The sequence below is a fragment of the Sturnira hondurensis genome, unplaced genomic scaffold (assembly GCF_014824575.4).
Source record: "Sturnira hondurensis isolate 20B ecotype Veracruz unplaced genomic scaffold, ASM1482457v3 Scaffold0007406, whole genome shotgun sequence".
Taxonomy (NCBI): Eukaryota; Metazoa; Chordata; class Mammalia; order Chiroptera; family Phyllostomidae; genus Sturnira; species Sturnira hondurensis.
The window spans coordinates 2,571,865-2,840,561 of NW_028080037.1; the positions used below are offsets into that span (position 1 = coordinate 2,571,865).

The 268,697-nt window shown below is 55.8% G+C and overlaps 9 protein-coding genes across 18 annotated transcripts; 2 read left to right on the forward strand and 7 right to left on the reverse strand.

Moving 5' to 3' along the window:
- Window positions 1-19,173: 19,173 nt before the first annotated feature.
- ZNF664 (zinc finger protein 664) lies at window positions 19,174-47,781 on the reverse strand. Of its 6 annotated transcripts, XM_037051909.1 has the most exons (5): window positions 47,056-47,187; window positions 46,341-46,476; window positions 33,678-33,770; window positions 22,929-22,991; window positions 19,174-22,838 (listed from the first exon to the last, which is right to left on the reverse strand). In XM_037051909.1, exon 5 carries the CDS (start codon window positions 22,244-22,246, stop codon window positions 21,461-21,463), a length of 786 nt encoding a protein of 261 aa, XP_036907804.1. In that variant the 5' UTR covers window positions 22,247-22,838; window positions 22,929-22,991; window positions 33,678-33,770; window positions 46,341-46,476; window positions 47,056-47,187; the 3' UTR covers window positions 19,174-21,460. The 6 variants fall into 6 exon arrangements, with proteins under 6 accessions (XP_036907804.1, XP_036907807.1, XP_036907806.1 ...); XM_037051912.1 differs by lacking the exons at window positions 33,678-33,770; window positions 47,056-47,187 and adding an exon at window positions 47,762-47,781; XM_037051911.1 differs by lacking the exons at window positions 33,678-33,770; window positions 47,056-47,187 and adding an exon at window positions 47,620-47,660.
- Window positions 47,418-66,918, forward strand: CCDC92 (coiled-coil domain containing 92). Of its 3 annotated transcripts, XM_037051907.1 has the most exons (5): window positions 47,653-47,920; window positions 48,432-48,469; window positions 62,556-62,702; window positions 63,211-63,252; window positions 65,370-66,918. In XM_037051907.1, exons 3-5 carry the CDS (start codon window positions 62,573-62,575, stop codon window positions 66,140-66,142), a joined length of 945 nt encoding a protein of 314 aa, XP_036907802.1. In that variant the 5' UTR covers window positions 47,653-47,920; window positions 48,432-48,469; window positions 62,556-62,572; the 3' UTR covers window positions 66,143-66,918. The 3 variants fall into 3 exon arrangements, with proteins under 3 accessions (XP_036907801.1, XP_036907802.1, XP_036907800.1); XM_037051906.1 differs by lacking the exons at window positions 47,653-47,920; window positions 48,432-48,469 and adding an exon at window positions 47,418-47,574; XM_037051905.1 differs by lacking the exon at window positions 48,432-48,469 and having other exon boundaries at window positions 47,835-47,920.
- A 543-nt stretch (window positions 66,919-67,461) lies between these two features.
- Window positions 67,462-162,261, reverse strand: DNAH10 (dynein axonemal heavy chain 10). The gene is made up of 79 exons (XM_037051915.1): window positions 162,025-162,261; window positions 159,958-160,041; window positions 159,163-159,263; window positions 157,957-158,065; window positions 155,889-156,004; window positions 155,449-155,662; window positions 154,787-154,944; window positions 153,916-154,146; window positions 151,902-152,092; window positions 150,904-151,102; window positions 149,854-150,048; window positions 147,622-147,792; window positions 145,590-145,766; window positions 144,689-144,814; window positions 143,788-143,951; window positions 143,212-143,363; window positions 141,251-141,415; window positions 140,508-140,715; window positions 139,439-139,595; window positions 137,726-138,202; window positions 137,455-137,613; window positions 135,843-135,959; window positions 135,657-135,759; window positions 135,003-135,181; window positions 133,077-133,288; window positions 131,948-132,101; window positions 130,854-131,087; window positions 129,804-129,926; window positions 127,556-127,789; window positions 125,714-125,937; window positions 122,651-122,920; window positions 122,329-122,512; window positions 120,790-120,924; window positions 120,062-120,214; window positions 116,987-117,175; window positions 115,428-115,574; window positions 114,763-114,954; window positions 113,177-113,295; window positions 111,691-111,849; window positions 109,202-109,337; window positions 107,974-108,096; window positions 107,056-107,190; window positions 106,548-106,764; window positions 105,631-105,750; window positions 104,734-104,879; window positions 103,458-103,610; window positions 102,375-102,635; window positions 100,916-101,088; window positions 99,830-99,923; window positions 99,415-99,582; window positions 98,999-99,187; window positions 95,844-96,015; window positions 95,224-95,427; window positions 94,562-94,642; window positions 92,907-93,104; window positions 91,834-91,995; window positions 90,651-90,825; window positions 85,314-85,495; window positions 84,109-84,245; window positions 83,271-83,488; window positions 82,223-82,444; window positions 81,838-81,985; window positions 80,714-80,993; window positions 79,841-80,070; window positions 78,597-78,870; window positions 77,747-77,851; window positions 77,218-77,372; window positions 76,504-76,658; window positions 75,485-75,668; window positions 74,721-74,921; window positions 73,844-74,053; window positions 73,592-73,687; window positions 72,963-73,134; window positions 72,424-72,555; window positions 72,046-72,257; window positions 71,792-71,959; window positions 69,013-69,193; window positions 68,233-68,378; window positions 67,462-67,819 (listed from the first exon to the last, which is right to left on the reverse strand). The coding sequence occupies exons 1-79, from the start codon at window positions 162,242-162,244 to the stop codon at window positions 67,673-67,675; spliced, it is 13,764 nt and encodes a 4,587-aa protein (XP_036907810.1). The 5' UTR covers window positions 162,245-162,261; the 3' UTR covers window positions 67,462-67,672.
- A 2,077-nt stretch (window positions 162,262-164,338) lies between these two features.
- Window positions 164,339-193,901, reverse strand: ATP6V0A2 (ATPase H+ transporting V0 subunit a2). Its single transcript, XM_037051916.1, has 20 exons — window positions 193,605-193,901; window positions 188,648-188,726; window positions 185,872-185,969; window positions 184,454-184,591; window positions 183,473-183,561; window positions 182,094-182,220; window positions 179,738-179,820; window positions 178,268-178,361; window positions 177,358-177,570; window positions 176,433-176,583; window positions 176,090-176,226; window positions 175,623-175,810; window positions 175,450-175,540; window positions 174,235-174,353; window positions 173,460-173,670; window positions 171,408-171,527; window positions 169,916-170,035; window positions 168,599-168,716; window positions 166,678-166,849; window positions 164,339-166,077 (listed from the first exon to the last, which is right to left on the reverse strand). Exons 1-20 carry the CDS (start codon window positions 193,719-193,721, stop codon window positions 165,978-165,980), a joined length of 2,565 nt encoding a protein of 854 aa, XP_036907811.1. The 5' UTR covers window positions 193,722-193,901; the 3' UTR covers window positions 164,339-165,977.
- A 2,100-nt stretch (window positions 193,902-196,001) lies between these two features.
- On the reverse strand, window positions 196,002-215,118 carry TCTN2 (tectonic family member 2). 2 transcript variants are annotated; one of them, XM_037051917.1, is made up of 18 exons: window positions 214,858-215,117; window positions 214,576-214,683; window positions 214,044-214,120; window positions 212,805-213,000; window positions 212,108-212,208; window positions 209,674-209,870; window positions 209,178-209,304; window positions 207,649-207,790; window positions 206,725-206,787; window positions 205,589-205,723; window positions 205,264-205,341; window positions 203,888-203,968; window positions 203,212-203,323; window positions 201,124-201,230; window positions 198,206-198,362; window positions 196,632-196,757; window positions 196,402-196,490; window positions 196,002-196,217 (listed from the first exon to the last, which is right to left on the reverse strand). In XM_037051917.1, exons 1-18 carry the CDS (start codon window positions 214,937-214,939, stop codon window positions 196,114-196,116), a joined length of 2,082 nt encoding a protein of 693 aa, XP_036907812.1. In that variant the 5' UTR covers window positions 214,940-215,117; the 3' UTR covers window positions 196,002-196,113. The 2 variants fall into 2 exon arrangements, with proteins under 2 accessions (XP_036907812.1, XP_036907813.1); XM_037051918.1 differs by lacking the exons at window positions 196,002-196,217; window positions 196,402-196,490 and having other exon boundaries at window positions 196,647-196,757; window positions 198,189-198,362; window positions 214,858-215,118.
- Window positions 215,119-218,955: 3,837 nt separating this feature from the next.
- On the reverse strand, window positions 218,956-231,557 carry GTF2H3 (general transcription factor IIH subunit 3). 2 transcript variants are annotated; one of them, XM_037051920.1, is made up of 13 exons: window positions 231,453-231,557; window positions 229,153-229,232; window positions 228,727-228,833; window positions 227,218-227,384; window positions 225,067-225,129; window positions 224,357-224,386; window positions 224,193-224,221; window positions 222,665-222,739; window positions 221,959-222,012; window positions 219,935-220,003; window positions 219,546-219,660; window positions 219,416-219,452; window positions 218,956-219,328 (listed from the first exon to the last, which is right to left on the reverse strand). In XM_037051920.1, exons 1-13 carry the CDS (start codon window positions 231,463-231,465, stop codon window positions 219,259-219,261), a joined length of 909 nt encoding a protein of 302 aa, XP_036907815.1. In that variant the 5' UTR covers window positions 231,466-231,557; the 3' UTR covers window positions 218,956-219,258. The 2 variants fall into 2 exon arrangements, with proteins under 2 accessions (XP_036907815.1, XP_036907814.1); XM_037051919.1 differs by having other exon boundaries at window positions 219,546-219,681.
- A 51-nt stretch (window positions 231,558-231,608) lies between these two features.
- EIF2B1 (eukaryotic translation initiation factor 2B subunit alpha) lies at window positions 231,609-240,511 on the forward strand. Its single transcript, XM_037051922.1, has 9 exons — window positions 231,609-231,744; window positions 232,527-232,628; window positions 233,851-233,987; window positions 234,075-234,191; window positions 235,705-235,817; window positions 236,248-236,316; window positions 237,666-237,741; window positions 238,957-239,082; window positions 239,657-240,511. Exons 1-9 carry the CDS (start codon window positions 231,732-231,734, stop codon window positions 239,819-239,821), a joined length of 918 nt encoding a protein of 305 aa, XP_036907817.1. The 5' UTR covers window positions 231,609-231,731; the 3' UTR covers window positions 239,822-240,511.
- A 294-nt stretch (window positions 240,512-240,805) lies between these two features.
- DDX55 (DEAD-box helicase 55) lies at window positions 240,806-255,359 on the reverse strand. The gene is made up of 14 exons (XM_037051921.1): window positions 255,207-255,359; window positions 252,665-252,715; window positions 252,493-252,579; window positions 251,610-251,701; window positions 251,462-251,524; window positions 249,223-249,372; window positions 248,472-248,661; window positions 246,181-246,263; window positions 244,483-244,614; window positions 243,539-243,631; window positions 242,562-242,676; window positions 241,998-242,166; window positions 241,424-241,713; window positions 240,806-241,224 (listed from the first exon to the last, which is right to left on the reverse strand). The coding sequence occupies exons 1-14, from the start codon at window positions 255,312-255,314 to the stop codon at window positions 241,045-241,047; spliced, it is 1,803 nt and encodes a 600-aa protein (XP_036907816.1). The 5' UTR covers window positions 255,315-255,359; the 3' UTR covers window positions 240,806-241,044.
- Window positions 255,360-258,542: 3,183 nt separating this feature from the next.
- TMED2 (transmembrane p24 trafficking protein 2) lies at window positions 258,543-266,508 on the reverse strand. The gene is made up of 4 exons (XM_037051923.1): window positions 266,218-266,508; window positions 264,571-264,763; window positions 261,878-261,985; window positions 258,543-258,729 (listed from the first exon to the last, which is right to left on the reverse strand). The coding sequence occupies exons 1-4, from the start codon at window positions 266,395-266,397 to the stop codon at window positions 258,605-258,607; spliced, it is 606 nt and encodes a 201-aa protein (XP_036907818.1). The 5' UTR covers window positions 266,398-266,508; the 3' UTR covers window positions 258,543-258,604.
- Window positions 266,509-268,697: the final 2,189 nt, after the last annotated feature.

Genomic DNA, 268,697 nt, shown 5'->3' on the forward strand with positions numbered 1-268,697 from the left:
GCCCTATTTTTGGCTTGGGCAGAAGCTGCCTCCCTTCCCTCCGCGCCCCAAACAGAGCGCTTCCCAGAACCAGGCACTTAGGCCACGGTTGGCTTCTCACTACTCGGAAAACCAGACTTGCGGCCTCTGCCGTCTCAGCCAACTTCACAGGCACGGGGAGGAAGTGCTCTTTCCAGGGCTTTGCTAATAGCCCCGAGGAACACATGGGTCTCTCCTGTGCCCTGTTCTGTTCTCAGGATCTGATTCAGGAGCCAGCGAGCGAGCGAGCACCATGGACCTCTCACCACCAGGACGTTTCGAAGGCTGGGAAGGAACCCCGTGCCCTTGGGCCAGGACTTGAGGGCTTCGGGAGGAGGGGAAGGGTGTGGGGGGGGGAGCCTGCCACCCACTGCCCCTGCCTCAGTGCTGCTGCTGGTGGAGCCTCGGGTTTGCACCCTTCGGTCTTCCCTGGAGCGGAAGCTCAGGCCGCGTCCCCCAACATTACTGATCTGCACAGCAGCCAGGTCAGGGCGTGAGGCGTTTGTAACACGTCTGGGAGCGGACCCCACGTCTCGGGGCCACGGGTCTGGGTCCTGGCATTGCTGTGGCGTCTGAAGGGACAGGCCTGTGTTCCTCCAGGGTCAAGGCTGAGAGCCCGAACTGCCTTGGGCTTTTTCTAATGGGCTCTCCTGGAAAAGGCTCCCATTGAGTTACAGAAGCCATTTTTCTAAGCTCAATACCAAAGTCACTTTCACGGGACTTAAAATAAGATTGCCCTGCGACGGTGGAGGAGGAGGTGATGACCACGGGGGGTGGCGCTGGCGCTGGGGCTGGGGCAGCCCTGACGAGCAGGCAGACGGAGACAGAAGAGAAATAAACACCCGCCTGACACGGCCCGGCCCCGCTTTCATGATTTTTAAAGCGGCCGACAATTACTTCTCCCGGAATCTGGGGGGCACTGAGACTTTCGGTTTTCCCGCAACGCAGGAAGGAAATTGAGACTCTGACTTCTGGCACATTCGTTTCGGTTCAGAGTCACTCTCTGGCTGGAAAACTCCAGCGGCCGCTCCTGACTGCATACGCACACCCTCGCTCCTGCCAGCTCCCTGCGCACTCAGCGCCAGCCCCGGCCTTTCCCCTCGGGCCCCAGTGTGCCTGTCATTGTCACGGAACTAGCTTTCCGTTTGGAACCGACGATGCCCCTGCCTTGCAAACGTCTTCCGGCCAGTTCTTCAGCTGCAAAACCGGGCTGCTGGTTCTAGACCTGCATTAAAATTTCTTTGTCATAGTTTACAGACTTAAGGGGTATTCATTCTTTTTCAGAATTTTTATCTATTGATTTTAGAGAAGGAGAGGAAGAGAGACAGCAGGGGGAGAGGAGAGAGAGATTTGTTGTTCCACTTATTCATGCATTCACTGGCTGCTTCTTGTATGTGTCCTGACCGGGGATCGAGCCCACAACCCTTGGCGTGCCGGGTCGATGCTCTAACCAACCGAGCTTCCCTGCCAGGCTGGGGTGCTCATTCTGACCGAGACGTCCAAGGCAGCAGGGACTGGACTCACATTTGTCCCTTGGGGGGGACTCTGCCTGTCCACGCCCTGAGACCTGGGACCAGAGACCTCCGCAAACTTCCAGACACAGACCCTCCCGGAAACCCAGTCTAGACCCGACAGACCACCAGCCACAGCTCCATAATCCCATCACCACCCCCAACCCTGAGCATTTCGACAAGGCCGTGCCCGTGCATTGAGCCCTGCCCCCGGGAGGAGGGAGGCCCCTGTTTTTGGAGGGAGCCGGGGAGGGGGCGGCGGTGGGGAAGGTTGGGGTGCAGCAGGAAGCTGTGCTGACAGCAGTTGCCCCCCCCAGACCAGCAGCTGGGACGCTGGGTATCGCTCATGTGTTTGCCGAGCTCACCCTCCCACGCACCGAGCGCTCCGTGGCCGCCACCACGGGGAACGCCTCGCTGTCCAGCCTCTGGAAGCTTCCACTCAGTGTTCTGGAAAGTCAGAGGGGCCCTGGCCTGGAAAAAGAGAGTGGTTTTCAAAGATCCCAATCCCCCCCCCCCCCCAGCTCTAAACAAGGTGCCTCTGACGCTCCCAGAGCGATGACGGAACCGTGCGCAGCACAGGTCCTCGCAGGTATGTGGCAGTGATTCCGCCCACGTGACCTTCCTGGTGGGACCTTCCTCGTCTGGAGAAACAGGCAGAAAGGTGCCTGCCTGCGGGAGCCCGGGGCGCATCTCGGCGACTCCCACATACCACCCCCCCCCCACACCGAACACAGAGCCTTTGTCATCCGCTTGGTCACCGTGTGTTTGCAGCTGCTGAGTCACAAGCATGTCCAAAACGCCGCAACTTAAAAAAAGAGCGTTTTCATTCACTCACAGTTCCGTGTCTAGGATTCAGGCAGGGCACGGCTTCGTCATTCTCCTGTCCTGCGTGGGGTCCACAGAGGCCTGCAACTGAGCCGTGGTCTCCCTGGGAGACGAGAGAGGGTTTGTCGAGACCACCACGGCCTGGGCTGCACTTTTCCAGGTGGAAAGAGGGCACGGTGGACAATGTGGGACAGGTGGGCTGGTGCCTGGGAGCAGGCAGTTGCGCAGAAATTGTCCCTGCTCGGTCCACAGCCCAAGTGTCAGCGCTGAATCCCGTCTCTGGCCTTGGCCTACCCTGCTGACAGCTCGTACGGAGCAGGTGAAGGGACAGGGGAGGCAGCGGCAACGTATCTTGTGAGAACTTTCGAAAGGCCGGTTCGGATCGAGGGAAGAAGCACCAAGGGGTGTTACCAGAAATGAGACCGGACAGGGGGTTGCTGCGGCCACGTCATGCCAGGCCTTGGAAACCGTGTGAAAAACCTTTTTTTCTCCTTAGGTGTGAGGTCATTTTTCGGCCAATGTGTGTCTAATTGTTCCAGTACAGTTTTTTTTTTATCCTCCCTCAAGGACCTGCCTATTGGTTTTAGGGAGAAGGGAAGGGAGGGAGAGAGACATCAGTCGGTTGCCTCTTGTGCGCTCCCTGACCCCGGGGACCGAACCCACAACCCAGGCCTGTGCTCTGACCGGGGTTCGAACTGGTGGCCTCCGGAGGAGGTGACAGCAACAACAGAGGACTGAAGGGTCGCCCTGTGGTGGCCCTTCTGCCCTGGAGCAAGGTCACTGCAACCCTGTCACACATTCCTGAGGATCCGAGGGGACACCGTACGGGGAGGCGCCTTTTCAAGGTACTACAACGCCATTCAAACACGCAGTCTGATTACTACTCAAGGCTGGGACTCTGGGATCCCTGGCGCAATTAACTCATGGCTCTCACATGTCTCACCGTGGAGTCCGATTGTTTTTTAAAGGAATGTATTTGGCCCCAAAGGTTTTTAAACGATTCTGCTTCGTGGTGTTAATTTTTTCATTGTCTAGACAGCTGCAGAGGCAGACAGGATTATCGGGAGGAAAGAGGCGCTTTTATGACCAAGAGTCAACCTTCCTTGCCAGTGGAATTTACGCACCGACACCCACCGTGGCAGCCGCCATGGGGAACCCCTAAAATCCAGGCCTTCCCACACTCGCACGTTGCTGGAGTTTGGCCCGGGGCCGGTCTTCTGCATGTTTAATGCACACAAATGTCTTTGGACAAAACCGCAGGAGAAAGATTGATGAGTGTGGACCTCGGGGCGGGGGGCGCTGAGCTCGGCGTTCAGGACCCGTCCGCCAGCTGAGTCCTCGGGAGCAAAGGAGCAGAGTGAGTTCGAACATTCCTGTGAAAATGAAGAACGGCACAATCCGAAACCAGAGAGACGTGCCTCTTGCAGCTGGGGGGGTCCAACCCCATTCAGGGGATGGGGATGCCAGAGGCGGCCCTGTTTCCTGCTCCTGCCCTGGCCCACGGTCCCCCCAACGGCGGGGGGGGGGGGTCGGCTGCTGTTGGAGCATCTCTGTGACAGGGAACTCACTGACTTCCTCTTGGAATGCCGTCTCCCCTCTCTGGGCTCAGCAGCACCTTCGGCGTTTCTGCGCGTCGGCCCCAGATCGGCCTCTGCGGCCGGGAGAATGTGCCCGAGCCCCTGGACGGACTCGCTGCTGCTTCTCCACCACACGGAGGGCCTGCCCGTTCAGGCCACAGATGGCCACTCTGCCTCCTGCCTCATGTCCCCGGAGAAGCACAAGAGGGAGGTGACCGAGTGGGGAGAAATGTGACCTCCTCACAAGCCTTTATAGTTCCAGGGGTGTCAAACTCATTTTCACTGGGGGCCTCTCGGTCGCCTTCAAAGGGCCGAACGTGATTTAGGACTTCGAATGTGACTACTCCTTAACAGTGAAGCAAGAGCTCGGCTGCCGCCAGGTGGAAGCAAGGTGCCGGCCGGATGAAACGAGGAGGAGGGTGGCCTGCAGGCCTCGTGCTTGATGCTCTGTTTAAACAGACCCTAACTTCGGTCTGGCCACTGGCCTCCCCGTCTCCATCCTGGACAAAGCTTGGTGTGCAGGGCCGTGCGTGGACGCAGAAGAACACAGGCGCCTGTGAATACTAAAGGTGCTCCGTAAGCAGTCGGAACCAACCGGTGATGCGAGGCAGACGCTGGGGACTGCTGAGAGGTCACCACCAAGGCGGAGCAGGGCTGTGACAGAACCCGGGAAACGGCTGCCCAGAGGAGAAATGACGAACCGTTTCTTCGCTCGCTCACGCCACTCCGTACCCGCACTGCGTGCTCATGGGTCCCTACGACAGAAGCGCACGTGCTCAGCCACAGGGAGGAACACGCTTGCCAACCTCCGGAGCAGCCAAGACGAATCTCCGACGGAAGGCGCTGAGCAGACAGACTCCCCAGGGGGGCTCCATGACTGAGGCAGGACAGGGCACGCACCCCACGTGTGTGCCCACGTGCTGACCGTGCCAGGGGCTTCAGCGGGGTCCAGCCTAGAGCTGGGCCGTGCCCACCGTGACGTCCAGCAGCGCTGATCCTGGGAGATTCGCCCCCCATCCTGCTCACAGGGGAAGCGTTGGACTGTTCTCGGCAGAAACTAGTTTTTGTCAGACTGAACCCAGAGCGCGGGGGCTGGGGCTCCTCGGCGTCAGGGGTGGAGAATTCCTTCCAAAGCTCCACTGCTCATGTAAAAACATTGTTATGCCAGAGATGCATCTATTTTCCCGACCCCATGGAGCAGAAAAAGGCAGCAGCCACCGGCACTAACTCTCAGATCCTATCTGCAAGGGAAATACGGCACAAATTAGCCAATCACAGAGAAAACACCGCCCGAATGCCTTTGACATCGCCGAATTTCCCGGGGAAACGCTTCCAGCTGTGACCCCGGACTGGCGACGTGCAGGCTGCACGAGGCCGAGGGAAGGATGTGGAGGATGGCGCTGCGCCTCCGTCTTCACACCCCAGAGGGCCCCTGCCTGTCCCTGCAACCAGGCAGAAGTGAGTCGCTTTCAAAGTCGCTGGCAGCCCGGGCCTTCCCTACTGCACACAAACCCACTTTCTATACGTTGGAAATAGATTCCTAAGCACTAACCGACAGAAGAGCAGCTAGCGGCCCTGCTCCCACCCCCCTGTGGTCTGTCGGGCAGGGGCCAAGAGGCAGAACGGGGCCCTGAGGGTGGGTGAGCCCACCGACTGTTTTATAAATAAAGTTTTATTGGCACGGGGCCACACTCTTGCTGGCATACTGTCTACCTCTGCTTTCTTGCTCTGAGGGGACATTCCGCCGAGACACAGACGACACAGCCCACAAAGCCGAGAGTGTCTGCAGCTGACAGTCAGGGCGTCTCCGCGATACCACCTGGAGTGGCCAAAATGAGAAAATGACACGGAGGTCGAGGTCGTGGGGTGAGCCTGCAGGTGGCCAGCAGAGGGTCTCAGGTGGTAACAGCCAGAATTGCCTCCTTCTACTGATGCCTGGGACACTGGGTAGAAATCTGACCACAAGGTTCAAGGTTTTCTTCAAAACCAGTGAAGCTAATCTGGTGCCTTTGGGAGCTCCAAGTCAAGGATGTCAGTTGCCCGCTGCTGCCGAGACCCTCAGATCCCCAGGGGTCCCCCCCTGAAACCACCCCCAGGTCCCCAGAACAGTTCCGATCAATACAAGGACCCACGGCCCTGACTACCAAAGGGGGAAGCCCACGACCAAAGGTAGTGGGGCGACAGCAAAGAGATGGGAACTGGATTCGAAGGTCGGCGCCTCTCCTGCCCCCGGCAACTTGTCTTCCCCTCAGACCCATGCTCATTTATCTGCACAGCCTCCCCAGTGAGCAGGGAGGAGGAGACCCACTGGGAACGCGGGTGGGCAAGAAGACGGTGGGTGCGGGAGGGCCCCGAGCAGAGGCAGCGTGTGCCCCTGGGGGACACAGGGTTTGCACAACACCGAAATTGGCAACCGGGGCAGGCAGGGACACCCCAGTGATGGCACCACCTGTCCCGCACCCTGCACCCCACAGCCCACCGGTGCTGCGCATTTCTCCATCACCAGGGCGTCCTCAGAACAGAGACCGAACGGAGGCCCTCTCCTCACCCCCAGGAGCAACGGGGAGTCAGACCCCGGGTCTGTGGCTGACAGCACAGAACCTGCACGTTTTAGGGTCACCGCCGAGAGGTGCTGTAAAGTTCGCTGACTCCCGAGTTAAATGTGAGAGGGCACCTTGTCCCTGTTTGCTCTGGGCGCTCCTGGGCGCCGCAGCCAGGAAGCCGCCGGTCTGTTCTGGGCCCAGACACGGGCCTGTGTGAAGACTTCAGGGCACACGAGACAACGCAGTGGCGGCCTGGCACTGTCTCCCGCACAGGTCGGTGTCGCGGGGAGGACCCAGGCGGGCACTGGTCGGAAAGGAGCCTCGTCCCGTGGAAGGCGAGAATGTCCTTGGCTCCCGGCCAGAAAGAGCGGGGAGGACACACTGTGCGCACAGACACACTGTGCGAACGCCTGGAGGGCGGCTCGCGTGGGGAGGCCCTCAGACGTGGCTGCCGCCTGGGCTCACTGTGGCGAGCGGGGTTTGCGGTTCTGAGGGTGGAAGTGATTTATCGGGGCCGCACCTGAAGAAGGGTCGGGGCGGAGGGCCACGGTGCCTGCGACTTGCTTTCCAGTGGCCGGAGAACAATGTACGTACGGGGCTCCGCGGACCCACAGACTGATGGAGACCGATGACGAGCAGACGACAAAATAGTGACGGGAAAATGCCGGCAATCGCCAAATCCTGCCGGCAGATAGACAGAACTCAGCTTTCAGTTCTTCATGATGAAAAGTGTTACCTGATTTACAAATTGGCATGTGTGTTTACATGTAAACATGCGTGTACACACATTTGATACTCATGCCCATGTTCATGGACCTGTTTGGTAGATGAAACACGTCTCATGCTGCTCATTGGCATTTTTCCTGTTGCCGCTGGGGTTGGCGGTGGGTGCGGCGGCGTCTCCCCGGCGGTTGTTTGCCGCCCGGTTACATTTTGCCGCCCAGTTACATTTTCCCGCCCGCCAAGGGTCTGTCCACAGCCACTGCCCCTTTGCCTCCTGGGACCCTCGCCCCCCTCTCCACGGTCAGTAGGAGGGCCCTGCGCATCTAAGGACATGACGTTAATATATTTGGACAAGCCTTCATTTTCACAGCTCATCTTTGGCTTTTCGTTTTCTACAGGAAAAGAAAAAGACGTATATGGAACTTAAAATTTTTATGCGACCCATCTATTCATTTCTTCGCTGAGCGGCTTGTCCCAGGGTCCCCACACTCGGAAAGAGCGGCCCTCCCTGACCAGGGAACACCCACACCCCCTCACCCACGTGTTCTTCTCGTTTGTCCAGATTTTGTCAATATACAGGCGTCCCTGACGCCACTGACATTTCTTTGGTGTATGGACCGACGAGTGGGCCTCTCAACTGACTTTTCTCCCAAAGACTCGATTTCCCCTCAAGCTGTTCACTAACCAAACTGTCCCTCCGTTGTTTGGGGGGGTTGATTCCTTTAACGCCATCCGGCATCTCCGGGGACCGGTGGCTGAGCCCCCTGTTCCGCCCCTCGGTCGGCGGCTCTGTCTGGAATCGACACCACCCTCCTTGCTCAGCACGGCTTTGTAACGCGCTCACTCTCGGCAGGGCGCGCCCCGCATCGTTCTTCCTGTCAAGCATCCCCAGCGCCCCTGCCTGTGCGTTCTTCCCAATCAGCTGCAGGATCATTTTGTCAGGTTCCCAGTCCCACCTCAGGTCATCAGTTCACCTGAATCTTTTCTGGCCTTTCTTTCCCCCTGTGCCCTCCCTTCCCCTCCTCCGGGTCTGCCTGGGCGGTGGCTCCCCGGGGACCCCGAGGCCCCCGCTAAGGGAGTCAGCCCGTCCTACGACAGCAGGTAAAACAGGTCCGGGGGCACCATCCATGCTGCCTGGGGGCCCGCTGTGGGGAGACGCACCTGGATGTCCGCGATCCCTCCGCTGTCCCTTCTGGGGTGGGGGGACACTTTCTCATCACACCGGTGATGGGCTTGGCCCCGCGACTGGCTTTGGCCAATGAACTCTATGGACACGATATGTGTTGTTTCTGGACCAAATCTGGACCCCCTCCCAGAACCCCATCTGCCCCTCTTAGCACTCGGGGTGCTTCCCCGGTGGCCGTGACGGGCCACACTGTCCGTCAGAGCCACCTGCAAACCTACCACTGTCCTTCCAACCAGAGGCAGACCTCTGGAGGACACAGACGGTGTCTAAGGCGCCCTGTGGCCCCGTGCGCACGCAGGCAGGCGACGGACACGCAGGGTCCAGCAGATGTAAGGCCTGCTCGGGCGTGGTCGGTGGGGCACGTGACTGCCTGGCCCGAGGGGGACAGCAGTTTGGACAATTCAGCTAAAATGTCACACAGTGCGCTTGAGAGTGGTGGTGTTACGTGACAGAACGACATGCTTACGATTCTGCAATAAAAGATTTTGTAATAAAACGGGGGCTCTGTTTGTGCCAGGCCCTGGGTGTATGGGCTGAACGGAGAATGGCAAGCCTACTGCTGGGGCGGACTGCAAAGTACAAGTGGGGTCGCTTTTTTCCACTCCTTCCCTCCGGCCTGGAGAACAATTCTGGCTCTAAAAATAATCACAATGGTTTGAGAGAGGAGAGATTTCCGTGGGCCATAAAACCCCGCCAGGGACATTTATTCCTGGGCTCCACTTCTTTCCACAATTCATTCTATATATTTTTTCCACTCTTTACTCCCAGCTCATGGAAAGCGGATTTAAAAATAGGACGCGTGTTACAGGAAACTTGTGGATTCTAGAGAAAGCAGAGAGGGACACTTCAAAGCGAGTGGATGGGGCTGCTGTCCTGTGTGGGAAGGTGGGGCTGGGGCTCGGATGAGCTGTGCTTGGTCGCCCCCTTGTGGCCACTCTCTGCAGTGACCAGGGGGGCAGTCTGGCCCGTCTAGGAAGGAGGGGGAGGGAAGGGGAGGGGCAGCCTTGCAGAAATAGCCTCCCAGGCTGAGGGCAGTGTTTCGGAGAGAAGCCGCAGGAGAAGCTGCACCAAGGCAGAAGGAGCAAGAAGGACGCAGGCAGACCTGGTCCCTCCCCACCTGGCCGGACCCCCGGGGGGCTGTCTGCAGTTTTCCTTCCTCAGTCAGCGTGGGAGGTGGGGTTCCCCCGCTTTCCTCTGTGACCACCCTTTATTTCCCCAATAGGCTCTTTCCCCACTTCTTCCCTCCCCCCATTGCATACCCCCGCCTCTCCTCTGAAGCCAGGGCTCGCCTCCCGCTGCCCCCTGGAGCCAAAAGGCAGCTGGCCCCATGCACAGGACTCTGTCCCGAGCAGTCTCTCACCCTGGGAGGCAGGCCACTGAAAAGCAGAAACGCAGAGTCCAGCCCGACCTGAGCTGGGGAGGGGCTGCCAGGCTGAAGGGTCCTTTCTGACCTGAGGCACCGCAGACGCAGTGAGGTGGCACTCGGGGGACTCTCATGTGTCTCCATGAGGCCTTTCTCTCCAGATGGCCGTCATGTCCCGACCCCTCCCACACCACCAATTAGACAGGGCGAGCGTGTGTCTCTCTGGAGCAGGTGAAGCAACTTCCCCAGACGGGGCTCCAGCCCCTGCCCACGCTTCCCCAGGGCTGGGCCCACATCCACCCTGTCCATCACAAAAAGCCCCCAGTCCCCCTGGGGACAGGAGCCTCGAAGAGACTGCAATGCCTCTTGGTGGGAAAAGAATCACCACCCCAAAGAGTTCATCGGATTTCTTCATCACTGGGAACTAAATCCCTGGTGACTGGGCCCAGATGCCCCACCCCGTCTGCGCCTGAGCCCACAGAGCCAGCGGAGGCCACTCCCGTGTCCCCCCAGACCAGTCACTGCGGGGGGGAGGGGGAGTGGGCAGACAGACCCAGCAGAGTTCCACCCCCTACCCTCCATCCTTGCTGACTCTTGTTAAGTAACTTCACCAGGACGCACAGCACAAACGTGTTGATGGAACCAACCAGCAGGGTCGGAGGAGACTGGGGCCACCCTCCCCCGTCCCCAGGTGCTGTGGGACAGACGGATTTGGGCCTCTGCCCACTGGGACCGCATTTCCACAAGGCCTGCGCATGCCTGGGAGGAAGGACTTTTACAAGAAAGCGAGTATTCGCTTCTTTCCGGGCAGAATATCCTTCCGTGCGTGAACGCATGGCAGCCCGTAGAAGGGGGGATTTTGTCTGCGAGAATAAAGGCAGTTCAAACTGCCTCTCGCAGCTGTTTGAACTCCCAAGGCCTGGCTGCTGCGTTTTCCTGCACGGTGGCCACGCCCACGCCCTTCCACATCCTACCTTCCCGCACAGAGACTGGGTGGCAAGTGAGAGGGGCTGGGGCTGGGGCTGGAACTGGGGGAAGGTAGAAGAGAATCCCAGGGGGATAAATAGTGGTGGAAGGAGACTTGACTTGGGATGGGGAACAATCTGTATAATACACAGATGTATTTAGAATTGTACACCTGAAACATCTAGTTTTAGTAACCAATGTCTCCCCAATACATTCAATAAAAACACAGGGAAGAAATAAAGTGGAAATAGAATTCACTTTGAAACCAAAATCATCATTGTCATCGTTCAAGGAAGAGAGCAATGCACAGAAACAGCACCTATAGACAGCAATTCACAGTTAAAAATAAAAAAGACAGTTATTCATGTTGAAACATTTCAGTGCAAAGTAACTCTAGATTAAATTCTCTGGGCCTGGCCGATGTTTAGATTTAACGATGAAAGTGAAAAATTCCTTTTACTAACAAAAATACAGGACCAGTCAAAATTCTAATCTGCAAATTTTGCAGGTTTAATCTGCAAATCTGCGGATTTTAACGTTTCCTTTACTCTGCAAGGAAACTTTAAAAATTTGAAACAATGAGGCGTGCTCCGCACCCCCCCCCCCCTTGGTGACTGAAGGGCTCAGACCTGGGCAGCAGAGGCGCAGGGACAGCCCAGCTAGAAAGGCAAAATACTGTCACCTCCAGTTCCGGGCCACCTGATGACCCGTCCCTGCCTCCCTGAACACATCCGTGTTCCAGAACCTTTGGGCCCCTCGCCTGTGCTCCCGACCTCGCCGCGTCCTGGCTCACGGCCACCCGAGGGTGACAGGCTCACTCCATCCTCTGCCTTGGAGCTAGGAGCCCGGTCCCTCCCTGCTGGTTGGTACCGGAAGCAGGAGCCAGGAAAATGCCTGTTCCTTCAGCCCCCACAGTGCCCAGCACAGGGATGAGGCGTGGGTGCTATTCGGTAAACATTTCAGAAACAATTAGACAAACGTCACCAGTGAGTTCAGCAGAACGGAAAACACTGAAGGCCAACCTGCAAAGGGCATTTTCTTCCTTCCCCGGGCGGGCCGGCCGGCTTCCATCTTGCCGGGTGCCGAGCGCCCTCTGGTGGCTGCAGCCCGACAGCACGTCCTCCCTGACTCCACGGAGGGAAAGAGCAAGGGCCCCGGTTCTGAGGCTCTTGCCTGGGAGCGGGGCGGGGCGGGGCGGGGGTGCCTTATGCCCGCCCCGACTCCAGGCGGGGGCACCAGCAGCCATGCCAACCGTACACCCAAGGGCGATGGCAGTGGCTCGGTAGAAGTCAGAGTGATGTCTGGACGGTAGGCGCCGTAGGCACATCCCCCCACGTCAGAGCCACGCAGAGAGGCACAGAGGAGGCCTCCATGGGATCGGGGTTCAAACCAACCAGCAGCGAGACATGGGGAGAGTGCACGCGCATAGGCACATGCATGCCCGTGCACACACACACACACAGGCACGCACACTTGCCCTGAACGTGGACGTTTACGGCAACTTTGTTCACAGTCACGGCATCTTTGTTCATGGCAACTTTGTTCACGCCCGCCGGGCCTCTGAGTCCTGCTCTGAAGTGCACTGGGCGGCGAGGAGAGAATGAAGGACGGAGGGATGGACAGACGGAGAGGGGCACCACAAAGCACGCAGCACAGTGTTCACGGCGGGAGGAGGGGCCCGGGAAATCCTTCCAACGAGTGAGGAACTCGTGGGGGGGGCGAGGAGAGGAGACGGACAAACCGGAAGACAGGCCGAGAACCGGAAGACGGAATGAACTTCATTTCCTCTCTCCCGAGCACGCCTCGCTGTGGCTGATGGGAAAAGCATCCTGGTTTTCGGAGACCCACATTCCTGCGCCCAGAGGTCAGCTGTCACAAAGTCGGAAGGCCATGCAGAACTGTCTCAGGGGGAAGGGGCGAAAACCACGCAGGGTAAGAAGTGTTCCGTCCTGGGATGGGCGCGTGGGCGTCGAGCGCTCCATTTTTTCTTCTGCGAAATTTTTCTTCCTAAAAAGAGGACATGCTCTCAAGCAGCCTGGACACCAACAGGGAATTGACGTCCTGTCCCCTGTCCCACCACCGCCTTATTATCGTTTTCCTGACAAACCCTAAGTCCACGAGGACAATGAAGACATTGGTAAATACCTTGCTAGGCTGCCAACCAGCAGGGAAACACGTCAGACGGGGAGTGAAATGAGAAAATAAAAGACAGAGGTTACCAGGAAGCGAGTGGTGGGCGGGGAAGGACACAGACTGTGGGGAGAGGGGATTACCTGTCCCCTGATCCGGACAGAACACTCGCAACCTTGCACTCCTCTGTCCCCCACCTCTGGTGTGGTCACTGCATCACCCGGGGATCTACCTCCAAAATCCAAAATTTAGATGTCCATGTCCCTCTCCAGGTCACCTCAGCCACCAAGCCCAGGGGCCCCTGCCTCCTACAACTCTCTGTCCAGCCCATGTGATAGCTACACAATGACCCCATCTGTAAAGTGGGCGCAATACCCATGGGCCATCACATTGTACCGTATCATATATGATGTATCATATCACATCACCTGGGCTGAACATGACGAGAGTGTGTCACACATCAGGGTTGAACACTCCATCACATCGTGCACCGTGCATCACACACAGCGCCCGCTGTTAGATGTACACACGTGCGCTTCTTTACTCCCCTAGTCCACGCCTCCCTGTCGCTCGGGTCCCTCGCCGAGTCACTAATGCACCACTTAGACACTTGGTTGCAGTGACTCGAGGTGACATACAGGTCCCCAAACACACCCTGCACCTGCAGGCCTCACATCCTCGTGGGCCTCCACAGTCCCCAGTGTGCTCCTCAGGGCGGCAGCAGCCCCTGGGGACTTAATGGACACAACAGTTCTCAGTTGCCATGGCCACACCCACTGAACCAGAGACCAGGGTGGGGCTTGGGGATCGCAGTTTCACAACCCCTCCAGGGTCTCTGGAGCAGGACAAATGTTGAGAACCATGGGGTGGTTCATCCCCTCTGCTTTCCTGCTGTACCAGGTAGGTGAACTCCTATGCATCCCCAGAAGCCCTGCTGTTGGAAGCCTCCCCAGGCTCCTGTGGTTCTAGGAGGGCTGTCCGTGCTGGCTCCCCGATGCCTCTGCACCTGGGTCGCACTTCCACAGACCTGGTTAGGACTCTGTGGTAACTGTTGGGGAGGCTTTCCCGCCTGCCAGGCTGCACCGGTATAGCAAGGAGCACTTCGGGCCTTGAGCCATTCACAGGGTTGTGGGACTGCCACCACCATCTGCCTCCAGAGCTGCCCCAGCCTCCCAAACTGAAGCCATGTCCCTGTCAGACACTCCCAGCCCCCCAAACACTCCCAGCCCCCTACCCAGCCCTGCTCCCTGCAGTGCACGGGACGATCTGGGTCCTTCACACAAGTGGAATCGTGTAGCGTTGCCTTTCGGCGTCTGGCTCATTGCACGGGGCATGACGTCCTCCAGGTCCGTCCGGGTAGCAGAGCGGGTCAGAGCCCCTCCCCTTACACGGCCCAGTGATACTCGTCGTGCGGATGGATGGCATGTTGTTGATGGACACCGGGCCGGCGTACGTGTCTGCCACTGTGAGGAGCGTAGCTGCAAACATGGGGGTGCAGACGCCCCTTCGATGCCCCTTCTGACCCCCCTTCTGACTGCAGGCCCAGACATGCGCAGTCGGTTCGCACGGCAACTTCAGGACACGCGGGGATCTGGCCAGCTTTATCTCCCCCCGCTTTGCAAGTCTCTGAACGCTCTTTCCAGTGTTCCGTGCAAGAAATGGGACTTTTCCCCCCCTCTGAATGGCTGTGGCTACTACAACGATAAATACGCTAAGACAGAAATGTCCACTCCTACGACATAAAGACAGTTTACACGTTCCACGTGGTTTTGCCCGGGAGGGTAGAGGAGAAGGATTAACCTTCAGCTTTGGTGATCTCTGGGCTAAAACCCCCCCTCGGGGCTGCTGTGCTGTCGGGGCACCTTTCGAGCCTCCTCCTCTTTCCGGCGGAACTCCCTTTGCTCCCATGATGGTGGCCGGTGGGCCCACGGAGACAGAGAAGGGGAGACCATGCCTGGCTGCAACAGCCCCAAGGAATGGCATTAGCAACAGGCTGTCTGGTGAGGGATGATTCCCGGCACCCTCGCCGTGCAGTTACTCAGATTTTTTTAAAGAACATTACCAGTGGTCTGATTGATGTGCACTGGCGGAGCCCTGAGGAGGAAAACTGTGTTTTGAGTCCACAGCACAAGGGAAATAATGGTTTGTAACCTAGTGAAGTCTATGCTATCAGTTTTCATTTTATGTTATTCCCCAAAACAGCCTGATGAAATTGCATCATGCTTTTATTTTTATAGATGACTACCTCTTTCCAAAAGTCTCCTTAGCATTATTATTCATCCTCGTTATCTTTCAATGAGTGACCGTTAAAGAACTAGCCAGCTGTAGTTAATGGCACTTAGAATTAACTAAGAATTTAAAGGTATGAAACACAGTAAATGGATGTGGGGCATTAAGTTTGTCAACACTTCAGTTAGGTCAGAAAAGCAGAGAGTGGAGAGAAAATGAGCTCAAACTTGGGACTGTGATGCATGATGACCCAGGGCAGTTGCTTCTGCGGCATTTGTGGTGGGCAAAACAAAAACAATAGTAAAAAAAAAAAATTCATGAACAACAAAAAAAAACTTTACAAGGATCTGAGAGAACAAATAGAGGGTGGAGGTTTTGTGGGCCTCCCCCATCGCAAGGCCGGGGGTGTTGGGGGGACTGGAATCAGCCAATTACAAAGGACGCAGGCCAGCTCCCCACCCACCCCCTTTGACCACTAGGGGCAGCACATCCCTTCATTCCAAGCCACATCCCTGCTGCATTTTCCAAAGACGAGTGACTAGGTTCCAATGTGCTGGACCCAAAATAAACAAGGATCTAATTTTCTGCCTCTGTAGCCACACAACAAAGAATCGCCGGGTCTTCCCATGCTCTGTGGTCTGTGTTTCCCTACGGTTCCCTGTGGACAACAATGGGTGTTCAACTCCGCTGCGCTAATAAAACCTCTCTCGAGTTTTGTCTTATTTAGTTTTGTTCTCAAATATATCTGCTCAGATGAAGGCGGTAGCAACTCTATTTCCAGTAGAAAGGGAGTAACAAAGCCAGCGGTCCTCCAGTAGCGGCACTTTTTTATTTGTCGTATAAAAGACAAGCGCGTCCCACGATGTTATGGCTTTAGGACACGCCCCCGACTACACCGAGGACACAGACTGTTCGGGATCTGGTTAATATTCCGCTCCCTGTGAGCGCCCCAGCACCTGCTAGACCACCCTTCCTGGTGGTCCCAGATCGGCCCTTCTCACTCTGTGGCTGGCCCTTTCCCAGCCGCTGACATAGCTCACATCTGCTCACAAATGTGAGCAATGTACCTTCCTCACGGAAGGTGAGCTCAATTAAGTTATTCAAAACTGAACCCTGAAGGCCAGTAAGTGATGACTAATCCTGAAGCATCATACCTGTGGTGGGATTCCAAACTCCTGCAGGTTATGAAGGCCATTGCTTTGTGCCCTCAGTCTGCGTATTAAAAGTGAACATTACAGCCCTGGCTGGTGTAGCTCAGTGGATTGAGCACAGGCCTGTGAAGCAAAAGACCGCCGGTTCAATTCCCAGTCAGGGCACATGCCTGGGTTGCGGGTCCCTCAGGTCCCCAGTAGGGGGAGGCAACCACACATTGATGTTTCTCTCCCACTCTTTCTCCTTCCCTTCCCTTCTCTCTAAAAATAAAAAAAATATTACCCCCCCCCAAAATTGAATATTACAATCAGAGGCCATGACCCAATGGACTGGGGAAGTTGGGGGACCTTCCTGTGCATTTTCTTGAAGAGCGTGAGAAGAGGAGGAGCCCTGGGTCAGTGCTCCAGGCTGCTGAGGAGCATGTGCTGCTTCCCCGGGGTCCCTGACTGGGGCCCCTCCAACGACATCCCAGGAGGCTGAAGACGATCTGTATCTCACAGGCATCCTGCAGCCCAAGGGTCTCTTGGGATCTTGCTCAGCACTTCCGCCCAGATGGAAACACTTCCACTGGAGAGAGAGCTATTCACACATCTTCCTGCCCCGAGACCTGGAGAGGGTCTAACACCGCGGCCGGTGTGAAGCCAGGACGCTGAGGACATTGGGAAAGGGCTGGGAATACTGACATGCTCACGGCCCTGGACAGGCGACTGCAGACTGGAGCGTCAGCGTGTTCACGTGGAGTGGCCATTCCCGTCGGGCAAATGCATGTACCCACACACAAAATCCTGCACACAATTTAAGAAGGTTCTAGACCTTTCTGGAACTCATCTATGGGTTATGGGCTTAAAACTCTCCAAACACAACCCTCCCACCAAAATTTGCCAGGTAGGAAAGTCCGGGCCGGGGCGGGACAGGGGTGGTGCCAGAGGAGAGGGCATCTCTGGGGGACATACTCCTGGCTGCAGTTTTTAGGAGGCATAGGGGCAGGGTGCACACAAAACAGAGCCTATAAAATGCACAGACCCCCGAAAATCAGCAAGAGCAGTTGGTACATGCTGTCCTTGACAATGAAAATGTGTATTAGCAAATGACTAAATCTGAGCAATGAACGTGCTTTGCCATGACAGTCGCCATCCATTCAGGTCTATGCCAAGTCCTGGTGGACGTGTCTCTAACCCAAGGCCTGGGATCTTTCTTTGCCTTTGCTTTTGTGCCTCTAAAAATTTTTAAGTATAACACAGAAATCATTTTTAAAAGTTTTAATTTACTTGTGATCTTGCGATTATTCTGCCCCCTGGACACCAGGAGAGGTGCCGAAGGCCCCGGAGGCCTCCCACCCCTCAGGGGTCTCCCGGAGACTTCGAGCTCACGGCCTCGTGGCCCCTTCTGCGGCACCTGCCTCTGTTACGCATGGTGCTCCTGCCCCCCGTCAGCTCAGCCCCGGTGTGCCGTCTGTCCGTCCACCGCTCTCCAGAGGAGTCGCACTCAGACCACGCATCCCGAGACTTCAGGGGCAGGTCCGTGTTTGGATGGGAATCTTGCGAGTTCACAGCGTTCTACCCTCCGGGCCCCTCCCCTCCACTCCCCTCCCTGCTCCACTGTGTGCTCTTGGCCCAGCCTGTCCTGGGGGCTCCAGATCTTCTCTCTCGGACGCTGGGGTGCGGTTCAGCCAGCTCCAGTCCTACCACCAAACTCAGAAGCCCCAGCCTGTCACCGTGCTTGGCAGGACAGAAAGAACTCCAAAAACCATGACTCATCTTATTGAACGGGCGAGTGGGATTAGTGGTACTTTTTCCTTTGCAGGACTGCTTGCAGGCACTTCGTATGGGCCTCTTCTGCTGTGTTCTCCCGGCCATCTCCTGAATCAGGCATTTCCAAACCCGTTTCATAGACAAGGCTTGGAGACACCCCAACACTGTAGGGGGCCTCACGGTGCGGCATCGCCTCCTACTTCCTTCCTTGGTATCTCGAACCGCACTCTGAGTTCCCTCCCCGACACCTGCCTGAGACTGCCAGCCTCGTCCTCATCTCTTCCCTGGGGTTTTGTTCGAACACTGTTTCTGATACTCGCTCTCCGTTCACCTAGTTTCTAAAATCCCTGAGAATAGCAGTGAGTTATTATGAAGGAAAAAATGCTTAACAGTTTTAAATTTTTTAGGGTAACAGAACCAATAGCTGGGAGAGTGTCTTGGAAGGCCTCCCGCCCACGCTCACACCACACCAGAGACACGGTCCAGGACGCCCACTGGCGCCATCAGGCCTGGGAGGCCAGCCTCAATGTCTCCCTCACCCTCGCTCTCCGCAGGCACAAGGGACAGCTCCGCAGTGACACAAGCCCACGTGCGGGCTCTCTTCCCTCTGCCACACAATCAGATGTGCCCTCAAGGGCTGCCTGGGGCACTGCCCCCGAGCACCAGCCAGAGCCTGCCACACCGCCCCAGTGGCAGAGGTGGGGGTCAGGCAGCAGGGACCAGACTAGGGCTTGGAGGGTGGGACCAAAGCCTAGGGCGCTGGCCAGACAGGACAAACCGCCAAAGTGGGTCCCTTGGTGAACAGGAACTCACCGCCAGCACCAGAAAGTGATTCGATCATCACTTTTTCTTCAAGGGCAGACCGTATGGGGGCCTTGGACCAACACCCCCACCACTCCCGCCACCACTCCCTCGGCCGCTCAGCAGGGGCTGTCCCCAGGAGGGTGTGCTCCCCTCCTGGGGCTCAGGCCACCGACTCCTCTCCGGATTATTCCTGAGGCGACGTAGCCACTGGTTTCTGGCGTGGGCTGGGACCCGCTGGCTGGCACAGCCCCCAGTTTGGCCTGTCGTCCTCACTCAGGTGTTCACGGCACCGCCACCCCTTTACTCTCAGGTGTCCGGCCCCAGGGCATGTCACACCAGGTCACCCCTGACACAAGGCACAGGCCACCCCCCCACCACACACATCAAGCACAGAACCCTGTTATAAAGTGATTTTATTAAATTGATTTGGACATACTGTAGGTCAAATAATATTTTCTGAAGATAACAATCATGGAATTAAAGCTCGACATAAAATTAGTAGCTTCCAAAGTGTTAGCCATATTCCCCAGCAACAGCATGATAAAATAATTCAACTATGTAGAAATATAGACCTCTAGGACTAGCCGGACACTTGGACACCACTCAGCCCGACATCCTCGCTTGCTGAGAAAACTAGGCTCAGAGGCCAAGTGATGTGCCCAAGATCACATACCTAATAGTAGTAAAGCTAGAATTCAAACCAACTTCTCCTAAAACTAAAACTCTACCATGATACTCGGACTGGCTCACTACTAAGTCTAGGCCCCCCCATGCCCCGCGGCGCGCACGAGACACTGCAGCACGGGCGCAGCACGGGCGGTTGCAACCCGGGAGGAGCTCTGCCGGGCGAGGGCGTGAGCCGGAAGGGCCTCCCGCGGGGCGTGCTTGCGTGTCCGGAGTCTGAGCCAGACAGGGACCCCCGGCCCCCAGGCCCCGCCTCCCTTCACAGCCAGCCCACGACACCATGTGCTCCTCCTGAATCTCCTTTATGCTCCGAGGTCTTTGTTACCCAAAACCCCTTCCAGTCACAGAGGAGAGAATGCAAATGTGAGCACCTCGGCTTCGCTTCAGTATTTCCGTGACTACTCTGGGTGGCTCGCTGTCCAACCTCTGTAACAGCTGACAGACACCACGGACATGGTCACCCGTTTCAGAGCCTCAAAGATCCGCCATGTCCCCAAGACTTCCTGAGCAAAAGGACTACATGTGGGAAATCAACGAAAACAGGAATGAGAAGAGAAACGAGGTTACGAATTAGTTGCTTTTTGTTCTTGTCATTGGGGACTTTTGGTCTTCTAAACATTCCTTGAGTTCTTCCACATGTTTTTAATATTCATCTAGCAAAAAAAAAAAAGGCCTAGAACTGTCAGGCCCTGGGCAGCTGAGTGCCCGCGCCACAACCCCCAGGAGGCCCGCGGCCCCCAGCAAGGCCTGGCCTGACCGCTACCTACCGATGCCCCGCCCCGCCCCGCCCCGCCCCGCTAAATCACCACCCTAGTTTATTTTCTTCATAGCACTTAACCACTATCTCAAACTACATTATTTATCTGTGTACTTGCGTCTCGTCCGTCTCCACCACCAGAAGTTAAACTCCGCAGCAGGGGCCCTTGACTGTCCTATTCAGTGGCATTCCCAGCACCCAGCACAGTGCCTGGCACATAGGAGGTGTTCAATAAATACTTGTTGAATGAATGAAGAAAGAAAAGGATAATCAGCACAGACATCCGTGCCTAAAAAAAGAACCGATGCGTAATCCTCAACAACGGGGTTACCTAGGATTCCTACTCGTTAGCACCCCAAATCCAGGAACCAGAGACTAAAGGTCGCAGGGCCTCCTCCCCCCTGCCCGCTTCTCCTGGCTCTGCGGAAGCTCCGCGTTCCAAAAGGGCCCCAGAGGGCAGTTCTGGACAGAGAAAAGCTCTAACCTCGCTTGCTTCTTCCTCCCTATTTACACTGAGCTATTAAAAAAAATTTCAAGTGAAAAATGTGACATAGCCACTAGAAAAGTAAGTCTAACTGAGATGCAGTGATTAGCAGAATCCACAAAATTTAAAAAAACGTTCAAGGGCACGTATGTCTGCCAACAATTCCTCCAACAGGCCAATGGAAATTGTGACCTAAAATCTAAGATGGAATTCAATGCCATCTAGGAAGGGGTGGGTCTTATAGGTATGTGAGGACATATGGGCAAAGGGTTCAGAAATAATGGGACCTACATAAGGGTCAAATCGAGTGGGGCCTCAGAAACGCCAGAGCACTGTCTCGGTGGGGGCTGTGCGTGTCGAATGCATGGATGGGCATGCCTGAATTGAGAGGGGGAGTCCCCAGGGTGCCCGCTGGGTGAGGGTGACGCAGGAGGCTGGGCCATGACCATGGTTCCCTGTGCGGTGTGCAGCAACTGAGGTGTCAGCTGGAATCCCAGGAGACGCAAACCCGCGCTGCTGTGGAGATTGCACTGGGACCTCACAGCCCGTCCTGGGCAGACAGCCGGAGGCACTCGATTCAAAGCCAAGTGGTGGGATACACTGGGCGAGAATCAAGTCAGCCTCGTGCATACCTCTTTGAAAAGAATGTTCTGCTGGGGCTTGCTGTAAAATTTCTTGAGTCAATGCAGGTATTTACAGGGTTTCCTTCCTAGTGGCACTTATGGGTTTTAAGATTTTTAACTCTTAGCAAAAAGCTTTATATAACTGATATTTTGAGATGGTTTCTCTCCTTTGTGTGCACTCTCTGGTGGATGCAGAGGCTGGTGCTCTGGCTGAAGGCCTTCCCACACTCATCGCATTTAAAAGGCTTCTCCCCAGTGTGCACTCTCTGGTGGATGCAGAGGCTGGAGCTCTGGCTGAAGGCCTTCCCACACCCACAACATCTATAGGGCTTCTCCCCGGTGTGCACTCTCTGGTGGATGCAGAGGCTGGAGCTCTGGCTGAAGGCCTTCCCACACTCGTAACATTTATAGGGCTTCTCCCCAGTGTGGACTCTTTGATGCATGCAGAGGCTGGAAGTATGCCTGAAGGCCTTCCCGCACTCTTCACATTTGAAGGGTTTCTCTCCGGTGTGGACTCTCTGATGCATGCAGAGGTTTGAACTATTACTAAAGCCCCTCCCACACTCGCTACAGACATAGGGCTTCTCACCTGTGTGAACTCTCATGTGAATTTGAAGGTGGGAGCTCCAATTGAAGGCTTTGCCACACTCATAGCATTTATAGGGCTTTTCTACTGTGTGGATTTTCTTATGTCTGTTAAGTTTGGTTGTGGTGCTAAAATCCTTACCGCAATCGTCACATTTATAGACCTTCTCCCCTGTGTGGTCTCTCCAATGGATGTGAAGCTCTGATATGTGAAAGAAACCCTTGTCACACTTGTCACACTTATGGGGCTTCTCGGCCGAGTGGACTTTCTGGTGCATGAACAGGTCCGCCCTCTCAGAGAAGAACTCCCTACACATGGGGCACTTGTAGATCATTTTTCCTACTTGGTACCGTGGCTTAGAGGAGAAGCTGCTCTTGACCACGGCAGGTACAGGGTGGCGGGGGCGCCGAGTCTCTCAGGCGGCCATGCTGGCGGCCTGTCTCAGGCTTGCCCTCTCCGGGAGCTTGGCGGCTGGCCTGAGCGTCTCCCTGCCTGCCTTTCTACAGAAGGTGTCGTCCTGCATAGTATTCCTCACTCAGCGCTGCTATCGGTTACAAAGCGGCCTTCACTCCCACATGAATCCTGGGACCCATCAATACAGAACTTTCTTTTAGGTCCTGAGTTGTCAACATTCCAAGGGGCTCTCAAGGTGCAAACCTTTACGTTTTAAGCCCAGGGAATCTTTCTCTAGTGGAGCAGCCTCGTCCTTCTAACTTGCAGAGAGAGGATTGTGCAGTGTCCCGTGCCGCAGAGGGCAAGATGCCACCTGCTGGTCTCGGTCCCCTGCAGGCTCCCCTCGAAGAGTCAGGATGACATCCCGCCTCCGACGCGTCAGACAGGAGCGGCCCCGGAAGCGAGCTCCGCGGCCCCAGGTGTGTGGCCCCACCCTGGGCAGGGTGCCCTGCGGGGGGCAGCGCTCCAGGCTCCTGGAATAGGAACAGAAACAAACACTGAAAAGGCCTTTTTGTCCAGAAAGTGGCTGTTGACTTCATGTAACTGTGACAGCAGACACACACCTTTTCTGCTCTTGAGAAGAACGCCCGTGTCTTCCAGAGAGCGCTGTCCGTGGGTTTGCCGGTCTGAAGAAGAGAACGTGCAGAGATCATGCTCCTGCTCAGAGCCCAGGTGCAAACCCAACACAACCGCTTCCTGCATCACCTGAACGCTACTGCGGGGCTGCCAGGGCAGACAGGCTCCCGGAAGACCTGCGGGGAGCACGGGAGGCAGCTGTCCCCCACAAAGGCCCAGGCAGGAAAACCACCCCCAGCTGTGGATGCGGGAGGAGCAGTGCCGCTGCTTCTGGAGCCGCAGCCTTCCTGTCTGCAGGAAGGATGGACGCGTGGCCCCTGGGGTCGAAGGGCACGCCCTTGCCTGCTGTCCTCAGTGGTTTCCTGATGCACTTAAAATGAAACGAAACCCTTCACCTAAACCTCAAAGTCCTGCTGTGACCTTGCCCCACCCCCACCCCCAACGTGCTTGGCCTCCTGGCTCAGCTCCCCAGCACCCCGAGCTGGCACCTGTGCCGGGCCTCCGCACAGGCTCTTCCCCACCCGCCTGCAACCGGGGGGCCAGCTGCCTGCCCTGCCTAGAGAAGGAAGGCTTCTGGCCAAGACTCCAGTTTCTCTCTTATTAGATTCCTTCAAAGCACACAGAACTGGTCATTATCTCCCTGCCCTTGGGTGTTGACCAGTCTCCTGTGCCAGGATAGAAATTCCACGCAGGAGGAACTCTGTGTGCCGCTCCCTGTCACACTCGGTGATGACAATCCTCTCTGACGCCCGTCCTGCCGCCAGACAGAACCTGCCGTGGCCTGGGCCAGCAGACGCAATGCCCCCACGCGCCTCGCTGCCCGTCTTCTGACAGCGAACACAGGATAGAGTGTCCGACAAATGCAGTGAGGAGCAAAGGGGAAAAAACGTACCCCAAATACTCAACCTGGACCCTTCTGAGGTTTAGGACCGTGTCTCTGCAATCTTCCCACCTCCTGTATTCTATCTCAGCAAGCGGTCCCTTCAACTAACTAATAAAAGTGAACAGATCTTAAAACAACTCTCAACAATATGCCCCATGTAAAAATGGGGTACCCTGGTCATTGAGATTTCTCCAACATTAAAACGGCAAAATCAATCAAACCCCTTCTAGGAGGAAGCATCAGGATATTACAGTCCAACTGCACAACCCAGCGTCAGCGAAAATGCAGCCGGTGTCGGGGAAAGCACACATGCTTCTCCTCTGACTGGGTCACTGTACGTGTGCAGAGTGACCCCAAGACGCAGCAGCAAACCAAGGGAGCAGCCGAGGTCCCAGCTCACCCAGGGAGGCAGCGCCTGTCACAGCCAAGCTGCAGGCAGGCCAGGCCCCCTGGGGGCGGGGGGGCGGGTGGGGGGAGGCTGGCCGGCCAACCATGGCACTTCCTGCCATGGGACGCGCCCAGCCACTTCACAGGGGGAGTGGGGGCGTGGCGCACTGAGGTGGGGTGAGCCCAGGCCCTTCATGCTACTCAGGAAAACAGCAAGAAAACACGAGTGTGCTTACGTATGTACGCAGTGTTCACGTGGTGCATAAAAAGTGAGCATGGAGAAGGCCGATACAAATCTAATTTAAATGGTTCTTTACGGCAGAGGAAGGGAAGAGAAAGGATGGAGTGAAAAAAACTGCTCTGAGTGCACCTTGTTAGGCAGCTTTGACTCTGGAAACATGTAAATGTTAAGTATTCAAAAAGTAAAATTTAACTAAAAGGAAAAACAACCCCTAAATTTTTAGCAGAAAGTGTACCTCCTCCAAAGGACAGGCTCTGTTGATAAATGAGCTTTGACGAACTCAAACTCCCTCCGACAGCTGCCCTGCCGGCTGCCACGGCAGTGGTCCCTCCGTGCAGTGAGGGAGTGCTGACAGGCACTCAGGCTGAGCCGTGTCGCGTGAGAGAAGGAGACAGCACTGTAACACTGGACGTGGAAGCACCCGTCTGAATTTGTGTCTTTGTTCTAGGTCTGTCCACCGACAAGGCAAGGACTCAGTGACGACAGCCAGCAATCCCCCACCACGTGCAGGGGACCCCTGGGGACAGATGGCTTCCAAGTGGAGCAGCACTGCATGAGGCGAGTGGGGACCCCTGGGCATGCCGGCGTGCCAGAGCCCTGCCGGAGGAACACTGGTACCCACTTACAAAGAGGCTCCCACTGGCCCGAAACAGGACATCAGAGCACCGAAAGGCACGGTGACGGCAATCTACTGAAACACAGCTGCAAACCCCCATGAGCTCGCCACCCCCAGGGCTGGGGGTGGGTGGAAGCAGGGGGAGGGACAGGCAGAGGGACGGAGTAAAGGGCGTCCCCTTGAGACAGACACCTCCGCTGGAACCGAACCGAGCTTCCAGAGCTCGCTCCCCTTCGAAGAAACCAGGAGGATGAGGTTACCAGGAAGCAGGCAGAATCACAGCAAGACGCCAGCCAGCCGGGAGGAGGCCTGCTTTCACAACGCGTAAACGGCGTGGGGTGGGGGTCTGGATGAAGGAGGTGGAGACCTAGCGAGCACAGGCAGCGCTCAGGTGAGCCGGCCGCTCAGACAGACAACTCAGGAGCCCCGACAGGGCCCGGCACCAGAGGGTGCAAGAAGCCTGTCCCCGTGTGGGGCGTGGCGATGCCCCTGCAGGGTGTGCACCCACGTCTGTGTTTTTAGGAACCTGCACTGGAACTTGTAGGAACGTGACGATGTGTGCCAGGTGTGTCTGAAGATGCTTCAGAAAGAACAGAAATGGACAAACCGATGTGGCGACACTGCAGCCTGGGGGCGGGGAAACGACGCGGGGGACCTCCTTTACCTGTGCAGCGGTGAAACAGCCCCTGCTGAGAAGATGGTTTTCTTGCCTCCCCCTTCCCGCACAGGGACACCGGCCCCCAGGACCAGCCCCCAGAACCACAGACACACAAGCCCCAGTGCCCACGACCTCCCCGGTCCATGGGGAGCAGGGAAGGAGGCAAGCACCACACGTCACCAGGCACTGCTGGCTTTGGGGCAGGGACAAGCAGAGGACAGAGAAAGCAGGTGGCACCTGGCTCCTCCTTCCCTCACCAGTCAGCTGGACACCACTGCCGGACACCACTGCGGCGCTCCCAGCACCCTCTCGGGGAAACAAAGCAAAATGAAGACGTGAGGGCCAGGCCTTCCTCCAGACTGCCCTCCCTCCCTGCCTGCACCCCCCTGGTGCTCTTCTGCACACTCGCCCAGGGCGCGCACGGTGGAGTGGGTGCTGGCCCCAGGGCCCATGCCACTTCCCCTCCGAATGCTCTTGTCCCCTGCCCCCCACGCCAGCCCTCTCATCTCCAAACTGGCCCAGCGTGTTTCTCCGCAGCTCCTTGGACTCCCAGGCCCACACCCCACCCTCCAGTGCTGGCATCCTCTGCACACCAGCACTGCCTTCCCTGAGGGCAGCCTCCAGGCCCCAGCCAACCCTCCCGCCCCCGCTCTGCCTCCCTGGGCCTGCCTGATCATCCTTCTGCACGTTGGTCTCCCTGTCCCTGCTGCCACCAACAGGAAGCGCAGAGCGCAGGTGCCTGGCTGCCTCAGCCTCGGGGCCCTCCCTCACGGAATTCGGTCTCGCCAGGGCAGGCGTCTGTCTCAGACACCCACGCGGGAACACCACTGGGTACCTCCAGGAAATGGGAATGGGGCCTGCCCCGGTCGGCTGGGGCAGGAGCCTGCTGGTGACAAGGAAACTGTCTCAGAGGGCAGGGCGGACACAAAGGGCCTGTGCTCAGAGAGGGAGGGTGGTGTGCGGGGGAAGGGCCGGGGTGGCAGAGGGTGCACTGCACTACGAGAAGGGGCGCCGAGGCAGAGGACATTAAGGATTGTGGCCTTGACCCCCAGAGTGAGGGACAGCCACGGTGGTGGTTAGTTCTCATGTGTGTTCAAGTGGGAACATCTGCACTTGCAAGTGAAAGCTGGCTGGCATGCAGCCGGAGGGTGTGAGGAATGCAGCTGAGTTTGCGCCTCGCGGAGCGGTCAGAAGGCAAAGGGGCCACCCACCGAAGAAACTGCAGCCCCTCCAGTCCCGGTCTGGCCTTCCTAACCCCCGGGGCCCGCAGTCCCCACGCTGCCACCACCCTGCCCCTCCGTCCCCCCCCGCCCCCCCGACCGGGGAGAGCAGCACTCTGAGGGGCCCTCAGCCCCCAGCTGTGTCCCCAGCCTGCCCTCCCCGCATGGTGGGGACATGCCCTCGGTCCTGCTTCCCATCAGCCCATCCCACTCCTCTGAGTTTATCTCCGATGCGTTTTTCTTATTTAAATTTAACGTATCATCTGAAATTTGGACCGTTGGCTCAGAAAATCTAAAGTCACTGGAAACAACACCATCACTTTGTCACAAAAAAACAGTGAGAAGGACTGCCGTCCTTGTTTCTGAGAAGGTGCGGCCCCTCCAACTGGGAGAAACCTCCGCGGTCAAGGTGTTGCGGGACTGACAACAGGGCGAAGCTCCAGGACCCCGATACGTACAACGCCCGCCCGCCTGTCAGACACACACTGATGTGGGAGCGGAATCTCCCCAGCACGTTGGGTTTCTTGACAGAACCTACTTTTACTGGAAAGCGTGGCCGACAGTGCAGTTACACGGCCTCGGGTGTGGACAGGTGTCTCGGTCCACACGGAACCTGCTGCTGGCTGCCGACGGCTGTGCTGGAGCTTTCCGGGGGCACCGGAGACAGGGAGACTGTTGGCCAACAGCAGCTCTGCGTGTCCCGTGCTCGGAGAACTTCCTGATAAGACCGGCTGCAGTGCCCACAGGCGTGGCCTGGTGTGTCACGTGTGAACTGTGCGAACTCCTGCAAGGCCCCCTGGACGAGGCGCTCAGGTTGCCAAGGGTGCAGCGTGCAGAGAGCTCGCAGACCCGGCCTCCGACCCCCACCGCCCCTCCGCACGCAAGTGTCCTGAAAGGCTGCCGAACGCGTCCACGTGCGCGGTCTGGGCGAGGCCTCCCCTGGGAGGCTGCGCGCGGGGGCAGGTGTCTTGGGCCTCACCCCGTGAAAGGCATTTGCTAAAGTGCAGGTATTGCCGCTCCTCACACTCAGTCTTTGTTTCAGAAACGGCGGTTTTCTGTGAAAACGTCGGCCCACGGCCACACGCACAGAGCTCCTCGGGGTCCTCGACTACGCTTTCACAGTGTGCAGGAGTCCAGAGCCTAGAAAGGGCTTGAGGCTCCATTTTAGGCCCACTTTTTCTTTTACATCCTCACACTAGAATATGCTTATTTATTTTAGAGAGAGGGCAAGGGAGAGGAAGAGAGAGAAACACTGTGGCTTCCCTTATCTGCTGGACTGGGGACGAAACCTGAAACCTAGGGTGTGCCCTGACCAGGAATCGAACCAGTAACCTTTTGATGCATGGGACGACGCTCCAGCCAACTGAGCCATCTGACAAGGGTTAAACCCAACTTTTCTTTTAAAGCTTGAAAGGATGTGAACAAGCTGTCAGATGAACTTACTTAAAATGAGTTACTTCGATCATCAGCCATTATGTAAGAAAACGTCCCTAAATTTCTCCAAAACAATTCCAAAGTCGACCTTTGCACTCAAGCAGACTACAGGACGGACACTTGAAGGAAAAACGCTCTGCCCAGAGCAAGGGCTCGTTTGGGGCTCAGAAACCCCCGTTGGCAGCAGGCCACCATGGGCTCTCACAGGACCTGGATTCCCAGCTGGGACGCCACGCGACTGTCCCGCATCATTCCTCGGACACAGGGCTGTTCACGGAGGAGAACATGGGGTGCGCTCCCAGCCTGGCCAGGAACTGCCCCTCACACCTCACCAGAAGTCCCAGAAGCCAGTGCAATCAGACACTAACTGGGCGGGCGTCAGCTCCAAGGGAGGTATGGCCTCCGCTTGCCCTTGTTCTAAGGCCTCGGCACACAGTCACGGGAAGGCCATTTAGGTCCCTGGTGCCTACATGCTGCCAAGGACCGGGCTTGTCCTGTTCCAGGCCACCACCCATGGCCCACTGGGGGGGTCTGGGTACACAGAGGCAGCATCCACCTCCTTGCTCACCGCCATGGCCCTGTCGGAAGACTCCAGGGCAGAGTGCACACATGAGGGTCGGAAGACTCGGCCGCTCAGGCTGTGTGGACCGGGCACTTCTGCCGGCTCAGCTGAGGGTCCCACATAACCTGGAGCAGTGACTGATGACATGCTGCTGAGGACTGTGGGACCCTGTCAGCCCTAGGACTGAAGATGCCGGCGGCCTGGAAGACACTCTCCTGGGGGCAGGCTCCTGTCCCAAACAGGCCCCTCACGGTCCCCAGACTTGTTCTAGAGCCCCACCCTTCCGGACACAGAGCTGGTTTCCTCATTACGGCTCCCCTCAATCATCACAGGTCACAGCGAGGCGCTGTCCCACACCCCTGGACGGCCCAACCTCGCACACTGGTGGCCGGCTCTCAGAGCGCCTCTAAAGGAGGCCCACCCAGCCTTTCCTAGCACTGGCAGGCAGCCTCAGCCTCTGTTGTCAGCCCTGGCTGGCAGCGCACGGAGGCCCCAGTGCCGGGGACAGGTGGGAGGTGTGCTTCTGAAGTGGCATCTGGGCACTGGCTCCCTGGTCATTCCAGGTCACTCAAGTCCTGGGGCGGCGGTGCTAGCCAAGGCTGGGAGGGGTCTCGTGTACCATGGTCCTAGCATGCGCCCTAAGCCCTGGGTCTACATTCCCCCTCAGCACACCCAGCTGCAGAACGGACTTCAGGTTCCTCCCCACCCAAGCCTGTAGAGGTATTCACACCACACACCCGTCCCGGGGAGCCATCAGCCTGGCCTCGCTGCTGCCTGAGCAGCGTCTCGGTAACAGGCCCCGATTCCGAGGCTCCCTGACCCTCCTCTACACACGCGCACACACACAGAGGTCCCGGCGGGGGCTCGGGTCACTCTCGAACCACAGGGACGGGAGTTGCTCTCGTTTCGTCCCTGGGACCTCCATTCTTCGTGTGGCCTGGCCTAGTGAGCCCAGACGGAGAAAAGAGCAAAGACAAAAGAGGCCGTGTCTGGTTTCTCTCCAACCCCAAATCACCCGAGAGAGGATGAAATCGGGTCCAGAGCAGGGCGAGAGTCTGGAGGGAGTGAGGCCAAGTTCCCTCCCGTGTCCGAGGAGGGCGACCGCGGTGTTATTAAAGCAGGAAAGCCTGACGTGGGCGAGCAGCCCTCCGCTTTCCTCCCGCCAAGTCCGCCCACAAGATGACCTACGGGGTGACACACGGGGTACACCCTGGTTCTGCCACTGGCTGTGTGATGATGACTAATCTCAGGCTGATCTGGAAAAACACAGATAACCATGTCTATGAGGCTCCGCTGCCATAATTAAAGAAGATAATGGATGTGAACCTGCCTATCAGAGGGCCCACAGCATAGCTGAGGCTAAATAAATAGGAGTTTCCTTAGTTCCCTTGTTGTAATCAGTGTGTGACACACCCACTCAGTTGCCAACGACGTCGTTTCCCAGGCAGAGGCTCCCCCAGACCGGATGACCCGTCTCCTGGAAGGAGGGCCCCTCCTCCGGGCAGAGGGAAGCTCTGGGTTCACGCCCACGGGCCTGGCTCCGGTGCACCCTTGCTTCTGCCCCGAAGGTTCCTCCCTCTGCGCACAGGACTGTTTGAAAGCACATGTGACTTCACAGACACATCCTCGGCCTGGACTCCACGCCTCTCACCCCTGCTCTCGGACATGGCGCACAGAGACACCCGAGTCAGGGGCAGAGTGTGACTTGCGTCCATGACGGGCCCAGTGCACGCCACATCCAGGCACGAGGCTACCTTATCTCGCTAGTGCGCAGGCAACCGGCTGTGCGTTAGGGATCAGAATAACGTGGTGGCCAGAACACCGCACAGCAGTCAAAGTCCTAAGTCCCAGCGCCTGATCTGACACTCTCCAGCTGAGTGACCATGGACCTCAGCTCACTCCTCTATGAAATGTGACAGGGGGGCCTACTGTCAGTCATGCTCACTCTCACCCTCGAAATGCGGGGCGTGAGGGGACAGGCAAAGGCTTCAGCATCCATTCTGTCCTCAGCGAAGAGGAACACAGACAGGGGACTGACAAAAACAGAGGACCCCTGGGGGACACAGTAAGGACGCCCAGAGCGCGCTGACACGCTGCTGGCATGGCAGAGGCCACCTCCTGCTGTCCTGGCCTACGGCCCGAACACGCCTGGACCTGTCTCCCTCAAGGGACCAGCCTTCAGCAGCTGGCTGGGGCCCCCCGCTCTGGGCTGAGCAGCCACTGGGGGGCAGCACACAGGCGCCCACACAGCAGGTTCAGGGAAACGAGCTCCAGTGCCCCTCCCCTCAGACAAGGGCGCTGAATTTATTAATGTGCTTCCTCCTGCCGCTGCTGCTGGGGGCAGTCGGCCCGGAGGGCAAAGTCCACCTTCGGGCCTAGAGGAAGAGGCGGCAGACACTGGGAAGCGGAGGCCACGCCCAGGGCCTGAGTGGGCCTGGGAGGGCCTGGGAGGCTGTGACAGACACAGACAGCAGTGCCGGCAAGACCGCCTCTGCGACGCAGGGGAGGCCGTGCCTCGGCAGTGGGCAGGCCAAAAACTTAGGGACCTGAGATTCCGGTTATTTTTAAAAATACACTTTTAAAATTTTGAGAAAACACATAAGACCAAATTCAGCATCTTCACCATTGTCAGCCACAAAGTTCAGTAGTGTTGAGAGTAGACTCAGATCACAGTGGAAAGACCCTGAAGGTTTTCGCCTCAGGAAACTGAAACCCCGCCCACTGACCGGTGCCCCGCCCCTCCCGCAGCCCAGAGTGCCACCACTCCACCTCNGCCTGAGTGGGCCTGGGAGGGCCTGGGAGGCTGTGACAGAGACAGACAGCAGTGCCGGCAAGACCGCCTCTGCGACGCAGGGGAGGCGTGCCTCGGCAGTGGGCAGGCCAAAAACTTAGGGACCTGAGATTCCGGTTATTTTTTAAAATGCACTTTTAAAATTTTGAGAAAACACGTAAGACCAAATTCAGCATCTTCACCATTGTCAGCCACAAAGTTCAGTAGTGTTGAGAGTAGACTCAGATCACAGTGGAAAGACCCTGAAGGTTTTCGCCTCACGAAACTGAAACCCCGCCCACTGACCGGTGCCCCGCCCCTCCCGCAGCCCAGAGTGCCACCACTCCACCTCCCACCTGCATGGCTCTGACTACTTTTAAACGCGTCGGGTCCTGGAGATTCTTCCACCTGGGTGCAACTCACGCCTCGCAGGCTCGTAGGCACACAGGCACAGGGAGCGAGACCTGCGGAGCCCACTCCCCAGGCAGCCGAGTGCAAGAGCAAGCGGCTTCTCAGAGCTGAAGAATCACGTGGAGATAAAGACAGTCCCGAAAGCAGACAAGACCTGGTGACCAGAATTCAGGATTGGCACAGGCAGAAGCTCATCAACACCCTGTCACCAAGGGAGCTGGGGGGTGGTTACCCCAACCGCGCAGAACTCGGGGTGGGGCTTCAGACTTGGCAGGGCTGGCCCTGGTGGGTGGTCTGCAAAGTCTGGAAACGTGTGCTTGCAAAGGCACACCAGGGCTGCGAGGCAGTCTCCGCACATGGCCTCACTGCCGGCGCTCCGGCGGAAGGGGGCTCGGGGCTGGGCCAGAAGTCTAGCACAGGCGCGGCGCCTGCTCCGGGCCTGTGAGCCCGACTCCTGCTGCAGCCGCCGGTCCGCCTGGCTAGACCCTGTGGAGAACTCCTTTCCCTGATAGTGATGACCCTGAGCTTGAGACAGAAGCACTGGCACAAAGGGGAATTCACAAATTGCCTGACCTGTGTATCTCAGGTCTTTTCTCCCACACTAAAGGAGGCTGGCTGGGGCCACCCGAGTCAGGCCCGGAGAGAGCAGAGCCAGAGAGAGGCAGAGAGGAAGGAAAGGACAGTCGCTGCCTGTCAGGGCACCGTGCCTCCCAACACTGCCCTTCCTCCAGGGCCAGCAGTGCCAGGGACGGGCTCTCCCTTCTCTGGTGGCCTGGCTGTGCACATGGCAACGACAGGAAGTTTCATGAGGTGTGTGGGCCACAGACGGAGAGCCGGGCTGCACGTGAGCCTCCACTGCTCTGGGTCCGGTGATGACCAAACAAGGTGAACAGACACCTGTCCCACGGAGAGACACATGCTGTCTTTCAGCGACGCTAGAGAGGGGAACAATCACTAGAAACGATCACAGGCACGAAGGCTCGAAGGAAAAAGCGCCTGCACTGGAAACCAACGGCTGTCGCCATCGAGTCTGCACAGAGGCTGCAGAGTCCTCCCAGAATGCCCGGCGGGACACTTTCTGGAACCCACACTTCAGCACTTCAGGGGTAGCTGTTGCTAAAGTTTGGGGGAAAGACACCAAAAACTTAGGGAGAACAAACTCAGCTGGCAAGAAGTTTGCTGCCCCAGTGGAGAGAGGAACGGCGGGGAAGAACCAGACAGCACGAGCGCAGGAACCGGCTCCCGGTGCAGGGCCCCGAGGTGGCAGACCACGGCAGGGCTGGTGCGGACAGGCTGCACTGACCAGCGGCTCCTAGGGAACTCAGACACCGAGCCGCAGAGGAAACCTGAAGACACAGGTTTCTGCTGTCTCCAACCTCAGGGAAGGCTGTCCAGGGTCTTGGAAACTCTCTAGAGAAAGGCAAGTGTTTAAGGGCACCGCTGAGCACTGAAGGGCCCGGGCTTTGAGGAAACTCCGGAGAGGGCTTCGGTTTGGACAGACCTGAGGGGCACTGGCTTCGTGCAGGAAAAATGGTAAACGAGGGGAAAACTTACCACAGCGCCAGGAGTTAAAACCCCCAAGACATGCCAGCAGCAGAGGCAGGGTGCACAATGGCTGGAGGGCTAGAGGCCGTCGGGTCCTGCCCGCTGAGAAATGCAGAGAGAGGTGCAAGGTTGGTAGCGTGGAAAACTCGCGATCACATTTTTTGTGGAACTAGCTGCTACAGATGCGGGGTCCTAGCTCAGCAGACAGGCAGACTCACTCACATGTGGGACTTAAGTAAACGGACAAGGTTCAGGCATGTAGGCCAAAGAGGGTGAGAACGCCCAAGAAGCCCTGCAGGGGAAAATCCAGGCAGGCGCACACCCGCACTCCAAGGGACCGCACAGCCTCCCGACCCGAAGATGGAGATGCTGAAGGCACCTGACTGCAGAAGACAGCCACGACGGCAGTTCGAGACTAAGTAAGTTAGAGCACGGGAAGACTGAAGATCATGCCTGGACGATTCTAAGGGCCCAACAAAGATAAGTTACCATTATCATCATTTTAGCTGTTCCATCTACTACCCCCCAACACACACAACTTTTAGTCACCACTAAGAGTAGTTTGGGAATAGACTTCAAGATCTACCTTTCAGTTTGGGAAACACGACTTTTTCTTGGGATGTTTGGTGACACAGTAAGGGATCTGGATGTCAGAATGCTGCTGCCCTGGCTCTCAGACGGGACACTGAGCTTTTCTCCTGGATTCTGTCACTCTGGGGACAACATGGAACTGCTGTGTGTCCACACGTCTCCCCAGACCTTGAGGGAAAGGAAGTGTGTGAGTGACACTCGGTCAGAGTCACCTGGGGAGCCAACGTGGCCCAAAGCGGTGGTTCGCGCCCAGAAGGAAGACCTGACACGGGAAACAACCCTGCTGCTTACCGAGTGGCCCTGCGGTGTCAGGGACCGGATAGAAGAACACAGAGAAGTGAAAATTTATTTCTCTGTGGGAACAAAAGGTTGACAAACGGCACACACTTAAAAGGGCAGGAATACATGTGGAAGAATTTCAAGTGGTTTTGATACTGGGCCAGGGTGTTTCTTCCTCACTGACTCACACGGGCCAACTGCAAAGCCTGCTGCTAGGAGCGACACCCGCTTCGAGGCAGGCCTGGCTGCTGGGGACCCTGGACCACTCGGCTCCCCTGTGCAGCTCACGGACCAGGTGCGGGTCCTGCCCCGAGAGCCCATCGGTGACTGTGCCAGAAGCCTGTAACCCCAGCAACAGCGACAACAGAGTATGATCCCCTCGATGAGAGGGAGGTGACGAGCTGTGCGGGATGCAGCTGAAAGGCCAGGACATGCATGGAACTGGGGAGGCCGCAGGGGCCCCAGCAATCCCACGTCACCGAGAGACGCCCTGAGACCCTCCGTCCACGGGAAAGACTGCAGCACATCTCTGAGCCGCCTCCATCACTGGCAGTGCTCTGGTCCATGAGCGTCCTTACACCCCACCTCCCGCTTTTCCTACAAGGGCCCGAAGGAGTCTCCACTCCTCTCAAGGAGAGTGGGGCAGTGCCACCCGACTGTCACTGCAGCTCTGCTGGGGTGGCGTGCCCCACGAGCAGAACCGAGGGGTGCATGAGCCCACTGACGCGGGTGTGTCGGTAAGGTTTAACACGCGGCATGGTGAAGACCACCAGAGACGAGAACACAGTGGCTTCCCAGTCCGCAGAAGTGGACACGGTCGCATTGAAGCCAGAACCTGCCCACCCGGCCCCTGGTGTGAGCCTGCACCTTAAACAGTGTACCCCACCCCACAGAACCGGGCAGTGCGCAGTCAGAGCTCAGTGCCCACCCCCAGACATAAACATTCCATTTCAGTACTTCTCACATTAAGGTCTGTTTTCTTAATGGAGTATTTTAAACTAACGAAGCCAAACAACTATCAGCCACCCTGTTCATTTTACCAAAAAGAAAAAAAGTGTTATTCATGATTGCAAACTGTCCTGTGTACACTGAAAGGACTTAACTTGGACCCCTGTCAGAGCAATGGGTTGACACTGGCCACATCTGCTCCCTCTCCGTGTGCCAGGGCCCCTGGGCGCCCTGACAGACTGAACCCACCTTCCACTCGCTCTGCTTCTCCATTTAAGCAAAGCAGGAGGCAGCACCGGAACTACACAAAGTTTAAACCTCATACCCGAGAGGATGACGTTTAAAAAGGGGAAAGGGGACACGGTCCCCTCCCTGCTCTGCTCTGCCTTGCACAGACCAGCTCACTGTCCATCCCCGGGTGCGTCTGCTGACCTGCCTGGCCAGGGCCAGGCCTTCCCCACGAACACCGGCATCCATTCCTACCCCCTCCACGCCCCCCCCGCCCCCCGCCACACACCAGACGCTTCCCGGCTTCCCTTCTGCAACACCCAGCCCAAAGGTGCAGTCTGTCCTGGTCAACTCTTCGACCCCCAGCTACGCAGGCCTCCTCGGTCCCCGCTCTGCCCTTCCCCGCTGCCCCTCAGACCCCTGACCAACGAGGGCCCTTTCTTCCACCCACCCCTACTTCCTGAGCTTAGTCTATGTCCTGACTCCGTGTGCTGGCACAGCCACCTGTGGGGCTTGGGCGAGGGCCATTCCCACAAGGATCACGCCATAGTCCCTCACAACCAGGCCTGTCCTCGCACCTGTACTTCCCGCTGCCTGTAGAGACACTTCCCCACCATCCCACCATGGACTCAAAAGCACCCCTTCACCACATTCCGATCCAAGTTCACGTACAAGGCACCGCACCCCCTCAATCGCCATCGGGAGCTGGAACTTCATTTAAAGCTGTCTCCTCCTCCCCTGCCCCGCACATCTCTTGGCTGCCTGTTTTCTCCTCTCAGCTACGGCTAGTCCTACAGCCCCTCAGCTGTCACTCGCCTGTCTTCCCCATGTAGGCCTCTCTACTTTCTGGATTTCTACCAGTTCACTTCCCATTCGGTCCTCAGCCCACCACCACCCCAATGAACCTCCTCCTGGCCAAGCGCAGGGGCCTGCGTCTTTACCCCTCACCTTAGTGCGGGGTGGGCAGAGACCTTGCTCCTGGCCGGCCGGCACCCAGCCTGCCTGCAGAGCTCCTGCCACCCCAGCGAGACCGGTCCGTGTCCCGAGTGCCACCTTGGCTCTCCTCAGCTCCCAAATGACACCCACAGCAGTTCCAGCGGCAAGTCCACTGGTTCTTGCCTCTGGGTGTTAAAGAAAACCCCCGCGGGGTCTGTTCCCACTGTTCTCAAGGCCTCCAGAGGGCACGCACACACCTGCTCAGAAGCCCTCACAGGTACCTGCACCTGAATTTCACAGGGGATTCCTACCTCCCACTCGTGGGTTTAAATCATGAATGAAGATCTGTATGAAGCTGCTCTTCGCGGGTTCCCTGATTCGAACTGTGAGTCTGGGGCCCTCATGAGACCCTAACCCTGCTGGAATGTGGAGGTGCAGTAATAAGATGCATTTTGGTTAACTGAGACACCTGCCTTAGTGTGTGCCAGCTGACGCCGAGTACTCTAAATTAGGGAAATACTGTTCAACCCTGTGAGGCTTAATCCTACGCACGTCTGAACTGCGCGACCAAAACTAACTTGGAAAGCAGAGGGCGTAACAGGGTTACTGCACAGAGCAAGGAGTTCGGACTATTTCCGAGAACCGCTCCACCACGCACCTAAGACGCAGACCTCACGATCTTCGGGTCCCAGGTCTGCTCTGACTACAAGGGCTTCTTCACAAGACCTGTCACAAGACTGTGGAAATGAGCTATGATTATTTTATGAACTTGAACTTGCAGGGGTATGAAAAATAAATGAGCCCTAGAACAGCTTTACTGAATTTCTTGTATCAGGTAACACAGAGACAGTGCATATTCCAGTCAGAATAAGATGCACAAATGCTTTTGGTGGGAAGCAGTACAAATTACTGCTTTTTACACTTCGTTTTGAATGCCAAAGTCAAACCTCATTTTTAAAGACTTCTCTCCCCCCAGGTCCAGAAGCACGTCTTGCACAGCCACAGGCTGTCCACTCTGTGACCCGCCGCAGGCCCAGCCGCTACGCCACTTGAAAACCAGGCTGGGTGACTTCGATCTGCCGAACCCTGTGCACCCCCTGCATCACGGCCCCGCCCACTGTTGGAGCTTCCTGCTCAGGTGCCAGGCCCCCCGCCACAAGCACCCCCGTCCACATGCACTCGGGCCAGCCCCCACCCCCACCCGGGCTCAGACACGCTGCTGGCGGCCCGCCCCAAGGCCCTCCACAGCGCACGGGAAGGCAGTGGGTGTGGGGTCCAGGCGGAGCTGAGTCTCTTCCCCCAGAGCTTAACCTGGGAGGGGAGACACTGGGTCCAAGGTGAGCTGCCGGCGCAGACCAGCTGCCTGACTTCTGCCACATCACGGACACTTCGGGCCCCGGCCGAGAAACCAGTCTGGATGCCATGGCAGCCTCCTCAGCAGCCCGATCACGAAGCCACTTCCAGTGCGTTTCATCAGCCAGACACCACCTGCGCTGAAGGCACCTTCCTCCCTCTCCGGGGAGTCCTCCTGTGGGCATGCCGCCCTCCCTCTCCCCCACCCCCCGGGCGTGCCCAGGCCCCAGCTCTGCTCCGGCCTTCTCCTCACTCTGCCCTCCACGTGCCGCCCGTCCACGACTTCCCCACTGGCCGTGCGGCGAGGGCACCATGAAGGGCTGACTCCGAGTGTGCAGAGGTCTGCGGCAAACTGGACGTCTCTGTCCCTGACGTTCACACAGTGAAACCTCCTCCCCAACGCGACACATTACAGGAGGTCGGGCCTCGGGGAGGCACTCGGGCCGTGAGGGCAGACCCCGCATGATGGCATCGGTGCCCTTAGAAAAGGGACCCCAGGGAGCTGGCTCCCTCACCCCTTCCACCACGTGAGGATGCAGCAGGACAACGGCCATCTTCGAAGCGGGAAGTGGGCCCTCCACAAACAAGGAACCTGCCGGCACCCTGACTTTGGCCTTCCCAGCCTCCAGAACTGTGAGAAACACGTGTCGATTGTCCAGGCCACCCAGGCTACGGCAGTTCGTCACGGCAGCCTGAGCGGACAGAGGCAACTAACTGCTAATGGCCAGGCGGGCACTTCCCTCTGCCTCTGCATGGGCGGGGCCGGTCAGCCAGGGGTATCTGACAGCAGGGTGACCAGTGACGGCCCCACCAGCTTGTCCAGACAACTCCACCACCTGCCTGGAGAGGCAGAGTGTGGCTTGATGAATGCCAAGGACAATCACAAAGTCACCCAAAGCCAAGGTTACAGTCTTAAACAACGCCATGTGAAAGGCACTGAGCTAGACAAAGATTCTCCAATCTGAAACAACTTACAGATGTATGGTTATACTCTGAGAAAAACACAGAAAATACCTACGTTAGTGAGGGGTTCGTGCACAGCACCGTCACTCACACAGCACGGTCAGTGGAGACATGCAGCAGAAGCCCGGCTCTGCAAACCCTCTCCACACCCACCCGCTCCTTAAGCTCGGTGCGTCTGGCACCAGACCTGCCAGCTCACCACCGCCTCCTGCGCTCCCCACCACAGTATGGGGCTGCCTGCCCATTGGGCCCACCCATTCCACCTCCTCCGTCTCGGCTACAATTCAGGCTCTCATCAACTTCCCCCGAAGTACAGGGGGTCGGGCCTCGGGGAGGCACTCGGGCAGTGAGGGCAGACCCCGCATGATGGCATCGGTGCCCTTAGAAAAGGGAATTCAGGCTCTCATCAACTTCCCCCGAAGTACGGCAAAAGCCTCCAGTCTTGCCCACCTCTCAATCCATTACTACTCCCATGTCATCTTCTAAAATGTAAAACAGGCTGCTATTACCCCGCTCAAAGTTGCTCGGTGGCCCAGTAACATCCGCGTAGTTCCCAGACTCTCACATGGCCTTTAACTCTGAACCACGTCTATACCCACCCCTCTCCTGGTCCATGTCCTGCCACTGCCCACTCCAAACTTCCCCAGCTCCCTGGTCCTGTCTGCTCCTCGGCCCCAACAACAACCCTCTCCTCCTCTTCCCACACTCCTTGGACCTCCAGGCCTTCCCACTCTGTCCCTTCTGCCTGCAGGTCTCACCTTACACACCACACGCTGTGGGACAGCTTCCCTGACTTCCACCCTTACCCTCAAATTCGGATCACATCCGATGTCGTTTTATATGACACGCCCTCTGACATCTCCCCTCCATGGCACACGCTCGGCCTTGCCGTCCACTCAACCATGTGCGGCATCCCCAGTGCTACCTACTGCGGACCCATGGGAACACCAGGGGAGTGAGTGGACCCGAACGCCTTCGTAGCCCCCTTGGCCTCACCTGCACTGCACGCCCAGGGGCCCTGAGCTCCCCTCTGCGGAGCCCCGCGCAGGCCCTGCATCATCACGTGTGCTCCACGCTTCTGCCCTCGGCCTAGCGGGCTGCCCCCTCCTCACCCTGAAAGGCTCAGTTGAATCTGACCTGCTCTCTGTGTGTCAGAAATACAGTGAGTTAACAAGAACCACACTAGGAAATCCCACGGCCCATGTTTAAGTTCCTGCATTTATTCTACAGGTATAAAATTAGAAATGAGAACAATTCTTATTCTGTATATTGCGAAGAAGCAATCTTCCTCCAAATATTGTGAGCAATAAAAGCTCATTCAAATGTATTCCAACTGCTCCACTCAAAAATGTTTAGGTATTAGTTTTTAGAGTACATCTCAGAGTATGCGTCAATGACAGGGCAGATCTGTTTTTAAATCTGCAGCTTACGTATGTCCTAGATATAATGTACTTTTTAAAACTAAATGTTCCATTATAAATGTAATACGTAGAATCTTGGAAAACGTGAAAAAAGCAAATTTTTAAAAATCACCCAACATCATACCTACCAATGTACACAATTTTTATGATTTTCATTTAATTTCTTCTAGACAATTTCCCATCATAAGTTTCTTGTGGACAGTTGTTAAAATTTTTAAGAGTTTTAAACATACCATGTATGCAATTTCACATCCTGGTTTTACTCCACTTAACACTGTCATAAACATTTTAATGGCCATATATTACCCAGTGGGCGGATCATAACACACTCATTCTGCAAACGCACCCTTAAAAGAGTCCTACCATTCACAGCTTTCGTGCATAAAGCTTCTCTAGTGAAAAACACTCCTTTGATGATCCTAGATTATTTCTGCATCAAAGAATATGAATCTTTTCAGGCTTTTGATATATACATCCAATGTAATATAAGTGCGTGATATTTTTACCACATCCTCATAAGTACTAGGAACTGTAATGTTTTAGTCTAAATTTAGGCCTTTATTAAGTTGATAAGTGAGAAATTGAGGAATCATTGTTACAAAAGTAAATGTTCATTGTAAAAATAAAAAAACAATGAAGAAGTATGCAAAATAAAAAAAATCAGCTTCCTCTGTTTTCCCATGTGTCCTTCTAGAACTTTTTGTTTTCATCCAGAACACACACATACTCCATTTCGTTTTTACAAAAAAATTAAACCTGCTTTCTGGGCTCAGGGGCACACTCTGGGCCGCCCCCCAGGCTGGGTCCAGTGCACGCAGACCCGCCTCTCTCTGTAAGCCCCACAGCGGTCCGGGCGCGCGGCGCCGAGCCTCAGCTGTGCCCACCTGCAGCTCCTCCTCGCTGTGAGCGACGCTGCAGCCGCCTTCCCTTACACTGACTCGTGCTCTCCTACGAGGGTATCAGACCCCTTGGCGTGTGCCAGCCAGATGGCAGCTTCTGTGTGTTTGATAGGTTCTACCAAACTGTCACCTGAAACAGTGGAACTACTTTATGTTCCCAATAACATATCACATGCCTTTTTCTCCAAACCCGAGTATCTTTTTAAATGTTTGCCCCAAGCCCCCACCCACCAAAAAATACCTCGTTCCCAAGACTGAACCCCTCCTCGTTGCCCTAACGCTTCCACTTCGTTCTGAGGTCTTGTCACACCCCCTACTCATCCCCTCACTGTGTCCAATCTGCTGATCTTTGTCTGTCTCTGCATGTTACAAAACACCCTTTCTCCCCCGGTCACTTTGTACTATCTTTTGTCACACAGAAATTCCAACTTTGACAATAGTTGGTCAAATTTACCGATCTTTACAGTTCTGGGTCTTGGTCTTACCTAAATGGCCTACACTAACAATGTATTTTCCAATATGATATATACTCCAACATAAAAAATTCTTACATTTTCTTCTAATACTTTACAGGTATTTTGCTTGTGAATTAGTTCTTTAATCCAAATAAAATTCAGTTTGAATAGGGGGGAGTGGAGTCTTTCTTTCCAAGTATTTATTTACCCCCGTTCAATATACTGAACAATCATTCCCCAACTGTTTCAAAACACTAGCTTTATTACAGGTCAGATTCCGATACAGAAATGGATCTGGTGCTGGATTCTACTTTGTTCCATGTATCAACTTGTCCACTCTTTTGAAAAATTTTTTATTTACTGATTTAGGACAGAGAGGAAAGGGGAGAGAGAGAGAAAAACATCAATTTGATGTTGCACTTACTGGTGCATTCACTGGCTGATTCTTGTATGGGCCCTGACCTGGGATCAAACCCGCCACTTCGGAGCCCTGGGACAACACCCTCACCAACAGAGCAGCCCAGCCAGGGCCCAGGTTGCCTGTTCTTGCGCTCCCCATTCACAATACTGCAGCACTGCAGTATGGTTCGATATCTGGTATAGCAAATACCCCATCACTATTTTTCCATTTGAAACATTTTGTGGCCATTCTGGCCCAGTTAGTCCTCCTACAACTTTTAGAAGCAGCTACTCAAGTGTCCAAAGCCAATGGGCTGCGGACTCCAACAGGCATCAGTCTCATTGGCAGGGAACTGTCACCTTCAATGACATCTCGCCACCACACGCACGCAATGCCTGCACCTTTATTCAGGTCAGCTTTACATAAATTCTTCAAGTCTACCTAAGTTCTTTAGCTTTAAATTCTTTATGTGATGGTTCTTTACTTTTCTTCGTAAAGCTTCTGTACATTTATGTTTTGCTCCTAAATGTCTTCCAGTTTTACTGCTATTGAGAACAGACTTGCCTTTCTGTAGGAGTGATTACAAATTATTTGAACATTAGTGATATTACACGTCTTACCAAATGTTTAATGAATTGTATTTTTATCCAGTAAATTGTCCACATCCTGTCATCACATGTGTGCATTTTCATCACTGATTTGTACATGTTCTTCACATGTTGAAGATACTGACTCTTCACTTATTTTTGTCACAAATATTGTCCTACTTTGTCATTAGGCTTTTAACCTGGGGGCACTGCTTCCCTTTCTCCTTGAAGAAGTTTTACACTTTCGTGCAGTCCAGTACAACGGTTTCACCGGTAACGGCTGAGCGCCTGCCCGTAGGTGCCCGGACTTACAACATCGCTTCCCTTTCCATATTAAAGGCGGGACTACATTCCAGAAGTGAAAGACTCCAGCTCAGGTGAGCCTGACTGCAAAGTCTGCGCTTCTTCACTGTGGGAGAAAGCACTCCCTTCGCCAGGTGTTCACAACTCACTTATTTTCCCCTGTTTACGGTGTGGAGAACTTTGTGCTGATTTGCCGTTTACTGCACTCCCACACGCAGTTCAGCTTCCAGGCCGATCGGGCCCAGGGACCCGCGGACGCACTGAGCAGGCGCACAGACCCTCCAGAGCCAGCGTTGTTGCGCTATAATCTGAGCTGTTTTTATTTCCCATCTTAGTTTCTGCCAGGCTATTCTTGGTATTCAGAAAGCTACTGTTATACATGCATGGTATACCCACTCACTTCCTCAATTTTTTGGTCTGATTTTCAGTTACTCATTTTTTTAGCCAATAGTGTCCACCCTTTCTCTTCTCTTCATTTCAGGTCCTCATCCCACTCTTGTTTCATACAGTACTGTTTGATGAAACTTATAAACACCATGTTAAATAACAGCTCCATTTTCAATTTGACTCTTCCTTCTTTGTTAAGTATAGTGTAGACAACTAGTTTAACACTTATGTGTATTTTTTGCATTAAAAAGTGCCTTTTCATTCCTCTTTTTAGTAATAAAAATAAGAACCTTAAAAAAATAATAAGCTATCTCCTTTGGGCTTCATTCAGTCGGTAGTGTGACCTCAATGGGAACTCCAAGGGGAAGCCCACCCCTTGTCCACACAGACCCAGAGACTCCCCAACCCTCTCTCCACCCCACACCCCCATGTTCTGCACGCAGCAGCTGGAGTGGCCGTTTAAAAAATGCAAATCTCATTAGGTCACTCCTCTGCTTAAAAGCCTAGCCTTGTGATGGCTTCCCATTTCATGCAGAGTGAAACGGCCTCGACCTTCCCTACAAGACCCTGCATGATCTAGCCCGGCGTGGCCTCCTTTCCGCCTCATCCACCACAGCCTGTCTGCAGTCACCCTTCCAGGTCCTGGAAGGGGCAGAGTTCCCCTCCAGGGCCTTCCCACACGCCATCCCCCTGCCTGGAAAATGATCCCCCACTTCACTCCACACTAGCGCCTACTCACCCTTCAGATCTCAGCTGAAATCTTACTCTTAAAAAAAAAAACAAACAAACCTCTCTCCACAGTCTCAAATGGGGTCCTCTCTGTTACTCTTACAGCCTATGCCACTTAACCTTCAGAGCCAATACCCCCGATTGGGGGCTGTATTTCATTTCTGATCCCCTCCACCCGGGAGATTATAAACTCCAGAAAACAGGGACAAGTTGGTTTTGCTGGCTGCACTACAAGCACTCAGGGATATTTGAATGAAAGAAAAATATCTACAAAGCCCCTAGTTGCATATCTTATGTCTTAAAATTATATCCATCACACCATTCAATATTTAAATCACTACACTCTCTCCGGTACTGTCTACAAATTCAGTGAGAATCCATTTCACCGAAGACAAGAAAGCTGACCTGACCCTGCTGCCGCCACAGGAAACTCACAGACTGGTATCATTAGTAATAAGTGGTTTAAATATTAGAGTGAGAGTTTTGTTTTATGTTGTATTCAATCTGCTGATACTTTATTCATAGTCAACTGATTTATACGCCTTATTTTTAAGACTTTATTTATTTTTAGAGAGAGGGGAAGGGAGGGAAAACGAGAGAGAAACATCAATGTGTGGTTGTCTCTCACATGCCTCCTACTGGGGACCTGGCCTGCAACCCGGGCATGTGCCCTGACTGGGAATTGAACTGGCGACCCTTTGGTTCACAGCCCAGCACTCAATCCACTGAGCTACACCAGCCAGGGGCTACATGCCTTATTTTTTATGTCATGTGAAGGACCAGAGAAAATGTGCTGAGTAGCATATCCTTTAAGAAGCCTATAATATATAAACAGTACTCGATAAAAATTAATCATAACAAAATCACAAATCAAAAAGCCAAACCAAAGTTGGCCACCTCTATTGTTCTGTAATACACACATCTGGTCAAAAAAGAAAATATAAATTATACGGCCAACAGAAAATCCCTTTGGATCATCACAAAGGCTAGCGAAACCCGCGTTCTACCGCGTCACACTCTCCCACGCGCTTTCACAGACTCACATCACGGAATCCTGAGGAGCAGCGCGGGTGTCGTCACCATTTACAGACACGAGAAGTGAGGTTCAGACTTTACAGTCATTAGGTGTCCTGCCCAAGGTCACAGGACGTGAAAGCGGTAGAGTCACAATGCCAAAGGCAGAGGGTGGCAGGAGGCTCCGGCCTGGGAGCCCCTGACCAAAAAGAGCTTACACAGCCAGACGTCTGGCCTCTGTAATTAGGGCAGTTCTGTGCTCCCTTCACTAAACTGCGTTTCACTGGAGAACCACCAACAAGAAAGCTGTTTCAAATATAAAGTTAAAACTTAAGTTGCCACCAGTCTGGGAACCGGCTAAATAAACACGGTCTACCCAAACTACAGAACGTGAGGCAGCAGGTTCTCCCAATGAGCTAGCCCATTCGTTACGTGCTAAACTTGAAGCAGTACTCAAGCAGTTGCCAGAACGAAGGTGAGCACGTGAGTACACACCTGCACAAGCATTTTAAAAAGTCTAGAAGGACACACGCCAAATACATAACAGTGTTATCTCTGGAGATGGGGGCTGGTAGTCAACAACTCTGGCCATCTTGCTGATGGTTCAACGCTTACAAAGAGAATGTGCTATTTTACTCATTCAAAATTAATTTAAAATTTTTAAATTAACCCACAGGTGGAACAAGGTCATTTACTGTTCTAAAAAGCTACGCATCTGCAAAGAAAGTGGAGGCCCCATCTAAAGGAGAAAAAATATAGAAACAAAAACAGCTGGATCCTCTTAAAACAATAAACTCTAAAAATCACAAGACGTTTCTTTAAAAAAAATAGCTTACGTTTTCCCCCTTCATAGTAGCTAGCTAGTTCTTCTCCTTTGTTGCGACAAGACAACCAATAAACTAACTAGCAACTGGAAGTGTTCCGAACAAGCAGGCTTCTGCAAGGGATCCGGCTGCTCGAGTTCGCACGGGAGGTTTCACAAAAGAGCTGAGTTTTAGGGACACGCGAGGTGACTTAGCAGAGACTGACCCGGGTGGGGGAAATGTCTGAGAGGGGGACACGGTGCGTTAAGGAAAAGCAGGGGCAGGGCGAGAACCGAAGTCGGGTCCCGAGAGAGGGGAGGGTGCCTTCGGGAGTGGGAGTTGAAAGGAGGCTCGCCCGCGCTGCCCTCCGGGTTACCTGGCTGAGACTCGGCCCGGGCGGTGGTCAAACAATGGAGGCGTCCAGCGGCGGCTGTGTTCCGCGCCGGGGGCGCCAGGGGCCCCTCATCACCTGCGCAGGATGCTCCTCGGGCTCCGACGGGACGCCGGGCGCCCTGAAAAACACACCAGCCCACCATACAGCGAGGCTTCGCCGCCGCACCGCCCGGCTGCCTGCTCCCACGGCGCGGCCATTACCGCCTCTCCGGGGACCCGCCTGGAAAGGCTCCAAGGCGCGGCTGCTCGGGCTTCTGAAGCTGTTTTGCTCCCCCTTCCCTGGCTGCAACAACAATGGAGCCCGGCTCGGGAGTCCGGCTCCCGCGGGGCCTCGCCGGGCCTCGCCCCTGCCGCTGCCCTGCCAGCGCCGCGCACCCGGCCGCCATCTGTGAACACCGCTCCCCGCAGCCGGCACTGCGGGCCCACGCCGGCTCGCGGAGGCCCGAGACCTGGCTGCCCTCCGTGGGGCCTGCCCAGGGGCCGCCAGGCCCCGCGGAGCGGCTCTGACCTTCCCCACCGACACCCAGGGACCAGCCCCGGCCCGAGGCCCGTCCTAAGTGATGGGTTGTTTTTCTTTTCTTTAATCCACTCATTCTCCTTTTCACCCCGAGCCCGCTCCCCCTGCCCCCCTCCCGGCGCCCCCGCCTGGGTCCAGGAAAGAAATAAAGAGACTGCAGCCCGGCCGCCCGAGAACTCACTAGAAGTGAGGGGTTGAAGCGCCCCAGGCCGCGAGCTCCGCGCACCCACCCTCCCTCTCCTCTAGGGACACCTCACAGGTGCGCCTCCGAGCCGCGCGCGCGCGCGCTCCGCACACCCAGACGCCTCCGGGGGACAGCGCGCGTGCGCACGCACGAGGCCGGCCGCCCCCGGGGAGCTGGGGCCGCACGCATGCGCACGGCCCGGCCCGCGCCCCGGCCCCCGCGCCCTGCCTCTGCCCCGCCCCTCGACCGCCCGCGCGCGCCCTCCCCCCAATCCCAGGCTGGTCCCGAGCACCCACCCGTCACACCCCCACCCCGCGACCAGCGCGCGCGCTCCCGCTCGCGGGCCTGGCTCCTCCTCCCCCCGCCCAGCCGGAGCCCGCGTTACCTAGGGCAACCGCAGTGCGGCCGCACCTGAGCTGTGCGCCTGCGTCCCACCCGCCAGACCCTCCCTCCCCTCTGTGCGGTCCCCTGCCCCGCCGCAGCAGCGGGAGGGGGGCGTCGCCCCCTCCGCGTCCAGTGAGTATCGATCGGCCTCCCCCGCTCCACCCCTCAGACACAGACCCGCCGCCGCGCCGGCGCCTCCGCCGCCCGCCCCGTCAGCGCAGCCAGGCCTCGCCGCCCCGGCCCCCGCTCCCAGCGTGCACAGCGGCGAGCGCTCGGGTGGGAGCCGGCGAGATGCGCTCGGCGGGCGGCACCCACTGACCTCGCTTGGCGGCCCGGCTGGGGCAGGGCCGGAGCCGGGAGCCAGCCCCGCCCGCTGCCCGCCGCCCCGCCCATGGGCCGCCGGCCTTCGCTGCCGTCCGCCCGGAGGACAGCGCCGAGGGGGGAGCCGCCTGAAGGACCGCGACGGCCGCGCCCGGAGGTGAGGCGGGGCCCGAGGTGTGACCCGGTCCAGCCCCGCTCACCTGGCAGTACCTGCGGGGAGGCTCTGAGGGCGGCGAGGGCACCTGTCAGGACAAGCATTCACGGAGATTGTTAAACCATCGCAGCAGGGGGTGGGGGTCACCCACATCCTAGCCCCGGGGCTCCAGGGTGGGGAAGGGTGTCCCCTAGCAGAAGTGCTGGGAAGGAGGACGATGGAAAAGTGAGGCGCCACGACCCCTGCGCTGGCTGCCTACAGGGTCTTGCAGCCGGTAACGCGGCGGGGGATGCCCTTGCCAGGGCTCCGGTCCAGGCTGCGGACCGTGCGCACCGCGCGCCCGAGCCAATCGGACGGGGCGGGGGAGGCCAGCAGAGCTGTCCTGCCAGGCCGGGGTGGGATGGTAGGGCGAGGGATCCGCATTGCAGGGGCCCGGGGAGCGCCGAGGGCCCGGCCCCGCTTTGTCTGGCGCGCTGTGGGGAGGAGGCCGTCTGAATCCACACCGCCCTTTCAGGTGCGGTTTCACCCCGGGGACCTTAGAGACCTTCCCTGGTAAGTTGCATTGTCTCCGGACCCGGTAGCCCTGTACGTAAGTACTCTACCTTACGGCCCTTCCCTGCCGCTTTGGTGGGGGCCTTAATGTACCCTAAAAAATGCCTCGTTTGTGATTCGTGAAGCTGAGCACCATGCGAACAGGCGGCGGAGCTCCCGGCCGAGGGCTGCAGTGAGCCGCCGCCCTCATTTACCGGAGTTACGTTTCCGTGCCGACCCTGCGGTTCCCTTTCACGCGTTGGCCCTTAGCAGTTATGATCTGTTGCGATGATGAAGATGAGATGCTCCGGAATTTAGGCTTCAGTCATTGGTCTCGTAATAACACACGAGCTGCTGAGCTGTAATGCTTTAATTACGCTACATATTTCCAGAAACCTACCTGTAAGAGTGTTAAAGCTAGAATTGCCGGGTTTTAAGACTTTTAAGTTCAAATTTTATTTAAAGAACATTGCTATTGTTTTATCAAGTGATTTTTCTTTGCATACTCAGGAATTGGCCTGCGTTTTCTTGCCAGGAAATGTAAGGGAAAAGATGCTAACATTCACCTCCCAAGATATTTTTTAATTAATATGTTTATTTTGGCTAACGTTCATTTTATGTGAAACATTTTTGATAGGTTTGAAGGCTTGTGATGGGTATATACATATGTTTATGTGCGTTTATATATATACACTACTGGAAAACCTTAAAAGTTTCTATGATTTCTCTGCATCATAATTACTCGGTAAATTTAGTTCAGTTATGCCTAAAACCTAAAGTACAGAACAGTTATCTGAATCAGGTTTTTACTGCAGCACACATAAGTACATCAACCCAATAAACAAGTTTCCTGGAAGTTAGAGATTTTTATCGTTAATTCTTTTTAAAAAACAAATGAATTATTTTGCTTACAATAGAAAATCATTTGTATTTTTAACTCCATTTGTTATTTGTTGGTTAAAATTATTTTATCTTCATCTGGTGGAGTGCATTGGCAACAAGATGTTTTTAAGAAATGTTTACTTCACAAAGCATTTTCTCTTCTCTGGAACAATGTCAGCCATTGACCGTTCCTAATACATAGTGGACACATGTTCATTAGCTAAGACATGACTAATGTCCACTGAACTGAATAGCTTTAAGGCGCCCTATGCGCGCTTCCCATACTGGGGGCGCAGGAAATGTCTGGCTCAGGTTGACGTGCAGCCTGGTTAGGCGGGTGCCGGTAATGACACAAGTTTTCACATCTGCTCCTTCGGTGTGAAGATGTTTGAGCAGGGAAGTGAACGTGTCCTGTTGTCTTCAAGTAGTCATGGTCCGACCCTCAGCAAAGGGATTTTAGGTAATTTGCAGGACCTTCCGAGCAGAGAAGAGGATTAGTACGCGCAGGGAGACAGACTTCACTTTCTCAGACAAGCAGAAGTTGCTTCCGATGAGAACCTCCCGCCGCGGGAGGAACGGGCTGTGCTCTCCCTGCAGGGCTGCTGGGAGAGTTGGCCTCCCCGCCGGAGTGGCTGCCTGGGGCAGCGCCCTGCCGTGGGAGGGGGCAGCGCCCTGCCGTGGGAGGGGCCTCCCGAGCGGGCGCCCGGGCAGCTTGCTGGAACCGGCTTGGGGCGCACTGGGGGTCTCTTATGTCTTATACTGGCTCCCAGGGTTGGGGGCGTAATGACATCCTCACACACCTACAGGAGCCCTGATAAGGTTTTCCCTGGCAGAGGCCAGCCTGGGATCAGAGAGGGTCCTGACCCCACTTTGCATTTGAATGGGGTTCTCAGGTGTTCAAGTGCTCTCACATTCAATGTTTTGCTTGAAAAGACTTTTTAATTACAGGCGGTTTGTATTTCTTCCTGTGGTTTTTGTTTTCTATAATAAACACTGAGTCGAGAGGAAAGTGACCCTTTGCTGTGAAGACAGAGTTTTCCGTGAGGCTATTTAAAAATGGAGCGTCAGCCTTGCCTTTGAGAGCTGGAAGGTTGTGAGGGTAAATGCAATGTTTTCTTAGCTGAAATTACCCTTCAAAAGGTACTGATTATGGGCTGACTCTTGTGCTCACCCCGCATTTCAGTTTCTGTTTATTTTATCACTCAAACGTGACTCAAATTTCCCAGTGAAGAGCCCGGCACTTCCGCCTACATAGGGTGCATTGGACTTGTTCAGTGTGTCTGCGTGATGTTTCAAATGTATGAAAACAGAGCTGGGGAGATGGTGGGGTGGGGCTCTGCATCTGAGGAAGAGAAAGGCATGCCCGACTTGCGCTGAGCCAGTCCAGGGACTGGTAATGTGTCATCAATAGGAGTGATGATGGGACCTTCCTGATCCCTGTGTGGAGTGGGGGCGGGGCAGTTAGGGCGCCACGTGCCCCCGGAGCTGGCCACTCCCTGGGAAGACCAGACCTCCCTAGCTCTGCACAGGATTTAAGTGGGGCAGCATGTGACTTGTCTGATTTGGGAAGAAGTTAGGAAAAAATCTGAATTAACGTACTTACCTTTTAAAAAACCCTTTGAAGAAGAATTCTTTAAGCCAGGGGTGTCAGACTCATTTTCACTGGGGGTCACATCAGCCTCGTGGTTGCCTTCAAAGGGCCGAATGTAATTTTCGGACTGTGTAAATGTAATCACTCCTTAACAGTGAAGCGAGAGCTCTGCTGCCGCCAGGTGGAAACCAGGTGCGGGGCTGATGAAACAAGGTGGAGGGCAGGTGCACCCTCCGGCCTGGTGTTTGCCGCCTGTGCTCCAGCAGACAGCTGTCACATGCTTTTGTGCCCTCTGGCCGCCTGGTGAGTCTGGGTGCACCGATTTCAGTGAGACAAGGACTTTCATACTCGGTTTGAACAAGAAACACATTATTAGTTGTACTTCACGCATGAAGGGAAAAGATAAGAATGCCAAGTTCTTCTGGCCAACCAAAAAAGAAAAGAGAACCGTACCAGTACTTACTTATCCCTTCAGGAAGCCAGAGATGCCACTCTGACTGCTGTGGCCAGCGTGGCTGATTCTCAAGTAAGGGGGCCAGTCAGTCAGCAGAAGTGTCCTCCTTTCCACAGCTTGTTCCACGTGCTCATGGCTGGGCACCAGGTTCCATGGCTGGTGACCATGAGCCAGGTGCTCATGGCTGCGCGGTGCATTTCCACTGGTCAGCACCAGAACGCGAGCCCGAGGTGCTTAAGGCTCACGCTAAGGGAGACTGAAAAGGCAGAACACTTTTAGTAAATGGCATTTGAGGCAGGTAAATAATACTCCGCAGCGGCAATTGTTTCTTTAGTGCCTCCTTGGTAACACTGGAGATGTTAAGTTCAGACCTGCAGAAGGCACATTACCTTTAACTCTTCGGATTTCCTTCCCAACCCATTTCTAAGTGCACCCGTGGCCTTCTGACCTCCTGTGCAGGGAGAGGCTTCTGAATCACCCTTCAGGCCCCTTCCTTAGGTGACGCTGCCTGCGCACGGCTGGTGCACACAGACTGTAACTCCCAGTGCCGTGACACTGCTGCCCTCTCAGAGTGCACATTTCACCTACCAATGGCGCTGTGGAGGCCTGAAGAGCCGCCTTCGGGGGCGTGTGGATGAGCAAATGAGGAAGGGTCTGTTGTTTTTCCCGCTGATGTTCCCGTGGACAGGAACGTGGCAGGGGTTTAAGGACCGGCCCATCCGTTTGGAGGAGCAGCTGGCCTTTGTCCTCCATCCTGGCCATCTTTTCCTCTTGGTTCGGTCGTGGTGACCAGACCAGAAAGTGCCTGCAGGCACGCGTCTGGGGAGGGGGAGCCGGGCTGTGTGACGGGGGCAGATCTGCCGGCCCAGTCCTGGGCCCAGTGGTTGGGGAGTGTGGGCGGGGCCATGTCTGGTGGCAGAGATCGGCAGTCTGTGAGGCACAGACCGGTCAGAGAGGGGCGGAGCCAGACTTCGCTGCTCGAAGACAGCCGCAGGTGTGTTTGGGTTTGTGTTTTTAGGGGAGACGAGGGAAAAGTCTATGTCTGCATGAAGAAAGCCGGGGGCGAGGCCTTCTCAGAGGCAGCTGCGTGGAGTGCTGTTCAGAGCTGCTTTGCGTCTTGTCCACGGTCGTGGGGCAGCACCGTGAGCAGTGCTGGACCATCACTAATTCCAGAACCTGGTGGATCCTGTCCCCGCCACCCCCAAGGGCTGCAGTGAAGGAGAGTGCTGTTGTGAGGCAGCTCTGGGCCGCCAGGACCACCCTCTGCGGGCGGTCAGCACGAGCCCAGCACACGGGTGGAATCCGAGTACCCACCCCTCGGCCACAGAAGGAAGTGGAGGGAAGATACTGACTCTTGATCTTGACTCCTGATACAACACAGGCAGTTGTTCTCAGGCAAGGCTGGCATCTCGCCGAGGGGAGTGCTGGGCACACTGGCATCAGCAGCCCATGGAACTGTCAAGTCCCCACAGGAGGGGGTAGGGCTGTGTGCACTGGAGACCCTGAACATGAGCCTAGCGGCCCAGGCGTTCAGCACCCAAGGGTGCAGTGCACTGACACCCTGTCATTGCCCCCAGTGACAGGACACAGCTTCAGCCAGCACAGTCAGGTTCTGCCACAGGGGGGTGGGGGGCAGTAACCGGGAGTCTCATGCCTCCTCTATGCCAAAAGGATCGAGACCCGGTCCCTGCCTGCCAGGGATTCCCACGCCTCCAAGGGAGACCGGCAGGTGAGGAAGGAGCAGCCTCGGGTGAAGCAGTGGGCGTGGGCCCTCTACCCTGGCCGAGCTGCACAGACATCCCGAGGGCGTCCTTACACACCCATCTCTGTGCTCTTAGGGCCGCGTCCGCGTTCATCGCCTGAATACAGTCAGCTCGGAGAGGCCCGAGCGAGTGCTCGGCGTGCACTTGGAACATTCGCCCTCTTGATCTTGACCCCTGGTGCGTGTTTAGGAGGAGCTGGCTGCCCAGCCTACCGTAATGGGCCTTGTAAACGTCAACAAATTTTTAAAAATCGATGATGATATTAAGCTCACGGCCATCACTGTAGTCTCTTGGCAATGCAAGAGGTTCTGAGGGTTGTACAATGTGTGGAACACCGCGTTCTTTAACTGGGAAGTTCTAAAATGAAAATCAAGGATTCTCCTTTAGGTGGAATAAAAGCCAGCTGTGCAGAAAACTTGCTGCATCACCCTTGTGTTTCCCTTTGCATCGCGGACCAAGAACAGCATCATCCACGCTCGTCAGAGCGTTTCCCGAATCCCTGCATTTCTGCCCTCGCTGCAGAGGTCCTACAGTGAGAACCCAGCCCTTGGTTTCCCCGAGGCACAGCCACAGCTCCACACTGAGAGTTACACGGTCCACTCATCAACAGAGGTGGCTTTTCCAGGTGTCAGCTGCGCCCAGTAAGAGAGATCCTGGGTCACAAACGCCAGAATGTCCCAAGCAAGGCCCCTCTCTTGCCATTGAAATGAAGCCTGATTTCATTCCAGCCGTTCCCCCTCCTCTACCCCTTTCAGGGCCGGTCCCCCACGCTCACAGGCACAACACGCACCCTCCAGGGGGGGTGGGGGGCTGCCAGAGCAGAGAGTGGGGGGGGCGCCGCTGGCTGTCACCCAGAGAGAGCCCTCTCTCGAAGGGCCGGCTCCCATTGCTAGGGCACCAGGGACAGGTTTAGTGGAAGACAATTTTCCATGGATGGGAGCAGGCGGGAGAGGGGAGGCAGTGCGCCAGGAGGGGGAGGTTGGGGACCGCTGTGCTGGAGGGGGTGTTCGTTCACGCAGGGGCAGGGGACAGCAGGAGAGCCCTGTGCCCATGGAGTTGGCACTCTGGGAATGTAAGAAAGATGAACAAGTGACTCAACAGCGGGTAGTGGTGACTGCTATGAAAGCGTGAGATGGGACCGTGAGACGGGGATGGCAGTACAGCGTTGAGTTACCCTTGCAGAGAAGGACCCAGCCACAGCAGCCCCGGGCTGCTGAGGAGCCGGGGAGACATCGGAGTCGCCGTGACGGCGGCGCAGTTCCGGGCTTGGCCCTGACCGCTCTGAAGCCGCCCTGCCCCGGACAGCAGCCGACCGCCTCCCAGGGCCACTTAAATTTTTACTCCAGTTAAAAGAAAATGAAAAATTCAGTTTCTCAGAGGCACCTGCTGCCTTTCCAGTGCTCAGTGCGGCCAGCTCATGGGGCTAGTGGCTACGCTAGCGGACCAGCAGAGCAGCGAGCACACACAACACCCCGCCCTTGCACCTGTTCTGCTGGGCAGCGCCTCTTTGCATAAACTCGCTCCACTCCCCAACAGCCCTAATAACGCCGGCACCGCCCCCTTCGCAGTGAGGGAAGAGAGCACGGGGCGGCAGGTGTAGCCTGCCCCACGCTGCCTATTAGTGAGTGGCAGGGCTGGATCCGGAGCCTGGGGTCCTCCCGACCCTGCTGCGTCACAGCAGCTCACACATGAGTGCCCGTCCTCTCAAAAGTCCACTACCGTCTGGACGGTGACCATGGGGGAGGCAGCACCTTGCTAAAATCTGGGCGTCGGGTGCCTTCAGCTTCAGCGGAAATTCTGAGCCAATGGTTAGATCTGTTTCCTGATTACAAATGTAGGCCTCTGCGAGCACCATCTCTTCCTCCTCAAAAAGAAAAGGGGGCGGGGCTGCAGGGCACCAAGGGCAGGCCGAGTGCGGTCTCAGGGAAGTTCTCGACGGACCCAGAGACTTCACCAGGGCCGGCCCAACCAGAAGAAGCGAGACGCCCAGGCTGAGAACCTGGGACTCTCCGTGGAAAACTTGGACCCTCTGAACCAAAACACCCGCGTGCCCAGCGGGCCCCACAGCCCGAGGGTTACAGCTGGCCCCGTGGTGGCAGATCAAGATCACAAATGAGCGAACGAAACGGAGGCCACAAATAGACGGGAAAGTGACAAAGGTCCCAGTGGGAAACGGTGACCTCTCGCAGGGTGAAGTGAGGGCAAGGCTGGACAGACTGCGTCCCGCACTGCGACGAACCTTGGGTTCGGGCGCCTCTGTCCGCTCGCCCGGGTTCCCCTGCTCCTCCCTTGGCCGACAGATGCTGCAGGAAATACATTTGTCCACCCTTTTCCTTTTCTTTATTTGTTTTCCTCTCTTTTTGTTGGGTGACATACTAGTGGCTCTGGCATACTAGTTGGACCTGGTCCAAGTCTGGTTGCCACGTTGAGCTCTGAAGTAACGCACACACACCCGCACGCCTTGCACGCACCACCTTCATCCGGGTCTCGGCGTGCGGGGTTTGCCGGAAACAACAGGCCTCCTTAAGGGATTTTGTGCAGAGTTTCCCCCTCCCTGGCACTTAGTGTGCGGCATCCGGAAGGAGGAGATTGCGGGGCTCTGGGAGTTCCGGGCTTCCCGACGTCACAAAGAGGCACTGTGGCGGAGAGGGCTCCACGGGGGTCGGGCTGAGACGCCATTGTCAGCGGAGCCTGAAGGCACCGCAGGTTCGCGGGACGGGCAGTGATGCGGGCGGGTCGTCCGCGTTGGGCTGCCGGACCACTAGATGGGAGATCCGGGGGTCGGGCAGCCTTCGGTGCACATGCTGAAGCCGGCAAAACACAGTTCCAGGCAGTGAAGGTCTAGGTGAATGCCGCTTCGAAGAAAGAGTTTCTCACCTTTAAAAGTATTGGTACACAGGCTGCTATTCCACAGAAGTGTCCGATGAGAAGCAGTGTTAGTCCCACCAGCACACACATAAGGACTGAATGAAACGTCCGGCCACAGTGGCCCCGGTCGCCGGGCAGGCTGCTGTCGGGCTGCTTCGGTCGTTCTGAAGATCTCCAGGGTCCTTCGTTTCAGCTCTTCTGACATAACTGGTACAGGCCCGTCTTGTAGACGGCGCGTGACAGGAGGTGGCCTTTTCCCGCTTGCTTGCCTAGGTGAGCTGCAACGCTGTCCAGGGTGATGTGGCCGGAGCTGGGCAGGCTCGTCCGAACCTTTCATGAGGGTAGCGTGTCTCTTCCTGGTGGGAGAGAAGCAGCTCGGACGCCGGAGGAGGGTCTCTTGTCCTGTTAGCGCCGGCGAAACTGGAGAGTGGGGTGCAGTCGGCGAGCATCCCGCCTCAGTGAGCACCGCGTTCCTTTCCTTAAGCCTGTGCTGTAAGTAGGCCCACGAGAATGGGTGACGGGAGCCCTCTGGGTGAAATCAGTAGAAATGGTTCATCCGTCTGGCAAGCCACAGAGCAGGGCTTTTAAAGCAGGGGACTCCTCGAGCTCTCAGCTGGGGAAACACAGTTTGGGCAGCACTCGCCCAGCCCAGAGCCTGGGGAGGGCCACCCATGGGGTCTGGGGACAGAGAGGACTCAGGCTCCAGGCCCCTCTGTCCTCACTTACTGACCGGGAGCCAGTGAAACCCACAGCGATCGCCGTCAGAGGGAGACACTCGCTTCCCCTTCCACGTAGAGGGAAATGTTGGAGGTAGAACCACGTGTAGGATGAGCTGTGAGCTTTGTGTCTCAAAATTGTTGGCTCAGCATCAGCAGGGTGAGTGACAAGCTTGTTAGCAGTTTACAACCTCGTCTCTCTTTAGCTGTAAGTGTTTCCAGCTCTAGCTTATGAAAGGAAGGAAGGAGGCTGCAGGGGTGGTCCCTGGAGGCGGTCCCCCCGGGGCCACCAGAAAGGGCAGGGGGAGGACGGGCAGCGGGAAGGGCCGCCACTGCCCCTCCACCCCTTCCCTGGCAGGAGCTCCCAAGCCTTTCCCCTCGGGACAAAGTGCATAGCCGCCTGGGGTCCGCATTGGGCCTGGGCAGCAGCCCCTCCCTGTCAGGAGACAGGCGCTGGGGCCTGGCCTTCGAGGGCAGGGTCCACCCAGGGTGTGGGCATGGTGGAGGGTAAGTCACCCTGTTTTCCAGGAGGCCCTGGCGCTTCCAGAGGGGCCCGCAATTCCAGACCAGGGAGCTCCGTCATCTGCCCGCCGTGAGGCCCTTTCAGACAACGCACGACACAGATGTGCTTTCTCCCCGGGACCTTTTTACGTGGAGGGGCTGAGCCTCCTCGCCCCCCCCCCCCGCCCCATACAGACACTTCACGTGGTTTTTAAACAGAAGCCAATAGAAACCCGAAGTCTGAGATGATCAGGCTGCAGGGAAACGCGGTTATAAACTCATCACGCAGGCCCCAGTGCTGCCGGCTCCCCAGACTGCCCGATCGCATTTCCACGTCTTGTTGCCAGTCCCTCTGACCGCATCCATTACCGCCCTAAGGCGAGGCTGAGCACCCCTCCAGAGGGAAATGGCTGTCAGCGTCTTGAGATGGCGGGCAAGGTCAGAGAACTGCAGGGATGCGCAGTGCACGCGCGTCGGGAACACTCAGGTGGCATCACCACCATCTTCTGCGTATCTTGGGGACACTGAATTGTGACTTTGTGAAAGCAGCCTTCCTGCTCACTTCTTGGTTCTGCTGAGCCACTCCCAGTTCCAGCCACCCAGGACTGCCCGGAACAGCGCAACTGAAGCCTAGGGTCCCCCTTGGCCAGGGGGTAGTTAGTGATTATCTTTTGGGGGAGAAATTGCCTTATAATTTTTCCTGACCATAAAGCAATATATGTTCAACCCCACAGAAGATCTTGGTTGAACCAAAATAGAATTTTTAAAAAGTAAAACTCTCCCACAATTCACCACCTAGATGTAAATGCTTCCGATGCNCACTTCTTGGTTCTGCTGAGCCACTCCCAGTTCCAGCCACCCAGGACTGCCCGGAACAGCGCAACTGAAGCCTAGGGTCCCCTTATAATTTTTCCTGACCATAAAGCAATATATGTTCAACCCCACAGAAGATCTTGGTTGAACCAAAATAGAATTTTTAAAAAGTAAAACTCTCCCACAATTCACCACCTAGATGTAAATGCTTCCGATGCTTTGCTGTAGGCCCTTCCAGACCCATAACTGGGCGCACACGTACAGGAGTGTGGCGTTCCACTTCGTCACGGCGTGCGCTCTTTTCACCAAAACGTTTCTGCAGTGACTGTTGAATGCTTACGGTTTCTTAAAATGAGTCCTTTTTCTTGGTTCCATAATTACTGGGGATTCTCAAATAACCCAGCAGTTGAAGTTGTTAAATACGGGTGCAGAGAGAAGTTGTGGGTTCCTCCAACTTTAGATAGTGTCTCTGACCAGGATTGCTGTGAGCTCAGAATAATGTTGCGGACGTGACAAGCCTCCCTTCTTCGACAGGCCACAATCTCAGGTTTAGAGTCATTGGCCTAGTTGGCCTGGACCTCTCTTAGCGTCTTGTAAAGTGTTATAGATGGTCTCAGAGTAAGAAGTGGGTTTTGCCGTCCCCTGGGGCACGCCCGACTCTCTCCGCTTCCCCGAGTGGCTGCTCTCCGGGGACAGTGGAAGCCGAGGGCCTGCAGAAAGTGTGTGCGCTTTCGTTCCCTCCTGAAGCAGCAGCTGGAATACAGTTCACTCCACACTTAGAGGACGTTCCGGAAATGCCCTGGTGCGCGACCACGGAAGCCCCGTGGGGCGTGTTTCCAGGACTGCTGGCCGGGGGTCACACGGAACAGCACAGCTGGCGTCTGGTGGGCGCTCACTCTGCACCGGGCGTTGTCACTGATCGCGTTCAGCGCCTGCAACAACCCCGCGAGTTAGAGATCCTGACCTAGGTGAGCAGGTGGCATCTAACCCGGGACACCGTCCGACCCCAGGGCCCTGCCTCTCTGTCGTCTTCGATCCCCTTGTGCTCGGCAAAGCCTCGGCCTCCGTTCCTCGTCTTGACACGGAGAGGCGTTGGCATGGCTGACGTGGACGGTTCTTCCACACTCAGCATTTCCGAATCCACAAGCCTGCCTGGGAAACCGTCTCCCTGCCAGGAGCCGTCTCTCCAGGTCACCACCACGCCCGCTGCCTCTGTCCCCTGGCCAGCCTTCACTTTCTCGACGGCACAGCCTCTGCTGCCAGGCACCAGAGCAGCGCGGGAGGTTCCCACGAAAAAGCCTCCAAGGTCCCTGAAGGGCTGAGATGCTGCCACCTTGAGGGCCAGGCTGCCCCCTCGGCCGTGGTGCTGGCAGAAGGCACAGAGATTGGCCAGCGGGCTCCAGCCATGCTGGTCGTTCCCGGCATGAGAGAGCTGCATGTGAGTGGGTCATAACTTATTCATGACTGCAGTCTAAAATAGCTTCTTCTAACTAATTCACAGCTACCACGTGGGTGCTGTGTGCTACTTTTTCAGGTACTAAAATTATTACCCTACTTCCACGGGCTTTGTGTGCCACGAAAGTAAGTCTGCTTTTGATTGCACGGGAACAGAGACACTTCCCGTTTCGAGCGGTGAGAGCCTTCCCCATTGAAGTCATTCCATTTCTCTCGGCTGAAGAAACGCAGTGGAGCGGTGCATTGGCATGCTGCTTCTGGCGTGCCAGGACAGCGCGATGAGGTCAGGCTGCAGTCAGCGCTGCGGCCGAGCTTTCTGAGCAGCGCATGCAATTCTTGTTGTGACCTCCACGCGGCACCATGGGGGGCAGGTGAAGGTTATCTGAAGTCCGGACGTAACGTGTGAGCCCAGGTGTGCAGGAAGGACGGCAGTCCACTAGGCAGGGGGCAGGGTGGTTTGCCACAGACATTCCAGACGGGGGAGCAAGGTGTGCAAAGCCACATGGGAAGGGCTGTGGCAGAGGCCAGGGTGACAGGACAGCTGCACCAATGGAGCACCCGGGGGTTTGGGGGCCGGATTGGGCCCAGGCCAGGGAGGGCAGGCGTGGCCTCCAGGAATGTGGGGTCCGGTCCCAGGAGCATCCGAGGGCTGTGAGGTGATCAGAGCTGTGTGTGAAAACAGACGCGTAGCCCAGACGTGTGCGCGGTTAGGGGAGACGTCAAAGAACACAGTGTGTGTCTGAAAGGGCAAGTGGGCGTCTGGATGGGTCCCCTCCACTGGAACCCCAGAGCCACTTCTGGTGGCCCGGAATGGCCTCGCTGACTTGAGGCCTGCTGACTTGACCCCGGGACCTGCAACCGCGGCCAGTGTGTCCGAGAGGATAAGAGGCCGGGTTCAGGGAGCGCTGCCTCTGGCTGGGCGCGTACCTGTGAAACTGCTGGCGGCCCCCGGCAGCGCCGAGGGTCACGAGTGCAGGGCCTCGAGGCAGCGCCGAGGCACAAAGAGCCCGCAATCAGCAGGCCAGGAGGTGCCCCAGTGACATGGGCAGTGCACGTGACACAGGCAGTGCGGGCCCTGTGGCTCCGCCTGTGGGAGTGGCGACACACAGCCACTGTGGGGAGGACGCCTTTGCCCAAGCAGGAAGCACTATTCATGTGGAGCCGAAGCCCCCCGTCTCTGCCACCCTCCTTCACGCTGACCCTCCTGGGGAAGGGCCCGCGACACTCCTCGTGGCTCCAACTCTCCCCGAGCCTCAGAGGAAAAGGGACACTTCTGTGGCTTCGTTCGCATCACCTTGTTGGAGGGACTGAATCGTTACAACAGTCGTGTCATCAGCAGCCAAGGGTAAGAACTGGAAACAGCTCCTTGTAAGTGGTAGTTGCCCTCTGCCCTGGGGAGTTCGTGACACTGTTGAGCTTTTGAGCCAATGGGAAAGTGAGGTGGTGATTTAGGTGCCTTTTGGAACCATGACTTGTGTCCTGGCACCTGAGGGGGCCTGTCATGTCCACGTGTGTCCGACAGCTGGAGCACGCCCCGCGCAGTTGGCACTCGGGTCTCGGGCCTTTCAAGTCAGCACTGAGGGCAGCCGGCGGGGCCGGGTAGCCCTTGGGGCAACCCTGTCGGAGTGCCCCACAGAGCTGGTGGTGCACACCCCGCTTTACATGACAAGGAACCGGCCGGTTCCTGTTCCCAGCCTGCTGCCCCCCAGACGGCTGCCCGTGACGAGGGGCGCATCGGGCCTGTTTTCATTTCTGTGGTGACGACAGGGAGCGAGTGAATTACAGGCTGAGTCCAGCTGACCATCGCTGACTCGCCGGGGCAGTCAGAGCGCGAACACACACTCAGCCGCGTTTCCATTGGGACGGATGGAACTGAATGCTGCCCCATGCTGGGGTGGGCTGCCGCCGAGGTGACGGGCGCTCTTCTCCCTCCCTGCCGTGTGGCGGATGAGAAGCAGGGATGGGCGCATTGTACTGTTGGTGCTGGACGAGGCTCATGGAACCTTGGTGCATCACGCCGGCTTTCAGAGAGGCAGGCCGGGGATGTGCGGAGAGAGCCCGTGGGAACGGACGTTCTTCAGTGCCACACGCACACTCGGCAGGTCGGCCCCCTGGCTGCCTGGTCCAGCAGGTGCTGGCCGCGAGCCTCCCATGTGCCCCGCGTCTCGCAGGGCTGGGGTGGGACGCAGTGGGGGACAGGCCGGGAGTGGGTGCGTGGAGGTTGCAGTTATGAACCATTCTTAGCTCCAGAGTTGGAGCTGAAGTATGTGCTCGATTTTCCAGTAGCCAGGAGTGTCATGGGTGTCCCCGGCATGGCGACGGACTGGTGTGTGGGAGTCGGCAGAGCCGTCCCTCACGGGCGCGGGGCCGTGTCTCCTCTGGAGTGGACTCTGCCACAGCAGGTTGGGGAAGTGCACTCCAAGGCCCCGCGTTCACAGGAATCGTTGATGAGAAGACGTGCGTTCCGGCCCGCGCGTTCTTTGGTGCCAGCAAGGCGTCTGGGGTTCCTCCAGTGGCCCTGCCTCGGCAGATGGGCTTCGCGCGTTTCTCGAATTACAGGAGAGGCAGTCTCAGGCTGAGAGAGCAGCTGCTGGTGGGCGACTGAGGCCACACAGAGGCGCGGGGGTCAGGGTCAGGGACATCCCTCCAGCCATGGCCCTGTGAGGTGCTTCTCGGGAAGTTCCCGAGGAGTGGGGGGCTCAGCTCTGGGGAATCTAGGACTTACTCTGGGCCCCACCCACTTCTTCCTCTGACTCCCGCCTTTGGCCAGCTCCAGACACCAACTGAGGGCACGTTCACCTGTGTCCCGGGCACGCAGCTTTGCGTGGGGAGGCAGTCGGCTCTCGCCTGGTCAGGGAAGTCCTTCGGGAGCGGTTCTTCCGCTCCGCCGGATCTAGTGGCCAGCGGAGAGGCCAGGATTTGGAGTCGGGGGGCCCTGGGTCTGCTGTGTCTCTGCACCCGAGCCGTTGCCCAAGACCCTGCAAAGCCAATGAGGGCGGAGGGCATCCTCCTCCCTGTGACCTTGTTGCCGGGGACAGCAACCAGGTTCTGTGTTTTCCTGCAGGTCACCTGGATGCTAGCATGGCCACCGCGAGCCTGGAGAACCAGCTGCAGAGTGCGCAGAAGAACCTCCTGTTCCTGCAGCGCGAGCACGCCGGCACGCTCAAGGGCCTGCACGCCGAGGTCCGGCGGCTGCAGCAGCACTGCACAGGTGCCCGCGCCGCGCCGCCAGCCAGCCTGCACAGGGGGGTCTGGCTCCAGGGCAGCTCCGCGCGTGGCTGGCCCCCCAGGCCAGTGGCGGGGATTGGGGGATGCTCACTGCTCTCTGATGCGGGGGACCTGTTGTCACAGAGACCATGTGCATAACGCCCTCTGCCTGACAGGCGTGATGCCCTTCCCTGGCGTGGCGCAAACTAGTGAGATTGGGACGCGGTGGTCAGAACTGGCAGCGGGTTTTGGAACCGCAGACCGAAGTGGGGTACTGCAGCAGAGCGAGCTGCGTGCTGGGGTGGGTGCTGGGGTGCGCCCTAGGGGAAAGGAGGGTTCCCTCCGAACCCCAGTGAGGATGGGGCTGCTGCTGGTTCCCGCCGCTCGCACGCTCGCCTCTCACCCTGACCCGGGCAGGACTCACCGGCCGATGGTTCGGTGTTTTCGGAGCTGGCGAGGCCTCTGAAACGCACCGTGACCTCACAGAGCTAATGTCTGCGGTTCCTTTTCAGATTTGACTTATGAGCTGACACTCAAAAGTTCCGAACAGACAGGTAAGACCGCCCTCCCTGAACGCTCATGGTACTGCTCCGGCCGAGGCCTGTGTGGGCGGCTGGTTCTCGCTGTGGGGAAGACCCACTCGCTGCGCCGAGCTGTATGTGGGGCCGAGCCCAGCAGACGGAGGGAGGGAGGTTCCAAGGGGCAGCGGGGCGGCGGCCCCAGTCCTCCTGTTTCCTCCTGGTGGACACCCGCACGGGCAGTGCCTCTCATGTGCTGCTGGACGCTTTGCTTGTCTACAGCAAACGTGTTCCTTCTGTCACTCAGAAATAACTGCTACTTAAATCAGAGAGAGGAGGAGGAGTGGGGTCCTAGCACCCGCCCCCAGCCTCTCACGCAGCACAGGCGGTGCCGTGCTTGGTAAATCCCGGTTGAGGGAGTGGTCGAATTGCTGGGTGGCCCCCAAATGTCACTGAGCATCTTTCTTTAGACCCTAGCCCCAGGAACCCTTCCCCCCACCAGAGTCCTCAGGGCCCCCTGAGACACCACCAGGGGGAGAAGGTGAGCCTGGGCCTCTGCGGCCCTTTACGAACAGCTGGCTCCCAGGGGCACATGGGGACTCAGAAAGCACAGCGCCCACACAGGAGTCGGTGGCAGCTGTTACTCGTGGTGGGGCCCGGGTGCTTGTCCAGGTCAGGGGCCACCTCCACAAGGCTAGGCGCACACCGGGCGCTTCGCTGGCCGTGTGCATCCCCGGTGCCTCAGTCTCCTGGGTGTGCCTTTCAGAGCTGAGACGCCTCTGTGTCTGCTGCAGGACAGGAGGTGCTGGCGCACCCTCGGGGGCCCTCGGTAGAGGAAGGAGCCCTGGGCCAGGAACTGGGCCCCCAGGGACTCGGGAGAACAGGACACCTCCTGTCGGAGACCCCAGCCCACACCCTTGTCATCGAGCCGAAGAAATCAGGGCACCCTCATGTCCTGTCCCCTGCTGGCCCAGGCTTCTTCTCAGCCCTAAGTCCTAGACCACCTTCTCACTGGCTCCTCGTGAGTGGCAGGGGCTCGCGGCACCAATGGGCACGGCGTGTCTCGTGATGGCAGTGGAAGCCTTGCAGGTGGCCTGGAGGGGGCTGTGTGCTCCTAGGGGTAAAAGCCACTGCTCTGCATTAGCCCCGAAGCACCTGCCCATCCCACGTAGCTCCAGGGACACGGGTGGGAAGCACGCGAGGCCTGGGTCCTCCCATGGAGGCTCTGCTTGCAGGAGTCCAGGCCGGGACTGGGGAGTCTGTGTTCAAGTGCCCGTGGCCGACAGCTCAGGCAGGCTCGGCAAATACTGCCTTAGCTGGCGGAGAGCAGCCACCGCCATGGCTCGGTGCACAGGCAGCTTTCCTGGGGACAAACTTCTAGAAAGGATGTGTGTGCAGAGAAGGATGGGGACATTCCTGTGAAAGAGCGAAAAACTGTCAGAGCAGGGTGCCGACTCTCGGCAGAGCCGCTCCAGAGTCTGGGGGAGGAGGGACCGGCACAGGCTCCCTCCCCTGGGGCCCTGGCGTCACTGACAACTCGGACCGGCAGCCCCGCCATCTGAGAGCTATGCCAAGGGCCAGGCCTCCTGCCTCCTTGGACCCCACTCAGTTGCGCAGATCGGCCTGCACCCCGGGGCGGGTTGAAGGCTCGGGGTAGCGGCAGCAGGAGTCACGGGTGCCTGGGCACAGTCGCAGGGACGCCACACCCTGAGAGATGATGTGAGAGGGGACCGTGTCAGAGGAGAGGTGGCAGCCAGACATCTGTCCCCTCTGCAACTTCGGAGTTTTTGTGCGTCAGACGTGGAGAATTTTTACAGCGGGCTTCGAGAACGGTGACTTGAATGGAGCAGGCACTGAGGACGCCTCACCCAGGCAGACAGATGGGTCTGCTGCAGTTCGGTCTTGAGTATTTGGTGAAATGCCAAAAACTCTGAAGTTGCACATTTTAGCTTCAGCAGTTCTTAAATGTGGGGACCTTCTTTTATACAGTAAACTGAGAGCTGAGAGCTGCCTGGGCTCTGAAGGCCCCCAGCCCCCTGCCCTGTAGGAGCCAACGGCTGACCCCCGGTGGGAGCAGGACCCCCATGCCCAGGCCCAGGCCCGCCTGCCTCTGTGTTGGGTTCTCAGCCTGGTGCCCCTGCTTGTGCTTCCAGGAGACGCCCCTTCCAGGAGCAGCGAACTGCAGAGAAGATGTGAGGAACTGGAGGCTCAGCTGAAGGTCCAGGAGCAGGAGAATGCCGAGCTGCTGCGGGAGCTGGAGCAGAAGAACGCCATGATCGCGGTGCTGGAGAACACCATCAAGGAGCGGGAGAAGAGGTACCTGGAGGAGCTCAAGGTCAAGAGCCACAAGCTGAACATGCTATCCGGCGAGCTGGAGCAGCGCGCCAGCACCATCGCCTACCTGACCTCCCAGCTGCACGCCACCAAGCGGAGGCTGCTCAGCTCCAGCGGGGCCTCGGAGGGCAGCCCCTCGGGGAGCCCCGTGGCCAGCTACAAGCCGGCGCCCCCCAGGGACAAGCTGCCGGACACGCCCCGCCGCCGCATGAAGAAGAGCCTGTCTGCGCCCCTGCACCCGGAACCGGATGAGATCTGCAGGCTGGGGGCCGAGAGCCGGAGACTACTGCTGCGGGAACCGGTGGATGCCATGCCCGACCCTACCCCGTTCCTGCTGGCCAGGGAGTCGGCCGAGATGCACCTCGTCAAGGAGAGGCCCCTGGTCATCCCCCCCATCGCCTCTGACCGCGGCTCCAGCGAGCAGCGCAGCCCGGCCCGCGAGAAGCAGCACAAGGTCCACGTGGGTGTGGCCCACCGCATCCCCCACGGGGCCTCCCTGCAGGCCCCGCCGGAGGTGGAGACGCTGGCAGTCGACCAGGTGAACGGAGGCAAAGTCGTCAGGAAGAACTCGGAGGCGGACAGAACTGTGTGAGGCCTGCCAGGCGCCCTTCACCTTTGGCCGTCCACGCACTGTGATCACCGCTAGGAAAAACTCATCCATCCACACCCCCCTTTTTTTTAATTTCCATGCATGCCAAATTGTTTTCAGGCCTGTCAACAGATTCCCCCCAACTCCACTTGCTCTTACACCAAAATGTGACCGTGCCCCTGCTGCTGCGGACACCTGTTTGCTCGCCGCCGTGGCCAAACCCCCGTGTGCCGAATGGCTCCCTTCCCCACCCCGCCCCGCACGTCTCCGCGTGCTCGGCCGGAGCGAGGGCCACGGCTGCACGCTGCTCAGTGGTAGCGAGCTCAGATGGCCACGCGCGTTTCCGGGGCTGCCTGTGCAGGGCGGCCCTGCTCCCTCCCGAGCCCCTGTGACCTCCTGCAGACCTTCCCCAGGGCGACGCCGTGACCGAGCGGCTGTATGTGTATGTCACAGGCACTAAATAAGATGACGTTCCTCCTTCTGTCACCACCACCTGAAGTGTGTTCCTATTTTTTGTTAGTTTTCTCCAAAATGTTCAAGATCCCAACAAACTTTATTTTCTGAACCTGCCTCCTTTCAGTCTGTGTCTTTTATTAAACCAGCAGAGGGAGGGAGATGACCGGGAGGGACAGGCACCTCCCCGTGACTGTTGCGTTCTTACCCAGACAGTGGGTTCGCCCACAGCCTTGGCCTGCGGAGGCTGGGGGTTCACTTCTGGAAAGAGGTGTCTCCTTTATCATGGTTCAGAGCTACCACTTAGAACATTCTGGTCTTCTGAAGTTGTGGCAAAAACTACTTTTGCCCATGACTGCCCTGCCCTCTGTGGGTGCTCAGCCCTGCCCCACCATGTCGGCCAAGCCCGGGCTCCAGGCTGACCCTGCGGTGCGCAGAAGTAAGGGACACCCAGTAGTCTCCAGTCCTGGAGGTTGTGAGTCTGCACCCAACCCCAAACAGACCCAAACAACTGGGGTAGGGGCTTGTGCAGGAATTAAACACCGAGCTCAACAGCCTCACCTGTACAGGGCAGGCCTGAGACAGAGGAGCAAGGCCAGAGGGTTCTGGAAGGGGGAGGGTGGCTGGGGCTAACTCGGCCCGCTGTCAGCCCAGGGAAGGCGCTCTGCCTGCCGCAGCCCAGCAGCCAGGGCCTTCGGCCCACACCCCGGCGAGTCAGCTCTTGCCCCAAAAAGGCATCTGCCGAAACACCACAGACCGAGACGATCAAACACACGCCTTTGGAAAGTTACATTAGATTTCTCACTTTGCCTTAGGCTTAACCAAGTGTTTCCTCTGAGAATGAAAATAAAACACTCAACGTCTTAAAATGCTGTCCTTTGGAATTTACTTTTTTTTTGAATCCTTAAAAAAATAGCTTCAAAACCAAACCCATGCAGGTTAATTTATACAGAAAGAAATTAGAACAGCTGATTTAAAATGAAAGGAAAATTGCTGTCCAGTCCCCTGCTGCCTCTTGAGCGGCCCCAAGAACTGGCAGCAGGCTTGGCCCTTCCTCGTGAGCCCCCTGCACTCAGAGGGTCAATCAGAATTCAAGGTGAGGCACACCCCCTGCAGCACCCAGTGGGAAATGTGCTTCCTGGTAAAGAGGTCAGCTTCAAAGACCAAGCCGACGCCCATGGCATTCCTTCGGGTGGAGGTGGTGTAGACGGGCGTCCGGAAGGTGTTCTGCGAAGGAAAGGCAGGTGAGGAGTCCCGTGGGTGGAGGCGTCCCGTGGGTGGAGGCGAGAGCCCAATACCGGAGGGGGCGGAGCCTTAATCTAAGTGCCCAAATCCAACTAACGGAAGGGGGCAGGCAAAGCAGGAGGTGCGTGCTGTGCACACCAGGTGGAGCCACGACTCAGCCCAATGAGTTTAATGAGAAACCAGTCTCTCCTGAAGTTGGTCTGGACCATAGCTCCTGAACTTGAACCTGCCCCCTACAAAAGTCTCTGTGTACACGTGTGTGTGAGCATGCACTTGCCCGGGATGTGACTCCACACTGGGATCATGCCTCACGGGCTTCCCCCACCCAGGGTGTACCTACAGGGGGAGTGGGGGGCGGGGAAAGCAGGAGAGAGGAGAGGGGGCGAGGCTTCCACCTGCAGTTTGAGGCGGTGGGCTTCAATGGGGATGACCTTCAGGATTGGCAGGTTGACAACCAGCACCTTGGGCTTGCTCTTGATGAGACAGCCTCTGTCTACATCCCAGTCAGCGCCTTCCAGGTACAGTCCCGACACAAAGCAGCCTGAGGAGCCACAGGAGGCCAGGCTTTACGCAGAGGCAACTGCCATTCTGCACAACAGCTTTAAGTGGTGCCCACGCCAGACACACTCTGCGAGGTCCTGCATCTTCACCATTAGTCCCCTCCGAGAGCTCAGAGGGGAGCTGGTGCTGCAGCCGCATGTCCCCCAGTGATGACCCCAGGGCCCCAGGAAGTGGCCGTGTCCGGACACAGTGGCACAGTCAACAACCACTGTCAAAGGCACACGAGGCTGCAGCCACACTAAGGGTCCTCCCAGTCCAGCCCAGTCTCTGGCGCCCATGCACGGGCCCTTCTAGGTCTCCAGGGAAGCTGCCCAGTCGTCCAGGTCCGGGACAGAGCTGACCCAGGAGCCTGGCCCTGCAAACCAGCCGAGTGGGCATGGTCCAGGTCTCCCCGACACTGGCCCGGTCTCCAAGGAGACAGCAGTGGAGAGAGAATGTGCTCCCCTGGGAGATGTCGAGACACGGACGGTGTACAGACGCAGCCGTGTGGCAGCCGAGTGACCTACAGACCTGGCCTGGCCCATCCGGCTCACATGACGCTCACCCCAGAACCGGGGTGGCTGGGAAGGGGACCCTACACGGGAGGCTGTGGGCCCACCCGGGGCTGACCATACCTTGTCCTGCCCGCTCGGTCACTTCATCTGCATCTTGGAACTTGGTCACTTGTGTGAACAAGGTGGAGCGGTCCAGGGGCCAGCCGTTCCTCCGGCAGGTGGCCTGCACCAGGGCCGTAAGGTAGGACTCGGGGATGTGCAGCCCCGAGAGCCACATCACGCTGGGCTCCCCCTCAGTGACCTGCGGGGCAGGGAGGGTCAAAGCCGACCAGACTGTGAGTTCAGGGTTAAAGACGCAGGTCACGTGAGTGGCGAGAAGACGGGGTCGGGACATCTGGTAGCCCACTCAGGAAAAGCAGCCACGCCAAGTCCCAGACGGAGCAAAGATTCGGATGTAAAGGGGTAAAACCACAGAGGCAGCAGATGGAATGTCTGATGGCGCAACCCCACTGACAGCCTGGGAGGGAAGACTATGAAACCCAGGAGCCACAACAGGAAAGACTGACACATTCGACTGATTTCCTTGACATGCAAGATCTCTTAAAAGAAAACTTTAAAAGATGGAGAACTCAATAAACATGAAACCAATAAACCAAAACACAATTCACGGAAACAGCAGCACAAAATGTAAAATACACTCAGCCTCATCAGAGTCAAAGACGCATGTCCTGGCTGCCGGCCAGGATGGCAGCGAAGGTAAATGCTGCTCGCGTGCCCTCCCACAGCCAGAGTTCCAGCTGAACGGACAGGACCGCCACCACGCAGAACCGCCCGACACCTCGCTGGTGGAAGCCCTACAGCTGAAGGGACAAAGCCGCCACACTGAGACCGACAGGAGAAGCAGAGACATGGACAGGGACAGGCTGGTCTGCACCCACGTGTGGCACAAAAACCCAGACTGATATTCTGGCTGTGAGGCTCCCGCTGAGGAGCTAGGGCCCAGCCCCACGCCAGGCGCTCCAGGCCAGGGTTCCAGAGCCAGGGAGGGGAGTCCCTGCAGCTTCTGGCTGCAGAAACCAGCAGGGATTGTAGCTGAGTGAGACAGAGGGCCCAGCAGGTCCTCTGAAAGGGCGCACACGCAGGCTCATGCAGGCTCACTGGCTCTGGGCAGCAGGCTCAAAACGGCACCAGGGACACATGCGGAGGAGCCGAGCTGTCTGGCATCAGGGTGAGAGCTGGGTCAAGGCTGCTTTCTGCCAGAAAACAGTGCTGGCAGAGGCCACTGTTCCCTTTCTGAGTTGTCCCTGCCCCGAGCTGGCCAGCAGGTGCCACGTCCGAGGCCCCGTCAGTGTGGCTCGCACCGTTTGCCCAGCCTGAGACCCCACCCCGCTCAACCTTCGCGCTGCCCGAGCGGCCTCCAGTGGTCTTTCCGCAAGCACGGCCTGCCCCGGATCGGATTTCAGACCTTCCCCAACCTCTCAAACAGGCAGCGTCTGGCCTCAGGGAGCCCCATAATGCTCACTGAGTGGGCCACACCAAGACACATCCCAACTAAAATGCAAAGGTTGAACACAAAGAGAGAATCTTAAAAACAGCAAAAGAAAAGCAGTCGGTCACTTACAAGGGAGCTCCCATAAGACTGTCTGCTGATTTCTCAAAAGGAACTTTGCAGACCAGAAGGGACTGGCAGGAAACAGTCAAAGTGACTAAAAGCAGGGACCTATAGCCAAGATTACTCCACCCAGCAGAGATGTCATGGAGAATCGAAGGGCAGACAAAGAGCTTCCCAGACAGGAAAAAGCTAAGGAGTACATCACCACCAAACCAGTATTATAGGAAATGCTAAAGGGGCTTCTTTAAGAAGAAGAAAAAAAAGATTAAAATTTCGAGTAATAAAATGGCAATAAATACATATCTATCAACAACTGCATCTAAAAAAACAAGATAAACCAACAAGCACAACAGAAACAGACTCACAGATACAGAGAACAGTCTGGTAGCTGCCGGATGGGAGGGGCCTCGGGAGTTGGGGGGCTGGGCGAGAAAGGGGAGGCATTTAAAAGCACAGGCCCGCTGTGCCAGAGCGGTCACAGGGACGTCAAGTCCAGCACAGGGAACAGAGTCAATGACACTCTAACAACTACGCCTGGTGGCCAGTGGGTGTGCGGTTTATCCAGACGATCACTTAGTAAGTCACACGATGTCTGATCACGGGGGTGACACCGGCTGTAACATCATATGTCAACTACTATCAGTACGAATGGTTTAAAAAAGGAGAAATGCACATCCCAGCAATTAGGTATCGCTGTTGCCGATCGGGGAGAAAAGATTCAAAGTACTGGGAACACACAGCACCGCGAGTGCTGAGGGAGTCAGCGACCTCGCACACTCGGTTTCAGCTTCTCCAGAAAACTGTCTGACGAGAGCTGCCCAAATCCAAAACGCACACACTCTGACCCGCTGGTTCCGTGGCACAGATGGCCCAAGGGACACACTCACGTGAGTGCCCAAGACGTGTGCCCTGGGCAGTCACTGGTGCTACCAGAGAGAAAGAGAAAAACCCAACGGTGACCACTTCAATGTCCACCAGTGCAAAGGGCCTGGGGTGCCTGCAAAGTGGAGAACCCCCAAAAGAACGAGGTGGACCTAGAGAGACGTAGATGAACGGTTTCTAGGACACTCTCAGATGAGTGAACCAAGCTGCAAAGGCCCACTTCCAAGTCTTAAAACCAGAAATGGAAGAGGAAAAAAGACACAGACACACTTGGAGAGGCGGAGACCATCCCCAGGGCGCTCCGTCAAGGGCTAACACAGGTCACATGGACGGCGGGGGTGGGAAAGGGGTGGGAGGTGGCCGCAGGGGTCCAGGCTGCACCGAGAGCCAGCCACGTCTCCCTACCCATGACGTGTACTGGCTGAACCGCTGCAAGAAGTAGAGTATCCAGTTTCCGAGGGACTTCAGGGTGTCCGGGGCGAGCTTTCTCCAGATGTTAGGGATCTGCCCAATGAACAGGGACCTGGCGACGTCATCCAACTCACTGCTCATGCCGACCTCTCCAGCCAAGGCCTGTGGACAGAGGGAGCGCGGACGGGCCGGGGTCAGAATACCAGGCTCTGCGTCGAGGCAGAGCTCTGCCGTCGGGCCGCGCTCACCCTCTGCAGCTCAGCCAGGGACCGGGACATCCGGATGACGAGCTTGTTGAAGCGCTCCAGCTCCTGCAGGAGCACCACCGACGTGGGGGAGATCCCCATGCCCAGGTGCTTCCTGACCTGGTCCAAGTTGAAGACCTTGGGCATCTTGTTCTCTATGTCCTTGGCCACGAGGCCAATGTAATCGTCTCGGCTGATGCCACTGCTCGATTCCCCTAAGACCAAGACACTTGTCAGGGAGAGCGAGGCAGCGGGGTGTGGACTGGGCCCCCGAGCCTGGTGGCTCAGGGACAGGTGTCAGCAGTACAGATGCTCTGGGGACCAACAGCAGCACCTCAGACCAGCGGCCTCCAGCCCCGAGTGCGTCCCCCCGGACGGTACCTGTCTGCGGCTGCAGCTCCAGCAGGTGGGCCCACATATCCCGAGCGGCCTGAGTGTAGTAGCCGATCTCGGCGTTGGAGTGAAGACCGAACACCTCCGGCGTGTTGGCCAGCGGCAGGGCCTCGATGGCCTCTGCAATCAGACACACATGCGGTCCGCGGTGCGCCACCTCAACCCCCCGACACACAAGACTAAGTCCCCTGCTCAGTGACATGTCCTTAATTAGAATTTGACACCAGCTTGAACAGTCCAGCTCCGTGTTCATCTGTTATGAAAACGGCTCGGCAAGCTTCCGGGCGGCGCCCAACAGATTCGCCGTCGCCCCAGGACGGGAAGTCTGAACTGGCTCCATCAGCTCGGAGGCTGGGCCGAGCCCCACGGCTCTCAGACGTGTGAGGGCCGAGCCCCCAGCCACGGCGTCCCTCAGGCGAGGGGACGGAAGAGCCGTCTAACCAACCACAGAAAACAGAACAGCTGAAATGTACGGACCCCTCAGAAAAGACTTGCCAGATACTTTTCTAGTGTCTGAGAAACCTCACCAACGAATCTTTCCTTGACGTCGCCAGCAGGGATTTTGTAGTCCACTTCCCTGTTCCGAAAGAAGTGGAATGGCTGGAAAGTATCGAAGAGGAAGTCTCCCAGGTACTCATCCATGTAGATGGTCAGGATGCGCCGGTCGAAGCTGTCAATGGCCCGCCCTCCGTACATGACCTGGGGTCACAGGGGGCAAGAGCCAGCGGCGTGGGACTGAAGAAACAAACAACGCAACCACCAAACAGGCAGCTGCCACGTTTGTCTTGGGAACAGGGATGTCACTGTTCGAGCCGTGTGCCAGCCACTGGGGAGCGCAGTCCCTCGTGCCCTGCACAAAGGCACAGAGCGCAGCCGGGCTGTGCAACCTGCCCAAGGCGCAGCGAGGCAGGCCCTGCCACGCTTCAAGGACACACACCTCCAGGGTGATAGACGCAGAGTCTACGTGTGGATGGAGGGCTCTGAACACGAGGACAGCGGGGAGATGGGCTGGGGGTCATGCACAGAGACCCAGGGGCCAGGCTGACAGGCAGAGGAGCAGGGGAGGGGTCACCCGGGCCTCTGAGATCACGCTCAGGGGCGCCAGGCTGCCCAGCCCCCGGAGGCAGCACATGGAGGGCCCCTGAGACATCCCTACCTCTCCAATGAGGTACTTGAGGCTGCCCCATGGGATCCGGGGGTCATGCTGCTGGAAGGCCTTCGTTAAGTACGTGTTCAGAATCTCCATGCAGACCTTAGAAGCAGAGGGACAGGCTCAGCGGCAGTCAGATCCATAGTCCCTCGCACCCTGCCCCGTGTGAAGGCGTGGGCAGGCCGACACCGCCGCCGCCCTGGTGGGAGAGCGGGCGGGAAGAGCCGTCCTGGGGGGAGGCCGGGGCCGTGCGTTCACCTGGAAGTCGGACTCGTTGAAGTCGTAGTACACGTTCCAGCCGATCTTCCCGAACTTCCTCCTCTCCTGCACCACGGCGTGGAAGAACGCCAGCACGTAGACCAGGGGCTTGAAGGCGGGGTGAGGACACCCGTCCAGTGTCTCCTGAGAGATCTTAAAGTAGGTCGCTCTCATGTTGAGCTTCAGCCCATTGGGTGCCTCCGTGACAACCTGTCAGAGGAGGGGACGGAGGGTGACGGGGACCGCTGACCGGCACACCGCTCTGAGGAGCAGGTAAAGCGCCACCTTTCCGGCTGTTTCCGCGTCTTTCGGTGGCCACCTGTCCTTTTCCTGGAAAGCAGCCACCTCTTGTTAAGGGCTCCGCAGACCTTGAGGAGCCGGACGGGACGAGTGTTCTCCGAAGCACTGCCGCCTGCTCAGCAGTGACCTGGAGGGGCTCCCCCACCTCCCTCCAAACCGGGGTCCTCAAGTGTGGAGGGAACATAGTCACACTTGCCCTCGACTGGCCCGAGACAGACGACAGAACCTCTCCCCAAATCCCCTGGGGACTGAGTTAAAGGGGGCGTGTGAACCACGGGAAACTTCTGCAGGAACCGCTGGAGGACAGACTGCGGGCCGGGGCAGACCCCCGGTTAGAGAGACGTGAAGCCCGTGCAGATCAGCCCAGGCTTTGTTTGGGAGGCACAGCTGCTGCCCAGTTCGGGACGGGGGTGCCCTCTGAAAACAAGGAAGGGTGGGATTGGACGGGGTGTCTGGGAGGCTCCAGCCACACCCTGGGATCACTTCTGAGCACACACATGCACACGCGCACGGGTACACAGACGAGTGGCAGTGAGGACAGGGCTGTGGTGCGTCAGGGCCCGTCCCGAAGCCAGACCTTCAAGGACTTCTGCAGAATCCCAATGGGGAAGCCCTGGGTGGGGTCCGTGGTCAGCCACAGGCGGAAGTCCGGGTGGGGCTTGCTGATCCTCTCCAGGGATTTCTCCAGATCTTTCAGCCACTTGACCAGGAGGTGGCAGTTCTGCAGCATCAGCCACTGCCCACGGGCCACTGCCGTCTCCAGCAGCTGCAGAGCCACCTGCAGCGACGGGACAGGAGCTGGTGTCCCGGAGCCCCCCATACCCTCCCAGAGACCCACTCCGGCCCCTGACCAGCAAAGGCCCGCTCCAGCCGGAGGGAGCCTTTGAAGGGACAGTGTCCGAACTCCCTCAGGGCCACCTACACGAGTGAGGCGGGCCACAGCCTGGGCAGTGAGGGAGCATGTGGCCTCCCCCATGGTCTCCCTCAGCCCCCACAGTTCCCACTTCTCCAACACAGTGCCGCCTGCTCCCGGATCACTTCCCCGGCCCAGCCCCTGGGGCGACGACGACCCTGGTCCACAACAGGGGTTGGGGCTGCGGGGGGCGGGGGGCGGCTGGCTGTGTGTGAAGGGCTCTGGAGAGAACAGCACCCACTGGCCACAGGCGCAGGGCGGCCACTAGATCCGGAACCACGCCCCCCGTGCAGCACCGTGGTTCGGGCCTCCGGTAACTGCCCCGGCTCTCATGGGGCCTGACTCGCCAGCGCCGGGCGTCAGCTCTTCCCTCGCAGAGGCCAGGGACCTTGCCTGACTCAGAGCTGCTTCTTCCCGCAACAAATCACCTTATCTTGGCCTTGACCCATGGCAAGGAACTTGAGGCGGTTTCCCCCAAACCCAGTGCGCTCGGCGAGCTTCATGAGGTCGCTGGCGGGGTCAGAGCCCGGGCTCAGGATGAACACGATGGGTGAGTTGGGCGTGCTCTGCTCGAAGATGGCCTCGAAGCTGATCATCGGTGGCTGCACGTACCTGGCGGGAGGGCGTGCGGGCCAGGTTGCTCTCCCACGTCCACCACCCTGGGCCCGCCCCTCTGCCGAGCCTCCCCACACAGCCCACCCAGCCTGAGGGCCCCTCGCCGCGCATGCCAGATACAGCACGCCGGACCTCCCTGCCTCCCGCCGGCACAGCCGTGTGGGTCTGCGTGGGGCAGGGGCCTCCTGACAGAGCACCTCTCGGCCGGCCTTTCCGGGGACGTCCCCTCGGCACCAGACCCAGAGGTTCTACAGTGACAGCTGCACGGGCGTGTTCTGAATGGCTCACATTCTGAGATTTCGAAAAATCAGCTTCCAACACGTAAGAATGGGGAGAACCCTAAATTTCTAGCTTCTTTTGAAGAGTCAGAGGATCTGGGTCCCCACTGCCACCTGGTGTCAGTCAGCAGGAGTTAAGGGGCTGCCGACCAGGATCTGACCTCTCCTCCAGTTTGCCACAGTCCCCACCCAGCTTCGTTCACTCCTTCCCGTCACCTGTCAGCCACCAAGTCATATCTGAGCCACGGCATCTGACACGGCAGGCACGAGGCACCCTGGCTGCCGGCACCCGAGGCGTGGCCGTCCACACTGAGACAAGCCCAGGTGTGAGTCCACGCGGGGTTTTACATCTTCCATACCAAAGACACACGCACGGTATCTCGGGGACCCCACGTTGAGATGGGGTTTTAACACGAGCTTTAGCACTGTGTCTCTCTAGACCGGCGCCGTTCTGGGGCGGTTCTCCTGGAGCCGGCACCCCCCAACCCCGCCGTCGGGTGCACCGGCAGGGATGGCCCCCGGGAAGGGCGGGCAGACGTGAACACCGCACTTACTTCTCTCCCATCGTTACAGTCACGTAGTCGGTCACAGCCCGGTAGACCCGATCCACACGGAAACAGCGCAGGACCAGCAACTTCTGGAAGGCGGTGATGTCGCGGTCATAACCCAGGGGGAAGGGAGACTGCTCGAGCGAGTCCAGGTCGTACCACTGGAAAGAACCAAGCACAGCTGTGGTGGCATCGGCCGTGTAATGGCAGGGGCCCCCATCCTTCCGTGACAGCCCAAAGCCTCAGCCAAGGGGAGTGGCCTATGGGAGTGTGAACATGAACGCCGCTTCTCACCAGAGCCAGCGTTTGCCGCCCCAGACTGTGCGCTTCAGGACAGGGAGGGCCAAGCCAACTCCCCCACTGAGACCCCCAGTGCCAGGCAGGGACATGTCCTTGGTTCATGCTCAGTGAGTGCTTCTTGGGTGCTGAATGGATGCATGGATGGAGGGATGGGTGCATGGATGGACAGATGGACAAACAGACAAAGGGATGGACAGGCGGATGGATGATAGACGGATGGGAGGACAACAGTTCTCCCACAAAGTTAGCTGAACCAACACATAAAGAAGAATTCTTCCAGGGAATCAGAGGGCACTGGTCTGCTCTGAGTGGCCCACTCGAAGGGACGTCCCTGCACTCACGCAAAGTCAGGCCACTCTGCAGTTTCAGTCTGGAGAGTCGACGTGCGGGGACACGAGGGAGGGATGCGCACAAGCTCACCTCCTGCCAGACGGCCGGGTGTTTCTCAATATCCTCGGGAAGACTCCCAAAGCGGTCTGAGAACGTCTCCGATAAGAGCATGATGTCTTCCCACCCCTGGTCAGACAGCCAAGCGCAGGGCTTCTTCCTTTTGCTTCTCTCCAGGGAAATGTTTCCTAGTCACGACAGCAGGAGGCGTCAACAGCCAGTGCCAACACGGCACGAGGAGCCGGCTGCTCTGTGCCCAGACCTCCCTTCTGGGGCAGACCCTCCGCAGAAAAGGGGCGGGGAAGAGCAGGGGGTGTGGGCGTCCTGTGTCACCGCTGGTGACTCCTGCCAGCCCCTCAACTGGCTTCCAGCTTTGGGGGCACCTTCGGGCAGACAGTAGTGGCTTCGTGCCAAACCAGAACATCTGTGAGGCTGGGACTGTCCACTGAAACGTCCAGTAACACATGCGGCTGGAAGCCGATCCCCAAGGAGAATTTCTCCTGTGGTTGTTTTAATGAAAACTACGTGTACACATGTGAATGCGAGCAGGTGCGCTCATTACCTTTCAAAAAGAAGTCCAACTCCTCCTGGGGCACCCTCCCTTCCCCCTGCTCCATCTTGATCGTCATGTTGAAGGAAAAGAGTAACTTGTGTCTCTCAAACAACCCTGGAGAAAAACAGAGGGCAGAAACTGATTTAAAAACTTTGAATACTGAGTTGCCCGTGCACAACGTGCTCATGTACATAAAAGAACGGCACCAGGGGCGGGGCTGAGGGTGGCAGGGGAGCGCGGTGGGGAGCAGCACAGACAGCTGCACTCCAACCACAGTAAGGACAGAGAAGAGGAGAGAAAGGTCACAAAGCCCCTCGCCTGCGCAGCTGCGTTGAGCCCTCACTGGGCACAGTTCACAAGCCACGCCCCACGTACATGGCTATGCTACAATAGCACTTTATTTGTAAAAGCAGGTGGAGGGGGGGGTGCCCGTGGGGCACAGCTGCGGATCTCCGGCGGAGAGGATCTGCCTCCCGCCAACGGGAGGACGCAGCACTCCAGTTCTCTTCTAATGGGAGGGGCGAGTCCCAGGGAAAGCCAGCCCTCTGAGCCCACGACAGCGGCCTGAACTCCCCTTCGCCTGCGTTAGGAGGGTCGGCCACCCGAGTGCACCCCACAGGGACAGCAGTCCGCGACCAGCTTCCCGCCCGACTGCGCGGCCGGACTCTGCCTGCCTCCCAGCCCCTGGGGAAGCCCCGAGCCCAGGGCCCCGGAACGAGGCTGCAGCCGGAGACAGAACCTCTGCAGAGGAGAGGAGGCTGGAGGGAGGCCGTCAGCGGGTCCCAATCCCACCTGACGTTCAGAGGAAGACACCAGACAGAGGTGGTGCTCGCAGAGCACTCCTGTCCCAGTCGCTCACCTGTGCAGCCGTAGTTATAGATGTTGAAGGTCAGCGTGTCCATTATGTTCCTGAGTCGCTTAATAAGGATGGAGTCCGGCAGCGACTTCTTCAGCGACAGCCCGAACACCTCCAGGAAGGCGCTCAGGGAGTACTGGTACATGGCGTTCACCAGGGCCATCTCCGACAGCACGAAGAACAGGATGGCGCCCCGCCGCGCAGCCGGCCGGTAGCCGTCCCGCAGCCTGTCGATGTCCAAGGCTGTCTTCTCCGCCAGCTTGAGCTTCTCTGACACCTGGGGAAAAGTACATGATGCCAAGGGAACGGGGAGCTTCACACCCAAAACCAAGGGGACTTCGAAGTGGGTGACACAGTAAGAAGGGAGGGGAGGGAGTCGGGGGGCAGCTACAGAACCCCAGCGACGCCCCAGGGGCTAGCAGGGCACCGCCCCCTCCCCCCGCCACGAGACGTGATGGGCCTTAGTGGCTTGGTTTCACTGCCCCTTTTCCTAGTACCAGTCCCTGAACGTTCCTGGAGAGCCACAGCTCTCCCCTCCCGTTCCGTATGTGGGACCTGCCCTAGCGGCAGGGGACAAGCATGTGCCTGAGGCCCAGCCAGGCCACACAACCCATCCCCAGGCCAACCCCAGGCCATGAGCTTGGTTTGGGGCAAGCATGTGACTTAAATGCCTCTCGGGACCTTCATGATAGGGACAGGTAAAGACTCTCACTCTTCCCTTTGGACTTGAACCTGAAAGGACATGAGGCCAGACCCATTTTGAGACCACAAGGGGAACTTAGCTCCATGGGGAGGTAGAGGACAAAGCCAACAGAAGGCCCAGCCCAGGAATGAAGAGAAACCAAGTCTTGATGACATGCCCAGAGACCTGGATCTGGAGTCCTGGATCCAGCCCTACCTGAAGCCTTCACAGACCTTTCTGTTTTCTAAGCTGATAAATTGACTTTTGACTAAAGCCAAGCAGAGTTGGACTTTCCATTACTCTCAACTGAAAAAGGCTGACCTAATGCACAAGTCCCCTGGGGTCCCCTTCAGTATAACCCTCCCGAGAGTGCGCCCCAACCAGCAGGGCTGGTTCTCATCAGGCAGACCCTCAGTCACCCGAAGCCTGGGTCCAACGAGAACACAGGTTGATGTCCTCCCACCCCAAAGCCTCCGATTCTAGGACCTGGGACCACGAACGAGGCCCTGAGGTCAAGAGTCCAGTTCTCTCCTCAAGTCGAATGCGTTTCCTGAGCGGCTGATACCTCTGTGGCTTTGGACTTGGTCTCCTCCAGGGTCTGCACCAGCTCCACGTTGTCCAGCATGTTCCCTGTGGAGGTTGCCAGCTCGCGAAGGAGAGAATCTTCCAGGTCCTTCAGCAGGTTCTTGTTCTCGCTCGTCTCCTGGATGAGGTGCTCCCTCTGCTCCTCCAGCTCGTGCCTCTCGAAGGCCACCAACACACTCAGCAGCTGGTCCTCCAGGCCCTTCAGTGTGACTGCGGGGGAGAAGGGCAGCCCTCACTGCGCCGTCCCCTCAGCAAGCCTGCCACCGTGCCTTCTCGCCCGTGCAGCTGTTCTTGGGACGAGCCAAGGGTAGGCGCAAGCCAGCACTTCAGGGACATGGGGACTCACACTCCTGACATAATCACTCTGAAGCCACCAGGTGAAAAAATGTCAGAATGAAGTGGGGACACCGCCCTAGAGGGGTGCACAGAGTGCAGACATGCCCCGTAAAACCCCCGTGGAAAGCGCTGCCACAGCTAAGTAACCTGTGTAGGGACCCGCGTGACTGCCCTAGAAAACTCGGGACGCGGCATGCAGTCCCTAACAGCTCAGCCACGCAGCGTGCATGTACACACAGTGCCACTTCCTGCCCTGCCAGCGGGGGTCGCGCCTCTTCCCCGTGTGGACATCTGGGCCTTGGTCCCTCCCCACTTGGCCACCTCAAGGCTCAGAACACTCTGCCTTCCTAGGTGTCGCTTGGTCACTAAGAACTGGCCGGTTTAGATGTGACAGAAGAGGCTGCAGGGTCACTGGCAGGGTCACTGGATAAAACGGCCACCTGGGAAAGCCTTGGTTGCAGGTCACAGGCCCCACAGCAACCCCCTAACTGAGCACCACGGCGCCGGGGGCCCTCACCGGTGTAGTTGATCACCATGGCCTTTCCGAACACGGATGGGGTGTATCTGGGGTTGGCCAGCTTGGTGGTCAGATAGAGTCGGAAGTTGGGGTCGTAGTCGACCTCCTTGTCTCCCAGGATAATGAACTGCCGCCCTTGGGAGACCTTGATGTTCTTCTCCAGGACGTTGTCAATCACAGGGTCGATGTACTCGTCCACGTCGTGGAACAGGAAGGGGGTCCCGTACTTGATGGACATCTCCAGCTGCTTGAGGAAGTCGGGGTCATTGAAGGAAGCGACCTGGAGGACAGGGGGCAGAGGCGCAGGGTCAGCACACCACTGCCCAGTGTGAGAAGAGTGGGGTGCGGACACAGAGCCTGGAAGACAGTCAGAGGGGAGAATCCAGGCGCGTGACCCACTCGAACCCAGAAGGCTACAAGGCTCAGGCTTGGCCTCTCGCTCCAAATACAGAGTCCAGCGGGGAAGAGCGATTACCTCCCTCTGGAGGGAGAATTCTGTTACATCTCTCGCAGGACGGCCAAGGGACCCAGACACAGAGCCCACGGAAACGTGCATTTTAATTCTTTCCTCTTTTGCTCCCCTCTCTGAAACTGCAAGACTGCCTTGATAGCTATCCTCCCCTATGCCGGCCCGCTGGCGCGCCCTCATCCTTGGCTGCGCCCTCTCTTACTGCGCTGGCCTAGCCTCGCTCCTCAGGAACCGAATCCGCCCTCTTTAAGGCGTAAGAGGGCAGCGGCAGCAGGACGGGGCCAGCAGCGGGCAGCCGCCTTGGGGCCCTGGAAGGCTGAGGGAAAAGGGCCCCTGAGGAGTGTGGCCACACACAGACAGCTCATCCCGTCCTGTGGCTCTCCGGAGCCGCGAAGCCGGCGCTCCCCTGACCACGGACACAAGCAGGGTTCCCTCAACCGCAGGTACATACATGAGAGCAAGGACTCGGCAAAAAAGGGCAACGGTAAAACTCGAGATCATGGATGTGTTGATTATTTCAGCCAAGTGATTGGTCTCGGGCAATTTCACCCAAGAAAACATGAAAATGTCTGCCCACAAAATGGCCCGGACACGAACACTCTCGGCAGCGCTATTCACAACGGGGGCGGGGGCGGGGCGGGGCGGGGGCGCGCACCCGCAGGTTGTTCTTCTCCTCCTTCCTCCTGATCCAGCTGAGGGCCTGCTGCTGCGGGTCGATGCACAGCGGGAAGCGGCTGGCCCGGGTCGTGAGGATGCCGTTCTGAATGGAGAGCTCATCGGGGGGCAGTCCCTGGGAGCCCCACCTGGAAGGGGCAGCGGCGGGAAGGAAAACACATGGTTCTCGCCCGGTTGTGAACCGAGGGTGTCGAGGGGGACAGGGTCAGCCTTCCGGAACAGTCCACCAGTCCTGAAAACGGCTCAATCACCCTCAGCATCCGGGAGCTGGGCTGGCGGCACACCCGCCGCTGCTGGCTGGGACCCACCCCCAGGGACGCGGGCCCAGGGGCCCTGCCCGTCCCCTGGCTCAGGACCGCACACACCTGCTGACCTCCACGTCATCCGTGAGCAGGCTCTCTAACCGAAAAGGCAGGCTCAGGGGGATCTCCCGCTCCAGGATGTCCTTCTGCCAGACCTCCCGGACCATCTCATTGCGGAAGTCCCAGGTGAATGCGCCCTCGTAGCTCAGGAACGCCGCGCAGAGCAGGCAGTCCCCCAGCAGCTTCACCCGCCGGTGCATCAGCTCGCCCAGGTCCTTCAGCCACCTGGCAGTAAGCAGTTACCTTCTGGCACAATCTGAAGGAACATTCTAGAAGGACCAGCCTGACCCACTGCTAATGGGGCTAGCCAGAAGAAAACTTTTTTTGAGGTTTTCCTTTCTTTTACAGATTGCCAACTCATTTTGCCACTTCTCTTCCTACAAACCTAATGTTTTAAAAGGCTTTGCTCAGCTCCAAGGCCCAGCAGAACCCAGTGTCTCACAGGGGCCCTGATGAATGTCCGTGGGACACACTTCACCTCCGAGCTCTCTGGGGAGTGGTAACCGCGTTGCTCTGAACACTTACTCTGGGACTCAGTGCGGCACTGCCTGCCGTCGGAGAGCCGTCTCCCACGCGCAGCACTGCCCCAGTGTTTCCTCGCCGCACTCACGGGCACTGCATTGGAAACCGCTGCCCCCCCAGGGAGCCGGCTGTGGCCACATGGCCTTGCCCCGAAGCATCAAACAGCCCCCCACTCAGGGGCGAAGCTCAGCGCTGAACAGGGCACAAGTGCACAGCGACAGAGTGACCCCTCCTCCAGACCCACCCAGAGAGAACTCGGGATTCGCGGCCCCCCGAGAAGCAGCCACCCCAGGATGGGAGGCACCTCCCGGGAGGCGCTGGTTTCTCCATCTCCACAGCGGCTCTGCTTCCTTAACCCCCAAAAGTCACTTAATAAACAACCCTCAACAATGAACAGAGAGGCTATCTGCAAGCTGACCACTGCCCCTTCCCCGCGTTAACAGCGGAGTCAGACTGTCTCACGCGGTTTTCGGAGGGAGATGCGGCGCAGACTCCGCAAGGTGCCCGGCCGGCCCGGGGACCCACCAACCTGACGTTCTCAGAGCCCAGGCCAGAGATGAGCTTGTCGGCCGCGATCAGCCGCCGCTCCATGATTTCGGCCTCTTCCTGAAGCTTCTGCTTCTCCAGGATGGCTGACTCGTACTTGGCCCCCAGCGCCTCCAGCTCGCTCTGGATCGCCGCCAGCTCGTTCTGGATCCTTTCCAGTTCGCGCTTCGTGAGGTAGAAGGTCCGCTCCAGCCTGGCCACCTAGGCGAGGGGGACAGGCAGCCCGGTCGGAGCAGGTTCATCTCGGGGCAGGGGCGACACAGCCTCCATCCTGGGTCCGCGCTCTCTGAGTAACGCAAGTCTGAGTTACGGAGCGACGTCGAGCTGGGGCTCACGGGGACAGCCCCGCCAGCGAGCACTCTCTGTGCTGGGGGTTCAAGGTGTCGCTCTGACTCAGTGGTTCTCTGCTTGGAGCCATTTGCCCCCAGGGTACTTGTGACAATGTCCGGAGACAGTGTTAGTTGTTGGAACTTGGGGGCAGGGACGGTGGCACTAGTGGGCAGAGGACAGTGCCCTCGAACACACTGCCCAGCCCCACGGGCCGAGACCCCCGCGCTGTCCCCAGCGACGACCCCAAGCATCGTTCACCCTGCTCCCTCACACAAAACTGGGACACCTGTGGCCCTGGTTGCCATCAGTCCCCGTGGCATTTGCATGAGGGCTGTAATCCACAGGTACCGTTTGCCAGGACAAAACCGTTTGTGGGCTTAAAACCAGAGCCTTGCCAGAGCTCCCGCAGCAAAGCCGCGGACAGGTGAACGCTCACCCCAAGTTGGCCCCGCGCTCAGCAGCACGGTCTGTGTCCCACAGGCAGGCAGTACCTTCTCTCTCTTGGGCTTGATTTCTTTAAAAACGTCACAGTAGCCCATTACGGCCTCAACAAACTTCAGCATTCCCAGGCCTGCTTTGCTCACAGCTTCCATTTCCTCGGTTGTGGTGTTGAGATTCTTTAGGAGACCTAAAGGTCCAAGACACAGTGACTGTGGTGAGCAGCAGGCTCTGTCTCAGGAAAGTAAAGTGGGGGGTGAGCTGCCCAGGGACAAGGTAGGGGCGGCCAGTCCCTCAGTCCTCAGTCCCCCGGAGGCGGGATGCAGACAGCTGCCCCGTGCACAGCGGGGCAGGCCCAGCCCCGAATGAGTTCTGTGTAAGAGGACACTTCAGATGGGGGTGAGGGCCTGGGTCACTGCCACCCAGAACACGCTGTGACCTAGGTCCTTCTGCAGGACAATCAGCAGTCCCAGGGCACCTGGGGGGTCATTGAAGACCCCACCTGGGCAGCAAGGTGGCTCAGGGCACTGACTGGGATCCTTAGGCCACAACAGGTCACGGCTGCCTCCGCCCGCACCACAGCCCCAGAGTAACCGGTGTTCAGGTGCAGGCAGTTCCTTGTGTTTTTGTGGTGGTTTTGGCCCTTTGTGTTTCATTCCGTTTGGTTTTCAAGTGGCTGCCAACGAGCATTTGGTGATGCAGTTCTGAACAAACGTCAGGGCGGACAGTGGTGCCACAAACCCAAGCTGGCTTTTGCAAAGACCCTTGTCACCCTCCTGTCTCAGCACCTGGGCAGCTCGGGCTTCAGGCTGAAGGGGGCTGTGGGCATTCTGTGACTGAAGGCAGAGGGGCTGGCCGTGACAGTGCTGTCCCCTCCCCACATCCTCCCCTGGGGAAGCTGCAGACTTTATACTGGCAAGAAGCCAAGAGGAGGAGCAGAGGGTCAGAGCGACTCTGGGCACCTCAGTGCCTGTGGACAAGATGCTCGGAGGACGAGGCTGGTCTGAGCTGCATGGGACGGTCGGCCTCCGTCCAAGGAGGACCACAGCAGCAGCGGAGTTGACCGCGCAGCCCAGCCAGGGCCCGCCCTCCTGTATCACGGGACACTGCCCCCATCTTCCTCTGGGGACCAGCACCCCACCCACTCCACCCACAGGGCCACCAAGCGACGGCTAGGAGGGCCTGCCATCCCTACCCCAGAGACTAATGTGCCCAATGAAGAACAACCCTGGCCCTTCCCACATTTCTCTACACTCACTTCTGATATTTTTAACTTGGCTCTGGCTGATCGAATCAAAATCCATCTCCATGAGCGACCGCAGGAAGTTGGGGTCGGACATCATGCCCTTGGCGGTTTTCCAGTTGAGCTCCTTGTAGCCCTTCATGATCAGGATGCACTCACACACCGTCTGCACCTGCTTCGGGGGCTTGGCAAAGGACCTGGCGGGAAACGGGGGCACAGGCTGTGGCCAGGACTGGGCTCGGGGCTCGGCCCTGGAGGTGACGGTGTACAAGCCAAGGAAGCCACGTCCCAACTGCCACGTGGGCCCCTCAGGAAAGCTTCTCCAAGGATGGATCTGCGGTCTCACCCACTGGGTGCCAGCCCAGGCTCCCGGAAGCTGACTGGGCATCAGAATCGGGGGGGGGGGGCAGGAGAATGCAAACCCAGGTCACCACTGAGGGTCCCCAATCAGTAGGTCAAGGTGCAGCCAGAGGGTCCGCGTTTTTTCCAAAAAGATTTTATTTATTCTTAGAGAGAGAGGAAGGGAAGGAGAAAGAGAGGGAGAGAAACATCAATCGATTGCCTCTCACACCCCCCGACCCAGAGGCCTGGCCCACAACCCAGGCACGTGCCCTGACTGGGAACTGAACCAGCAGCCTTTCAGTGTTGTGGGATGATGCTCCACCAACCGAGTCACACCAGCTGGGCCAGAATCTGCATCTCTAATTACACACGAGGGTGACTCCTCAGACCCAGTGGGAGCCACTGTCATTGCCATCGTTGGCGCCATCACCACTACCATCACCACTACCATCAGCAGCAGCACTGTCACCACCACTGGCCTCCTCTCGGTTTCCCGGAGGCAGCCCGGGGCCCCTGTGCTCGGACGGCCTCTGCTCACGCAGCCTGTGGGGCCAGGGGTGCCCACACCCTAGTCTCCTTCCAGGCTCGGTGGCCCCTTCCCTGTTTTCTTTGTCTCGATGGGACCAGACTATCGCTGCACTCTGCCACTCTGTGCACGGTGCTCTTGACCCTCTGGGAACTGAAAACCCCAAGCAACAGGCGGGGCGCGGCGGCGGGATGCAAAGGCCCAGAGGGGCTGCTTCTGGGCCAAGGCTGTACAAACCACAAGCTGTGAAGAGATGGAAGCCAAAGGAAAATCACGAAGCAAAGGCAAAGGAAGGGGAAGGAGAGCAGGAGCCGGCAGGATCATGGCCATGGTCACTGGGGCCAGCTGCCAGGGGAGGGGGAGAGCAGGGCGTGGGGGTGGAAGGGGGGGAGAGAGCCCCCCACGCTGCAGTGTGGAGGCTTTGTGCACTGGGTGGACCCCCACCCACTTCCCCACAGATAAGAGAAGAGGGGGCGCCGCAGCATAAAGACGAGTCTGGGCAATGTCCCCAGCACACAGCCCGGTGATCAAAGCCTCAGTCACACCACAAGAGGTTTGATTAGGCTGGCATTAGGGGCTTACAAAAGCAGTCAGTGCCGTCAGTCAGCCATTTTTAAAGGGTTTCCTCACGCCGCTATGCCCTGAATAGTCAGAGGGGGTAAGAATCAGAGAGAAGGTTCCAGATACGAGACATCAGAGCCAGGCCTCCGTGCAGGGTCCCGAGCCCCAGGGCCTGTTAGGAATGGCCAGACTTGTCCGTTTTCCCAGGTGTAAAACGGGAAGCGGAACCGAAACTTCCAGCTCCACAGTCCCCTGAGTGTGTGACAGTGAGTTCCCTGCTGTCGGCTCACAGCACACCCGGAGCCTCGCCGATGCGGACTGAGAGGAGGGACAGCTGAAGTCAGTGCTCCAGCTACCGAGGCTGCGGGGGGTGGGGGGGGGGGAGTGTCTGCTTCATCTGATGCCTTTCTTCTACCAAAAAGAAACTCAGGGATGAGGGAGATGGAGGAAGATGACCTGCTGCCCTCTCTGACGCAGGAACGCCATCGCAAACCCCAGCCCCCACTGGCCCTCGCCCACTCGCACCCAGACGCTCCACCTGCCTGCTTTTCCCTGGAGCCAGGCTCCTTCCAGTCTCCGGGAGGCCCTCCAGACTCCACCCCACAACCTGGGGTCACTCCCCTCTAGTCAGGCCTGTTTAAATGACGCTTCCTTCCCCGACGACCACCCCAGACCAGGCCATCTCCTCACTCCTAGACACAAAGACCTTTCCTCCCCAAACTAGTCCTGGGTGACCTTACTGTCCACACGAATGCCATGCCTCCCCCAGATCACCCATTCCGTGCAGTGAAGCCCCCACCTTCCTGGCTCACTGCTGCTCCCCCCGGGCCAGTGCAGGGTGGCGGGCGGGGGCACCCAGGGACTGCAGAGTGAATGAAAGGAAAGAAATGAAATCACAAGCCAGTGACAAGGGAGCCTTTTACACAACAGAGGAGCATTCACGGCAGATCGTCATTGCCCCGCATCTTCCTGCCTCGACATCTGAGGGTCCCTACAGAGGGGACTAAGCATCCTAACGAGGAGGTGCTGCTCCGAGAGTGAAAGGGACATGAAAATGTCATGATGTAAGTGCTGACTCGTCACACTCACCATCCACACACCTAAGAGAAAGCCAGACTATAGTCATCTCAAAAAAATAAAACTGCACCCAAACTCTCCTGGAAGCCCAGGGAAAATCCCAATGAAATCAAACATTTAAATGTAAAGAACTATAAAAACATAGAAAGAAATCATAGAAAAGTTATTTTACAATATTCCGGTTTTAAGATCTTTTAAGTATGACATAATGCAAAAGCCACAAAACAAAATATTGCAAGTCCATTACATAAATATCTTATACACAGCAAACATGAATGTACACACAAACCTCATAAACAAAGTCAAATGGCCAATGACAAACTGGAAAAATATTTTCAACTCACATCATGGGTAAAAAGCTGATCTCCTTGTTATATAAAAATCCCCTGGAAATGGGTAAGAAAGAAACGCAGCAACAGCAACGATCCAACGGAAAACCGGGCAAAGTGCATGAACATTTCACAGACAAGGAAACCCACACGAACCCTTCACACATGAAAAAAGGCCAGCCGCACCCACCATGAGGGAAATGCACGTGACAGCTACATAAACACCCTTTCCCTACAAAACATGTCCGGTCCGAATGTCCAGTCACGCCCTCTGTTGGCGAGGCCTTGGACAAGCAGTCGGCCATGCACACGTGGCCCAGCAGGAGGGCGAAGGAGTCTCCTGCTCCCCATGGAGGGGACAGACCCAGTGTCTGCACACACCCCGGGACCCAGCGGCAGCACTTCCAGGAAGGCAGCCCTCCGGGCTTGCCCAGGTGTGAAGCATGGCCACGGTTACCCTTCGCCACACGGCAAAGGCAAAGGCTGGGGCAGAGCTGAAGACTTTGGGGGCTGGTTCAATGAATGATGGAGGTGAGAACACAGCCATGTGATGGAATGTGAGGGACAGTTTTAAAGCATTAGGGAAGTTCATCACATGTCACCATGTAAAAGACCTCCAAAATGTGCTGTGAGGTGGGAAAGCTAAGGGCAGGAACACAGGCACAGTGTACCATTACCAAGAAAGAAACACACAAGTACCCCTTGTCCTACAAACCCTGGAATCCAGAGTTGGGAATTAAAGAAACCTGGTCTAGCCGGTCGCCCTGAACTCGCACTGAAAACCCTCCCACAGATGAGACCTGCAAGGCGAGCTACCTGTTGAGGGAGGGAGGGAGGGAGGGGAGCCACACTGCTGGGGGCAGCCGTCAATTTGATGCTGGGACTGCAGCCCCGGCTAATGCCCACACGGCAGTGACTGTGAGCCTGCCCCAGCTCTGAGAGCTCTGGTCCTCAGAGCAGCCTGAGGTCGCGGGAATGGCCACCATCATCCGCATTTTGCAAATGAGGAAACAGCAGCTCAGAGAGGTTAGGTGCCTTACCAAAGGTCACACAGCCAGAAAGAAGCAAAGCCACACAAGAACACATTACCTGTTCTAATAATTACATCTTTAAAAACGACTCCTTTCAGGTCACCAGCCACCTTTCTTTTCTCATGGTCAGCCGGGCCCCCACCTCACACCTGTCTCAGGGTGACACAGGTGCACGTCCAACAGCAGGGAACACACATCAATCTCCCCACATGGACCCGTGGTAACCCCCTTCCCCCTCCCCTTCGGGTTTCTGGGGGACTCACAGCTCCCCTCTCCAAATGAATTCCCTTCAAAAACCCTCCCCACCTTTGCTCTCACGACATCTTTATGCTGCTGACTCAGAAACAGTGTCTGAGATTCATGTCACTATTTGGTGGCTGGGCACTTCCCTGGACAATGTGCACGCGGGTCTCCCCCACAACGCATCACAGTCTGCATGTCTACCTGGCTCTGGCACCTCAGTCTAAACTCCCAGCACAGGTCACTGCCTTTTAAACGTCCATCCTCACACCTTCATTGGAACCTCGCTGCAGGACTGAACCGACGGCTTCCTGCTAACAGCAGCAGGGTCTCCAGACGCTCTGCAAAGAGTCACTCAGGCCCCCGCCCCGGAACCGGCTAAGCGCTCTGTTCAAACTCCCACGTTTCACTCACAAGCAGACAGAAAAGGCAGAGCCTCAGCTCCGAACGCTGCTCAGCCCCTCCCGTCCCACCGGGACAGACACAGCGAAGAGTAAGCCTGGACACGGGAGTCTCTCCCAGGAGACCCAACTGTGGAGCCAGAGGACAGAACCTTTCTGAAAATGAGGATGCAACGAAGAGTGAGAGGAGGAGAGAGCTGAGGTCCCTAAACCAGGGCGAGAGTGTGGGGCCAGGCAGCCCAAGGACAGGGGACAGGCAGGCAAGACAGTGTTTATTCCTGGCTTCGTGCACGGTGCTGACTCTACCGGCAGGACCCCATTAACGGTGCACCCGCCCCGCACCTGCCCCTCTCCCTGACAGCGGGCAAGTCTCTGGTTGGCTGGAGGGGAGACGTCCCACAGACCGATTTGCAAAACGTCTGGGGCCACAGTGAAGACCTGCTCTCCCCGCCTTGGGTAAGCCCCTCTGGCTGGTAAGGGATTAGAGCATCTCCCATGGTCCTCCAGTGGGGACAGCTCTGCCGCACTGTGTCCAGCAGGGTGCTAGGGTGCTGGCCCAGCTCCAGTGTGTCCCCATCAAGAGGACTGATTTACAAAGCTCCACCTCTCCCACACAGCCCGTTCTGAGTTGGCCCGGGTTCAAGGTCAGCAGGGCCTGCCACCTACCAGCTGGGGGCCTAGGGCAAGCCACCTCGCCTCCCCGGGCCCCACTTCCCTCACCAGCAAATGAAGATAACACCAGTCCCCGCCATGGAACAGGCCGAGCACAGTGGCCGCCACGACTACCCTAACTGCTTTCAGGAAGGACACTGGGGACAAGCCCAGCTGGAGACCACCGTCGATACCTGATCTCCGTCACATCCGACTTGTCCAGCTTCTGCAGCTCCAGCTTGGCAGCCTCCAGGATGGGCATGACCTCGGCAAGGGCTGTCTCAGCCTCAGCCTTCTCCACGGCGATGATCTTGTTCTGCTCCTCGATCTCTATGGCTTTCTCCTCCGCGAGCTTCTTCTTTTCCTCCGCTATGCGGGGAGGGGGCAGTCAGTGAGGCTGCTGGGCATGGGCAGGACGGGCTACCACTGTGGGGGCAAGCCACGCACAGCCCTCGGGTCCTCCCCGGGCCACAGCGGGTCTAACGAGCCCTGGCCAACCCAGTGGCCTCAGGGCTCCACCAGCACAGGAGTCCTTTCCACACCCCAGGTCTCCAACCAGGACGGCCGCCCTGACTCTGACCTTCTCACCCAGGTCCCGCCCACTCCGTCCAACGTGACATCCCCCGGCCCGCTGGGCCAGTGCTCGCCAAGGACACCAGGCTGCCCACGGAGTTTCTGGCTCACTGAGGTCTCTCTGCCTTTTCATCGCCTTTCCCGATGTGAACTCAGGCCCAGCTCAAACAGCCACACTGCCCCCCAAATGGCCCGCCCCTCTGCTACTCTGAGTCTCGTCACTCTGTTCAGGTGCTTCTCGACTCTGACCCCATCTGCAACTTCGCCACTCACTGGCTTGCTGGTCCCACTCACTAGCACACAGCACCTCCCGGGGGCTGTGACTCCAACGTTCAGAACAGAGAGTGACTGACTGGCAGTAGACCCACTGCGCTGACTAACTTTCCCCCCAAGTTCGAGCCTGCCTACAACCTCCGCCACCACAACCCTGAGGACATAAACGTCTGTTTCTTTCTACGCTGCCCCGTTTGTGGTGCTCCGTCGAGGCAGCTGCAGGAAACAACTCCGGCAGCAACAGGCGCCTGCGGGCCTCACTGGCGTCGCCCAACCCAACGCGGCTCTCTCGGGGCTAGTTTCCGCAGCCAGCAAGCCGGCGCTGACGGGCATCCACAGCAGGCCGAGGGCAGGCCTGTCCACTCCCGTCAAACCCTTAAGCCACCGGCCCTGGGTCCTGCATGTGGCAAGGTATCCATGGTCACTAAGGGGGCCTGACACTACCGTAGGCAAGACAGCAATCGAAGGGTCAAAAAGCACCATCCCCACCACCCGCGGCGGAGCCCTGTCCCGCCAAGAGCGCCCGCTCGCCTGTGGCCGTGTTGGAGGCGATCTCGTCCAGCAGGGCCTCACAGGCGGCGGACTTCTCGGCCAGCACGATCTTCTGCTCCGCCAGCTTCTGGCTGAGCTCGTCCAGCTGGACGGTGGCCTCCTTCAGCTTGTCCAGCCCTCCCTCCAGACGCTTGCACTGAGCTGAGGAGAGACGACGCCCGCACCCACCACCACAGTGAGCGCTGGGCCCAGCAGGCCCCGTGGGCGGTCCAGCAGGCTCGCTGCGGTCCCTCCCGCTGGGCTCACCGGGGAAAACCCTGTCAGCACCTCTGCGGCTACGTGGGATGGCGTCAGCCAGCATGCATCTCTTTCTTTTTCAATTTTTTATAGATTTTATTTATTTGTTTTTAGAGAGGAGAAGGGAGGGAGAAAGAGAGGAAAACATCCACATGTGGTTGCCCCTTGTGCACCTCCCCCACCGGGGACCTGGCCCACAACCCAGGCACGTGCCGACTAGGAATCGAACCGGCCACCCTTTGCTCCGCAGGCTGCACTCAGTCCACTGAGCCGCACCAGCCAGGGCCTAAATGAATCTCTTTCTGAAAACACCCCTTAATTTGTCCAAGAACCAGAGCATTTTTGAAAAGCATTTTCCAACAAAAAGCTATGAAAGGATTTAAACCAGAATTTAGATAGCGATTATCTCTATGCCAAAATTTTAGAAGCAACTTTAAAATTTCCTTATTTCTGATTGTATTTTTCATCTCTCCATAATGCGTACATTACTTTTAGAATTCTTTAGAAGGCTCATATTTTTTCAATAAATGAACATTAATAAAAGCATTTCCAAGAGAGCACAGGGCTGCCATCAGAGTGTCTCTACGGCAACGAAAATTTAGAGCTCAGACAGCTCACAGCCCGGCACAGAGGAGAAAAGCCAGGGCCCCGCGCACACAGAGAGCCCTTCCGAAGCCCACAATCCGGGCTGTGTCCTGCTTCGCTCGGTCCCGAGTGCCCCTGAACTCACCGAGAAGCACCTGCCTGAGGCGAAGGCCGGGTCTGGACCAGCACAAATAGTAACAATTTCTGTTAACCACCCAATCCCGTCTTACCTATATTGTACTGAGTTTTCTCATCCAGCAATTTCGAGTACGTGTTGATAAAATCTAGGTAATTCTTGGGAGTTACGTAGTTGCTGCGCCTCAGCTTCTGCAGAAACTGTTTGCTGAACTCGCCCACAGACTCATGGACCAAAACCACGTGGTCCACCAGGTCTTCTATGTATTCTGTTGGGATCATCAGATTGTTCCCTAAAGAGGAAGGACCGGAAACGTGCCTCTTAAAGAAAGGAAAAGAGCAGTTCCTCAAAGAGTTACACGCGGAATTCCCACAGGACCCAACGGTTCCGCTCCTCAGAATGCACCCAAAAGAAGGAAAAGTGGACACGAGCAGTCTTGTCTGTGCACAGCAGCGCTGGTCACAAGAGCCAAAGGGCAAGTGACCCAAGTGTCCCTCAGCAGATGATGGACAAGCACAGGGTCCATCTGTCCAGCAGATGAAGGTCCGTGCCCACGGTGGAACGTTACTCTGCCTCACGGAGGAAGCAGCACCGGCCACAGGCCACACCGGGACTGACCTCAAACACGCCGGACCCGACAGGACGAGCGCCACATGACGTGACTGACGTGAAATATCTAGAACGGGCACATTCAGAGACAGAAAGTGGACTAGCAGTCGGTTCCCTGGAACCGGGGAGGTGACAGGGATGGGGACAGGGAGTGAACAGGCCCCCAATCTGTGTTACGAGAGGAGAAAAGCTCTGGACGTGGACAGTGGCGGCCACACAACAAGGCGAATGCACTGAACGCCATGGAATTGCATACTTAAAAATCGTTCATGTGGCAATTTGTGTGTTATATGTTTTCTTCTTTAAAAGACACAGAAATGTTTTGAAAACGAAAGAGCAAGCGTCACTTGCTGGTGCGTCTCTGGACCGCAGCGCTGCTCTGCGCTCCAAAATCTGCTCTGAGAGCACGGAGAGTCCCCTCCTTTCTCAGCCCCTCCCCCAGAACTGAATTCTTCATGCACGGGGGAAACAATTCTTCCTTTTTTATCGAACATGCACTTACAAGGGTGACACTATTAATAAGGTCACCCTGTGTCATAACTCTGGCCAAATTAGGTCCATAAAAAAGTATTTTCCTGAAGATAAATTACCTTGTTTCCTTATTTCAAAGATTAAAGTTAATAACCAAAGCTTAAGGTATTTGACACTTGAGAGCAAATTGAGTGCTGACTGATAATCATTTTCTCGAAAGGTCCTTTAGGCTTCCTCTGGGCCAGGGGTCAGCACACAAACATTCAGGTGGTGTGGGCCACACGGTCTCTGTGGCAACAATTCAACTTCGTGTCTATCAACTTCTCACTTGCTGACAGACAGTGCATCTATCAGCAAGTGAGTCGCATTCCAATAAAACTTTATTAAGCAAAATAAGCAGTGGACCGCATTTGGCCCACAGGTCGTGGTTTGCCAACTCCTGGCCCGGATGATACCTCATCAACTGTTACCCTAAACTGTCAAGTTCCCTGAGATCTATTTGAACTAGAACATAGTATGTTCCAAAACACACTAACACACTAAGGCCCATTCGTGGTCGTGGGGGTTACCAGTGAAGGATCCACTGGACCACAATTCAAACCCAGAAGGATGCAACCCGCTGCTCTGTTGGACCACTAGCTGGCTGTCCCCACGCCAGCTGTCACTCACCGAGAAATGACTTGGCCACGGCGTGCAGGGCCTGCGGAGGCCAGGGCATGAACCAGTCGATGCCAGTGTTATTCACCAGACCTGGGAAGCAGAGAGCAAGGGGACAGGGGTCACTCTGCCACCCGACACACTGCACAGGGACCCTTCCGCGCCGCCCCACAGACTGCAGAACGAGCCGGCCGTGTCCGAGAACAGTTCGTCAGAGGCAGGTTTCGCAGCCTCAGCACCACTGACAGCGCGCCGGAGCACCCTGGCTTTGGGGCTGCCTGGGCATGGCAGGCGCTTGGTGGCACCCCTGGCCTCTGTCACCTGCGTGTCAGTAGACCACCACCACCCCATGCTGACCACCAGTAATGTCCACAGGGCACTGCACCTTGCACAAGGCTGGCACACTCCCCCAACCGGAAGCAAGCAGACAGTGGGCCTCACACCCGGGACTGTGAGCACGTCCTTGCGTCAGAAGGACGGCGCCCACCCACACACCACATGAGAGCCAATGGCAATTGTGAGGGGCGGGCACAGCCTGCGCCGCAGAGTCCGAATCTCGGCCCAGTGACCTGTCGTGTTTGACTTTGCTGGTGGAACTGCAGTCCACGTGTCGCTCTCCAAGGCACGTGCCCCGCTGAAAGGGGACTCGCACAGGTGAGCTCAGCTCAGGGTACCTGGGAAATTCCTGCACCAGGTCCTCAGCGTGTCCCCCACAGGCGACATGCCCAGGACGATGTGCAGGTTGTTGGTGCTCTTGTTCACGAAGTACTGCCACACGGACTCCTTGGCCAGGCCCATCCCCTGCTTCAGAGCCTCCTGCCCAATCTGACTGAGGATGGACTCCTTCTCCTCCTCTGGGAAAAGCGCGGGCACCATTCCTGGAAGACAAAGCAGGCCGCACTTCCTGAGTCGGGTCACCATCTCGGCAGGCGCTGGAACGACGGCAGGGCCAGGGTCCCACCTCTGGTGCCCAGGGCTCGCCCACTCAGAGCCCCGGCTGGGGAGGTTATCGGGAGCATCAAAGCAGGGTTCTCCACTGGGGGCAATTCTGCCTCGCGAGAGACAGTCAGCAACGCCCGAGGACATTGTTGGTGTCACAACTTAGGTGTCGGGGGATTGCTAACGCCCTGCCATACTCTGGTGACCAGAGTTCCCCTGGCTGGCCCCACCCGCCGGCGACAGCCTAAACATGGCCTCTTCTGCGGGGACTGAAAGGTGTAACAGTGCCCATGCGGAGCCCGCGGAAGGCCGAGCACGGGAAGCCGGCTGCGTCCCGCGCCCAGCCCCGCGGCACCTGAGGTCAGCATGTTGTTGATGAGCTCCAGGAAGCCCTCCTCGGCCACGTGTGCGTCCGTGAACAGGAAGATCACCCTCTTGTTCTCCACGCCCAGCTTCAGGTAAAGGCTCTTCAGATCCTCCCGGAAACTGTTCTCAGAGTAGCCTCGGCTCAGGAGGATCTCAAACACCTGCCGACAGAGCAGAGCGATCGCGTGAGACGCCAGGCCGACGACAGGGCTGATGGCCCCTGGAAGGTGAGGGCCCCTGAGGCGGGGGCGTGTGTGCACAGGGACCATCAGGCTGCGCAGCCGGTGGAGAGGGACAAGTGACAGCAAGACAAGACGACCGGGCTGTATTCACGGAAGAATATTGAGAAATGCAGAACAAAGAAAACTATGATGTCCCTTTTTGTCAAACAACAAGGACAGACATGTGGGGGCGGGTGAGGGAGTGTGGGGAGCACAGGCCTGTCCACACGGGATTATGGGAGCATGGGGAAGCAGAGGGGTTTGAGAAAGACACCTCGGTTGTTAAAATGAGTGACTTGAGTTACAGGGAGGAAAGGAAGACAGGAAACGAGGAGGTCAGGAAGGAAGCAGCGGAGGGCGGGCCACAAAGCAAGAGGAAAACACAACCAGGCACAACCTGACGGGTGTGTGCTCACAGACATGAGTTTACTCGGAGTGGGATAAACTGTGGGTGGATGTGTGAAACACTGAACACAAAGCTGTTTGAAATGCTTAAATCTAAAAATCCTGCCCTGGCTGGTGTGGCTCAGTGGGCTGAGCGCCAGCCCGCGAACCAGAAGGTCGCAGTGCAGGCATCTGCCTGGGTGGTGGGCCGCGTCCCCAGTGGGGGCCAGTGAGAGGCAACTGACTGGTGCTTCTCTCCCCCTTTCTCCTTCCCTTCCCTCTCACTAGAAATAAGTAAAATCTTTTAAGAACGCTTTTGAAACCTATTCCACATGAAATAGATATGTTTTTTCCAACTTTTAACTGTCCCTACACGACATAATGGGTACTAACTCTCCCCACTGGTATAATCATTTCACAGTGTGTGAGTCGAACCTACACCCGAGACTCATGAAGTGACGCTCATCACTTACATCCCAGGAAACCTGGGAAATAGGTTGCCATATCTGCTTGAAACCTGTTGTTAACAAAACTAAAATTAAGTCTTTCACCTTTCCCCAGGGCTTTTTGATTTACTCTCCAAAGTGGCAAACCCCACCATGAATTTAGGTCCAGACTCTCCAATGTGCAATCTGGTGCTGGGTGTCAGAAGGCCGTTGAACGCTCACACCCTTTAGCCCGCCCGCTTCCCAGTGTCTGAGACAAGGAACTCTGGGGGAACGCGATCACTGTGCAAAGACACGTGGCCAAGGGCGCTCGCCGCAGCCAGCACTCATCACACTGAAGCCGGAACAGGGCTCCACGCCCACAGGCAGAGGGTTTATGGAGAGCCCGTCCACACAGTGAGACCCTGCCTTGTCTGAGAGGACACGGCAGACGTGCTTACAGACTGGAAACGATGCCGTGATGAACAGGTAGACAGGACAAATCACGTGTCACGCATATTGCTGACCCAGGGCCCGTCAGAAGCGAGTGCGAGGAGGAGGGTCCTTGAAGGGCGCAGGCCGGTAATGACCGTCTCTGGGCAGCGAGACCAAAGGGGCCTCCGTCTTCCCCAGACGGTCCTGTATTTTCCAAACTGTCACAGTGAGGCTGGGTCAAGTTTATACGGAGGCCAGTGAGAGCACGATCCTTCTGCGGGGATGGCGACGACGACGATGTAGAGTTCAATCTGATTCCCGAAGGTGTGGAGAAGAGAACAGGAATGCGTCCGATTGGAAGGGTTATGAAAACGCAACAGGAGTGAGCCCTCCGAAGGCAGCCTAGGGCCCAGGAATGAGGGTGGCGGCGTGAAGACCCCAGTCTGTCCTGCAAGGGGGCGTGCCTACCACAGAGGTGACCAGGAGGCTCTGGCTGTGGGGCCGGCTTTCCGCAAATGCCAAGACACAGAGGGCGATGGAAGGGTCTGAATTCAGACGAATGGAGTCGGACGCCAGCGAAGAGAAGCAGGTTCACGCAGAGGCCGCACTGTGCAGAGGCCTCCTCTTCGCCGCGGCCCCACTGCAGCACCTGCTCTCCACCTGGAGAGGCGGCGCAGGCGAGGGCCCGTGGGCTGTGTGAGAGCCACTGCAAGACCCTAAGGACCCTCGCCTGGTGCTGGTGGGGATGTGCAACTGTGTAGATGCTTCGGGAAACAAGCCAGCAGTTTCTTAAGTGATTAAACATAGAGCCAGCAGGGGACGCAGCACACCCGCTCTGAGGTGTGTACCTGAGTGAGAACGTGTCCGCACTGACGTGCACACGTGATCCTTCACGGTGGCATCACTCACGGTAGCCAAAGGGTGGGGAGAGCCCGAGTGCCCATCCGAGAATGGTGGACAAACCAGGGCAGTGCATGTGCGCACACAGGACAACGAGACCCAGCCCTGCACACGGGCGCCATGCAGAGACGTGGGTGAAGCCTGGAAGCGTCAGGCTGTGTGAACGAGTCTGTCACCACAGACCACGACACACACTCTGTTTACGGGAGATGTGCAGAACAGGAACATCGATCGAGTCAGATGGCAGCTTAGCGGCATCTTAGGGCTGGGGGTGTGGGAAGGCGGGATTTCTCCGTGGGCTGAGGAAACTGTTCTAACACCGATGGAGGGGATGGTTGCAGGTGTCTGTGAACCCACCGAGAAGCACAGAGTTGTATACTTGAAGTGGGTAGGTAGTATGGTCTGCGAACGACACCTCAACGAAGCTTTCTCAAAGGCAGCCCCCGAGCACTGCCCAGCACGGGCTGGGCAGAACAGCAGCCAGCCGACTGCTGACCCGAGCACAGGACCCTGGGGCCGGGCCCCGACCCCTCCACCTGGGGGCTCGCCCTTGACTTCCAAACTCAACACAGTTTCCACTCCAGAACCAGTACAAGAATTTGACGCTTCAACTGCACAGTCAGAATAGTACCGAGCCCCAACAACACCCATGAGAACACCATGTTATGACCGTTTCCGACTGTTCCACACTCCATGAACCGCCAATGGCAGAGATGGGCAGTCCAACCTGTTTTCCCCCAGGTACCCCTCCCTTGGGTGGGGGCGAGGGGGCGCCTCACCTCGTAGCCAGCTGTGAAAGCAGCCAGCTTGGCCAGAGACTGCTTCCCGGAGCCCCCGACGCCCACCAGCAGGGCGTGGCCTCGGTCCATGCGAATGATGCGGTGCACACGCGTCAGATGCTCCAGGGCATCGTCAAAGAGGACCAGGTTCATCCTGGTGTTGCTTTCGTTGTACTCCTCGAGAATTTCCTGAATTTACAGAATTTCAGGTAGTGGGAAAAATAGAGTAAAAAACAAACTATTGAAATAAATAAATAGGTAAAAATGAAAAGAATCCCAAGGGTCCCCGGGGTCCCTCGCAGAGGCAGACTCTGCCCTCTGTCCGGAGGCATTAGGAATGAGGAGCAGCCCCTGCTCGGAGCGCACAGCGGTCAAAGGGACCTCTAGTCCTCCGAGAGGACGGGCCCCGTCTGCACCTGGAACAGGGCCTTGGCCGCCTCGTAATCCTGGATGTCCTCGTAGACGCGCGTCTCTTCCTCGTGCAGAGCCATCCGGAAGTCTCCAAACAGGATAGGGTCCCTCATCACCACCTCCACGTCGTCCTGGAAATGCTCCGTGACCAGGCTGTGTATGTGCTCTTGCACCTGAGGGCAGAAGACGCAGGGGCTGGCACTTACCAGGAACAGCCTATGCTAGGATCATACGGTTCGCATTTCATTTCTTTCCCAACTGCTACAAGGTACTTAACAACCCCCCTCCTTCACGGGCTGACTTTCGTTTTTGGTGTCTGTTTACTATATTTAAAATACATCGGGTTTTTAACGGTTTTTGTTCACTCAGAGAATTCTGCAGTTAATTTAGCGTCTGCCGTGTCGGGTTTGATGGACTGACCAGCTCCTTGTCCGCTTCGCTGATTAGCCGGTCGTGGAAAACCCGCAGGCACTCGTTCCTCCAGACCCTCACCATCTGGGCCACCGTCTGGAACCTGCATGACCGAGAGGCAAGGTCAGCTGGGGCGTCAGCTGGAGAAGGCAGGGCTAAGCGCTCCTGTTTGCAGATGGGCTCCCAGGGTGCGGAAAGGATGACATGTCCACAGTCCCACCCCCGGCTGGCCCCACATTAATGCGGTTGAACGGAAGATGACAAACTCTGGGACCATCGAGTCACGTCTGTGACCAACCCTGAGGCAGGGAGGAAGGGCACCATCTACAGGGCGCTCGAGGAACAAAGTGAGCACCCACCCCGCCCCCACTCGCTGAAACGCACGAACTCGGCACGGGGCACCCAGGGCTCCTCCCCGGAACCAGCCCCACCTGGCCCCAGGTCTGGAGCCTTCCCTGGTTCCTGGCAAAGAGCCCCACTCCACTCGAAACCCCAAGAGCCTGAGCTGCCGTTCCAGGCCCTCGCTGGCACCCGAGAGTCGGTGTGGGGGGGAGGGTATGAATCCATTAATGTGACATGGATTCGTAATGGGACTCTGTCCTCGCAACGCACACGGACTGCAGGGCGCCTTCCTGCGAGGGTGAGTCCAGTTTTAAAGAGAAAATCTGAGCACCCAGACTAAAGTCCCTTCTGTCCTCGGTGCTTCCTTCTCCCAGACTCACACAGCAGAACCAGCCTGTACTGGAAACAGTTCCGTCACACAAGCAAAAGGTACCCTGTGGGCCAATTCAGCTTCAGGACTAAGACGGAGATCGGCGAGCAGTCTCACGGGGGGACACGCCTGTCCACATGGCCACACGGCTGCCTCTCCTGTCCCACTCGCCCTCAACTCAAGGGCTTACACGGCAAGCAGGCCTTATGCCGAGCATTTAACTCTTTTCTTCTTTTAACGTAACCAGAGAGATCCCAAGCAATTCGCTGACACACCAACTGATGGAATTCGTCCCTAAGACCCCCATCTTCTTTCCCTTCAAACAGTAAGAAAAGCCACTGCTACACGGCACACGACACCTTCCCGGCCCAGAGCAAACTCACCGCTCGGGGTTGGTGAGGACCAGCCCGTGAAAGACTCGCGAGAGGTCGCGCAGGTTGAAGATGTAGTGGAACTTGGACGGGGTGGGGGGCAGGTCCTGCACGATGTCCGTGTAAAGTGACAAAGTGCAGCGTGTCAGCTGGTCGCTCACAGCCAGGATGCTCTCGTGAAACACCTGAGAAAGGAGCACAGCCCTCAGATGCCCCCCCGGGGCGAGCAGAGAAGCAAACTGCAGTCCGTCCGCTGGCGGACGGCGGGTCCTCCCACAAGGGAGCCGGGCACCGGCCGTGACACGGAAGGGCCCTGAGAGCACGCTGCCGAGCGAGAGAGGCCGGACCAGAGGCCGCGTGCTGCGTGACTCCCTTTACAGGGAACGCCCAGGTGAGGGAAATCCAGAAGTGGGGGGCAGATTGGTGGTTGCCAGGGGCTGGGGGGTGCGGTGGAACGACTGCTTTCGGGGTAACGAACGCATCTGGGAACTAGGAGCAGGGGTAAGGCCATAAACCACCGTGAATGGACTAAGTGCCACTTAATTACATGCCTAAAATGGTTACAATAACTAATCTCATGCGAGTTTTGCCATCATCTTTAAAGAGGAGATAAAATATACGGAAAGAGACTCATCGTCTGACCTGCTTCTGCCCCCCTGGATTCTCACACCAGACGAGTCAGCAGGTGTGAGCCAGCTCCCAGGCTGGGTCTCACCGACGCTGACCTCACGCTCTGAACACAGATGCCGAGGGCAGAGCGTGAACAGGCCAGGGCTGCTGACCCCGCCTGGCCAGGCCACACCTCTGCCTTCCCTGCCCAGCCCCTGAAGACTTTGAGTGCGCAGGCCCACTTGAGAAGGAGAAAACCAGGATTGGAAGGTCATTACTCGAATGAATGGGCTTCATTTGTGGGGCCCAAATATTTAGTGATAACAGCAACAACTGGCACCTAACGGGCATCCGCTATGTGCTGGCCGTGGGGCCGCACTCACTCAACACGCACTCCCCTCGGCTCTCCCACCACTCGGGGGGGTGGGTCCCTTCCTCTCCTCCCTGCTCCAGGGCAGAAGGTGCCTCGGGCAGCTCAAGAGACTTGCCCAAGGAGCAACATGGGGACCAACCCCACCCATCCCAAGTCCCGGTTGAGTCACAGCTATGACTCCAGGTGGCACTGTCACTCAGGGCCTGTCCGGACCCCCGTGGGCCCAGGGCACTCCTGTCTCTGGGCCCCTTCATAAAAACATACTGTTTTGTGTTTTATGGCTGCGTGGGTATAAAGAGGAACATAATTCAGGCTGGATTAGTGATTATTCAGTTTTTTCTCCTGATTTTGAAAGAAACGAAAACGTTCACGGGCACCTGCAAGTCCCGTGGGCACTGTGCGTGCGGCACCGAATGACCAGGTCCGCCCTTGGACACGCCCACCCAGCCCAGGGCCCCGCCAGGTGGACCGCTAATCAGCACCGATTACCGAGGTGTGGCCTTTCAGGATGGAGAAGTAAATGAGATGCAGAGACTCCTCTGAAGGAAACGAAACATGGAAGACACTGAACAGCGAAATAAACCTCAGGTCCACCTCGTTGCGGCCGCCCCCCGCTTTCCCCATGGCAGCCAGAAAGCCGAGGTCTCGAATGCTTTTACAGTTCAGCTCCTTCCCGCGGTCGTACAAGTAGCCTTTTTCCAACAGCAGCTTCAGCAGGGCGATGGGCTGCTGCGTGCCATATTCATCCACCTGGTTTGTTCACAGAGAAGGAAGGAAGGCCACAGTCAGGAGGCAGAGCCAGCGATGCCTCAGCGCACCAGCTTCTCCAAGGCTGCAACTGCACGTTCATCTGCACTCGCTCCTCCCCGGCCTGCACGCTCCACGAGGGCAGGCACTACCCACGCGTCACTCATCGCCGCACAGCACCAGTCCTAGGAGACGCTCAGCAAACACATGCTAATTGGAAGGATGGAGAAACGGGTGTGTGGATGGATGGATGATGCATGGATGCATGGACGGGTGCGTGGATGGAGGATGGATACATGGATGGATGGACAGATCCTGGCTTTGCACTCAGTCCTTCTGAAAGATAGATTTTCAGGAAAAAAATGGTTCTGTAGAAATGATATAAATTTAAATGCCAGCACTAAAGAAACTTTGCGACTCCCAGGCTCTGGCCCCAGAAACACCCGTCCCATGTGCTTCCGTCCCCTCCCTTGGTGAATCCCGAGACGACTCTCGGGGGGTGTCTGCCCTCCTGCCTGTACATGGGCTGAGCAGCACTCGCATGGGGAGGACGGCCCCTCGGGAACCACTCACTCAGACGCACGCCGGGTCCAGAGGCCGCCTGCCGCCTGCTTCACTCCTCTCAGAAACTGAGGGGCACAACCACTAAGGGAACAGCGCCCTGTGCAGGAAGGGCACCCCAGGAACACGGTTTCCCGGGCTCCCCACGATCTGGGCCCTGCAGACGCCACACAGAACTTGGGCAGGGCTCTCGCAGGCGCACAGCACCCACACACGAAGCGCCCGGCCCTTCCCCACCCTGCACGCCCGGCAGCACCACACCACCTTCGGCATGTTCATGTCGTCCATGAAGACCAGGAGACGTTTCCCCATGGGGGGCCCGTACGTGTCTTTGGTTCGCTTTTCCACGTTTGTCTCTAGATTTCTCTGGATATCCAGGGACGTGGTACGGGAGGAGAAACTGACCATTAACACGATCTGAAACAGAGAGAGACGGCTCCAGAAGTCGGTCTCCCCCCCAGCGTCGGCAGTGGAAGTCTGGCCGCAGGCTACCGCCTCTCTCGCAAACTCACTGGTGCCTGAGCTAACTCGTAGGAAACCAGCGCACCCGCACACCCCTGCTGTTAAGGGCTAGAGCAGGAGTTCCTCTCTCCTTCCGGCGGCTGTGGGAGGCGATGATGGGCTGCCCTGGGCGAGCCCTGGGGACAATGCGGACTGGGGGGTCTTGGCTCCACAGGAGCCTAGCCGGGTGACCTCCAAAACGTCATTTAGTCTTTCTGAGCCTCGTCTTTCCCATCTGCAGTATCATTTTAACAAGACTGCTTGGGCCTCCTCACAGGGGATCGTATGATGTGATGAAGAGCACAAACGCATTTGCAACACGACAAAGTGATAGTCAACACCCTATCACGCCCACCGCTGTGTCTTGCAAATGGGTCATGGGAATGCAACCACCCTTGGCTCCATCTCTGAACCCATTGCCAAGAGGAAGGGGAGGGAGCCCCGGGTCCCTGTGCGGGGAGTACGTCCTCACGCGTGGGGGCTCCAGGCCTCTCCCTGTGCTTCTCAGAGCCAACTGTGGTCCTCACACCTCAGGCGCTGGAGTCGCCTGGTGGGCTCATGCCACTCAGTGCGATGGGCCCTGTTCTCAGAGTGTCCCGTTCAGCAGATTTGGGGTGGATTACGCAAGTGTTCAGGGGGTGCTGCTCATCCACAGAACCAACGCCCTTGTCAGCCCCCCTCCAGCTGAGGGGCCCCAAGTGCACGTGCACAGGAGCTGCACGCGTGGGAGCCGAATGTGATCTCCCGACGGTGACGGTACGCAGGCGTGCCTCGCTGGACCCCTGAGCACCAGCGCCGAGTCCAGGCCGAGGGGGCCTGTCGAGGGCACTCCTGAGCACCACCTTCCTTTGCCAGGGCTCACGAGCCCACAGCTCTCTCTGCCTGTGCACATCCCTCCGTGCCCTCCACAATGACACCCTGAAAGCTCAGCAGCCATGTTTGCACCTGCCAGGATGTGGGTGAGCATGACCCTTCACGGGCAGCCTGGCTGACCCCTGACCTCACCGTCTCCGGCCCAGTCAGCACAACACGGACTCACATTAGTTTCTTCGCTGAGACTTTTTAGGAAGTTCTGAGTGGTGGCCGTCTTCGAGGTGCCAGACTCACCGACCAACAGCACAGGCTGCTTAATCTTCACCATCTGCTGCAGCACCCAGGTGAGGCGGGTGGTGTCCACTGTGTGAACTGCGGAACACGTGACAGACGGGGTGTCACGGAGACTCGGGGACTTGACAGAGACGCCGGCGCGTGAGCATCGGCGACATGAAGCTTTGCAGAGACTCACAGATCCCACCAAAAGTGTCAGCAAAAACCTGACATGTGACCCAGGTAAAAGTTTCTGGGGAGCTCATTTCCCCAACCTCGATCTTTAAGAGCTCTGTGGAGGCACAACGTGCGCCCATAAAACACCCCCACTTCCAGGCGGTGACTTCACAAGGCTGGCCGTCCCTCCTGCTGCGGAGCCCGCCCCGGGGTGGGGACAACAGGGCTGCCCTGCCGCTCTCCCCACCCACGCACCTGCAGGTCCTGCTTTCCTGCCCAACCACCCCTCCGGGAGAAAGCAGAACCTCGGGTTTGGGCCTGGCCAGCTGCGACACTGGCCGTCTTTCATTCTGATCGCTTCCTGAGAACCTCACTCTCCGTGGGCCAGCCCTGGGCCCCGGCTGTGGGGAACCGTCAGCCTCTCTGATCTGAGCAGCCAGGGGAGTGCACTTGGACGTGGCTCCCAGGGACACACACGTGTCGCAGGCTTGTGAAGAAGCTCGGAGCCAGCGGCCCGAGAAGCCCAAAGCGCCACCCTCTCGGTGGGGCCCATGTCTCCCTCTCCTGTTTCTCCCGACTGCCATTAGGGTGGGACCACGGGTCTCGTCTCGTTCTCACAGAATGAGAACTGCATGCTCTCCAATCAAGGAACAGGGGCTCCGTCCGCACTCACCCAGGATGTCCACAAACTTCCTCTCGCGGGAGTGGACATACTCGGGCACTAAAGCGTTCCACGGGATCCACTTCTTCTGGCCGGGATCAAAGTGGAAGTCGTACAAGGTTGGGAGCTGACCTGCAGAAAACAACCGCCCACCCCACTCGGATCACAGGCGTGGAAGCACTCCGTCAGCCCTGCACGTGTCTGAAGCAAACTTGCGTTCCTGGATCCCAGGATGGCAGCCACCCTGGGGACTTCGAGCTCGCTCCCTCCCCAGGCAGAGGCACACTGAGCGGCGTGAACTGCCGCTGCCCGCCCCCTGCAGAGAGGCTCGCCGCGCCCCTCCCTGGGCACACGGCAGCAGCAGACAGCTCTGCCCACTCTCAGCTGCCCGTGCACTGGGAGGCGGGAGACGGAGACAAGCAAACAGGCACTTTCGCCGAGTGCTGAGCTCTGAGACGGAGAGCAGACACCCCGTGAAGGCGTCTCACCAGGTGGGCCAGGGAAGAGACCGGGAAGCACCAGGTGTGACAGGGAGCGTGGGCAGCCTCAGCCCCGCCCCGCGCCCACGCACTCTGTACCATCCTGCTGATGGACGACAGGGGTGCCAGGCAGACCCAGCTTTAAGAAAAGTTCCTCGCGCACCTCTCCCCCACGTGCCGCACCACACCTGCCGAAGCTGGTGGGGGAAGTTAGGCTCCTTGAGAGAGGCCACCCCAAGGGGCTGGGCTTCTGCTGTAGCAGGTCATGCAAGGAACTTCTCCTGAGGGTACTGCCAGGCGGCGCTCTGACCGCTGCCCATTCCTCTACAGAAGCCAACACGCCGGAAAGCCCACACACTCACACACGGACAAGCAAAGTCAAGGTCGCTTCCTCTAAAAACCAAACCTGAAGTTTTCTGAGCAGGAGAACAGATAACACTCAGTTCCCACCTGGCAGTTCCCCGGGCTTGGCCCAAACCCCATCCGTTTCAGCAGAGGGCAGAGAGGCGAGGCGTTTGACACACTCGTCAAACCTGGCCCTGCCGCTGTCCAGCAGGGCGGCGCCCAGAGAGCAGTACAGGGCCTCCAGGAAGTAGCACTCCAGGAGGTCCGGGTCCTCTGCCTCTCCTTCCAGGAGGGAGTCCAGCACCCTGGTCAGCTGGGTCACCTGGTCCACAGGGAGATGCCCGGGTCAGCCCCTGGGGCCCCCCACACCGCCCCGCACACACCCAGGGTCAGCTCTGGTTCAAAGTCCCGGATCCGAATCCCAGAGTGACGGGAACCCACGGCGCCCCCTGCTGGTTCACGCACATGGAGCGCATCCTGCACAGGGTCCCGCAAGGAAGCACTGTGTCTTCCCCATCGCAGCCTGCGACGCTACACTCCCCCGCCAGGCGTCTATTCCCCTACCCCCCACCCAGGGAGAAAATTCTCTCGGCTGACGGGGCCCGTTTCTTACCATATTCAGGTCTGTCTGAGGAACTATCGTCTTCAGCTTCTCTCCCTGCCTTCCGTCCACCAGGCCCTCCACGATCATGTCAATGAGAACGGGCACATACTTCTCAAAGAGATTCTGCAAGTCGCCCTGGTCCGCCTAGACAGGGCCAAATTCCAAGACATTTTCAGGGCCCTTTATCTGAGCTGAAGCCAGTGTGGGGTCCCTCTCCCAGCCGAGGCACTGATGGCCACAGGGCAGCGGGGTCCCCTGACAACTCTTTCCCATGTGACTGCCTCCAGGAGTCCCATCAGGTTTCCCGGCCTCGTGGTCCTCCTACAGAAACACCTGTGTCCCTCTGACATGTAGTCATGGTGTCCTGGGCATGGCCAAGACACAGCCTTCCCAAAACTGTCCCATCTACCTCTGTCCCTTTCAGTGAAGCCTACTGCTAAGACAAGACACATTTCGGAGCAGCCATGTGACACGTCACATGCTTTGACATGAAATGAAATCATCGGACTTCCATGCTTAACAAGCTAGGTCCTTCATATGCTGATGTCACCCAAGTGAGCAAACGAGGAGGGGCCAGCGCCTCCTAGAGACAAGTCTGTAGAGCCTGGCTGGCTGGACCGGGCCGCCCCTACAGACAACGAGGCAAGCTGGGCCCACCACTGGTTTTTGTACATGAGTCTCACTGGTGCCCGGCTGTGCCCATCACGCGCAGGACCCACCAAGTCTAGAATCTTTTCTCTGCACCTCGTACCGAGAAGACGTGCCAGCCCCTCGTCTAGACCACCAAAGTCCGTAGCTCTCTCAGTGGCTGCAGGTTTTCCAGGTTTTCGTCCAATTTACTAGTAACCCAAACATCCGTCTGGGTTATGGTTACCCAAGTACCCACCAATACTACTAACTGTAAATTCATTTTAGAAATAAGTTCACCTTATTTTGTGTTTGATTAACCCACTTTTCCCAGTATGGCTGGTATTTCAAGTTTTTCGGGTCCACGTAAACCATCCCGCATCGAGACACGGTTGCCGGGGAGGCATACTGTAAATCTCCCACCTGGAGAAAAAAGAAGACCATTCCTGTCTGCAGCTGTAGACAACCGGACTGTATATTCAAAAGTCTTTGCTTGTGCAAGTTTCCACAATTGCACAGAACCCAAGCCACACTCAGATCAGCACAGCCCTCGTGAGGCTTCCGACTGAGCACCCGGGCTCGTCGGGGAGACTGTGTGTCACGGACACAGCGCCTTGTAAGGTTTTCTGCTGCTGTAACACCAGTGTGGGAATCAACAGGCCGCAGGGCATCTGACCAAAACTGAGAAGTGCAGAGAGAAAAATAAGCTAATCCAACCCCATCACCAAGAAACAAGCATCGTCACGGAGTGCTTACCTTTTCATCTCTTTCCTATCGTGTTTTTGTAACACAGCTGGGAGTGGGTTGTATAAAACTTAGTACGTGTGCGCCCAAGCAGCGACACGAATGCACACCCCTCCCTTTCCCCGAGGAAAAGACGCCGGTCAGCTAACGAGACAGCAACAGGCACAGCCGCACCTGCACAGACAGGCTTTTCGGCCGGTGAGAGCAGTGCCCACGCCAAGCTAGCGTGACAGCGAGTCTCGGGCCCACAGCTGCAGGGCGGGTGCAGAGGGTACAGCAGAGAGTTCGAAAAGGCAAAGAGAAGAAGGAAGCAAGTGGTGTGAGAGAAAAGGCAAGGCGATTGCAAACTCCAGGCTGAAACACGAGGCTCTGAAAGAAAGCCAGTGGAGCCGCAGTGCACTCGCTGGCTGCACAGCAGAAATGTCCGTGTTCGTACAACGTGAGCGCCGGGTCTGGGTTTAACAGACTTGGCGACGTCGTACTTCAAGGAGGGGAGGCAGGCCGATGGCGTCGGTCAACAGATGGCACCCAGACGGGGTGAAGGAAGGGGTGGCTTGCTGAGCGTGTCACGCGCAGAGGCCAGGGCAGCAGAGTGAAGGGCAGCAAGCTGTGGGCCCAGCAAGGAGGGGTGAGGGGAAGCGGGAGTCGAGGGCCCGACTCACGTGAACTCTTCTCCACCATCTGGTTTTTCCATGATAACCTATATTGACTCCTACTTTAACGAACATTTAAAGTTTCAACTGAAAGAAAGACATTTGTTCAAAACTCCTTTCCTATGACTTGCCTCAAAGAGCAGAGCACAGTGCGCTTGCAGCCGAATGCGCTCGCCATTGGCCAGGGTCAACAGCTTGTTGTCGTCCATCACAGAGTTCATGTTCTCCACCCACAGAGCGTCCACGTCGCCATCGAACAGGATGTACCTGCAGCGACCGGGGGAAGGGCCATGGCTACAGGCCCGGCTTCCAGCCAGGGCGTCGGGCCAGTGCCCCGTCCCTGCCACACGGCACCCCCAGGGCTGCCCAGCCAGGCCCCGAGACACAGCACTCTACTGGGTCCTGAAGTCTGACCCAGAAGACAAAAGGGAAAAACACATAGGAACTGTTTGCGTTAATTACCAACTGGAAGGTCTGACCACACACACCTGCATTCCTGCCGGGGGACAATACACCGGCACCCCTTGGGGACAGAAAGTGTCACAGTCAACCTCATTCTTTCCTCTCTTTCCATTACAGCTGAAGTTGATTATTACTCGCGTTAGTTTCCAGGGGACAGCACAGCAGTCACACGTGTACGTAGTTCACAGAGCAGCCCCCTGGTGAGTCCCGCACCCACCCGCCTAGACACAGCTATTGCACATGTACTGTGCTGATGATACGGCCACCAGCCAAGGAGTGCCAGCGGCCACAGGCTGCTGGACAAGGCAGGCTGGGCTTCCCCTAAAACCTTCAGAGAGAGTTCAGCCCCATCTTCAGACCCCTGGCCTCTGGAACCAGGAAGAGCCCCCTTCCGCGGTGTGAACCCTGCTGGTCTGTGGTCATTCAACAGCAGTCTCAAGGAAGCCACCACACCCTGCACCTCGGCCCGTTTCCATCACTGGAGCCACCTGCCAGGCACCCAAGGGTACCAGTGTCTACAAGCCCCGCTGTGCACAGCGCCTGTCCCCGCAGCAGGTCTGCTCTGGCTCCCCAGCTGAGCTACGCAACACTTCCATTCTCGGGCCGTGATGGATAGCATCGCCGCAGCAAAGCCCACCCCCAAAGGACAGCCTCTGTCCTTCTACTGTGTGGAACAGTGATCGGATCTGGCTTCCATTTCATTCACTGGATGCCTTGCTAGATTTTTTTTTTTTTTGCAGCATTAATCTTTTGGTTCATTTTCTTCCAGGACTCTTTGCACTTTTTTAATTTAAACAGTTTCAAACTCCAAGTTACAAGAATAGAATGGCACAAGTAACTCCCAGACACCACTCGACCAGACTCTCCAGCTGCGTTTTGTTCGGGGCCCTCTGTGCCCTCTCGCCCGCTCTCTGTGTCTATGAACCACTCGAGAGCACTTACTGCGGACAGGCACCTTCTCTCACATAGCCACGGTGCAACCATCAAACCAGGACACGGCGGCGGCAGCACACTAAGGCCCAGGCCACACCGTCACCTAACGCCCAGGCCGTACTGGGATTTCACCAACTGTCCCGACAGAAAGCCTCCGTTTTACAGGCCTCGTGGGGAGGCCAGACCCAGGCTACCACCGACAGACGTCGAAGCCACCTGGGACGGTGTGAGCGGGAAGGAGCTCCTTCCTCAGCCTTCGGTGACCTCCTCCCAGGCTGCTTATCCATTGCGGGGAGAGTGACAGCACCTTGACCTATGTCCCAAGTGAAAACCTCCAGTAACGGTGGCTCTGACGAGACACGAGAACACCACACCAGTGCCGGGCGAGTCCTGCACAGATGCGCGGTCTGATCCAACAGTGAGGGTGCACCCCACAAGCCCCAACCCAGAGCTTTCTGTACAACAGCTGGCATGGAATCTTCCAGAACATCAAGGCCATGAAAGACGTCAAAGGCAACCTGAGGAACTTCTGGAAATTAGAGGACACCAAAGAGACAGGACACCAAGTCCAATGTCAGATCCTGGGCTGACCCAGAACTGGGGCAGAATCCCTAAAATGGGTTGTTCCACACGTCATTACTGAGAGGGGGGCTTTTACTCCAGGTTGTTCTCATTAACAGGGTTGGAAAACATAAAGTCAGGGTCATCCCTGAGCTGACCTGAGAGATGTCACAAGAACAACTAACACCCGGGAAAGGTTTAACCTGATGTCCCAACAAAGCATCCCTGCTCTCGGCCTCGCGTCACCCTCACCGGCACAGCGTGCAGTGATGTGAGCAAGGCGATCGTCATCAACCGCCTCTACTGGTGAGAAAGTGCATCTTGGAACGGTGTTCCAGCACTTTCCGTGACACTTCACCGCCTTCCCTTGACTTCTGTGCCACCCAGGCAGCCTGGCCTGGTGGCTGTGTTTAAGGGCCGAGGCTCAAACAGCCCAAGTTCTGATCCCTGCCCTTGGGACAGGTCCCTTACCTCCCCTAGGTCTCAGTGTCCCCTGTGGTGAGCTGGGCCCACTTGCGGTTGAGGAGACTGACTGAGGCAACACGTGAAGCCCCGAGATGGCACCGGGCGCTTCGTGAGCAGAGCACCGGGTCCCACCATCTGCTCGCCCAGAGTCCGAGCTGGCCTGCAACAACGCAGCCCTGCTCCCTAGTTACACACTCACTTCCGCTCCTTCTTGTCCGTGGGCTTGTTGATCTCCCTGAAGATGTTGGACAGTACCCCATCCGTCCAGTCTCGCGTGGTGGGGTCCAGGATGCCATAGAGCTCGACGACGCTCACCGCTTTGGGGTTCAGGACGTACAGCTTTGTCGTCAGCCCAAGCCTAAGTCAAAGGAGAGGCTTCAGGGGGGGCCGAATGCGCCAGGAGAGCCACCCAGGCCACCGTGCGAGGGATCAGATGTTCTGGATCTAATGCAACATTTAGGATGCCTTCCACACAGACTGTCCCCTGGGCCTCCCACTTGCTGCAGGGAACCACCCTCCCCCGAAACCACGGCCCCTGCACACGTGAAGTCTGAACAGGAGCTCGGCTTTGCCTCTGGAGGACAAGGAGAAGCTATAACTTTTGTGCGTGTTCCAAGTCACATCCAGTCCACATTGACGCACACGACCAGCTGTATAAACGTCCTGTAACTGGGGCACGGGAGAGAAGTCAGTCACCAGGACAGCACCCTAACATTTCGTCCTTCGTGTTTACGGGACGACAGCTGCTCCACGCTGACTTCATAAATCACGCGGTCAGGGTGCTCCCCACGAGAACACCTGTGAACTCCCACAACGCTGCGGGATGAGCTCACCTACAGAAAACTGAGGTTCCCGCAGACCACAGTCTGTACCTACCGAAACACAACAACAAAAATAACAGCGGCACACACACGCGCGCACACACACACATCCACAACTGCCCTGCAAGTCAACTCACAAGAAACTAAAGAACAGAGCACAGGACGGCTATGACACAACCCACTTTAAATCCAGACACCGCCCCCCTGGCTCTCTCATGAGAAACACAGCAGTAAGCAGTGACCGTCACTCACCAGGCCTCACAGACCCCCTGGAAATGTTCAAGCCCCAGAGCTCACACGCTTGACCTGGGTTTTGCTGAGATGCCAGCGTGCACTGCAGCCTTTCCAGAACCTTGTTATCGCTCAGGAGAAAAGCGAAGGGCCAGCAAGCCCGGGTTCCCCAGAAGGGCATGGTCACTATGGGTCTCCGTGACTCAGAGTGCGAGGTCCCCTGACTCGGAGCAGCACGGCTCCGGCAGGGCTGGCGGGGCGAGGCGTCGGGGGAGGGGACGCCGCCCCTGGTCACGCTGCTGCTGGAGGTGCCCTGTGAGGATGGGCGCACTAACCTGCTCTAAGAGAGCAGTCTGGGCACTGAGAAAGCAGGGCTGAGGCTAACTTCAAACACCCTCACGAGACAGTCTGGGAGGTCCTCACTCCACTCGGTCTAACGCACAAGTCACCATGCGGCTTTAAAACATGGGCACCACACCAGTCGTGAAACAAGTGACAATGTGACGAGTGTGAAGGGGTGTTCGGGACAAACTGAACCTCCCAGACAGTCAGAGAGCAAAGACGGACAGGGAGCGCTGCCACCAACCATACCGTAAGGCCACCCAGCAACCGCCCCCCAGGGGTCACACTCACTTGGTCTGGGCCTGGCACAGAGTGTTAATGACCACGGACTTGCCCCCGCCCGTGGGCCCCACCACCATGGTCGTGTGGCGGGTCAGCATGGTCTCGTACATCTGAACAACTTTATCCACCTGTGGGACAGAATACAACTTTATCCACCTGCTGGGTCCAAAACACTTTTTTAAACAGCTTCACTGAACCACAATTCACTGCCTATATAATCCATCCTTTAAAAGTGGACAAATCAATGGTTTTTCGTGTGCCTGAAGGCTATGCTCAGTTTCGCTACATGCTCATCACCCCTCCCCCCACAAACAGCCCTGAGCTCATTCCTCGTCTCTCCCGAGCGCACCTCCTCCGGCCTGGGCACTGCCCACCCACTTCTCCCCGAGCACAGAATGACGCTGATGGACTCCTACGAGAGACCCGTGGCCCTTCCTCCGCGCTGCGCCAGGTGTCGGTGATCCTCGCCTTTTCAGGGCCGAGTCAGAGTCCACTGGGCGAATGGGCCGCGTTTTGTTTGCCCTGCTCGCCCTCCGTGGACGTCTGCACTGTTTCCACTTTCTGACTCTCATAACTGATGCTGCCGTCCACACCCATGTACACACTCTTGTGTGGACATAACTTCTCACTTCCCTTGAGGAGATCTCCACAAGTGGGACCGCTGGAAAACGTGGTAGCCCCAGGGTAAACTTGGTGAGAAGCCACCGACTATTCCCCACACGGGCCGCACCACTGTACATTCTCACCAGAAAACGCATCTTTTTAAGCAACCACCTCCAGAGGAAAATGTTAAGCAGGGGCAGTACAGAGAGCTCCCTGATCTGCGTCCAGGGCCACCCTCTGCCCGGGCCTGAGGCCTCTGAGCAGCCCAGTGCCCAGAGGCACCCGACCAGAGGCAGCCGCCCTGGGCCTGGGGCTCGGGGCATCTGTGCTCTCAGCAGAACACTCTGGAGATAACGCTTGGCTTCGCGACAACACACACAACTTTCCAGGCTTCCGATGATCAGAATCCTACCAGCCACGTCTAAGCTAGTTTTCCAGTAAGTGTGGCTGGGGGAGGGGAAATAGTGGGCTGGGGCGAGAACATTAGATGGTTGGGCCCCAGAACAAAATGCTTGTGTTATCTGATCACATTATGCAGAACAACAAAACCAAAGCTGGAAGGCGGGCCCACCACACACCGGAGGCCTGTGGGGCCTCAGGAGGGAAGGGAATGCGCACACTGCGGTACCACGGGTGCTGCCTTGCAGACTTCCGCTGGGGGAGACCCACCAGACGCAGGGGGACGTGCCGGGAGGAGTCGGATGCAGAGAGAGAGAGCAGGTGGGGGTTCCCTGAGCTGGGGAGGGACGCGTGGGGGACCAGGTTGAACAGGACAGAGTCTTGGTTTGGGAAGATGAAGCGGGTCTGGGGACGGGTGGTGGAGGGAGCGGCACGGCAGTGTGAGTGTGCTTAATGCTTCTGAACTGCATGGTGAAAATGGCTGAGATGGTACATTTTATGTCACCTGTACTTTGTCACAATGTGTTTGAAAGTAACTGGCCAAGATGGAAAGGACACAGAAGTCGGCGAGCTCTCGGTCTCAGCACTTTTACCTGGACGGGGAGGATGACGAAGCCATTCTCCTCAAGCACTTGCTCAACGGCGTCGTTGAAATTAGGGTAGCGGACGCGTGGGCAGTCTAGCCCAGGAAACAGATCGGAGATCAAACCCAGGAAAAGAGGGACGTCTTCAAAGACGAACTTGGGCAGGTTCATGTCTCGAAGTGCCCTCATCAGCACCACCTCCTGGACGGAACAAAACACAGGCCGGGGCTGGCCCAGAACTCTCTCACAAAACAGAGAGTGGGACGTTACATAAGACACAGACTGAAATCCTGCACGTACAGCCTCTAGAGGAACGCAGGCGCAGCCCGACCGCGTGCGCGTCCACGTCACTCACGTGCAGGAGTGGCACAATCACACCCGTCACTCTTCTCACAACGGGGAGAAGAGCCTCCCCAAACTCCTGCGGTTCCCGAACTGCCGTTAGCGTGGCCCTGCACCCCACCCTGCAACGATGGACTGACTGCTACCACCGAAGCATCGCCAACTGGTTCCACGAAGACCCTGAACTTGACTTACAGTAGGAAGTCAGATTACAAGGACACAAACCAAATTAAGGCCAGACAAGCGACTGAAATGGCAGCTGAGACCGAAACGCTCCGCCGAGCGCGGCGCCCCACCACCTCCATGTGGCACCGACGGCGCGCGGGCCCCACCTCTCTCAGCTCCGAAGACCCTCTCTTCAGCTCCCCGGCCATGACCAGCACCGACTTCAGGGCTCGGAGCCCGAAGTCATAGTGGTACTGCTTGGAGAGCTGCTCCCGTGCCAGCTTGTACAGGACGGTCATCTTTTTGGCCAGCGTCTTCGGGGTACCAGGTGATGGAAAACAGAGAAAGAAAGTGACTGAGGTGTTCAGATGAAGCCACCTCACAAACACACCCATGTTGCCGCTAACGGCAACTCCACGACAGGCCCCTGGCTTCTCCGCCTGTGACAAGTGAGGAGTGAGTTTGAAAGGGCACAGCCCCGCCGAGTCTGATGGCTGTCCCTAGGAGCACAGGAAGCCTTCGCCGCCTTACTTCCGTGACTGGAGCCCAGCGGAGTTTTCAACCAGGGCCGTCACACTCCAAAAACATGCGTGCTGTTTATTTCCACCCGAGTGTGCTACAGAAGCTCCTTCTGTACCTGCTTCTAAGGACAGCTCAGCTACCTCGTCCCACCAGGGACCCGAAGCTGCCGGTCCCGCAGGGTGCATGGGCACCTGCCTCACAGGGAGCAAGACCCACAGATGTCACCACTGTGCTCAGAACCAGCACAGTGTAATAGGTCGCAGGAGCCTTTAAAAAATGTGGGAGGCCCTGGCTGGTGTAGCTCAGTGGATTGAGCGCGGGCCTGCGAACCAGAGGATCGCGGTTCGATTCCCAGCCAGGGCACATGCCTGGGTTGCAGGCTGGTTCCCTGCAGGCCAACTCCCAGCAGGGGACACATGAAAGGCAACCATACATTGATATTTCTCTCCCTCTCTCCTTCCTCTCTGAAGATAAATAAATAAAATCTTTAAAAAAAAATACGGGAAAGCAACCTAGCAACCCTTCGTGTTAAAGGCATTTGCTATTTTGTGCCTTGACCAGAACCTCCTGCAAAAAAAGTCTCTGCGTATTTTATACGTATTTTAAAGGATGACAAAAGATACACACACACACTTAAAGGCACATATCCTCAAGGGCATGAGGCTGAGTGAAAGAAGCCCACCTCCGAGTCACACACAATGTGATTTGGGCACAGACGACCTTGAAGCAACAACTATAGTGACACAGAAGGACGGTCAGTGCCAGGAGTTAGGGCTGGGGCAAGTGTGATTGCTAACCCGGAGGGTAACACGGGGACAGTCCCACACCCTGACCGTGGCTCTGTTCACTCCACATGTGTGATGAAATGGCTCGGAACTACATGCCCCCCAAGACAAGGTAAGCCCTGGGGGTGTCCCAATCAAGTCCGTGCTGTGGGGAGAGCGTGTGCCCGCCGCAGTCTCCGATTTTGATGGCGCGCTTCAGTGTGTGAGACATGAGGCGTCATCTCTGGGGAAGGCTGGGGGAGGGGTGTGTGGGACTCTATTCTGTTGTCACATCTTATGAGTCAAATTATCACAGAACAAAAGTTATAATTTTAAAAGGAGAGAAAGGGAGGAGAGCAATAAGGCCACTCGGAATGAGATGCCCAGAGCCCAGTGGGGGCGGGGGGGGGGGCAGAGGGCGGGGGGGAGGGCGGGCTCACCTTGGCCTGGAGGAAGCCCTCGGAGAAGAGCATGATCTCACAGATCTGCCCCAGGTCCGGCACGATCACCACCACCGGCCGGAAGAGCGCCTTCACCGACTCAGGCAGCTCTGTGCGGCCCGCGTAGCCGGGGTTCATGGTGATGAAGATGCCCATGCGGGAGTCCAGCGAGATCTCCTGCCCTTCAAACTGAAGGGCGACAGGAAGGGGGTCAGGCCGCGGGCCGGCCCAGCCCAGGGGGAGGAGGCTGTGAGGCCCCGAGGCCCTGTGCTTCCGTGGGCACCAGGCAGTCCTTGTGCTGACAGCCTGCATGTCCAGGGAACAAGCCTCGCTGACCCCAACCTGACCTCCCCTCACAGGTCGTGCCACTGGAGAAGGAGCTGATGGTGGGGCAGATTCGGGGAGCCGTGTGACCCCTGGCAGGTCACTGACCCTCCCTGAGGGCCCGTGTCCTCTTCTGCAAGGCTGTGGAGGCCCAGTGAGACGGGACAGGCAAGGGAGCCGTTCACTCCTGCAAGCCGTCACGTTGCCCCATCCCGCCTCCCCTGCCTAGGGGCCTGGACACAGTGTGGCCCCTGCTCCCGACAGAACCCTGCCCGTCCCTCAGGGTGCTGGCCTTCCTCCCCGAGGCACCCGGGCACGAGTGAACTGCAGCCCCATCTCCATCGTCAGCCTCGAGCCTGCGGCTGAGTCTCAGCTACCCCAGCTGTTCTCAGCGCTGGGAATCTACTTCTTGCCACGTCCAGCTCCGCCAACCACGCTGTCTGACAAAGTCCGAGCACGGGGAGGACGACTTCAAAGAAGCGTGTTCCGGCCTGGCGGACGTGGCGTGAATGGATATGTGGTGTTGACTTTAATCTCTCTGTCTCTTGGTGTTCTAACCTTTACCTTTCTGAAAATTTGGAATCTCCTAGAAATGCTGACCATTCTCAGAGCTGAACAGCAACTAAGTCAGGCTGAGAACAATATCGCCTTGGCCTTTCCCCAGAATAACACCTCCTTCCCTGACCTGATTAAGCAATTGTAGGATAAGATGATATCAGCTAATAGGGGGCCTGGAATACCCAAGGCAGCCCCTTAAGTAAGTCCCGAGGCAAATCCCCTCTGATGAAATAGCCCCTGAGTGTCTAAAGTTGTTGGAATAACAGCCCCTCCTTTACCTCGAATAGGGATACATATCTATTAGAATTAGACAGGCAAAGAAACAGGAGAAGCTAGTTAGCTATTAAGCATGTAGAAAACAGTTACTAGAGAGATAGAGTTTATAGTACACAGAGAAATATTTTAGACAGAAAGATAGATAGCTAAGTTAGACATTACAAAGGCTTATAATGAATTTCCTAACCTCTGCTTGGTCTAGCGTACCTGTTGCCTGTGACAAACTCTGAGAACTTTAATAAACAGTAAGACATTCAAACTGCATACATAGAGCTATTTCAAATTGTCTGATTAATGGTTCTCCTGGTCAAAATAACTTTTGTTTAACATAACTGACACTATGGGAGCTTTCATACTTTTCCTGGTTACCTTTGTATTTTTTTCGCTTAACTGATCATGCTATGCACCTGTAAATGTTAATCACTACCAGAAATGAAAATATAAAAACCTGCTTGTACTTGCAATAAACGGAACAGTGCTTCACCTGCCTTTGAGCTGTGTAGTTGCCTGTTACCCAGCGTCGACGCCTATCCTCACCTCAAGGGACCCCTGGGCCCTGCTGCGGCCAGACCGCGGCAACTTCCTCCTCCTTTCAGTGGCCCACCAGGGACAGAAGACAGGACAGTTCACTTTCACGAGGCCCAGCTCCCTCAGGGACGAGAGGGCAGATAGCTGATGCTCCCCCGAAACAGAGCTGCCTGCGCTGATACAGAGCTGCCTGCCTGTGCCTCTCGCCCCCTAAACAGCCCACCAGAGACGGAAGACGGGCCTGCCCTCGAGCACGCAGCTCCCGAAAACCTGAATGTGCGGCGGGGAGGCCTCTGCCCCGCAGGAGCAGCGAGCTCATCCCTGAACAACTAACTTCGGAAGAACTAACTGGAAGAAAGCGTGCCCAGAACCTCTACTGGAACCCTCAGATGTTCAACAGTGTCCAGCTGACGTGACCCTTGGACAAGGACGGTGAGTCCACTGAGGTCTGGGGAGAAAGCAGGGCTGCCAGGGCCGCAGGGGTGCCCACCACGGAGCCCTCACCAGCCTGAGCTGACATTGGGTCCTGAACCACCCCCCCGACCCCGCCCTGCCCAGGGGGTTCTGTAGGGCCTCCAGGGATGCGTAAGAGTTTTCAGGCAAAGAAGAAGAAAGGGCAAGTCCAGGCCGACAGGGATGGAAATGGTGTCACAGGGTATGTGGTGACAAGAGTGTAGGGCACACAGGGTCAAGGACAACAGCAGCGGTGGTGGCAGAGCACGCTGGGACCACAGAGGACCCCAGTGTGGGGAAGTGGCCCAGCCGCTCTGGGCCCCGCAGTCAGAGAACCCACTTCTGGGCCACCTACACCACACAAAACCGCGCTTCTCCGGATGGCGGTCTCCGCAGTCTGATGTAACTTCCCGCGGGCTCCTTGAACCCAGGCCCTGGAGAGACTAGGGAACTCTCCAAAATGTTTTCTAAATTTGCCTCTTCACCTTGATAACCTCAAAAACTGGGCTCCTTGTCAGGCCCTAAGTGTACCAGGTACGAAAGCAGAATCTCTCGTCCACTGTTACAATTACTGTTGAAGATGTTCTAATTGACTGGAATGCTAATCTTCCAAGTCATTTTTCTCAAATGTGGGAAGTCACTAAGAATATTTGTTTCCTTAAAGAATACCACTTCTTTGAAAACACTGCTCACCCATCGTGACCCCCAAGTTACGTGTCTGGAGTTAGTCCGAAGTTCTCCCAACACTAAAACCCTCGGTCATCAGGGCTGTGGACAACTTCGGGAAACCCAACCATTTGAACTCCAGAACAAAATCCGTCGCATCCCCATCGACGGGCAGCCTGGCCTGGACCAGCCCCCTCTGAGGCTTCAAGGGCAGTCTGACGAGAGTCCCTGCCAGGAGGACGACGGGGCGAGGCGTTGCGTGAGCCTCACCTGGAATGTGGCGAGCTGATGGATCAGGGCGTTGCGGATGGTCTGGATCTGAGACGAGATGACCGAGAGCACCGAGGCGTCGATCCGGTTAAACTCGTCGAAGCAGCCCCAGGCCCCGCACTGCGCCAGGCCAGAGAAAATCTTCCCGACGGCCTAGACAGAAGGGACCGGTCGAGGGCCGGTGACACCGTGAACGCTGCATGCGGCACCCAACGGAGACGCTTCCGCAGCGAAAGCGGATGGCCCTCGGCCTGCCGGACGGCCGCCCGCCGCCACCCACGAAAGGCCTCCCGGCAGCACTTGGCTCCCACCCGCAGGGCTTCGCACACGAGAGCCTCTGACGGCCAACCCAGGCTCCGAGGGTCCTCTTGAGACACAGGGAAATCTAGCAGCTCTGGGCCTCTTTTCCAAGTGGCGACAAGTAGCCCAAGCAGAACAGGGCCTCCCTGAGACCAAGCACTGTTCCGTCACCTCCGTGGGCCGCTCCCCTCACCACCCACCTGGCTCTGGCAGCTAAGTTCAGGACCCTTGCTCTACCTGCTCCCACAAAGCAGACACACATGAACCCCAAGACTGAGATGGCGAAAGGGTTTCTCCACACTCCCCCAGCTGCCCCACGTCCCCACCCAGGGGCACACGCAGCGGGCCCCGCAGTGCCCCACTTCCGCTCTCTGCCCACGGGGACGGCGCCAGAAGGGACGGCGCCAGAAGGGACGCCAAGGCCTCACCTTGTAATCCATGCCTTCGCCACAGTTGGTTACAACACAGAGCAAGCCTAAGGCTTTGGCTAGGTCCTTGGTGGTCTCGGTCTTGCCGGTGCCAGCTGGGCCTGCAGGGGCCCCACCCAGGTACATGGACAGTGCCTGTCAAAAGCCAAGCACAAAACGAGGCTGTCTGATTCACAGTAGGGCACAGATGTCACCTGCTGGTCTCACATTGGGACAACAGATGTGAGGCACATGTGCATGACAGCTGACAAGGTCACTCATCTTCCCAACATTCACCACTTGTAATGTTCCCATCTCTCCCTGAACGCAGACTGACCCCTGTGCCCATCACGCAGGGCCACGCTGCCCAGGGCAGGGCAGTGTGCTGTGGGTGGCGCCTGGGCTGGAAACAGCGCATGGGCCGGGAACAGCATCCAGGCCGGGAACAGCGCCCGGCAGCTCCGGAGCCGAGGTTCACATGCACACCTGAGCATGACACAGTTGTCTCTGCCAAGGAGAGGTCCCACCCTTCCCCTCCAGACCCCAGCACGGGCACCTCAGCCCTCGGGACATCCTGCACAAGAAGCGTGTCCTCATTTATCTGGGGACCATGGGCCACACAGGATGGTCTAACAACACGACTGATGGTGGGTCGAGTGGCCTCAGCAACCCATTCTGGGCATGCTGGAGACTACGGTCAGCCTTCGGATGGTCAGTGCGTCTGCATGAGCAGGCCTAGCTACAGTCCCGGCCCCCCAGGCCCGGGTGAGCCTCCCTGGTGGCAAGAGCTCCCACAGCCACCACTGCCGCTGCTGGAGGAAACGGTGCTGCCGCTCTGGGCCCTGCCCCACGCCGTCGCCCTGTGCGGATTTTGATCCGTGTCCTCTTGCTCCAGTGAACTCTGACCTGACTACAGGGGCTTCATGGAGAGCTGTGAGCCCTTGGAGCAAACGTCCGACCCTGTGGGTGGTTTCAGGAGCTGCCTCACCTCCAGCAGCCCAGTCTCAAACGGTGACAGTTAGGTGACGCCCCAAGCCAAAACCCCTTGGAAGGGCTTTAGGCAGTGGTCCCCCCATCGCTCTTGGCGCTGGTTTCCTGGGCTGCCATACCAGCCACCACCGCCGGGTGGGCGAAAACAAGAATGCGTTGTCCACTGCTCTGGAGGCCAGAGGTCTGGAGCCAAGCTGTTGGTGGGGCCACACTCCCTCCAAAGACTCCAGGCAGAGTCTGTCTTTGCTTCTGGTGGCTCCGCGCTCTGATCCCCGCCTCCGCCTTCACACCACCTTCACACCACCTTCCTGCAGTTCCGTGCCCTCCCCTCTCCTTACAAGGACGCCAGTCACCGGTTCTAGGGCCCTAACGCAGGATGTTCTCACCCTTAAACAGTTGAGTCTGCAAAGACCCAATCTCTAAGTGAGGCCCTGCTCTGCGGTTTCAAGAGGACACGATTTGGGGAAGACCCTCCTCGGCCCCATCACTGTCACAGTCTCCACAGTCACACCTAGGAAACGCACATGGCCACAGCCGCACAATGCCCACAAGAGCCTGATCCCCAGTCACCTGCGTCAGAGTCAGGTAAATCCGGTCAGTGAGGGGCGTGATGACCAGCCGCCCATTCAGCCCCATGTACTCGTAGCCGTAGCCGAAGGTCCCCGTGCACTGGCGGACGTTCAGTTCGTCGGGTTCTCGGTCCCAGTAAAAGCGCAGCTGGCTCTCCCACTCGAACTCCCGGGCCTCGAGGATGCTAGAGGCGAGACGCAAGACGCGGAGGTGAGTGAGGAAGGAGACAGGTGTGGCAGAAGAGAAGGCGGACGCGGAGGAAACGGGGGAGGTGGTGAGGGAGGCCAAGGACGACAGAGGAAGCCCCTGGGAAGGCCCTCACCTGCCCCTGATGAACGAGTCCACGATGTCCCTGGCATGCACATCGATGATGAGAACAGTGTTGTATTTCTTCCGGTCGTTTCGGCTCAAGGGCGTGGTGATTCGGGAGACCAGCTCGTCAATCTGCCGGTGCATCTTCCTGCCGTAGCTCTTCATGGCCTGCTTTTCCCCCTCACGCACTTTGCGGAAGACATCTTCCACCTCCCAGGTCCACCACACCTGGCTGGCGGCCAGCACCACCATGCCCTGGTACAGGAGCATCCAGTTGACTCTGCAGGAAAAGCACACCTCCACGAGCCCTCTGCCGGGCACCGCGAACGGTCCCGAGAGGACGCCCTCTCTCTGGTCCAGAGGGGGCGACAGAGTGAAAGCCCCCAGAGGCCTGTCCTCCTTGGGCGGCGGTCCAAGTCCTCCGGCAGGACTGTGCGACGCAGACCACCACACACGCACACAAGGGGCTGGGGCACGTGCAGAACGACGCCAGAGCACCTTAGAAATGCCTCACACGGCTTCAGAATCACACAAAGTTTTTAGTTGCTTCAAATCACAACAACGAACTCCATAACCTCTGCCCACACTGCGCAGGTTTCCTGGTTATAGCCTCCTGAATGCCACTCGCAGTCTTCCCCACTCTCTTTCAGCCTGTGCAAAGTGACACGCCTNAGTCCTCCGGCAGGACTGTGCGACGCAGACCACCACACACGCACACAAGGGGCTGGGGCACATGCAGAACGACACCAGAGCACCTTAGAAATGCCTCACACGGCTTCAGAATCACACAAAGTTTTTAGTTGCTTCAAATCACAACAACGAACTCCATAACCTCTGCCCACACTGCGCAGGTTTCCTGGTTATAGCCTCCTGAATGCCACTCGCAGTCTTCCCCACTCTCTTTCAGCCTGTGCAAAGTGACACGCCTGGGGGGGGGGGCGCTGCACAGAGTGACATGCCCGTGTTGGGAGGAGGCCGGTGTGGGTGTCGCTCCACCAATAGCACCTCGCTTCTCCCGTTCGGTGCTTCAAGTGGGCTGCCTCGGGTCGGTGGGCGCCGGGCTAGCCCTGCCCTTGAAAACACTGCAGGGTCTTTCAGGGCATGGCAGGCCCACAGCGTCCTCAGACACTACCTCACTGGGGTCTACGCAGGTTGCTTCCGGTCCCCTCGCCAACACAAACACTGCATGAAACATCCCTCCACAGCACTCGGCAATGTCTGCAGACATTCTGGGTTGTCACACCGGGGAGGGGAGGGCGCTAGAGGCCAGCGGTGCTGCCGAACATCCCATGGCACACAGGACAGTCTCCCACAGTGAGGAGCCACCTGCCCCTCCCCCGGAACAGTGCTGGAGCTGAGAGCTCTGCTCCGTCCACATGTGGTGAGTCAGAGCTGCCTCCAGTGCTCCCCAGTGGAGTCCCGAGGCAGGGCAATGGGGCCACGCACAGCGCACCCTTTCATGGTTTCCTTTAGTAACGACAGTCACGTGGCTTTAAAAGGTCGCAGCGACCCACGCGCCCCTGCCCAGCGCTGCGCAGGGGCGCCCTTCTCACCACGCCTCCTCCAGCGCCAGGTATTACCACGCTCCGTTCGCTTTCTACTCTTTATTGTACACACTGGGTTTTCTTTGAACCTATCTGAAAGGTAAAAAGCCGTATCTCATTCTGCCCTCAACTGCGGATCCCTCACGACTAGTGAAGCCTCTCCTCTCTTCGCATGTTTACCAGCTACCTGGATGTCTCTACAGAGACTCTGACCTCCCAACCTGTAAGTGCCCTGAAGTACATTCAGGGAAAAGCGTTTTTTCTAAACCGCACTTAAAAAATATGGACCCAGAGCTTTAGGTTCCAATCCGGGAAGAGCGTCTATGAATCATTGGTCCTTATCTCAATGCCAAACCGCTAATGGTGAAATAAACTTAAACAAGGATTTCAAACAAAAAGAACAAAGAAGTATTAGGCTTCACCGTCTTGCTTTAGAATTGCATGGTGCATCTCAAACCTAACCAGCATGTTCAGTCCCGAGCCCCGCACACACACCAGAGCCCCAGACGCATCTGCACCCAACTTCGCATCAAACGTAAACACCCCTGCATGGAAACTACTCAGACGACGCAGAGGCTGCAGCGTGGGCAGCGGTGACAGGCCGCTTCATCACGACAACATGCCTGCTCACACATCACATCTCACACAGTTTTTTTAGGAAACATCAAATCACTCAGGCGACTCACTCAGCCTCCTAAAGCTGAGATTTGGCACCCTGCGACTTCTGGCTTTTCCCAAAACTAAAACCACCTTTGAAAGAAAAGAGATTTCAGACCATCGATGAGATTCAGGAAAATACAACAGAGCAGCTGATGGTGATTAGGAGAACTGTGTGAGGTCCCAAGGTGCCTACTTTGAAGGGGACTGAGGTATCACTGTCCTATGTAAAATGTTTCTTGTATCTTCTTCACTAAACATCTCTACTTTTCGTATTACATGGCTGGCTGCCCTCTGGACAGACCTCACACACTACAGCTTCCCTGCAAACCCGCCCAAGTCTACTTGAGCTATCCAAAGGCTCTTTGTGTACTGGGGTTCCACTTCACATCGCAGCACTCGGTACCAGGCATGACCCAGTGCCCACAAGCTTCTCAGGGCACAGAAACTAAGGAGTGGTTGAAATTCACTAAATATTCTGCAACGACTTTACTCACTAACTTACACACAGAACCAACCATGCTAACACCAGGTTTCTGGTGAAACGCTCAGTTAGCAGTTCTCACATCTGCCTGTGCACAGCCTTCCTTGTTCAAACACTGCACATCCCTGCCCCGCCCCCGCCCAGTTTCTGTTGGGGCAGGTGGGGGGCGCCCAGGAACCTGCATTTCCAACAAGCACCCAGCAGCCCCGAGGCTGCCAGTCCAGGGGCCACGCTGTGGGAAGTGCTGTGCCAGGTGACCCTCTAACGACAGACTCTGCAAGAAAAGAAACCTCACTCGGAATACCAGTCAGTGCACCCCACATCCTGAGAAGTGACCCATCGTGACCGTTGCTGTGGTGAAGGAACACATGCACAGTGACCAGCTCACCTGCTTCTGTCTTCACAGTATCTAAAAATAGCCTCCTTGGTAATGAGCCGGTTCGATCTCCGCATCTCTTTCAAAACCGCTGTCATCCAGTCTTCCACGCGCCCCTCGGCCCGCACGATCTTCCGGAACTCCATGACCTCCCCTTCGGCTGAAACCATGGCAGACACCAGCTTCTCTCCGCCTTCCCCGTCACTGAACCGCAGCGATGCTATGTTGTCATACATCTGCAACACAGCGGGAGGAGCCGCCCTGTGACGCGTGGGAACCGCCGGGAGGGGCACTGGAGGGCTGCCCGTTTGCCCGCGTGCATCTTCGTGAGCTTCCAGAGGCCTTGTGCGGCACAGAGGCCTGCGGTGGAGTACAAAGAGAGGAGGAAAAAGGAGACAGACGCCCTCCCCACCCTGGAGTGTGTGCTGGAGTGCAAAGGTACGAGACACACGGACCAGCAGGACACAGGAGAGGGGATGGCCTCTCCTCTGAGGGGAGGCGACTCGGTGCCCGGGGATGAAGAGTCAGAGACCCCAGGTTGAATGCCAGCTTCCTCACAGTCCGGCTGGGTAACTGGGCAAGTTGCTTTCTCTCCCTCAGCCTGGGTAGAGGCCAGGTGGGTAGAGGCCAGGGAGAACATGCTCTCGTGCACGGCCCAGCCCCTGCCCCCACCCTCCATGTGCGTGCACACATGCGCGCACACACACAGGGCAAAGGATTACCTGGCCCAAAGCATGGACAGGGCCAAGGCTGAGGAACCCTGCCCTAGGCTGGTCTTGAACACAGAGCTTCGACTCACTGATGGGAGACCGCTCTGGCTGTGCCCTGGCCCCCTGCCACAGGAGTCATCTCCTCTGGTGTGCTTCCTGCCACGCAACACTGCTCACAACACACGCATGTGTGACAGCGTGAAAACGCAGCTGGGGGCAGCACAGCAAGCTGAGGAGAGTAGCTGCGTCTTAAAGGTAGAGCGAGCACCTTCAAGCACTATGGATGGGGAGGGGGACAAAGAGCATGCCGACTCTATCTGTCCCACTTTAATTAAAAAAAAGACACGCAGTGACCACGAGCGAACGGAAACAGTGTGCATTCCGAGTGGGGGTGAGGTTACTTAGCCAGCACTGTAAGGCAGGCCCGGATCTAAGTCCTTAACTCATTCAGTCTTTGTGACAGCCCCACCCAAGAGGGTGACTGTTGGGGTCACCCCCGTTTACAGATGAAAAACTAACGCCCAGAGAGGCTGAGTAACTTGCCGAAGTCACACAACGGACCCGTGCACAGCGAGACCAGAACCCAGGCCCTGGGGTGCCAGGGTCCCGTGCTAAATAAAGCACCACCCTGTACTGCCTCCCTGCTTGCTTCCTTCATCTTTGTGTGCTTCCGTATTTTCTGAGTTTCTCAGACAGGGTGGTTTTGGACTGTGGGAAAAAGAGCCACATGTAGCAGCTGAGTCCCAGTGTCATTTCAGATGACATAAGATTTCATCAGATTTGTACTTTCAATAAAATTCCAACAGCTTTTTTTGCCCTGGCTGGTGTGGCTCAGTGGATTGAGCGCCGGCCTGGTTGGCCCACCGGTTCAATTCCCGGTCAGGGCACACACCTGGGTTGTGGGGCCAGTCAGGCCCTGAGTAGGGGGCAAGCGAGAGGCAGCCACACATGCTGTTTCTCTCCCTCTCTTTCTTCCTCCCTTCCTTTCTAAAATAAATAAATAAATAAATTTGAAAAATTCCAGCAGCTTTTCAGCCTATAACCGCTGAGCTGAACCAAATGGGAAGAGAACTCAGGGAAAACAAACCACAGGTACAGAGCCCCCGTGCCCACGCCCCTGCCCTGCCAGGGGCCCCGGGCCGACCTTGATCATGTGCTCCTGGACGCAGAGCGGGTCACTGCTCCCCAGGATGCTGAGCAGCTCGTCGTCGGAGATGAAGAAGAACCTGGGGAAGGCGTTCCTCTTGGAGTCTAAGTAGTCGTTCAAGCTTTTCTGGCACTTCTCCAGGCCGTCGCTGACGAGGTGCAAATCGTTCAGGCGGTTCGGGGCCTCGCAGCACCTCTTGATCACAGGGTCTTTCAAGGTCTCGCCCATGATCTGGACAAGGTCAAGAGGACAGGGGTCAGGCCGGGGCAACAGGGGGTCTGCACTTGTCCCCACAGGCACTTGCTGGGGCCAGCTGGGCAGGCGGAGAAAAACCGACACCCCCCCAGAAACACAGTCTTTGGACGGGCCAATTTGTCCAAAGCTGTTAAGTGTTTAAGTGAGCACACCCTTAGCACCTCCTGACCCTTCTGTAACTTACTTACTTCCAGTGTCAGCTGCTCCGGGTACAGATTTCTCTGTCTTACCCACTGACGTACCCCTCACACCCACAATAGTGCCTGCGTACAGTAGGCCCTCAGTCAACACTTGCCGAATGCATAGAGCCAGCACTCCACTTTGAGCAATCTGTATGGACCAGAATATTGAGTACAGCGCCCTTGATTACGGCAAAAAGAGGGGGCACAGGGGATGGGGACTAACTGTTCGACAACGGGGGACTAGGTCAGTCCCTTGCTATGATAATTTTGTAGAAACTTATTTATCTATTTATCTGTATGTTTACATAGGAATAAGCAAATTCTGGAGCAATATACACTGAACTGTTCAAATGGTTATTTTGGGCATGAGATTGCCGGCATTTTCCCTTTTTTAAATTTTGCTCTTCAGTGGTTTTTAATTCCTTCTTTAATGGATATTTATGATACAGTATTTTTAAGAGTTTCTTTAAGAGCTTACACAAATGGAGAAGGACAATGACCACCTCTCATGGCCAAAGGAGGCCTGCGGTAGACCAGCCACCATAGCAGAAGACACGGCGGCGGCACTGAGCGGCAAAGCTCCAGGCCTTCGGGACCAGCGAGCTGGGTCCAACCCCTCACCCCACAAGCCCCCGGCAGCGGCGGAGACGGGCCCACCCTGTCTGGGGAGGACTTCAAAGCAAGCACATGCTTCCACAGCAATTTACCCTCTGACAATCTACTGGACGATGCTCATCCTAAACGTGGGAACAGCGTCAGGCACAGACCTGCAAATCAGTTATGAGAGCAAAGAATTCTAGCTCAAACAGGATGTCCAGTTACCAGACGATAATCAACTAAACTCGTGTTGAACCACTCAAGCAAGGTCAGGCCCCCAGTAGGGGGCAAGCAAGAGGCAGCCATACATCATGTTTCTCTCCCTCATTAAAAGACTTTCTCAGTTTCATCATATGAGATACATTTCTCCTAATGCTAAGAAAAAAATCATAAGATGTAAAATTATACAAAATATCACTGTAATTTTTAAACCCATATACACAGGAAAACACTTTTTAAAATTTATTTTTAGAGAGAGGGGAAGGGAAGGAGAAAGAGTGGGAAAGAAACATCAGTGTGTGGTTGCCTCTCACGTGTCCCCCACTGGGGACCTGGCCTGCAACCCAGGCATGTGCCCTGACCAGGAACGAACCAGTGACCCTTTGCTCCACAGGCCCGTGCTCAATCCACTGAGCCACACCAGCCAGGGCAGCAGGAAAACATTTTTAACAAAAGGCATTAAAAGGCATAGCACGTGGCATTGTTCTGCACTGGCCACATGTAGGTGACAGAACAATGAAAAATACGCCTTTTCTATTTTTCTAGATTTTCCAAATTTTTCTTGTAAAGCAAGTACTGCCACCACCCTGACTGGTGGCTCAGTTGTTTGTAGCATCACCCCGAACACCAAGGTCGTGGGTTTGATTCCTGGTCAGGGTGCGTGCAAGAGACAACCAATCGATGCAAGAGATAATCGATGTTTCTCTCTCATACCAGGCTCTCTGTCTCTCTCCCCCCTACCCCCACACTCTCGCTAAAACCAATAAAAACATATCCTCAGGTGAGGATTAAGAAATAACTCTTATAATAAAAATAAATAAATACAAAAAAGTGCCACACACCAGCAGCTATAGATCAAACTCCCTGGACAGATTAAGGTCACATATGACGACAGAAAAACTGCAAAAGCTGCGAACAGACAGAAAACCACATGAAAATAGGTGAGCATCTCACGCCGCTTCTTGGGACTAAAAGAGAAGCCAGTCACTTGCCCTTTTAAAAACTCGGTCAATGTTGTCGAACTTCTTTGCCTCCTCTGGAAGCTGTGACCTGATGTCCCCGCCGATGAAAATGCTCTCCAGGTACATCCACTTTCTCTGCACCAGCATCCAAATCTGTGGACGCACAACACCACAGTCAGCACTGGTGCCCCCAGGAATGCGGCTGACCCCTCCCCAGAACGGGACAGGTTCACATCAGGCAAGATCGCTCCTTCCCAGAGAGACAGGATGATGGAAGAAGCATAGCTAGATACTTTAAAAAACATGGCCACACCAAAAGCACAAGAGAACTCTGCACACCAGCCCAGACAGGGAGGGAGCTTCCAGCCGAGCACAGGGGTTAGAGAGGCCCTGTGACCCAGGGGCACCCAGGACAGCCTGTGCCGAAGCCTGTGCGGCACGCAAGCCTAGGGCTGTGTGGTCTGCCGGCCACTCCCCGGCGCACACCCAAAGGACCTGGGAGCAGGGACTCAAAAGTAGTTGCACACAGATGTCCATGTAGCACTGCTGGCAACAGCTGAAAGGGGGCCATGGACAAACGACAGGGAAGCAGAAGTGGCCCACCCACACAGCAGACTGGGACTCGGCCACACACAGGGACGGAGCTCTGACGCCGCTACGACCTGGGTGCACCGTGAGAATGTGAGGCTGTGTGAGCGATGCCACCGAAGGCCATGCAGTGCATGATTCCATTTCTAGGAACCTTCCAGAACAGGTCAATACTCGGAGACAGAACACAGACTGGAGGACGCCAGGGCTAGAGAGGTGGAGTGGGGAGTGGTCACCTTTAATGGGTACGATTTGCATTTGAGACCTTGACGCTGTTCTCAGACTCGACAGGAGAGGGGCTGCACACACTGTGAACGTGCTGGGAGCCTCTGCACTGTGCACTCCCACTAGGCTCCTTTACATCACGTGACTTTCACACCCACTAAAACGCCCCTAAATGACAGACATCCACACTGCATCTGACCTACCGGCTGTGAAGGCTCTTGCCCCCCCAACCCGGCTCAGCCGCCTTCCCTCGGTCTGTCCTCTCACCTCAATGACCTCGCCGATGAGAGAAAGCGTTTTTTCCCACTTGTGGACGGTTTGCAGGAAGGGCCCCACAAATCTGCTTCCTGAGATGCTCTGCAGGTTGAAGGTGTTGTCGTCGAGGCACTGGACGATCTCGTCCACAGAGCCCAGGACGTAGCCCCGCTCCTGCGTGCCCTTGCAGTACTTGACCACGGAGAACTTCAGACTCTCCCACGTGTCCAGGATCTCCTTCACCGCCTGCCCCGGGCGAGAAGGACGGTTCGGGCACCCGCGTCTATCAAACAGAGCCCCGCCTCTCCCACAGCTTCCCGATCCTGCCCTGGGCCACCCCTCCGCCCGGGCCTGGGTCCACTTCCAGAACAAGCAGAGGCCCCGACGGGCAGGTGCTGGCCGTCATTTGCCAAGGACTCGCCGCCCGCCAAGTGAGCCCTCCTGGCGCCCTGGTCACCACCCGTGTACAGAGGCGGGGGACCGGGGCTCAGAGCTGAAGCAGCCCCTGCTCCACGCGCCGGGACCAGAGTCCAAGCCCCAGAGTCAGCCCCGGGCTGTGCACTCACAAGCCCTGCCTGCGCTCACTGTTAAGCAAGAAAATCAAATGATAAAATAATACACCCACATATGATGACTTACAGAAGTACTCAATACTTACGTTGTACGAACGTAGGTATATTGTGTGTGTACACATACTGTCATGCACATGCTTGTGCGCATATATGTGTGTGCCTATATACACACTTGTGCATGTTGTGTTTATGTGCAAATACGTTTTAGTATGTGTGAACGTGTGTGTGTGTGTACGTGCACCTTTAAGAGTTAAAGAATAGACCTAAAGCATTAATAATCTTCAGGTGGTGCCATTCTGAGTGACTCGTTCATTTTCTGTTTTCTGCCGTGAACTTTCGTCATTTCTTTAATAAACAAATAAATAATGAGACTCTAGACAGAGAAGATAGAGAGCTTCAGCAAGGCTGGTTTCCACGTCTAGGACACACGGCTCCTTGTTCCCCACACACCACAGGTCCCCAAGCCTCCCACCGCCCTGGGGCGACACCGGCACCCTCCCCTCAGGGCCCAGCCACAGCCGAGCGCGGCCGCACCTTCTCGATGGCGATCTCCTTGACGGCGGCCGTGACGATGTCGTTGAGGACGTCCGTGTGCCGGTGAAGCTCCATAGCGAACATGTTTTCCAAGGTGAACGTCTCAGTCATTTCAAAAAACACGCCGGTCTTCTCCATTAGTTCACTCCAGTGCCTGGGGACGCACGAGAGTCAGCTGCTCACGCCAACCGCACCCGGACCGCACCGACCTGCGGCTGAGTTGCTCTCCATGAAGTCGGAGGGCAGCACCGTCACAAGTGTTCTGGAGTCCTGGAACGGGGTCCCACGGGCTGCCCGAGTAACAGGCAGGAAGGAGTACGGAGCAGACCTCCTGTGCACGGGTCAGAGGGGCGGGAAGGGGCTTCCTTGGGGGTGACTTTCTCGCTGGGTCGGACGAGGTCATGTGGCACCACACGGCCCTCTGCCCACACCGGGAAGCACGCGGGGGAACAGCGGAGCCTGTCAGGAGGAATGTAACTCACACCTCTGTACCAGTCCCTGTCTGCGGGGAGCCACACCCAAACGGCGACAGACAGACGAGAGGGACCCTCCTCCATGCTGCCCCCGTGACTGGCTATTCCATAAAAAGCAAGCGAGACCTGCTCTGTCTGGTTGACAGCCACGGGCCACCTGCGGCTGCTGGGCATGTGAACGGGACGAGTCCCAGCTGAAACCTCCCGTGAATGAGAAACAAGTGCCGGACTGCGACGTACTTTTTAAGGACGTAAGATACTTGTGAAGAACGTTGTCCACGGATTACACATTGAAATGAAAATATGTTGCCTATACGGGGTTACACCCTAAGTTCCGTACGAGTGCTGCATGCTCCCCCAGAGGACACCGGTCTGGGCCCCTCCCCATTTTAAAAACAGCCTTTGGCTGAAGCAACTGCAGAGCACACTTTGTGCATGACAGGCTGCCTTCTGTTTCACACGAGAGCACCCCTGTGGGTGACAACTTCGTGGGAGGTGTACGGAGGCAACAGGACAGAGGCAGGACACGCACACTCCCAGCCCCGCGCCGCAGCCGAGGCCTCGCTCTTGGCCACCAGATCACACTAGGCAAAGGCAAATCGGAAACTGGAAGCCCCTCCCCGCTCTCGCGGCAGCCGACACAGGACAGAGCACACCTGTCCCTGAGCGCCTCGTGCTTCAAGTCCAGAAGTAGCGGGATCGAGTCTTTAAACGCCTTCATTTTCGCTTCCAGATGGTAGGCCACCGACAAGCTCCGGACCTGCCGGGGCAGCTTCCTGAGGGACCTGAGGAACCCCTCGATCCCTTCCTGGAGAAACTGGACGTTCAGGTTCACCCAGAGCGTCTGCGCCCACTCTTCCTTGGCGAGCTGGGAATGCACAAGAAAGGCCCATCAGCAAGACCCCGCGGCATCACGCAGGCAGCTGGGGCCAAGGGAGCAAGCCCTCGGCCCCCGGTCACACTGGCTGCTTTTCTGGGCCGTCGCCCGTGTCCCCCCCGGGAACCTCTCATTCACAAGGAAGGACTGGTTCCAGGGCTCTAGAACACAACCCAAACAACCCAACTTCTTCCAGCCCTCGCCAAAGGAGGTGTGTGGAGTCCAAACACGTCTTCCGCTCCTTAGGAGACAGGTGCAACTGTGGGGTCAGAAACAGGCGTCTGGTGAACGAGGAGTCACGTGGGTCTTTGTGAGCTTCACCCAGGTGCTGCCCTGACGCACCTCCCCGTCCTGGTGAGAGAAGCTAAGTTCACAAAGCACTTGATTAGGTGACTGCGCTCCATCGCCACGACAACAAGGCTCTGTGCTCCACGTTCCTGAGACTAACGTAACAAGCACTGTCTGGCGGAAATGTACTGTCTCCGACGGTTCCCCTCTGCCCCTGCAGCACCAAAGCTTCACAGGCTGCTCAGAGTCCAGAAACGACCGTGCCTGACAACAGGCAGAGCTGACTGGTAAACTCTGCGCACGGCGGTTGTTTCAGTTCAAGGGGAAACGATGTCCTGCTGGAGAAAGGTGGGCCCTACACCCAGCGGCCACCCCAGGCCAGGCCCGCTGCAGACTCAGAGCCGGACTGCAGCCCCACAACCCCGCCGTCCTCCCAGGGCTCCACGGTGCCCCCTGCCCCTCACTGCGGGGACAGGCACAGCAGCACAGGCTTGTCCACGGGGCAGCCCGACCAGGCCCCAGGCACAGGTTTAGCGCCACTCGGGTGCGTCTTGCTGAGGATTCTGGGTGAGGTTCACGTTTGAGTGGGCTGACTGGGCGCAGCAGACCACTCTCCCCGCTGCAGGTGAGCCTCGGCCAGCACCCTGAAGGCCTGGACCCAACAACGGGGCTCAGGAGGAGAGCACCCGCGCTCTGCCTGCCTCCAAGCTCAGACTCGGCGGGAGCAACACCATGGGCTCTGCTGGGCCCTGGTGTGCCGACTGCAGGCCGCAGGACCGCTCGGCCTCCGTGACTGTGCGAGCCGATTCCTTGCAGTGAATCTAACTCCCATTGGTCCTGTTTTCTGGAAGAACCCAGACTAACACACTGATGCTCTCCTCGGGGCTCAAGAAGGGCAGGACGGCGAGGCTGGTTCTGCCCCCCAACCAGTGCAGCACCGGGTTGTAAAGAAGTGAAGAGACAGATGGGGGAACAAATGAACCAGCCACCCAACCCACCAGCCAATGGCATGAAACTGCACGGGAAACACGTACAAAAGAAAAATCCAAGTGACATGATACTTGCTACTGTTTACGCCACTTCCAAGAGTTCACCCCACACCTTAACCAAGCCCTGACCTTCAGAGTTCTCTCATCACTGTGGTAAAGCACACATAACACTTACCATGTTAACCTTTTGTTAATGTGCCGGTTGGTGACGTCACGAACACCCACAGTGCTACGGGACCATCACCACTATCTTGCTCCAGAGCTCCCTCCCCTCCCAAACGGGAACCCCATACCCGTCAGCAGTCTTCCCAAGAGCCGAAGGGGAGTTTCTGTGACAGGAGCCCAGGCTCTCCACTGGGGGGGCCAAGGCCGCTGGGCCTGAGAGAGTCCTGCCCCCGCCAGGGAGGCGGGTCTGCAGGGCCACTCACCTTCAGCCCGCTATAGAGCTCATACACCATCTTCAGCCCGCCCATCTCTTTCTGCACCTTGAGCAGCTCGGGGTACATCGTGATTGGAAGATCAAACAGTTTCTCAGCATTAGCCAGCTCCTGGCGTTTCTTTTCGTGTTGTACCAGCTCTCTTTCAAAAGTGGCTAAAAGTTCTACTCCTAGTAAACAAGTGAATACCTAGGTAAATAGAGAAAACTCGAAGGCACTGAAGTTTGCAGAAGAAATCACAAACCATGCACACGAACTACCATTTCACCCACAGAAGCCACAGGGGAAGACAAACTTGCAAGTACCAGACTCGATCTCACTGTGGCTCTAACCAAAACGGAAGGGCCAGTTACATCTGCAAGTCAGACAAGTCTGTCTCCTTAGCACCCTCCCTCCTCTCGGCGTCTCAGCCTGGGACGGACCTCAGGACCCCACAGGAGCTTCTAAACATTCCCACAGCCTGACCACCCTCTAGAACAAGGGGCCCAGACAATGTGGCCCTGGGCCACGGCACCAGGGGTGCTCAGAGGTTCCCCAGGCGTACCCAGCACACAGGCAGGGGTGAGGAGCTCCGCCCCGTCTTCCCATAAAACTCGGAAGTAAAACACACTCAACACCCCAAAAGACCAACAAGACTCTTCTCACCACTGTCAAGATCTTCCCCAACAGAACCAGGGCCTTCACGATAAAAACGTTTTGCAAAATCATCTATCTGCTGCCTGTAGCCTGATATTTCTCCTCGAGTGATCTGGGGAAAGCAAGGCAGCATCAACCTGACCCAACGGAAGCTTTTCAATGCCTTCACTCGGAAAGGAAAAATGGAGAAGGTACCTCTGTGAAAGTTCTCTTTATGGCACCAAGCGCACGCTCCACGCTCACCGAGTCGCTGAACAGATTTAGCCACATAGTCTCGATGTTGTCCACCAGTGTTTTCTCTGCATCAGGAGGCTAATTTAAAAAAAAAAAGAAGGACAAAACAAACAGTAAATGGTCAACAACTTGGAAGGGAAATTTCTGCTCAGAGCCACTGGGAAGAAACTTCTGCTTACGGTTACAGCAGGCCGAGTGACCCGAAACAACAGAAGAGCTGGTTGAAAAAGAAAAACTATATATGCGTAGCCCTGACTGATGTGGGTCAGTGGGTTGGGCATCCACCCACAAGATGAGAGGTCGCCGGTTTGATTCCCGGTCAGGGCACTTACCTGGGGTGTGGGCCAGGTTCCCCGGTTGGGGGCACATGTGAGAGACAACCGATCAGTGTCGCTCGCACATCAATGTTTCTCTCCCCCCCTCCCTTCCTTCCCCTCTCTCTAAAGTCCATAAGCATGTCCTCCGATATGGATAAAAAAACAAAATAACAGGCATATGAGGATACAAAAGGACTTGAATGAAGCCAAGAAAAACATGAACAATATAAGCACACCATAACAAAGTTTTAGGATACAGAGTTTAAAATCATTTTACTTAATAGAATAAAAGGAACGAAACACAAAACAGAATTTTTAATTATAGAAATAAAAACCCTGCACACTGTGCATTTTCCCATGAAAGGCTTTCTAACGATCAGCCCAGGGTGACCGCTCAGGGAAAGGAACTCAAAGCACTCAAGCAATGTCAATGCTGAAATATACATTTTTTAAAAAAACATTTTCTTTCTTTTTTAAAATATTTTATTTACTTATTTTTAGAGAGAGAGGAAGGAAAGGAGAAAGAGTAGGAGAGAAACATCAATGTGTGGTTGCCTCTCATGCGTCCCCTGCTCGGAATTGGCCTGCAACCCAGGCATGTGCCCTGACTGGGAATTGAACCAGTGACCCTTTACTTCACAGGCCTGGCTCAATCCACTGAGCTACACCAGCCAGGGCCTGAATATAAATTTTATGCAACTAGACTTAAAACAGCTATTTGTCTCTCCCAACTAGTTTGTTTTTCCAGTTGGTTCTTTGTGCATTTGTGTGTGTGTGTGTGTGTGTGTGTGTGAGAGAGAGAGAGACAGAGACAGTATGCAAAATTTCTGCATACAGTTTCAGGGGCTCAACCATGGATTTCTAAAGGTCCTTGAAACCCACATTTAACAACCCTAAACAAAGAAAGACAATTGAATTATTATTTTCTACCAGTTTGTTATCATCTTTTCTCTTTCTCCCTCTTCCCTTACCACTTCTGCAAAGGCTTTTACTTATCAAAAGTAATTACAGCAAAAAGAGAGAGAGAGAGAGCAACTAAAATGGTGTGCGGTTAAAGACCAGTCTACAAAAGGTATTATTTGCGCTATGCAAAATCCAGAACTAGACCCTAAATTTTCACTGTACTGTTCTAAACAGTGGGGTTTGCTTTACACTTAAGTTCGTCACTTAAAGTCTTAAACAGATCTGCGGCGGCGTGTTCGAGGAGCATCTCCAGACAGAGCCTGCGCACCCGAGGAAAGCAGGCGCCGACTCACGTGGAGGCCGTATACCGCCATGGTGCGGTACCGCTCCTGGACATCCCTGTATCTGAGCTCCATGAACAAGGATTTACTTCTGATCTCTGCAATCGTCGCCAGGACAAACTTGAGGTCTTCAAGGGTATTGGGGCTCTTCTTCAAGTTTCTACCCAGGTTCTATAGAAGAAAGTTTGAAGGACACAAAATAAACACGGGGGTGGGGAGAGGCACCAACCCGGGACCGCGCCCTCACGAAAAGCAGCTGTAACTAAGCCCCACGACCCGCTACCTGCATCTCCTCGTGCAGACTGTACAGCTCCTCCCTGGCTGACTCGCTGAGCAGCTTCCCCAGCGAGACCACCCAGGACCTGGCGCTCTCCTGCACCGTGCTGGCCAGCGGCCCGAGCTGGAGCCTGATGCAGTGCTCGTCCTTCGTCAGGGGGTGGCGCGCAACCTCACAGGAGATCTTGGAGTAGAACTGCAGCTTCTCGTCGAACGCCGTGCAAGGGGGCTTCCTGGCAGCAAACCTCTCCATCAGGATGGCTTTGTCCAGCTTCCAGAGGGGGCGGTACTTCTTCCACTTCTGCAGGTACTTCATGAGACTGAGCAGAATCCTGTGGACGTTTTGGGGGATCATGACGGCTTGTTCGACTATCTGAGGGTTCTGGGACACGTCACTGTAGAAGCTTAGTACAACAACTTCCTCCTCCTCCCCCTTCTGAGGAGGGCACTCTATGCAGCTGCCGTGCATCCATCGAACAAAATTCTGGCAAAGTAAGAACCGGGGGAAGACAGTACTTTAGTATCCATGGTGCTTCCTACATACACGTAAGTATTCAGTAATAATTCTTCCTGGTAATGAAAATCACCTGATGACTAACAAGTTGTGCTCAGCTGCAAAAAGGACCATCACTCCCTGTTCCCCCCATCACTTCCCTGCCCCGGGCTGGCCTGCGACGAGACCACCGGGAGGGCCAGAAGTGGTTTCTGCGAGTTCTGAGCCAAGGACTCGGGGAACCGCACAGCTTCCACTCTCAACAGATAAATGAACACGTGTATAAACAAGAAGAGGTCGACTGTGGGAAGTGCTGGGAAGCAGGCGGCGTGGTGTGTGCCGGAGGAGACGAGGAGCCAGTGAGCAGAGGTCTGGGGCAGAAGGCTCCACCGAGCAACCAGCCCGGGGGGGCGAGCGGTACCTGCCGCAGGCACACGAGGCTGGAGCACAGGGGAGCAGACAGACACGGGGACGGAGACCAGGGAGGCAGGCAGGCACTGGCCCGTGACCAGACGAGAGGCTCAGATTATGTTCTAACTGCGATGTGAAGTCGCTGGGGCCCCCATACAAGAGATGGCAGGAGAAGGCTTGCGTTTGGACAAGACCGCCCGGACCGCCTGCTGCGGTGGAGGACGGGTCACCCTGCGTTTGTCCAGGTAAAGCGGCAGCACTCGGGGCAGACCAGCCACATGGGAACCGGGGGAGGAAGCCAGTAGGAGATGGGTTTGGACAGCGAGATGTGCCTGCCAATGGGCTGGATGTGGGCGGATGAGAAAGTGAGGAGCCAAAGAGGGCGCCCCGGCTCTCGGCCCTAGCCATCCGGCTGAGGTGGTGCCGTTTGCTGAGACAGGGAAAACCGAGGTGGGACCAGGCTGCAAGGCCTGTTTCTTGGACGTGCCACGTCTAAGAACCAAGCGGAGACATCAAGTAGGTAACGGGCCAGGGAAGTGTGGTGAGGTCTGGGCAGTTGGCTCCATGGGGCCGTGGGTACTAAAGCCACAGGGCTGATCACGACTGTGCAGGGGAGGGAAAGGAGAGAAGAGGGGGCGCCAGGATCAAGCCTTGGGACAGTCCAAAGGCAGAGCGCTGCAGAGGCCGGGGAGCCAGGGAGAGGGGACAGCTATCTGGGCAGACCACAGAGTGGACCCGGTCACGACCCGCGTGGGAGGCTCGTCGGCCGCAGGCGGGCCCAGCCCTGGGGCAGCAGCACAGCCGCCCCCGCCTCACCTTGGTGACCTCCACGCAGTTCCGGACGCAGTGGACACACATCTTGTTGATCTCGTTCAAACTGGGGTGCAGGATGATCTCTGGGGCGGTCAGGATGGTTTCCGCTTGGAACAAAGGGACGTCCCCCAGGATCACAGAGTTAAAGGACTGCAAGTTCCTGGGCAGGGTTAGTGAAGAAGACGCAGCCTCACTAGAGCAGAACACACCCAGCAACTGAGGAGAGCGCCCAGAGTCACCAGATTCCACGTACAAAGCCTGGTACATGGAGTGTGCCGTTCCAGGGCGCTCGTGGACAGGTCAGGGCGAGCTGTATGATAGGTCCTCTTTCTGGGGCCTAAATCTTACAAATAGCTGATTTCAGTTTTGGGGAAATAACTCACTACCAGTTGGGCAATACTTCAATAATAATGGTGACCCCCAAAGCTGTCTGCCTCTGGCCCAGGAAAAACGGCCGCACACAGGCTCGCGCCCAGAAGCCCTGCCCCTTTTAGCCCCTCCTGTCTCCAGGCCTCGGCTCGAATGTGGCCTCCGCACACCACCCGTCCCAGCCGCACTCCCTTCGCGCCCCAGGACATTCCCCCACTTTCTTTCACAGACGTCACTGTGGCTGTCGCCTACATCGGGCCTCTTCCCGCTGTGAGGCTGGCCCGGGCCACAGGCGTCCATCCCAATGGACATGATGCTCTCCTAGCCAGGGCTGTCCTCGAGGCCACCAGGACACGGGAAAGGGTCCCCTGACTTTCACGGCAGCCTCTCTCCATGCAGGAAAGAGAGTCACCCAGGGTTTTCGTGACCACCGAGAGACGACAATTCTCTGCTGCCCAGGGGACACAGACACTTGCGTGTCTTTCTGGTGGCTGAGGGGGCGGAGGGAGAGCTTCTTTTCTGAGGGTCTCACAGGAGCCAAATGGAAAGTCACCCCTCTGTGCTGTGAGCAGCCCCCACCGGAAGCAGGGTTCCTCCCCACCTGGCCCCTACTCTGCTCCTGCAGCACCCCGCAACAACCGCCCGTGTAAACCGCCCCAATCTGCGCCCACGGCCCTCAGAACAAGCAACGAGGGGGACTCACTTCAGGATGAGCCGGGTCAAGACCTCGTACAGCCTCTTCTCCCAGTGCTCGTAGTAGGAGGCCAGCTTGGGGGCCTTGCCCGTGTTGCTCTGCACAACCAGGCCCTCCACTTTGGTCAGCAAAGGCCCGATGGCGAGGTACCACCTGACCATGTAGTCCACGTCTTTGGCCCTCTCTCGGTCGATGTGTTCGAAGAACTCCTTCACACCTGTAGAGGAGGTCACCTGTCACCATTCTTCACAAGGAGGGACATTCCTCAAAAAGCAACCCAAACATCAGCTGTGTATCTTGGAAGCACAAAAGCAACTTCTAAGCTCTACCCAAAGCAGACAATGAGGCAACACTAGAAGCTAAGACCCAAGACGGAGCCCGGGCAGGAAGGAAGGGCAGCGAGGAGCTCCCCCCCACACCCCCGTGCTGGGGCCCGTGCACCATGCCCCGCAGGCAGCAGGCACATCCCTGGGCACGTCCTCATTCTCTGAACTGCGGGCTGACTGCACCCGAATTCCAGGTCCATAAGTCTAAGGCCACTCAAAACACCTGGTCTGGACAAGCGAGTGTGAGCCCATGAGAATCACCGATGACCCTCACAGGTCAGTGAGTGAGACCACTTGGAGTAGTTCCACTCTGTTCGGGGAATGAGTGTGTGTGTGTGTGTGCACACGCACGTGTAGCTCCACAGTCACCACCAAGAGGTTGTTTCTTCTCCTTCCATAATCAAAGAACCAAGGGGTCAGGCCTACCTGGGAGCTCCTCCCCAATCTTCGGAACTGGATATTTGAAGAGGTTCATGGACTCTATCAGTGTGAGCCTGGAAGAGATGTCCTCCGTGTTCTTCTGAACCTGATGCACGAGGGACTCGAACTTCCCAATGGCCTGTCGGCACCGAGCTATGTAGTCAGCGATGCCTTTGGGGAAGAGAGAAGCAGGAGAAGAAAGGTATTTGGCTTCTGGGCCTTTCTCTCTGAGGCCCCCTCTGCCATCTGTAAGGGTAACAACATGCAGCACCCCTCTCGAAGGAAGGAGGACCCTGCTTGTCCTGCCCCCCTCGGCCATCGAGGTGGCAGAGAGCCACAGGCACCCCTGGGGAAGAAGGACCACTGTGCTCAGAATCAACCAAAGGACCTATTTCTTCTGTTCAAACTTTAGCGTGATCACACATGAAGCACTGTGGGGACAAGGAGAAGGTCCAACCCTCTTGTCTCCTTGTTGCCACAGCAGCTGGAACGCTGTACTCTATCCCACTTAGAAAAGTAAACAGCAAGCCACAAGCAGTGCACCGGGGGTTAGCACGCACGACGGGCCAGCGATGGCCGGAGCTCGTGGCGGTGTTACGCCATTCGTTCGGTCCCTTCCACTGAGAACCGGGCACTAAGCTCACACCCATCTGCAGCTGAGGACACCAAGCCCCCAAGAGGGTCAGTGCTGTGGGTAGAGCTGGACTTTCGGCCAGGGGTTTGGGTCTGAAGCCCACAGGCCAAACACACATTCTGCATACCGAAGAGAAGGGAAGAGGAAGAGAGAGAGAGAGGAGGGAAACTGGGATGGAGAGAAGGGGGAGAGGAGGAAGGGGAATAGGATGAGGCAGCGCCTTGTTTCAAAGGAGAAGGGGTGTGGCCTCCAGAAGCGGGAGTGAAGCCGGCCCCTCCTCACCTCTCCTGCTAAGTGAGCCCTACGCGCGCGCCGTCTGCTGAACTGGCGCAGGGCTGAAAGGTGGAGAAAGGGCGAGCCAGTTGTGACCTCGGGGCCACGGAATCACAGCCATTCTTTTTCCTTTTACCTGGACCTGGAGCCAAAGCAGCTGGCGACCCACAAATGCCAGTGGGCAGGGACACATGTAACAACAACATGCCCCAAGACAAGTTTGCTCTCTCTAGTCAAAGGACCAGGAAAGGGACACCCTTGCAAGACGGGACACTTTAAACACTTGTGGGCCTACTCCAGCCAAACACTACAGACAGAACAGTGACCTCACCCTCAGTCACACCGCTGAGGGCCCACGGGGAGCCCAGACTGCCCCGCCATGACGCCGGCAGGAGGCGCCCCGTCCCAGTCCCCTGGCGCCTGCCGTGGAGGCAGTGGAGCAGGCCTTGGAGGTTGGCGGGCTTGCACCCCCACAGTCTGGTAACGAGCACTTAACGAAACATCCGGGGAACTGTGCTGAGTGACAGAGGCAACCCCCCAGACGGCATATAACAGTCTCGAAATGACAAAATACAAAAGTGGAGAACAGACTGGAGGTTCCCGGGGGCTGAGGCAAGGGCGGGCTGGCAGGGGGGTGAGCGCAACTTGGAGAGAGAGGAGGCATTCTGTGCTTCGACCGCGTCGAGGCCAACGCCTGGACTGTGGCCTGTGACAGGTCAGAGCGGGGCGGCCAGGCAAAGGGTGCACGGGTCCCCCTGTATTCCTTCTTACAACTGCGTGTGAACCCATAATCATTTCAAAATTAAAATCTTCATTTTAGAAAAATAAATAAAGGCCATTTGATTTCTGGAGAAGCAAGCTCGGGGTTGGCAGTGTCAAAACGGCACACATCTCACCCTCACGTCCCCCTGAAGCCTTGAGGTCAGGTCCACAAAGTGACTGGACTGATAATGCTCCCCACAGAACCATTCACCCCATGCACACACACACACCGAAATCACAGCGCAACCAACACCGTCTCCAGGTCCAGAAGGCGGGAACAGACAAGGTGCGTCATTACCTAGCGAGTTCCAGTTTAAGCGCTTGTATCCCGACCTGAAGACCCGCACCAGCTCCTGAGAGTGCTCGTCGAGGAGGACGGCCTCGGCCTCGCTCAGCGTGCCCACCAGCACGTGGTAGTGGTCCAGCATGCGCTGTAACCCCTCCGTGTACCTGCGCACCCCAGGGAAGACAGTGACACAAGGCAAGGATGAGGGGGCTCGAAAGCAGCTTGACGTAACCCACCGTAGAGCCGGCCCACAGAGGGCCTGGGGCCGGCCTGAGCCTTGGGTCAAGAGACCCGTGGAAATGCAAGGTGATGCCGCTCGTCCCACTGACTTTCCTTCTTGGTTACATCTCATTAAAAATGTTATCTACGTTAACACGGAATGGTTCACTATCGCTATTTTTAGATAGGTGAATAAATACATTATTTTAAACGTTTCCTAGTTTTAATTTACAGTGGTAAATACTGGTGGTTATAAAACGCACGTAAGTGAAAACTTTGCAGAAGGGGGCAGTTCTCGGCAATGTTTCGGAGTGAGGGCATCCCGAGACCGGAAAGTTTACTGCTGATTCACGAGAAGCAGCTTTTTACCTAAGAAATTTGTCCTCCTGGAGGGCGACATTCCTTGCCAATTCGGGGACAGGAAATCCCAGCTGTTCCAAGTACTTTGTTTCATTAATGATCTCCCTGAGAGCAGTGGGAAAATTGATCGCAAAAGCCGCACCCTTGTCGGAGCTCGTGGCCTCCTCGGAGACCTGTGGAAGGGCGGGGCAGTCCCAGGAGCAATCAGTTCACCTCCCAAGTCACACGTGGGTTGGAGAGAGGTCAGCTGTAGGTCCCCCAGCCTGACAGATGCGGAGGCTGGCTGGGACCAGCAAGAACATACATGGGTGACGTTTTTAAAGAATTCCACTTGGCCACCCGCCTTCGATGGCCGGGCAACTGCATACAAAAGTCACAGTTCTAGCTCCCCACAGTTCTGGGAAAGCTGATGACCTGTGACAAGACAGGCTGGCGGGGAGGAGCAATGGCCCCTTTTGAAAGGGCCAGGGCAGTCAGCTCCTCACAGGCCCGCCTGGCCCTATCGCGCCCCTTTTGGTCCCTCCTTCGGAATTTCAGGGACCAAAGACCGAAAACCAGCAGGCCCAGACTGGTCCTAGAGTTGCCTCACTGGGCACCTGCTGCGTGCCAGGCCCAGAACAAAAGACGAGGAAGAGTCATGTGAAATGGCGTCTCCTGCAGGTAAGAAATGGTCGGCAGCCAGCTCTTCCCTGTGGTTCAACTAACACCCCGTGCGTTTATGTTACCAAACCCGACTCAGGCTCAGGGGGAGCCGCCTGCCCAAGGAGTCAGGAGACCCGCCCGATTCTTCAGGCCCGTCTTCAATTTTGGAAACACCCATCCACTGTGCGAGTGTCAGGAAAAGGCCACACCCCCACAGGGGCGAGGCTGTGTTGTTGGGACTTGGTGCCGGGAAGGACTCGGGACGCACCTTCGTGAGCAGACTCTTCTTCATGAGCGCCGGCAACAGCTGCTCCGTCGCGTCCCTCCACTGCTCGTACTTTCTGTCTTCGTAGCTCTTCATCGTCCTGCCCACCTCCAAATACTTCTGCTTTACCTACCAAAGGGTTCAAACAAGCATCATTTGGTCCTTGAAGATAGTATCTGTCTCTCTCAAAAAAAAAATTATCTAGCGCGTTCTGCGAAAGGAGGTAGACAGAATTCCACAACTTTTGGAGGGTCTGCTCGAGATGGTGTGGCTGCAGCCCTGGGCCGACGGGCAGAGACCAGCGACCCCGGCCTGCAGGCTGCATCTGCCGCAGCCCCTGCATTGAGCACAGCTGTCCCGTAACAGGACATCGCAGAGGACAATGCTTCGTGGCACGTGAAAACTACTTGAAATTCAAGTTCCAGCGACCATCAACAAAGTCTCATGGTAATAAGCCACGCCTGTCTGTCTTCACGTCATCTGCGGACGCCGTCCGCTACCAGCGCAAGGCCAAGGAGCTGCAACTGAGTGTGTATGACCCACAAACCCCTAAAATATTTACTCTCTGGACTTTTAAAGAAAAGGGTTGTCAACACCTGTGATACAAAAACCCACAGGCAGGGAGGGACAAGCGGTATTATCAGAAAGATGGTGGTCACCCTCTAGAGGCTGAAGTTCAAGTCCAGGGAGAAGCCCACTGGCCTACACCTGGAAGATGTCACAGGTATTGAGATGCCAAAGGAAAAGGATGAAAAGGGCATTTTAAGTCTGAGCCCTGAATCAGGGACCACAGAGGGGACCCCCGAAGTCTCAGGCAGGGATCTGAGCGTGAGCTGCTTCTCACATGGGCATCTCACTGGCTCCTGGGACACACAGTAGAGGCAGTCCCAGCCACGGAGCGCACCTCCCTTCCCCGGTCACTGTCCAGGATCTCTGCCACCTCCTGGAACCTGAGGATGGTGTGTTTCATCCGGAAGAACAGAGACCGTTCCCAGTAGATTGCGCCGGCGACAGGAGGGTGGTTCTTGTACAGCGGCGGGCTGTCCAGGTTCTCCGTGAAGATTTTGTTGACAGTGTCGATCTGGAAAGCAATCCGACGCGCACTGTGAACGAGGAGCATCGCCGTTCAGCCAAGAGGCACTCGGCTCGGAGGAATGAGCACTGGAGTGTCAAGAGTCAGTCAAGAAGAGTGTTCTGACTACTTCTGAATTCATAGTTCTCTTGTATTTTCCCCATAACTCTTTCTATTATTTAATACGTCGAACTTTCCAAATTGCCTTATCATTATAGACTACACACATTCACCTGACCTATCAGAAGTTCTGAAACCTGCTCTAGACAGGAATTGTGTCAGTGTGCACGCTGCTGAGGCTTTATCATTCTTATATAGTTTGAAATTGTGGTAAAACAGACCTAAAACTGACCACTTCAGCCACTCTCACTGCACAGGTCGGCGGCATCGCGCGCACTCACGGAGTCAGGCACCCGTCACCCCAGCGGCCTCCCGAACGCTCCCACTGTCCCCACCCGGAAACCCTGTGCCTGCGAAACATTCGCCCCGTCCCCGCCCCTGCCCTGCCCTGCCCACTGCCGACTCAGCATATAAGGGAAATCACACACAAGTTGTTTTTGTGGCTGGCTTATTTAACAGGATGTCCTCCAGGGCCATCCATGCTGCAGCAAATGTCAGAATCTCTTCCCCATTTCAGGCTGAGCAACAGTTCCTTCTTTTATGGACATATCACATTTTGCTAAGCTGCTCACCCATCAAAGGACACTTGCCCCCGCCCCCCGGGCTGCTGGGAACAAGCTGTGTGAACACAGGTATGCAAAAATTTCTCGAGGTCCTGGTTTCAGTTCTTCTGGGCATGTGCCCAGAAGTGGGATCGTGGGACCACACAGCCTGGACCTGCACTTTAAAAGCATTTCCCCACTCTCTTCTGGGTATTAGGAGTGGGGGGGAATGACAGCCCCCCAAAGGCCCTGGTCCGCAGAACTGTAAATACGCTGCATCACAGGACAAAGGGAACGGAGGCTGCCAGACCCGGGACCCCAGACCCCGAAGTAGGGAGCTGCCCCTGCACTGACCGGGTGAGTGCTGCACTCACAAGGGCCCTCCAAGCAGGAGGAGGGGCAGGGTGGTCGGGGTGGGACTGGCCACTGCTGGTTTTGAAGGTGGGAGGAGACTGTGAACCTCCAGAAACCCGGAGTCACCAGGGAATGAATTCCCCCAGGAGGCTCCTGCTGGTTGATACTTTGATTTAAACCCAGTGAAACGGTGGCTGACTTCCGCGCTTTGGAAATGAATGTCAAGTAGCGTATGGGTGCAGTTTTCGGTCCCTCAGTCTGTGGGGATCCGTAGCAGCAGCAGTGAAAAACTAACGCGGCGGACGATCCCTAGACCCCTCTACTGGACCCTGCCTCGTGTCAATGTAGCCATTTCCTGGGTCTCATTTCATTTTCCAAATATAACAGGAAGCACCTTCCCATCCGACTCCCCCACTAGACACTGACTTCTCTAAAGGCAGAATCTGAGCTTCACTCTCCTGCCCCTCTGTGCCCGACACTGCACGTGGGACATACAAGCACCAGAGGCACTTCCTGAGTGAACACGTACACACACGCGTGCCCTCTGCGTGTGGTGAGCTGCAATCACTGCCGTCATTACGGTGCCCACCGCAACACCTCACGCGCCCAGGGCCCGTCGCGATCACAACGCGAGGTGTACCCTGTCACACCTGATACACTGTCACTGAGTCTCTCCACTGAAGGGACGGACCCACTTTGCTTTGGTTCCTGCGTTACGGGACGGACCTGGGAAAACGCCACCATTTCTCTGAATTTGGATGGAGACGACAGATATCAGAACAATTCGACTGTTCACATTTTGCCAAGCACATCTTTGCTGTGACAGCAGCTAAAGATTTCTCGTTTACCTCTTTGCAATACTGGGCAAGAATATCATTAAACTTCATCATCATTTGCCGATTAATGGCCTCCCGCGAACGAATATGCTTAAACTTTAAGAGCATGTCAAATGCTGCCTCAGCCGATCGAAGCGTCTTGAAAGATTCATCAATAAAATTTTTTGCTTCTTTCTCAATAACCTGCCGAAACAAAAAAAAAGTCAAGAAAACAGTCCAATGTCATTACCCTGCAAAAGCAAAATGGTAAAAAAAAAAAAAAAAAAAAAGCAAAAAGCCAACTAGTGCCCCAGGGGTCCCGGGGACTGTAGTGGGGGCGGTGTCCAGCCCAGGGCAGCAGACGGGCTGCTTCCTCCCCACTCACCCTCAGCCAGTTCAAATGGCGGAAAAGGAAGGTTTCAAAGTGCAAACTTATGGAGACAGAGACGCGGGAGAGGGCACGACAGCAGAGGGGGCACTTCAGGAGTTTTTGGAAGGGGAGGGGCTAACTTTACAGAAGGCAGAGGGTCACCCCTCATGCTGGTGACAGGAGTCCTCTGCTCCCCAGGAAACTTCTGGGGGGCTGAGCTCTGGAGGCGCCAGGAAGAGGAGGGGTAGACAGGGTGCCTTCCCCACCCCACACAGCCAGGCCCTGGTGCACCCTCCGCACCCCCACCCCACTCTAAATGGGGAAAGGCTACCGCTAGAAAAACGAAATCAGAATGACATCAGACTTCCGGCAGCACTGGGAGAGAGACGGCAGTGATGGACGCCTTTGACTTTGGGAGGAAAAGTTACTCTCAACCTGGACTTCTATGCTTGTTGTTGCGGAGCCCACAAACACAAGACTCAGAAAGTGTGTGACTTCCTGCTAGCTCTCAGGGAGTCCCTGAGCAATGTGCTCTACAGAACAGAGAAGCAGACAAGGACAGAGGGGAGTGAAGTCTAGAACTCAGGACCCAGCACAGGTGAGAGAAGAGAGAAAGCGTGGGGCACCTGCCCTGAAAGCAGACGAGTCGGGGGTGGGGCAGAGCAGCGGCGGGCTCCGGGAGAGGACCCCCCACAAAGCGACAGCATCGCTGTTCTCCGGCAAAGGGGACCCACCACTGACAGGTGTGGGGCTGAGACGTCAGAGCAACTGGGAAAATACATAACGCAAAGGCCGATGAGCAGGGAATACAAAAGAAAGGCAACGGCTGGCGGCGGGAGAATGAAGGCTGGGACGGGAAAGGCGGCGCGGCGGGGTGGCTTCCTTCGCACGGGCACAGAGAGTCAGCTCCAACCGAGAACTTAACCGAAGTCATCACCAAACTGTTAGCTGACAGCAAGGCCAAGGGGCAGGAGGACCGGGACAGTCACGTCTGAGAAGGAAACAGCTGCACTGGCAGGCCCCCTCCTGGGGGAAGCACAGGCGGTGGAAACCACCAGCGAAGGTGGGGATGGAGGGGCCCAGCTCAGGGCCGCTCGTTCCCACCAGGAGCCCTTTAGGGCTTCAGCAGCTTCCGGGGAAGTTCAGTTTAAGAATGAATGTCGGTTACAATGAAGTAGAAGCTGAGAATAGTTGAATACAGTTAAAGAGAAAACGTTTATATAACCAAGTAGGACAGTCTGGGCCTGTCCACGTAAAGCGATACTCTGGGATTAAAAAATTAAAAAACAATTACTCAAGACACAACATGGGGCGGTGCTTCCCCACAGGGAGAGAGGGAGCGGCCCGTCCACCTGGTGCAGTGAGGTCCCACTCTCACCTCCAGCCGCCCCCACCCCCGCAGCCACGCCCACACAGCATGCTAGAACCTCCTGTGGCACCCCCTGCCCAGCTCGACCCACCTGTGCTGAGGCCAGGAGAACCTCACTAAGCCTAATTCCTACCATGCTGCTCCCTTGGTCAACAGCCTTCAGGCTCCTGCTGCTACGGACGGCAGTCCCACTCTCGGCCAGCCCTCCCGTGTCCTCCCTGGTCACTCCACCCGCCCGCCTCGGCAGAAACGCTGCTGTGTCTAGTGTGACTTCAACTCGCTCATCTCAGCGAGAAGGAGTGGGAACAGAGAAGACCGGGAGTGAATGTTCACTTTTGTCCTATGCTCTTCTGTATTGTTTCCATGTTTTGTTTTGTTTTTTTACAAAAAAAGAGCAGGTATTAATCTCTGTGGTTTAAAAGAAAAAACAAGAACCTAGGCGTAACTAAATACCCCGACCAATTTAATAAGGAAAACCACGGCGTCCACGTCCAAGATCAGGTCAACGGAGCAGCTGGGTACTTGCCAGAACTTCCACCTTGAAGTCATCCATCACGTATTTCCAGTACTGGGAGGACTTGATGCTGAAGGGGTCAAAAGTCAGGTTTTCCATGGGGGTGACCAGGCTGTCCACCCTGCACAGGACATCGTCGATGCGCTTGGGATCCCCCGTCACTGCCTTGAGCTCTGGCCCAAATATGTTATAAAATTCCTCCATCACCTGTCCGATCAAACAAAACACAGGGGTCAGTCACTTTTCGGTTCTGCCTCGAACACTCTCACTGCAAATGGGTCTCAGTCTGAGATCTGTCTGAGGGCAGGGACGCGTCACACCAGTGACCTGCTCCCAGGCTGAGCCCTGCGGTGCCATGCGGCACTGTGCCCACTGTGCGCAGGACGAGACCCGGACGCCCTGACCACTCCTCCAGCCTGCCCGTTCGGGCCTCCCTACCTGCCCAACCCTCTCCCCACACTCCTCTCCCCCTGCCGCCCTGCAGCCCCTGGGCCCTCTCTCAGGTCCACGTTCCTCTCGGCCCCGGGCCCTTCACACCTGCAGGTCAAAGTGCCTCGCCAACACTGCTCGTCACTAAGGAGCGCCTTCTCACGTCTGACCCTTCAGAAGCAATCACAGAGACCCGCCCCCGCACACGGGACTCGCCCCCGCCATCGCACGGACCCGGGTTAACACCTGCAGGGACACAAGGACCTCGGCACCTGCACTGACCAGTTCTGGGACCCTGTTCCTACTCGAGGTCCTCAGCATTTCCGCCAGAACTGCTGCTCTCGGGCATGATCGGCTGGGTGTGTGGCCGAGAAGCTGGCCAAGGCTTTAATCTAGGCCAGGAGCGCCCCGGGAATTCTCGGGAAGACTGAATTCCCAAGTGCTGGTTTTCAGACAGAGTATGATCCGTACGTAGGTCTGTCTCTCCCTCCGCCCCTATGGCCTTGCAACAATGTGCCTCATCGGTTGTGATTTCCCAAATAAATGGGCATAAATGTTTTTTTGAAAACAGCCCCTGCTCTCCATCCGACCCCCTGCACATGTGCTGAAGCAGACGCACCCTGGCCTCCCCACCTGCAGAACGTTGGCGAGGTCCTGGCAGATGCCGGCCATGTAATCCGTCCGCTCAAACAGCCGCTTCCGGTCAAACTCCCACCGGGCCTCTCTCCCTGAAGCCTCAATCTTGGCCCTGGTCTCAAAATAGGCCTTCTTCCACAGGACAAGGGTCTTCTTGGCCTCCGTGACCTTGTGCTGTGCGCTCGCTCGGTTTTCCCTGTGATCAGAGAGACCGGGTGAGGGGGGCCAGACACGCGGCAGCCCTGCGCCAAGGTCCCCCAGGAGCAGGGCTCCAAGGGGCGAAGTCGACCTGAGGAGCGACCTGAGGAGCAGAGCCCCAGTTCACGGCCTCTTTGCGAAAAGTCCCCGGGCGAGGGCTGCTCTGGCACGAGTATCGCAGATGCGACAGCAGTTCCAAGCTGCAGCCCAGGCCGACCTTGCCACCAGCTGCCCACCCAAGCAGAGGCTCGCCTGGGGAGCTTTCTGACCGAGCCGGGCAGGTGGCCTTGGGCCCCAGGCTCATACCGGCAGTAGGGTTGCCACCCCGGAGCAACACGATGAGACCGAGAGTTTGGTGCCCGAGTCACCTACACAGATTATTTTTACGGCCTGGCCCTGGCCTGCAGCCCAGGCGTCAGGCCGGGACAAACAGGACTGCGGGCCGTTCTGCCCCGGCCGAGACAGAGCGCCACTGCCAACCGGGGGCCCCTGGCCCCTGCCAGGGGGTGGGCTTTTTGTGAAGAAGGGTCTGGGTCGCCTCCACCACGGGCCCCTCAGAGGCTGCTCCACCTGAAGGGGTCTGGGCTCAGAACTGAGGACTTCCGGACCCCGCGCCTTGGTCTCTCTGAAGATCTGAGTAAAATAAAGTCACCACACACCCACACAGCAGGCAAAGCCTTGGCCACAGAAGGGACAGAGCACTGACAACTGCCACAGCGTGGGCCGAAAACACACACCGAGCAGGAGACACAGACAGAAAACAGCCTCGAGGGAACGGGAGCGCCGCCCCTCCTCACTTGAACAGGGTCCGCAGGTTGACCACGTGGCAGACCCGCTCGGCGATCTCCCAGGCGATGCGCTCCATGAGCGGGATCATCCTCTCGTCCTTGTTGTAGTGCCGGGAGATGGTCCACACCATCCGCAGCGCACTCATCATGGACGGGATGGTGTCCAGGACGACGGGGAAGCTGGACCCATGCGTGAGGTTCTGGGCGAGAGACACATGCGGGAGAGAAGGTAGAGCCAGCAGCCCCAGCCTCGGGGCCAAAGAGATCAGTGCGTCCAGAGAGCGGGGCTGCGCTCTTCCCAGCCCCCCCAAACACACCGAGTGTGGGAGAACGTGGTGAACAAGCAAGTTTAACACAGGCCTGCACGGACTGTCGGGGAGAGTTTCACAGTCAAAGGAGACAAAGCAACGTGCAGAGGTGCGATAAATGTGTACACGCACACCGCACCTGCACGTGTAAACCACAGTGCCAGCGAACGCATCGAGCTGCCACGCTGCAGGGACCACAGCGGGTTCTCTGAGCTGTGTGTCCCTGGTGAGAAGTGTGGCAACTCTGGTGGCACCCGGGACTCCCACAGCCGCGCTTATTCTAACTCGTGTCAGGGAAACATGTGCGGCTGGCACACGACACCCCCGACGGCGCAGACACCATCATCTATGACGAGGCCAGGCTGCACACTCGCACACACGTGCACACGCAGATACCATGAGTAAGTGCGAAGTCAATGTAAAGGAAGGTAGGGGAGGGCAAAACCGGGGAGGCGGCCCAGGAGGGACGGGAGCCCGGCCCTCCGAGCTCCACACATCACGCCTTCGGCAGAAGAGGAGATGCTGCCGTCACCACGTCGGCACCTCAGCAGCAGGCCCCACTCCGACCACAAGCCCTTGGGCTCTACCAGGGGTCACACCACATCCACTCCACCCCTTGTGTGTGTATTCATGTGTGTACCCGTGTGCACACACATGCACACATGAACATGCTTCTACACTGGTCCCACGCGCACAGTGGGGCTTGGGTCGGCTGCCTCCCTGATGCTTTTGGCATCAAGTGCTATGGATACATGCGCTCATTCGAAACTTCCAGCAACCGTGTAAGCTAAGTTTTCTCCTTGTCCCCACTTCCCGGAAGAGGAAGTGGCTGGGAGGTTGCACACACAGACCCGGGCATCGGGGCTGAGCCTGCCCCTGGCTCTGCACACACACACCACGCCCTCAGCACACAAACGGGGCTCTGACTGCCCTGGTTCTTGGGACAAGAATAATGATTCCGGGACTCGGCATGCCGTGCCTATGCGTAATAAATTCAGCAAAGAAAAGGACCCCCCGAAGTGAAGGGGCACCCGTGCAGTGTTGGTGGGAATGCAAAATGGTGCACAGAACCATTTACCAGAATCACCACAGGACCCACAGTTCCACCCCAGGGGCACAGCCCAAAGAACCAAACACAGGGGGTCAAACAGGCCACCCGTGTGCCTGTGTCACCAGGGCATATTCATGGTGGCTAGCAGGGAGCCATGGCCCAGAGCCGCCACCAGGTGGTGGGTAACAAAACAAGGCCCAGTCACACAACGAAACATCATGAGCCTTAGAAAGGAAGGCAACTCTGACCCAGGCTGCCCTGCAAAAGGCCTGGGAAACCAGACACAGAGTCCAATAAGCCAGACACTAACCAGACACAGAAGGGCACACAGTGCCTGACCTCGTCTCTGTGGGCCCCCACCACAGGCAAACCCGAGGGGCAGGAGCTAGAGGAGATGCCGCTGGGGGCTGGGCGGAGGGAGGAGCTGCTGTCTGAGGGGCACGGAGCTCGTGCTGGGGACGTGGAGAGGCTCTGGATGGTGGCGGTGCTGACAGGCACACGGCACTGGGTGTGCACTCAGTGCCACTGAACGGTGTACTTACGGGTGGTTAAAATAATGAATGTTGTGTGTCTCTACAACAATCTTTACAATGCTGACTTTTTTACAAGGACATTAACCCCATGTGAAACCTAATCTAAGAGGTGGCATTCCCCAGCATAGCACCTTGAAATGGCGCTCCACGGTGGAAAGGAACCGCACGTTGTCCGAGGCCTCCGTGTGCAACTTGAACAATTCCGTGAAGACCGGCTGCAGGTTGGCCACGATCATGGAGTCCGCCTCCCTGATCACGTCCAGGACTTTCCTGACCACAGGCAGCTTTGTCTGTTCGTGCAGCGCACTGAGAGTGGCGTTCCTCTCCCTCCAGAACTCAATTTCAGCCAGAGGACCATTACCCTGAGAGGCGACAGGAACACACAAATGACTACCATCATTAATGTGACACCTACGGCTGTTTCTCCAGCACCTGACCCTTTGCTCCCAAGTGGTCCATCGAGGGGCCGAGCTAGACGAAGACTCCGGGGACTGACCCTTGACCCAGGACAGTCGGACCAGAGTGAGTCCCAGAACTGGGGCTGGGAACGCCAGACAAAAACACCCCATCTTTCTCTGGACGAGGAAGGAAACCAGCCTGAGGAGGAAGCGTCCGCAGAGAGGACGGTGGAGCGGAGAGTCACAGGGAAGCACAGCCAGAGTCCCGACTGGACGATGCCGGAAACCAGCCTGCCCGCGGACTCTCCAGTTACGCGAGCCAGCAAACTCTTATCTAAGCTGGCTGAGCTGGGCCTCCTCCCTTGGGCGGCCCGAGCATCCCGACCAACCACGGTACCACCTTATCGATGCAGAAGTAACCTGGCAGCACACGACCATCAGAAAGCCCCAGAACAGCATCCGGGAGTGTCTACATCGCCCTTGCGAGGAGGTCACAAAGCAGCACGGAAAGAGGCGAGACCGCACAGGGTGCAGACTCCTGCTATTTCTCAGGGAGGCGGGCGCGAGCTGCACTGGGGATGCTCATAAGCGCTGCCCGAGTTACCTGGGGCGTCTTTTTCAGCTGGCCCTCCACAGCCGCAGATATCTGACTCAGCCAGCTTATCACACTCTGCTCCAAGACTTCCACGGTTTCCAGGTCAGCCGCCAGGGCAGACACCTCCCCCTCCACACTGATGCTGGGCATTTCTAACTTGATCTCACCTAGTAGAATAAAAGTGCTCCATCACCCACCAGTTTGGGAAAAAACCATTATAGGTGATAATGTTCAAGTTAATCTGCTGACTCTTCTCTCCACACGTCAGTGCGAAAAGGTGTGTTGCGTCCCCTGCCCCACCTGTCTGTATTCTAATCTCTTTGGTAGGAATGCAAATGAGAACTGTTTAGAGAGCTGGACCACTGTCCCAGTGTCAACCTCAATCAAAATGTTTGGTTATTGAAGATGTTCCTGAAGTTGCAACCTATAAAAAGAATTTCAGTTTAAAAACTGAACCAACCAAAACCTAACAGATACTTAAGAAAACCCCCATCATGAAACACAGTCCAAGATACATCAGAAACAATAACCTTAGGGGGAACTGCAGCAATGCAGAGAAAATCTAAACAAGAACGATCATAAGTTAAAGCAAAAAGGCTCCCAGACTCTTAAATTGCCTTCTGAACGTAAACCCATCACGCTCAGCCAAGAGGAGGAGGACGGAAGCTTACCTTCAAGTTGCTGCATTGTCCTCTGTATGCTATTTGCAAACTTCTGGATGTTCATTAAAAACTCATCCCGTATTAACTGAATGCTGTGGTACTCTACGGCTTCCCCTGGCACGCTCGGCAGGTCTACGTAATGCTCCGGCCGGTCGGAGATTTCTCCAGGTGTGAAGCCCGAAGCCTCCTTGTGCTGATTGAAGGACAACGCTGGCAAGAACACCTGAAACCCAAGTTTGTCACACGGATCGCCACACAGCGTCATGCTCACTGACTCATGCTCTCACGTTGCCCCTGGATGCAAGTGTCTGTCACCAGAGGCATGACTATAAGGACAACCCGAGACAGTGCCTGGAAGGTCAGCACGGCCAACGGCCTACCTGGGAAACACACGAATCAGACGCCTTGGCCACAAAAACACCCAGACCTCCTCCCCCGCCCGCCCTCACCTGGCATATAACGTCTTTCAGAAAATGAAGCACGTTTGCGTTGATGACCCCATACTCCAGAGTCTCGGGCATGGTCTCCATCGCCTCCTTCATGTCAATGGCTTCCAAGATCGCCTCTGGGAGGGAACAGGTCCGAGGGTGAGTGGAGTGGAGTGGCAGTCACCCCTCCCATGTGCCCTGGAACCTTCCGACCACAGATGCAGAATGCACGCTACTTTCTAGTCAGACAGATGCCCTGGCCTCCGAGAAACTCAAAAGGACACGGACGCTGGTAGCCCCGGGTTGGCACAAGCAATGCCCGAGAACCGCCCCAATGAGCCGGCCTGGTAGGGTGTCTACAGCCAGATGTGAACAGAAGCGACTGGGGCTCCTAGAGACTAGGCTGGGGCCCTGCTGTGCCCGTCCCTGCCTCCCGGTCGACGCCTCCCCAGTTCATTGGCAACGCGCCTTTTGAGTTGTGGGGTCTTCATAAAGACATTTTCAGTAACAGGCCACCCTTCCAACTAGGTCTGACTGGACACGAATTTACTGCACTGACCAAGAGTCAATCAGCCGGCAGGCATTCAAATGCCACTTGGACGTGGCACTTTCCTGGGTCTCCTCATCGAGGGGAAAAATGGAAACACAACTAATACACCAACCAAAGCTGTGCACTGTTCTTTGCTGAACATATTTCTTTGTATCAAATGCTTCTTTACTTCAATTTATTTTAAAGGGAAACTGTGTCAGAACCCAGTATGAAAAAGGAAGAGAGCCTGACCTCAGTGAGAGCGCCCTAAAGAGGCAAGTGAGGTGACGATGAGCAGGAGTAAAGCCGGGAGTGACGCCTGGGTGCCCTGCCCAAGGGAGCAGGTGCGCTGGGAGTCCCAAAGTCACGGGAACAGCCCTGTAAGTGGGGGGGTGGCAAGCTCTCGAGGCAGAGTGAGGCTGCTCAGTGCGGAGCCTCTGCTTGCCCCGGTTGCTCCCGCTCATTCCCACCTGCCGGGGGAGAACGGGTGACAGGAGCTCAGCGCTTGGCTGTGAGGTCCTCTCCAAAGCGCCACCAAAGTTCAGAACAAAGAAAAGAAACGTAAGGGTTGTCCTAAAATGTAGGGTGTGTCCTAAAATGTAGCTCGGAGGGGGGAGTGGGAAGTTGGCCTGAACGGATGCAGCAAGAGAAAGAGCCAGGGTCAGACTCTTCAGACGGGACAGCAGCAGCCCCGGGGGGCGCCCAGGACGGCTGAGCGCAGCGGGGACGCAGCAGGAACATCTCGCCCAGACTTGCCCTCCAGGGCGAACGGGCCTCTGAGGAGCCATGCAAAGAGCACCCACCAGAGCTCATTTTACAACTCGGGGTCATGTCATTTTGAATCTCCAACTGACAAATTATAAACAGAACTAGGAATAGATTAACACAGTCAGTTCTCATTATTCACAGCAGCTCCATTCTACGAAGCTCCAGGAACACTGAGTTGGTGACTACTGGGCCACTGTCCCCAGGAGAGGTGTGGGGCTGGGCTCCCGTGTGACTCCGGTCTCTGAACTCTCTGGGGCACAATCCAGGTGAAGCCCCCCAACTGCTGGGTGTGACTGGGTCACTGCCGTTGACCTCACGCCCCACAGCGCTCTCTCCCCCGCACCACCACCGGAGGGGCCTACCCAGCACTGCAGGCTTCCTCCCCGAGGCACACCCGGCCTCCCTGAGCTCAGGGACGCTGGACGGCCTTGAGCACTGTGCAACCATGGCCCCACACAGGTCACCGTAAGGGCACCTGTTCACAGGGAAGCTGCAATAAGACGACAGGGCGTCGCCTTGTTTCAGCCACGTCAGCGGGGAACGTGCGTGTGGAGTGGCTGCTGTCTCCCCCTCGGCATGCATCTGGAACGACTGCGAAAGCATTACAGGTCTTGATTTGGGCATTACCGAGAAATCTGAGTTAGCATGTAAATGTGTACCTACAAAATCCATGGAAAATGAGGACTCTTCTAATAAAAAGTCACACTCTCAAGAGTGTGCAGAGATTTACACTCACAAAAACACACAGGTGTGTGCAGGCCCCACAATCGTGGGCACACACCAGAAATATACCTTTCGTATTTCTCAGAAAAAACACCACATTCTGGTCCAGAAACTCCTCGGGAACAGGAGCGCACAGCACGTGGAGATACATCTTGTCCACAACTTGGGTGACAGTTCTCTGAAACAGAGGGAAGAAACCCGTCACCCCAAGATGATCCACCCCGCAAACAGCCTAACATCCCCCTGAGCTGTCCCCTCAGTGCCACGGTCCGCAGTCACTTGCCCACCACTCAGACACAGCTGTGACACGGCAGGCACTAGCAGCAACACGTGGGCTGAACCACACCCGGACACTTCTGCCAACTCCCACGCAGCCGCCCTTCCATCAGCCGACCCAGCCGGTTCTCCAGGCCACACACTGCAACCGCCCAGGCCTGGCCCAGCTTTGGGGACAGGCGGCATGCCTGGGGCAGGTCGGTGTGGCCTCATTCAGCACAGGTCAGGCTGAGTGTTTGCATCTCAGCTTTAATCCCACCCCCAGGTCCACACAGGAAAGGGCCAGCTCAGCGGGTCTGGGCCGCCCAGACCCTGCACCTGCTGAGGTTTGCAGTCGGGCCCTTGGACAGCTGCTGGGTGATGACCTGCTAGACTGTGGAATATCCTACCTGACTTGAGAGCCTTTCTATCCCTGGGGACTGGGGTCCTCCTGTCCAACAGTGGACGCTAACCAAGTGATTTCCGGTGTCACTGCTTTCTGTCTGCCCAGGGCCCGCACTAATACTTCAGCAGTGTGACCTTTGGGGTGCCGGACACTGAGGACTTGAGGTCATACACGCAGCACCTCATGCCTATGTGACTGACCCCAGTGAAAACCCTGAACGTCAGCGCTCAGGTGGGCTTCCCTGATGGGCAACACTTCATACAAGGGGTCCCACAGAGATGCTGGGAGAATGGCGGTGTCCATGTCCTCCCCCCCCGGGGGAGGCTCGCACTGTGGGCCACTGGGCTCTACCCGGTCTGCCTGTCCCCATGGACTCTGGTCCACGCTCTCACACCAAAACAACCTGCAGCCACGAGTCCAGAAGCCTGTCTGGGCTCTGGGGGCCACCATGGCACAGCGTTGGGCTGGAGGGCAGCCTCCGGGACCACCGCACAGAAGTCTGTCATCTCCACTCCCACATGGCAGGTCCTTTGTCCGAACTGTGTCAGTTACTCAGACGCATCAGAAGGCAGAAAAGTCCCATTACCCCCCAGAGGGGAAGAAAGCACGCGTACCTTGGCAGGCAAGTTTTCCAAATTCTCTTTGTCCACTTCTGCACCCGCTACGCTGATTAAAGATGGAAATATGGAATTGTCTTTCAACAGCAAATTCTTAACTGCAAAACATTATTCAACGCGCAAGAGACACCAGTCAGAAAGCTGGGTTCTCTTCCATCAGACCAGACGAGCACTTTGTACAACGCATTTCACTCAACGGGTGTGGCTCCAAAAAGCCGTCCTTGCATTTACAAATGGGTCTATCGTAGCCCGGACTCACATTATAACTAGGATTTGTGTTGCGGTTTTGTCCACTAGGTCCCCAATCAGAGATTTAGTGTTGTGTATGTGTGTGTGTAACTGTCCACCGAGTGACTTCTCAGAGTTTCACTGAAAAAGGAGACTTTTCATCACAACGAGAACTGAAGCTAACATGGTAGCATTTACTCCTTTTCCATTATGAAACTCGAAATTTGTGGAGGGGTGAAACAAAAATAAAAACGATCACGTATCTCCCAAGTCCACTGTTACTTGGGACAGACCCGGAAACCCTGGGGGGCACCAGCCCCGAGAGTTCTGGACGAGTCCGGGTATTACAGAGAAGAGAGCCCTTCCCCGGACACTTCCGCTGTCACTTGGAAAGGCTCTGTGGGCAGTTGGGGTGGCTTCGGAATCAAATCGATGCTCCCGGGCGCAGCCTTCGAGAGTGCGTCCCACCAAGCCCCGCCTCCCTCCCAGTGGGAAGCGGAAACGACCTGGGGCCCGGCCACGCCCCTCCGCACTGCCGCGGCCCGGCGCGACCTGCGACCACACCTGACGATTTATCAACGGCCCCGACTTGTTGAGACTCCGACTCTTCCTCGTTTTCCTCCTCAGACGCGGCAGGAGCGTCGCTATCTTCACAGCCACGTACATGGAAAGAAAGAAAAAAGCCATGACTGTCTCACTCTGAGAGCCCAGGGAGCCGAAGGACAGGGCGAGGCGGAAGAGCCCCGCTCGTTTGTCCGCTAGAGGCCCCTGAGCGGAAGTGACCCCGGTTTACCCGGAAGTTGGCTGGGGGTCAGTGGGCTGCCCTTCACCCTCCTTGCACTCGGCGTGTGAAGCAGGTTCTGCCCACCGTCCTGCGGCGGGAGGCATTTTCAAGGACACAGCCTAAGAGCTACCTGGGGCTGAGACCTTCCGGATGGTGACCGTGACTGAGCCCAGTGGAGGCCTCTCTATAAACTAAGATCATGGCTGGCTGAGACGGCCTAGTCGTGCTGGCGCCCAAAACAAGCCGCAGAGGGCAGCCCCCTTGCTTGTTAAACCTCTCACCTCTGCATCTGCCCTTCTCCATCTCTCCTGGCTCTCCACATCGGGACCAGTCTGTAAACCAACGCGGTCATACAGAAATACCCGAGGCTGCCTTAACTGACTCAGGGAAGAAGACTTGCACAAATTCTCCCGGAGACGAAGGACACAAGAATGATCACATAGGGACAGCCAGCCCAGAGGAAATATTAACGACCAAAACGCATTTAAAAAGACGCTCAGCTCCACTAAGGACTGAAATGCCAATTATCATAAGGAAGCACATCCACCATTCATCCATAGGAAAGAATATAAAGATTGACCACGTCCAGTGGGGGCGAGGCTCCTGGCACACAGGCAGGTACCTCTCGGCATTGGGCATGGGCTGGCAGGACCTACTCACACCGCAAGTGCACACACCCACTAAAGCAACAACCCCACCTTCATACACCTATCCCTCAAAGTGTACATATGCATGTGTATGTATACATATATGAATATGTATATTCATATTACACACACACATATAGGGTCAGGCAGAAAGAAGGCCTGCTTGAGTGTAGTTGGCAGGGTAATATGGGTGTAATAATTTATCATTTTTATTGATAATGATAATGATATTACCCACAATAATAATGATAGTGTTATTCAAAAATTAAAATTATTTTAATTTGAACAGTTCGCCTAAAATGTCGTATGGTGAACTTGAGTGCAATATTGTTATGTTACAGAATGACATGCTTATGACTTTGTAATAAAAGATTTTGTAATTTTAAAAAAGTGTATTATTTGTGCCAGACCCTGTATATAATGACCTTATTGATGAAAATTCCTAAAATTCCTTTAGGAATTTTCTGTCTGTTTGTTAGCATTGCATGTATATCATTATACAGAGAGACAGATACAGAGACAGCAGGACTGATTTGGAAAAGATCTGGCAGGAGACACACCAAACTGACAGCGGTTACCCACAGGATGCCTGCATTCACTGCCTGATTTCTGCCTGTGACCCGTCTGGAGGGAACCAACAGCTGGGCACATCCAACCAACGGAGCTACCCTGCCAGGGCAAATGGGCTGTGGTTTATGGTATTTCATGAAGGCATCCCTCTACAATTGCATGTCAAGAGCCTGGGGAGATAGAAAGGACTGCTCTTGCGACCCTCTGCAGCCCCTGCCCCTGTCAAGGAGAGGGAGCCTCGTTCCCAGGGCTGCTTCTCTCACACCTATGGCCTGCCGCTGGGCACTGGGTCCTGCTCTTGAATTTGCACGGCCTGTGGGACCTAAGTGCATGAGTTGTTCAAGCCTCTGGGCTGCAGCTTGCTCCCGTGTAAAATGGGGTAACATCATTTCCCCACTTCATACCATTAATGAGCTGATACCAACGCATGGAACTGCACCCGGGACAGGCTAAGTACTAAATAAGTGTTTGCTCTGACTGTTCACTCGAGGCTGCCTTTCCAAGCGGACTGTGGGAGTCGGGGCCGGCGACCATAACGGTCTGCAACCTGCACCAGAGGCCGAGGTCAGCCGGCACAGGTCGGTGGCCCCGGCAGGGAGAAAGCGGCAGCAGGGGCAGCCGCTGGCTCACCAATCTCCACCTCCACCTCCACCTCCTCGGGCACCATCTTGCGGTAGAAGAAGAGCGTGGCGGCGGCCTCCTCGTCGCTGGTCTGGTTAAGGAAGTGCAGTATGAGGTCCTCGGCATCACCGTCGTCGCGGGTCATGAGGTCCTCAAAGAGCTGAGGGTCTGTGAGGCCGAAAGCCGTGTATACGCGGTCGCGCATCCACAGCACCCGCAGGTCATCCATGGCGCCGAGAAGGCTCTCGCCCAGGGAGCCAGGCAGCAGTGGACGGGCGTCCTTGGCAACGGCCCCCCTAGCAACGGGCGCCCGGACAACGGCCGCTACCGGCCGCTATCGCGGGAACCCAGAACCGGCGCGTGCTGTCCCTGTCCCTAGACAGGCCCGCACCCTGCCCCTGCGCTCCCAGCCCTGCGCTCCCATAGGCGCGAACCCAGGCGCTGGAGGGAGGATGACAGCGAACCCTGGGGAAGGGCCAGGGCCTCCCAAGCCTGCTGTGTGGGGAGGGGACCTTCCGCCCCCCCCCCCCCGCCAAAACCCCGCCCGGGCATGGGTCCACCCTTCACTGAGCCCAGCTGCTAGGCAGCACGCCTGCTCCTTGGAAGCCGGGAGCTGCTCAGACTGCTGTGACCAAGGGCAGCCACCTGCGGACCTCGAGGTGCGCCAGGAGCATCGTCCTGTGTCAGCGTCCTGCCCGTGCTGCTATAAGGAAATCCCGGCGAGAGGTGGCCAGGCAAGATCACAGTATCCCTGAGGCGGCAGAGGCAAAGCTGAAGGACTGGTCCGAGTCCCCTGCTGCTATGGGTTAAAGGATGTCGTAAGGGCAGATTCCTTGGGAAGAGGTCCAAGAAGGGACTAGTTCCTTTACAGGGTTTTGGGTCAGGGAAGGAGCCAAGTGTTTTGGCTTCCTAGCCACACCAAGGCATAATAAAGCAAAACACTCACATTTTAAAAATATAGATATATTTATTGTTCATCAGTGAAAAGTTCAATACTGATAAGAAGATGCAAATTTGTCCTTTCATGCATCTGGGGAGCTTGGATTTGTTCAGTTGTTTCCCCTCGCAGAGTTGAGCCCCTAGATTTCCATTTTCTCTGTAGGAAATAAGTGGCAAGTTCTAAGTATCTCTTAACATGTTAAACCAAAGCCCAGCATCAATGGCCTGGTTACCAGGAAACAATTGCTCGGAACTGGCTTATTTTCTTTATCTTTAATTAAGATTTCTCAATAATCTCGCTGGAAATTTACCAGATGACATGCAAGTAAACCTGGCTTTAAAATTTTACTTGAAAAGTGTTAGTTTTTAAATGCAGACTGAAGAACAGTTGTTGAAGTTTTGTGTGTTTTTTTTGTGCATGTGTGGTTTTCCAAAATGAACAAAATTCTAAAATGTCCGTAAGACTTCCCTGTGCTGTGACTTCCTAAAGGATTACAGGTTGAAACTGAGACCAGAACATTGCTTTAAAATGCCCATTCCAGCCCTGGCTGCTGTAGCTCAGTGGATTGAGCACAGGCCTGCAAACCAGATGATCATGGTTCGATTCCCAGTTGGGGCACTGACTGGGTTGCAGGCCAGTTCCCAGCAGGGGACGCACGGGAGGCAACCATACACGATGTTTCTCTCCCTCTCTCCTTCCCTTTCCCTCTAAAGATAAATAAATATTTTTTTAAATGCCCATTCCAGCCCCGAGGGTAGGATGCACTCAGTAAAAGCGTCTTTTCCAGCCATGCCCACAGTGAAAGGGAAGGCCGCAGGGCTTGGGGCCCTGGTCAGACACCTGTGCACTTACTAATGGACACGATGAAGTCCCCTGCAGGATGAGGCCAGAGGCTACCTCCCTGAAGGAGTCCCCTGGGTTTTCAGGACTCCATGAACACAGAGAATGAGAACTGGAAGGTGTGGTCCCCGTGACACTTCTCTTTAGGGAAGTCAACGTATTTGGCACCATCTAGACAATGACCGTTGTTCCTCCAGAGAGCTGCTGTCGAGAGAATCAAGTATGCACTGAAAACTGTGTCACGACAGTCCTACCAAAGGCTGCTCTGCAGACAGGTCCCTGGAACCAAGAGCTGTGGCAAGACGTGAAATTTCCCCTGGTGCCTAAGACACCGTTAAACCATATTTCTAGAGTTCTGTTAGGACTATTAACGTTTCCTGTAATTACATCCTACAGTTTCAATTGCACAAATGACCCTTCGCTCTCCGTTCCACTCCCTGGGAAGAGGTGTTCATGAGGATTTACAAGTGGTCCCCCGAGGCTAGGAGCGGCGGGGCCCCGCAGCGCCCCGGAAGGCGCTGCCTGTCTTGCGTTTCCTCGTCAGTTACTGGTGCCTGGAAACCGTGACTTTCCTGGGGTCAATCTGCCCGTTTTAGTACAACAGACCCTTGGAGGAGTCAAAAACTGACCACCCGTGAGGGACAAGTTTGAGCCTGGACGGCTTCCTGGGGGAACTTTGAGAGCACAGTCACTCCCGGAGTTTCACTGGGACCCTTTCACGTTGGCAATTTTAATATCAGGGACGAGACCCAGTCACTTCAGATGACTCTGGGTAACATCTCACAGAGGAGCAGCGTGGGATCTTTCCCACATTTTAAAAAGTTTAATGTCATGACGTTCGGGTCACGCCCCTCAGCAAACACGCCTTGAAATCAGAGAGAGAGGCCTGAGTTCAGCGCCAGCATCATTTCAACTTGTGAAGAAAATTCCACGCTCTCCCACCGCCCTCCGGGTGAGGGCAGTGACAAATGAGCCTTTGCACATCACAGAAAATTCGAGAACATGGAAATACTGCAAATTTCTTTTTGAAAATAATTATCTAAAATCAGGTACAATAAAATACGAAAAATGAGCATAATTTACAAGAAGACAGATCAGAATGTTCAATAGGACTGACATTCACGTAAAACTAAATGTCAAGGGAGCAGGTGAACTTAAAAGACTATAAATTAATGGCTAACAATCAGTTTTAAAGTTTAGTTTAACAATTAGTTTAAAGTTTCAATTGACCCTACATGCCTTCGTCAGACCTTTATTTAGACTTAGTCTGAAAGTAAAACAATTATCAATGTACTGTGTTCAGGGGCAGGCTTCAACCTCTTCACGGCCAAATACCTTAACTTGTATTTTGGTATAAAAACACACAGCCGGCTGCTTCTCACCTTTCCTGCACTCGGTATGGACCCCTTAGGGTCCAGTTCCACCAGCCGAGCCGGCCACGCACACTCGAGCCCCGTCTGTGCTGGGCCTCCGCCAGGCACCCCCCGCGCTGTAAGGCTCCGTGTGCAGTTTCCCCCAAATACACACAATCATCGTCACTGGTTTTATGGAGGGATAACAGGGTGAGAGGTCTTTAAAAATATACACAAGCAGGATAACCACTTGTAGGTTCTATTACCCCATTTCCCCAATTATAAAACGAGACAAAATCGTAGAAACCATCTCCTACTCGTAATTCTGGGCAGCCTACAATAAAAAAATGTTCACATACTTTTCAATCAAGCAGAATAATGTGTCTTGATTATCCGTCATTAACGTTTTTAAAAAACTAAACTTCAGCTGTTGGAAAATATCATCTGACTTTGGGTGACAGAATAACTGTGGTTTTTTTCTTTTTTTAATAAGGTGAAGAGGAATTAAGTGCCTAAGACCATGTTCAATTAGCTACTTGGCATGGACTTCTCTCCCCCAAGTCGGTATTTTGAAAAATAACTTTAACGTAACTTTTGGCATTAACTTACATTTGCTCATCATAAAAACCAAAATAAATTTATATATCTAAAATTGATAAACTGTACAAAATATTTAACATGAGGAAGAGGTATATCTTACAGAATTATTTGGCTCTATCATAAGGCAATCAATGAAGACAACTGTCCCTATCGTAAATCTGATGTCAGCGAATTTCTACAACATGATAGTTCTCTGTCACTCTGCGAGCTGGCCGGACGCGGCGACATGATCACGCCACCTCGTCACTGAACTTCCACGAAAGGCGTCTGAATGAGAAAGGAACAAATTTGGTGCCCGCACCAACGTAGAATTTGTTCTGAAATTCTACCCTAAAGGAAAAAAAAATTCCATGTGTTAAAGAAATGTTGCAAATAACATTTCCTAAAGCAACTTTAATCAAGTTTAACAAAAAAAGTGCCTGCACTGAAACCGCTTCGTCCCGCACGTGCCCTTCGCAGAAACGATTTGCACTCAGGTGGAACCCACGCCCACACCCACCCCACGTCGGCTTCCTCGGTGTGCGACAGAAACACTGACACGCCACCCACCCCCCACCCTGCGCCACCGTCCTCTCCCCCGGCCTTGGTTACTGCGTACGCAGACCAGGAATCTGACACACGCTGTAAAACACTGAGAAACACGTATGAGGTAGTTTACAAGACAAAGCAATCTGTCAGGCCCAAAGTGAACTGAAAATATGACTACTCATAATTCATTGTTTGGCAAGCGTAAACTCGCCTGTACTTGCCAGCGGTAATAGTTCAGGATCAAAACCCCATGATAAGTCAGGGGACCCGAATACCGATCTCAATGTTAGGAAGCATTAGCCTACATGAAGCACAGAAGTTTGTGTGGGTTTTACATGCATGTATCGGGGGTAAGAGCTGGGGGTTTCAAATCCCAGTCCGCACACCCCGCTGCCCGCTCACCAGTGGAGGCGCGTGGCGTGCAGGAACGCGGACAGCCCCTCCATGATCAGAAGGATGAAAATGGTCAGGACTGCGAAGAGCGCGATGACGGGCAGCAGCAGCAGGACCCCGTAGGTGGTGTCCACCCGGAGGCCCACGCGCATCAGCATGGCCCACAGGACATCGGACAGCTCTGCGGAGGAAGCGCCCTGCAGTCAGCCTCTGTGCCTGCTCAATGCGCCACTCGGCCAGCTCGCCGGACCTCGCCGAAACTCGCCGGGTTTCCTCTGGCCAGTCCCAGCTGCTACTGGTGAAGTGACGCGCCCGCCTCTACCAGAACACACGGGTCGCCCGCTCCTCGTGTGAACCGTCTCGAACATGGAGGGGGACAGGCAGGCCAGGGACACTGGAGGCCGGCCTCCCCGTGAGAGCCCTTGAGCCAGACTGGGGTTGGGCTGGCTCTGTCCCAACGCAGCTCTGGGCCGAGAGGGAGGAAGCTGGGCATCCCTGGTCCTGGCTGTGGCACAAGTGACCGACTGGGTGTCCCTGCGACAGCACCCACCCTCACTAGGCTTCAGTGTCCTCTGCAAAATGAAGATGACAGACCAGATCCCTCCCAGCCACGAAATCCCAAACTTCCAGCTATGCTCATAAAGACATTAGTGAAATGAGAATAAATTTAAACCCTCTCTATCACAGAGTTCTCACCGGCACAGGCAGGCTCCGCCCAGCAGCACGGGCCGTGAGAGGGACCGCGCAGCCAGGCTGCCTAAAGCAGGTTCAGTGACCAACGGTAAAATCGCCCTTGTCCTCGTGCCTTGGAGAATTTTTGTCAAATCACTAAAAATGCTTTATTGTCAGTTTATAAATGTGCAAAGAAATGAAAAATAGTAAACCTATTTTTAAAATATAGAAAACATTGAGTATTAAATTGCCTTTTTTTTAAAAAAAAGAGAAAAAAACCGCATACGGGGTGGTCTGAACACTGTGCCTTCTCCTCCCAGAACCGGGGCAAGCTGGGCCCCAACACGGCATGGGAGTCTCTGCCGACACTCAGCCCGTCATCCCGCACGCCTCTGAGTCTGGGGCGGCTCCCAGCGTGGGAGCCTCCACAGCTCCCACGTCCCCAAGGCCTCCCGAGTCCCCGAGCATCACATCTTCTGGGATGTTTGCATCTTTTTTGTCACAAGCACACTCCTCCTTCCTCTGGACAGGCAGGCAGGCTGCCCTGGGTCCTCGGGCTGCCATTGGTCCCCGAACGGGGACTGCGCCCACGCCCCCAGGCCCATTCAGACCACGGAGGCATCACCACCGTCCACCCGACTGCACTTTGCCCTCTGCTGGCCACCTCCCTCACTGGGTCCCCATCCTGCAAAGTGTCGCCTGGGCCTACTACTGGTGCTCGGGGAGGCGGGCCACCGTGTGCTTTGCTGTCTACGCGTGAAGGTGGCACAGGCAGAGGGACCAACCTGACCCCGGCAAACTCTGCCAGGAACGAGCAGCTGGGCACTGACCATGGAGTGCACATGTGTGTGTGTGCAGTGACCTGGCAGTGAAGCCATCGTGGGGCACGAGTGTCATCAGAACCATGCACAGTGGTCATCAAAACCACTGGCCGGCAGGGCTTTAAGACTTGCTTGAGAGAAACACACGCTCCTCCTTGGGAAGGCAGGACTGAATAATGTGCCAGTGACAACAAGGACAATCGTGGTGATGGCAGAGAGAGGGGCAGTGTCAGTGCCTCAAGTCCCCAAGCCTTCCCAGGCCCTCCTGGCTCAGGGGTTTCCACAGCAGCCCGAGGCCAAACGGCCACCCCAGGGCTCCGCACAGTCATCAGCTAAGTCCCCCAAGCGCACAGCGGATGGGAAAGATGGCGGTGCACTTCCCTCGCAAATTTAAAGCGTCCCGGTGAGCCGGCCGCAGCGCTGCAGGCAACACTTACGTGCGTGAGCCAGACTGAGGGCCCAGAGCCTCAGGTAGGATGCAGTGTTGGAGATGCAGCCCAGGCAGTACTCGATGGAGTGGATCACCTGGGTCATCAGTATTTCTCCAAAATTGAACTGGGGGAGAGATGACACGGCACGGTTAGAGTCCGTGTGCCACACGCGCGCTTCCACAGGTTACGAGTCAGCCCACTCAGAATCGCCACAGGAGAACCAGCCTCCGGGACGCTGCTGAGAAGGTGCTAGGGTGTAAGGGACAGGGAATCGCAAGACGGGAGTTCTGCTCGACAGCCCTTCAGCGCCAGGCCCCCCGTTTCTCGTGAGGAATGGGAGGGGATGGACCTGAACGGGGGTGCCGTGCAGCCCAAGGTTCCTGAGCCAGCCTCAAAGACCACGTGGCCAGTCCCGGCCACAGAGCCAGTGCGCGTGCGTGGGGCACGGAGGTGAGCGAGCCGGCCAAGAGCCCCACCAGGGGGATGACTCGGGGCCCTGAGCGTGAAGCGGCTGCGGAACACTGGGCTTGGGGACGCTCCCAGTCACGTTCCTCGGAACTAACCCATCGTCCCAAACAAAAGACTAAACTACCAACGATTACAAAACATTGACGACAAGAAATCTGGTTCTGTCTCCCTCGGCAAGCCAAAGGAATTTCCGAGAAAACCCAGCAGAGCAGTACAGTGGTGGGTCCGGTCTGCCCAGCTCTGGGCCTCTCTTCTCTGGGGGGAACTGCTTCCTCTCCCTCTAATCCTGTGCCCCCGGCCACAGCTGTGATCCCCGAAATTCAGAGTGATTTTGAGTCACTCTGAGTAAGTCCCAATGGGACTGTGTTTAGAGAGCAGGGCTTTCGAGGAGTGAATGAGGGTTACCTGAGGTCATACGGCCTGGGCTCTCATCAAAAGGCCTGGGGGCCACGTGGGAAGAGGGAGAAGCCCCAGGGACAGGTGCGCACAGAGAAAGACTTTGTGAGGACACGGGAAAGGCAGCCCACGTGGAAGGCAACGGCCTCAGGACAAGCCGACCCTGCCAACACCTTGATCTTGGACTTCCAGCCCCCAGTCGCCTGTCTGCTCCAACCCGCCTCTCGTGAGGAAACTCCCCCGGAGTGAAGCCCCTCACGGTCCACGCAGCGCCTGCGTGGTTCCTGGGCCCGAGACACCTTCCCGACGGTGGCTGGCACACCTGTGCCCCACCAGCAGACACCACCCGAGGCCTTCAATCGTTTTATAAGAGACTCTCACAATGGCTCTCGCAGTGACGGCTGCCTCTGGGAGGGTTCAGGGCGGGTCTGCGCCCCCCATGGGCCCGGGACACATTACCTCCTCGCCGGTCACGGTCCTGCACCCGTCCTCCATGCGGCCGCTCCCCTCCTCCACGTCCTGGCTCCCCAGCAGGGACACCTCCTCCTCACTGTCCCTCCGCACGAGCGTGTAGCCACTCTGCCAGCAAACACAGACACAGTGAGCGCTGCTGTCGGAAGCCACGGTCGGGACCAACCCAAGCCAGAGCTCCCTCGCTTCTCTTACTGACTTTAGTCTCTTCAGGAGTAAAACATTCTTTAAAAAAAAGTGAGCACTTCACACACATTAGGAAAACTACTATGTAAAAAAGCACAAAGAAGAAAGGATAAAAAAATGCAAATGCAAATTTTTTTAGAGAGCATGTGTCGGTGAGGGCGTGGAGGACAGGAACCTGGGTGCTGCTGCCGTGTCCACAGCACTGTTGTTCACAATAGCTGACAGGCGCACAACCCAAGGGTCTGCTGTTGGGTGGACCCGTGGACAAAGGGCAGTCAGTGCCCAGTGGTACGCAGTCAGCCCAGGACGGGGAGGAGCCTCTGGCACAGGCTGCCACGTAGAAGGACCGAGAGGCCACTCTGCCAGGGGACAGAGGCCGGCCGCAGAGGACAGGCCGGGTGCTGAGAGCGGTCCAACTCAGAGACTCACAGGGTGGCAGGGGCGGGGGAAGGGGGGTGGGGGGGGAGTGTTTCGTGGGGATGGAGTTTCGTTTGGGAAGACAGTTGTCCTGGAGACAGAGGGTGGCGGGGGTGGCAGCACCACCGCCTGAGTATGCCCCGCGCCACTGACTGTGCGCTTGAACACGTGTGAGAAAAAAATGTGTTGTGTGTTTTACCACTATTTTTTTAAAAAGAAATAAAATTGGCCCTGGCTGGTATAGCTCAGTGGATTGAGCATGGGCCTGTGAAGCAAAGGGTTGCCGGTTTGATCCCCAGTCAGGGCACATGCCTGGGTTGCAGGCCAGGTCCCCAGCAGGGGGCATGTGAGAGGTAACCACACATTGGTGTTTCTCTCCCACTCTTTCTCCTTCCCTTCCCTCTCTCTAAAAATAAATAAAATATTTTTTAAAAAAGAAATAAAATGAGAAACTAGACGCACAAGAAAAGAGTCTACAAAAAAACTTAACATGGCTCATAACTCAGCAGTAGAACTTAAGGGCATTATTTTCTACATTTTGCCACAATTTCTATAATTAAATTACATATTTTTATATTAATAAAAATACTTTTGAGGGGGAAAAACAACAGGCAGGAATAAGAAATAAAACGTTGTGACTGGCAGGACTCGGTTCAAACCACTAGCAGACCCACCCCCAGCGGCGGGGCCTGTCTCCACGCCCAGACACGGCGGCTCTGGGCGTTTGGCATCTGCAGGACAGGCAGCCCCAGGGTCTAAAGCCAGGAAGCTTTGGCTTTTGAACAAGAGACTGAGGACCTCTGAAGGGTGTTTTCTTCACCGAACCTTTTATAACCCTGTGTCCCATTCACAGACACTCGCCCACACGCGTACTCACCCTGCTGACCCCAAAGCAGCTGCGCCCGTTGTGCAGCCAGAACAGGAACAGGGGCTTCCCCAAGAAGAGGACAGGCACGGACAGCGCGGTGACGGCCAGCAGCAGCCTCTGGACGTGCTCCTAGGGGCGCAGAAGGAGGAGGAGGGTCAACGGTGGTGCACACACAGGCCACCATGTCTGCAGCGCACTTGACCACGGCAGCGGAAAACAAATCGAAGTCCCCTTTATTTATTAACAAGGAACATAAGCAGGTGGAAGCCAAACTGCACAGGCCAGTGGGCCTTGTCCTCGACCCCCAGCGGAGTTCTGACACTGCGGAGAATGGCAGACAGAATAGGCTTTCGTTGGGACCAGGAAGGAGTTCGTAGGAAAATTCCAAAGAGTCAAACTCTAGCTACTACCTCCAGCTACTATTTCTGAAAACACTGTCAGTGGGGAAATCAAATAGAAGCTGTACGTTTTCCTAAATCCTTGGTTCTACTTTTTTAACTATGGTGACTACTTCAGGAATGTGAACTTGTACACATGAAAAATACGGGAAGAGCATTCAGAAAACTAAAAACATTTCCTTAAAATGGAAAAGGTTTTGCAGTTATTTAAAGACCACTCAGGAGCAGAGCGGGTGCCCGCTGGCACAGCCGCTGCGGTCGGGTGGGTTAGAGGGTCAGGAGGCAGGTGTTTAACACACAACCAGACGGGGGCGCTGTCTCCTGCTCGGCCCTGTCTGGGACCCTCCCTGATACACGGGGGTCCCCAGAGCCGTGCGCCCCACTTGGCCACAGGCGGTAGGATCCGTGTGTGAGCTCTTGTCCCACACAACCAGCACCCTCGTCCTGAAATGCCGACGGGAGTGGGGGCCGTGGGCAGAACCACATCCGGGTCGTGAGCTGCACGGTCAGGCAGACCAGGTGTGCGTCTGGGGCCCTGAGCCACCGGGAAGATAGCCCCCACCCCAGGAGGCTGAGGTGAGAGTCAGGAAAGGGCAGGGGAGGAAGGCAGACCTCCGGAGTGCAGTGGGGGCCGGAGAGAGGTGGTCCCTCCCTGACCTCTCTGCCCCCAGCACCCGCGCCCCACTGGGCTCCGCTGCGTCTGCCTAACCTGTGTCGCTCTGCAAAGGCTCCCAAAACAATGGCAGGATGTCATTCTAGAATCGCCAACAAGAGAAATACAAATAGGAGGGAAAAACTCAAACCGCTCACAAAGGACGCCCGTCTACAGCACCCCACGAAGCCCACAGTCAGCTACGCGGAGCTTCCCATCGGACTCTGGGCCGCGAGCGGTCAGCAAACCCAATGTGCAGGGTCGACAAGACTTAAACCAGGGGGCGCCACCTGGCTCAGGAGCACCCGGGTTGGGGCAGTGATGACGGAGAGGACTCCTGTGTCCCCCAGACACTGTGCCACGAGGCCCGTGACATCCTCCACACTATCCTGCAGGCAGGGTGCTGGGGCACTCGGGACAGCACGAGCTCCTGTCCCCAAGCACGTGGGAGGGGTCTCACTCTGCTAAGGGCTTCGACGCGCTAACCCCACGCTCTGAATGAGCAGGTCCTGTTTTCACGGCCACTTTACAGACCAGGGACCAGGGCACAGCAGGCAAGTACTGTGATCGGAGTCCAACTGGAGGGAGCAGCAGGGCTGGGGCGGGCAGCGCCGGCCGCCCTCGGAGTCACACTCTCGGCCGCCATGCCCTACTGCACACGGGTGGCACCACACAAACACACGGTGACAGAGAAGCCAGCTCCGGAGACGACCACCGTGCTGTGGTGCAGGTGCCGATGCCCTGACGACCAGCTTCAGCCAGAGACTGACTCAGAGACACTGGACAAACGGGGGCACCTGGCCACCCTCAGGAACCCACCAGTGACACGTTTGGACAGCTCCCATGTGGCGGCAGGTCTGGGTTTCACTGCCTGCCCAGCACCCCCAGCACGGTGTCCAGAGCAGACCAGCACCCGTTGGGGACGCCACAGGGAGGGGCAGAGCCCCGTGCACCCCAGAAAGGGCTGTGGGAAGGCTGCCGTCAGCTCAGGGGCTGGGAAAGGCCCCTCACCTGGCCCGAGTACAGGCCGCTCGTCTCGCCCCCCGGGAACAGAAACATGTTGATGAACTCGATCAGGATGCTGGGGGCGGCTCTGGAGGTCTCCGCGGAGTAGACCAGCCACTTGTAGAAGATCATGAAAATGAGGTACCCGAAGATGCAGAGCAGAAAGAGAAGTTCTGGGATGGAAACCAGGTAGACATTGAACTTCTTCCTGAAGTGCCTGGAAAGAGAGGAACCCGTCAGCCCACCAAGGAGACCGGACCGAGACACACAGCCTGTTTCCCAGTTTCCCGCGCGGAAGCCCACCTCAGCCCCCCAACATCGGCCTCGAGACTCACACCAGTGACTCGGGCGTCACGGAGAGCAGTGCGGGGACACCAGCAGGTGCAGTCAGAGAGAACCGGCAGGACCCCTTTCTCTCACTACACTCGCTCTCACAGACAGACAGAGGGTTTGCTCATTTATAAACAAAAAATAGTAAAACGAGAAAGTCAAGTCTCTGAACGAACAGAAACACATGCTGCCTGTGTCCCCGTCACTTGAACATACAAGTGCCTGGTCTCCTGCCCTCCCAGCCCGACCCCCGGCGGGCACGCACTCTGTGCTCAGTCAACATGGCTGCCTGAGGGAGCTGATGGAACAGCCAAAAAGCGGTGTCGCCAAATAGAATCGCGCAGTGTGACCACCACCGGCTGCCCCCGGCCTGTGCAGCCCGCCATCCAGGGGCAAAACAACGATGCCAAATTAGCCACAGAAACATTGCTTTTACACAGGCCGTACTTACAGGTGGTTAAATATTCCCAGAATGACTCCAAAAGTCATGTGAATAATTCCCAAAATCACAGACATTTTCATCTTGAAAGAGTTCAGGAAAGTGAGGCGATTCGTGGCCAAGTTCCAAATCTGAAGACAAAACAGACAGCGCAAGCTGTAACGCACGCCCTTCCGGTGCCCGGGGTCACGCAGCGCTGGGGCTGAGGTTGGAGGCAGCAGGCGCTCGACCGGGCAGCACCGCTCAGCCGCTGCCCTCCGTGCCGTCATTCTGAGAGCCGCCGCCTTCCCAGCGCAGGGCCACAGGCTGCCCCAAGGCAATTGCACCTTCAGCGCAAGCTCCAAGGATGCCAAGGAAGCAGGGCCATGCTTAGGGGACACGCCTAGGAAGGGACACAGAGGAGGAGAGCGAGAGGACGCACACCCGGAGCTCAGGGGACTGAGCGTTCCCTCTGAGGGCAGTGAGGCACGGGCCGAGCAGGTCCCGGGGTCTCCGACCGTGGGCGGGGACATTAAGCGTGTGTCACCACCTCACAAACACATCTGACACACTGTCTTCCAAGTGTATTTTACAATACAGTTTAACAACATAAAAAAGGGACAGACAGGCCCATTGTTCTGAAGTAGGATCAGGGTTTCAGAGAGCGGGGCTCGGGGCTGGGGACAGGCGAGGGCGAGGCCAGCCCACGTGGCTGACCCGAATGTGCAGCGTGGAACTGCCCGTGAGCACAAAGTTAAATGTGAAAGTCGGGCACGGAACTATCTTTTGGGCAAAGCGAGGAGAATGACACCTACTGTGTGTCCTCAAGGACCCTCTGGAAGGAGACACACGTGACCCACACCAGGCCCGGGGTCGGGAGACAACGGGGCACGGACGGGACCCACCAGAGAGGGTGGGAGGGGACTTTTCGCCAGACCCAGACCTTTTCCCGGCAGGAAGTGCCCACGCGGCACCGTGCCCATTTTACAGTTAATCTAAAGCTGATGTGGTGCCGGGTGGGCACCGGAGATGTCGGGGGACCCTTGTCAAAGCACACACCCGTCCCCCCCGCTGTCCTGCACCCCTGACACCAGCGCACAATGATACTGCGTGCAAACTGCAGTTGGAAAAGAGAATTAGAGAGACAGAGCCCGTGACCCCTGCCAGACAGTGAGAAACCACCACGACAGCCAGCACTGGGCTGTGCCCCTGTGCGCCCAGGGTGACCGCAAGGAAGCGTGCACTCACGGGGTCAATGCCAAGGGGGTAAGGGCCTTGGAACACTCCGGGGACACTTGGATCCAGCTGCAAGACCCTGTTGTGCTTGACCACGCTCTCACTGGAACAGAAGGCAAGTGATGAGGAGGGTGGAATCCAGACCAATGCCTCTCCTCCTCAACCCGTGCGGCTAGGGCACTCACTTCCAAAGCACCATCCTGCTGCGCTCGGGGGCCGCGTGGCTGGCGCTGTACATGGCGGACACGTTCCAGCCGGAGCCGAAGAGGTTGATGGACTTGGAGAAGCAGTCGTTGTAGATGAGGCCCGTGTACACCGAGAACAGCCCCATCAGCAGGAGGATGTAGCGGCCATCGAAAAACATGCGTGTGATCTGTGGAACGCAGCGGGGGCTGAGCGACCTCGGCTGGCTCACTCATTCTCCACCACTCCCCTCTGGGCTCTCAAAAGCAAGGCAACGTCACAGACGTTCCGGTCACAGCGAGAGGACCCGCCCACACCTCCCACGTCTTGGGCAGGTGGGTCCTGGCCATGGCCACACATTGAGCAGCATCTGAGAGACAGCCCTCCTCCGGTCCAACAGGAGAGCAGCGCCNGCAGCGCCCCCCCCCCCCCAGGCAGACAGGAGGGACGGCAGCGGAGGCGCCCTTACCTCCTGGGACTGAGTCAGCCTCGGGTGGTCCTCGTTCAGCACCAGCAGGAGGGCGAACAGGAACATCACGAAGCCGTGCCCAAGGTCTCCGAACATCACAGCGAAGAGGAAGGGGAAGGTGATGATGGTGAAGAGAGCTGTGGGGAAGAGAGGACTGCTGACCCGCGGCCGAGGCAGAGCCTTCCCGCCCACCCAGCCACACGCAGCGCCCTCCCCGGCGGGCCCAGGCCGGCGCTGCGCACCACACGACACGCGGCGACCACACGACACGCGGCGACGGGGCCGCGGGCCTGCCTGCCCATCGGTGGCCCCGCTCTCAGAGCTGCGCATTCGGACGCCCAACCTGGGTTCACCTCCCGGTAGCTGCCCACTCCGTAGGCGTCCACGATGTTCTGGAAGCCCTCGGTGAACTTGTTGGTGCGGATCAGCGTGGGGGGCGTCTCCTTCGTCGGGATGGTGTTCATGAACGAGGGGATTGTGGCACCGCTCTCTCTCTTTCACACAGAAAAGAGAAACAGGAGAAAATTACCATCCAAGGGCCCTTTTGACAAACACGGACGCCTGCACTGGTGCCTGGCTCAGCACGGTGTGGCGGGCCCACGGGCACAGACTCAGACAGTGGGATATTAAACAGTGATTTTCAAAAACAGAAAAGTTTGCCCTGAACAGTGTGGTGCAGTTGGTTGGGCAATGGCTCGCAAAGCTAAAGGTCACTGGTTCGATTCCCAGGTCAGGGCCTGGGTTGCGGGTTCAGTTCCTGGAGGGGACGCATATGAGAGGCAACCAATCAGTGTTTCTCTCTTGCATGGATGTTTCTCTTCCTCCCTTCCCCTCTCTCTAAAATTAAGTAGATAAAAAATCTTTTTAAAAATAGGAAAGTTTTATTAGGTGAAGAGCACAGCATAAACAGCATGCAATCCTTTGTGAGAAAAGGAAAGAAAACACCCGTTCCCGTCCGCTCATCTGGGACGAAGAGCCCCAGAGACACACGGGGACTGAAAGGCTGGCTGTCTCTGGGCAGGGGCACGGGCGGCCACACCGTGGCTGCAGCATTTTCTGACTCCCCCCGGGGGGCGGGGGCGCTGCGCCCCTCACTTGGAAGAGCAGGGTGAGAACACTGCACACACACGCCTCGAACGGCTGGCGCTCCGGGCTCCGGCCCCAGGAGGAGGCTCCACAAAATGCGGTCTCTGTGTATCCCCGCACTCACAGGCCCTGATCGCCACAGCCGGCAGGCGAGCACCGCGGGGCTGGCAGGACGGCCTTACCGACCCGTCCTCCAGTGCGCGGCGCAGGCCCTGCAGGTCGGCCTCGGGACACCAGACCTCGGCGATGAGGCACTTGTTCGTCACGTCGAAGCTGCACATGTTCAGCATGTGGTAGATGGCTTTCATCTTCTTCACCTGGATGACGCGGGTGTAGACCGACTCAGCGGCCTTACACAGCACCTGCCTCAAGTAGTCCTCGGTCTTGTGGAGCACCTGGTGAGGACGGAGGCAGCACTCAGCGGCGCAGGCGGCCTGCAGTGTCCTCCCGGCACCTGCCGGCCCTGGAGACGGCCCCGGGGTGGTTCCCACCTGTCCCCCTGGACCCAGCACCCTCCGGGGGGCAGGAGGAAAACCTGAGCGCAGCCAATCCGGCGTTCCCCTGGAGCTGGCTCTCAGGGACACGACCCCAGGGCCACAGGAGAGGCCGGAGGGCCCGGTGGCTGCGGCAGCAGCACCACAGCCTGGCCGGGTACAGATCCCCCAGGTCCTCGCCTGTTGCCCACCTCGGCCCAGCTTCACGCCAACCTGGTGAGCCACCACCTCCCGTCCTGTCCTGCCACGTGTCCCTCCCCTCTGGCCTAAGCAGGTCACAGTCGGCTTCTCCCACCGAGAGCCCCTCCGCCATAAGCAGACATGGGAAACAAGAGCCACACTTGAAACAGGCTTGTCTGTCGCCTCCGATGGCGGGGACAGAGGGGACACAGAGGTGAGCTTTCATTTCAAAGTCTGTCCTGCTCTAGGTTTCAAACAGGCTGCTAGGACTGAGCTGCCACAAAGAGGAGGCAGGTAAGTGACCTGCCAATCTTCCTAAAACGCCCCATAGGTCACCGCCAAGAAGCGCCACAGGAAAGCAGGAAGGGAGTGGATGCGCGCACGCGCGCGACAGCCTGGGCAGCGGCGGCCCACTCACGGTGTAGAGGTCCTGGATGCGGGTGTTCAGCCCCTCCTGGATCTCCTGGCGCTCCGCGGCCGTGCTCGGGTAGGGGTACACGTGGCAGTGGTAGCTGCAAGACAGCATTGAGGCGGCGCACGTCCCGCGGGGCCGGGAGAGCACCGGCACAGGTGCAGAGCCTTCGTGGTGGAAGGCAGGCAGCCCTCCGGGGGAGCACGGCCCGGCGCGGCGCCCGCCCCACACACCTCTCCCAACAGTGGCCAGCGCAGCAAACTGTCCTGGATCTGAACTGGAGCAACTCCCGAAACTCGCCCAGCTCCAACCTCCAGACACGCCCCACCCTCCCCGGGGCAGGAATCTTTAAAGAAGTTTGAGACAAAAACACAAAGATGATGCATGACAGCAGTGACCTTTTAAAAAGAGAAGTAGGATGGAGACGGAAGCTCTGGTTCACCAGCACCACCGGAGCACCGAGCAGTGAGCTTCTCCCCCACCTCACAGCACCTTGTGTCTCAGGGGCCACGTGACGCCGGGACACCGCGGAGCACGCACGGCTGAGCCCACCGCTCACACTGTAGCCACCCCATTTAATGCTTCCCTTTAAGTTCTGACTATTAAAATTAGCCCCAACCCCCAGCCTTGATGCCCAGGGCAGTTTCTCTGACGCACAGTCAGACAAGTGGCCGTCTGTAAAACCACCACCGCCTTGCCCACGTGACACCTGAATGTCTCCCCCAGCCCGGCAACTGGGGATCAAACTCCAGGACACAGGATCGAAAACAAAGCCGAGGCCCATCCTCACCCCCAAGAAACGAGGCAGCCGCCCGCAGTGTGCCCGCAGATGAGAAAGCAAAGTGCCTTCTTCTGCCTGTTTGTTTGGCTTTGCTTATTTTCCCAGTTGTTGACAAGAGTAAGTCACAGGCAGGTTCCTGCTATGACATCCTCCCCACCTGCCACAGCCCTTCACCTGTGTCCCTACCCCCCCATGAGCCGCGCCCCCTCCCCGTTTTCACCACTGAGGACACCGCGACCTGGTGACGCGCCAGACAGAGCCCTCGTGCCCCCCCCGCCACGCCCTCGTGCCCCCCCCGCCACGCCCTCCCCTGCGGCGCAGGAGAAGCCGCCCGGGGTTGGAGAGAAGAGAAACCACTAAGTGTCTGTGCAGCTAAAAGCAACAGGAAGGCACAAGGTACTACTACAATTTGATTCTTTTTCCAATGCATCTTAGGGCTTGATTTCAAAAAAACAAAAAACAAAACCCCAAATCTGACGATGTTATTAACATGATTTCTACTTTCAGTTATTTTAAGTGTTGTCCTGGCAACAGAGAGAACGACATCCTTAAAACCATGGGGTGACGGCGAAGACGTCTCCGGACGAACCCCGCAGCCCCCGAGCCACCGCGTTTCCCCCCGACAGAGGCACGCGCAGGGAGAACCGGGGCCTCCCGGACACGGAGAAACACAGGAAGCGAGCGCCGCTCCTTACCAGTCACATATCTTCTTAACCTTGTGGCCAATCTGCTCTCCCCAGAAGGATATCAGGAACACGTGCCATTTCACGACTTCTCCCTGCGGAGTGAGCAGGACAACGGTCACTTCTGTGGCCACAGCTGTCAGGGCTCTGCTGGCAGCGCAAACTCAGTCACTGCTTCGGTTCCTCCGCCAGCAGCCACCACCAGCCCTCAGCACCGCGGGTCCCACGACGGCAAGGTCACAGCCAACATCGCTCCTCCCCCCCAAACCAACACTCATAACAGGGGGGTTTTGGTCACTTGCAGACGTGCAGAGCAACAAAAGTCATGAGTCACCCAACACGCGCCTGGACAAGGTGACTTCCTTTTTCATCTCGAACTGTAAAAAAATGTCCTTATCAGGATGCATTCAGCACAAGGTTTTCGCACATTTGTGCTTTTAGTTGGCGACGGGGCTGCTGAAGGGCCCCCGGTGCAGGGACCAAGCGCCGGCCCGCAGCCCTGAGCACAGGGAGGGCAGGTAAGCTTCGTCTGTGTGTGAGTGACAGCCGAGACCAAGGTCAATGAACCAACAGCACCTACTCACTAAGGCGCCTTCCCAAAGAAACACAGACACAAAGTCCGTGTTGCTGGCTGGACAAAAGGCTGGGACCAGAGGCTGGCGGGCACCTCGCCGCTGCCCCCGGGAGCGGCAGCTCGGCGGTTTCAGAGAATTCCTGGAGCAGAAGGACCATGAACGACGAGGACGGACGGTACTTACAGACACCCCATGAAGAAGCCGGAACAGGGTGCTGGCCTGTCTGCCAGGCACCACACCAGTGTCAGGAGCTGAACAGACTGAGCTCCCTGACTTAGTCTGGGGGGCGCCGGGGGCAGGGCTCACACTCCAGCTGGAGTGAAGAGACACAGAAGATACACCCGTGTCAAGTGCAGGAGAGTGCGACAAAGGAGAGAGCGTCGGTGGGGTGACTGGGAGGGAGGCTGTGACTCCAGCAGGGTGAGCAGGGCCGTCTCCCAGGGAAGGGACATGTGACCAGAAGGAAAGCAGTGGGAGGGGCACCCACGGGGCAGGGGAGCGAGACCCTTGGGGCAGAGGGGAGCTCAGGGAAAAGCAAAGGAGAAAACCACAGGGCAGGGGTGTGACAGGGTGGTAAGGCGTGACTGAGGCTTTGAGCCTCCTGCTGGGAGGGAGGCGGCACGTGGGGGACAGCAGTGACCGGACTACAGCTGCCCAGGGCCCCCCTGGAGGCCAGGAGCAGGGGGCTCCGTGGGCGGAGGTTCCTGCAAAATGGTAGCGCATCAGGTCCGCAGGCTCAGGTCCTGGGGCAGGTGGAGGTGACGGGGGCCAGGTGGAGGTGACGGGGGCCAGAGTCTCCTTCTGTTGAAGGGACGGGCCAACAGACCAGGCACAGAGGAAGAGGAAGAGGAGGGCCCAGAGTGACCCCTGGGCTTTGGCCCCGAGCAGTGCTCAGACAGAGCTGCCCCCTGCCAGGCTGGGCAGGCCTGGAAGGGCGGGCTGGGGGCAGAGACCAGGAAAGGTCCGTTTGAGGCATGAGGTGGAAAATGAGAAAATATAAATACCAGTGTGGTGCTTGGGGGAGAGGCCCAGCTAGACCTGGGGGATGGCATTTAAAGCCACGGAGTGACAGGGGACCCCAAGGGCAGAGAGAGGAGGTGGCAGTCCAAGACCGGAGCCCTAGGGCCCAGGGGACGGGAACAGGTCGGGGAACCTCAGCGAAGCAGGCCATGGGGTCCTAGAAGCAAGGGCAGAGGTGACGGGAGACAAGGAGGCCGCGGCCAGGGCCAGCGGAGGATGTGACCCATGTGGTCACCAACTGGTGACACCAAGTAAACCACCAATGGAGCCATCCCTGAAGCCGACTGAGGGCACGGGAGCCGGGCCGCATGGTCAGAGGAGCGTGGGAAACACGGACAGGACCGAGTGACAGGGTGCGGTGGGGACGGCGCTGCATCCCCTCTGTGACCTTCCTGCCCAAGACGCTGACCTGAACCTCATCATGAGAATATGTAGGACAAACCCAAACTGAGCGACCGGCAGGCTTCCGAAACGACAGGCCTGGGCTAGTTTGAAACGTCTAGGAAAGACTGAGAAATTCCCCAGAAAGAAGGAGCGAGCGCAAGGAGCTGGGGCCAGGGAGCCCACGGGCGAGTCCACCCAGACCCTCTGCTATGGACGACGGTGCCGGGACGGCCAGCGGATGCTGAGCAGCAGCCGGCAGGCGGCAACACGCCGCGGCAGCCCGGGAGTCCCAGTCGGGAACCACAGCTGGGACCCCGAGGACGAGGTGCCAGGCCAGCACTTGTGCTCCGGGCTGGGCCTGCCGCTGTGCATGGGGCCGCGACACTCACCGTCTCGGGGTCCTCGAGGGGCTCATCCAGCTCCGCACAGGTCACGATAGTGTACCCTTTGCAGGCCCTCCACAGCATCCTCTCAAATGCTTCCACTTTGCCTTGGTTGATCAGGCCGGACACAAAGCTGCGAGAGACAACACGGACCGGCAGGCGATGGTCAGCAGAGAGCAGTGGATCCTACCAAACCCACTCAGGACGCAACGAAGACTTTCATTTCAGACAACACGGTGCAGAAGGCCCTCCAATCGCCAAGTGTCTAAAATGCTGGACCAAGAGCTTCCGAAACATCCTTTCCAATGTCGAGCTGAGCCTCAGATTAGAGAAATTTTTTTAAGGATTTTATTTTTATTTATTTATCTTTAGAGGGGAAGGAGAGAGGGAGAGAAACATCAATGCATGGCTGCCCCTTGTGTGTCCCCTGCTGGGAGTTGGCCTGCAGGGAACTGGTGTGCAACCCAGGCATGCGCCCCGACCGGGAATCGAACCGAGATCCTCTGGTTCGCAGGCCTGTGCGCAATCCACTGAGCCACACCAGCCAGGGCAGATTAGAGAAATTCTAAGCAATCACAGAGACAGCACCTTGTGGCCACCCCAATGCCCCACAGTGACCTAGAGCTTCCAGCCAGCGTGGGAGACAGGAGACAGGTAATGGGTCTCAACTTGGGAGAAGACACTGACCCCCTCACACTCTCCCCTCGGGGGCTGGGACCCCCCCCAGAGGACTATACCTTCAGCGCATGAATGGATGAAAAGAAGTCCCACCTTGCAAAGGGGCCACAAGGACACTTGTTTCCACTCTGGATGGGGAAAGTCTTCGTGGAGAACTTACAACCACAGGTTAGAATTCACTCAGGCTTGGGGCTCAAACTCTCATAAAATGCACAGTGAAAAAATAAACCAAAAAAAGCCTCGCTGAGGAAGGAATGGAAAAAGACTCCAGGCTGGTAGTGGGCTCTCAGGCACCTAATGAAATAAAAATCCTCTCTCTGGAGGAATAAGAGACCCTTCGAATCTGATTCACGAATGAACCGACTCAGTCCAACCTGCGTCCCTACCACACAGAGCAGGCCCTGCCGCTGCAGGGAGCAGGTGGCTCAGGGTCACTGGAGTCACAGCAGCCCGGGCGTCCTTCTTCCCAGCTCACTGTGCCCGGAGAAGCAGCACCCGTCAGGCTTACCAGCGGCTAAAAGTTCACTGCAGCGGGCCCTTCACCACGCAGGGCCTTCACCACGCAGGGCCTTCACCGCAGCAGGCCCAGACACACACACATTTTCTTTAACAAGCACCGCCTCTCCCATTTGGGCCCAGGCTTCCGAAGGTGCCCCCGCACCCACTCTGCAGAGCACGCCTGCCCCCGACACCCAAGTGTTGCCTACCCCAGCTTCGCTCCCAGCCTCTGCATGGAGCTGTAGTCCAACAAGGAGTCGCTGTCCAAGGCGGGGAATTCTTCGTAAGTGGGTTCAAACTGCAACGAGAGAGGAAACCAAGTGTGTCCCAGGAAATGTGAGTGTGCATGCCACATTTCCCAAGAGTGCAGGGCCATCACCACCTACTCAGACCTGGGTGCTCAGGCCCCTCGGCGACTCAGCCACGACACTCAGAGCTGATCAAGGAGGAGGATTACTTTTGCATCCCGTATCTGTGAGCTGCTTACAGACGTTTACATAAAAGTAGAGTCATAGCCCTGGCTGGTGTGGTTCAGTATACTGAGTGCCAGCCTGCGAACCAAAGGGTTGCTGGTTCGATTCCTAGTCAAGGCACTTGCCTGGGTTGCGGGCCAGGTCCCCAGGAGGGGTGTGTGTGAGAGGCAACCCCACGTTGACGTTTTTCTCCCTCTTCCCCTCCCTTCCCCTCTGCCTATAAATAAATAAATAAATTCTTTTGTAAAAAAGGTAGAATTACCATTTCTGCCACCCCCTCAGTCCAAGGTAATTTTTTGACATGAAACTAAGTTTGGAAGAGACGTATCCATGAGACTCTGGTGAATGCCGACATAGTACATAGGCTGGTCTTTATTCTCATAAACTAGATTTTTTTTTTACCTCCTTTACTCTTAGCAGTTTGAAAATAAGAGCAATTTCAGAACTGAGCTTCCTCTGTTCAATTTTTTCTTATGATCATAAAAAGATTTTCTTCAATTGCAAACTACAGCATTTCACCAAGAGGAGGCACTGTCATTGCTAAAAGCAGCCAACACAGGGAGAGTCGGAGCCCTGTGCCTGTCGCACCCTCCAGCTGAAAACACAGCCAAGACTAAGCACTCTGGGCAACCACAGCGCGTCGCCAGCACCCAAGAGCAAACCCGGGGCCCGATGGGAAGGCGACTCTGGCGGGAGAGACAGGCGGGCCGCCCATACCTCCACGTTCCGCCTCACGAAGGTCTTCGTCACCCTCAGCATGTGCGTGTACTCGATCAGCTCCAGCAGGTTCTTCTTCAGCTTCTCCTTGTTCTTCGTGACCTCACGCAGCTCCACCTCGAGCTTCTGCAGCTGCTCCTGAAACGAGACGGCGGCTACTGGAGCCCAAGCCTGGTCTGACAGACCTGCCGCGGGTCTGAGGCGGCCAGACTTTATGGCAGTGGGGACAGGAAACATGCAACGGGCTCGAAAGGCCATTGTCCGCTGCTCTGTGTGAGCGCGGGTGACTACGGGGGCAGGGGGCATGACGCGCAAGGAAGCCAGGCCCCCGCCCCCGGGCTGCACTGACTCGGATGCGGGCACCTCTGGCTTGGTGTGCCCTCCATGCCCGCCTGTCCTCTCTCCCACATCACGAGTCCCCTGTTTCAGGGCTGCGTGCGTGCCCTTTGATTTTCAGCACAGAAAAGGCTCAGGTCCTCTGTTACAAACATAGGTATTCCTGTCTCTAGCTTAAGTCTCCATACAGCCACACTGACAACGAATTGGGCATAAAAATTCTTGACAACGCTTAAGTGTAAAAACAACAGAGGCAGAGATCTGAGAAGCAGACGCGTGGGTCAGGGAACGTGTGCACTCCAACAAGTCCAGGGACGTGTCACACGTGTGACTGTGCTCCCAACCAGAAATGGCCAGCAACCACGGTGTTCGGAGTTACATCCCCACCGCCTGCGCACAGGCCAACCCGGGAGACTGCTTTCCGCTCGTCTGGTCGTAGGACTTCCCTCGGGTCCACTCACGCACCAAAGGTGCGGTGGCACCCTCCCAGATGGACCAACAGGACAACTAGCAGCAGGTGGCCTGAGTCACACGGCAACCACCCTCCGAGAGGGGCTGTCGGGAGCTCTCGGCTCCAGCCAGGGTGATGCTTGATCAGGTGACTGGACTAAACCTCCGGGGTCACCCATGGCACAGGTGCGAGTGTCCTCACAGGGGGACGCTGTGTCCTCAGCACCCAAGACACTCAACTCCAGCAGAAGGAATCCCGTGGGCTGCCCACCTGAAACAACCCTCGCCTCCTGCTGGCTCTGAACACGAGCGGGGAGGCTCTGGGAAGCAGGGACGGGCCGGAGCCTCGATGACCTGCCGGGGGGGGCGTGCTGTGGCCTGGAGGAGCCCCGGCCCAGGAAGCAGGCCTCAGGGGCCGGCTCTCCTTAGCCCGAGTCAAACAGCCCCAGGAAAGGGAGCGGGCGCCTCCCGTTTTAGAAGAAAACTGGGTTCGGGGAAAGTGTATCACAGGCGATCTGCTGCTGAGGGCTGGCCACCACGGGGCTCTCCCGCTGGCACTCCGCAGTTTCGAGAAGGAAGGCAGAGAAGTGCTAGGCAACATGAGGTGAGTAAATAAGCCGACTCAGAGTTACCTGCATTTCCAGAACCTGCTTAAGAGGCGGTGCCGGAGGACTGGCCTCTCCCTCCGGAAGGGGAATATCCGCCCTGTGAATCTCCTGGACCAGGTACGCTGTGGAGACGAGAGACACACACGTCAGATCACAACAGAGTAAGGGACGCGTCGGCCGGCACCTGTACGCCCCACCTCTCCTGGGCCACCTGAAGGTCAACGTCCAAAGGCACCAAAACCCCTGCTTGTGCCGACAGACCCACAGGTTGCCCGCGGCGGCCTCCTCTCCAAAGACGACGCTGCCCAGACAGAGCAGCACTCGGGGACACCAGAAACAGGACCTGGGAAGCGCGCCCTGACACTCCCCCCTTTCTCTTTGTTCTGACACTGAGCTAAAGGACCCTGGGGTCGCAGCGGTGTCTGCACGTGCGGAAGGAAGAGCAGGTGTAGGACACACGGCAGAGCCGGAGCAGCCCCGGCACAGAGCTACCATCAGCCCCACTGCGACCGCGCAGCAGCCCCACTCCCTCAGCGTGACCCTGTCCCCCCGTCCGTCCCCACTTCATCATCGTGCACTGAGGACGTCAGATGGCGGTCAGCAGTGACCTGCCTTCACAACGAGGCCCCAGGACTGCTCACCACACAGACGGCGCTTGGTCACGCTCAGACACCGTCTGGGCCTCGGCTGGTGGGGCTCCAGGCCCAGGAGACCCAGCCCACCGACCACACCCTTGGAAGCCCGCCTGGCCACCCCTCCCCTGACGCCCCCCACTCACCAAGACCAGGACCCCGCGGCCGAGCACACCCCGCCTCCCGCAGCCCCGACACAACGCATCCCCCGGGTGTCATCGGGAAGCCAGGTTTCAGCACAGCAGCTCCGCCGGGCCCCGGGTTTGGTGCCACTGCCCAAAATAGCCTTTCCTTCCTGGGCTGCAAACTCCCACTTGTGTGTGGTGGGGCTTCAACGCGCACAGGCGGACAAAGCCACTTAGTTTTGTGACACCACCCGGGACAGCAGACACCGCAGGGGGGCAGGAGTGCCCACAGGGACAGTCACAGCCTCCAGCACAACCCGAGACACAGGTGGAAAGCCAGGTGCTCCAGACGGCACCAGCAAGTGAGACGTTTTCATGCAGCTTCCCTCCTGCCCTTGAAACCCGGGGTCACCAAGCCAACAGGGAACCGGCCAAGATGAAATATTTTGGTTTACATTTCCAATTCCATGAAGTGCTTTTCCCCTTCAAGTAAAAGTCGCGATACCTGGTCAAGTCATCACCAGATATGATATTTTGGAGAAGTATTACTAATTTCATTTTTTAAAAAAGAAGCTCTGGTTTCTCCTCGGGCCACATAAATGTTTTGCCTCGAAAAAAGAAAAGAAAAAGCGAGAGGAAGGCGCCCTACCAAGGAGACAGCAAGGGAGGCACAGGATGGAAGGGAGGCAGATCGCCTGGGCACGCTGACACCTACACTTGCTTGAGAGTCCTTTTCCCCCGAGTCTGTATCCTTTTTGAAACAAGTTTATGCTTCAGGAAGTCCTGGACACGGCTAGTGTGCTAGCATCTCTCCCTGCCTTTAAAAACCTTGTTCTAAACATGTGGCCTGTCCCACAGCCCACACCAGGTGGCAAAGCCAGGAACACGATGTCACTGTATCACGGAGACTCGCCCCCAGTGTGCCACAAGGATGTTCAAGACACACAACACCTGGGTACTCAGTCGGGGCACTGACCTCTTTTCCCTTAAATTGTCAAATAAAAACCGGTAGCAGCCAACACAACAACAATGGCTGTCCTGTGTGAATGAATCGAAACTGTGCCTATTTTTGTCAGACTGGCAAAAACACACGTTCCGCAGTGTGCTGCAGGGTTTTAGCGACAATCCACGTGCACCGTGAGATGGAGGTGGCCGGAGAGCCCTGCTGTCACACTCAACCCCACCTGCGAGCAGGCCCTCACACACAGGACACGGCTAGAGGCGACTCAAGGATCACGTCTGTCTTGAAAATCCCCAGTTAAGAAATATAAACTCCGCAATCATCATTGGCTACTAGAATGAAAAGCCACAGTCTGGCCCCGCCCCCCGCAACTCTCTCGTCCCCACGTTTTCCTGTCCATCCTTCTCTGAACAAATGTTGTTCTTCGGCCAGTGGTGGGAGATCGTTTTCACCCCCATCCCAGTGGAACCTCGGAACCCAGTGGAACCCAGTGGGACCCCTGCCGGCTCCTTCAGCCCAGGCGGGTGAAGCGCACACAGGTAAGTGTGGCGGCTTCAGCTGCTACGGGCCTCAGGGGCCGACAGTAGGGAAACCGCGATCTTACACCTTCACAGCCTTCACAACAGGAACCCGAGGACAAGGAATTACTGTCAGCCAGCCCGCCTGCCGCTCCCTGCCTCCTGTGGGCACTGACGGAACCTTAAGTCACACGTGAATGTGTGCACTGTTTTTAAGTTACACTTAACTGTAAGGGATTGGACGAATGCACGACGGCACGTTCGTGCGACGCGCAGCCACTGGAAATGCCGACGGGTCGGTGGGCTCGCTGCCGTGAAAGATGTCGCAGTGCCCGAGGCAACGTCGCCTGGCCGACCCGGGCGTAAATCCCTCCCGTCACCGGTGAGCAGTAAAAAAGCATGGAAAAGCAACATAAACCCACGCAACAGCGTCTGCCTCTGAAGAGTGAGAACACGGGCAGTTTCTTTCTTCCTTTCTGTTTAATCTGCACTTTCTAGTTTTTCTCAAGGGAGCGGGGTTTGCTCGCATAAAAACGATTACTGAGGTTATGAAAATAAACTCACCCAGTATTCGCTCCAGCCCTTCGCACCTCTTCACCTCGCCGACAAATTTTCTTTGGAAAGAACTTACATTCTGGTTGAGCTGAGGAAAGAATAGAAAAGTTTCTTGGAACACTCTGAAACTAAAAAAAAAATGAACTGATTCAAAAAACAAAGTATTACTGGCGAGGGTCTGGGGACGAGCGCGCCCTCAGGGACCAGTCAGCAGGAGCACAGACAGACACTGCCTGCCCGGAGGGCCACTCGGCAACGGCTACCAAGACACCCAAGAGTCCCCTGCAGCTCAGAGCTATTCCACCAAGAGATTTAACCTCAGGAAAGGACGACGAAGACGGACTCGGATTTGTCTGGAAGACATGAATCTCGGGAACAGAGAGAAGCTGATTAAAAGAGGGAAACGGATGCAGGAAATTGCAGGCTGTCCTCACACCAAGGAGGACCCCCCCCCTCCGGCGACACTCAGGAGGACCCACGGACGCCCCACGGACGCGCTCGGCGGCAGAGCAGTGGGAACTCTCCCACACAGGGTGACAGAGGAAGGCACAGAGGGGCACCGGGTGTGGTTCCGCTTCTAGGAGAAGGTCCAGGAGAGGCAGACCTGCAGGCTTCGCGCAGGTGAGCAGCTGCCTGGGGCTGGGGGAACAGAGGGCTGCTGTCCAGGAACAGGGGGGCCTGCCGGGGTGATGGACGCACAGCCCGATCAGTTTTCTCAGGCAGGGAACTGTGCGGCTGGAATGACTGGGTTTTATTACAGATGCCAGTGAAGCTGTACAAGAAATATGATTCAGTCATGTAACTTACGCACTTTTCTTAACTCTAACTGTTGTTAATGCTCCACTGAGGATATATTCACTGGTATTAGAGAGAGGGGGAGAGAAACAACATCAATCGGTTGCTTCCCGAACACTCCCCAACCAGGGACTTTGGCTTTCGGGACGCGCTCCCACCACCGAACCGCCAGCAGGGCTATTGTGCCCTTGTTAAAAACAACATTTTTAAGTGACTAAGGCATCTGATTATGTTAAGAAATCATTTAAAAATTTTAGGTGTGATGATGATATTATGATTACAATTTTTAAGTGGCCTTACCTTTGAGAGATACTTTCTAAAACAATCTGTAAATGAAAGGACGCACCTGGGACTGACTTCGCAACTCTCCTGGGGGTCGGGGCGCGAGTGGGACAAGGGGCCAGAGTGTCTCCTGTGGGGACACAGGCAGTCACCGTGCCCGCACACTCTTCCCTCAGCCTGACTTCTCACCCCAAGCTCAAACAGTGTAAAAGAACAAGCAACAGTGTAAAAGAATTTTTATAATAAGTAAAATAAATAAAGATAAATAAAAATAAATAAGATAAATAAATAAGTAATTTTTTAAAAGATTTTATTTATTTATTTTTTAGAGGGGGAGGGAAGGAGAGAGGGAGAGAAATAACAATGTATGGTTGCCTCTCATGAGTCCCCTGCCGGGAACTGGCCTGCAACCCAGGCATGTGCCCTGACTGGGAATCGAACCGCGATCGTGTGGTTCGCAGGCCCGCGCTCAATCCACTGAGCTACACCAGCCAGGGCTAAATAAATAAAATTTTTTTAAAAATAGTATTTAAAAATTCACATTTGACCAATATTAACCAAAAAATTTAAATGTTTATTTCTTTTTTTTTAAGATTTTATTTATTTATCTTTAGAGAGGAAGGGAAGGAGAGAAGGAGAGAAACATCAATGTATGGTTGCTTCTCGTGAATCCCCTGCTGGGAACTGGCCTGCAACCCAGGCATGTGCCCTGACTGGGAATCGAACTGCGATCATGTGGTTCGCAGCCCGCACTCAATCCACTGAGCTACACCAGCCAGGGCTAAATGTTTATTTCTAAGTATTAGAATCAGAGAAGTTGTGATCTTATTGTTATATTTTCCAAATTTCCCTGGTATGTTTTTTCCACATATATTTCTTTTTTTTTAATATTTTATTTATTTATTTATTTATAGAAGGAAGGGAAGGAGAAAGCGAGGGAGAGAAACATCAATGCGTGGTTGCCTCTCATGCATCTCCCACTGGGGACCTGGCCCGCAATGCAGGCATGTGCCCTGATTGAGAATTGAACTGGTGACCATTTGCTTCACAGGCCCGTGCTCAATCCACTGAGCTACACCAGCCAGGGCCACATATATTTCTTTTATAATAAAAAACTTTCCAGTGCTCACCTGTGGAAGGCAGTTAGGGCAAGAATTCTTTAATCAAGCAGCATCTCAAGAAACAGAACTAGGCAGCAGCTCAGCGTGAAACTGCCCGAACATGAGAGCGTCTACCCCAAAGGTTGCGTTCTTTTTTCCTATTCTATTTTATTTTGTTATTTTTAGACAGAGGGGGAGGGAGAGAGAAAGAGAGCGAGAGAAATATCAATGAGTGGTGGCCTCTAGTGCCCCCCCAAACTACAGGGCCTGGCCTGCAGCCCAGCCATGTGCCCTGACTGGGAATCGAACCGGCAACCCTTTGGTTCACAGGGTGGCACTCAATCCGCTGAGCCACAGTGGCCAGGGCCCAAAGGTCCAGTTCTTGTTCAGTCTTTTGAATTCTTTTTTAAAGAATTAACCAGAAGAAGGATTTTAAAAACTGTAATTTCACTTCTGTCTGTCACAGTCACATTCATTTCTGGAAGTCACACTTGTCTAAAGTGACCACTTTCCGGTTCCTAGTGCTCCAGGGCACATCCGTTCCCACCGAGCTAAGCAGGTGACAGGGAAGCCCAGGCATCAAAACCCATCGCGAGCGACGCCACGTCTCTGTTCCCATTTTTCTTCACTGTTGAACATGGTAAGTCTGAGTGGACACTGTGGCTCTCCAAACAGAACCCTTACGGAGAAGCAAGTGTCTGTGGCCACGCCACCAACGGGGTGTGGCTGGACAGCCACCACCACCGCCACTACCTTAGGTGGAATTCACTGCTTCCTCTCATTAGGTGGTTTCTTTTACAAAGTTTTATTTCTCTTTCCTTTTTAGGGAGGAGACATCACCCTCATTCGGGGCCAAGGACAGGAAGTAGCTTGAAGCCTAACATTTAACCCAGGAAAGCCAGAGGGCGGGAGGGGGGTGTCTGGCGCAGTTTTCACTGATTGCACCCCAGTCCCCACTGTGGCAGCTGAGGGACAGCCGGTTGCAGACTGACGTCGGGAGAAGGGCTCACTAAATAGCCTCTTCTCCAGGTCTGCTCACTGGCTGTCCCTGCAGACACCCTGGGCCCGCCTCCCTTCCCTCAGAAGGACTATCTTTCTAAAAGCGGAAAATCATTCAGCCCACGCAAGCCGGAAAACACTGGGGTCGGGGACCCCATGAGGTGAACAGGAAGTCAGTAAAACGCCAGGAAAGTGTCTGAAATGCCAGGTGTGACGGAAAGTCCTGCACTCGCATGCTGCTGCTGCTCTCACACAACACCCCCCGCCACCCTGCTCTGACAACCCAGCACCCCACGAGAGATCACTTAGCATTTCAGTTTTACTTTCCTTCTAGGAAAAGATGCACCGCACTCTTTCTCCCCCACTGATTTTCAGTTCGAAAGGATCCCAATGTCAAGGCCAGCGGTGAAACTGGAGTCTGGGTGGTGATTAGGGCACTGGTTCAAACCTCTGAGATTCGAGCGGGCGCATCTCCTGGCTGGGGCTCTAAGAGGATGGAACAGGTCCACCTGCCCTAGAGGAGGGAGCATCTTTCTTCGGGGACTGTTTCCTGAGCCTCTGAGGCGCTACTTGCAGCTGGACACAGCACCTGCCAGGCCAGTGGGTACCAGGTGCCGGAGCCTCAGTGGCTCCAGGAACGGGTCCAGGGCCTGCCCTGCAGCCTTCCCTGTCCCTCTGGGTTTTCTCTCGACTGTGACTGCCTTACAGCACCAACCCAAGACCACCAACATCAGAGCTCGGGGAGGGTGTCCCCTTTCAAAGTGAAGTACACCCCACCCCGCAAAACGACGAAGAGAAACAACCAGGGGACGAGAGCCGTGGCCCAGGAAACAAAATGTCCACCCAAGTGACTTTCAGTTCCATCAGTAAGTACCAGGCTTAATAATCTCCCTTCCACACCCTGCTCTTCCCAATCACACTTCATAATCAGGGTGTTTATCTGCCTCCTCCCAGGCAGTGAGCAACCAGAACACAGGGACCTTGTCCCCCTTGCTGGCCACTGAGTCCTCAGCACCAAATCCAGCATCTGGAACAGAGCAAGCCCTCAACAAAAGCTTGTGGCTTCACTCAGCAGATGCCCATTAAGGCCCACAAGTGCCAAGGGCTGCGGGACTCAGGAGTGAACAAGTCTGGCAAGGCCCTTACCCTAGGGGGTTAGCAGTCCCTGGTGGAGACAAACAATAAACAAATACAGAGATACACAAACAAGTGTTCATTGTTACTTGTTGGCCAGACAGCTCCCACCCCCTACCAGGCAAGAGTCTCACACCAGTGAAAGAAACCCACAAGGATCCCTTCCCTCAAGGAGCTTACACAGGCTCACCAGGCACCGCGTTCGCCCAGACCTTCCCAGAGCCGGCTCCTTCCCATCAGGTCTTGGCCCAAAGGTCCCCTCCTCCGAGAAGCCTACCTTGACCACCACCAGGCAAGCCACCCTCATACCGGCCCCCTTTTATATTTCTTCATAGCAATTTTTCTTGTTTATGGACTTATTTTGTCAAGTCTTTGTCTCCCCACCACCCCCGTAAGTTCCAGAAGGGCTCCGAGAGGCCTTATCAGATTTGTTCTCCCGCTTAGCTGGCGCGGAAGCATCTGATGGCCCGACCCGAAGTTGCCAAAGCCCTCGCGGAGCTTTCCAAACTAAGGCGGGACGCTGGGTTCGGTCCCGCTCTGCGGCAGCTCCGGCCCGGGGCCGGGAACTCAGCCTCCCCGTCTGGGAAATAGGGGCAGCGGCGCGGCCCGGACCGGGCGCCGGCAGAAAGGGGCCCGAGTCCCCGGGCGACACTCACGTCTCGGAACTGGACCAGGCCCTTCTCGCCCAGGGCGCTCAGGCACTCGTAGGCCGTACCCGACTGCAGGAAGAGCTGCGCCAGGCACATGCTCTCGCTCCGGAACAGGGACCCCATGGCGGGCCGACTCGCGCCCCGGTGGGGCCCGACGGGCGGCGGCGGCTCCGGTCAGCGGGGACGGCCCAGGCTTCGGGCTCCTTCTGCGGCCTGGCCGCGACCCCGCACCATGGGGCTCCGGGGTGCAGCCACCGCCCCCAGTCCTGCTGCCGCGGCCGCCGCTCCAGCCGCCGCCACTGCCGCGTGAGGCCCCGCCCCCAGCGACGGCCGGTTCCGGTTCCGCCCCCCCGGGGCCGACCAATGGCGCCCAGAGTTGCGGCCGGACGCGGAGGCCCGGGGGCCAACCGACGCCAACCCGGCGGTAGACCGCAGGGCCCGGGGCGCTGAGCTAGGCCCGGAAAAAGGGTTGCCGCTGACCCGGCTGCTTAGTGCCATGAAGTCTGCCCGGCGTGAGCACGCAGCCCCGGGGTTCGGGTCAAGCGACAGAGCTGTGCAGCCCTCCGCACGGGCGGGGTCGGAACCCGGCCGTCAACCCCGACCCCTGCGCGGCTGCGGGCCGTCCCCGCCGCGTGCGCAGCACCCTGAAACCGCGGAACAACTTGGTCCCCGGAGATCTGCTTGTTCAGGACACTCATGTCCACAGAGCTACTCCGGGGACGTTTATCAGCTGCTCTTGGGTCCCGTCCTCGTGCAGAGCAGAAAGCAGGCTCGGACCGCGGTACTGTGGTGGCGTCTTTGTCGCTCCGGTCTTCTGCGCAAGCTCCTACACCCAGCAGCCACAGTGACCTCCGACACAGGGCCGAACTCACGCAGCCTACCTGAACCCCTCTGGCTTCTCCCACCCCACTCCCGAGAAAAGCCAAACTTCGCACCGTGGCCAGCAGGGCCCCACTGCACCTGGCTTCCGCCCTTCTCCCAGCCTTCACCCCCTGCCACCTGCCCTGGGCTCCCTGGGCCCCAGCGGCACCTGCCTTCTTTCCAGGTTCGAGCCCTTGGCCTTGCTGATTCCTCTCCTGCTTAGAGCTCCCTGCTCCCAGCTCTTCCCAATGCCGGCTCCTTCGGGTCCCATCTCAGAGGTCCCCTCTGAGGGGCTGTTCCTGACCCCTAGCACAAGTAGCCTTCCCGGCCACCCCATCACATCCTCGTTTTATTTTCTTCGAAGCACCTACCACTGTCTGAAATTATCTTGTCTGTTTCTTGCCAGTTTTCCCCCTGGGGCTTGTAAGTTTTACTGGATAAGGGACATTGCCTTCCTACCTCCAGGACCTGGTGAGTAGTGGCCACTCAGGAACTGCTTCTCAAACGCATACAAGAGTGTATGGACTTGGAAGTTAAAACTGTGCAGGAGGCCCCCCGGTCCCAGTCTACTGCCAAAGCCCCTTTCCCCTTCTTCACTACCAAAGTCCTGCCAGCACAGCTCACAGGAAGGATGACCTGCCATTTAGAAATTCTTCATTCCCCAGAGCTCCCTACACCAACTGCCACAGCCTTTCTGAATCACCGCAATCAATCAATCACTGGGTATTTCCTTTTCTTTAACAAAAAACAATTTTGACTTCTAGAATGACTTTTCAAAACCAGGTTTATCGACGGTGTACCAAGTCCGTCTGGTGCGATGACTGAATGTAGCTGGCCCGTAGGGGAAACTCTGAGGCCATTCGTTGTGTGGCCATGGCAGGGGGGAAGTGGGCGGGGACTCCTGCTCCCCTGGCTGCACCAAGCTGTCTGTCTGTCCCCTTGTGAGGGCCCACAGGAGAGATCCCTGTCCAGACCCAACTAGGAAAAACAGTCCTTCAGTGAAAACCAGCCTGTATTAATGAATGGACCCTGTGATTCTTGTATTTAATCACAGTCGGGGGTTTTGTAAACTGAAGATTAAGTCAGGGGTCTAACTTTACTGAGTACAAGGCCTTTGGCATACATCTTCGGGGCTTCAATTCACTCCTGGTTTTGTTCTGCTTTCCCCCCTAATATTTTCCCTCCCAACTCCCATATTGTTCCTTAACAACTTATTCCGTGCTCTTGTACCACAGACATTTTTAAGGCTTTATGAGTTGTAATCCCTTCTTTGGGATTACAACTCATAATTAATCCATCAATGCAGCAGGTTTATGTAAAAAATTGAAGAAAAGACTGACTCTCTACAAGTAACGTGTTTAGCCCCAAATTCCTCTGACTTTAGTAATTTCTGATAAACTGAAGATTCTAATAACACTCATTTACACAGGGACCCTCATATGCACTTGGCCCAGTCTGGCCTGGCAACGCGAATGCCAAGTCTGTGCAGCTTTGCACACACAGACAGCTACAGTGTCTATTAAATCCACAGAGCACGCGATCGAAATTTCCTACAAAAATAAAACACTTCATTTATTAAAACTGCGCATCCGAGTACAACAGATCACTAAAGTAGAAGCCTGTGGTCCCTAAGGACGCGGGTGGTGGCTGCGGGTCACACTTTGTGTCTTCGGGGCCAGGGGTGCCAGAGGAACGCGGCCAACACAGACAGGAACGCCAGCAGCAAGCCCTTGGCCAGGCACTGGGGATAGGGCCCCCCTGCCAGACACAACGCAAGTGAGCAACAGTTTTGTTCCGCAACTAGACATTCACACAGAAAGAAGCCGAAGCATTAGTGATGATCATTTTTAAGTGGCAACACTATCAGTAAATGCTTTCTTCTTCAACTTTTTTATACATCACGTGATGATAATGCGCATTCCGGAAATCGGCTTCGCCCTACCTTGATAGTCCCGGATCAGTGGGTACAGAAGCTGCGGCCAACACACATCATTTCGGGTGCAGTCATACTCTGTAAAGTTGACCTGGAATCTGGAAAACATTTAAGAAGATCACAAGAGCTGCAGCAAAGCACGCTTTTGGTGAGAAGCATTAAAAGTTGGTTGAAGCAATAACCTTATTTTCAAATGTACATATTTTTCTGCTCCCAGAGATGTCAGCCAGGGCGGTTACCTTGTCAGCGGCCGGGGCATCTGCGCGGGTACCTCAATGAACTGCACGGAGGCGCTGAGAGGGAGCAGGTCGGCCTGGAGCCCGCAGGTGAGTCCGCACTGGAACTGCCAGTTCATCGGGGAGACCCTGGGAAAGAGGGCACAGGCCACGTGGGTGGAGCTCTCTCCCACTCTGCTAAGCACCCCAGGGAACTGGCACAGCCACCACACAGACCGGAGTCTCTTAAACAAGTTTCAAACCCCACCTTGGTGTGGTGGACACCTTCCAACGTGCACAGGGGGGAGAGGGTGGTATGACAGCCCCTCAGGGGCCCGTCACCCAGCCACTGTGCCGCATTGTGCCAGCATTGTCTCGCCTCTCCTGTCCCGTCAGTCTCCTGTCGTGCTGGTGCCTCTAAAGCTAATTTGCTTTTCCACTTGTTCGTCTCAGACTGTATGACAACAACGACCACAGCAGATAACCGCGCTCACGGGCTTTCCACATCCTAGGCACAGGTCCACGGAGCTCTGGAGACCCCCGAGCAGTACCAGGCACGCTGGGTGCTTAACATCTGCTACTTCTGCCCACCCAGCACCCCTTCACCCTTCCCCTGGTACCCCAATTTCCCCTGGGGAACCACCCCTCTACTCTCAGTTGGCAGGACCAGGAGGGACCCACCTGAATTTAGGGGGCGGGCCCATCACTAAGACTAGCCAATGAGAGTGGTCTACTGCCCTGGCCACAGGGATTGGTTCGGAAGGGAGTACGTGACCCCAAACTGAAGCATGAAGGTCTGTCCAGCCTACTTTTGAGGAAGTTGGGGAAAGAGGCTCCCTCTTCCCACCGGACCTGCAAACAGGTGTGAGCCTCGAATTGCTGGTGTGCGCCTTGGCCTCCTCCTGAAGAGGACCTTCCCAAGGAGGATGCCACGGGAAGGAAAAAGAAGCCAGGGGACGAAGGAAAAAGACCCTTCGCCCCCATGAAGAGTCCCACAGTGACTGCATGGAAACCATGAACCATGAGCCATGAGCAAGGCGCGTGTGGACTTTTCAGGGCTTGCACCAGTAAACTCCCCTTCTGACGACGTCAGTGTAAGTCGGGACCCTGTCACTGAGAGCTGCCAGAGGCCTGAAGACACAGGACGGTGGTGTCCCCATTTCACAGGTGAGAAAACTGCCATTCCGAAGAGATGACATAGCTGTCCAGCCCACAGGGCCCCTGACGGGGAGATGCCGGATTCTAACCCACCAGCCTGCCCCCGCTGTCTCTGCCCACTGGGCAGTGCTCCCGGCCACTGTGCCCATTATGGTCACAGATTTCAACTCACGCTCTGCACCAGGCAGCCTTTGTTCATCTCTGTGCCCCCCCAAACACTCTGCAGCGCCCCTTACACTGCGCTTTGCGAGCACTTGTGAGTGAGGACAAGTTTGTACTACAAACACAGCCAACACACTTTCCACCGGTGCACAGGCTGCTGATAACTGAACCCCGCAAACAGACCCTCAGGTTCCAAGCGAGCACCTCCCTGCTCTGTGGAGCACCCCGCACTTCCCTGACTCTCTGCCCCGCACACTCAACGCGAGGCGCAATCAGACCTCATCTCCGCGCCCAGGATCTCCTGCTGAGCGATCCCTTCCACCGCGCCAGCCTCCGAGAACAGGATGCGGATCTGCAGCTGAGCAGGAATGTCCGGGCAGGTGCCGTTCGCGCTGCCGACAGAGAGGTCTGCACTCGTGTCAGGGGCGCCCGCGCCTGCAGAAACGTGAGGTTGCGCGTTCAGGAAAGAGTAACCTAATAAATTGTTCTGCAATGCCCTGACACCAAAACACAGGAAGTGTTATTAGAGAGGAATCACGATAATGAGGCTTACATCTCTAATACGCTCTAGTTGTGTGTTACTCCATAACTGTATTACTGTGTTCAACGTGTTTCCTCATGAGTTACGTCAGTCCCTGGAACTTTAAAATCCCTGACTCACACAATCAAGACTTAAGTCGAGATTCTGCTCCTCACCGAAATCTACCCAGAGGTTGAGCAGAAACACTGGGCCATTGCAGTCAAGGCCCCGAGGCTTGTCCCATGAAGTCACTGTTCTTGTAGCGGTTGAAGAGATTTGAAATCCACAGTAACAACATTAGTTGGTGTGTTACAGTTAAAACGCAATTTCCTAATGTGTTGCCAGAGCAGTGATACAAAAGGGAGAGAATGAAATTGGATGAGAAATTAATTTTCATTCACCTTGAAAATTGGCTGGTAGGAGGAAAAAAGAGCAAGGTCAAGTATGAGAGGTGAATGGCAAGTTCTAAGGCAACTCTGGGGAGGGGGTTCTTTGTTCCCTCTGGGCTTTTGAAGGTCGGTGGCACTGTGTCTTTACGGTGTCCAGTTTCCTCCTGCTGACACACGTGTTCGATATCACATTTCTTCTGTTTATTAACGAGGACCCAGGGTGACTTTGGCTTGGGCATGAAAAGGAAGCTGTTTTCTACCTTGAAGGCAACACAATGTCATCACCTGCGATTTCTTTTCTGACCAACTTGGCTTCTCTGCCTTGCGATTTCCCATTCTTTTCATTTGCGGAGTCTTACTCCCTCCCTCGGTCCCTCCATCATGCTGAGATGGCAGAGCCCAGAGGCTGACAAGCCCCAACCTCAGGATTCTATTCCCAACTGAGGATCTAGCTCTGGGCCCAGCGAATTCGGAGCGGGTGGCCACCAGGAGCCCTGCCCGGGTCCAAGAGAGACCCCTGACCACCCAAGGGTGTCAGGTAGAGAGAGTCATTATGATCTGGGCCCTGATCCCAGGGCTGGGGAGAGCGCAGGCATTTGTCCAGAAGGTGCTTTGCGCAAACTCCAGCCCACAGACACGACCGCAGCGGGTGTGGAGGACAGCTGCTGCCCAGCCGGGCAGAGCTGAGGGCGCAGGAGGAGCCAGGGGGCAGGAGGGGACTTTGGAGAGCAGGTCCCGCGGGGCCATTTAGCTCTTTCTGGCTCCAAACGGCAGCTGTGTTAACTAGAGCGACCGAAGCAGCTTTCTTTCTCGTCAGGGCATCAGCAGGCTCAGGCCTCTGGGAAACGCCGGAGGGACAGGCCCGACCTGCCAGCTGAGTGGCGAGGAAAGAGGCTGGAGCCCCGGGTTTGGTTCTAGCACTGCCACAGCCAACTGGGACCCGAGGCTTCTCCACTGAGGACCGAGTGAGCTGGAGCCTGGTGACCAGATGGCATTGAGCACTTGCAGGTGAAACCAGGCCTGTTGTGGCAGCTAAGTCTGGTCCCCTTCCACTCCGTGGGGCACGTGGGCTGTGTGTCTCATCTTCCGGGCACACGTGCCCCTGAGGACTGCACGCTGTAAGTGCCTCCGACCCAGGAAAAAGGCCCTGGACTCCCGCGTCCTCTCATCTGGCCTCGGGGATCCCCGTTGTTATTAGATCTGTTGCACCTTAAGTTTTGTCATTCAGCCTCATTGACACATAATCCACCGCTGAGGTTCACAAGTCAGTGGGTTTCAGTGTGTTCACAGAGGTGTGCAACCGTCAGCAGATCAACTTTAGAACATCCTCACTGCCCCCAAAAGGAACCCTGTGCCCATCAGTGTCACCCCCCTTCTCTTCCCAACCGCCCCGGTCCCGGCTGCCTTGGGGCTGCTAATCTGCGTTCTGTCCCTGTAGGTTTCCCTGCTCTGGACACTGCACACAGACGGGATCAGTGAGTGGTCATTTGTGCCTGGCTCCTTTCACTCAGCGTAGCATTTTCTATCACCTCATTCCCTTTAAAATTGCTTTTCTTGCCCTGGCTGGTGTAGCCCAGTGGATTGAGCACAGGCCTGCGAACCAGAGGATCGCGGTTCGATTCCCAGTCAGGGCACATGCCTGGGTTGCAGGCCGGTTCCCTGCAGACCAACTCCCAGCAGGGGATGCACAAAAGGCAACCATACATTGATGTTTCTCTCCCTCTCCCCTTCCCCTCTAAAGGTAAATAAATAAGTATCTTTTTTAAAAAATAAATAAAATTGCTTTTCTTTTTTTAAAAATAGTTTTATTTATTTATCTTTAGAAAGGAAGAGAAGGAGAGAAATATCAATGTATGGTTGCCTCTCATGAGTCCCCTGCCGGGAACTGGCCTGCAACCCAGGCATGTGCCCTGACTGGGAATCGAACCGTGATCGTGTGGTTCGCAGGCCTGCACTCAATCCACTGAGCTACATCAGCCATGGCTAAAATTGCTTTTTCTAAGTTCCAGAGTCAGTTCTCACTGGCCCCACATGCCTGGCAGTCAAAAACAGCATACACTGAAAAGCGCCAACCACCTTCAAACTTCCTCTACGAAGACTGTCCGCTCGCACGGCGGCTGGGCAATCGGACCTTCCTGTGGACTTTGTTCTTTAGAAACAAGAGTCGTCACAAATGACAGGTGAGGACGTGAGGAGGCCTCCTGCCTAGAGTGTCACCCTCTAACCCTGCATCAGCTGCGGAGCCCCGGCAGCCCAGGCACACACACCACGTGTGGCTGAAACTCACGTAGGACTTCGAGCCAGCCGTCACTGAGGTTGCTGTAATTGGAGTTGCCCCTCATCGCCACGTGCGTTGCCTGCATTAGTGGGTCAAGCATTTCCGCGGCCTTCTTCCTGCAAGAGAGGCAGACAGTTGGCAGTGCACGGCCAGCTGGCCCGTCCCGAAGTCCTTCTCAGGAAGTCCCCAGGCTGTGCTTGCTGGGGGCCTAAGTGAAAACCAGCCAGTGAGGGGCAAGCATGCAAGAGTCATCCTTGACTTAAACTTGAACTTAAAATATCGGTAACTTGTGTGGTATCGTGTGGGAAGTGGGTGGAGCACATGTAACATTACCTGAACACGTGCATGGGCCAGGGCAATCGAGAGGGAAAGGAACTTGAATGTCCAGCCATAAAACTGAGTGAGGACCGAGAACTGGCATGAGCATCCCTCCTTCCAGTAATGTCAGCGGAGGGTGGGCGTCACATGAGCCGCCGCAGCCAGGCTCCGACTGGGACTCGGGCCTTGCACCTGTAGTCGGGAGCCACTGCAGGTGACTTGCACCTGCACTTTTCTTCCCTTCTCGACATCCCCCCCAACTTTTCTTTGCTCCCCAATAAACTACACCACTCAGGACATGTTACAGATGGAGTAAGTGTACAAATGCAACAAAAAGCACAATGAGGTACCACTGCACACATACTAGAGCAGCTTTGATCAAAAAGGTGGAGAATAACAAGTGTTGGCAAGGTTGTGGAGAAACGGGAATCCTCTCCCAGGGCCGGTGGGAATGGAAAATGGTGCGGCCACTCTGAGAAACAATGTGGAGGTGCCTCAGAAAACTAAACATAGAATCATTACACGATCTATCCATTCCACCCCTGGGCATGTGCCCAAAAGAACTCAAGACAGCCCTGGCTGGCGTGGCTCGGTGGATTGAGCACCAGATTGCAAGGTAAAGTGTCATGGGTTCAATTCCCAGTCAGGGCACATGCCTGGGTTCACAAGCTAGGTCCCCCGTTGGGGGCGCAGGAGAGGCAACCACACATTGATGTTTCTCTCCCTCTCTTTTTCCCTCCCTTCCCCTCTCTCTAAAAATAAAGAAAGAAAATCTTAAAAGAAAAAAAGACTGAAGACAGATGTTCAAACAAAAACTGGTACGCGAGTGCGCACAACTGCCCAAGGGTGGAGCAACTCGCTGGCCCGACAGGAGCAGACTGGTGGGGGTGGGGGCTGGGGCGGGCCGGGGCAGACTGGGGCGGGGCGGCGGCTGCGGAGGGCAAGGGTTTCCTTCTGCAGCTGGAAACACTTGGGGGCGGAACAGAAGCGATGACTGGACAGCGTCACAAACGGACCGAACGCCACTTCCAAAGGATTAGTCACGTTCCATATGTTTCACCTCAATTTTAAAAAATAAACTGGGCCCTGGCTGGTGTGGCTCAGTGGATTGAGCGCGGGCCTGTGAACCAAAGGGTCACTGGTTTGATTCCCAGTCAGGGCACAGGCCTAGTTTGCAGGCCAGTTCCCAGGAAGGGATGCATGAGAAGCAACCGTACATTAATATTTCTCTCCTCCTCTCCTTCCCTTCCCCTCTAAAGATAAATAAATAAAACTCTAAAAAAAAAAACACTATACTTTTTAAAAAATGAACTGGGGGTGGGCACAGGGGAAAGTAAATTTAAAAGAATGTGTATGCATATCTATAAAAACACGTTCCAAACGTCACCCAATTAAGAGGAAAGTTCTTCATGTCATATAAAAGGGCTTAGGTACTCTTTAAATGCTGATCTGCCAATTACACCTGCTAGACCCTTTTCACCGTCCTAGGAATACTGGGTTCCAACGAGCTGAACAAACTTCAGCAGCAGAATTTGCATGAATGTGGAAGAAATGGCTTGAGTCCCAAGAAAAGAAGTCTGTATTCCCTCGTATTGACATTTGAATCAGCTGTAAATCGTGTTGGAAGTTCACATTTATTCACTATTCACTATCATTTTTACATCAATGTTTCGTGCAGACCCGAACTGCCCACACTCTCACCGTCTTCAGGATTCACATGGTGAACGAAGTCTAAGCGAACGCTGGCGATGCCGACACACCCCGCCGTGAGACACCCACCTGAGCTGGCTGCAGTCCTCACCGAGCCCGACTTCCACGAGGCACCCGGAGAGAGCATTTTCTCCAAACAGAATGGGCTTGAAAGTTGCCGACGTGCACAGACCTCTGCCAGCTGTAAAATAAAAGAGTATATCCTCTTACTATTTTTGTTAAATAAAAGAAACAATTTACTTCAAAGCTTTTCTTAGAAATCCGAGAGAAGACAATGAGCAGAAACAAAGTCTCCGATCTTCCAGAAGTGAGGTCACTGTGGCGCTGAGCCCCCCAAGGCTGGACGAAGGCGCCTTCCTGTGTCAGGGCACCTGCCGCCATGGTAGATTCTGAGCATGAGATCCAGGGCTGTGGCGGGGGCAGGTAGCACCCCCGGGCACGAAGACCTCCCCAGTGTGGGGCTTCCTATGCCGTCCCCAATCAGCACCTCCCTGGGCAATAGGCGAAGGCATGGAGGGCCCATGAACCAACCCCACACACAAACCTCTCTGGTGACCAGCGCCTCAGCTGCAGGCGCTGTTACCATTTTCACAGCAACAACAAAAAAAAGAACATAAAAAATAAACATCCTGCAGCTAAATCAACTGAGCTTCAAAGTGACTGCTTCCTTGATTAGACTCAGACTACCGCACTATCTCCTTCTCCAGTTTACCAGAGAGTTAGTCCTGTAACCAGACCCCATTACCTGGCTGCCAAAGGTGTAAAGCTGAAATGTCACGCATCCTGTTGGCATCCAAAGCACGAACAGGCCTGCCGAGCTGGTAACCTAGACGACAGCACAACAGACAAGAGGTAGCGGCGTGGTGAGCGCCAGCCGGCCCAGCAGCGCAGGACAAGGGGAAGGCAGAGGCAAAGCTTCTCCAGCCTGGCCTGGAGGGAGGGAAGCCGTCACCTTCTTTGTGTTAACGAAGGTACTCGTGTGGCGTTTAAAATGCATTTCAGGAACTGAGTCTGAAAAGTGGAAAGCAGGCGAGCATTGATTGGTCTTGATCACCCCGCTGAGCTGGCCGATTAATGACTGCTTGCTGAGTGACGGTGCCCCGCTCAACAGAGGGGCGCACAAAGGCCACTGGGACTGAAGGGACCTTTCAACAGAGCCATTCTTTCCCTAGAAAATCGGTTCAACCCCGAGGTCCCGTCAGGTCCTATTGCCCACCCATCGGCAGTTAATCCAAGTTATCGTTTCCAACCTTCTATTACAAAAATGTCCACACATACAGAAAGACTGAAAGTACTACCATGAGTGCCAATATAGCTACCATCTAAAACCCACAGCTCCCCTGGCTGGTGTAGCTCAGTGGATTGAGTGCAGGCCTGCAAACCACACGATCGTGTTTCGATTCCCAATCAGGGCACATGTCTGGATTGCAGGCCAGTTCCCGGCAGGGGACTCACAAGAGGCAACCATACATTGATATTTCTCTCTTTCTCTCCTTCCCTTCCCCTCTAAAGATAAATAAATAAAATCTTAAAAAAATAATAAAACCCGCAGCTGTTACTATTGAGCCATGTGTGTCTTACCTACATTATATAAACAGAGACCCTAGACACACATGGATCTTTTGTAGGACCATTTGAAAATAAGTCGGAGACCTCACGACACTTCACCTGTAAAAGCTCCGCCCACAACCCCCAAATGAAGGGTGGCCACACAGCCGAGAGGTGGTCCAGGTGCGCATAAACACAAAATGCACAACGTGACAGGGACATCACAGTCCCCTGGAAGGCTTGCCACGGTCCCCAGGCTAGGGACTCGTCATCTGCAGCTTATTCTTTCTTAAAATGCTAATTTCAGCCACATTTTACATGTGTTACCTCTTTTTTAAAAGACCAGGAGCTAAAGAGAAAGAATGTCTTGCATTTACAGCAACCTGCTACTATCTACAGCAATTTATGCAGGAAAAAAAAGGCATTATCAGAACAAGAATTCAGTGTCACCACAGAGAAGGAGAAAGGCCAGGGTCACAAACTAAAACGGGGAGTCACGCAGAATCAGCGTGTGCGGGAGCCGTGTTGACCTCGCACGCCTGTCAGATCGGTGACTGACAGGCACCGTCTCACCTGGGTTTCCAGATGTCCCCCTTTCATCACCACTGTTGTAACTTAAAAATGTCACCGTGAATCTCTGTGTCATCACTCCTGAAACAGAGCAAAGCAAAAATGTCACATGCGCCGTTGCACTAGGAAAGGAAATAATCCCTCACGGTGTTGCTTTCTTCCCCTATAATTGCATTTGGACAGGCAAAAAAAATTAGTCTTTTTTTATTAAATCACAAACACAAATACGAAATAAGTATGGTTTAGTTTTATGTTATAATTACCAGAATCCCCAAGAAAATAAAACATTTTACAATGAAAGCAGTCTTGCTACCCTCAACCAAGTTACCTTTCTGGTGGGCATTAATTTCTGCCCTGATAATTCTCACATGGATGTCACTGATTGTATTATTATTCCATCTGAAAACATAATGTTCTTCCACAGTCACGTTTCTGGGGGCTGATCCAGGACTTAAAAGTGTGTCTGCAAATACAAGAAAACTTCCGTTAATCAAAGACCGGCTTCCGGCTTAAGTCTACTGACGGCCCTACCAGGTCAGCGCTGGACGTTTGCTCCAGCGCACTGTCACACTGCCCCGAGTGAGGTCTGTCCCCTTCCTTCCATCTCTGTGCCCTGCCACCCTGCTCGCAGCTCGGAGCGCATGCTGGGTAGAATGCGTGTTAGATGAAAAGCCAAACGTCAGACCATCGGAGCGGGGCCTGCGCCCAGTTCACTACCGCACTGCGGCCACGCACGACGGTCTGACGAAGCGATGAATGAATGCGAGAGTTACAACACACTGAAAAGGAGCACAAATGGTGCCCTTCGTCAAACGCAAAAGCCCTGGCACCAGCAGCACGCTCTGCATAACTTTTTTTCTGCATCGTGATAGCGATGTTTAAGTATAAAAAAAAAAAAGCAAGATGCGAAAACGCTGGTTCTGAAAAATTCTTTTTTTTTAAATAATTTCTTTTAAGATTTTATTTATTTATCTTTAGAGAGGAAGGAAAGGAGAGAAGGAGAGGAATATCAATGTATGGTCGCCTCTCGTGAGTCCCCTACCGGGAACTGGCCTGCAACCCAGGCATGTGCCCTGACTGGGAATCAAACCGCGATCGTGTGGTTCGCAGGCCCACGAGCTATACCAGCTGAGCTAATCCACTGAGCTATACCAGCCAGGACTGAAAAATTCTTTAACCATCCGGAAAACACTTCAGGGAGGTTTGCAGACCCTGCGACAGAAGGGGCCCAGAGCCCACAAAAGCTGGGCTGTGAGGAAGCAGTTCCAGGTCCCCGAGGAGGCACCGCGGCAGCAAAGGAAGATGGGACGGGGGACGGACAAAGTGCTAGTGGGGCGGCTCCGAACGAGTGTGAACCTCCTTAGGTTCTCCATGAAAACGCGTGTGAGCTGGGACCGCACTCACTTGTGAGCAGTGACACGTGTACTTCTGTGGAAGTGGGGCAAATGTGGCGCGTTCAAATACCTGTACTGATGAACCTGTCCAGGTCAGCTGCTTCCTCAGAGGTCACTTTCGGTGCAATGATGCCTAAAAGGACACATGAGTCACCCTTCCGCAGGACAGCATGGCCTGACGTGACATTTCCTTATGCAAATGAGAGCTTATCGAGCGAATACGGTCCCTGCCTGCCCCGGGTGCCAACCATACAACCCCCTCCCACTCTCCGCACACCCTCGGTGGGAGCCCCGCTACTGTCCGCCTCTCACCACGGCGGAGGGGAGGGGGCGAGGCCACCCTGGCACTCACAACCCGGAAAGTCACTGTCACAGAAGGACTGCTGGTGGGAGCATACAAGGGTGCAGTCACCGTAGAAAACGGCGTGGTGGGCCTTGAAAAGTTAGGTAACCCTGTGACCCCACAACTCCCCTCCCCGCCGGGAGACACAAGAGCAGGTGTGAGCACAGACACCTGGCCCCGAGCGCTCACAGCGGCCCCACGCCAACAGCCAGCAGCAGAAACAAGCCAGATGTCCCCCAGCAGAAGGACTGGGTGACACAGTGGGGTCCGGTGACACGGTACAGGAATCTCAAGAACCCGATGCTGAGTGAGAGAAGCACAGGCCGCGTATGGCACGACTGCGCTGGTGTGAAACGTCCCTACGCGGAGGACGGGGTCGCACCACGTTGTGCGTGGATGAGATGCCACCGAACTGCACACTCTCAAAGGGCTGGTTTTATGTTCAGTGAATTTTACCACAGTTCCCACAAGGAAATCCTTGGTGCCATGCTGCCTTACGGAACGGATCTTCTTCCCAAGGCAATGCCTTCCTCGATCCACAGGCGAAGTACTATTTTCCGCTGATCCAGCCGAAGGGACCTTTGTTCCCAGGAGATCAGCGTTTAGCTAAATGCTCCGCCCGTGTCCTCCTCTCAAACCAAGGCGGCCTACCTCCTACGGCGCCGTTCTTTATCCTGGCGTTGACCGCGCCTTCTCGTTCTTGGTAGACTTCCAAGTCAGTGACGCACCGGACGTCGAAATTCTGAAGGAACCCCACGGGGGCATCCTGCACGCACTGCCCAGCCAGGGACACCTGGGGCGGGGAAAAACCCAAACGGATGGGCGGCCTCTGTTCTGACCCTAGAGCACAGGCACCAGAAGGGCTCGTCCGCAGCCCGCCCCTGCTGCTGGGGCAGCTCGGCGACGGCGGGTTCATCGTCTGACCAGCTGACCCGCTTTCCTAAAACATCTAGTCCAACCAAGAACCACAGTCTGGAAGCCACTGGCTGAGGAGTCTTAGTAAGTATTAGTCTGTGAAAACCACGAAAATTCCCTGCCTCCCCCACTGACTTGGCAGAAACACAACTAGACTCCACTTCATTTCTTTGCCTCGTTACAACCAGATTTTTGCTAAAACCATAAAAATGGAAATCATTTTTAGACTCCCATTTCTTTTTGTTTGTTTGTTTATACTCACCTGAAGACATGCTACTGATTTTAGAGACAGGAAAAGGGAGGGAGTAAAGTGAGGGAGAGAAACATTGCCCCTCGTAGGTGCCCAAGTGGGGGTCAAACCCACCATCCCCGTTTATGGGCCAATGCTCCAACCCACTGAACAATACCACCCAGGGCTAGACTCGCATGCTGTGTTCTCACTGATATTTTTTCCACAGAATTTTGAACTTTAAAAAAAAAGGTTTCACATAAAAATCTATAGCCTTAAAATAGTTTTCAAAATTCTGGAATATTATTGAATATATTAAGTTATACATTTATAGTTTACTAGAAATTGGCTATTAAACTAGCAGAAGTGAAGAATGAGTTACTTTGATGGAAATTTATAGAACGTCTTTTGGTTTTATTAAGTTCACGCTGATATTTAGCAAAGACAGTGATTAACTTAAGAGTGACTATGAAAAAAAATCTAGAAATACCATATATAGTTGAGTGCCTAGACAATTCATAGGAAGAAAAATAAGTAACTTAGAGTGGTATTTTTAAGAGCAGTATGAGTTAAATTAAAAATAGGATGAAAAAATAAGGCCCTGCCTGGCTGGTGTAGCTCAGTGGATTGAGTGCGGGCCTGCGAACCACAAGATCGAGGTTCGATTCCCAGTCAGGGCACATGCCTGGGTTGCAGGCCAGTTCCCAGCAGGGTACTCATGAGAGGCAAGCATACATTGATAGTTCTCTCCCTCTCTCCTTCCCTTCCCCTCTAAAGATAAATAAATAAAATCTTTAAAAAAAGATAAGGCCCTGGCTGGTATGGTTCAGTGGATTGGGGTCCTCTGGCAAAGCGAAAGGTGGTGGGTTCGATTCCCAGTCCTGGCACGAGCTTGGGTTGGGAGCCAGGTCCTCGGCTGGGGGCGTGGAGAGGCACCTGATGGATGTTTCTCTCGTACATCCACGTTCTTCTCCCTTCCCCTCTTCCTAAGAATAAATAAGAAAAGGCTCCAGCACGTTACAACTGAAATTCTTACCTGAGGAACAGTAAAATACGCCTTGTCCACAGTCATAACCGGGTCTCCTTGTTTATAACCGAAGTCCGAAAAGTCCTTCGGGTCAGTGTGGACGGACACTTCCGAGGGCGCGCGCTGGCCCGGGGCGCTGCAAAGCAACGGGAGGGACTGTGGCGAACACTTTCAGCTACCATCTGCTAAAGCAGCTGTTTATGGAAATCGTAGTCTTTACTTTTAAATTGCCGACGTGGTATTTGTACTAAGCGTCACTGAACTGCACGCTTTAACGCGGTTAGTGGATAAAAACAAGGACGCAGTGCGTGAGGTCAGCCAGGCGTCACTGGGCTCCACTTCGCAATCACACAGCGGCGAGGCCCGGCAACACAAAGCCCCTCTGCCCCAACAGGGGCGCACTGCTCTCGTCCGGGTGTGTCGGGGAGGCCCTGTTCTTTCTGACACGGAAGACAGTAACTGCAGCCTAGGAAGGAATGGAGGACCGGCCGCAGCGGGCACTCACACGGCCCCGAGGTGGAAGTAGCCGAGGAAGGGCGAGCTGGCCACGGGCGACTGCACGCACAGCAGCGAGAACCAGTCCGAGGCCCCGGGCGCCCGCTCCGCCGAGCAGAGCTGATCGAAGAGCGGGTTCACGTCCCCACCGAACACGCCGGTGAAGCAGGACTCCCGGAAGAGCGCTGTCACCTCTGGGGAGCATTCCTGGGGAGGAAACGGAGAGGAGCAGCGAGAAGACGCACGCGGCGCTGAGGCCGCCGCCATCACCCGCCCCCTCCCCCTCCCTCGGACCAACACCAATTCTGTGCACTGGCGTGGGTGGTACCCCTGGCAGCCCGCAGAGGGCAGGGTCCAGGCACACACTCCGGCTAGGGGTTCTGTGCCCCCAGAAAGTGCTGCACTTTCTTTAATCCATTCCCTGTGAGCCTACAAGTCAGGAGGCCCAATCTTCAAGGGGACCACACCTCTACAGGGGCCACAGATGTGCCCTCGAAGAACAGGAAGGGAAGAGAGATAATAGGGAATAAACCCCAAATGGGGACAAGAACAGAGTAAACCTCCGAGAAAAACATTCCCTCGACAGAAACGGGGGCGGGGGGGGGGGGTGGGACATTACGAGTTGTCCACACACAGTAAGAACACTTCAAGCCCTCATTGGCGCCCTGCACGACTGTGGAGGGGACAGGGCAGAGTGCCCTGTGCCACTGTGACATCCCTCTAAGTCAACAGAGCTGTTGCAACGGCCCTAACCTGCACGTCCCCCTCCATACGGACAACCATGAACCGCTTTGTCCCTGTCCTTCCATTTGACTGAGACAAGCGGAGGCACATGGACTGGCCCCCTCCCGCTCTGGGGCGAGTGCGACGGCCACGCTTGGCTTCACCGGACAGAACAGGGAGGTGCCGGGCCTCATTTCTACCATGATGCTCGCACTAACAGTTGTAGTTAGGATAACGACTCTACTTAATTTAAAAAACTAAAACCCTCAATCTGCTCCAGTGTCAGCAGAGGCATCAGAGCGGTATTCTCCGCCTCTTTCCTCCAGGTGCCTCGCTGAGCCCAGTCCCTGACTTCCTCTCGGGCTTGTCACGCACTCCGCGGCGTCTGTGCTCAGATACAACTGCAACGTGCCGCTCGATTCGTACACACTCAGTGTTCAATTTGAATTGCTCTTGTTAAAAAAAATAGGTCGCTTCCTTTTCTACCTTTAATAAACAAGGAATTCAGGACATACTTAACTTTGAGCCGATCATTTGCGAAACGAGGAAGGGTACGAATGAATAACAAACGCATGAATGAAGTAACTTCAGGATGACGTTAACTTGGTCATGTTATATAAACGTAATGAGTTATTATAATTTCAGAACAAAAAGGTGATCCAATTAAAAAATGGGCAAAGGGCCTAAACAGACATGTCTTCAAAGAAAAGATAAAAATGGCGAATGAACACGTGAGAAGACCTTCAATATAATTCGCCACCAGAGAAATACAGAACACAGTCACAGTGAAATACCACCCCCTACCAACCAGGATGGCCACAACCAGAGACCACTGCCACACCAGGCAGGGGTGGGGGGAGTGTGGACATGGAAAATTGTGGCCCTCACACCCGCCAGTAGGACTGTGAACCAGTGCGACTGCTCTGGAGAACCTCAGTCCCCCCACGGGGAGGGACTTCTTCATGTGTGACAGAGCGTCCCACTCCTAAGTAACATGCCCAAGAGAAATGAAACCACTCAGCCAAACAAACCCTTGCACACGTGTGTTCGCAGCAGTACTGTTCACAACAGTCCAAGAGCGAAAACAACCCAAACGTCGGTGAACCAATGAAGGGATAAACCGACTGAGGTCCGTCCACCCAGGGGACTGCGACCTGGCCACAAAAAGGAACAGACCACGGGCACCGGCTGCAACGTGGATGGACCATGAGAACAGGATGCTGAGCGAGAGACGCCAGACACAAGAGGCCACGCGGTGTGTGACTCCACTGATGGGAAATGCGACAGGCAAAGCCGCAGCGACTGTCGGGTTAACAGTGGCCTGGGATGCTGGTTGCAACGGAGGCATGTGGGCACCGGGCTTCTTTCCAGGGCCGTGGAAACGTCCTAAAATCGCACTGTCATGATGGTGGTACAACTCTATCTACTTTCTAAAAACGATTGAAAAAATGTATTTCCCGTCCTTTTTATGTTTTCTTAGTGGCTCCTAAATAGCACATCAGATCCGCCCTCCAGTGTGACCATCACGGGTGCGATCTCACCCACGGATGCGCTTCTACCCCCGTGCACAACGCAGACGGTGCTAGCGAAGGAAACACTAACAGAAGACAGTGCACCACAGGAGCGGCAAGCAGAAAGCTGCTGCCAGGCACTGTCAGCGCTGTCCCCACGCCGCCGGGCACCGAGATTCCGTGCCCAATCATGGGAAGGAGCATGCATACCTGGTCACAGCAGCAGCGAACATCACAGGCCCCGGCTGTTAAATTACAAGGACATGGGCCAAGAGGCTGGTACACCTGGTTGGGGATAACAGTCATGTTCTCTGAAAAGTACAAGCAACAGAGAAGTTCAAACTATGAAACAAAACTATGAAACAGACCTTCTGACAAAGCATGTCCACAGCGTTCACATTCAAAAGAAAGCCGAACCATTGTTTCACAAACCGCCATGCCCAGGTACCCCACGGGACGGAGCCCCTGAAGTGAGCAATGCACAGAGCACACCTGAGGCCTGTGTGCGCCACCCCACCAAAACCCCGGGTGTCCAGAGACACCAGGCTAGGTACAGCAGACCACAGAAGGCGCCGCTGTCGTGAAGGTAAGCCAGTGGCTGCAATTTACAAGTTAGGGTAAATGGAATGCACTGGTTTTATCTCTCAATATGCTGAACCGCCCTTTTCTTAATGCAGACTGCCATTCAAGCCTTTCCTCCTTCAAACTCACCACCTCCCTCAGCAGAGGAGCCTGGAGCCATGGCGACACGGCAGACGGCTGACCTGGCGCCCATCCAACGCTAGTACGTGTGTAACTGAGCTACATGCCTGACCCCAAGTCCCATCACCCTGTGAGTCCAAATCTCCACGGCACCCATGGACACCGCTCAACATGAACATTGGGATGGTCAAAAGACGTCGCTTGCCTGACGCGTTCTGGGCCAGAGAGGAGTTGGCGTAAATCTCCACTTGAATGGGCAGATGCGCTAAACAGGACGAGTTGTGAGAGGCCGAAACCAGCAGCGCTTGGACGAGACACGGGGACTCAGAGAAGGGGTCCGTTTCCTTGGACGAACACCGCCGTGGAGCCCTCTTCAAACGCACGGTCACTTCCAGCGCATTCTGAACGGGAGAGACCGCTGGGCTTTACAATGATGGAAAACCCAACCAAATCACACACCAGTCTGAGTTCAGTTTACAACGGGAGAACTGTACACGAAGGTACCGTGACTCAGATTCATTCCACCCATAAACCTCTGGCAATAGGCAAGCCCTGATTTCAAAGCCTGTTTAACATAAAAGCGAGCAGCCTTTGGACACTCAGAGAAAGTGAACTACAGGTCTGAAAATTAACTCATATTACCTAGCCCTTTTTGAGTTTATCATTCTACCAGTGGAATATTAAATATACAGAACAAGCCCTGGCTGGTGTAGCTCCGTGGATTGAGCGCGGGCCTATGAACCAGACAATCACAGTTCGATTCCCAGTCAGGGCACATTCCTGGGTTGCAGGCCAATTCCCGGCAGGGGCCAGTTCCCAGCAGGGGATGCACAAAAGGCAACCATACATTGATGTTTCTCTTCCTCTCTCCTTCCCCTCTAAAGATAAATGAGTAAAATATTTTAAAATATATATATACAGAACAAGCTACTGAAAAAAATAATAAATAAATAAAAATAAGGAACAACAACAAAAAGTGCCTGCACACAGCCCCCAGGTCCTGAGTGAAGTCTGTCCTTCTCCTCCTCCATAAACTCTGGAGTTGGTCTCTTGCACACAGAAGGCACTCCTTAACAGGAATTAAATGGAAGATATTTAATCTCTCCAGGCTGGAGGGTCCTTACACAGAAGCTCAGAGTAGGATGAGATCCGTGGCTTAAGGGGCCTCTTTGAGTCGCAGAATCATCCGATCATCTGATGAAAGCTGGCAACCTTCTCGCAAGAAAAATGCGCACGTGCACATGGTTTGACACCCAATTTCAGAGGGTTCACGGACCCTTCGCAACTGGTCAGAGGATCCCTAACCGTGGGGGAAGGACCTCGGGGCTGGATCAGTATCTACTGGACCTGAGAGCCACAGTTTGGTGGCAGCTCCAGCCCCGAGACAGCTGCAACTCATCCAATCAAGAGCACTAACTGTGGGTCTCCACAGATGCCACCTTACCACACTGCGGGTCACAGTCAAACTCCAGTCTCCCGTGTCATTGTTCAGCACGCCACACGCAGGAACGGGCAGTGATCCTAAAGGGGGTGAAATGCAAAGTGGTATTGCCCAGCAGCTTACAGAGTGCACGCACTGCCTGGGATGGAATCCCTTTCCAAGCCGAAGATCGGGCCCTTTACAAGCTGTGTGACTTCGGGCAAGTGGCAACCTCTCTGAACGTCAGTCAGTGTCTTCCGCTGTCTCATGGGATTAAAAAATATTACTGTTCTCATTAGGACAATGAGGTGATGATACATGTCAGGCACGGGGGGGCAGTCACTAAATGCCAGCCACTGTGACTGCAAGCTGGCTTTGCCTGGAGCTGTCCAGCGGTCACCTAGGGTCCACAGCAGCCCCTCGTCCTCCACCCCACATCCACCCTGTGGACAAGTGCAGGCAGGGGACACCCGGGGTGCCACCTAGCCCGTTTCCTCTGCCATCTAGGACCTGGTCCCTCCACCTCCCTCCCCACTTGAGCAGCCAGATTCTTTACCCGCCTCGGCCTGCAGCAGGGACAAGGACACAGCCACATCCTCGGGGGCTCCAACCAGGGATGCGCTGACCTCAGGGACTGACATGCGGATGAAAGAAGGGATGAACACTAAGGAAGGAAGGAAGGAAACAGGGAGGAGTTAGTAGAGGTGGAGTCTGTGCTCCTGGCCTGCCTCAGCAGTGACTCCAGAACGAGGAGCCTGCATCTGGCGCCTTCAGAGCCCTGTCCCTCAGCCCTCGTCCCTCGGCCTGGCAATGCAGGCCCCTGCCCCACGGTGCATACCCAGGCCTCCCAACAACGGCGTTGGGATGCCCTGGAAAAGCAGGAGCCCCAAGAGCAGAGTGACCGGCGATGGCAAGCCCATATCTGGGACTTCTCCAGGTCGAATGCGGAACCGCGCGCGCCCTAGATGACAAGAACCACTCGGACACAGCAGCCCGGGCCGTGTCGCCCCTCTGCCGCCATCTTGTCAAGCGAACGCCGGGAGCTATGGCAACCACCAATCAGCCACGAACCTGCTGAGTGGCGCGCTGTGATTGGACTGGCGGTAGAGAGCCCGCCCTGGGCCATGCCTCAGCATCCTGGCCCCGCCCACAAGCCTTGCTCCCGCCTGAAGGATCAAGAAAAGTAGGAGTCCACGTAGACTTTAAAAACTGGAGTTGCGCGTGGGGAGGGCGTTATAAGGGGACTAAATAGTAATGGAAAGAATACAATAAAGGTTAAACTTAAAAAAACAAGCAAGCTAGAGTTTCGCCCTGGCCAATGTGGCTCAGCTGGTTGGAGCTTTCTTCCTGGACAGAAGGGTCGCAGATTCGAGCCCTGGTCCGGGTGCATATGAGAATAGCTGATTGGTGTTTCTTTAATAGTCCTTCCCAAACAAGATCGTGTGGGAATTAAATGAGGCAAGGTATCTAATGAGCCTAGCCCAATGCCTGGCGTATAGTAAGCCCTCAGTAAGCGTTGGCTCGTTTTCAGCCCTCTCGGAGGGCTGGTGCACCAGTCAGCTGAGAGAACGCATACGGGGTGTTCAGCACCACGCCTGACCGACGGCAAAGGCCAAATAAACGTTTGCCTTTATTACTCTGTATGTTCGGGGGGGGGGGTTCCTGTTATGTATTAATTGATCAGCAAATCTAACATTCTGATCATTTTTTTTTCTTACACTCTTCTCGCAAAACGGTTAATTGCTGCAGTTGTAACATTAGCATTAACAGGGCAAAGTGCTTCAACCTTTTAATGTCTGGGAATAAAGCCTAAGAAAACCTCACTAAAAGGAAGGTTATCAAGTGACTTGAATATTTTGTTATTTACTAACCATTTCTTAACAAGAGAGTAACCATATACAGTGAGGGAAATCGGCATGTTGAATTATTTGTAATCCTTGGGTCAAAATACTTTTTTTTAATTTTTTTTAAGATTTTATTTATTTATCTTCAGAGAGGAAGGAGAGAGGGAGAGAAATATCAATGTATGGTTGCCTTTCATGTGTCCCCTGCTGGGAGTTGGCCTGCAGGGAACCAGCCTGCAACCCAGGCATGTGCCCTGGCTGGGAATCGAACCGCGATCCTCTGGTTCGCAGGCCCGCGCTCAATCCACTGAGCTACACCAGCCAGGGCCAAAATGCTTTTTTTATTTAGGTAAAACATAAGAAAGTAATGAAGGCAAACACTAATGGTCATAGGGTATTTTTAATGTATTATGAATCCTTTTCACCAAGTTCCACTTTTCTAGACCTTTACATTCTTACTATGTTGTCATGCATTTTAAATGGGCATCATTTGCACCATAGTTTCCTGTATTGGCAAAAGGTTGCTTGTCAGATAAATAATATCTGATAATAAAAGTGTTTAAAATAATAAACACTTTTTCTTACGTCAGTTGAAAAATCATCCTTTCATTTATCAGACAATGGACTTGATGTGAGCAGATGTGACACTGGTAAAGAATGTACTGCCCTGGCTGGTGTAGCTCAGTGGATTGAGCGCGGGCCTGCGAACCACACAATCACGGTTCGATTCCCAGTCGGGGCACATGCCTGGGTTGCAGGCCAGTTCCCAGCAGGGGACTCACGAGAGGCAACCATACATTGATACTTCTCTCCTTCTCTCCTTCCCTTCCCCTCTAAAAAACGATAAATAAAATCTTTTAAAAAATGTACCAAATATTGACAGTGGTTCTCCAACCCTCCCAATTCTGGTGAGCAGTGGGGGATGATGAAAGTGGATTTTCTATTTTTCCTCTACTTTTGCAAATTTTCTCGAGAAAGCATGTAGTCATTCTGTGTTGTAATCAGAAAAAGTACTTATTAAAAGCATGATTTACTTTCCTGCTTTTAGTTGTATTAAGCTATTTAGCCAAAGGAGATTTATGGAAATGAACTGTGGAATTCTAAGGCATTACAGTCAGAAGGAAGTTTCAAAAGTAAAAAATGGTATTTTTGAGCTGCAATGGTATTAAAAAAAGTCAGCTACCACATGTACACTTGAAACTAATATTTTAATCAATTGCCAGAAAATTCTTAAAATTGTGATAATTTCTATTAATATAAAATGCATACATAAAATTTTAAGTGAGCCCTGGCTGGTGTAGCTCAGTGGATCGAGCGAGGGCCTATGAACCACACGATCGCAGTTCGATTCTCAGTCAGGGCACATGCCTGGGTTGCAGGCCGGGTCCCCAGTGGGTGGCACACAGGAGGTGACCACACATGGATGTTTCTCTCCCTCTCTTCCTCCCTCCATTCTCCTCTGTCTAAAAATAAATAAATACAATCTTCAAAAATATATTGCCTGGTATTTGAAATAATAAAATTTAAATTATTTTATTATAAAAATGTATATAAAATAAACCATAAGCACAACACAAACATAAAACAAGCGGAACTAAGCCAGTATGTAAAACAGTTCCAATGAATGGAAAACAACAAAAGCCTTGTCGATTTGCTTGACCTTATCTGTCTCCTACACACATGCTGCTTTCCTGGACTTAGGAGAGTGATTTCCATCACCCTGAATTAGGCTACAAAATATTACATATTACTTTTGAAAGGATAGATTTTCATACTTAAGAATTAACAAATACTTGCAAAGTTATCATCAAAATTTTTAAGAAAATCATAAACCCAGAATACAAAATCCACCTGAAAGAATCTAACCAAAGACCACCAAGTAACTTAAACGAGACTCAGTTTCTGAGATGGTATAAAGCGAAAATTTAAATCTTATTCATATACAAAATTGGATACACAATTTGCAAACATACTTTTATTTTATTTATTTTTTAAATATTTTATTTATTTATCTTTAGAAAAGAAGGGAAGGAGAGAAGGAAAGAAACATCAATGTATGGAACTGGTCTGCAACCCAGGCATGTGCCCTGAACCGGGAATCAAACCGCGATCGTGTGGTTCGCAGGCCCGCGCTCAATCCACTGAGCCACACCAGCCAGGGCCAAACACACTTTTAAAAACCAGCCAAACCAGCCACTGTTCCTGAAAACCCTTCCTATGCTATTAAAGGACTTTTAATAACTTCAAGGTTACATAGAAAAAGTCTTTATTGTTAAAATCACAAATAATTTGTCTTTTGAACTTCTAGGAGTTTCCAGTATTAAGTCCAAAGCTTCTAAAGGACAGCTCTCCACTCCCGACGAAGTTTGTCTTTTCCTCCGTTAAAAAGCAAAGGATTCCGTCTGCGGGCAGCACTTAACTGCAAAAGACTCCATTCCGCCTCTCTGCCCCCACCACACACGCACACCCCCCCCACCCCCGTTTCCGGCCCCGAAAACTACGCACTCACAACCAGACCCTAGCTTCCCCTGGGCAAGCCCTTCACACAACTGCTTTCGAAGAAAACGTCGCTGCCAGACCCCTGCATCCAACAGCCTCACTCATTTAAAATCGGATTCTGTAGAGAGTTGGTGGCAAACCATTATTATCACTTGGCTATCTTTATCCAAACGTGTCCTGATGTCACACAACAGAATAAAGAACCGCTAATATCCAAAGCTGCATCTCAATGGGGACAGTGAGGGTTTTCGTTACGTGACTATGGCCACAGTTAACAGCTGACTCAACTAGAGCGCTCCCTACTGACCAACGCCATTACTGCACTTTTTCTAACACTGAATTTCGCATGTACCGTTTCCCAGTAAGAACCTAGACCTGGGCAGTAACTTCTAAAGCCTACATCAGTCAGGGCAGGCTGATGTAACAAATGATCATCCCAATAAAAAAGTCACAAATGCGTGCCCTGGCTGGTGTAGCTCAGGGCCTACGAACCACACGATCTTGGTTCGATTCCCACTCAGGGCACATGCCTGGGTTGCGGGCCAGTTCCCAGCAGGGGACTCACGAGCGGCAACCATACACTGAGATTTCTCTCCCTCTCTCCTTCCCTTCCCCTCTAAAGATAAATAAATAAAATCTTTTTTAAAAAGTTACAAATGCGTGCTTTCTCCCCTTTCTGGACCAAAATGGTCTGAAAACATGTCGGGGTGCACAGACTGCAGAGAAGGGCTCCCTCCTACCATCCAGCCCAGAAGCGCAGCATGAGGGCATCTCTCCAGACCTGCGTCCGGGAGACGCCGTGCTGAGCGGTCTGAGACACACCTGCCAGTTCCCAGAGCCCCCCACAGCCTCCCCGCACAGTGACTGTACGTGGCTCCACAGGACGGGCGCTTTTATCATGCAGACACTTTCAGTTTCTTCTTCTTGGCCTTCAGAACGGGAGGCAGCGAGATCTTGAAGGCAGTCCTGGAGTGACAGAGGAAGAAGAAAAACTCAGTGACGCTCTGCCAGCTCCCCAGCACGCGAGCCGGCCACACCACCCGAGATACTTACTCGCAGGTAGTGCAGATAGGGCTGAAATTGCAGAATACTGTTAATTCAGAAAAGAAAAAAACAGGAGGGTTTAATACCACACAGTTAACATTTCTGAAAAAGAAAAGAGAAATGTGGTTCGTGAACTTACTTGACAAGCACACAGAACACACATAGCCGATCTCAATGAGGTTTCGGTGACAGAAGCATGCAGCCCGGTAGTCGACATGCGCGGGGGGTGGGAGGGTCAGCTGAGGTCTCTGGTCCTGATCAGGAAGAAAAACCCACTGCAAAAGGGGGGGGGCATTTTCACTCACTCGGCAGTCACAGGAGCACCTCCGCACACCCCTCATGCAGGCAGCGCTCCGGCAGCAGCCCCACCACGTTCTGCACGCAGCTCACAGCGCTCAAAGACTCACTGACGCCCAGCCTGCCCAGCCCGAGAGCCCTAGGTCACCCCTTCACTCTGCTCTCCCACCCACCCCCCAGGGAGTGGCTCTCCCCTCGCAAGGCACCACGCTCTCCGCCAGGTTCCCTCACCAGTAAGTACTGCAGAAGGGAAGGCATCTGCGGCACCTTCAGGTACATTCCCCCGGTGATGTCACACGCCTGCAAAACACACGGGGCCTCTGCCAAAGCAGCCCTTACTGAGCCTTTCCAGGGGCCTGCAGTTCCCGCCAGGTTCCCGCCAGCAACGCTTCAGGTCCCGGAGGGGAGAGGCCACGGCGCAGCGGTGGTCGGCAGGGCTTGCCTGCGGTGTGCGAGGACCGGAAACGCCCAGCTCCCTTCGAGATGCCCACACGTTTCTTTTTCCCCTCCGCTCGCACCCTTTCACTCCTCAGAGACACGTGCCCTTTCTTCTGTCTGTCTGCTATGGAGAGGTTTTTATTCGTATCCTGTTTATTCACTCTCAGTATATGTTTTAATAACAACTCTGAAATACAACTCATGCATTACTTGCAAAGTGGACAACTCTCTGGGTCCGGTATACTCAGAGTTGTGCGACCATCACCAACACCTAGCTCCAGAACCTTCTCACCGCCCCAAAAGGGAGGCCGCACCCGTTCATCGGCCACTCTCCACTCCTGCCCCTGCCCCACAACCACTGATCTGCTGTCCCCGGACATGCCCGTTCCAGGCATTTCGCCTAAACGCAATCTGACAGTATTCGTCCTTTGTGTCTGGCGTCTGGCGTCTGTCACTCAGCATCATGGTCTCAAGGTCCGTCCACGTGGCAGCAGGTGCCAGAGCTCCGTTCCTTTCCGGGGCCGGGCCCCAGTCCACAGCGTGAAGGGACCGCGTTTTGCCTGCCCCTCCCTCTGCCGATGGACACGTGGGCCCTTCCCACTTCATGGCTGGTACGAACAGTGCTGCTGTGAACATGCATGGGTAGTTTTTTTCTTTTTTTGTTTTTTAATCATAAATAATTTTTAAGTTAGCACAATTTAATTTCCTTTGGATATAGGTGGTTGCTGGGTCACAGGGCAATTCTGTGCTCCACGCTCTGAGGCAGCTTCCCACTGTTTCTCGAAGCGGCTGCCCTATCTCACGCCCAGTGCACGTCATGGGCCTGTCATCGAACTGAAGTCACAGGCCCTCCAGAGCCTTCAAAACCGACACGCCTTCTGATCTCCCCCCCCCTCCCCTCCCCACGCCCAGCTGTAACTGAGACTCAAGATTTTCTGCAGTTTTGTGCTTTTAAATGATCTTTTAGGAAAAAATATTTCTTATGGACGAAATACATTTGTCAAAAGTTTGGTAATTTCTTCAATCTTCAATTTTTCTTCCTTTCTGGTTAAAGGAGAATTCAGTTGCCTACTTGTGATGTAAGAGCAACATCTAACAGTGTTGTCCAACAGACATACAACACAAGCAACCCAAATAATTCTAAATTTCCTAGCCGCATACAATGGAAAGAGATAAAATTTTAATACCGTATTTTCTTTAACTCAATGTATCTAAAGTACTACCTGTCTAACTCGTAATCAATACAAAAAGTCATTAAGAAGATACTTCACATTCTGTTTTTCACAGGCAGTCTGAAATTCAGCGTGTTTCATACTTACCGCACATCTGAGTCCAGACCACACTGGTTCCGGACCGCAGCCGCCACGTGGCTGCCACAGGGGACGGCCCAGACCTGGAGTATGGTCCTATTTCCCTAAAGTGCTCAGCTCAGGGGCTAAGTCTTCCATCTGTATCTATATCCAGAGAGATCTGTCATTCTGTTCACCTAACATTATCAACAACGGTCATTTTTTGCTGGTGCGACCCGAAGGGATTTTTTTAAACCCTTTTAAAATACTTTTCTGTGTTGCTTGATTTGTTTTAATGCGTGAGCCACTGTTACAAAGTCAATCAACTCACCATGTGAAACATACGTAAGAAATCCAAAGGGACCAGAGGCGTGAGTTCTCCGATCCACAGCGTCGGACAGGCCAACCCCCACCACGCAATGCCACCACGGCACGAAGACCGGTGAAGGCATTTAATAGCAGGCGACAAACACACCACGCTCTCCTAAACCACCGACACGGAGCGCGCCCCCCCACCCGAGAACATACCTGCTGGAGGAGTCCTGAATCAGAGTCCAACACACAGGCATCGATCAGAATATTCTGAAACGAATGTTGCAAATACGTTACGGAACGATAGCAATGACTACCTTACACCGATGACCTACTGCGTGCCAGACTCTACACTTGAAACAGCTTACTTAATGCACACAGTCACTCTGCAAGGTACATATGTGACCTGCATTTTGCAGCTCAAGCGTCCGGGCCTTGGCCAGGCTGTGGTCCTAGAGGCTGGGAGGCACTGCTGTCAGCCCCGCTGTGCCCGTCCCCAAGGCCCATGGTCTTGTCACATCGTGCAGGCATTCCAAGATGGAGAAAATTATACGTGGCTATGGCATTTTAGATTAAAACTGAAGTTCTAAATTCCCTGCTATTACCGATAATCCACCCAAGTACACAGCAGACTGTAAAGCCAGGGATTCGCAGCCTGGGGTCCAAGGATGGGCTGAACAGGGTCACAGGAAAATGCCGCAACTGCAGTAAAGTGTTTCAGTGCCCATTTTTCTGGGGCTCATGAGATTCTCAAGGGGTCCAGGACTCAAAATAGAGGAATCACTGTATGACATATGGATTCCGGATCCACAATCCATTAATAAGGCTATTTAGTCAGAATCCCTCCCAAGATAGATGATTCAAAAAAAGAGAAACCAGTTCATCAGAAAACAAGTGTCCCTGAGGAGGGCGGGGCGCGCACCTGTTTCTGCGCGGCGAAGATGACGTTCATGAAGTTCATGTACTGCAGCGCGCTGTCCTCCGCAGCCTTGATCACCTGCGGACCACACCGCGTCAGCGCCCGCAGGCTCTCCGGGCGCCCCACGCACGCGATGGCACCACATCACGCGGGGGCTACACTACTGCGGTTTTTCTCACGTGCCTGCCTCGTTACCACCGTTACAGAGTACCTCCGCGTGTAACGACGACCACATCCTACCGCTCCAGGGGTAATCCTCGGCACCATAGAGCGCCGCCGCGGGCATGTACACACACTCCCACCCACGGCACTCCCACCACGGCAGGGCGACCCTCTAGTGTCTGCAACCTGCTCGTGTGGCTCCATCTCATCCCTCCTGCCGGCGTCACCGATGCCCGCCACCGTTGCCTGCGGTTCGGCAGCTCTGCGCAGGGCACATTTCCGCAGAGTGCGGCCCTGTTCCAGACCGTGCTCTGATGGACACGCTCGGACGCCCCCTGCAGGACCCTCAGGGTAGCGCCTACACACGGCATCAGTGAGACCGCACATTTCTCCTGGACATGACAGGTGATGGGCCACCCTCCAGACAAGCTGTGCCGTTGTACCCTCCCATTGGAGACGCGAGGGAGTGAACAACCCCCCCAACACCACCGACAACCCTCCGAACGGCCAGCTGTTCATCTGCGCTGAGCAAGAAGTGCGCAATGAAATGAATGTGTTTTTAAACATTAACTGACCATTCATGTTTCTTCTTTGGCTGAGTGCTCATGATTGCTGTTTCTTTAGACTAACTTTGACTTGTAAAAATTTGTGAGAGGCCCTGGCTAGTGTAGCTCAGTGGATCAAGTGCAGGCCTGCAAACCAAAGGATTGCAGTTCGAGTCCCAGTCAGGGCACATGCCTGGATTTTAGGCCAGTTCCCAGCAGGGGACGCACGAGAGGCAACCATACATTGGTATTTCTCTCCTTCTCTCTCCTTCCCTTCCCTCTAAAGATAAATAAATAAAATCTTTAAAAAAGCCCAGGCTGGTGTGGCTCAGTGGATTGAGCACTGCTGGCCTGCAGGCTGAAAGGTCACTGGTTCAATTCTCAGTCAGGGCACGTGCCCGGGCTGTCCACCAGGTCTCCAGTTGGGGGCATGGAGAGGCAACCGATGAAAGTTTCTCTCACATATCAATGTCTCTCTCCCTCTTTTTCTCCCTCCTTTCCCCCCCTCTCTAAAAATATAAATAAAATATATTTTTAAATTTGTGAGAGCTTTTTACCTTTTTTTAAAAATCCTCGCCCGAGGATATATTTATTGATTTCAGAGAGGGAGGAAGAGAAAGGCAGAGAAAGAGAGGGGGGGGGCACATTGACTACATCCCGTATGTTCCCTGACCTGGCATCAAACCGAAACCTTTTGGTGTACGGGACGTTGGTGTACGGGACGCACTCCAGCCAACCAAACCACCCAGCCAGGGCTCCCGCTGGGTTTTCTAATTGGCTACAACTGACATATAAACAGAGTACTGATTTTTTAAAAAACTTACCAATATCCTTGACTTCATTTCCTGATTATCTATAAAGAGATAAAAACAGATTACAATTTAACTGAATCTTATTACACATAAGATTTTCTAAACAATTTTAAACAGCCCACCACATTACAGTAGTAAAATAAGAAGTAGTTTAATAGAAAGACAAAGGTTCCTACCTTTAACTTCCTTGTTCATTCTATGAATGTCTTGATTTCTTAGCATTAAGGAATTTAAAAATATTATTTAATTTCATAAATATTCATAGTAAACAGAGAAATGACCTCAAATTTTAGTTAAATAAACCCAGCAACCACATAGCTGGAAAAAAAAATGTTCCATTTACCACGATAAACACACGAAACAAAAGAGATCGGGAATTTCCAATGACCAATTGCAAGCAAGTGACCTCACAATCTGACCGAAGTACTGCTGTCCCAGAAAACTCAAATTACCACCATCTGACTGCTTTATGTGTGATTAGCCACAACCTCCTAGATTCGAATCCTGGGACCACGGGCAAACCTGTGGTAATTTGCCATCTCATCAGATGAGATGTCAAACTCAGGACCAGGCAGCGATGACCAGGCGCGCCCCACAGGGCCAGGGCCAGCAGAGTCGGGGCCGGACACTGCTCTGGGGGTGGGAGGAAGAACCAGCCCGCAGCCCGCCCGACCAGAAACGAGGGAGCGTCCTGAAGAGCCATGAGCAGGGCAGGCCAGGGCACCTGGCGGCCCCCCACTCTCCCCGTCTCGAGTTTTTACAGCTTGTCCCACAGGCGTGTCGTGCCTTCCACTCGCGTGGCACGGGGCTCCGGGGAGCACCACAAGGGGAGGGACACCCTTCCCTCCCAGCAGGCACCTCTGCATGGCGGGGGCAGCAAGGATACAGCAAAGAGCTTTGGCGAGGGATCCCGCCAGCAGAGTTTCTGTGTGCTGGCCCTTTATGTCACCTGTGAATAATAATGAAAAGGTTAAAAAGGGTTTTTTTTTTTGCATTTTCTTCAACAAAAATGATTTTCAAACCAAAGTACTCTTCATGAATGAAATAACATAACACTTTTAAACTGGGTTTAAAAATGGCAGCTTGTTCTCAACAATGCTTAAGTGGGCAGTTTTTTAAAAATTTTCTGAATTTAAAAAGTCCTGGTGTCCGGGGGGCACAGAGTCCCAGTGTGGGGAGGTGACGAGCTCTGAGACAGCAGCGGTGACGGCTGCCTGACAACAAGCCACTCTCACTGCCGCTGCGCATGCACTCAGAGGGGCTGAAATGGTAAACATTATGCGGCACGTGTTTCTCCCCAATAAAAGTAAATGACAGAAAGCATCCTGGGGTTCCTTGGACGTTCCCATGGAAGGGCCTGGGTAACCGCTGGCAGCCAGCACGGCGGCCCTGGGCCAGGCCCCGGCCTCCCTGCCCGGTTTTCCCACCGCCCCTCCCCTCGCCCCTGGGAGACCTGCCAGCCGGTCAGGCAGGGAGAGACTTGTCAGCTGTGCAAGCAGCGACAGAGTCTGCAACTTGCTTGGGGCCTTGGGAAAAAACCTCACTATTAAGAAATATCAAAATTGTACAGCTGTGGCTCAAGGGGGCAGGGAGCCCAGACTGATCCAGGAGTCAGATCCCCCCGCTTCCCCAGGTCAGGCCAGGAAAGGTCTTAAACCCCATCCTGAGGAGCTAGGACACTGCTCTGGAGGCCAGAGGTTCTGAGTGTGATTCCGGAACCAGCTGTGGGGGCATGACCTGAGACCTTCGTAGAAATACAAGTTCTTGGGACCACTCTAGACCCAAAAATCAAAACCTGCAGAGTGGGGCCTGGCGCTTCCCTCTAACCAGCCAGCCAGGTGCTGTGGGACAGTGTTCTTGGCATGTAACTTACAGGACATAAAACCCACTGCTCTAAGTGCTCAGGGCGACGACCTTAAGTTCTGTGTGATTCTAGAGCACTTTCCTCACCCCAAAAGATCAAAAGAGCCCATTCCCAGCCCCCCACCTGCTCCTCTGCAGCCCAGCAAACCGCAACCTTCTGTCCCTACAGAGTCCCCTCTGCCCACCAGGTGATTCTGACAGAGGCTATGGTTCGAAAAACACCCCCTGCAGGCGACAGGGACATGGGCAACAGGCACCAGAGGAGGCCTTTAGGCCAGATAGGAGCAGCCCTGGCCTCCAAGGCAGCACTCCAGAGGCTGAGCGGAAGGCCTGAAAGGGAAGAGACAGGTGCCACTTAGAAAGCTGGGACAAGACCTGCAGCATCGGCCCTGACCTTGACCAAGTGTGCCCTGCAGGGGTCACCTGGTGATGCCTGCAGACAAGTTTGGTTGTCACGGCTGTGGGCGAGGCTGGGGATGCTGCAGGGCACAGAGCAGCGCCCCCCACCCCCGCCAGGGAGCAACCCGGCCCGAACCTCAGCAGGACCGAGGGGCAGCTGCAGGACAGGTCACAAGGGTCGGACCGTGAAGGTATTTCAGAGGCCACAGGATTTCAGAGCTGATCAGAATCTGGAAAATTCTGGGTGGGTGAGGGTGAGGGTGATGGAGATGGGGAGTGGAATGGGTGTGACCGAGGAGGAAAGAAACTGAAACAAATCTGGGGACACTGGGGGACACTGAGGGGCAACACGTGCACTGAAAAGGAAGACTGGATCGGAGCAAAGGTCAGGAAATGTCCACAGATAAACAATAAAGAGTGGAGGAGGATATACAGCAAAAGAAAACATAACGTGCAGAATAAAAAATATATTTTTTAAGGGGCAAGGTCAAGGAAAAGTCAGAAAAAGAAGGCCCGGAAAGGAGGAAACCAGGTCAACAGGAGAGTCTTCGAAGCCAAAGAGTGTGTCTGGAGAAGCAGAGGCTGTGCCGCAGCACCGGGCGGCACAGGGGCAGGGAAACAAAGCACAGACCTCGCTGAAAATGACCTTGAACAAGAAGAGAGAGAGAAGCAAGGCCGGAGTACCGAGAACCTCAAATCTTTGGACTGAAAGCCTCCAGGACCCCCACCTTCAACTCCGTTTGCAAAATGACCAAAATGAAAAAAAAGCTCTTACTCTTGGTCATCAGATCTTTAATCTCTTCGACAATGACTTCATTTGCTGCCGTTAACAACTCATACTTCCCGTCTTTACTCCCTGAAGGAGTAAACTCAGAAGGAGTCTTGCCAGGGTCCCCGAAGAAGTCTCCAAGTCTGCCATTCTTTCCAGGATACAAGAACCGACTGAAACAGAGGGGAAAACACCTAGTCACCCCAGGACTTGGGGCCCTCACTAACATCCACAGGAGACTCCGCAGGGAAACAAAGACATTAATCCTAGACTCACGAGATTCTTAATAAATTTCCTCTTTTTAAAAATGTTTAAAACAGGCGATTGGAAACCTGAGTGGACCGTACCGATCCCGCTGTTTCCCGGAAGGAGAGAGAAAGCAAGGAGGCGCTGGGCTCTGTCTCTCCGAATGCCTCCCAGTGGTGGGTCTCACTCTGCTTTCTCAATGACACCTGGAAGATTCACACAGGCTTCTAACTCACTATTACTTTATGATCTGAGGTCTACTTATCTACTCCAGTAATAAAAACCTGGTCCAAGGATCCCTAGAAGAATCTTCTGGTAACTCATGACTTTTACAGTAATGCAAAACACGTCTGATTTATCTGAAAAATGGAAACTTCGCCTGTTACGGCATTTATTGGCATCTCAATCCAATCAGCATCCATTCTCGATTCTGAGAAACATGTCTGGCGACGTTGGGAGAGAGAGCAGTTCCAGGGCAGGGGATGGGGGGTTCTTTCTGCACACCAGAGGAGGCAGCGCTGTGGACCGAGGCCCGCGGAAAGCTATCTGCTAACCTCCTGCGAGGCATGTGTACGAACAAGAGTCACTTCCACTGCAGCGCACTTTTAATTACAACAGAGAAGAGCTGATTCTACAGCCTAAGTGTACCATGACAAGTCGGTGTGATCAAACCTGTTCACTCGAGCCTGGCCTGCCCACAGGGCCTTGTCCAAACACCAGCTGCAGACGCACTCACCAGCCTGCGGTGCCCCTGGCAGCCAGTTTCGCCCCAGTGTTGGAAACAGCCACTGCCTCCTCAGCAGGGCACCAGACAGAGCAGCTGGCTTGGGTTTGGGAGACAACTGATGAGAAAAGCCCTTACTTACACTCCCTGGAAGACCACGCAGAGGACTGAAACGTCCCTGCCAGGAGAGGCACGCCCGGAGCTCCCCCAGGGAGAGCAGACTCCCACCTCCCTCTCGCCTGCCCCAGGGGCAGACCCTCGAGTAGGCGGCCCATCCCATTGTTCTCCTTTTTGCCTGGAGCCAACAGCTGAAGCTGTGTCAGGTCACTGTGCACAGCGTGCAACTCGACTGCGCATGAGCTATTCGGGTTGCCCGTGCTCACCCTCTGAAGGTGTGCGTGTGCTGACCCTTGGTGCTGTCAGCGTCGTTCACTGGCACAGAACCAACTGTTGCAATACACAGGGGAATGGCGCTGAACGCATGCTGACCGGTATCCCCACCTCAGAGGGCGGGAGTCAGGCAGCCCCTCACCCCACGTCCCTACCTTTCCTGAATGTGACTTGCTATCACCGCGAGCTTGTTGGAGCGGCGCATGAACAGGTGAGAATTCCCCAGCGCCAGGACTGCATCCACGCATCTCGACAATGTAAACTGTTGAGGAAAGAAGACACCAGATGGGTAAAGCAGCTGTGCAAATACCTACATGGGCTCTTAATAAAGATTCCACTTAAACACTAATTATTCAACACTAACAATTTGCCCAGGGGCTCCCTCCTCCAAAGCCGTACGCCAAAACACTTGAAAACTACCGTTTTCTCATTCTACTTATACATACAAGATCATTTCTGTATCAGGACGCTATTCCACAAATATTTCCTGTATAGTATTTACAAAATAGCAAACATCACATCTTCTGGGATGAAATTACTATTCTCCGGAATTACCCAAAGGCCTCCTTGGGCGATCTTACCTGAGATCCCTTCAGGGCTTGCTTTCCCCACCAAATCGGGTTGGTATCAACTATGATAACTAGCAGATTCAGTTCATCTTCTGAAAATATTAACAAAAATAAAAAAACATTAGCCCCGTGAAAGTGAATCCAAGCTAACATTCCATGTGTGTTTTCACGTGTCTGATCTGACAGCCGTGAGATTAACAGGACGCGGAGTTCTTGTACACGTCTGGAGTCTGTGGGCCCCCGCCAAGCCCCCACCAAGCCCCCGCCTGCCTCCTGCACCGCTGCCCTGACAGCGCTGGAATGGAAACAGCTTTCTGTCCTGTTTCTGCTTCTGCCTCTCCTCTGCTCCTGGCCTGCTGCCACAGAGGATGCGCAATGAGTATCTGTTACATGAACCCAAAAACATTTGCATTTTAAATGCCTGGTCAGTGACAGAAGCACCAAATGAACCAGCAGTAAGAACCACCAGTAGTAAAATGCTACAGGGCGGGGGGTGCCTAAAGGGAGGAATCAGGAATCAATTTGGCCCTGAGTACATCGAATCCCCTAGCAGCAAGGCCAGCTGTGATTACAAACCAGTTTTAAAAGGCGAAAACCAATTCCCATGTAAAAAATATTTTCCTGGGGAAAAAACCAGGCTACACTCTCAACATGGAGTCACCTAGCTTAACACATTCATTTACTCAACAGATTTTACACCAGATACCAGTGTCAGGAGTTGGGCGCACTGTGTCCAAGCCCTCAGGAGCCTACATTCTAAAGGAGGAGACACTGGAACTTGTAAGCACGTGCTCTCGTGAAAAGCCGGGATGCTCATTTAATACCAAGAAGTGACGATGCCCTTCCTGCTCCCACACTTTCCTTCTTGCAGTTTGGTCTCCGGTCTCAGGATAATCCCCACCCCACCTCTGATTTCTGCTCACATATCCAAATCCCACTTACTCTTCAGGGCCCCAGACCAGTGCTACCTCTTTCTCCCAAAAGCCTTTTCCAGGTCTTCCAACAGGTCCCGATTCCCTGTCTCAGGAGAGCAGGGATGCCCACCTCCTGTTCACCCAGCCCAACACACGGAAGCCTGTAATCCCATTCCGTGCTGACAACCCAGCAAGGGACATATTATTGCCACCTCTCATCAATTACAAGATGTACCTCCTCCCCCCCCTTTTTTTTTACATCCCACAGTTGCTGAAATCAGATCATATCCTGCGATTAAGATGTGCAGTACTTTTTTTAGTGGTATACTAAATAAAAGCACATTTCATAGTCAATATTGTTTTAGATTAGATGAAACACAGTATTCCTATTTTGCAAATGGAAATCCTATCTCGCTTGAAGGCCCATGCCTGCTGGCAAACAGCAAGGCCAATGCCCTGCTCTGAAGACTGATCCTCCTGAAAGTTATGACGCTCAGTACTCACTACTCACAGTTATGAAGCTCAGTACTCACAGTTATGATGCTCAGTACTCACTACCCCCTTCCCACTTGGCTGTGTCTCTCATCTCTCCCAACCCTGTGCACCAGACTGTGGACTCCTTAGACACAGAGGACTTTTGTTAATTCTGCAAATCACACAACCAAGTGCCCAGCACAGAAGCAGCACTTAAAGGCTGTATCTCCCATAAATCTTACGCCTCTGGCCTTATTATATACATCACGCCACACCTCACAATTCTCAGGACTTCCATTCCTTGCTGCTATCAAGATGCCTGGGGGAAGAGACAGTGTATTGTCTGCCCGAGAGGTCCACACACATGCAATGTCCCTCCCGTCCCTCTTTTCTTCAAGGAATCGGGCTCCATATCTGGTCGTTTAACGTATGAGTGGAAGTCTCTCCACCTGCATTCACACCCCCCAGGCTCCCCGTTCCTATCTCCCTGTGAAGTAGTCGCTTTACTCGCCACCGGGCATTGGCACAGTCATCAGTCTCAGTTTCACAGCACTGCGGTCCCCTGGACGCAGATCTAAAGTAGGTCCTCCTCCGGGACCCCTTAACCGCAATCCGTCACGTCACCCCATGACAATGTTTGCATAGCTCTTGTTCCCCTTCGAAATCATGGTCTGGCTCACCCACCAGGCTGTGACCTCCACGACGGCCTGTCACGTTCTCTGCTGTGGTCCCCAGCGCAACCCGCAACTAGCGCCTGGCACACAGGAGGTGACCCCAAAATATCTACTGCATGAATACAGTCGCTAGCCCCCTAAGGACCAACCAGAGTCCGCCCAGCCCAAAACACAAACTCCACGCGGCCAGACCCGACCGGGCCCAATTAGTCCAGCCGCAGTATCCGAGCCTCGCAGGCGCGACCCTCACCGTCCGAGGCCATGGCAGCAGAGCCGCCCAGAACAGAGCCGCCAGGAATCAAGCGAGCATCCCGGACGAGTCGCACACCCACTTCCGGCGCCGCAGAGGGACGTGCTCGGCGGTTGGACCCAGACCTACCTAAGCCCCGCCCCCAGAGCGCCGGAAGTGGAGTGCAGGGCCGCGCGGCGCGCTGTCAGTCCCTGTGGCTTGGGGTGGCGCGGTCGCGGGACTCCTCCGGGGAGCACCGACGGCTCCGGGTTCCTCGGGCTCCGCCGTCAGGAGGGCACCATGGACGACAGGGGTAAATTGGGACGGGACGGGACGGGCCTGCTGGGTCCACAGCGGAGCCGCCCAAGGGTTATCCCCGCCTCGCACGCCCAGTCTGGGCTCCGGGATTGCTCACGTTCCAAGCCCAGGCTGCTCGGCCGAATGCGGTTCCTTAACCCCTGTCGCGGTCCCGTGTCCAGGAAATGGACCCTGAGAGTATCCGCAGGCACTCCCTCTCCCCGCGCGCCCTTCCAGTGCCCTCGTCCAGAAAACAAACTTCGGGCGGAGCGTGCAAGCCTTAGCAGTCTCGATGTGCCCCTGTGTGGATAGAAGTGAGACTCCCCGTCCTGATGACTCCGGTACTAGAGTCAAAAGAACAAGGCGCGTTTGGTGTGCCTATCTAGTGTGGTTATCAAAGCGCTTTATTAAGTGAAAGGGCAAACTAACATCTCTAATGTAGTTTTCATGTTGAAAAAAGCGAAGGGGTGGAACCCTCCACACACGTAAATAAGTCTGTGTGTGAAGAGGCTTGACTTAGCAGATTGTCGGTGAGGGTACAAGAGAATTGATAAGGTGGTTGAGGCTGGGATGCTCTCGGGGCTTGGGGTGTCTGTCGGTGAAGAGGGAGAATGATCTTTCAGTTGTCACTTAGCAGATGTCATCTCTATCCCCATCAAGCGTCGTCATTACCCTGAAAGCTAAACACCTTGAAAAGAAAGTTTTTAAATGAGATTGCTTCGTGAGGTCAACAATGACTGCCTCTGGCCTTAGAGCCTGCCAGGTGAGCTTGACGAGTCACGTTTCTCTCTGTTCCAGAGTTAATTGAATACTTTAAGTCTCAGATGAAAGAAGATCCTGACATGGCCTCAGCCGTGGCTGCCATACAGACTTTGCTGGAGTTCTTGAAGCGAGATAAAGGTGAGGGCCTTCCTCAAACACACTGGTCCCTGTCAGAAGTGGAGACAGTGAGGGAGGTGCGTGTGCCTACATAATGTCATGTCACCCCGAACTCAGGCTCTTCCTTCATTTCACTGTTCCTTTTAAGCTATAGAGAGCCCTCCAGTTAACATTAAAATGGGCTCCTTTTCATAAATGAAAACACTTTGAATCAAGAATAGCCATTTTAGTCCTGGTTGGTGTGGCTCAGTGGATTTCATGCCCGCCTGTGAACGAAAGGGTCACTGGTTCAATTCCCAGTCAGGGCACATGCCTAGTTTGGGGGCTGGGTCCCCAGTTGGGGGCTTGCAAGAGGCAGCCACACACTGATGTCTCTCTCCCTCTCTTTCTCTCCCGCTTCCCCTCTCTAAAAAGAAGCAAATAAAATTTAAAAGAATAACCATTTTATATCAAGTTGACTGTGAAGCTTAAATCATAGCCACAGTTCAGCTTTCTGACTGTCTTGTGCCAGATTCTGTGCAGATGTTGCAGAGAATGTTCCAGAATAAGTTCTGGTGTTAACATCATGCACTGTGATTGCCTACTAATTCATGCATTCCCAACATGAGCATCTGGGTATGGCTGACCTCTTGCAGGAGCAAAACAATAAAGCTTTCTTTAACCCAAAGGGCTGGCCTAGAGACCTGTGTCTCCAGGGCCACCTCCAGTGTCATCTCGCTGTGCTTACAGTAGCGTCCAAACCCCTAACCCTCGCCTACGCCGCCTCACAGACCCTCCACGCTGGCCCTCCGTGAACCGTGCTCTCGCTCACACCAACTTTGCTCCCATCTCAGGGCCTCGGCGTTGTCACCGTCTGGCCCTGCGCCTTTCGCATCGGCTCCGTATGCAGCCGGATCCTCCCCTCCGCAAGTTCCAGTTTAAGTGGCCCCCGCTCCAAGAAGCCATCGTGTTGGCTCTGCCACAGCCCCACCTTTCTCATCATTCTGCCTTTTCTTATCCTCCTTACCATCTGTAATGAGCGTCCACATTCCTCTGGGTACTTGTTTACTGTCGGCCTCTTCCACTGGAAAGGGCGCACCCTCCGAGCTCGGGTCCCGGCTCCTGCGTCTCTTGCTCACTGATGTGTCTAGAATGGTGCCTGGCACCCAGGGCGCGCCCGCGAGTCCCAGCAGCACGAATCGCAGCCCCACCCAGGGGCTGTGGCACTAAGACAAACGTCACGTTGCCCATGTTGTCCATCCAGGGGAGACGATCCAGGGCCTGAGAGCGAACCTCACCAGAGCCATCGAGACCCTGTGTGGAGTGGACTCCTCGGTGGCCGTGTCCTCGGGCGGGGAGCTCTTCCTGCGCTTCATCAGCCTCACCTCCCTGGAGCACTCCGTAAGCCCTGCCTGCTCTGGTCCCCTGCCACGTCGCTGCCTCCGCCTGCGTCTTCCCCGGGCCCTCACTGTGCTCTCCTCTTCCTAGGATTTCTCCAAATGTAAAGAGGTCATGATTGAGCGGGGAGAGCTTTTTCTCAGGAGAATATCACTGTCAAGAAGTAAGATTTCGGATCTGTGCCACACTTTCATCAAAGACGGGGCGGTGAGTCGGTCTCCGCGCATGCGCTGACGGGAGCTAGGACTTCGCAGTCAGACCCCTGGGGTAAAATCCTACCTCTGCCAGTACCTGCTGTGTAACCTCAGACCAGTCACTTAACCTCTCTGAGCTGCACTTAACGCCTCTGCTACTTAGGGAGCATAAGAGCACCCACCTCATTGGGTTGTGGTGAGGATCAGTGAGGTGGTGTGTAAGGACTCGGCGCTGGGCCTGGCACCCAGCGAGCACTGTGTAAATGTAGGTGTTAGTACCATAGCTGTCGTTTTAAACAGGCAGAGAAAACACGGGGACAGCATGGGTGACGTTTGAGCTAATGTCTGAATAAGAAAGCATTTTTATTATTGGATGCGCACTAAGTTAGTGTGATCAGTCGGGTCCACACAGAACAGCTCCTGTCCCTGGCTGAGGCTGTCTCTGCCTGGCGGAGGTTGGCTCTGGCTTGAGGTTTTCTTTTTGACTTCCTTTCATGTGCTGTGGCGGAGGAGCGAAGCTGCCAGGTGTCGACGGGGGAGGGGGGACAGGAGCTGCAGGTCACGTCAGTCCCCTGCACGGGGCCAGTAAACCTTCCGTGAGGCCTCTCCCTCTGCCTGCCTCCTTCCTGCCGTCAGACCTCCACTGGCCGTAAAATTATTTATGTGCATTTTGACTCTGAAGTCTTGTCCTGTTTTATTACCCTCTTCCCAGCCTTTGAAGTGTGTTGTTAAATAAGCAGCATGAGAGGCATGAGCGGGACTTGTACAAAGCCAGTTGCCAGCACAGCCATTTTTAGCCGAGTCGGAGCAAGATGACGACTGCTCTGTCAGCGGCCTTGGCCTCCCCCTCCCGGCCGACGTGCCGCGCTGTTGACACTGTGGGGGGTTTCTTTTATAATTCAGTGTGTGACACCCACCTGCGTCAGCACAGACTGAGAACAGACTCAGAGCAGAGCCGCTTCAATGTAAACGTGCAGGGGAACTGCCTGGGATCTTATTAAATGTGATTCTGACTCAGTAGGTCTGGGGCAGGGCCCGAGAACCTGAATTTCCCACGAGTTCTCAGGCCAGAAAGGAGCTGGGGAGCTACGTCCGTCTGTCCCACGTTGTCCTCTAGAAACACCAGATGTATGGCATCTGTGGGACCACGGTGGCAGCTGGAGCGCAGCCCCTCCCAGCCCACGGCGGGTGTTGCACTCTCTGCCCGGCGCTTACACCGTGGCTCAGAAACGGGGACGCCAACCCCAAGGAGTCCAGCGGAGCCTCAAGTCGAAAGGCTTTGGTCCCCTGCGGGGGTTCCACTTCCGTACGTGCTGGGGAAGAGGAGGCCCTCACACACTCGTCTGGCAGAAACCTCTCTCCCCGTGTGCGTGGGCTTCAGACTCGGCACAGCATCAGGGACTCCTGCCTTCGGCTGATCTGTCAGAAAGCACAGGGGGAGCCGTAGGGCCCAGGGACGCACTGGAGCGGCAGGGCGTGGTGGCCGTCGGTGGACGGCCCTTTGACGGAGTGCTCTCGGTCCCCAGAGAATACTCACCCACGCCTGCTCCCGAGTGGTGCTGAGGGTCCTGGCAGCGGCTGTGGCGGCCAAGAAGCGCTTCAGTGTGTACGTCACGGAGTCCCAGCCTGACCTGTCTGGGCAAGTACCTTTCCACCCGGGGTGTGCCCCAGTTTGCCTATCCCTGTGGCGTCATGGCCAGTCACTGTGTGGTACCCACGGCTTTTGTTCATGGTGAAGTCAGAGGAGCAGCGGTATCTTTTACAAAGGAATAGACAGTTCATGTCTCATCTATGCAGAAGATAACGAAAGAATACCTTTCTCCTGGATTTGCACGTCTTACCCATAGTCCCCAGGGGGGTCGTTTCCCTGAAACACACGCCTCCTTCTAAAGAACCCTGACCCTCGCTTCCGGAGTCCGAGGTCCAGGGGTCTGCCCCTCAGTCCGTGAATGCCAACAGAGTTTTAGCCTAGAGTGGTTCATCACGGGCATTTAAACCATACTCCACATTATACACTGCATTGGGACTTTCTTGGATTTTCTCTAATGTGTTCAAAATGTCATTTTCAGTAAGAAAATGGCCAAAGCCCTCTGCCACCTCAATGTCCCTGTCACCGTGGTCCTGGATGCTGCTGTCGGGTAAGCGCCAGCCTCCCCAGACACAGTGTCTCCTCCCCACCCACTCCCGGGGTCGGCGCGGGGCAGGGCTTCCGGACCGAAGGTGTGTGTCCCACTCGTAAACCTGCACTGGGCGGCGTCCCACCCCCTAATTAACAGCCGCATTAAACAGCAACTTGTCACAGGGTCTTTTTTTCCCTAAGATTTGATTTATGTATTTTTAGAGAGAGAGGAAGGAGGGAGAAAGAGAGGGAGAGAAACGTCAGTGTGAGAGAGACCCATCGATCGGTCACCTCTCACGTGACCTAGCAGGGTCACAACCCCTGCACGTGCTCTGACTGGGAATAGAACTCACAGCGTCCCGGTTTGCAGGCCGGCGCTCGGTCCACTGAGCCGCACCAGCCGGGGCCCTCACAGGGTCATGACGTTGCTCACAGCAGGGAGCTGCAGGGTGCGGGGGTGAGTCGTTTACACAGCATCACAGGGCATCCCAAGAGCAAGGTGACAAGGTCGGGGTGTGGTCAGTACACGCAGTCAGTGCTGCCTCTTCCTCTGAAGACACGGGTGTCCTCAGTGCCACAGGGGTTCTTCGCACCCATGCAGCCCACACCGAGGTCGCATGTGGGTGACCCTCAGAGAGGAGGTGGGAGGAACAGTCTCACAAAGAAAGCACATGAGGCTGACAAACAAGATTAGGGCTGTGTTGGGAAGTGCGCGTTCCACAGAGCATTCCACAGAACGCCACCAGTGGCTCACCGTACAAGGTGCACCAGGCCTGACCGGTGCGGCCCAGTGGGCTGAGCGTCGCCCCACGGGCTGACAGCTCACCTGTGCCATTCCCAGTCACGGCACATGCCTGGGCTGCGGGCCAGGTCTCTGGTTGGGGGCGAGTGACAGGCAACTGATCTGTGTTTCTCTCCCTCCTTTTCCCTCTCTCTGAAAATAAATTTTAAAAAATTTTAAAAAGGTAATTTGCCATTCCCATCTGAAAGATGCCTGAATTACAGAACATCTTCTGACTTCACATCAGGTCTTTAAATTTCAGTTTTGTGGGTCTGGAGGCAGAACAGGAACTGTGCACCACACGTGTTAAGATCGGTCACAGGTCGTGAGAGTCTTGCTTCGGGCACGCACGTCTGGGTGCACGCACTGGGTGCAGTGTGATTCGTGACGGTGAGCCAGCGGGCTCCGACACCCTGGCAGCGGGAATGGCAGCAGTCCCAGGGGCTGCCTCACGTGGGAAGTGCTCTCGGGAAGCAAGTTGCAAGAGGAATTACCATGGAGACGGGGGAACGTGAACCTCTGCAGGTGGCGATGCGGCTAATGAGAGCCGGGAAACGAGGGCAAACTTTTTTCCTTAACTTCTGTAGCTACATCATGGAGAGAGTGGATCTTGTCATAGTCGGTGCTGAAGGAGTTGTTGAAAACGGAGGCATCATCAACAAGGTAGGAGCCTCAGCTCCCCGCAGTCCCTCCTCCCCGGCCGGGGAGGCACCGCGTGGGCCAGCCCCCTGCGCAGGGCCACTTGCTGGGGCTCGGCCTGCCCCTGCGCAGCGCGGTGACTTGCTTCCCGAGTCCCAGAAGCCACTGCAGTGGTCTGTCCTGTTTTGGTCAAATTCCACCCTGCTTTGGAGACTGAGCTATGTGAACGAGGAGAATGTAATCTATATCGTCTCAAAGCATGTTTTAACTGAAATTGGGTTTTTTAGTTGGCTGGTTTTTAATTAAGCACACTTCACATCAACAGACTATTAGAACGGCACTCTCCATTGCGTAACGGAGGAAAGATTTCACGGTAGTTCAGTTTCTGTGTTTGTGTTAAAGGCCGTATTGCATGAAACCCGCCACCCTAACCAGTTTCCGGTGCACAGTTGAGTGGCGTCCATCACAGCCCCGTCGTCAAGGCAGCGCGTCCTTTCTGAGAGGTGTGCCCGCCCCGGGCAGGCCTCACCACACCTGCCCCGCATCTCCCAGTCTCTCTGTCTCCGTGATTCCTGCCTGTTCCGGGCACCTTGTGTCGCAGGAGCAGAATCACAGCGTTTCTCCCTGGAGTTTGGCTCGTCTAGGCTGCAGCGTGGGCCGGCGCTTCCTGTTTCCTTGCGGCTGAGTCCTGGCTGACATCTGGTCTGTCGATTCATCCGCTGATGGACAGAACAGACATTTGGCTATTGCGATACAGCTGTGGGTGCACACGCACCCGGCTGAGGTCCTGGTTCCGATTCTTTGCGGTGCGCACCTGAGTGGCCCTGCTGGGTCACGTGGTGGTTCTGGTGGTTCTGTGTTTAGCCCTTCGTGGAACCGCCACTGTGGCCGCAGCGGCCCTACCAGGGTTGTTCCCACCAGCAGTGCACGCGATTCCTGTGTCTCCGCCTCCCCCCACCGCCCAGACTTTCAAAAGCTGCTATAGCCATTGAGTAGGCGTGAGGCCGCATTTCACTGTGGTTTTGACCTGCATTTCCTTCCGAAGGATGCTGAGCTTCGTTTCCTGAGTTCATTGCCTGCTCGTGTATCTTTGGGAAACTATCTATGCTGTTGTCCTTAAAAGATCATGGCCAGTTCCCGAGTCATAGTTACATCTGTTTTGTTCACTCATACTTTCTGCTGCTTCTACCTGCAAGTGCTGTGACATCTCACCTGTCTCCTCTGACCTCTGACCCCCAGATCGGAACCAACCAGATGGCAGTGTGCGCCAAAGCACAGAACAAGCCGTTTTATGTGGTTGCGGAAAGTTTCAAGTTTGTGCGGCTCTTCCCGCTAAACCAGCAAGACGTCCCAGATAAGTTTAAGGCAAGAGTTTTACATGTTTGAAGGGGCATTTGCATCGAAACTGAAGATAAGCTGTGGGTGGGGAGACTCCCAGGGGCCAAGGTGCCCATGAATTTCAGTCTTCCCGTCCCACACTCCCTGCAGCACTGAGTGCATGCGGGCTGCAGGGGCAGCGGCTGTGGGTGAGCAGTGTGAGCTTAGGCGTCAGCGGTCTGGATTCAGCTCCCTCCCCTGCCACCTACTGACCCCATGCCCTCTGCAGGGTCCTTCCTTCCTCTCCAGACCGGAACCTCAGGCCTCTGTGCATCAGGAAAACAGCCTTACCAGGGCTGAGGGTCCTGGGTAGGGCTTAGCATGGTGCCTGGCACGTGGTGCACTCTGTCCACGCCGTTACCTGGGGAGGCTGCTCGCTATTGAGGGGACACTGGTGTGGGCTCTGTGGCGAGCGGGCTGCCCTGGTGTGGCCCACCCAGACATGGGGCGCACTCAGGCAGCAGGATGCTACCCTGCTGGGGCAGGGCCTTGTGGCGGGGGCGGGGAGGGGGGCAAGCCCGAGTCTGGGGGGCAGACTAACCCTTGCTTCCTGCCTCCTCAGTACAAGGCAGCCACCCTGCTGTCGGCACGGACAGGGCAGGACCTCCGGGAGGAGCACCCGTGGGCTGACTACACCCCGCCCTCCTTCGTCACACTGCTGTTCACGGACCTGGGTGTGCTGACACCCTCCGCCGTCAGCGACGAGCTCATCAAGCTGTATCTGTAGCCAGGGAGCCCTGCTCTCCCATGGGAGAGCCCTGCGGCGCCCGTGGGAGATGCAGCCTTGACGGGGGGGGCCTCCTGGCCCGTGAGCCAAGCCAAGATGGGATTGTTTTCTTAATGAAGATTTGTGGACTAAGGACTTAAAATCTAAGTTTTGGTGACCTTTGTTTTCATTTCAGTCTCCTTTAAACATGTTCATGGTTCCCCTAAAACTCAACCTAAGTTGTACTGACGGTTCCCAGGCACTTTTTTCATTTCCTATTTCCAGAAATACATTAGATTATTGGCTACCTAACCAATGAAAGCTGAGCCCGCATCCCTCCCACTCCCGCACCTTCCACCACACTACAGGCCAATTTGCCAAAGGCAGCCACGGAGGAGACACCAGCCTGACCAAGCGGGCGCTCTCCCTGCAGCCCGGTGCTCCTGCAGGAGTGAAGGACTGCCGGGGCCACACATCACACATGGTGCGTGTAGGGGGGGCGGCACACTCCTGCGCAGCCAGCATCCGGCTCCCCGTGGGGAGCATGGGCCTCCCACAGGGCCCGCCACCACCCAGACGCCTGTCGAGCACATGTCAGGTCTGTGTCTCTGAAGGACGGGAACCTCAACTCGGTCGGGACCTGAGCAACGTGGGAAAATCTATCTGGGACGAGCGCAGCACCTTCTAATGAACAGCAGGAAAGAGCTGGATCCGGTCCATGTGGCGCTGCCCCAGGCCCCCCTCCTTGAGGGAGGGCCCTGCAGCCCTGCTCACACTCAGGACACCCTGCATTAGGAGGAGATACACTTCATTCGACAGCAGGCCTAACAGTGCTCTGTGCCGGACCCTGACTTGCTCCCTCAGGTTGTCACCCGCTCCTCAATTAGAGCCCCAGGAGCCGTTGTCAGAAAAGGAGGACCCTGGCCGTGCCAGACACGCGGAGGCCAGGTGCCTGAAGTCAAGTGCACTGCAGTGTCTGTATGTTAGAAACAAGGACAAAATAAGCCCAGAAAAAGAAGCTCTGTAATTACAGGCGACCCGTCAAAATAAATATTGATGTCTAATATTTACACTCATTTTTACATCTTCTGCTGGACTTCACAGCCAGCGGGTTTTAGTAAAACATGAGGTGAAAGCCCCACCCTCCCCAGGCTAAAATGACGGTGCTCGGCACTTCCAGCAGGTCGGCTGGGGCTGTGGCCAAGGCGATGCCAGCACATGCCGTCTGGCACGCAGTCCCGGAATCAGCGGTCCTCCTCCACGTCCGAAGTCCCCAGGTCTGCTACCGTCTGGATCGGCCTTTTGGCCCCAGTCAGCACCCCCTTCTCAAACTCCTCCTCCGTGATCTTGCCCTTCTTCAGCTTCTTGAGGAGCCTCGTGTCACTGAGAAGCTCTTCCATGTCCTCGTCGTCCACATCCGAACCCTGGGTGCACACACGGCAACACACCCTGACTTCCCAGCCACAGGGTCTGCGGGGCCCCAGCAACCTCCCACCAGGGACACAGCGCGTTCCCCAGTCCCCACAGGGACACGCGAACCTGCGAGCCCCTGCACAGCCACTAGAGGGTGCCGGGTCCGAGGGGGTGTGCACCTGGGTGGGTGTCCAAAACCGAGAGCCTCACCTCTCCCCTTCTCCTTTTCGCGCTCCTCCTCCGCTTTTCCTTTCTGGCCTTCTGCTTCGACCACGCCTTGTTTTTCATGAATTTTCTCCTCCCTCCATTTTCTGTTTTCCCTTTTCTCTGCTGCTCCAGCAGTTTCTGCCTCTGCTTTTCTCTGACCTTGTCTTTAAACGGGATCGTGTCTGTGTCGACGTCCACAGGCACGAAGTCGGGGAACTGCCTTCCTCTCAGCTCCGGCATCCTGGGCATCTTCAGCAGGGCGAAGCCTCGGGCGAGCGCGGCGAAGTCCAGATCTGGGGGCCGAGTTGGCACAGTGAGCGCACCCAGGGTGGGGTCCCAGCAAGACGGCTCTCTGACCAAATGCCCTCCTGGATTCCTTGTGGTGGGCATTAAAACAACTGTGTTCTTACTACCGAGGAACACTCGGCAGCGAGTTCCCTGTCTACTCACACCCGGGACTTCCTGTCGAATGTTTAGAGCAGAGGAACCCCAACAGGGCCCGACATTCTGCAAGGCAAGCGCTTCGTGCCGCAACCCCTGCTCCCGACGGGGGTGCCAGCGCACGGGCCGGGCTTACCCTTCAGCCTGAAGATGAGGTTGCACTCATGTTTCGCGTAAGCCTGGACGTGCGACACGAACGCCCGGACGCCCTTCTCAAAGACGGCCCTGTCGGCCAGAGCCATGGCCCTGAGCGCGGGGAGGAGGTCCGCTGTGTCCTTCTGCGGCGCCATCTCCTGCAGGGGACACTGCACAGAGACCACGCTCAGTCCCCTCCCCACGGCCCTCCCAGAGCCCCAGCCTGAAAAACCAAAGGCAGAGACGGGTTCGTCTGAACCCCCATCACAGGCCCCGAGCAGCCCAAGTGGTTTGCTTAGTCCAAAAGTAAATTTCTAAAATTCTACAGAAAATCTTAAAACCAGGCTTTACATAACAATCCTGACTCCTGGTTGGGAAATGGGCATATCAAGTCCGCATTCCCACGAGCGTCCACCAGTGACAGTCAGTCCCACAGTGACGTCACTGGCGTGACCGGCCCTGGGAGGCTGCCACGCCCAGCCTGAGTTCCAGACCCCTTGCGGGAAAAGGACTCTGCCCACCGCCCTGCCCCGGGCACCCTGTGTGGCAAGCGCAGGCAGCTTACTTTCTGGTTGATGGCAAGGAAGCTGACGTAGGATTCTTCCATGGGAAGGAGGAGCACCAGCGCGCTGCCCCCGTGGCCGATGCGGGCCGTGCGGCCACAGCGATGCACGAAGGCACTGTGGACACAGGGTGGGGACACGAGCACCACGTGAAGGTGGCTGAGCAGCACAGGCCCGGGGCTGCCTGTCCGCAGCTCAGTCCCCGCTCTGCCACCGACCGGTGTTGGGACAGGAGAGCTGGCGAGGAAACAGGCTGCGAACCAGCTGCGATTCCGTAACACGCTCGCTTTAAACTGGTGCTTCCCTGACGGCACGGGCAGGACACGGTCCCAGTAGAAACTCTGGGAAACCGTGAAAGCATCACAAAGAAAACTGCCCTGACCGGTGTGCTCCAGTCAGCTGGACAACATCCCATAGAGGGGTCCCAGGTCCAATTCCCGGTCAGGGCACATGCCTCAGGTGCAGGTTTGGTCCCCAGTTGGGGCACGTGTGCGACCCGGCCGACCGACGTTTCTCCCTCGCATCCACGCCTCTCCCTTTCTCCCGCCCTTCCCTTCTCTCTAAAATCAGTAAGCATGTCCCCGGAAGATAATTTAAAAGAAAAAAGAAAGGTGACCCGTAGACTTTCTACCAAGAAGTGCCCCTTAGTATCACTCGGGAGCTGACAGCCACAGGCCCTTCTGACGTTTGGGAGCTTTTATCACGGACGCTCCGGGAGAGTCCCTGAAGTCTGCACACGCAGGGAGCTGCGCTGGCGCCCTCCAAACGTTCCAGCACGTGCGTTTGTGCGAGAACGGCGGGAGTGTTTGGGAGTGCCTGTAACGGCTGCAGAACAGGCGTCACCGCTCTCACGGAGGGGACCCACCCACCCGCCTACTTTTGCCGTCTGTGACCGTGTCTGGCGGTCACTTTGCCTCTCCCCCTGGAGATCACATTTCCAGGCCAAACCCCCAGACGGGGACGTCCTGTCACACGGTACCTTGCGCTGCTGGGAGGGTCGTACTGCAGCACCCAGTTCACCTCGGGGATGTCTATTCCTCGGGCCATCACGTCAGTGCACACTAAAATCCCGCTGGGAAGGGGGAAACGCCGTCACGGGGTGGGGGCCACACCTCTGTCCCCACCCAGCAGGCACCACCCAGCTCAGCAGTGAGAGCAGTGACCGGAGCTCTCCCTGAAGCAAATGCTTAGCAAGAACGTTTTCGTTTGTTCTCCCCCGAGACCCCCCAGGGCTTCAGAATGCCCAGGAAACACAGGACATGGGGAGGGGGCAGAAAGGGCCTCCAAGTTTTGTTCTCCCACTTGAAGAGAGACTGCCGAGGGCCTGGCCCTTTCCAGCCATTTAACAAAGCAAGTGAAATGCTCTGTCCCTGACTGAGGTGTGGCAGTCAGTTTCACCGCTTCACTCAAACATGCTTTTAGCCGCATGTCATTGGTTTGGCTCAAATAAACTTACAAAAATTCTCTCTAAAAAAAAAGAAAAAGGCAAGCAGACAAGGATCATTCTGTGCACAAACAGAATCAAGTCACGGTCCCTGAGAGACACACCGCCCCCAGAGTCACCGCTCGACAACCTGCAGGCTGGGTGGAATGCCCTGCTCCACGCCCCGTTCGCTCCGCGCCAGGCAGTTACAAAACCCCAGCGGCCAGGCCCTGGGAAGCCGGACCTGGACTCCACGACACACAGGTGCCTGCTCTCGTGGGGCCCGCAACCTCGCAGGGGGTGGACAGGTAGCTAAGGCAGTCAGAAGCGGGATGAGGCCAAGGCAGAGGGACGGGCGGGGCAGGCCCACAGAGGAGACTCGGGCGGGCACAGGGGAGCAGGGCTCCAGCAGGGAGACCCCCCACCCTCGAAGCCAGGAGGCGGACGGGCGCGCAGAAGCGGGCGGCGGCTGGAGGCGCTCCATCTCCGCGAGGCCTCACCTCTGCAGTTTGCGGAAGCCCGTGAAGATCTTGTTGCGCTTGTACTTCATCTTCCCGTGGATGCACATGATCTCCACGCCCCGCACCAGCGCCTCCAGAGCCCTCCCATAGTACTCCACGCAGGCGCAGGTGCTGCGAGAGCAACGGGGGGCTCAGTTGCTGGCCAAGCCCACAGCGCTGCGATGGCCAGTCCTCCGGGGGAAGGCAAAGCGGCCGTGAGGACCCACAACCGGGCTCTGAATCCCAAAACCCTGCTGCCAACCAAACGCCTCACACTTGGCTTAGGGCCCCGAGGACACACTGCCGCTGTCTGGAACGACTCGGCAAGGGGGAACCTGGCCCCACGATGCGAAGGAAGTATCTTTCATAACAAAAACAATGACACATTAAAAAGAGTTTCTGAAGATTTCCAAACACGCCGGCTCCTCCTCCACAGAGCAGCCCCTCGCCCTGACTGGGACCCTCGGGGCTCAGAGGTTGCCCAAGCCAGGCCCGGCCGGTCCTCTCCCAGATGTCTGGTCTGGGCTTCGGGCCACCGCAGACATTGCAGGAGGATCCCCTCCGTCTCCCAGTGGCCGGCTGACTGACTTCCTCTTTGAGTCTGTGGGCTCCCAAGCCACACCCCTCAGAAAGTTCACCCCGAGCCCCCTTTCATCTGGAAGGACACCAAGAGGACCTCACGCCCTTTCACAGAGCAGGGAACTAGGGGCGGAGCCCGACCTCTGTCTGACACCTTCTCCAGGCTGCACGGTCCCAGCCCAGGCCGACTCCTGTCTCTGGAACACCTCCGTCTAAGACACTTGTGCTAAGTGACGGCCACACTGTTCCCACCACAGGTCCCTTCAGGATGTGGTAAAGCAGTTGGGGCCTGAAAGCCCCGCTGGGGCCTGACATCAATTCAGGGGCTTGGGACCAGAACTGAAAACACCAGACTGCTCCCCACCCACCCCCTCGAGTCAGGTGCAGTCTTGTGACACCTTTGCTGCATGCATGTGCATGTGTGCACACACGTGTGCACCAGGTTGTATCCTTAACTGTGGGTCGGTGGGGCTAGTGCACGCTACTGGTGGGATGGCTGATGGAAAGCAGCTTCTCCAAAACACACCTCCGCAGGTCGGTCTGCAGGGGGCGCCAGGAGAGCGCGCACAGCTGCCCCCAGCTGCGTCCTGACAACTGCATAAACCCCTCGGTGGCAACATGGGCCTGGCTGATCCGACACCGCGATCTGCTGGCCCCCTCACCTTCTGCACCACAGAGGCGGGCACAGCGGCGGTCCCTCTCTGCACCTGTCCACAGCGAGGGCCGCAGGTGACCACCTTTGACCCACAGCATCAAAGTGGAGGCGGTCGGGGAGCAGGGAATTCCGAGAAAGCTTTCCGCTCCCCTGATGGAAAGGGACGGATGCAGCTAACACTGCCTCCCTCCGTGGGCCTTTCCTCCTTCATCAGCTCTCAGGCAGGGAGGACAAGGCTGTGACAGTGACCACCTTGAAACTACGAGAAGACTGACATACAGAAAGGAGAGGCCAAGACAACTGCAGAAATGCTGACCCTGATGTCCGAGACGTGAGCAATGTCAGGACCCGCCTACCGCGGGACTCCAGACCCCACCCCCGGGACCACGCCTGCGCGTTCTGGGTGTGGCTGCGCCCACACGCCCCGCCCCGCCCCGCCCCGCCCCAGGGCCCGGCAGCATTACCTGAAGAAGACCAGGTGCTTTTCCCGCTTACGATTGCGAAGAAAATGTACCAGCTGGTTGAATTTCTCATCTGCCTTACAAACCTGCAACATAAAAAGGAAAACTGATAAAGAGAAAACTTACTGACAGTAATAGCGTCTGTAGCAATTTTCCGTTTCGGCCTTAATTTTAAGGACTCCCTCCGATGGCCTGCACGCATAGGGCACGTGCGTCGGAACGTCCGTCGGGCCACCCAGCTCAGCGAAGACTTCCGACGTGCTGCTGACACAGGCGTCACAGCGTCCCCAGGACTGGACCCCAAGACCCACACTAGGTAAGTGCTCCCGGGAGACACTGGTGCAGAGCCAAGTTCAGAGTCGCTGCCCCTGAACGGTGGTTTGCACAAAGGAACGCACACCGTCACTGAAAGGCCTCCGAGGAGACAGAGTCTCCCTTAGTGATGCGTCCCCTGCTCCACTCAGACCCTAAACTGGGGACATCTGACGCCACCTGAGCGAGTCCCCCCAACTTTTACCAAAACCGCAGTCTCACTGTGGCATTTCTCCTCACAAACTCAGATGCCCCCAAACGCAGCCACAGCGACATAGAAGCTCCCAGCTATCAGCACCCCTACGGACTGCACATGTGCACAGCCCAAACGCCTTTGCCTGCACTAACAACCTCCCCGCACAGCAACGCCACTGTGCGGGCGCTCCCTGAGCCCCTTCCGCAGGCAATGAGCCATCAGGAACTCGAGTTCAATCAGCAGGGGACAACAAAGGCAAGACATATCCCCCACAGCCAACTACTACACTGTGCACCAGCCCCTCCCCACTCTGCCAGCCCAGCCCAGGGCAGGAGTCCTGGGCGGAGACGGAGACGGCGCCCCCATCAGTTGGGCCTGCGTGATCTCGACCATGCTCTCCAGGGGCTGGCGCCACTGGCAGTGTCTGACCTGCAAACGTGTCCCACCCCCAGAAGCTGACACGAGGGATGGCACCCACGCACCCTGACAGCCCACTGCCACAGCCACGCTGCTCTGGACACCAGCCCCCCTCTCTGTGAACGGGAGCCCTGCTCACGAGCTGAGGCGCCCTTCTGGGCTGAAAGGCCTGTCTCCTGGTGGATGTAGATGAGCCTTGTCAAGCAGCGGGCCCAGGACATCCCAGCGAGGGGAGAAAAGGGCAGGGGGGTGTCCTCGTGACCAAGCAATCACATTTCCAAAAGCCCTCCCACTGCCTGGGGAGGAGCCGGCACCTGGGAGGTACAGCCGCAGATCAGATGTTCCCAGCCGCAGATGAGATGAACGTTTAAGTCACAAAGCAGCATCGTTTAAGTCACAAAGCAGCATCGCACTGCCCCCCAGCTGCCTCCTGCTATCATTTGATTGACAAGCTGGTGGCCAGGGCCCCGCCTGCATGTAATAAAGACCTTTGACCACTTGGGGGCAGGCGGTGCACACACCGGCTTCAGAGACATGCTCAACACACACTTCACACAGGTACTCCCTCGTTAACGTGCTCACGCCTCAGCAGGCGTGCCCACCCGCATCTGTCCTGCTCACTATGCCCAGATGCCTTTTAAAATAACCAGGGGCGGGTACCATGTTGCAGATGTCCTCTCCTAGAGAAATGCAGGCTACGCCCCAGAACACCCACCATTGGTTTCTGCTTGTTTGCACTGACTACAGAAAATTAACATGTGTCAGTGAGAACACCACCAGCCCCACTGACAGACGTACACACAGGGAAAGTTGAGAAAATTAAGGAATCATATTTCAAGGAGGCAAAAACACAAAAATTACCAAACTGCTAACCCTGTTCTTACAGTCGACCGTTTAGAAGGAAAGGCAGACCCCCGTCCCTGCAACACTTCCAGCAGCTCCCTGTCGTCATGACCCAGAGCCTACGAAGAAGCGCCCAGAGCTCTCCGAGAACAAAATGAGGCCTGGGGGTCACACAGACGGGTCAGTAAGTGATACGCGGGTGACGGCGGCACATCTGGGGCTCACGCAAGGTCGGCGCTTCTCTGGTTTTCCCATCACCCTCAACTCAGTAAAATGAAAGAAACGGTTCCCTGAAAACTCCGATAAATCCTCACGTATCTCAGTTTTTAAAGAAAAAAGGACAGACAGAACTAAGCTTTCTGAAAGCAGTTCAATTAAAACAACAATTAAGTTTCTTCAGGAAAACTGCTTTAGCGTGGAACTCGAGTCAGACCTTCCGCGGCCCCCGGGGCCGCAGCTGCAGGCACACGCAGCGCGCACGTGTGACGCGATGGCCCTGAGCAAGCCTCGAGGACCCGGTGCTCACCATGTAGTGGTTCTGCAGGCGGGAGGGCGTCTTCTGGGAGCTGCCGGCCGCGGCGCCCTTCTCCTTCACGGCGATGCGCACGGGGTTCCGCAGGCCCGCTCGCACCAGGCTCTCCACCTCCTGCGTCTGCGTGGCGGAGAACAGCCCCGTCCGCCTCTGCTTTGGCAAGAACTCCAGGATGGTGTTTATGCTATTTAAAAAAAAAGAGGGTGCAAACTGAGCCCCAACTTACCGCCATAACCAGCACGCACCGAGCGCTGACCGAGATGGGCCTGAGGACGACGGAGGGGGAGCCTGTCACAGTGTCCGCGGCAGGTCTCACTGAGCGGCGAGCGGGGGTGACGCTCATCGCCTCCTCGCCCCACGGTTCTCCACACACGCGTGTGACTGCGCGTGCACAACTGGGGCCGGCCAGAGAGGACGGTGGGACTGAGACCCAGAACTTCCTGAGACTGCAGACCACTGAACCGCACACTTTGGACGGTGAACCGTATGATGAAGGAGTGGGACCCCAACAGAGGCGCTGACTAAAGCGCACACACACGGACCGTGAAGGCGGCCAGGACAGAGAATGCATCTTAGGAGGAAGCACCGCATGCACATTGCGGGCTAGAGCCTGAGGGCGCGAACCACCCCGTGATTCGAAACCCCAGGCGGCTGCTCCAGGCCGTGAGCCAGGCGCCGACGACATCGTTTCGCTCCCCTCTCACGTCCAGTGCCACCCAGAGCCGATCGCGTCCAAAGCCCGTACCTGGCCTCAAACCCCATGTCCAGAAGCCTGTCTGCCTCATCCAGCACCAGGACATCCAGGGACTTCACGCAGCCGGCCAGATCCAGGCCCTCAGCCTTCCTTCGGAACATGTCCTCCAAGCGGCCTGGTGTCGCCACAATGATGTTCCCACTGGAAGAAGCGAAGCATTTACCACACCCTCCAACCTTGGGGGTACCAAACACCAAGTTCGTATCTGCCTCCCCCCAAATGCCACCTAGGTCCCAGTGGGAAGGAAGGAGGCCCACCGGTGGGAGCAGTACGCCCCTGGGGGACACAGATCTGGTTCCGGGCTGAGACCCAGGGCAGGGACAGCAAACTCCGGCCATCGGCTGAACCTGGCCACGCCCCTCCTGTTTCAGTGACATTCTATGGGCAGAACCCCCACCCCTTCACACACTTGTGGTCTCCAGTGACTTCCACACAACAGTTGAGCTGACAGTCGTGACACAGGCCGAGGCCCACGAAGCCACAACAATCCCCATCTGGTCCCCCCAGGGCCTGCGGACCCGACCAGGACCAGACTCTCCAACCCAGTGGCCCCAGGGAGCTCGCCCACAAAATAAGCAGGTGAACAGAGATGGAGACGCCCTCCTGTAAGGGTCGCGGGCTGGCAGGCCAAATGTGGGCCCCACAAACTGGCTAGCCCGCCAGAAGTTTTGTTAAGGCATTAAATAGTTTAAATAATCTACAGGTAACACAAAAAAAAACAGAATTCCCTATTCGTTTTAAATAGTCAAACTCTAGCCCTGGCTGGCGTGGCTCAGTAGACTGAGCACCGGCCTGCGAACCAAAGGGTCGCCCAGTTCGATTCCCAGTCAGGGCACAGGCCTGGGTTGTAAGTCAGGTCCCCAGTTGGGGACACGTGAGAAGCAACCCCATGTGGATGTTTCTCTCCCTCTCTGTCTCCCTCCCTTCTCCTCTTTAAAAAATTTTTTAAAAAAAAAAACTTAAAAAAATAAATAAATATTCAAACTCTGCGAATGAGGCAGGGTCCCCTACCTCCCCCCTCCCCGGTAGTAGGAGTATTTATTCAGGCAGCCCCTGAGCCAGCACCCCCAACCCCACCCAGGCCCCTCCCACATGCACACTGCGTTCTGGTCCTGGCAGGCCCTGGACCTTGTGACCCCGGTGGAAGGCAGCTCACGTCAGAGCTGGAATATGGTGAGCGCTCAATGACAGAGACCTCTCTTGATGAGAGTCACTAACAAATGGGGCCTGAGACCTATCGCTGCTCAGTATGAACCTCAGTCATCCTGGGACCGAACAATATCCAAAGGGCGGACGGCCCCCTGGGGCGAGAACACGCCTGCCACCTATGTGCGAGGCACCTGCGGCGCTCTGGGCACCATGCCGGGCTCTGTAGGTGAAAGGTGGCAAGGCCAACACCCTCCCCCAACACCCTTCCTGCTTAAGCCTGCAGGAGGCTCGGGGAGTCAGGCCACTGCAGCGGCGGGGGGCCTCGCAGGCCCGGTGCTGACTTTAGCATCATCCCTCAGGGCTGGCAGGGGCCACCAGAGTTTCCATAGGAGACAGGGTCAGGCTCACACTAACAAGGCCACTCTGGTTGCCACGTGGAGAGTGGGTTATAAAAGGCAAGAGCAGATGGTCAGAGGAGAGCTCCTGCAGGACCCAGGAGAAAAAGCAGAGGGAGAGGGGGCAGGGGGAGAAAAGGTGGTGGGTCAGGTGTGCTCAGAGAGAAGGTGCAAAGGACCTGGTGATGGGTAACCATGGGGGACTGGCGGGGACCCTGAGGGGTCAAGGCTGACTCCAGACTCCAGGAGCACATGGGTAGAGAGAGGGACGGGGGGCTGCAGGTGACGTGAAAGGCCCATTTGAGACGCGTCTGCAGCAGCTGTGAGCTGCCGGCAGAGATGCCAGGCAGGCGAGTGGGTATCTGAGGGTCCGAGGCTCTGGACGGGGCCAGAGACCACCTGGGATGTGTGAGACACTAGAGAGCTCAGACCGAGGACAGCAAGGGCCCTGAGCCTCCCACAGTCACTGGGGAGGCATGACCTCCCTGCCTGCAGGGGTGAGGCTCACGGGAGGGCAAGTCCCTGAGGGCCGGAAGGGAGGAGCCGGAAGTGCAGGGGGAGGCTGGTATGGAGGGAGAGCCTCTCTGGGGAGGGGCGGTTCTGGTCAGGCCGAGACCTCGCGTCAGCTGTTCCGGGGTTCAGTGCCAAGGGCAAGCAGAGAGACGAGCAGCAGCAAGCAGACTTACCCACGCTCCTTAAACCTCGCAACATCCTCTCCAGGGTTCCTGCCCCCGATCCAGAGAATCTGGCTACAACGAAACGCAGGTCCTTGAGTGGGCCAGGAGCACCGCGGCCCACAGCCCACGGCCCACAGGGACCCTGCGTCCCCTTTACCTGAGCTGCGGGAAGGGCTCCGTGAAATGCGACAGCACCTCATCGATCTGGACAGCCAGCTCCCGAGTGGGTGTGACGATTATGGCTCCAACCTGTGCACGTGGGGGGAAGGGACACGGTGAACAGGCCACGGGGCCTGCAAGCACAGCACACACACCCTGGACCCGCGACCTCACTTCCTGGGCTCGCCCAGCAGCGTCTGGCCACCGAGCACATCTGCTACTTTTGAGTCACAGTCAGTCCTCGTTACCACGGCAGCCCTGCCCTGCGATGTGCCAGGAACCCAGAGTCAGCGACGACAGAGCCAGAGCTCCTGGGGGAACCTGGGGGGGGGGCGTTCCTGCAGGCCTCTGGTCACATTTTCACAACCAATCACTAGAGCAGCTCAGTTTATGTTTCTGTTCAAAGACGCCCATTTAATACGTGTTGTCAATTCACTAACACTGAACTCGGCCACCAGCGCCGTCGCTCACCCCTGAATGGAGCGTCTCCACCACACCTTTCCCCAGTGATGGCTCGTCACAGCTGCCCTGCACTCAGGGACGCCGGGCTGCGCTTCAGCACTACGCCTGGGGCCACTGAAACAGTGACGTCACCGATAAAAATGCAGACACCGCAGCAGTAAGCAGGCTGCGAAAAGGACTGTTTCCCGTCTGAGGGCTGAAACGGGAAAGCAGGGCCACCTGCTCGAACCACGCCAGGCACGGGGGCGGCGAAGCAGGAGCTCGGTGCGCACTGGCTTTGGGAGCTGCAAACACGTCCACGGGAGGCCACCCCACAGGCACCGCAACCGTGAATAACGAGAACAGACTGCACTTCTATTCGTTTTTAAGGCTGTGAACTCTCCGATGACACCGAAAACAAAGCACGTGGCCGTCCTCACCTGCCTCCTCTTCAGCTTCTCCTCCCGTCGCAGGAGAATCTCCACGATGGGGATGACGAAGGCGAGGGTCTTCCCGCTGCCGGTGACCTGAGGCGGGAGGGGTTTGGGTCGGCCTTCCTCACAGCTCACTGTGGGGAGGCAGGGGGACAGGCTGCAGGGACGAGGCACTCACCGCCTCCGCCGCGACGTCTTTGTTTTTCAGGAACAGAGGGATGGTGGCGGACTGCAGAGAGATGGCAAAGCACAGGTCAGAGAAGGCCATGTCCGCACAGATAACGCCAGAGCCCTAGGAACGTAAGGTACGGGGCGGCCCTGGTGGCCCCACCCCAGAGCGGGCACTGAGCTGAGTCACCGCGAGGCACGGTGGCAACAGTGTCTGCCCCGACGTGGGCAGGGCCGGAATCCAAAATCTGGTCCCATGCCACCCACTTGTCCTCTGGGGACCAGAAGGGTTTGCAGACACTGAGTTTTAAGGTCCCTTCCAGCTCCGGCAGCAGAGGGTAAAGACTGCACTCGGAACACTAAACGAGCCCCCGGGGGTGACACGAAGCCCGGCCCTTTGGTTCCACCTTCCTGAAACATGGGGCCGGAAATGAGCGCGGGGAACAGACCTTCTGAAGCCAAACATCAGGCAGACCCCGTGCCTGGCTTCAGAGGCGCCCCTCCAGTCCCCGCTCCTTGCTCCCCAAGGCTAAGTGCACCCCATCACAGCACATCAGACCTCTCTAACCAGTCCCTACGCTCCAGCGACATTTGACCTGGAGACGTTTGGGCTGTCAAACCCAGTGATGGTGGGCGCTCATGGTGTGGAGAAGCACCAGAGGCCAGGGCACTGTTGAATGGCCTGTGATGCACAGGACAGCCGGCAGTGAAGAGACAACCAGTCCACACGTCAATGGTGCAGGGACCGAGGGACTGCCCACCGCAGACCCCTGCGGTCCAATGAGTATGTGAGCCACAGACGTGATTCTAAAACCTTAGTTCCCACACTAAGAAAAGTACAAAGGAAGAGGTGGAATGAATTTTAACATTTTATTTAACCCACTACATGTGAACTACTACCACAATGATGCATAATCAATATTTTAGAAATTAATGAGGCCGCTTCCATTCTTCTTATCATATGAAGTTTCCCCCCAAAATGTGCAATTCACACCTAGAGCACCTCGCCATCCGGACCCACCCGCTCCAAGTGTGCAAGAGCCACGTGTGCCTAGTGACAACTGCAGTGGACGACCCAGACTTCAACCCACAGCCCTGACGGCAGAGGTGGGAGACCCCATTGGCACTACAGTCCCAAGCGTGGCACACAGCACCCCAAGTTTTATCTCCAGCACTGCCTGTTTTGCCCCATCTTTCCTGGGGGTCACTCGAACACCTCAACGCAGTAGTTCAAAACAGAGCCCTCCTGAATCTCCCTCCAAAGCATGTTACCCGCCCCCAGTCTTCGTCTTGAAATGTACCCTCTGCCCAGACACCAGGACACAAACCTCAGGGTCGCTCTAGGCTCCTGCCTCCTGCAACCCCTCCATCTAGTCCCTCAGCAACCCTATAGCTAACTCGAACCTGACTTCTCAATAGCTGCTGCTTCCACCCTAGGCCAAGCCACCACCATCTCCCAGGGACACTGGCCCCCTGACTGGCCTCCTCCCTTCTCCTTTCACCCTTTAAAGTCCATTTCCTTCCCTAAGGTCACACCTCTGCCCCAGTGCACTGCTTTCCCTGTAAGATGGCTTCCCACTGCCTTTAGAATAAAATTCCAACTTCCTACAAGACCCTCCACCACACGGACCCTGGCCTCCTCTCTGTCCCTCCAAGCCCATTTCCCACCCCAGGGCATTTGCACTGGCTTTTCTCTCCGCTGGAACCCTGCCCAGTCACCCCACAGCCAGCTCCTTCTCCATCATTCAGGTATCTACTCAATGACACCTCCTCAGAGGGGCCTTCCCTGACACCCTCTCCTGGGCCTTTCTGGTCACTGCCGTCCCATCAGTCTGTTTTACTTCCTTCATAATACTTAGCAGCAGCTGGCAACCCCATTCCTTTACTCCTTGCTCTCTCTTCCGCATTAAAAAATAAAACTCATGAGTGGGGACCAACCTGGCACAATCGCCAGATCTTAGATAAGGGTACCTGATAGGTCCTCAATAAATTTCTTAAATAAATGAGTAAGCTGGGCCAGAACAGGTCACTTGGCCCACACAATAGTTAACAGTAACATCTGCCGGTAACATTCATCGAGCTAGCTCCCATTACGTGCCTACATTGTCTCATGGAATCCCCCAGCAACCCCACGCGGCCGGCAAGGTCATTTTCGTCATTTCACAGAGAAGGGAAATGAAGCCCAGGGAGACTTAAGTCTCCTGCCCGACGTCCGGCCCTGGAGGAGCAGGGGCAGGCACTCAGGTCCAGGCGCCGGCAAGCAGAAGCGGATGGGGCGTGAAGACGCGGCGCAGGTGTGCCGCCGCCCGCCGCCCCAGCCAGCCAGAGTATCGAGCCCGCTCGGCATCCCCCCCACCCCACCCCAGAGTCCGCGCCGCCGGAAGACGCGACAGCAGGCCCGGCTGGAAGAGTGAGAACTCCAGGGCGTGGGTCGCAACGCTGACACCGCTCAGCCGCGTTCCGTTCGGCGGGAGCCCGGCGCCCCTGAGCCGGCCTTTTCCCGCCAGGCCCCTGCGCGCGGAGGACCCGCCTCCCCGGGTCGCGCCAGGTACCTGCACCGGCGTCATGTACGGGAACCCCAGCTTCCGGAGCACACCTAAAACCCGGGGATGCAGCGACACCGGCAGCGATTCCCAGGATCCCTCCGTCACATGCTCCATAGCGCGCCGTCGCCACTCGGACGACTTAGGAACTGCGCCGGCGAGCACTTCCGCTTCCGGTCTCCGACGCGGCCGCCCGGGAACCATGCTCTAGCCACAGAGTTCCGAAGCGCGGGAAAGGTACCCTCTCGCACCTGAGTGGAAAGCCGAATTTGAGAGAGTGAAAGCCGGCGGCGGGGGCCCGGTGGGAGTGGTGCCACCCGCGCTGCGCGGCCACACGGGCTCGGGGCACCTCTCCACAACGAGCGGGCATTTCGGCGGGAGGGATTCCGCCCGTCTCTCTCACTTTCTCTGCCAATTGGAGGCAGATGGCAGCACGGTACCGCGCCGGCCAAAGGGGGGCTGCGAGGAGTGTACAGAAACGGACCCCAGACCCGGAGCCCCAGGTTAACAGTAATACAAGATAGGGTTGATGGAGGGGATCCAAAGTCTGGCACATAATAAATGTTGGTTCACTCCTGAGAAAGTTATGGTCTTGTTTAGGGCTCTCCGTTCACCAGCGGCGTGGGCCATCCGGTTGTCCACGCGCATGTACTGAGCAAGTTTTGCTGATCCCTTTGTGCGCTGGGCTCCGTGGGCACGGCCCTCCCCGGCTGTGTGCCTGCGCCCCCTCCCCGCCCCCTCCACTGCGTAGGCATCTCGGCGATGCCTTCCTTTCCTGATTACTCAAACCACTTACCCCCANGGCCAAAGGGGGGCTGCGAGGAGTGTACAGAAACGGACCCCAGCCCCGGAGCCCCAGGTTAACAGTAATACAAGATAGGGTTGATGGAGGGGATCCAAAGTCTGGCACATAATAAATGTTGGTTCACTCCTGAGAAAGTTATGGTCTTGTTTAGGGCTCTCCGTTCACCAGCGGCGTGGGCCATCCGGTTGTCCACGCGCATGTACTGAGCAAGTTTTGCTGACCCCTTTGTGCGCTGGGCTCCGTGGGCACGGCCCTCCCCGGCTGTGTGCCTGCGCCCCCCCCCCGCCCCCTCCACTGCGTAGGCATCTCGGCGATGCCTTCCTTTCCTGATTACTCAAACCACTTACCCCCAGAGCTTGCAATTACCTTAACTGACACACTCGCTTCAGCTCCCCTACTAAAAGGTAAATCCCAAAATGGGGGGGGGGGGTTCCTTTTATTTCTCCCAGTGGCTACTCTGGTAGTACAGACAGTATTTTGGAATGAATACACAAAAATAGTGTCCATGCAGACTCCATTATCTAAAGGACGCGAGAAGAGAACGCCCACGGCATTTTCACTGGAATGTGCGTTCGCCGCAGTCCCAGAACACCCGGGCTTTGGGGAAATGAGACCGACACAGGCAGCTCCGAAAGCAAAGGCAGAGGGCAAGGGCGGAGCTGCACCCGCACTGGGGCGTCTGCCAGTACCTTCTGAACCTGCTGCGACCTCTTCCGGCCTGTTTATTTCCAAAATGAGGATTCGAAAGCCCAGGGTAATGGTGGTTTTGAAGAGTGGAGGAGACAGGCGGTGTAAAGCGTTTGGCATCTTGCCAGGACATTACCCTGTGCTCCGTGAACCTCGCCTTTGGTATCGCTCAGGGGACCTTAGTGCAGTGAAGGGCGAGGAGTCATTGCCAAAGGCAGAGATTGGGTTTCTGGTCTCACCCATCACTCTTCCTCTGGGAGCCTTGGGCAAAACCATTCTCTTAAACTCACTGCCCACATCCAAAACCAGGTGGTTAAATAAAAATCACTCAAAACTTTTTTCCCAAATGAAAAAAACACTTAAGATGTTAACACGGACCCAAAGAAACCACACGGAAACCTAAAATTGGGACCCTGTTCACTATCAAGTGTACAGACACAAAAAGTAACAGGCATTCATCGTCACAGGGCTTCTTACCCAGAAAACATGGACCTTTCTCATTTCAAATATGAATAGAAAATGGTATCTAACAAACGTGAATTAATCAATATATAAAACAATACAAAGACTTTTTAAAAAGAATTATTTATTTACTGAACCTGGGGCAGATCTGATACACAACCAATTTCAAATGTATATATTGTAATTCCTGTTGAAGTGTTTTCTCACACACAGAGAAGTGGCATGTAACAGCTGTCCTAAGGTGAAACTTTGTCACCTTAAGCTGCTGCAAGTATGTTTACCCAAGGTTGAAAAATTGCTTATTCTGAACATGAAAACCTGTAACAAATTTAAATTAATTATATAAAACTTGTTACTTGTAGTTTTACCTTCGCAAAGATCAAAAAAAAAAGGTAACTAATATACATCAGTCACAACATAATCCTGGACCATCCCCACACCAAACCAGATGCTCCTTCAATTTTAAATCCATCATCGGAGACCAAGAGAAAGTCATTTCGTTTCATACAAAACAAAATTCACATGTGCCAAAAAATGACCCAAGAAAAAACAACCAAAACCCCTAGTACTGACCGTGTCGCCAGCACCCTAATGAACGAGTGGCCAAATGCCACTGATCAAAAATAAAATAGTGGCTGTAAATCACTCTCCGCAACAAAACCCAAGAGGCTTTACTGAACCCTCTGTAACCAGAGGCCCCGACTCCCCGCCTGCGCGACGCACCCCTCCTCCGTGCCCAGTGCAGCAAGTGGGTGCCAGTACAGGGGAGCTCCCACTGGCTGAGGCACCCAGGGGACTGGCTTTGATAAAGATTTCTTACAGGTTAGACAGAAATCAAAAAATGGTTATTAGCTGCTCTGTTATCAATTTAGTAAAAGTGAAGTCCTATGGTTTGAAGTGAAAATTTAAGGGGAGAATGTTGGGTTGTCTTATCTTTTAAGCAAAAACAAGACAAAGGATAAATGAACCAGCCTGGTGGCGCGCTCCGAGGCCACAGAGCTGTGCCCTTGGGGGGCACAGGGCAACGGAGATTCGGACTGGGGTTCCTCGTAAGGACCCAACAGCACAGATCTCTGATGACTTGGATCGCAGGACAAGGGGCCAAAACAGCACAGCCGTTTTAGTAAAGCACTATCGTGGACAAACTGCACTGGTCAGGAGAACGAAGCTATAGTACGGACTACAGGCCTACATCTCCTGTGCAGTGTTCGAGCCTGGAAGGACCTGTGTAATGGAGGGAAAGTCAGTAAGAAGCTGTGCCAATCCAATGTCAAATTTTCACTACCACTCTCCTAAAAAGGTGTTTTTCCCCAATACCTACTCTTTACAAAGAAACATAAGCTGTGAATGTACAATTCAGAAATCAACACATACAAACTGATGCCGTTTTCATGACCAAGAAAGAGGTTGGTGAACAGTGAGTTGTGGATTCCGGATCTTGAGGGAGAGCTTGTTAAACGACCCTCCGGACCTCGAAGAACCTCTTCAGGTAGTAGATCTGTCCCAAAGTCATGGCCACTAGAACAAGGGCTTCAAAGAAGGACCAAAGGACCACTCTGCTATTTGTGTTGTCGTTGACTGTTGAGGAGAAACAAACGAAATTTAACTGTGACGGCAGTGAAACTGTGAGGCATCAAAACTACCCCTCGTCCTGGGATGTGAAAGCACCACCCACGCGCCACTCCCACTCCAGGCACTTCTGTCTCCAAGCGACCCGACCCACCCAGACACCGGGCCTTCAGACCCCATGGGCCCTCGGAAACGCAGAGCCCGGTCCACTCTGCTTACGCACCGGGAACAGAGAGGAACGTTGGCCCGCCCAAGGCTACACTTCTAGGGTTAAAACCCAACCCCACCTTCTTCCTCCCTGACACTGCAATGTCCCTACATTATAACCTCTTTACTCTGAGTCAGAAAATTAACTTTAAAAAATTCAGGCATTATTTCAAGGTCACAAAGTTACCAAAAAGCACTACTTACCAAATCAAGATGTGTCAAGGTATCTTTTTTTAAAAACAAGGATTACTGGGCACCTACTATGCACTTGTTCCAGGAGGGGAGAGTTCCCAGTTTCACCGGATGGACAGTTACTGCCCAACTGAGTGCGTCCCGGGGCCCGTCCCTCTCATGAGCTCCAGGTGTGGTCCTGCAAACACCTGACCGCGATACTTTATTCTGCTGTTTACGGTTTCTGATCAAAATTTTCCCAGTTTCTGATCAAATTCTACAGCCTTAACTTTTAAAAATTATTATGTAGTTTTCTGATTTTTCTGTAAACGGCCAATTAGAAACAATCGCAATTACCAGTATAATCTTTAGATGTATATATACTGTTTTTAAACTATTAACTAAAATTTTAAACCTACTGGATTCACGATCACCAAAAAATAATTGAAAAAAAATTAACATATTTCTAGCCCTGGCTAGTGTGGCTCAATGGATTGAGCACCAGCCTGCGAACCAAAGGGTCATAGGTTCGATTCCCAGTCAGGGCACATGCCTGGGTGGCAGGCCAGGTTCCCGGAGGGGGGCAAGCAAGAGGCAACCAAACATTGATGTTTCTCTCCTTCTCTTTCTCCCTCCCTTCCCCTTGTTCTAATAATAAATATTTTCTAAAAAATTAACATATTTCCAAAAGGATAACTCTGTTTCCTTTAAAAAAAAAAGTGGTTTTTCCCCAGAGTAAGAACAGGCACAGCCCAGAACGCCACCTAGAATTCTACCCGCCACCCACAAGGAAATCAGTGCTAACTCCATGCATGAAGCTTATTTCTGTTGAAAACTCAGTAACCCATTTCTAGCTTAACTGAATGACAAGCATTTTAAGGTTGTGTCTGAAAGGGTAAATACTTCCAATTAAGCAGCCATGTAAAAAAAATATTTACGCCTCCCTACACTTACAGACAATTGCATCTTTAGGATCAAACCGACACACGGAAGCACAGTAACCCCGCACAGCAGCCACCCAGGAAGGCGAGCGCACAGTGTCCACACGAGACGCCGTCCTCGGGCCACTCACACCCCCACCCGATGGAGAAGCAACACAGTGTTGCTGCAACACACGGGACAAAACGCTCCCACGTGCCCCTCCGAGAAGTGCTGTCGGAAGAGGTGCAGGAAAGCAACAGCGATGGGGCAACTGGTCCATCTGCCAATTTAAAATGAACATCTAAAATTCCACTTGTTCGCGAGGGCGTCTCCGGTCAGACGGAGGCTGGGCCAACAGGGCCGGCTGCCCCCGTGGGCGGGAAGGCAGCGCTCCCTCTGGCTGCTCCGCTCCCAGGAACCGACCCTGCCTCACAGCCGCCTGGTCTGCGCTGGAACCAGCGGCCAGGCAGTGAGAGCGCTCAGCCTCGGGCTTCTCTGCAGCAGGCTGGCCCCCCACCGGGCCCTGCCAGGTGAGGGGAGGGGGAGGTCAGAGGGTGAAGTCATTACGAGTGGGCCCCAGGCTGGCGGGCAGAGGCAGGAGCCTGAGTGCCCCTCATGCCACACTCCACACCCCCAAAAGCGAGAACGGGGTGCTTGTCCAATCTGCGCTTCTCACTCACCAGCCTCCTGGGGAGAAGAGGGTCCACGCTCCTTCCCCACAGGGCTGAGAACGGGTGTGAGAGGCGGGACAGGAACCACCCACTGAGGAAGTCACCTGTACTATCTGCTGCTTTTCCTCCCTGCCCCAGCCCAGAATGAAGACTGCGGACCAAGTCACTTTGCCTGCAGGCGAGACAGTGCTCCTAGTGAGGTCCGTCCCCAAGAATAACTTGCAGGTGAAAGACACAGAACCACAGGTATGGGCCTGGGTCTGAAACGCACTACCTCGTCTGCGTGCCGATGCGGTGCCCCTAACTGTATCTGCAAAAGCATATGACCTTAAGGCTACACCATGGGCTAACCAGGTTTTGCAACCTAACAGGGGATTCCAATCATCACTGTTTCCAAAGACAGACACACCCGCTCTCAGCTCCCAGCTGACAAACTTGGGAGCCCAAGCTGGTCTTTACTTGGTCACTGCCTATGTTAATGTTTTTGAACTTGCTGTTTTAGCTATGCTAAGCCTTCTAGTTTTGAAAAAAAGCTAAATCTGAGCATGTAATAGTAATTATACTGACACAAAAACTTTAGATGTTATTAAAAACCAACACACTGCCCATCTTAGAATGTTTTTCCTTTCTGCTTTAAGAAAAGAATTAGCGCCCTGGCCGGGTGGCTCAGTTGGTTGGAGCGTTATCCCATACACTAAAAAGTTGCAGGTCTGATTCCCAGTCAGGGCACATACCTAGGTTGCAGGTTCGATCCCCAGTCAGGGCGTGTGCGGGAGGCAACCGATCAATGTTTCTCCCTCACATCGATGTTTCTTGCTCTCGCTCTCTCCCTTCCTCTCCCTCTAAAAATCAATGAAGACATATCCCCAGGTGAGGACAGATTAAAAAAAGAATGAAAACAATTAACTCATTCTTTAACTGACCACATTTTTTAAAAACTCATAGTAGCTTGGGCTGAATCCTAACAGCATTTACTGGTTTTGAACGTGGGCCCCGTAGCAAACTGGTGCAGCACAAGGCGCTACAAACACGCGCACTCAGAAAACACCCTCTGCACAGGGCTCCTTGCACAGGGGCCTCTCCAGGTGAGTGCATCGGGATGGCAGCATGTGCCGAACTCCCCGGTAAGGACGTTGGAGGCCATCTGCTGGGTCGGACAATGCCGCAGGCTTCACCCCCTCACTTACTTGCTCTGTGTATTCTCTCCCGAACTTCCATGTACTCCTGTTCGTGCTTCACGGCTGTCATCGCCACTGCCAGCTCATTGATCATCTCTTCTAGCTTGTTCTGGTGGGCTGCAGGAGGGGTGAACGCACATCAGCATATACATGGAATCTCTGTGCGAAATGTGCTCACAAAGCAAGAAAAATATTCCTCAGAGAAGACACACGAAAGCAGCTGTTTTTAGAAATGGCTCAAACGTCACTTTCGACCACTGGTGACAGCATGATTCTCAAAGCGCTTGTTAAAGTCATTCCCAGCAGCAAAATCTCTTCCGGGACAGAAAATACACTGCACAATTTTTGCTAACGGAAGGAAACAACCCCACAAAATTTCCTCTGCTGCACTGCTACCAAATGAAGGTCCCTACACCGTCCACCAGAAGAGGGGAAAGAACCGGGGGGAGAGCTTGTGCAGAGAGCACGAAGGACCAACACGCAATCCCTAACAATGCCCGAGGACTAACCTACAAACATCTAACTGAAACCAGAACCCACTTGTGGAACTCCAAGGTCAACTGGGAGCAGCACGAACACAGACGTTCGAGGTCCTCGAAGCCGACGGCGGAAGATGTGAAGACCTGTGGGGAACGCCCAGGGCAGCTCACATGTCCTCTGTGCGAGTCAAGCCACGGCTGCTCTGCAGTGGGGGCAGCAAGCGCTGCAGGGAACCCCCCTCTCAGCTGCCCCAGGATTACAACCGGGTATCCTCTTTGGACAGAGATCAATACAAGGTGAACATACTACATTACGACAACGGAGACACAGACAGGAAAAAGTTTCCACCACCAGGGGACATTTCCCCTGGAAGGGTCTCTCTATGCCTGCCCAAGGTGGGGCCTCGCCTAGGGCCCCCACATTTCCTGGACTGGCCAAGGGCCTACCATCCAAAGGCAGCAAGGCTGCAATCTCAAACCCTCATCGGTGTCACCCTGGAAGCCACATGCACAACGTGGGGCCTTCAGAGCAGGGCTCTCAGAAGCGACACTGGTGAGTTCCAGACCAGGTGATCCCTGCAGCTGCTGCCCGACGCCCCGCAGGGTCACCCACCAGGCCGTGAGTACCACAAACATCTCCTGCTAACGCCAGATGTCCCTCAGGGGTCAAAAATCATTCCGACTCGAGAACCCCTGCTTTAGAGGAAGGCTGGATTTGACAGTTGCGATTCACTGACATCACCGAGCAAAAGCAAGAGTTTTAAATACTGTGTTATGGATTACTTAAGAATAATTCAATATTCTCATTCATCAGCCAACAACTTCTAACTACTTAGAAATGATTAATTTCCAGAAACAAACAAACAAACAAACAAAAAAACCCAGTTCTCCTTGAAAACTAGCCAAGCCCTGCCTGGGAATGGCCTTGCAAAGCAGGCCCGGCGGTCACCAAGGAGTGCGGCGGTCACCAAGGAGTGCGGCGGTCACCAAGGAGTGCGACTCCAAGTTCTACAGACTGAAACACCTAACTGGCAACGCATCTTCTTTAGGGTGTAAGCACTCTACTAATTGCTAGCGCCTACAACAAATTTCATCTTAGTACTAGAAAATGTGTCAAACTACTACTTTCCCAAAATCCTAACATGCACTGTGACCAAGACCCCTTCCCCCAAAAACCCTAATGCGCTGGCTCCTGGTACACGATACATCCAGAAGAATCATACAGGGTTCAGTGTTGGTCAGCTGAGGGATAAATCTAACCTAACTGCAGTATGTGGCTGAAAGAACTTTTGTTAGTATGTCTAGACACGGTTCCTAGAAATGCATTTCAAACCAAGCTCCAAGTTAGAAAACTTCCATCACCATTAAAAAGAGCCTGCGACAAACTTCCGAGGAGTCAATGGAACCATCCGCTACCAGCCGTGTTTCACTGAGACTTTCACTGGTCCAGGTACGGCGACCACCTCCGCCCTCTGGCACTGGGTGACAGCACAGCAGGACGGCACCACCGAACTCCAGGTGGCTGGGTCCCCAGCACTGTGACTTAAGATGACCGAACCTGCATCTCCTGACAACCAATAAAAACCACCAAACACAGTCACTCTATCTAGGTGTAGGGTGGTGGGTTTTTTAAAAAAATTAAGACAAAAAAACACTCTCATGCCAACAAACTGAGGTTAGAAAGAAGGAAAGCAGGAATTAGCTAATAGCAAACAGAAATGTGCAAAAACTCAGGACGCCACCAAAAAGCAGTCCACATACCATCCCAGGTATCTCCACCACCTGCGGAAAAGTTTAAGATATAAACACACAAAAAATAAAAACAGCAAAAAAGAGTTCAGCTAAACTGGTCATGAATACAAATGAGCAGAGACACGAATGCCAGGATGGGTGAATTCACAGAACAAGCCACCTGGGACGCACATGACCCACGTGCTCGCTGGGGCACAGGGTGACGGAGCTGCAGAGGGGCCCCTGTAAGGAACTGAAATATGAACGTGATCTTCCAGAAACTTCTCTTTGTTAATTAGATCTGGGTAAGTAAAAAGTACATGTCACAAAAGTTTCTGATTTTAAAGACAATGGATAGAACAAGAGGCAAGGAAAAAAAGGCCGTGGATGAACCTAGAATGAGAAATCAAAACAAATACCCCAGATGACAAAAAAATGCACGGAACTGACGTTCACCGGAATTGACGTTCACCCCCGGCACGTGCCCCTCACCTTCTGTCTCCATGTCCTGCCCTTTGGGGGCCTCCCCGATGTCGATGGTGAACATTACAATCTTCGGGGTCATGGTGGACATCCTGTTGCTGAAACAGAACTTGTACGTCCCATCCATGTGAGCGGCAAACGTGTACTTCCCACTGGACTCCCGGTCTCCCTTGTAAATCCCTTTATTATCAGGTCCTGTGATCTGGAGGCAGGAGAGAAACGCAGGAGGGATCATGAAAGACTTCAAACCATGAACTTGCCAAGTGGTGTCTACTGGTGGGAGGACATTCACCTCGGAAGAGTCAGTCACTGGGCCCCACACGAAACAGTGACAGTGACCGTGACCTCTGGGCTCCCACTGCCGAAACAAGAACCTCTACCTGCAAACACCTTTCTGACTGCCTTGCTGTTCTTCCTTCAACCGAAATGCAAACCCCTCAGAGACAAAAGCCACACCTTCCATATGGTCTCCAAGTGGCCTAATGCCGCCCCCCCCCCAACAACCATATAAACCTGCAGCCGTTAACATCAAAACAAAAACCCCTTTAAAACTAGCAATTGAGAGCGGGTGCATTTCTAGATTTTCTGGGTCGATTACCCACACCCAGTGAAGGGACCTGCTTTATCTGAGCCGCCTGGAAGCCTGACAGAGAGGGCTAGACTGGAAATCAGGAGACCAGGGCTCGCATCCCACCTGCCACAGTGCAGCTGGCAGGCCTTGCTCACCTCAGTTCCTCTTACAAAGTGCCCCCCCCCCGCACCCCCAACACTGGGCACCGGCCTAGCTGAGCTCCGTGGTCTCAGCTAATTCTATTGGTCACTCCTTCCATTATCGCCCTAGTCCTGGACTTCACTTGAGTTGCATAATCGTGCCCAACTCTGCTAAGGTTCACTGCCTAATGGAAAATCCTGAAACCCAATTAATCGTGCTAACGGGGGACTTTAAATATTAATTCCCTGTGATTTCCCCTGCCTCCGGAAAGTTGAAGGTGAACCATTCCTTTCGTTTAAAAAAAGACATACAAGGAAATCTAGGGACTGGTGATTTCTTAATCAAAGAAATTGATTTGATTTCCTATTTTCTCCATATAACTCGCTGCAATCATTACTCCTAAGTCCCACCTCTCTCCTGGTCAGAGGGGGCTAAACGGTTAGTGTGGGGACCTGTGCAAAAACAGGTGGAACGCTCAGGTCGTTTCCCGAGGAAGTAGAGAACGAGGATGAACGTCTGCCTGGCACCTCTCAGTAACTTCCGATTTACTTTCCCCAAAGTTTCCGCTCCACGTTCCAACATTAATCCCTAGCCGCGGACGGTAGATCAGGTCCTGCCACCACTAAGCCGCGACCAGGGAGCGCCTTCCGGGCCGGGAGAGGACACGCGGCGCCCAGGCGACAAAGCTCGGCCAGAGATCCCGAAGGAACCCGCCATTCAAGCCCATCAACCCAAAGCCACCGAGCAACGGCTCCGTCTCCCGAGGGGGGCGCAGGGGAATGGGTCAGGAGGGGGGTCGCCGCCGCGGTGGCCCCGGCCCCTCCCAGAACTCGACCCGCCGCCTCCAGGCCCCGCGCCCTCGCAAGCCTCGCGGGGGCCCCAGAAGCCGCCAACCCCCGAGCGGCCGCGAGACCCCGCCTCGGTCGCCGGCAGCGGGCCCGCACCTCCACGTCGATGTCCAAGAAGCCGCCCTCGGCCACCTCGAAGATGAGGCCCATCTTGGTGCCCGAGGTGACCCGCTCGAAGAAGCACTCCTCGGCATGCGCGTCGATGCTGACGAAGTAGCCAGAGGCCGTGGCCAGGAGGGCGGCCAGGAGCACCAGCAGCTCCGCGAGCGTCACCATAGTGGGATTGGGGCCGAAGCCAGGACCGGGACTGCGGCCACCAGAGCCGCCGCCGTCGCCGCCACCGATACCTTTTCAGCCGCCACCGCCTCGGCTCCGCCCCTTCCGGCTGCGCCACCCGAGGGGGCTGATGCGGGCGCCGTGGATTGGCGGGCGCCGGGACCTGCCACGTAAAGGACGCACGGCGGCCACAGAGGGACATCTCGGCTGCGCGCGGCCCGAGCCTGGACGGTGGCTCTGAAGGAACACAAAACATCGACCCCAACTGCATTTCCTCTTTGCAAGCAGCCTGTGGTTCACGTGGATCATGTAAGAAAGAGACAGGATCGAGGAACCTGCCCCGCGAGGTTGCAGTTCCCTCCTAGGATGATTTAGAAAGATCGCGAAAGATTTGGAGGCAACAGTGGGAATAGAAGGAGTGAGCGATGGGAGCGGAAGCCAAGAGCTTTGAGGTTTCATGTTGGCCTCCCGTCACCCCGCGAAAATCGACCAGGAAAGGAAGGAAGTGGGTGTGTACAGACGGGGAGTGGACACGAGGGTACTTTCCGGGATATTGGGAATGTTTCACATCTTCCCCATGAGTGAACGGTACATGCGTGTTGCATGTTTTCTTAAGAAGATCTATACTTATGGCTAATGCAGCTTATTTCACTGTGATAAACTTGTTTTAGCTGTGTCCGAATTCCCCAAAATTAGATCTTCTCAGTTCCCCGAAGTCTTGCTGCCACGCCGTATCCTCTCAGCTCTTGCCAGCTGCCAGGACCCCGCAATCCCCCGCCTCTTCCTTCCTGACATCCTCCTACTCATCCCTCAAAGCCCCACTCACGAGTCGCCTGCTCTCCTCTCCGAGATGTTCCTGAACATCCTTCTGCCAAAGACTAGCGCTTGAGACGCAGATTCGTGCTTCCAGGTTGTCGCAATAGCTCTTCACCAGTTCAGTCCCTCCCGAGGCACTGTGTGTGTGTGTGTGTGTGTGTGCGCGCGCGCGCGCGTGCTCTTGGGCCCACGAAAGACCTCACTCATGACCAGTTAGCTGAGTTCTTTAAACTGGCCAGGGGATAAGGAGACCTAGGTTGTTACTCCAGTTTGCTGGTCACTGTGTGATCTTAATTATGTTACCTCATCTCTTATCAGTAAAGGAAGAACGCCTTGGGCGCCGCTTATCTGGTCAAGTGAGGATCAGATGGCGCCACGTAGGAGAGGGACTGTGCCTGCGAGTTTGAGGGATCCTTTGTGAAAAGCATCAGGCAACAGGGGGCAGTAGTGGCCCAATATCCAGTTTCCTGCTTTTGGCGTAGAGAAACCAGGTACAGCTGCAGTGAGGGAAACTGTCCAAAACAGAAAAACCCATAGACAGGGTGGATGAGGGCTGTGGTCGGGGGTAAGGAGGGAATGGGGAGTGACCACGAACAGAGTTTCTGTGTGGAACGAGGCAAATGGTCTGGGACTAGACAGCAGTGATGGCATGTACCGACGACCACACTAAAAGCTACCGCAGTGTACTTTTCAATGTGTGGATTTGAGAGCATGTGAGTTACATCTCAGTGAAGCTGTTTCAAACGGGGAAGAGTTTTTCCACTGTCCAGGTGTCGTGCAGAAATAGGCAGGTCAGCACCACCAGAGTCAGGAGGCAGAATGGACCCGGAGAGTCTGTCTTTGACATTGAGTCACGTTCCAAAAGTGGTCAGGGTTCGGTTTTGTTCCTTCCCAGACTGGATTTCCATCACTGGTGTCCAGCAAATGGCATATACCGGTGGAAATAACCTCATAGGACGTCAGCATCAGTCAAGGCCACCCTGTGTCCATGGTGGCACAAGACAAAACACAAATATGGTCCAGGCTATAAAACAATAAACGTCTTGCATTCTTACCTCTTTACCAATGACAGCTCTAGCCCGTCTTCTGTGGAGATAATATCTGTGAAGAGCCTCACCCCCAGATCTGTCCCTGCTTCCCGCTGGCACGCACTCCCAGGTCCTCACACTCTCCCCAGAATCGCCCAGCCAAAGCCCAGGCCCTGTAAGAGGCTCTAACCCCCTCACATTCTCAGTGAGACGTCCCGAGGTTCCCCATGGTGTGCAGCCGCCCTGGCTGCGAGCGATAAACCCAGCTGGCTTCGCTGCCTGCGTTTTCCTGGTGGTCTTCGGCTGCAGAACATCGATAGCGTCCCAACACCCACTTTCTATGTATTTGACACCAAAGCCTCCTCCACCAGAGCACCAAGGTCAACAACAAGCTCCCTGGCCTTGAACAGACAGGTGGAACCTCAGTTGAGCCGCTTACTGTGTGACCCGGGACAA

Bases quoted from the DNA above. Each gene is read 5' to 3' on its own strand.
- TMED2 (XM_037051923.1), bottom strand. From the start codon at position 266,397: ATGGTGACGCTCGCGGAGCTGCTGGTGCTCCTGGCCGCCCTCCTGGCC. The intron at 261,986-264,570 runs GTGAGGGGCACG...CCCCTCCTGCAG, and splicing joins GCAGGACATGGAGACAGAAG to CCCACCAGAACAAGCTAGAA. The intron at 258,730-261,877 runs GTAAGTGAGGGG...TCTCCTCAACAG, and splicing joins GGAGAGAATACACAGAGCAA to TCAACGACAACACAAATAGC.
- GTF2H3 (XM_037051919.1), bottom strand. The intron at 228,834-229,152 runs GTAAGATCGCCC...TTTCCTCAACAG, and splicing joins AAGCCCTGAAGGGATCTCAG to TTTACATTGTCGAGATGCGT. The intron at 224,222-224,356 runs GTAGGAACCTTT...ATCTCTTTATAG, and splicing joins AATGAACAAGGAAGTTAAAG to ATAATCAGGAAATGAAGTCA.
- TCTN2 (XM_037051917.1), bottom strand. From the start codon at position 214,939: ATGGGCTTGCCATCGCCGGTCACTCTGCTCTTGGGGCTCCTGCTTTTC. The intron at 212,209-212,804 runs GCAAGCGACGTC...TGTACTTTTCAG, and splicing joins TCTGGCCCAGAACGCGTCAG to AGAACATGACTGTTATCCCC. The intron at 198,363-201,123 runs GTGAGTTTCAGC...ACGTTTCTGCAG, and splicing joins CGGCTGGCTCGAAGTCCTAC to GCGCGGGCGCCCCTGACACG.
- ATP6V0A2 (XM_037051916.1), bottom strand. From the start codon at position 193,721: ATGGGGTCCCTGTTCCGGAGCGAGAGCATGTGCCTGGCGCAGCTCTTC. The intron at 184,592-185,871 runs GTAACTCTGAGT...GTCTCGTTTCAG, and splicing joins AGCAGGTTCTGGAAATGCAG to GAGCAGCTGCAGAAGCTCGA. The intron at 166,850-168,598 runs GTAAGTGTTGCC...CTTCCTCCGCAG, and splicing joins CCTCAGTCTGGCTCACGCAC to AGCTGTCCGATGTCCTGTGG.
- DNAH10 (XM_037051915.1), bottom strand. From the start codon at position 162,244: ATGGATGACCTGCGGGTGCTGTGGATGCGCGACCGCGTATACACGGCT. The intron at 81,986-82,222 runs GTGTGTGCGGTC...TGCCCCTTCCAG, and splicing joins GATGACGTGGAGGTCAGCAG to GTGGGGCTCCCAGGGACTGC. The intron at 68,379-69,012 runs GTATGGTCAGCC...GTGGCTCCTCAG, and splicing joins GACCGAGCGGGCAGGACAAG to GCTGCTTTGTGTCGGGACTG.
- EIF2B1 (XM_037051922.1), top strand. The intron at 234,192-235,704 runs GTGAGTCGGTCT...CTCGGTCCCCAG, and splicing joins CTTTCATCAAAGACGGGGCG to AGAATACTCACCCACGCCTG. The intron at 236,317-237,665 runs GTAAGCGCCAGC...TAACTTCTGTAG, and splicing joins GTCCTGGATGCTGCTGTCGG to CTACATCATGGAGAGAGTGG.
- CCDC92 (XM_037051906.1), top strand. From the start codon at position 62,573: ATGGCCACCGCGAGCCTGGAGAACCAGCTGCAGAGTGCGCAGAAGAAC. The intron at 62,703-63,210 runs GTGCCCGCGCCG...GTTCCTTTTCAG, and splicing joins GCTGCAGCAGCACTGCACAG to ATTTGACTTATGAGCTGACA. The intron at 63,253-65,369 runs GTAAGACCGCCC...TTGTGCTTCCAG, and splicing joins CAAAAGTTCCGAACAGACAG to GAGACGCCCCTTCCAGGAGC.
- DDX55 (XM_037051921.1), bottom strand. From the start codon at position 255,314: ATGGAGCATGTGACGGAGGGATCCTGGGAATCGCTGCCGGTGTCGCTG. The intron at 251,702-252,492 runs GTGAGGACGGCC...CCACGTGCACAG, and splicing joins AGAAGCTGAAGAGGAGGCAG to GTTGGAGCCATAATCGTCAC. The intron at 242,677-243,538 runs GTACCGTGTGAC...CTGTGTCCACAG, and splicing joins GACCCTCCCAGCAGCGCAAG to TGCCTTCGTGCATCGCTGTG.
- ZNF664 (XM_037051912.1), bottom strand. From the start codon at position 22,246: ATGATCTACAAGTGCCCCATGTGTAGGGAGTTCTTCTCTGAGAGGGCG.